At 43.4% G+C, this 272,911-nt stretch overlaps 4 protein-coding genes across 26 annotated transcripts; 1 reads left to right on the plus strand and 3 right to left on the minus strand.

The window, feature by feature from the left end:
• Positions 1-254: 254 nt before the first annotated feature.
• On the minus strand, positions 255-65,435 carry MGA (MAX dimerization protein MGA). 10 transcript variants are annotated; one of them, XM_026095825.2, is made up of 26 exons: positions 65,089-65,435; positions 54,086-54,210; positions 52,646-53,790; positions 46,114-47,044; positions 45,677-45,764; positions 45,445-45,540; positions 41,241-41,369; positions 39,188-39,286; positions 37,601-38,247; positions 36,398-36,755; positions 35,235-35,458; positions 34,238-34,378; positions 33,760-33,832; positions 31,870-32,390; positions 29,958-30,255; positions 27,572-28,207; positions 26,659-26,958; positions 23,408-25,122; positions 13,775-13,899; positions 12,314-12,365; positions 10,348-10,533; positions 9,522-9,633; positions 7,723-7,956; positions 6,464-6,640; positions 5,854-6,006; positions 255-4,800 (listed from the first exon to the last, which is right to left on the minus strand). In XM_026095825.2, the coding sequence occupies exons 3-26, from the start codon at positions 53,707-53,709 to the stop codon at positions 3,500-3,502; spliced, it is 9,660 nt and encodes a 3,219-aa protein (XP_025951610.1). In that variant the 5' UTR covers positions 53,710-53,790; positions 54,086-54,210; positions 65,089-65,435; the 3' UTR covers positions 255-3,499. The 10 variants fall into 10 exon arrangements, with proteins under 10 accessions (XP_025951610.1, XP_064368677.1, XP_064368676.1 ...); XM_064512607.1 differs by lacking the exon at positions 65,089-65,435 and adding an exon at positions 57,137-57,242 and having other exon boundaries at positions 31,870-32,318; XM_064512606.1 differs by lacking the exon at positions 65,089-65,435 and adding an exon at positions 57,137-57,242 and having other exon boundaries at positions 10,348-10,530.
• Positions 65,436-77,298: 11,863 nt separating this feature from the next.
• TYRO3 (TYRO3 protein tyrosine kinase) lies at positions 77,299-121,149 on the minus strand. 8 transcript variants are annotated; one of them, XM_064512613.1, is made up of 20 exons: positions 120,545-120,682; positions 116,876-117,059; positions 115,650-115,691; positions 114,450-114,550; positions 110,207-110,377; positions 106,939-107,025; positions 103,095-103,210; positions 99,986-100,163; positions 99,056-99,198; positions 97,642-97,786; positions 93,358-93,487; positions 92,427-92,527; positions 91,088-91,183; positions 88,722-88,802; positions 86,914-87,006; positions 86,035-86,156; positions 85,621-85,730; positions 84,443-84,602; positions 82,878-83,014; positions 77,299-79,758 (listed from the first exon to the last, which is right to left on the minus strand). In XM_064512613.1, the coding sequence occupies exons 5-20, from the start codon at positions 110,313-110,315 to the stop codon at positions 79,383-79,385; spliced, it is 2,184 nt and encodes a 727-aa protein (XP_064368683.1). In that variant the 5' UTR covers positions 110,316-110,377; positions 114,450-114,550; positions 115,650-115,691; positions 116,876-117,059; positions 120,545-120,682; the 3' UTR covers positions 77,299-79,382. The 8 variants fall into 8 exon arrangements, with proteins under 8 accessions (XP_064368683.1, XP_025951485.1, XP_025951488.1 ...); XM_026095700.2 differs by lacking the exon at positions 115,650-115,691 and having other exon boundaries at positions 116,876-117,073; positions 120,545-121,148; XM_026095703.2 differs by lacking the exon at positions 115,650-115,691 and having other exon boundaries at positions 120,545-120,676.
• A 4,167-nt stretch (positions 121,150-125,316) lies between these two features.
• Positions 125,317-149,287, minus strand: LOC112980729 (transmembrane protein 151B-like). 2 transcript variants are annotated; one of them, XM_064512615.1, is made up of 2 exons: positions 149,097-149,287; positions 125,317-128,720 (listed from the first exon to the last, which is right to left on the minus strand). In XM_064512615.1, exons 1-2 carry the CDS (start codon positions 149,211-149,213, stop codon positions 127,290-127,292), a joined length of 1,548 nt encoding a protein of 515 aa, XP_064368685.1. In that variant the 5' UTR covers positions 149,214-149,287; the 3' UTR covers positions 125,317-127,289. The 2 variants fall into 2 exon arrangements, with proteins under 2 accessions (XP_064368685.1, XP_025951632.1); XM_026095847.2 differs by lacking the exon at positions 149,097-149,287 and adding an exon at positions 148,394-148,692.
• Positions 149,288-160,900: 11,613 nt separating this feature from the next.
• RPAP1 (RNA polymerase II associated protein 1) lies at positions 160,901-207,522 on the plus strand. 6 transcript variants are annotated; one of them, XR_010389412.1, is made up of 27 exons: positions 160,901-160,972; positions 164,851-165,129; positions 166,147-166,295; positions 166,837-166,929; positions 168,265-168,445; positions 170,581-170,757; positions 172,832-173,038; positions 177,569-177,681; positions 178,104-178,202; positions 178,683-178,784; positions 180,390-180,557; positions 182,856-183,038; positions 184,863-184,997; positions 185,168-185,347; positions 187,978-188,135; positions 189,174-189,353; positions 191,586-191,787; positions 193,716-193,825; positions 195,533-195,728; positions 196,759-196,908; positions 197,383-197,525; positions 198,791-199,595; positions 201,727-201,903; positions 202,665-202,721; positions 203,507-203,929; positions 206,896-207,119; positions 207,223-207,522. XR_010389412.1 is itself a non-coding variant. In XM_026095763.2 (25 exons), exons 2-25 carry the CDS (start codon positions 164,940-164,942, stop codon positions 203,660-203,662), a joined length of 4,311 nt encoding a protein of 1,436 aa, XP_025951548.2. In that variant the 5' UTR covers positions 160,901-160,972; positions 164,851-164,939; the 3' UTR covers positions 203,663-204,024. The 6 variants fall into 6 exon arrangements, 3 of the variants coding, with proteins under 3 accessions (XP_025951548.2, XP_025951549.2, XP_025951550.2); XR_010389411.1 differs by having other exon boundaries at positions 206,896-207,522; XR_003258475.2 differs by having other exon boundaries at positions 203,507-203,749; positions 206,896-207,522.
• The last annotated feature ends 65,389 nt before the right edge of the window (positions 207,523-272,911 follow it).

The following is a 272,911-nucleotide window of genomic DNA, read 5'->3' on the forward strand; positions in this document are numbered from 1 at the left end:
TTTTTTTACAGCCACTGTTACAGGCACTAACAGGTCCTGCATACTGCTCAAGACCAAATCAAGAGATTAATCACCTCCTCTGGGTTGTCCAATTACTTGAAGCAAGAAACGGACATTTATGTTGCCAAAAATTCTGCCCCAGCAAGCATGTTTGTCGTTTGCTGAGGTACAGTGCTGCGTGTCGCGAACAGCACAACTCCTCTTCCTCCCTCCCTCTCTCCTTCTCCCACCCTGCAATAAACTTCCAAAGCCAGTTTCTAGTTGACCTTGATTGGTTTATTTTAGTTTTACACTTTGTCCCTCACATACAGTTATTTGAGAGTCCTGTACTGTTAGATTTCTACAAAAATATCAATTTTTCAAAAGCAGAAAAGAGGGAAAGATATATTTTAATATATAAAAGGAAAAAAGCTAAATCTGACATTTCATTATATTCTTAAAAACATTCCAGTCTATTTACAGATGTGTAAAAAACAAAGAAAATCTCCACGTCTCTTGGTCTAGTGAGAATGTGCTCCTTGCAGGGGTTTCCTTTGTTCTCCTGATTCTAAAATCTTTTCACTACTCATCACATACTCTTGCATTATTGCCTCAAAGTCAGCATACGTCATTTTTAAAAGGTTTGTTCCAAACCAATGGGAGTACGAGGGAAGTGGAGAAAGGGGAAGTCAGCATTTAAATTCATAGCAAAATATTAGGCTGCAGACATGAGATGGTGGAACAAGGAGAAGCAAAAACTAATGAGCATTTCAAACATGCTTTGCTGCCAGGCAGAACTCATCATACATCCTTCTTGGAACAGCACCAACCAGTACTTTTTGCAGCTGAATTTGTGGTCTGCTCTTAGTTAATTTAGTGATCATGATCAGGAACCAAAAATTTCTGCTGTCACCTTTACAGTATTTTTACTGCAGCAAAAAGTCCTTATTGCCCAGTGCCATACAGTAAATACATCCAGGCATTCTCCATCACCGTAACGGACAAAACATCCTCCAGACCACAGGGTGTATTTTAAATAATGTTTGAATGGTTCTCATGTTACAGCTTTCTCCGTTCTCAGAAGTGACAAAGTAGTATTCAGAAACTTATTAGCACACATTTCTGTAATTAAAATGAGCCATTCAGGACCATGAAGGATGGGGTGCAGAAAGAAAATTCAGGGATTAGGAATATGAAAGGAGTGACAGCACAGTCCTGGTGGCCCTTTCATACATAGCAGGAATGAAATCTATTGACAAAACAAACTGCCTTTACAAAAAGAAAAAAGCAAAGCAACTTCAGCCTATTAGAAATACTCAGCAACATTACTGAATTCATTTAGTTACTCCAGACTTCCAATGATTTAAAATGAGGTTAAAATCCTTTAATATTAAAAAAAAAAAAAAAAAAGTGTCAACATATATTTACATGCTAGTTCCCTTTTCTAAGGCATTCAACAACAGCTGTAAGACCCTGCATGGCTCTTATGCTGACCCATATTCTCTTTTCCAACTCATTAATACAGGACTTGTATCAAACATTAAAAGAGTAAATATGCAAAAGGCAATAAAAGGTATATGCAACTGCTTTAAAACACACCATTTAAAATGGCCAGGTGAAGACACCTTTTTTTATGGAGATTCTGGAGTAACTTTATGCATACGTAGTTTGAAGAGATTCTCTCTGCTCTGCAGCATAATATAAAATCATAAAAAAGGCAAGGAAACACCCAAAGTATGCATATCCCCTGGCAAACCTATCCTAGACACAGATCCCGAAGATGCAGCTTACTGAATAGGGCATACGGTTGCACTACGTGTACAGCCAACGCTGCTCCCTAATTGTGGGAAAGCATCTCTCATGGCACCTGCACAGCCTCAGTGCTGGAAAGATGGAATTCCCACATTAGGGCATCACCAAAGAAGGGGAAGTTGGGGGGAAAACCCAGCTGCTGTTGCTGGAACAGTAAGATTGAGGATTACATTCCTAAACAAAGCAAAATGCACCATCTATTTCCCAAATCTTGTATCATTTTCACAGCAATGTTTTTACCTTTTAGGAGCACTTAAGAAGCCCCTCAAGCACACCATAACTTCTATTATTTACAAGCTTGATAGGAAAAGATTGTGTATACACTCATTAACAAATCATCTCTCGTAGGCTGAAAATTTCATTTGTCAAGGAAACTATGAAAACAAAAATTGTGTACAAAAATATAAATATCTTTACAGTCTGTAGGCCCTTCACATCCAATAGCTGAACAGTGAAGAGTACCTACAAGTTATTGAGTAAGCAGTGGCAGAGAAGAATAAAAAATACATCTCGTGATTCAATACTGCCCTATTTCCCTGGTAATGAGCATTTTTGTTGACTTTTTTGCTATACACATCTTGTGCAAATGCAGTGAGAAACCTCTGAGTACCTCTCCTGAATTTGTAAAGAAATGGAAGGTTTGGAAAGATATACACATGTATTTTCATATATACATTCACATATACACCTCACTCATTAATAATGTTACAACAGTCCTGAAAGGATTCTGTATTTTTAAGAAGCAACACTTCCTATTAGCATATCCTAACCACCAAATATATCTTCAAGAATAAGGGGAGGAAAGAAAAAAGAGAACTGTGAATACACTCAAGCTACTTCAGCACTGTATCTGAAGACTTAGCAATGGGGTGCTCAAATTTACTTCTGCTCTGAATTTTTCCCTTCTAGATGCCCCAAGCATCACCAAGGGAAGAGCTGTTTGTATAAAGGGGTGAGGGGAAAGCGGAGTTGTATTATTATTTTTCTTTTAAACTTAACATACTGTCCTAGCTCTAATTACACTGGAAAAGATCAGCATCTTCCCCATTTGGTGGGAGTTCTAGATATATACGAAAATCTTCTATGCATAAGCTCCTAAAAAGAGCCTATACTAGCGAACTATCTAGCACCAAAGAACAGAAACTTTTCACTTAAGCACTCTGCAAAAAAGCTGATTTCCCTTCCTCCACTCTTGGTAACAAGTGTGAGAGCAACTCCAATCTCATTTCTGCACATTCATCATATTCTGCAAATAGAAGAAATAACAAATGTGAACAATCTCATTTCTGCATAGATAATTTGCCTAGTACAAAAACAAGTAATCCAGATTCTTCCTCAACCACAGACAACTGCCTCTCCGCTGGGAAAAATCTTTCTCTATAGCCTGGGTTTCTCAGTCCTTTTACAAACTGTTTCTGTGAAGGACCCAATTTTGGAAGGATACCATGTGCCCAGCAATGGTTATATATCATCTTCCTTGTTTTGTGAAGGGGAAGGAAAGTACCCAGAATGCAACAGTGAGGTAAAAATATATAAATGTGATTAAAGTTTCAAAGCACTTATTTCTCAATTTGGGGCCTGCCCTCAGGAACAGAGTGCTGATGCCATATACAAAACAAGTGTTGCAGACAGGGGAGGCTGCAAAACTCAGACACTGGTTCACACTGCTCCAGATTTTCTTTCCAGTCTTTGAAAAAAATATACGCATTTATTTGCCTGCTGAATTTGAAGGCAAGGTCCCAGTATTATTCAATTTTGTAACCACAGGTGCTAAAGTGGGCATTACTTTGTTATCCTGTCCTTCTTGAGCAGTTGCAGATAATGAAGTTTTTACCCCAGTGGGTGCCAATTTTGCAACTACAGGTGCCAGTAAGGGCATCACTTTAGTACTCTGCCCTTCTGAGTCCACTGGCAGACTTGCCACTTTTAAGCCAAGTGGTGCCAGTTTGGGCATGGGCCTCCACAAAGTGTCAGCATTACTAGCTTCTGGGTTAGTCTTCATCTGCAAAACTGGTGGAGTCACACTAGTGGTCTCCACCAAGGATGTTACAGTTTTGCCACTTCCACCACTAGTTACGGACAGATTGGGAAGTGGGTCCTTCATTTCAGCACCTATTACGATCTTTAGAACATCTGCTTCAGATGAAGGTTCCCCAGAGTTCTTCTCTCCATCAGTAAGGTCATCATCTTCCAGGTGCAGCAGGAGAGGACTTATAGAGCCACCACCCTCTGGAACTTCAGAAAGGTCCTTAAAACTGCCTCCCAAATGGCCAAACTGGAAGGAAGAACCATCTGCAGCAGTGAGATCACTGGCTGTTCCCCGGCGAGCTTCTGAATCTCCATGAGAGAAGTCCGAGTTTAGAGTACTGGGTAGTTCTGACATGCCTGAAGCATCATCGTTCAACTGCTGATTGAGGAAGGCAATCTCATTGAGCAGTGAAGTGAGGGTTTCATCAGTGTCATCGCTCTCCTCAATGCTGCTCAGTAACTCACCCGCATCCAGTTCTGCTTCCTCCATTGCAGAAGCTACTTTTCTCAATTCCATTTCTATTCTGGAATCTTTAATCTGCAGCTTGCGGAATGGCAATTCCTTCGTTTTTAATCTTTCCCCTCCAGGATCACTGTCTTTCCTCCTGGCTTGGCTTCCTACAAACTCACCAATGCAGAGCTTCTTACTAAAGGAGTCTGGAGGTTCCTTTGTACACGACACATTCCGGAGCTGTGGAAAGCCATCTTTATTTTCAAAGAAAACTTTTGTGGGACCTGTGGTACTTCTGCCATCTCCGCCACTGTTTGCAGGACATGGCTTAGCTTTTTCCTCAGAAAGGATGCTATCACTTTTCCTACTCTCAGGAGGTGCGACTGCCAGGGATTTCTCAGAAACCTGAGTACCTGCAGTTGCCATTACATTAGAACCTCTGTTTCTGTTCAGGTTTAGACTCATACTTCCTTCAGCAGCCAGTGACGTTACATTAACAATCTTCGGCATCATGAATGAATCTTCGATTTCTGCAAAACCAAACACAGCAAAATTCATCAGAAGCCATAACAACTGCAAGATAATTCCTAGTTGAAGATAATTTGATCACTTTTGGATCTTCCCCAAGTAAGCTGCTAATAACAATTTAAACTACTTTACAATTTTGGCCAAGTGAAGCCTTGAAATATTAACAGCTTAACTTTCAACTTGTAGAAAAAAAAGAGTAAGTTCTACATCTATTATCACAGAACCACTTGCCCAGTCTCTTCTCTCTCAGCATGCTGGCAAAAATGCAAATAACTGTAATGCTTAATTCTTATGGTGATGCACAAGGAAAACAGAATGGGAATTTCCTCCCTCACTGTTTTTTCACACCTTACTTATACACTTCTATTTTGAAATACTGTTTCTGTGCATAATACTACAGAGGCATTTCAGGGTCTAAGTGACTACTCGCTTTTCGCCTCCAAGCAGTTTCCTAAATACAACACTCAAATTTTTTCCCAGCCTGGTATCTGAGGCAAACTTCTTCTTCTTGAGGATTTATTATGCCCAAATGATTACACTGAACCACAAAATTAATGGCTTCCTTTTAACACAGAAGATTGCGAGAAGCACACTATTGTCAGGAACCACCCTACCTACACCCAGCATAGAGTTCTCAGTCCTGAAAAACATTTCTGCTCTCACAGGCAGCCTCCAACGGGCAACAGAGAGAGGGTACGGGAAGGGGTTGTGCTGGAGTGAGATGCTGGGGGAAACAGGCAAGGATCTTCAACACTCCCACTGCCAGCTGGTACTGTAGCCTCCCCAGTGAGATGCATTACACCAGGGACACATTTCAGTCCCTGCTTGTTTTTATTTTGCTGAGGGCAAGGAGAATCAGTTAGGCGAAGGAAAGTTCTTATCTATAGCCCCCTAAAGCCCCCTCTAATTGGTTCAAAACATTTAGTGATTTTCTTTGAATACCCAGACAGTAACACCTATCATTACTTCCTGGTGAGAAAAACAATTAAGCTTCGTCTTTGCAGGGATAATGTTCCCTGCATACAAGCAAAATGATGCACAAAAAAGGAGCCTACCTGAATTGGGCTCTGCAGCTGTTACTACTGTTGAGGGCACTGGGTTTCCAGCAACAGTTGACAGTGTAATGGGAATGGTGGAGTTAGTAAGGATTCCTTTTACTTGGACAGGAACTGTTGATCCTGGCAGCTGAATCATCACAGAAGCAATACCTTATCCAAGAAAAGGGGAGGGGGGCAGGGGGGAAACAAGACCCTTTCAAATACTCAGTCAAGCCTGAAAAATAAAAGCCCTGCACTTCTATGTAGGACTTCACACTGTGATATCACCTGAAAGTGGTATAAAATAGCGATATAGATTGATTAGGTGACTAAAATGACTTCCCTACATTCTTCCTTTTGCATTAACTTTCCTGAGAGTTCCTGCCTCCCTAGTTCGGGTAAAATGAAAATTTAACAAATTTTACTTACCTGTTGACAAACTGACAGTTTGAGTTAATTATACCAAATACATCAGCATCAGATTCTATCTCATTCAGGTAAGTTGTAAAGAATGAAAATTCAGAAGAAATATGGAGTAAAATGCTACTTCGTAAACAGATATGCACATCAATGAACACCACCATATTGATTCTCATCTTTCAATTAGTATGTTATCACATGATCATACCTGGCTGTGTTGTCATGGTAGTGGTGGCAGCTCGAGGCTTTAATTCAGCTTGCAAGAGTGTGGAAGGAACAGCCGCTACCTGCCCTGGTACCAACGGACTCTTCAGTGTAAGCACCTGCCCCTGTGGAGTCATCACTAGGCTTGCAGCAGTTAGCGTAAGAGAAGATGAGGTGTCCTCTGCAAAAAAACCAAAAAAAACCAAAAAAACCAAATCAGAATAATTTATTCTGACATAGCATCTGTGACAGCAATATCCCACAGTCCAAAGAACAGTGTTAAGCACAGGTGCGGAAGTAACTCCAGCTAAAAGGTCTACAAGCCCTAGATTAGAAAGTTGCTGCAGAAGCTAGACAGGCTCCAGGAGTCTTAAGCAGGTGGCTAGCACGAGTCTGCATGATCTCCTTGTCCAGTCTAACACAATCCTAACCCTCCACAGTGGCACTCCATCAAAGATAACAGCAGTCTTGGTGAATTCCAAAGTGACTTTGTTCAGTCCAAAGACTGGAAGTGTTCTCACTACATCTAAATTCCAATGTCTAACTTCCCCTGGACTGGACAAAAATGAGGCCTGGGAAACAGAAACAACAGGTTGCTTTACAAAAGCCTGAGTCCACTTCAAGTAAGCTCTGTGACCAAAGCAAGAAACATCACCAGATCCTTATGGAGTATTATAGTGGTCCTACTACCATGAAAGTTTGGACTTCTTCCATTCTTTTGCTCCCTCTCTTTACATTTCTGGTGGGAAAGTCTCCATAAATAATGAGTATTTCCCACAAATTCTCTGCAGCTCCAAAAATGATCAGATGTCTAATAATTCTGTAGTTTAATCTATGAACAAGTCTGCTCCTACCTCAAGAGCTAGCTTACTTAGGGAGAGGTCTTTCAAAAACTTAATCTAGTCTACCAACTTCATAATTTTGGGGGTGGAGCGTCTACCTGTAAGTCAGCAGAAAAAAACTGCCTTTGATTCACAGAAATTACTGCAAGATTGCAGTGAAACTCCACAGGACTGCAGGACAACTTCATAAGGAACTTATTTCCCATCATTCTGAAACACAAAGTCATTTTTCATCTGAACATCTCCAACATGCTATTCTCATTCATTGAAAACAAATGTTTTCCACACCTACTGGATGGACACTTCCTGCTCCTGTTCTGAATTTTGCTTCAAGAAAGATGGACTCCACAAGCAGGCCCCTCCCATGCAGTCCTGAAATGTCTGTTTCCCCTTTCCGAAATGTGCATCTTTTTTGGCCCACCTGTAGCATGGCCTCCTTTTCTGGCAAGTATCAATGGCTTGCCTCTTCTGTTCATAACAGCCATTTGGCCCAGCTCTCTGCATGGAGCAGAAGATCCTTCTTGCTGCATGCTAGCAGTTGAGGTTACAACAGATTCCTCTGGCTCAGCTTGTTTCTTCTTTTTTTGAGCTTCTACTGCTTTTTGTTTGGCATAAATGTATTCTAGTTTCTTCAGGACAACCTCTTCTGTTTTCCCTACAGAAAAATCAACACAGAGTCAATCAGTTTTGAAACTCACTTTCCAAAACTAGAGAGTTGAAGACTGAACTAAAAATCTATCCAGTTGACCCCATCCAACTACTCTACAATCAATAAAACCCCTCAAAGTAAACAGCATATCTAAGAACAGAGGAAAACGTTATGTATTTATTCTAAGATTTATTTTTCTTCAGAAATGTCCATACACTTTAGAACCTACCTGCAACTTTGATGAACAGAACTCAGCTTGGACAAAAATTAGCTGTTGCTGAGCAGGTACCTTTCGAAAATTTCTACGACTGTGAAAAAAAAACTCATGTCTTTTCTAATAGTAGATATATGACTACATGGCAAGATGTTATTTCTACCTTATATTAAATTACTTAGGCTGATGGACCTTATTACTTAAGGACATTTAGAGGTAAGTTCACATACAGTTTATGATTATTCAGTATGCTACAATTTTCAAATCAAACAACAGAATTTTATACATCATTTTCTGTAGATGCACACAATTTAATATGACCAAAATCCAACCATCCTGATTTGTTTCCTACTTAGCATTTATGCTATAACATCAAAGTCTATCTTTAACTAATTCTCTTGAGAGGGTTCCCTTTGGCCCCAACAGTTTTGAGGTATTTCACAGAGAAATGCAGAAGATCAGAAAAACTACTTAGCAAAGCTGTTCTTTGCTTTCATTCCCTGCCCAAACACCTAACACACATTTCTGAAGTAAGACGAGGATCCACTAAAACAAAGTGTTTACCAAGTACCTCAAATACACATCAACCGATTCATCTAAATACAGAAGTTTTAAATATCTTTCATTTCTATTTTACAGTTGGATCCCCTGTTTCTACTCCCAGACAATAAAGAGATCACAGAAAAAATAATTTAATGCTTTATGCTTCTTCACACACATTTTTGGCACTGGCTGAACATGTGCCGCAGCCTTCCCACACATCCAAATGAGACAGAAAGACCCAATAACTGGGTCATGGATTTGATCTGAAATGCCCCAATGAATAACAGCTCAGAATACACTGCAATTCTGTTCTATGGCTAGAGCTGCATTCTCCATCTAGCAGACATTACTATCATCACTTTTCAGAAAAGTAGTACAGGGGTAGTAGTCATTTGCAAAGTTGACAAAAAGAGTCAGGAATCTGGTACTAATCAAAGACAGTTGTAGTTGTGCATATATGTGAAGCATGCAGCAGAAAAGCTATTTCCAGAAGTCACGAGTGACACAATGAAGTGACTTATTCTTCCCACTAAAACATTCCCAATACAGAGGAACCCAAACCTACGCTTGCAGCACCGATCTTTCTACCTTTCCTTTAGGTATAAAAAGAAAATAAAAGCAGCAGTTCTATCAGCATGATGAGCATACCACTGAGTCAGAGCTTGGCATGTCTTTGCTTGGCATCAAGAGTCTAAATCTTATGTGAACACTAATAACTCACCCAGAACCACAGACGGCTACTCTAACTCCCTCCCACCCTTGCAAGCCTTTTCTTTCATTATTCCAGTTAGCCTCTCTCAAAAGACAGTCTCACCTGAAAGTGTGGATACTTTACGAATCAGAACATCCTGTTTGCGAGTCAGTAAGTTCTTCTGTCCAATAAGTTTATCTGCCTGATCAGTCAATCCTTGGATTTCTTCATAAGCCTACAAAAGCATCAGGGGACTGGTTTATGGACCAAAAATACACAAAGTAACAGCAAAATAGCTTTCCTTCCTCCCAGAAGACTTTACAGAATTTTTTCACGGACACTTTCATCACCTTGAGAAACTAGGAGCCATAGAAAGGATGTGAAGTACTGTGTACTGCCAGCTTTCCCTAAATACAAACTGAAAAGGGATAAACAATTTTTTCTGCCGTCCTCCAAAGTTCAGCCATTTTTAAGAGAATAACATTTATCCCACAATTTCAGGGTATAGTTGATGAGTGTTATTATTTATCTATAACTTATGTTTTGTTTTCTGTCATTTACATCTTTACAATTAAATATTTCCTGTCACTATAACACTTAATAAAATGCTATCTTCTCCTGCATTAAAGAAGTAAGATATGTATTCAACGTATTTCAAAACTGCCTGGATGTACAAACCAAAATACCTAGGGAACTAAGACATAACTTTCCATGGTTAAATTCACAAAGGAAACAAGGAGAAGGCTAATCTGAACTGTGTCATTAAGCTGTATCATTAAGATTAAGCTACTGAGAATACAGATTCTTTCACATACTGCTTTGTTCTACAGAGTCCTGCAAAAGTGTCAGAAGTTCTCTTTCTGTATCACTCAGCACTCAAAGACTACTTGACTTCTCTGTCCAAATTAAAGGATCCTGCTCCACAGAGCTGAGGCTTCAAAATACTTACCTGTTTGAGAATATAGCATTTGGAGACTTTGGGAAGATTGTGCAACCCCAGAGCTCTCTTTAACTTTTCAAAGAGATCTCTCATTTCATTACGCCGCCGGCGTTCATTTGCTGTGTGAGTCTGGCGGTAATGAGCAAAGGCTTCTGCCTCAGTCTTCTGCTTTCTGTTCCAGAATTGAGGTTTCTGCTGGAGAAGAAACCATATTGCACAGTTTAAATAAAAATGCAACTCAACAGCAAACATTATTCAGAGGCATGCCTGATTTACAACGTTTCTACAGACATCTTCTTAGATGCTCCAGGACACAGAGAACATCAGTATTTCATATCATGCTATTCAACTATTGTATTTTCATGAATGCTCAATCTCAGAAGCACAAGCAAGAAGCATGAAATATGATGAAAGTGACCAACATAGTCGCATCCTCCCTGAAGGAAAAGACCACGAGCAGCCCTTTCTGTTCATAAGCATTCCATTTTTCCACATACGGAAACATGTTATATAGACACTCTGCAATACAAGGCTACTTAGGTAAGCCACAGTATTACAGCAAAATCGCATGTGTTTGAGCCCAAAGATTTTAATTGTCAAACAAGTCTAGCAACAAATGAAACAACTGCATCATATATAGGTCACTTGAATCTTTCCCTGAAGTTAAACCAATTTCATTTGTTTTGTTTCACAGACACATATGGATAAGGGACAACAGACATTGTAGATAAGAATATGAAAGAAGCCATTAATACTGATCACCCCAGACATTTACCAAAAAAAGGAAGTGTCAAAGATGGGCTTTGTTATTTTTGTGTTTTTATTTAAACTTCCATGAAGATCGATAGGTAATACACGTAATTGTCAATGTCTACACATTAGAAAGTTTGTTATTTCATCATTATTCTTACAGGTTTTGTATTGTTATGCTATTTACTTTATGCCAAAGTAATACTTAAGAAATTTTAATGTATTTAGACCATTTTTGGTCTGCTCCAAGCCCCAATGAGATCAGTGGAAAGACTTCTCAGCTCCAGTGATACTGTTTCTGTGCCTGCTGGCCTTAGGAGGAATCTGAAGGCTGACACGCTCCTGAAACCTGGCTCTCAACATCCATTTTGCCTTTGTAGGCAGCCTGAGTTCAGGATGACTACAACGGCACCTGCTCTTGTGTTGGGCAATGTTTGGTCCTTTTACGAAGGGCCCCATGCCATCTTCTCTGCCTGACATCAGTCATATGGCATAACTTCAAGGGCAGACAGAAGAATACATGGAGAAGGCAAGGACAGGCAGAGCATTCTGGAACTCATCTTCACTCAGGCAAAAGCATATGTACCAGTTTGTTTAGTATGCAAGGCATACACCATGTTCACATCCCACCTCAAAGCCCCACTGCCCCAGCAGGTAGCTCTGAACATGATACTGAGTATGTGACTGATGGTTAGTATTATGGATAGCTAGTGAAACTGGCCGCAAAGTCACCCTAAAATACAGCATCAACTTCAGAAAGATTGCAATGAGTTTTGGTTTGAAAGGTTTCTCAGTTGTCTTTAACTTGCCTAAGTACGTATTATTTAAACTATTGTTTTCAGAAATCCTTTGCCCAGTGCTGCAGTCTGCATAATCCTACATACTTAAGACATACAAAAACAATTCTCAGTCATTCATTATTTTACTTGTGCTGCCACAATTATATACACCAAGAACAGAAAACCTAAGAAAATTTAGTAGTAAAAAAAAGGCAGATATTCTTCCTATTCATAAAGTTGAATCAAACCCACTGATGCCAGTGGCAGTCCTTTCTTTAATGAGATGCGGACTCAGCCCGTTCCCCCAATAGGCATATTTGGTCTCTTGCATTTATTCATAAATACATGAAAGGTATATAAATTGCATTAGAGTCTCGCCTGAGATGAAAGTTTATCTTTAAAATGGAGGTGCGATACCAAAAGGAAAGAGGAGAGCAAACATATACCTTCGTAGGTTTTTCTGATAATTTTTCATCCGAAGAATTACGAGCATGGTATCTGGAAGAAAGGCAAAAAGTTTTTCCCAACACTACTCATCTCATGCACACTGTTCTCATTAACTATATTCCAACAGCCTAGAATTACTCATTATGTCCCTTGAAATTAACTTTTCCTTCCTAATGAAAGCAGAGAACTGTTGAGCTTTCTCAAGAAAGCCAACTCTACCTTCAATGCCATCATCCTAGAAAAAAATTCAGCTGTTCTAAAAACTGTAAAATTATCCCACAGTGAAGAAAACAAGCTATTGCTCTACATGCCAAAGAGAGTAAATTCAGTCAGTGACTATGAGCTGCAGAGAGTATTTCTTTCTGATTTTGGTTAAGGTTTTTGGTTGTTTCTCTAAAAATAAAGATTAAATACGGATGGTAGAGCACTCCCTCCCCCACCAAGAACAACCAACCAAGCCCCCTCACATTTATTACTACCCTAATAGAGAAAAACAACTTCCTCATATTATTTCTCATGAGCTTCAAGAAAACAAAAAGAAGGAACAACACACACATTAGAAAGAATTATTTTACAAAACACGACACCTATTTTCCTCCTCTCGTTGAAAGATTTTGGCAATTTATAGAGAACAGCAAAGTCACTGTCTAAGGTTAAAAGTCGAGCTGTATCTTTGAAGGAAAAAAAATGGAACTGAGAGATATATAATACCAACAAATAGATTCTTCAAAGTTTCTACAAAAAAATTCTTCAAAGAGGAAGAACTAAGGACTCAACTTTCCCATTCTTTTGCTTGGTACAAACAACAGAGAAACACCCATGACCATCTTTACATACCTTAAACAAACAATGTTTTTACTTTGCATTCTGCCATTATAAATGCAAAGGCAGCAGCAACGACAACAAAAAAAAAACATCCCGGGGGTGGGGGGCGATGGGTAGGGGTGGAAGCCAAGCTATCCAACCATGGCAGACTATAATGCAAATAAAAAAGACTTTCTTCACTGGGTCAATGGTCCCAAAGTTAAAGCTTTCATTTACAGAATCAGGCATTAAGCCATTGACTGCTCCTGCCTAAAAATAATAAATCTACCAGCAAGAATAAACAAAACAGAAGCTTGCAAAATCATGTTTAAAACCAAGGTGACCCCACTCATTTTCAGGATGCAGGAAGGGAGGTGATTCACTTGGAAGTGTTTTACATTACAAGACACACATCCTAGTGGACAAGTTAATTAAATGGAGGGAAAAAATTTAAATAAAAAACAAAAAGGCTAAGACACCTTTAATCTATTATTATTCTGACAACTGAGAGACACTGGGATGCCCCAGTGCTCAGGAAGACCTGACAAAAGCCTTGCTTTATCTTACCATTACATTAAACCTGTTGTTTAATGGGTTCATTCAATGTCAGCTCATCATTAAAATACAAAACTGTAGCACTCTCCAAGGATGCTTACTTCTGTTTGGAAGGTCGGATATTAGCAGCTGTGGCCTTCAGACGGGCAATGTTAATCTTCTCTGAAAGCTCCTCCACGGTCTCAATGTCCACCTGCTCGTCATCCTCACTGTATTCACACGCATCCTGGAACAGTTTTTGTTTCGTTTTTTAAAATAAGTATCTACTTAGCAATAGCGCTCAGGCCAAAACATTTTGTTTCACTTCAGACTCAAAGAGGTTACATCATAACATTAAGAACCAACATCTCCAGCTACACTGGCCAGTAAGCAATCCTAAGCAGGTGGTTATCCTCTAGGAATTCCTCCCACCAGCAACTTCTACAAAATGGATTTTGGTAAGGGCAAAACCTATCTCTGCCATTTAAGCTTTTACTATGGATCAAATAAAACCTTCACAGGGCAGAGCTTTCCTGCCTACATTTTCCGATAAGATACAACTAAACTGCCCTTACACCCTACTATTTTCGACTCTTGCTAACTAACATTTGGACATGAGTTGAAATAGCAGCAACTTGGTAACAGTCTCTTATACCAAAGAAAGCAAGAGTCACAGCATCACACAACCGGGCTTCTTCAGGCCATGCAGAAGACTGCTTACATGATAAAGAGCATAATTTTGGCTCTTCCAAAAAAATCTGTGCTAAAATTATTTTAAATATTTAAGATATTCTGAAAAGCACTTGTTTTTTCTATGCCCTCCGACCAAGAAAACTTGCTAATCACCTGTGAAGACAGAGATGAAGAACCACTGCAGTGCTGTGGCAACTGCAGCAGTTAATTACCAACCTTGCATCCATTTACAGTACCATATTCTGCTCTCCTCTTCCCAACCCTGAACAAGCCTTATTCAAGCAATTTTTAGAAGGTTTTAATCTTATAATCACTGGTCTACTTACAGAATGCCAAACTCTTTCCCCTCCTGAAGTAAGAAAAAGCAATTATACCTTCATTCTGTACTCCATTTCACCCAGTTCCCTGAACTACCCAATCTCGCCCTCCTCCTATTCTTCTCTTCTGTCTTTCCTTCCTTCTCCTTGTCTTTTCCTTTCTTTTCGGTGAGCTGCAACCTCCTTCTTCTCTGAACTGAATACTTACCTGAAATTGATGCAAACAGTTAATCACAAAAACCACTAAGTTCAGAACAGGAAGAAAAAGGCAATATGCAATTCTGTGTCAGTGGAAGGCTTTTCACACTGCTCATTATTTTACATTAACTGCAACTCACTGAAGATATCGCACAGTAGTGTTGCTGTTTTAAGAAACTCTTATTAAAAAGGTGAAACTGTTGCACTGACTCCGCTGGCCACAGATCAGGCTAGATACAGCACTGATTAACAAAAACAATATGCAACAAGAGTAGTCTAAATCATCATACAAGCATTAGTAACAAGTAGTTAATGATGCACATTTCCAATTAGCAATCACTAAATTTGCACCTGTGAAATTTGCAGCTATGATAATTTAAAAGGGGCTCAATTTATAAAAGGCATGTAAATCTTAGTTAATAATTTCCTTTTTCACAGAGCAGTAAGATGTCTCATAATCTAGTGTATGCTGTAATATTTGGCTTTTTCACCCAACCTCTTCTTAGGCCGAGCCTTCCTCCACCTACCCCTCAACCCATAACTCACAGCGGGGGTAGCTATAATTCAAGCAACAACATAAAAACTCACTACCTTAGTTACTGATGCCATATTAGAGCAATTACAATTGTGAATAATTCTGCCAGAGAAAAGAAAATTATCAGTATTTTTTAAACTGTGTATAAAACTATCTCCCATGGCTGTGTGATTGAGGCTATAGAAAAGACAGAAGCTAGAAACAGTTTGAAAAAGTAATAAAGTTTGCTCTCCTTTACTACAGGTGGCACTGGGAGGGGGGAAATATACACAAAATATATATATACACACATTTTGTGTCTGTGTGGGTGCATTACAGCCTGTAGAATCTTCCAATCTTTGAAGAGGAATGAAACTATATAACATCCACTGTTATATATATATGTCGCCACTCTAATGTTCCCAAGTCATCTTCACCTTCCACTAACAATGTCATGAGGGGCCCTGCAAAGTGTTGGTAATACAGACTCTGTATAGAAAGAGGTATAAAATTTTAAACCACTCACTTTTGGGAGAAGCTGACAACTTTACCTGTACGACAAAGTATCACAAATTACTGCTCAAATAAAAAGGTGATACTCAGATTATCAGCTATAGCTCTTTTAGACTTCAATGGAAAAGCATCCTTGCTTCTACAAGTTGCTATGCACACTCCCTAGTTATCTCTAGGCTGGCAAAAGGTCGTGTCTTTCCAAACAGAAATAGAGAGAAGCAAGGAAGGTGACCTTAGGTGGGAGCTTACTAGCCTTAGAGAACAATCTCACCCTTTCTTTCAAAGATATTTTTGCATGTGCTGACTTTAAAGACACCATTCTTCTCTGCCCAGGAAAGCAGCTTTGATCTCTGGTAGCTTCTGTATTTGGAAAGGAGATAAATAAGTTATTCTATTACTACTCACTACTGGGGTTTCTTACATCTTTCTTCAGAGCAGCTATAAGTCTGCGTAACGCCTTGACAGCTTCTGTTATGAGTCTACCACAAGCAGTATGTAGGTAAACCAAATTGTCTTCTCACTTTGGAAATAATGTACTGGCACTGGCAGAGGCCTGAGGAGGTAGACTGTTTCTTTGTGGCTGAAAGCCCATAAAATTTGTTCCATCTTGTAAATATCCTCCTACAAATTAGTACTGGAACCAGGTAAAGCACAGAGAAAAAGAACAGGAGAATGAAAGTCAGAAGACACCACATGCCTGGGATGTTGGTGAGGTCCAACTGAACATCACTTGCAGTCCAGATCCAGAACAAATATACCATGGCTACTGAACTGCGGACTGAATTAAGACTTCATTGCATTTCAGCTAAGTATTTCAACAACTTTCAAACACTGCCTACGAAGAGTACGCAGCTTTGTTCCATGTCTGGCAAGTGGTTCTATACGCTTACAGAAACTTTTATTATTTGCTATATAAAAATCACACTTGAAGAACAGCACTTATCCACAGTCAGCAATTTTTCCCAGTAACTCCCCCTTCATACTTGCTTTACTTGTTAGTCCTTGTCAGTATCTAGTTTTAATGAACAAAAGCAGCTTTTTGGATGCTTTTTTTAATCGAGTCATTTCATTCTTAGGAAGACAGATGCATCCAAATTGCTTTTAAGTCATTCTGTAGTAAGCCAGAGCTACATGTTCAGCTTCTGCAGTGAAAAATAGAGACTGACCCATTTGCACAAAGTCACAAAGGCAGAGAAAGAGAAAATGCAACAGAGATTGTCCAGATTCTCTGGAGCTTAACTGCTAATGCTAGGGCTCACACATTCCTTAAAAAAGGATGTACGGTAGGACCCAGAGTACTGAAATTCCAAAAATTCCTCAGATGAGCAGAGGGACAGAAGCTTGAATTTGAAATTAAGTTCTACTAAAAGGGAGGAAGCGAGGGAAAGCAAAGCAAAAGGAGTTGGGAGATACTGAACTGTACCACCTCCACAGAAGCAGACTTTCTCCTGAGCTTCACCAGGAGATGTGAACAGGTAGCATAGCTGCTCTGCAGTGCCTTCTTAATACTCCCCGTGGTCTGATGAGAGAAGGCAGAGCTCACCATCACAAAACCAGGCGAAACAACTGGTTGAATAAAAATTATTCAAACAAAAATCCTATTCAAATTACAGAACTACTAAATAGATACATATCATTATGCTGAAAACATAGCGAGTGTGCCAGAGGTGCAAAGTTACATAATTTAACAGATAGTTACTGTATTTCATGATACACAGAGCACTTCTCATTTCTTCTAGCTCTCCTGGGTCACCCATAAGCTCTCCTGGTTGCCAGAAACCTTCCGATATTTCCTTTGGCTTTTCCATTTCATACAGTATCATCACTGTGATTCTACATGCAAGAGATGACTATAGTTCCTCTTGAGTGGGCTGAACTGCACTGTCTAAACTACCTTTAGACTTCGTTATGCTGCAGGGAAGGGGGAGTACCAAAGGGTTTAAAAGATGCTAAGATCCAGAGAGTGAGAAAAACAGAAAGTAACTTCTACTAGAAATACTATCATGGTAAAGCTTTTGAGCCCCTGACAATTTATACAAGGCTAACCCAAGGTTTTATAGTTATCCAGGTAGATCTGTTCTCACAGCAAAACTTTTAAAGTGATATCAAACTAAAAATATAGATCCCAAAAATCAGTGAGACATGGTACCTTTTCCATTAAAGACAGGGGTTCGGGGGGGGGGGTGTCGAAGTAAAAAAACCTCCACTGTCCACCAAGAAATTCTTATCTTTAAGTCTGCAAGCTCTGCATATGGATGAGTGTAAAGCAAAGACACTGCTTTTCTCCTTCTTGCCTTGAACAACAAAGGGAAAAATGCTTCGGGACAGGAGATCTTTCCTTTGTTTGTCTTTTCCTGACTTTCTGGTAAAAGGAAAAATATCACAATAATGAAGACCCTCAAAAGTCTGCTTCTTATTAAGTTCTGACATAAGAATAGCTCCATCTACGTAAATACTATCAACCCTTTCTAAGCCGAACCCTACTGATAGCCTAGCATAACTTCAGGGGGTCCTATAGCTTTAAAAAGCTTGTTGAAACCCTACCTTTCTAACATCAGTCCTGTAGTTATAAAACTTCTAAAAGACTTTGAGTTTGTAGGAATAAAATACCTTAAGAAATGAGGAATGCAGACACAAAAAGGAACAATCCCATGCCAGAAGGGAAGTTCTACTGTTGCTACAGAAACGTTAGCACTTTTCCCTCGCTGCACTTCATGTCTGTTTCTAAGCACTCTCTTCTCACCTTTACCTGTCTGTTTTTGGCAGCCCACACCCCTACCACTGGTCCCTGAAGAACTGGGTCCTCGGTGACAGTGATCAAAAAGAAAAGGGGAGATGACAATGGATGACTTCAGAGATTACCAAACAAATGCCTCATTTCTGCATCTTGCTACTCTGTCTGGAAATCTCTCACATGCTCTGTTACAAAAGCTCAGAACATGCTAGAGATTAAGTTTCATGAAAAGTGCAAAACATATGTTTTGTGGACTATTTAACAGTTTTAACAATGTTATAATTCATAATAGTTCCGCAGTATTTTAATGTTTAGCTCAGAAAAAGAAGGGCTGAAAAACACAAAGTTTTAACAGCATTTAAAGTAAAGTATCTTACCAGACAGAGAAGCTATACTTGGAGTAGTAAATTAAACAGGGCCAGGGGACTGAAACTCTATCTATAGCATTAAATACTAAAACAATCTGCGGCATGGTTTTGGCTTAAGCCAGCAAGCTCTCACGTGAAAGATTCACAGGCATGGTTTGTGACTTACCCCAGGCCAAACAGCCATTCCCAACAGGCATTTTGTATGCAATCATTCTGCCTTGGAGAACAAGTTTAACATCATGGGCCAGGCCACAGCAGTTCAATTTGTTCAGATAGGCAAATGTGAGCAAATACAGCCAGAGAGGTTTGTTCTCATCACCCAACCCAAGGATACTCAACATTCCTAGGCTTCTGTTATTGATGTAATTCAGGGAAGAAAACGTGAAAGGGCAAAGATAGCATTTGAAGGAGTTTCTCCTCTTCTCGAGCAGAGAAGGAGCTTACAGACTTTCATAAGTCAAGTACATAAAGTTAGTACAAGGCAAAAAGTTCAGATGAAGAGCACCATGATGCAAAATTAAGAACAGGAAAGTCATCACTGCAATGAGAACTACATGGAAATATACTAAAAAAGAAGCAATAATAGCTACTATACAGGTAAGTAGCAATCATCTTCTCTCTCACTGGAGTTGTTTGTTTGTTTGTTTGTTTGTTTTAATGGCTATTTCCTGAGTAAGAAGTCCAGATTCCAAACCAGTAGTGAAAGAGCTGTTGTTAGTATTTTCACTTAAATGAAAGTATTAGTGGACCTGCAAACATACTTTGCTTCCATATTCCACTAGCTGAATGAAACAGATAAACCTCCTGTACCAGTCTACTCAGTATGGACTGACTTCATCCAGTCTGACAAACAACGCTGGTATAGCCTGGCAGGCAAACATCATGCTGACACAAGAGAGCAAATGGTTTAATAAAAGCATATTCTTGCTGTCACTTAAGGCAGTCAGTATCTCAAGTTCTGTGATGAACTTGCATGATTCTGACTCGACCAAAGGCCTGGTAAACAATATACTTTTTAAGAGTTTTCTGCAAACTTCCAGAAGCATATTCACAGAATCACAGAACAGTTACAGTTGGACAGGACCTCTGCAGATCATGTGGTCCAAACCTGTTCCCCCCTAGTAGGGCATTCTCCCTTTCCATCACTGCCTTCCCAATGACTTGACTATGCAAAAAAATCTGACATTTAATACAACTTGGCGGGGGGACGGGACAGGTCAAGAAGCTTGGGGGGGGGGAACCCCCACACCTACAACAGAGCTGTCCAGAGTATCCTGAAAAGCATGGACAAACTTTAAGAGATTCCCTACAATGAGGAAAAAGGTCAATTCCTGATAGGTAATCTCTTGTCAGAGGAGTACTTCAACAGTGTTATTTTTTTTCTGGATGGCCTGAGGGTCTCCAGTAAGATCCTGAAGTTGACCTCTACTTTGTGTAAGAATGTTTTGGTTTACTTCTCCCTTGAAATAGGAATATCCTGCACCTTTCTCCCCAAAGGAGCATAAAAGTAGCTTGAAAATCTTCTCTCCTCTCACTGACCAGGACTGAACTCAAAAGGATCTCTAGTCCTCTGTGGTGGACTTCTACATCTAATAGCTGGATCTTCCCAACCACTAGAACTATGGTAAACACTGCCTAACAATTCACTGTTAGGGAAAGCAAGAATTTCAGTAAGGGACTGACCTTCTTCAATAAGCATCATTTTCTTCTTGAGGGAGATGTTTGTCCAATTCTGTAAACTGCCCCTTGGAAATCTTACCTAAGTTACCGATACGTAGATCGCATTAGCCACCAAGCTTGAGAATAACTCTTAGAGCTCAACAGCTCCCCTCTTTTGAGGCCTTTCAGCCAGGGTCATCTTAAAAGCAACGCCACACTCACAGATCAAAAAGATGCAAAGATAATGCTGCCTCACATTGCATTCCTACTGCAGTACATATTTTCAAGGCCGCTAACAGCATCTTTTCAGCCCATACTTGCTAACAGTCTCTAAACCTCAGACACAAGAGATGTATGCATGCTGATCCTATTCATACTCTGCACAGACTTCTACTACCCCGTGACCACACCCATTTCCCCCATGAATTCTGATCAGAGAGCTGATTACTCTTTGGTGCCACCCAGAATTCCTTAACTGTAAGGGTTACCATTATCGAAGCAAGAGGAAACCCTAAGGAACCTCACAAGGTTCCAAAGGAAGGAAAAAAGAAAAGGAAAGGAAAAAAAGAAAAAAAAAAACCCAAAACAGGAAAGAACCTGCTTCTCCCCAACTTACTCATCAGACAAACCTCTCACCTACAGAATAAAGAAGTCCCCTCACTAGCAATCCCCCTGCATCCCAAGCTATTCCAAACATGCAAATCATTGGGTGCTTCATATTAAGATCACAGGGAAAAGCGCAGAAAGTATATGCGATACAGAGGGGACTTGCCAGAGTCATAGCGAGATGTCATTTCAGGCAGTTGGTCTCTCAAGGATACAACATGAAGACAGCAAAGAGAGACACCAACACTGCTCTGTTTCTTTTTTTCTATGCAATGGATTCTAACAGCAATGGGTCTCTCTCCTTATGAACTAAGGAACCATCATAACCAATAGACCTGTGGAGTACAGGAGAAACAGACAATCAGGAAGTGCCTTCCTCTTTCTGTGGACCTTCCGAGATCTTCAGTAGGGAAGAATCCCTCTACCTACAATCCTGCCAAACTTTAGGGCTCTCTGGCCCCTTCTATTCTTTGTGATAGAATTATGTTCCACTCACTGACAAGCTCCTTACTTTGAAGTAATCTCTCAAGGAAAAGGACTAGAGATTTACATATTCAGACGAGCTCGACCATCCACTATGAGATCTGTTGTTCCTCACCTTTACTGCTCTAGAAATCAAAGCTAGCTTAGTCAAGCCTGTGTGAGCTACAGTGAAGACACACCCTTACATACTTTACCACCTCATTCTAAAAGCAGAAAAAGAAAAAAAATACATTTAAAGATACATTTTATGAAGTAGTTTCTAACACCTGTACAGTAAGTTTCTTCCAAAACAAACATTTCCTGTAATCTCTGGTGATTATTATTTTTTAGTTTCCTCATACTTGTGTAGGACAACAAAAACAATCTTTAACATCTACCCTGATAACCAACGACCTGTGACCCAAATATTACGATTTCAATGGCTTACCAAAAAATCCCTAAGACTTCCTTGTCTGAAAAGCTTAGCAGGTGTCTGGTACATATTAAACACGGTTGTCATACTGGATGATAACCCTGCTGAAAGTTATGGAAGCATACAGAATTGTTACGAAGTGAGCACCATCCTACTCAAACAAGACAACAAAAAATTATAGCTGCTTTCAATACCCTCACCCTCATGCAGCCAGGTTGTGAGATGGAGTATTAAATGATTAGTTAACTTTTCTGGAAGTTTAATACAATACATTCTCTAAAAGCATTGGTTGCTGGCTTTTAATTTAATAACTCTGCATATAGTTTAGAAGAGAAAGAAGTCTAATTTGGCTTTCAACTAGGAAAGGACTACATTAATACAAAAGTGCTAAAAGAATTATTTGCTTTCAAAATCCTGAACACACTAACACAATTACTTCAAATTTTAATTAATCTGCTCTTAAATTCTTCTCCAGTCTAGTTTTTCTCTTTCCACGTTTATCTCATCCCAAGAAAAGGCTATCTTACTTTGGCATTCATTTGGATCATTTCCAAAACTGAACATCCATGTATTTTTGATAACAATATATTGTTTCTTAGTCACATACTGACATTATCAAATATATCAAGTAGATATATATGGGATTGTTTTGTTTTAGGTCTGGGATGGAATTTGATGGGAATTCTACAAGCATTAAAATCTGAAGATACCTTTTCTATGTTAACTACATTGTTATGTTTATTCTGCAACTTAAGCATCAATTTTGTTTTCTGTTGAATACAGAATGACAGCTTTGACATTCAAATTTGTAGCTAAATTACAAGAGAATTTAAGGACAAATCCAAAGATATTTTCCAGAAAAAAATGCTAACTCCTCAGGGCTACAAATCTAGGTAGAAGGAAACAGCTTAGAACAGCAGAAATACTGGACTGACTATGTTTTAGAATCCTAAGTCATATTATGAGGAACCAAGCTGCTTGAGTCAATACAGGAGGAAGACAACATGCAACAGTTCCATTACAGCTTTCTCAATGTCACTCAGTTCTTACCTGAGAAACAGACAACATCTGGAAGCCCACATAATGCTAACTATAAAAAGCTATTTAACTAACAAATGAAAAATATTTTCACTTGGACCCGTATCTAGATTTTCTAAAGAAACTAAATTCTAGGACACAGTCTTTCAAATCCATGGTTCTGATGTGTTTGTTGCTCAACTAAAAAAAGGAATCCCTTCATAAATAGTTAAACGCTTACCACTTTTTCAACATCTACTTCCTCTTCACTTGGGAAGTCAGAAGCACCATCCAGCATCTCATCGGCAGAATCATCCGTTTTTTCATCCTCCTCATCGTCGTCGTCATCTTCCTCCTCCTCCTCTTCCATATCATCAACAGTAATATCAATAGTGGGCATATAACCCTTTTTGTGATGCTTGGGTTCTTGTGCCCTCTGTTCCGGCATCAGGAAGTCACCTTTATCAGATGCATCAGCTTTGTTACCTGTATCGCTTTTATTTTCTAGGGCAGGTGCAATGCTAGATATTTTGCTCCAAGAACTGTTGGCATGTATTACAACATCTTTAACTGCTTTCATCTCTTCCTGACAATCAACAGCACCTTGTTCTTGGGAAGAGGCATTACTGGTTTCCTGTGTGGCGACATTTGTTTTGCCTTCCTCAGTATGTTCTGTCTGCTTTTCTCCTAAAGCATTATCCTGCTCTTTCGCAGAACTGATGTCAGACTTCCTTCCTTTTTTCTCTCCTATGCTTTCTGCTTCTGTAGAGTCTTTGTACTCCTTCCTTTCCAATTCCAGATGCATGGAAACACCATCCTGATGTTCTCTTTTGTTCTGAGGCAGTCCAGTCCCTCTCTGGTCCTTCTCCTTGTTCTCTAGATGTGCGTCTTGCTCTCTTTGACCCTGTGTCTGCACAGAGTTTGCCTTGTGACCCTCTTTGATCGGTGCCTGCACATTTCTCTCTCTTTCCTTTCCTCGTTTCTCTGTGTGTTCAGCACGTATTTGTTCCTTTCCACGGGTCTTCAGCTGTGCAGTTTCCTGATTCTCGAGACTCTGTGGATGTTCACTATCTACAGGAGCAGCTAAAGGCTGATCTGATGATCCACAAATGGTTTCAGAGCTAGCTGAAAGAGCCTCTACCACAGCTTCAGAATGGACAGAATCCTCTTTCTCCTCAGTGACCACACTGTTTTGCTCATCGTTTGGCTTCTCACTGATGTACGAATGATCTGATGACACAACATCTGCAGAAACATCATGTTGAAGAGAGGAAACGTCATCTGAGTAACCCTCTAGCACCCTTGAATCCTTCTCCGCCGTCTCCAATGAAGTGGAATTTCTGTCAGGTGTGATTGTGCCAGATGCTGACTCTTCAACATTATGTGACTGATTAGCTGACTCCTCATTTTCTTCTGGTTTGCTATCTGACACCGTGACCTCTGACTCCACAACTTCAACCTCCTCTGAGCGTGAAGCCTTCCCATTCTCTTTCTGCTGAGTAGCACCTGAGTCATCTTTCTGGAATACATTCTTGGAATCTTTTTTCATCTGGAGAGATGCAAAATGGTGAAGAATGGAGTTTGGCACTGTCTTCTGTCCTGGGAGCTGAAGTAAAGCAAAACTGCCAGACTGTAAAGGTATGAGACTAGCAGTAGTAGTTGGCTGACCACCTGAGCTGCAGGTTATTTTCGACTCAGAGCCTGTTTGATTTGCCATGCTGCTAGCAGCAGGAGGAGAGATCCTCAGAGTCAGAGTGCCTGCCTGTGAAACAAAACTTGGTACCGAAGGAAGAACAGAAGATGCTTGAGTGGCCAGATTAGCTGCAGAGGATAACTTTGGTCCCGCAGTTTGTGTGGCTGAATTTGTGGCAGAAGTGGAAGACACAGAGGAAGTGGGAGATAGAGGTGACTCAGGAGGCTTGGAAGGGGCAGGCAACCGAATTCCTACAACAGATCCTGTGAGGAAAATAAAATGCCAATTAATACTTCCTTCAATCAATCTTTCCTTTTAGTTTTAGTATTTGATGCTGTACTAGAAGCAGCCAGAGTTCAAGGATCACAATAAAACCAGGTATTTGATCACAAGTTCTCAGTGAAAGATCTTGTACTGCATAAAGAGAGCTTTACCATTGATTTTTTACATGAAACATCCCTATAAAACACATAGGATGGCTACTAGAACTGAGAGAGATTTAATGGCAAGTTTCACTAATAAGAATTTTAATCAAAAAGGCACTGCATTTAGTTGAGGTTCCCCTCATTTTACTTTTCACTTTTTCCCATTTATTGGAAAAATGGAAAACTAGATTTTCTCAAGCAAAGCAAAATAAAAATGTTTAATTAAAAAACCTGTTTTTCAGAAAAAGTTCCACAGAGAAGAACTACCACAAGATCATGTGATTATATCATGATCTTTTTCGCCTTAGTGAGCTCTTCCACACATTCATTAGATCCCTGCTAGGATCTCCGTTGAAACAAAGAGGAAAAAAATACAGCCACTGGCAGCTAGTTTCTCCTGGAACAGCAAAAACCTAAAACTAGAAAGGAACTTTAATGCACTTTTTGACTGATTTACTACATCTCATGCTCAGACTTCAGCTAAGGCACAGGAGTATTTTTCTGCAAGTGACCTGACCCATTACTCTTCTCCCCATGCAGCTCTGTCAGCTACTGTTCTTGCTCCCACACCTCAATTTTCAATCCCATTCTGCCTCCATCTTTTCAAGTTGCCTCTTTATAAGGAGGGGAACAGAAGAAAAATTCTGATGGGAAATAAAAATGTATTTAAAGTATGTTTTATTTATAAACATGTTTTATTTATAAATATGTACAACAGTACTCTCAACAAGCATCCTACCTATATTCAGTCAGATGCCTACAAATTCTATCTCTTCCCCCATTTAACAGCAAAGGAACTTTTCCAATCCTGCCTTCACTATGAAAAAGAGAAACATCTGAGAAATCAAGTACATTTTTCTCACACTGCAAGGAGGAAAAAAGCCCAGCAATTTTATACCGTAGTGTAACATTTAATCCGAATATCTAGCGTAAGAGCACTAACAAATCTGTGAAATGTAACAAGAATAAGCCAATACATCCAGCAAGGCACAGGTAACAGCTCTTTCTTTTTAGAAGAATATCCAACAAGAATTATATTTAAATCCTCAGATCTACATAATTTCATTTAAGTAATGCAAGACGGGGCATGTAGCTCCTTTGTCACACACAGAGGCCTTTTAACTTGCAGCACAAAACACCCAAATTTTGACAATTTGGCAATTAACTGTACTTTCTGCATTTTAGATGCACAGTGTGTAAGTTGCATTACATCTGAACAATTACACTTCATGTTCTCTAACTACTCATACAGAACCAAATTACACTCTGTTCAATTACTTTCAGGAGAGAAAACGAGCATCACAGAGACATCTATTGCATGGTCTGTTTCCAAGTAATACGCTACACAGTCAAGACAAACTCTGAACTTTGTACCTGGATTGCGGAACATTACTGGCTGCACATTGGGCTGGGCACCAGTAGCTCGAAACTGATGCAGTGGGACAAGCTGAATGATCTGTCCGTTAGGATGTCTAAACAGGTTGACACCACCAGGGCTCCTGAGAGGCTGAAGGACCATCCTCTGTCTCTGAGGAAGTTGCATGTTGTTTAATGGTCGCAAAGCAGGAGATGTCTGATGCACTGGAATCAACAACAATCGAGGTCCTATGCGTTTTTCTGCTCCAGGAGACATCTTCTGGGGAGTCTTACTTGTAGCTTGCGGAACAGCATCCTCTGAAAAATTTTAAAAGTTTTATAAAAATAGTTCAAGAAACATCCTACCAATCAGACATTATCTGTAGTAATAACAAGTGCAAGCATTTTGGAAACATCTCCATCTCTTTAAACTTACTCAAAAGCTGTTACATCAGTATCTTTTTATTCACAGAACATACACAGGATGAAACAGGCCAGTTAGTTTTCCTCTCACTGTCTGTCAACATTTCTCAATCATGACCCAGAAGACTCGCATGTAAAAATGAGAGGGTAACTCCATGCCTATTTCTTGTACTCTGTGCCAACACTGCAATTCTAGCAATTGCAGTGATAATTATGTTATACTTTTCTATGGGCCAAGAAATGATTTGAGACTTCCAACTCATTTCATAGCAGTCATGGAACAGATGGCTACGTTTTTTTCTTCTCTACTAGCTTAGGCTGGACTCAAACAAGCAACTTGGAGACTACATTTCTTATCCTATTTTGGAAAGAAGGATGAGGGGAGCAAATCTGTATTTAAATTGGGTTCTACAGTTGCAGACTTTATTCCAGCTATGAAGGAGACGAGAGAGAAAAAAAAAGAAAAAAAAAGTGTTTGCAGTAACAATCCGAAGCACCCAAGCCTTACCTGGTTTTGGATTCAGTGTAGGACTTGAATTAACTCCTGAGAGTATAATTGGAACAGAGCCAACAGAGGACGTTGGTGTGGTCACCACAGATGTAGCTGTTGCAGTTGTTGTCAGTACAACTGTGGAAGTGGACGTTGTGGGAACAGGACGAGTAACTGTTGATGTTGTTACTACAGTTTTAGGGAATGATATGGTTGCTACTGGTGTAGCTATCCCAGTTGCTTTTGTTATGTTCACAGTGGCAGTAGGTGTGGTGGGTGAGGGAGCAGTACAGGTGTTAATTCCAGGTGTCGCAGGAGCACCTGTGACTGTAATTCCAGGAGGTGAGCAGGCAGGTTCACTAGCTTTTGTTTGGCTAGCAGTGGTGACAGTAGATACTGCCACACCGGTACTTTCTACAGTGACTGGAGAAGTGGTGGTGGCTGTAGTGACCCCAGGAGAGACAGTGCAGTGAACTGAAGATGGCCTTGAGGGAACCACAGGAGTAACAACCATTATTGGTGTAGGCCTGATACTGAACTTCTGCGGCCCTGACAGAGGTTGGGGTGTGCTCACTCCAGGAATCTTCTGCTGTAGGGCTCCAGCTTTATTCATCACAAATTGTGTGAACACACCACCAGGTGAGGGTCGTGCAGCTGCAAATAAAAACTTGCAGGTCAAAATTTTAATAGATTTCCTCTTTGCCTTTCATGAGGTGCTACAATACTCATTTCAGCAAGAATTTAGGCCCCCATTTTCTTAAAGAGCACACTACAACTAAATTGAAACCTTCAGGGCAGTCCTGAACATGCCTTAAGTTATTATATTATTAGAAATACAGCTGTTATATCCCACTTCTATAGCTTTCTGTTGCACTTCTTCCTGGCCATACAAAAGAATCAGGTCTTGAGGGGTTATGTTCTTTATTGTGGAACTACCAACAGCGAATTATAATTTCAGTACATGAAAACAAACAGCTAAGTGAGATACTGGGCTGATAAGATATTTTCTAAATCTCAAATTCTTCCTGTAACAGCTTCTTTGTGCAGTCTTCCTCTTTCACTGCTTCTTGGTTTTCATGCCCCTGCTATTGTATCCTCGTTACACAGTCACTTCTGGGAGGGGGGAGGGAATAGGGTTTGCCAAGTCCCCTTCTCATTGCAATGACTTCGTGAAGCTGAGGACTGGATGGGACAAATTTAATGAACTGGAAGTAATCACTGTTAGGAAGCTCCTTCCCCTCATCCCTTGCTCATCAGGGATCAGAATACTGAATCTGCATCACTCCAGACTCCTACAGTTGAGGGGTAGAAACTGGGTATACAGCACGACAGCGCAGAGCATCACTACTGGGCAAGCCCCACTTAAATATTTGAGTTATTCGTATACATAGCATCTTTAACCCAGAAGGTGCCAAAACACTTAGCAAATCCTGTATGCAACAATCACTTCACCCATCAATGAAATGCAGCCACCTCTTTAATATTGTGTAAATATGTATTACAAGAAGTTTTATTACAGGAAGAGAAAGCAACACATTCCGTTTACACTGCAAGGAAAATTTAGGCCGAAAAACAACACAATTAACCAAAAGTTAGAGTTTTGCCAGGACACAGGTAACATCCTTTTCTCTTGCAAAGCTTCTTCAGATCTTAAATGATCATGTGGATGGGTGCTAGATTTTATAACTCATGCAAAATGCAACATTCAAGAGCAATTCCTCCTCTTGCCATGCTGGGGTAACCATTTCAGTACCAACTCAGATATGAGTACCACATGCGTCTTCTGATACTTTGTATTTATTTATTGCTCTGGAGGGTTTCCTATTCAAGTGCTGACTAAGTCCAACCCTGTTTAGCTTGTGAAATCCAATGAGATTACAGGCTGGTGTGGTATTGGCTGCCCACCTGTTGTTTCCCTAATCCAGATTTGGATCATCTTGTCTTTCACTGTGTTGCTTCATGCATCTTTGCTGTTCTCATGAATTCCAATTACAAGTGCAATATCATCAGAAAAACAAACAGTGAAGAACCACAGATTAGAGTCATCCTGTTACTTTTAACCCTCACCTTAACAACTTCTCAAAGTATGATGAAAATCAATTAAAAACCATAGAAAATTCTCAAAACAAAAATCCAAGCTTAACATTCAGTGTCTCCATCCACTCTTGTCTCTTGAAAATATGCTCTAGTAGTATTAATAAAATAACTAACAGTCAACACCTTTGAAGTCAAAATAAAACTTTCTGTTTTAGATAAAGAGGTTATTTATTGCAGAGGCAGTTTAGGTAGGCAACTCAGCCAAAGGCAACATGCACTGTTGCACTGAAATCAACAGCAACGCTGTACGCTCACTTTTTATTTCAGCTTCACGCAATTTAAAATACAGTAATAAGTTCCAACCTACCTATCTGTCTCTGTGCTGGGACATGAGCTTTCAGAGTCGTCACAGTGGGGGTTGAAGTAGTGCTGGTGGAAGATGTAGTTTTGGGAGTTGATGTTGTGGGCACCTGGACTGATGGTGTCCCGGAAGCAGCTGCTTTAGCATTGGATGCTACCTTGGAGATCACAGTACTGAGAGTTGAGATATCAAGTACTGTGGGTCGCAGCCTGCCTGTGATATAAGCAGCTAGCCGATTGGCGGGATGTAATGCCCCCATCTGTCCCAAAAGCAGTTTGGCCTGAGGATAACTTTTACCATTAACCTGAAAAAAGTGGAAAAGGGAAATTTTGTGAAGAAAAAAGAAAAAAAAATGCTAATTCACCACCTCTGGAGAGGCGTTTCATTCCATGGGACTTCCAAGTCTTCTTTTCAGAATAACATTGCAATTAAGAATGGGAACTCCTAATTTCCTTTCTGCCCAGGGTAACTCAAAGCAACTGGATTATATCTTTATAACACTGAGATTTTAGATGCTACTCAGACCCTCGTACAGAACCAAAGACTCCAAAGGAACACCAGCAGTCACTGAACTTAAGTAGAGTGAAGCTAGCACATATTTTTCCTGCCCTTCTACTTATGCTACATTCCTGACTAAAAATAATTTTTCAAATTTAAGGACAATTTTAGATAAAATTCTCAAACCTAATGAACTCTTGTATCACAAAAGAAAGAATACTTAAAGCCATACACACTGGGACAAAACTCTAAAAAGCCTGTAAAAGTGTTGACAATTTTTTTTTATCTGTACTGTCATTTGATACGGTAATTCAGGTACTACGGGTTGACCGACTTCAAATTCAGAGTTGTGGTTGTAACCAGCTGCCTGTGAGAGAGAAAAAACAGCATCTTTCTACATGTCAGGCTTTAAACCTAGTGGTCAAGAGACAATGGGAAGTTTTACACTAATTTTTTGGTAATGTTACATTTTACTTTCAAGTTTTTTGATATTACCCTCTAAAAGTCAAATAAATATTTAACATGTTTTATTGATAAAGTCAGTTTCCTATTTATTTATTTATTAATACTCAGGGTCAGAAGTCACTCCTGAAAGTCTGTCTTGGACTCTTTATTTATCAACTATTAAAAACAGGAAATCTCTCCCCCTGTATTTTCCCCTCCATTAGATTCTCTTTATGAGGGCACCATACCTGCAAAATGTCATGAAAAGAAATTTTACTCTCACTTTCCAAATCTAATGCCTTCTCTGCAAGTGATGTTACTATAACTACAAATATCTTTGATTGAAAAAGCATACATCTTCATCTTAACCCTACAGTTCCTACCATTAATTGATAATACCAAGTTGGCAGCATGATAATGCAGTGAAATGACTCATTTTAAACTTAGGATTATGAAGTCTCTTGATGACCAACATACATTCTGCAAAGACGAGGCAGTAAGGCTATTAGTGAAGATTAACAATAAGCTATAACAAAAGGCAACTTAATGTCTACAATTTCCTTTTAAAAGTTTTGTCCCAGTGTACACATTCTTAGGGAGAGGGAAAAAAATAGAAGACTCTGGCCTCCAACAGCCATTCATTTAAAAGTATTATCTGTCAACTGCATTTGCAGTAAGTTTTCCAAAGCACCAGAAAGAACTTGAGAAAAATTCTGCACTTGGACCACCAAGACCCAAATGACCAAAAAGAATCTAAACTACCAGGCTTCAGATTTCCAAACAGATCTCCTGAGTGAATCTTAAAAAGGACAAGCTTATAGAAGAGGCAGGAATGTCTCCCACATACAGAGAATCGTTGTTCAAACAGACAAAAGACTAGGTAAAAAAAAGTCTGTTTATCTTCCCTTTTTTAAGGGCTTCTGGGATACCAGAAGAAACTGAATCTAATCTCCACAGTAAAGGCAGAGGGACCCACCTGGATCAAGCCTGAGGGACTCATATTAGCTTTGCGTTTGTAGGCGACCAGCTTTCCTGCAGGACAAAGCCCTGTATAAAAAGGCAAGCCTTTACCCCCATGCAACTTCTCCCGTAGTTTGTCCAGCGTGTCTGCCCGCAAGAACTTTAAATTTTCTGGGGTTTTGCGTGATGGCACTCCACTATCGGGAGTCTCCAAGACAGGTATCTCAGGCTTCTCATCCTTGTCCTGGCAGGATGGCACTGAAATTTTCACTCTGGAGGAGTAGACAGGAGGGTTCTTCTCATCCCAGGCCTTGTGTTCTGAAGCCAATTCAATAATGAAGCTACCCACTTTGAGGGACTGTGGCATGTTACTGTTGATATGCTGTGATAAGATGGTCAAGATCTTATTGCGATCTTCCTCCCAGTTGCAGTCAGAGATAATCTCGATAAGTTTGGTTGGTCCACCTGGAGTGGTGTGATGAACATAGGAGGTGGAGGAAGAATCCCCCTCACTACGGGAAGACCACCAGCTTTTCTCTGAGAAAGAATTGAAATAGGTTTCTGCAATACTATGGCATTTTAATCACCTGGATATTTAAAACAGTTTTATTCTGCCCACCTCCACCCTTGTCTCAGCCACACAGGACAAAAAGTAATGAAATCTGTTCAAAGCATCACTTCCCTTTGCAGAGCTTTATAAGCAAGCAGAAATTCACTGCAAAACTAAAGTAACTATTTCTCATGGTTCATTCCCTGCAGCCATAGCATCTCAGGTTGTATCCCATTGCATCTCACAAGCTAAACAAAGTTGGGTTGGTTCAGTACATGGATGAAAGACCTCCAAGCAAGACCAACATGCAGTAGAAAGCATCGCTGGTTATTCAACAGATGGCGCTTTTCCCTTCGAGTCAGAAAAGGACCAGTGTCCTATAATGACATTAGGGGCAAACGTGCTGCTAGCAGAACTGTCTTTTGCAGAAGACGTAAAATAGAAGCATGACCTTTTGTTGTCATTACAGATCCAATGGCACTTTTTGCAAAACTGTAAGGATGTTGAGCCCTGTGTCCTGGTCAAGTTTTAATTTTGACCTACCAATTCATCAGCATTTTCAGCTAGTGGTATTATTTTTCCATTCCCATCCTTAAATGTAGAGTGCTGTTGTACACATCAAACAGTAAAAGATTTCAGCTTAAAAAGGCAGCTATATTTCATTAGTGGATGACACAATGCCTCTAGTTAATGTCTCGTGTTAAAGTTCAGAACATGATTTGGGGCACTTCAGACTGAAAGAGAACACAGATGTCTAGCCTACTTCTTCATGACCTAGAAACCCACATCCAGTTTAATATACGTGCAGCAAAAATTCAATTCAACCTTTCAGCTTGACTAAAGAATTCAACATCACGCAGTTCCAAACAAAGTATAGGCACTTCTTTGTCCCATACAATTCTAAGCAGAGAACACAAGGACTCAGCCTCACAGCATCATTTGGATATTTATTATTTCTTCAGTAACTAGAGAGTAACGGTAAGAAAACAAAACCAAACAAAAACACACATACACAAAATCAGCGACCTCCATTCCTTCCCAAGTATCTTATTATCACTCTTGAACACAAGTCTGCTGTGTGATAACATCTTTTATTGCTAACCAAGTTACTGTAATTATGGTCATTTTAACCTTAGAGCAACAGTAGGTACCAGATATTTAGCCTGTTGTACCTCCCACATTACACATATAGAACTGCTTAAGAAATCAGGCAACTGCAAGCACATCATAAAGTTTTTATTGGCAACTGCAATAACTCCCCCAGCAAATGGGCTTTTTTTTTTTTTTTTTTTTTTAATAAAGCCAAACACATGATACTATCAAGTGGTTGAAGTATACTGAAGACTCAGCTCTTACCTCCAGATTTATCTGTGTCTTTGTCCATCTCGCAGGTTGCTTTCTCAGGAGGCTGAAGGTCTGATTCCTGCTCCTAGAGGAGGAAAGAATCATAAGAAAAAACATCCATCCTGTGTATCCTCTTCCATACTAAATCACATCACAAAATAAACTAGTATCATTCACAACTATGCAGCATATCTTAACTTTGCTAATAATACAATTTTCATCTTAGAAAAAGTCTCCAAACAATAAACATTCCAGCCTTATACGATGAAGCACTTGGGAGCCAGGAATTTCCAAGACACGACAGTTTCAATCACGGTAACAAGAAAAGTTTACCAGCACTGTGAGGTGATTTAGGATCCACAGTTCTATCACAATCAAATGCAAGTCAGATCCTAATGTCAGGTATGAGTTTCTGGAAAAAAAATTACTTCACGTTTTCAATATTTCTACCTATTATTTGATATAGGCTGGATGCTGTGTGATTTCTTACCTTTATACTACAGCTCTTTAAATTGCACTGGTCTTTCTGTTGCTTTTTCTCCTCTCTCCTGTGTTCATATGCTCGGACCCTAGCACAGGTCATCATACTTTCAAAGTACAAATAGACGGGATCTTTGTCCTCCTCTCGAATCTAACCAAAAAAAAAAAAAAAAGAGAGAGAGGGGGAGAGAGGGGGGGAGAGAGAGAGAGAGAGAGAGAAGTAAACCACTCCAATTCACATGCACATTAAGAGTTATAAATCAGTTTTGCATTCTAACAGCACTTCAACAGAAAATATCAAAAAAGAAAGCTCCAGCATTTCAGCCTCAATCTTCTTCCTCAATATCATAGCTCAGTCCACATCTGGGGGTGGGGAGGGCACCCAAACACTGTTTAGGTACTCTTCTAAACAAGAGAAAATCCCAAGTGTCAGGCATTATCTAACTTTATCTGGTATGTGTTAAATGGCAACTCTGTTGAGCCTAATTATGTCTGAAAAAGTTTCTCTACTGCTGTTGTCACTTTTTTTAGATAAAGGTGAGGGTAAAGGCAAAGGCAGACTTTTTCAGTATTGGCAGCAAAACCTCAAACAAGAACAGAAAAAGCCTCCAGAACCACCATACATCTTGTGTATCCGAATTTGTTTGGCAAGTCATTCATTAATCAGGCTACTTTATGCAGTTAATAACTTAATTATATGGGACCAGCAATCATTTTCAAAAATAACATATATTATTGCATTTTTTTTAATTAAAAGCTCTTAGTGAATCACAATCACCTTTCATCATCTGTGTGTTGCTAAGATAAATCCTCAACACAAGACTGACAGTTAAAGATTTATACACAGTCAATCCATCCTAACTTATCAACATACCCATCTGCAGTAAATCTTGGGCTTTTGTCTCAAATTTTTATCTAAAATGGGCTAGTACAGAAGGTTTCAGCAGTGCTTTTTTAAATTTTCAATACAAAGGAAAAAAAACAACATATCTCTTTTCCTTTCTTACCACTGGATTGGGTTTAGGAGTATACACTCTGCCTGGTTTCATTCCGCTGGAAGATCTATGCTTACTAGAAAGTGAGACTTCTGGGCTAGGCAATACCACAGGTTTAACCGGTTCAATAACAGATGGTGTTGGGATGTAAATTGGCTCTGGATCTATTTCACCTTCTACTTTCACCCACAGTGGACAATTCCTAATAGGTTGTTCTGGCTCCGAGTCACAGATAGCTGAAAAAAAAAGGAAAAATAAAAACAGTTAACTTGTAAGTGGAAAAATAATCTAATACAGCAGTAACAGAAATCTTATTTTGGGCCTAAGATCTAGCCATGTAGCAATCACTAGTTCACACTGCCAGAAAATACTACCGTTTATTTTACTTGGATCAAATTCTAGCCAAAAGTGACTGCGATTTCTTCCACAAACAACAGGAAATGAAAATAAAAATGATACTACGCTAATCTTTGTTTCTCGCTTGTACAGTGACAGCAAATAAGGAAAAATGCTACAGACTGTGTGATCTTCACTGATGCTGTATACTTTAAAATGCCAAAAAAAAATCAGACTTTATATCACAGCTCTGTGGAAGAATTAAGTTATTGTACAAGCTGCCTTTAGTTTAACACTAGGCAACACCATTTCTGTTTTTAGATATTGCTAAAAACACTACTAGCAAGAAGCTGAAAATTTAAATTCATGGTCAATTTTTGCCAATTTATTTTTCTGAGCATACCTTAAGCCAGACCTGAAACTACTATAAGTTACCGCATTTCCACTGAAGTCAAACTTATGCAGCTATATACTGCAATTCAAAATACAGTTTTAAAGAAAAAGAGAGAACACTGTGAACACGGCAATGAAGAATACCAACAGTGATAGCAGAGGTTTGGAAAGCTGAGTATGAGTTTAAATTATCCAAAATAAACTCTAGGTATTTGATCAAGATAAACAATTGAGTAGCACCAAAAATGCTGACCAGATAGGTAAAAGTGTGATTTGCCGCTAGTCAGTTACATACACCACAGCAGATGCTGCAGAGATCTCTTGGAACTCACTCCCGTTTCTGGATTTAGTAATGTGATTGCTGTTATGTCCTAACAAAAATCCCTTGCAAAGACAGGTAATTTCTGCAAAGCTGTAAGAAATTACTGTTGCCCAGCAATACTCACTGTATTCCACCCTTTTTCTCTTCCTCTTATCTTTCTGCTTCTGTTCATCTTCTTCCCCATTACCCTCTTCTTCCACATCTTCATCCTCTTGCTGCTCCTCTTGCGTTCCATAGAACACAAGATTTCCACGCACAGCCTTTTTCAGTATTTTCTTATGTTTTGATCCTCCCTTTACCAGTAACACTTTTCTCTTCAAGCAAGTACAACCAAACATACAGTCTGGCCTGCGGCAGTGGGTAGGCTGACGTTTCTCCAATGCTAGACTGGCACAGATACATCCCAGTCGACAGAAATCATTATTGCAAGGAGGTGCTCGCCGTCTTATTATTTTATGGATAGGTTTGTTTTTGAGTGAAGCCTAAAAAGGTTTAAAAAAAATAAGTACACATTTGAAATTTTAATGAGATGAAATTAATCATATACAAAATCTAATTATTTGGAGTTCATTCAGAACAATCCCTGCAACTATATAGTTTTAATGTGACAATTTGTCACTTATACTGAAAAACAGAACAGAGGAGAGTCTGCATTTGAAGTCTTCTGAGAGGCAGTTTGAGACATCTAAACAATCTGGATAATAAGCTGGTTGTAAAAACAGCAAAAAAGATTATCATATGACAATCAAGTTACATGACCAGGATTTCTTTGCAGTTGGTGCTATTGGAAAAAAGCGACGAACTGTCAAGAAATGCAGTTAGTGAAAAGAAACTGTATTAACCAAAATTTTTTTTGTGGTGCAAATTTGAGATAACTAACAATTAATGACTCTCATCAACTTTCAACACTGTATTTACAAAGTTCTCATAGGAGTTATAAACCCCTTCCTACTGGACAATACAAATGAAGGAACATAATCAAAAGCTCAACTGCACTGCCTCCAAGGCATCTAAGATGCTGGATAGATAAGGACAAACTGAAGCAAAATTGTATTAGTCTTCTTTTTTCCACCCTCTAAAGAGGGCAAAAAGAGTAAAGAGCATTGCAAGGACATATGCTGTTAACAGAGTTTTTTTTTTCCACATACTACACTAAGTCAGCCATTCCCAACTTTCACTGGCCAAAAGACCACAACACAAAGAAACATGATTTGGTTTCTCCTTAACAGCTTCAGTCTTGTTTTGTGCATCTGTAAGCAGTATTATAAAAGTGCACAGATGTGGAAAAGTAACAGTACAAGAAGGAAACAAACTATTGCGGATTTACCTGAGCTGTGAGCAGAGTTGCCAGAGAGATGTCTGCTCTTTCTTCTGTAATATAGGTCCGTGGTTTCCCATCCCAGAGAGCACAGTCTTCCAAGTCCATTAACTTCACTTGAGATTTAGACAAACCTGGTGGACGAGCTGCTTGTTGCTGTTGCGGTGCATGGCGCAAACTAATCTGTTTCGGTAGTATGTTTTCATCTAGAGCTGGGACCATGAAATTATCCCCTTGGTTAGTCAAACTGCTACTTGAGAGGGACTTAGCAGCCTTTTCCCCTGATGCTGAAAAGCTGTGTTTCTGCTTTACAGAAAAAGGTGAAGGCAGTATAGGTTTGTAGGATGATTTTACTCTGTTTGAAGATGTCTGTCTGTTCTGAGTCTTTGTCTTTCTAGAGGTAGATGACACAGAAACAGGCTTGAATGTGTAAGATGTTGATGGAATTATGGTGGATTGTTTCTTTAAAACACTGTCTAGTGTTCGCACATAGCTGGTGCTCTTGGTGGGAAGCTGATACACCACAGGAGAAGTGGGAGTGCTAGGAGAGAATCCCATACTGGTTTCCATCAACTTCCCTTCATTTTCCAGGTATTCATCCAGCTTGTCACTACAGAACGCTGAGCGATTCTTCAAGGAACCTTCTGAACTACCACCTAAAAAAAAATATGTAATTCAAGAGCACTTTAACTCCTGGGAAAGCACACTGACAAGTAATAATTAAAAAACAGAGGTAAATACATTTCTAGAAAAAGTATACTTTTTTTTTTTTTTAATATATAAACAATGCTATCATGACCCACTCTGAAACACAGCTAGCTCTCTGAACAACTGCTTTTGTGGAAATTTTACATATATATCATGTTCACAAAAACTGTAGGTCTTCAACAGGCAGTGCTTCAATGCAAATGGCTTTGATGGTCTACATCTAACACACCTACACCTAACACACCACATCTATCACACCTGGTATACCACAATACACCTAGAATACTCCAACATCCTATTGTATTGAAGTGTGGAGGCTACAATATAAATATTATCTCAAATTCAAAATAAGAATAATATATTGATATATAAATATCTATTGCCAAATATCTTATTTCCTCTGAGTCAGGACGAACTAATTTAGTATGCAAGGAATATCCTTTCTAGTATGAGTTAAAAACACACTGATAAAAAATAAGATTACTGTAGTTCATTATGTTCTTTGGGGCACCAGAATTCTGGAATTATCATACTTTCTCAAGTAAGCACAGCACTGAAGAGAAAAACAAACAAACAAACAACCCCCCAAAAGCTATTTCGGTGCTGTCTTTGACCTGCACTCAATCCTTCTGCGTAAAACAGAGTATCTGTATTTTTATCTTACTCAGAATAAGTAACTCCAAGTTTCTCCCTTCTGCCCATAAGCCCTCTTTCTGGTCATGGAAGCAGTACCAATAAATTCTTTATTCATTACAGTTTTAATATTAAAAAAAATCTCTTATTAAGACACACACAACAAGCAAACTGCGAGATCTATTGATAGGTCAAGAAAAGTGTATTAGAAATATGTACACTGATCACACACACTTTTTTTTTTTTTTTTTTTACCTTCATTTCTAGAAGCACCATGAAGTTTTCCTCGCCAGCCTTTAATCTTGGTGAAATCATTTGTTTTTCCTGTCCTGGAAACAAAAGGAAATCCAGTATCTGGAAAAGAAGAAAGCTAGCCTCAGTTTATAAGTCAAGCTTGATTGTAATCAATGTCTTGGCAAACTCTGCTTATTCCTGTCCGGACAGATGAACAGTACTAAATCAAAAGCCAGAATAAGAAGACTTAAAACTTTTTTTTTTTTAATAACAGAATAACTAACAAAGCCTGGTTTCCTGTGCAGAATTCTCATGTGTACCCACATTTTCCATGCTCTACAAAAGCTGTTTTCTCCTGTATTTTCAGTTCTATCCTTCTTCCTTTATCAATGGTGCAAGCACGTGGTTCCAAAACACTAATGGGAGGCTCAGCTATTTAGCAGGCCAAAAGGAAACATAAAAAAATACTGACCTCATACTACTGCCTCCCTCAATAAAGAAAATAATTTGAATTTGTCCCCCTAATTCAGCCAATGACTTTTACAAGACCTGCAGAAACTTCACTGAACACTCACTGTTCTGTCAAATTTGGCTGACTATGAATTAGGGATAGTGACAGGGAATAATCACAAAATGCAAACAAAGACAGCTCTGTCAAATTATCCACCAGCTCTGGATGCTAAGTCATATTCTAGGAATATAAATAGGGCTCTGTGTGGCTGTTTTACATATTGCTAGGCTAGAAAAATTGAAATTTGACACTGAACTGACTGAGGTCTCCCAAACTGAATCTGCCTCTTCTGCAGTGAAAACAAGAGCTGCGATACAAGCTCTGCCTCTTTACCAGCTCCCAAAAACAGCAGAGGGAGAAAGACAGTGTGCTAGAAATATTACAATAGGAGAAAGAGACTGAAGATAAGTACTCCCATACTTTGGGCAAGAAATGGGTTTCTTATGAAAAATAGTACCTACCAACAGTATTAGAACTAAGGTCACATTAAAATGGGAAATGCATTTGTTTGGATACTTAATGGGAAACAAAAACAAAAAAAAAAGCACAGCTGGTCAAAAGCCTCTTCCAGGATTTTTGACGATTGTTTTTAATTTTCTTAGCTTTTTGCTTTCAAGTTCACTATCCCTGCCCACTGAAAATGAACACTACCCATTAGAACAGAGGGAAGATGTTTGCATATATGACAATCCAGCTAAAACATTTTTTCACTTTTGCACAACAAACCAAAAGGTTTCATTTATTTATTTCTCTATGCATACTAAGCTAAAGCTCTTAACATGCAGAAGTATGTAACCGTCAAAGAACCAGACATAACTCCTTGCTGAAGGACAGAATGGGTACAAAACCCTGTTGCAAAGGTTAAACGCATGCTATGCTATTTGGCTATGTTTTATTATAGATGTTTTTTAAAGATCTTTTTAACCAGAAAAATAGGATTATCACAGATCTGGAGTCAGTGCTCCTAGCACACTGCTTCCAGTGGGACAAACAAGAAGCGGTAAAGCAGAGGGCAGGAGGGGATAAAAGAGGACTCCTGTGAAAGAGCAAGAGGCACTTTCAAAACGTGAACAGAGAGATAAACAGCAGCATGCAAGTGAATTATGATCCCCTTGTAGGCATACCACTACGTTGCTAGTTTAGCCCCCAAGTCGGGCTTCAGACTCTTCTATGCCTCAAGAAAAGCTCTGACAATTGGAACTGTAAGAGACAACTGTTTTGGTTTTGATGTAGACAACATTAGAGACGGGCAGACTGCCTGGGTTTTTTCTGAACACATCAAGAGTGGTAAGGTGTATGTTTATATTTAGAAAATTCAAGTCCAACAGATAAAACATGAATGCATAAAGTAAGCCAGACAGATTCTTTTAATGGACCACAGGCTGAAGACCACACGGTCAAAATTACTCAGAACTACTTGGCCAGAAACTGCATTTTGTTACTGTAATAGTGCTTTAATCTCTTTTGAGATACCAAGTTTAACTAAGTGGCCATTCCTGTCCTCCAACCATCAATAATAAAAAGATAATACTTGGGATTTCAGCAAATGCATATTCTACTCACCTGGAGAATTGGGATTGGTTCCCAGATAGTTCCACAAAGAATAATTTGAGTAGGAAAGAGGTAGCTGCACACCCAAGTATTTCAAATCAATGCTCATTGTTGGGTCCACAGAATTCAACTTCAGTCCCACTAAAAGAGGCAAATATCAAGTAAATGTCTCAAGGCAAAAAGAGATTAGGAAAAAAAAGTCAAGATATTTATTAAAAAATAAACGACTAAGTCATATACAAGCTTTTCTAGCATTCACCACGCATTTTAAGAGAACTGAAAAGAGCATCAGTGTCCACAAATGCTACCTACACTGGATTCGCAGCAGTTACGAATTTAAGGGTAATTTGGGAAGGGGGAGTCAATGAAAAATGGAATGACTTGATAGTTTTCCTGATTACTACTTAAGTTTTCATAGAAATTTAGAAAGCAAAATACCTGAGTTCTACCCACTTTAGCAGTAAAGTACTTTTTCAAGTTAGTACCACTTACAGCCCTGAAAGCCAGATTTACTGCCTGAAGCACCTCAGTTGACTATTTAATGTTTCATCGCAGTATACGAGTTACCAATCCTGCAAGTGGTACCACTCACTCCCTTTTCTACTGAAAGCTATTCTTATGCAAAAACATATACCACATGCCATCCATACTTCAGTTTCAATCAGCAATAAGAGATAAGAGAAACTACATTACAGTTCTGAAGAACTGCAGAAGAAAACAAGATAATACTAAGTTATAATCAGATGGCTCTCTCAGGACTAGTTCACCAAATGATCCCGATTTCAGTAGGTTGGGGTTTTTTGGGGGGTGTGGGGGTGTGTCTTTTGTTTTGTTTTCTCTCCAGGCCATCCTTGCTGATATGTTCAAAACTAGCCTGCCTTCTTGCCTGTCTTCTGTTTTAGGAAGGGGGGGGAACACGGGACCGCAGCCTATTAGAAAATTAAACAATCCGTTTTGTTGGCTGCCACCACAGTTAACTGCCTTTAACATCTTCCTTCATTAACTCCCCCAAAATGCTAAATTTAAAGACTTTACATGGCCACAAAAGATATATTACCTATAGCAAAACAGATAAAGATGTAGAAATACTAAGAAAAAAAACAGGCTAGTAAATTTGACCAGTACATCTTTCAGAAAGTACTGTTACACAATGAATTCAAGAAATGACTGTTGCCAGTCAGTCATCTTACAGTCTGAAGTCAAGAATATCTATTTTGGATTTTAACTAGAGAAATCTAAAAGTCTTGCTCCTGTTGCCAACAAGTCTGGAAATCTGCATTTTAAATATTTGAGTTTGGAAAGTGAAAATGTTGTATGACTTCACAAGGCCTAGGACACAAAGTGAGATCTGCACATATAGCACAAACCTTGTGTTGGTGGTACACATTTATGCTTGCAACTGGCAACACAGTCACCTGATTACTGGCAGTCTAAAAACAATTGACAGGGAACAGATCTCAGACATGGCCATGAAAATGGATACCTTTATCAAACACAGTCTAGTGAGAGGTAACTTTCAAATCTGCATAAGGAAATGGGCAGCAAACACATGAATCTACCATTTTGTACAGAAACATGTCAAATGTCAACATGCCATCCATCTCTTTTCAAACTACATTAAAAAAAAGAGAGCAGAGATTATTTTTCTTGACACTCCACTTGAATCATTCTGCCACCTTCAAAAAGAAGTCTAGCTTTGTTTAACACTCAAAAGTAAGAACTTCACCCACATGCAAAATTGGTTATTCAAATTTAGGATTGTAAAGTGAAAAACATCCTCATAAAGAGCAGAGGATGACTCCAACAAACAGGTGCATCATGGAGTAAACACAAACAATCTAAAGAGAACAAACAGCAGCATCAAGTACATGTCAGCACAGACCTCACCATACATGACAGGTAAGCTTCACTTTTACTGTCCCAGAAGTATTGCTAGGTTTCAGTTGCTGTACTCAAGTAGTAGCAAATTAAGAACCTTCTCCCTTTTCCAGCAGACCCAGCTGCTAAATCTGAAGCATGATGTCTGATAACAGGTCAGCAAGCTACTTCACACTGCTGCTTTAAACCTTTCAGATATTGGCGTGTTTCTGAATGGTCATTAAAAATTGCCTTATCTTCAACAAGTACACACTACCCAGCTGAAAACATGTAGTGTTTTTAACTTGAGGGGGAAGGAGGGGTGCTGTTTGTTTCTTTGTAAAGACAGCATGATTTTTTACAACATCTCTTTATAGAGAGTGAGTGATAGAGATTGAACTGTTTGATCCTCTCCAGATAAGACAGACATGGACTCATCAAGTCTGTATGAATCTTTTTTCCTGAAACTGCACCAAGTATCAGAGCAAAAAAAAATTCAGATTGTTTCAGATTCCCAAAGGAGATGAGTTCCAAAACAAAGTTTTTACTGTTTTATTCTTATGCCATTAATGTTATACAAGGAAGTACTAACCAAGTATCTGGAATTCATTAGGTTTTCTAACAAAAATAACGGCCACTAGGAAGACAGTCACCTTCTTCCCAAAGAAGGGCAAAATGAGCATTCCTCAAAAGATACTGCTTAGAGTTAGAAAGACTATACTCAGATCTGAGCAAAAACAAAACCCACAGATTTCCTGACAAGCACACAAGTTTATTTCATTTACTATCATGTAAGTAAGTTTACAGAACAACTTCACTATCACATGAAAAGTGACTGAGCACTACTGTACAGGCAAATGCCAAGTAGAAGCCACCATAAATCAAAAGGGGTGTTTCTGGATCCATTTTGCTACTCTGCACAATGTAACGTCCCTTTATAATGTGGTACCAGACATACTCAAATGAAAATGACTGCACTAGCGATAGAGAGCAACAGCCCTGCAGCTTTCGATCCCAAATTTAGTACTGGTATCAGCAACATATATCCCTGGCCTTGCCTGTTTTAAGTACAATTAAAATCAAGAATCTTTAGCAGAAAATTTTGGATGGGTCTAGAAACTAGCATGGCATTGGATTATTTCTCCATTTAGACCTGCTTCTCCTGACTTGTGCCATTCTTGGCTTGTAGGCATGGCTACAATCAGAAGTTCTCAGGCTGCTGGGTATCTCAACTTCAGGTTTATATGCCATATAAAACAGTGGCTCTATGAAGTTCAACACTGGCAGTCCAACACTACCAAGAAGCAAAACATTGTCCCTTTAAAATGGGGGGCAAAGATTCAGTCTAGCTCTCTTCTTAGGCAATGCATAAATCATTTGAGATAATCCAGGATTCTTCACAGTAGAAGCTCCATCAGGACCCACGAGAACCACTTGTACCTGAGCCAAAAATCAGTATCTGGCACCTCAATCCCTACACACTACAATTAACACATTTGAAAAATTCAGTACCAGAACCTCAAACATACAGGGTACCACACTCCCACTTGGATCAATTTCTTTATCAGCTTCTCTGATGCCTATAACAAAGCCATTGGCCTCAAGATTGCCATCGCTGAAGACTTTTTACATCATCGGTAGAGAGAATGTAAGTTCTGCTGTGTATGTCAATGAGAATCACAAGCTGCAAGTTAGGTTGTTCAGCTAGTGAACCTGGATCTGAAGTGACTCAGAAAAAACAATGCAAATATAGCAAACGCAGTCTGAGTTACATGTGTCTGGGTTTCTAGATCCTGGACAAACAACATGTACCAGCATCTGGCTACTTTCTACACAGATGTTAAAACAGCTCCATCTGTTCTCTACAAAGATTAGCTCATTACAAAACAGGCAAGGCCTAAAATCTGAAGGCTCAGCATCTTCCACAAAAGGAATATATTAACATGAAGCCTCTTGCTCTTCTGTGCGAGATTCAGGAGTGATCTTTTGCCTCCTCCACCTCTTCCAGTTTGCAACATGATGATAAATAAATGTGTGAAAAATTACCATCTTTATAGATATTATTTACTTTTAAAGCCTCTAAGAAAAAAAATGAGCCAGAAGTGCTAGATTTGCTCTCACTGTTACAAGTGGCAAGAGGGAAACTGGACAGAGTTTCAGACTCAATTCCTTTAATATTCTCATACTGGCACATACACACATGTAGGTTTTTCAATAACTTTTGTTTGCAAAAATAACCAAAATCAGGTCCCAGCTGTATTAAGCATACGCAATATTACACCCAGTAGGAAACTATGCACTCAGTATAATCAAGTCTATTATACAATCAGGCACAACAATATGTACACCGCATGCTCACCTTCCTGAAGACTAGGATGTATTACTTGCTTATGCCTCAAGGTCTTCAGCTCTTCCATCAACTCCTTTTCCAGTACTTGTATCCTTGCTTGACAGTCTGCTCAAAAAATTGAGAGAATATACATTTATCATTTACTATGCAAAAAGACTGACCTAAATGATTATCTTCCAGTGCATCTTTATACACTCCCTGTTGCAGGGAAAATCCACTTGCAGAAAACACAAAAAGGTACCTGGATCATTTGTAGCTAACAAAGGAGCCTGAAGATTCTGTGATTCTTCTCCTCCAACTCTGTCAACAGTGTGTATGTCAAGAGCTTCCTACATACATAAAGAGCCTTAAGTATAAAATGCCTTAAAACACTGACCCAGATGCAAACTAGGCCACAAATATCATTAAACATGAGACTGTTTAATAAAGAAGTATACCATCTTTTACACATAGAATTCCAGCTCCCAACATGTCTCCCTAAGTCACTAAAACATATAAAAACATTATGAAGAATATAGAGACAAGATAAGAACAGATTTGTAAAGAACAGAGGTCATAAATCTTAAAACTCAGTTTAAAATTCAAAACTCAGTTTACTTTCAGCTTGTAACTACAAAGTGGTTAAATATGAGACATCATACAGGGCGCTGAATTTTATTCGAAACAGTTCAGATTTACCTTTGATGCAAAGGACACAAAAAGGACTCCATCCACATCTTCAAGATCTGGCTTCACATCTGGAAGGATACTCCCAGGGCCCAGAGAGGTGTTCTTGCTTGTTATTACAGCTTTTCCTATACTTTTCGGTGGTCGACCAGCCTTGGAGATTTTCAGTTTCCGTGGTCTTCCTCTTTTATTTGGACCTGATGATATGGCATTTTGACTGGTACCAGGGCCTTTCTGGGACAGAGGATTCTTCAGTAATCCAGACTTTCTTCTTCCACAGACCTCTTTAGCTGAAAAGTGACAACTGACTGAGCCCCTGAGACTAAAGTTAGGTGATTCTGATAGAGCCCACTGGGCTTCTCTGATTGAACAGTACTTCTGTGACACTTTACTCCCAGGAGATTGTTTTCTCATAGCTAATTCCTCAGTTACAATGGCTGTGCTTAAGCAAGAACCTTTGTGATTTTCAAAACAGACAGGCAAGGAATCCAGTATTGCACTCAAAGGGGATTTCTCTTTCTTGCAAGCAGTCAGCATGGTCTGAGGCAGCTCAGATATCTTCACTGTGCTCTTTGTGACTGCACATGGTTCTAAATAGACTACAGGCATCTTCCCACTATCCAGTTTTAACATTTTTGCTCTGGCAACACCTGAAGGACTGGTGAGTACCCGCTTCCGAGGCCTGAACTCTCCGTCTTTTCTGTCCATATCACCGTGTTTCCTCAGGTGTTTTTCTACAATGGGATCATCCTCATCTGTGTTGGAATATTCATCCGTTTCTTCATCTGTATCTTCTTGCTTTACACTTATTCCTTGGGTGCAAATACTTGACTCATAGTCATAGTCATCTACTGGTTCCTCTTTAATGACTACATTGAAGTGTCCACTTGGATCCAATGGGGATGCCACACGGGAACTGCTTTCATAACTGCTAGCAATGGGACTAAAGGAAAAAAAATACAAGATGTTTATCAAATCTCTTCTTTTACCAGAGTTTCATGATCTCCCATAATCCTTGGTACATACAGTAAACAACTTCCAAAGTGCTTCAAGATACAAGTCTGTCAAAGACCTCAAAGCTGAAAGCTTGTAAATTATTTAGAAGCTTTCATTTTCAGAAGTAAGCCTTCAAAAACTACATTTGTCATCAGTGAAAACAATGCAATTTCTTATCTGAAGGCAGTAGCACTATTTCCTTTCCTAGTAGTATCAGAATGACATTTGCAGTTGCTCTATGTGAGGCTTAGCATGAACTCATGCTAAGTTATGACATATTAAATGCCCACAAGTGGCCTCAGTTTGCTCTGTCTCTTTAAGTCATCTTTGTAAAGCCACTGTACTGGCCAAGAGGAGGCCGAATGAGTGCTTAAAGCACTTCAATTTACATGATTTAACTAAAATTTTAATTAATTCATCCTGAAGCCTCACAAAGACAATTCTTAAACATAACTGCTGTTCTAACACTTACAGTATGTTAGTATCCTATTGAATTATGCTCCATTTTCCACTTAGTCTGAAGACTAACATAACCAGAATTTAACATACTATCCATTATACACTACAGACTAACTGTGCAACCAGTTACACTCCCAGATAATAGGCTGCTTCAAGTAGCAGAGAAATCAGTCAAAAAACTGCAGTCATCAGTTGTGAAGAACATCAGAAGCTGGCACCTAGTCATTAGAGGAAACACAGCTGAGATACGAAAACACAAACTCTTATCCACAATGAACCTCAGAAAACAATAGTTAGAGCTTCTTTACTAAAGACAGTATTCCGATATTCTCTTTGCATGGGGAGGAGGGGCAGGAAGAGAAGGAGGACGAGGTTATTTCTGCCTCACATACACTGAGGGCATGCTTAAGGGAGAAATGCCTGGAGATGCCACAGAATATGGGGCACAAAAAGGTTACAAAACGGAGCTGGGAGACCGCAGCTCATGAACGAAGAGCAAAATGTAAAACAGAGAGCAGACAGTCAAGACACAGATTTACACACTTACATAAAAAAATTCCTAGGAACAGGACAGGACCAATGCAGAAAATCTGCTGCAATTCAAAAGAACAGTGAGTAACTAGAATTAAGCTTGGAGCAAAAACCTGCCTTGCAAGGAAAACAGCTGGCAGCAGGAGAGTTGTGTACAGGTCCTGTTTTTTAAACGCCTGTTGTCTTCTCTGATCACTGAGTTTTCTATTAAAAAAATTCTAGCCTTCATTTAATTAAAAAAGTCAAATGCAAGATTAAAAAAACCCACAAATCTATCTTGCTTCTTCAGTGAGCTTATTGTAAGAGAAGGTCTAAGCTGATCCATTTAGAGGTTCTGGGCAAAAGTCAAAATCCTGTTACGTTACACCTAGAGGTTCATTTAGTATATCAGATCTAGAATTAAAGAGAATGCTTTTAAGAAGGTATGATTCACCTGCTCCTCTACCTTAAAATTCTTTAAAATAAAGAGAAAAAAAATCTTAATGAGCTTGCTGGCTTGGAATATGTTTCTCATCCGAGTTCTGTTGTTTCCAACTGGATGAGTCTAGAACCCTGGATTTCTCTAGCCATTTTGCTTTATTGGTTGCAAGATTTACTACTCAAGCTAAGCAATACCTTTCTATCAGGGATCTGTACAGTACTCAAAACAAAGGAGTTCTACTGTACAAATGAAATTCCTAGACGCTGATGTTATTTTACTCTGCATATTGTAACCATTGGTGAGAGGGTGACAAGAGTGAGGTATCATGCATGTATGTGTATGCATGAGAAGATCGTATTTGCACAAAATGCTGAGTGGCATTTTTGTAGATTTTAAATTCACACTGGATAATCAACTTTTCATAAAAAATAAATTTTCTTTTTAACATATAAGTAATTTCATTTGGCCTAATTTTGTGAAGCGCACTAATTATTTGCAACATAAGCAGTCACAGAAACACATCTTCCTGTACACCACAGGATGAATGCTCTCAAAATCCTCTGCTTAATTTGAGCTCACCTAAAAATGGTGAGAGAATGTCTTGTTAAATAGTTCTTTCTTTACCTGATGGGACAATGTTCATATTTACACAAATCTCCTTACAACTCAAGTAATGTATTATCTGGTTTCTCACAATAGTATAATAAAAGCGTAGAAATAGTTTTCTTGCATTTTATCAAATTAAAAACTGGTCAGCTGCCTCTTAAGACTACAAATAATTATCACATATCAAAAGCACTGAGATACACCTTTTTTTCTAGGTAGATCACTTTAAAATACACTACCTATTGAACACACATCTGGTTTCCTTAAGAAATAACCTATCAGTCTCTGTGGTTGAAGATTCAAGGATGGTAAGTATAGAGCTCTTCCAAAACGAAGGCAAAGAGAGAAGAAAAGTAAACTGTTAGACTGAACACAAAACAACTAAGTTAGAAAAATAACACAAGGGAAGGAAGCATTAAAAAAAATGCATATGTATTTTTGAATTAAGAAATTCAAAAAATTCTAGAAAGGGAAGATGGTACAGTAGCCTGTAGGCTTAAGAGTCAGTAAATTTTGTTTGGGGTTCCCTCCGTGCCCCCAACAACTGAATGGCTCTATGCAAATATATTCACTTATAAGTGTCCACAATTCAAAACAAAAATGCATTTTTCTTAGAAAACACTTGATTCAGTTGAATATACAACCAGTCACCAAAAACACGAATCCGCACAACCTTGTATGAAGTAATATTTTGTTTCCAAAGTGCACTAATAACTCAAAGTAAGAGTAAAATTATTCACTGGTATATGCAATCTCTTACATTGTCCCAGTCTCAGAAAGGCAACTGTCTACATCACAGATCTGCAAAATGCAGCATCAGTGGGAAATACCACACATTGCAGCACTAGGAGCTCCAGAGCCAAAACCTTCCGAGAGCATTATCCAAGAGCCAGCATCTCCCAACTTCTGACTCTTGCCAAAATCTACACTCAGCAGAAATCACTACCCTGCATAAAAGCAAGATAGTGCCTTCAACTATTGGTGAGATCTTGCCTGTGACAAAGAATTGCTTCATTTTCATTAATATGCTTAATCTCTATTTTGATAAATGCAGCTTGCCCAACATTGTCCTTCAAAGGTTGACATATGTATGAATGGATCTCAATTGTATGGTGTGAAAACATAGTGAAGAGATCTGTAGGGAAATGGAGAACTAACGTCCTGAAGAACTCCAGCACATAAAAAGAGAGAAAAGAAAGTTCTGCCATTTCTTGGATGAAATCAATTCTTCTGCTTCCAAGTACGAAATCTGACTTTTACACATAGATTACAGTAACATAAAACAAGAAGCTAGACAAGGCTGGAGGTAATTCTAGGACTGGGGTAACATGTAGTTCATCAGAAGACAGGCAGCTGTTATGCTGTGGACAAGAAGAAATGAAGTCTGCCAATTTATATAATCTGTTCTTAAAAAAGGCCCTTGAGTCCTTAAAAAGACTTTTTTAAAAGTGAGTAATTCATTCCAAAGCAGCTGAAAATATCTGCACTTTCAGCACCATGCTTTTTGTCCTTCGGGAAAGAAGGGAACTGAAAAAAAAAAACCCCAAAAGAACAACAAAAAAAACCCCCAGCTGTTCAGTTTGAAAAGCTCTTCAAATAATTTGTCTCAATGGTTCTCTTTTGGGGAACAAAATGGATGACAACACCCGTATCAAAACTTTACAAGGGTTAGGGACTTAAGATTACCTAAAGATTTGTTGTATTCTTGGGCAGTTCAGATCAAAATAGACTAATGCTGCCTAAGATTACATAGGGCATTATTACAGCCAAGAAAAATATGCATTCAAAACCTCGGCAAAACATAGCCAGCTAAAGACTGAAAGCCAATTAACTTTCTATTTTTAATATCCACTCTATTGCAGAATTAAAACTGTTTCAACTGTAGCTGACTCCAAGGAAGGGTGGAAAAAAAGAAAAAAAAAACACTTTTAAGAAAAAATTTTCAGTAAAATCTTTCAATGGTTATTATTTTCAGAGTTTTACTGGCAATATTCAGAGTTAATTAAACTCTTCTCCATGTTGTAGTCTTTAGAACTAAAAAAAAAAACTCTTCCTCTCTGAGTTTATTTTTAGTCTTAAAGAGCCTTACAAAATTTTTTTGGAGAATATCATAAGTTTAGAAGACATTCTTCTTTCTAACATGTTAACACTGGGAAATACTGCAAAGGAAAGTTGAGGACACATCCCAAAGCAATTCTAGTATTCTTGAGAATTACTATAACTAAACTCAAAGAAGTCTTACAGAATAGGGAAAATAATAGGCCAGATGTTTTCTGCAAGGAGAAAAAACAAGCAACCTATCCTCTCTAAAATGCAGTGAATGAAGTACCGTCTTTGAAATAGACTATACAATTATGTCATAAGTGCAACATTTTTTAAGAACTGACCTCTAATTACACCACTGGCATTATTCCGTGTGATCCTAGTCACACTGGTGAATGGGTTACCAGCAGTTAAATCACCTCTTGCTGCACTGATCTACATAAGGCTGCTTTTTTTTACTGAATCTTTTTCAGATTACATCTTAGTATTCCTAGACATGAAAAAACATAGGAGAGAAACCTTATTTTTTCAAACCACTTCAAAATATTTCTAACATCTCTTGATACAGATTAACTATGCAATAAATCTGCTCTGTTCTGTTGCTTAGATTTCAGAAACTATATGAAAGTGCAGTAAAATAACAGGTCTGGACAGACTTGACCAACAAAAACATTCACTGACATTAGCAAAAAAACAAGAGGTTCAATGTTCTCAATATACACCAGGCTGCTTTACTACTACTTGTGTGAAATGAATAGGATGTTCAGGACTGGATAAGTATGTGGGCATAAGATTGCCGCAGAGCAAAGTAGGGTCCAAAAGTAACAGCGCAGCAACTATTCTGCAGTACTTTCCTGGGTGCACATTCTCTTACCTCACAGCAAACATGAGGCAACCGATTACAGACAGACAGGCTACCTCATACTCACCTATGGAATAAAAGAATTCACACAACCCATTATTGACAAAACAGCGACATGCTGCCAGTTACAATTGCCTTGTAGTACTCTATGCATACCCAACCCAATGCATACCCAACCCAGTACTCATACATGCCACACATCTTTACCCACTCACTACAGAAAATGAAAGAAATAGAAACAGCATACTGCAGTGGTAAGGAACCCTAAAAAGAAAAGCAATGTTCTGATAACTAAAACACGTTCTATTTAAAACTACTAATAATTACATGTAGTCTTCTAAAACACTATTAGGGTTAACAGCAGTCTCTCAATACTTCTTTACAAATGCAGTCAAAGCAACACAGGAAAAATTACAGTATCTACCACTTACACTCCTTGGAAGCATTAAAAAAGTCCAGATTGACAGATAACTGTTTAAGCAAAGAGAAGCTTTTAATAATATTCTGTGTTCTGTCATTTCAGGTCAAGCAAACTTGAGCTATAAAACTGCCTACTGAGCACCCCATTATTTGATGTTTTACCAAATACCCACTCAATCAATCTTTGTGCCAAAAGATTATCTCACCTTTCAGAAACTTCTTGTTTTAGCTTTGGCAGATCACCCGAAGACAGGTCAGTGTCCAGGAAACCCAGGAAGTCCCTTTCTGCATTAAAGGATTCTTTCTCCAAATCAATATCTGATGGATTCTGAACAATGAATGAAGAATCTAAACTTCTCGGATGCAAATTCAATGCATCAACTTCAGCTGGGCGACCACGATGGCTGGGAGAGCTGGAAACGCTACCCCCTTCCAATTCCAAGTTACTCTTTTGTTTCACATCACGCTGAGGTCGACTGTTCAACCCATCATCTCTGAATCCTTTAGCAAAAGGGTTGTAATCTATTTTCAGCTGGGTAATCTGGATGTTCTGGTAGGCTGTAACTGCAAAGAACTCTGTCTGTGGAAAGGTGAAAGTATGCACATCGGGGCCATTGAGCTGAATGACTTCTGTGGCTTTGTCTGCAGGCACCAAGTGAAGTCGGGGCAGATAGCGGTGCATAGAATGCAAGATTATATGACCCTCCTGGTCCAGTGTATTGTTGGTAAGTTTGAGTTTGTAGAAGGATACTGGCTGGTGCATCCAGTACTGGCCAGTGGAAGGTGATTCTGGATGAATAAACACTCGCCCTAGAACATGCGGTTCTGCCTTCCCGCTGGGCTCCCACCAGCGGCCGTTCCACTTGTATCGGTGATTGTCCACGGGGGATATGTCCATGACTAGGATGTACTTCTGACTGGCATCCAGACCTGTAATCCAGTATCGGCAGTATGGGAACATGCGCCTCCCCTGCTTCGTCAGAACCATCTCTGTGTTGCGGTGGTAGAATTCGTTCCACATACTGTTGTTATCTAGGGTAACAGTGATGCCCCCTGAGATGCAGTCAGCAGGGAGGCAGGTCTTGACTTTGGATTTTACTGGAGTTGATACGCTACTGGCAAGAGCACAAGCATCACGGTTTGCTACTAGGATTCCTTGGTCAGCTTTACCATTTCCCTGCTGTTGTTTCAAGATGACAAAAAATGCAGGTGCTGCACCTGAAACAGTCCCACCATCCCGGTTACCCAAGACAATCTGCTGTTTCTCCATGATGACCACTCTTACAAGCTCTTAAATCAAAGGAAAATTTTATACAGTTCTTCCGATAATCTCCTACTTGTGTTCACCATTCTGAAAAAAAGAAAAACCAAGTTAAAATTATTCAAATACAGGCTCTCTAGAAAAATAATTAGGTCTCAAGAAAAAACCTTTTAATATTTTTCCACATTAAAAATATTTAAAAGACAATCAGTACTATAAAATGAAGCACAATTAGGAGATACCAAATCAAGGTTGCCTATGTGTATATAACTCAGGCCTTACAGACGCATGGGCTATGACACCTTTAAACCCTGTATTCCTGCTTTACTTGATACATCATAGTGCTCCTTGTTCTGATACTGTCTCAACTTTTCAGGTCACTTACTTAGGAAACATCAGCATTTGGCAAAACGTGCAAGTTTTCGGAAGAGCAAATGGCACGCCTCTAACACAAAAACAGAAGTCATCTGCTCCTGCCAAAAAGAAATAGGTCCCAGAGAGCCAGAATTTCTGAAAATGAAAAGGGAGAAGAAAAGATAATTAAAACCTTTTCCTCTCAGTTTCTTTGCTGAGAATGACTAAGTTTTTGTGGTTGGGATTTCTCTGGGATTCCCCCACATAACTTAAAGATCTTCTACAAACTCAGCCCAAGGCAGAGACAAAGAACAGAAGAGAAAAAAAATCATTCAAATGGGTAAGCCTTGGGAAAAAACAAACCAATCGCCCAAAAACCCAAGCAGCTAAGATTAAATGCTTGAACGGAAAGCAGCAGGCAACCTTAACTACCTCTATCTTCTGAATTATGGAAATAATGTATGTGAAATCAGAAAACATTTGTACTGTCATCATTAGCCTTATCACTATTTAGGGAACTGGAAAAAAAAAAGTTACCTTTGTCTGCATATACACAATTCCAATATTGTGCATCTACCCCACAGGTAACTATTATGTCAACATCCTTACAGGAGATCATAAACAACTTCATTCTTAAACAGTCTGTACATTTCTCAATGTAAAATTTGAAAGTGCGTGCTTGCATGCTTTTAAGTAGCTGACAAGAATGCCAATCCCACATTCACATGTTTTTAATTTAACCTTACCACATGTGAAATGCAGCACTGACAAAAAAAATTATTCCGTAAACACTATGTAAGTGTGTAGTTGGAAGGCAGCAGGAACCTGGGACAACAGTTAAAAGAATCACCAGCAGTCTGTTGCTTAAAAGCGACCATATTCTAATTAACTCATATGCCCAAGCTTTAAGTGAATTAGGTATTCAATTAGTGGTATTTATTTTGTTAGAACTGAATTACTGTAGGAGGAAGCTCTTCTCTATGTAAACTAGCTCCCATATGTATATGGGAAATGACCTCAAAAACTCAGGAGGTGAAGAATTTACATTCCATGGTAAATGTTCTTGACAACTAGTAAATATGAAAGACGTAGTTCTACACTTTAAACCTTGCATTTTAGAACTTTGTGTAAAAATTAAATCGAGAAGAAAAGGCTATCTACAGGTTTTGAGACCTGCAAAGTCAGAAGATACAGTTTTCAGTTTTATTCTAATGAGAAAAAAATATTTTTTCCACATATTCAAATTTCAAGGAGTATGGAATACAAATTGAATTAGCTGTTCCAAACTAGCTTTGTATTTTCTATTTTAAGAATGTTGCCCTGCTTTTTCAAAAGAGCTATATGAACTCCTGTACAAAGCACTGCAAAACAGAAAGGTATCCCAAAAAAGCTTTTTAATGTTTATCTATAAAAACGCAATAGAAATGCAAAGCTTTATTAAAATCACAGAACTGTGAAATGGAGAGAAGGAAAATACATTCCAAATAAGTCGTATGTGATTTTCCACCAACTTACCATCCCTATATACACACATATAGCATGTCTATACAAAAAACATACTGTTCACATTAATTCTGTACAATATACAACAAAATTCTACGTGCTCATTAAGGAAAAACACTATCAAGATGATTTCAAATCAACAGTTTAAGATATGCAGAAAGCCTGTAACTTTAAACTATTTCAGGCAGAATTTACAAACTCCAGAAATAAATTCAGGGTGGGAAAAAAAAATCCTGCATTCAGCAAAAATTACATGTGCATGAAGAGCTGCCGAGTCTGTTTGTTTTCCAACGCTGAAAGTTCTTACATTGAACTATTTTAGCTACTTGTACCATAAGCAATGCTCATAGTACCAAGCAAGTCTAAGGTGACTGTCATTACAATGTGATTACGTGCAACTATGGCACAAAAAACCAAAAGCTACACTATCTTGGCACTAATATAGCCTATTACAAGAAAAATCTCACTCATTTTATTACGCTTGGTCACATATGATAACCTATTTTATTATGGCATAGAGTCTCTGCTCCACTATTTCAAGGCAAGTGCGTGTATTTGAAGACATTCTAGTCAACTTCAAAAAATATTTCACCTATCTATCCATATACAGGCTATGGCACTAAATTTTAAAACTGACATTTAACAACAAACCGGGCAAAAGTGTTTGAAGTCGCACTGGGAGATGCAAAAAAGCCAGGAAAATGACCAGATGCGGAAGACTCGCTTGCAAGAGAATCTCCTGCGGACAAGACCGTGATTTCGGCGCCCACTGCGCGCCGGCGCGGCCGCACGCGCAGGTTGCTGCGGCAGCGGGGCGGCCGCCACCGGGCACCGCCGGCGGCGGAACAGTCTCGGCGCCCGTGCGAGAAGACCCAGGACGCGCCCAAGCGCGGCCGCAGCCCGCCAAGAGCCGCAGCTGCCGCCGCCGCGTTGCCGACGGGAGCGCGGCGCCCAATGGCAGCGAGCGCCGCGCGCGGCGCTGCCGTTCAAGCCCGCGGCGCCGCCGCCACCGCCCGCCCCGGCGGGGCCACCCGGGCGCGCCGCCCCCGCGGCGCCGGCAGCCCGCGGGCGGTGGCGCCTCCCCGCGCGGGGCGGGCGGCTCCAGGGCCGCGAGCCGAGCCCGGCGCTGGCCGTTCTCACCGCCCCCCCGCCCGCCTCGGGACGGCCCCGGCCGGAAGCCCCGGGGTCGGGCAGGCAGCCGCCACCGGGAGCTGCCCGCGCCTTTCCGGGAGCGGCGGCGCCCGCCCGGGGCGGAGGGAAGCGGCCGGGACACATGGGATCCCGCCGGGCGGAGGCGGCCCCGCGCGGGGCAGGGGCAGGGGCAGGGGCAAGGGCCGGGGCCGGGGCCAGGCGCGGCGGGGCGGCCCCGAAGCGGCGCGTCGCGCCGCCACCGGGCAGTGGCCCGCGCGCCGGCGCCGCCGGTGGCGGGGCCCTTCGCCTCGTGGCTGCACCTGGTGTTAATTTTCGCAGCTGGGGCGGCGGCAGGAGCGCGGGAGAGGCGCGCGGAGGTCGCGCGCACCGCGGCCGAGACGGGGAGGCGGCGGCGGCGGCCCCGGCCGCCCCCGCTCCCGGGAGTTACCGTGCGGCGCGGCGAGGCGCGGGCCTCCCACTTCCTTTCTCTTCACACGGACCGTGTGTCCGCCAGCTGGGGACAACGTGCGTGCGCACCCGCGCTGACGTCACCGCGCCGCAGCGCGCGCAAGCGCGCCGTGACCTGGCGCCCCCCTCCCTCCCTCCCTCCCGCCTGCCCGTCACGTGCCCGCGCCGAGCGCCCGGCCCGGCCGCCCGACCCCGCGCCGCGCCGCGCCGCGCGGGCCGCGCGCGCAGAAGCTTCTCGAACGCGCGCGGGCGCGTTGCTGCGCGGCGCCGCGCGCACCACGGCGGCGCAAACGGCCCGCGGCTGCCGCCGCCGCCGCCTTCGAAGCCCCGCGGGGCTCCGAGCAGCGGCGCCGCGGCCCCGCCCCCTGCCGCGGCCGCCCGGCGCGACCGGGCGAGGCGCCCGCTCGCATTGCTCCCCCCGGCGGGGGGAGGCTCGGCCGCGCCGCCCCTCACGGCTGTGGCCCGGGCCGCGCCGGCCGCGGGGACGCCGCCCGCGCTGGCACACGACGGCCGTGCAGCGGCGCCGGCAGGATGCGCACGGAGCCCCCGCCCCGGCTGGGCAGCCCCGGCGCGCGCGGGCCCCCCTCCTACAGCCCCAGGACGCCCCCGGCTCCCCCGCAGCCTGCGCGCAACGGCCCTCGGGAGGCGTTAACGGACCCCCCCGCCGCGGGCGGGCCCAGGACCTAGGAGGAGCATTTGCGCAGCCCTCTCCGCGGCAGAAGCTGCATCTGTATTTGCTTGTTTTTTCAGAAAACACGATTTTTCTTTTCTGCAACGGCGACACACTCGCAAGTGCAAGTGACTTAGACGAGACAAAAGCCCAAGAGTTGCACCCGGAACACGGCTGCACCGCATCCGTCTCCATTCCTCTGCACAGGTTTCCAAGGAGCAGTCAAATGCACAAGTCAGAATTTGACCCTACAACACCACAGTTTAACAGGAGCCACGTGACCTTCACACAGCTGATACAAACTTGTCAATCCATGCCCTAAGTTACCCGAGGGCTGAAGAAAGATCATCATGCCATGCCATGTTAACAAAACTTGGCTTATCTAGTTTGCCTCTTTAACATAGTCTAAGACTTAAAGTTTCCCTGTATTCAGCATCTAACCAAATATTGTTCCAAGCCATCCCTACACTGGCAGTCCTTTACACATGTTAAGGGAATTACTATTACATTTTGTAAACCAGGTACTTCTGAGAATAGGCCCAGTAAAACCGAATTGTGAATATTAATGAAAATCAAAATGCAGTATGGTCGCAGATAAACACCAGTTTGATTACCCCCTTTTACTGTGAGGCTTATTTATTTTACAATACTACATCCTCTTTCAAAGGACAGACATTCACAGAGTGGTGCCAAAAGCCAAGGCACCAAACTCAACACCAAGCTCCAGAGTCACCAGCAGTCTAGAATTTTGTACCAGCTGCACTCTGCTATAAACCGTAACTTCACCAAGGCTGCTCCCCTGCTTAACTAACACAGCGGTGTCTTTGGTGTTACAAAGCAGAAAATTGGCAAAACCAGCAGTTTTACAAAGGCCTGCACTCCTTTGAAGGTTTGTTGGCAACAGAAACTTACACTATGGGAGATCATCCCAAAATCACCTAATTAAAGAAAAAGCACTTTTCACACTTGTGAAAAACATGCATCAAAACAGTAACATAGGCATGTCTGTGGCAGAAAATCATGGAATATTTTCCCCTTTAACTAGAAAAATGGAATCGGGCTGGCAAAACCGAAGATTAAACCCTTTCACTGAACAGAGAAGCTGCTTAAATATAAAATCCTCCAAGTATGAAAGACATGTAAGACTGATTTTGGCACTTTTAGCAGTTTATAGACATGATAGGGAGGCTTTAGCGTCGTATACTTGATATTGTTTGGTGGGGGCGGAGGCAGAGGCATAGCAAATGTGTAACATCATATCTGGGAGTGGGGACAGAAGTTAGGAGGAGTTAGAGGGAAGGAAACGAATATCAAAGAGATGTTATTCTTTTGGTTACGGGTCATGTTCAGATATTCTTTGAAACAGCTTCCTATGACCATTCTCCCTCAAGTTTCTAAAATACCTTAGCACAAGAAAAAGCTCTTATCTAGTAAGCAGTGGATAACAGCCAAGTGCTTTTATAGAGCAAATGGGAAGTAAGGGAAAGAAAGGAACCAAGAAAGCATTCCAATTTAGTTATAAATTAAAAGACTTTATTATAATTCAACTCAAAAACATTTTAGTTTACTTTAACTAGATTAGGAATCCTGTAAGTATATCTGAAACCCATTTTTCATCTGCAGTCCTCTCTAAATTTTGCTCCTTCCTTGTATATTCTGAGTGTTGTCTCATTTTCTCCAAAAAGATACAGTTTTTCTAGTTTTCAGCTTTCTTACTTCTGGATGCCAAATTTTTTTGTTGAAAAAATTTTTTGTTTTCCAGAAGGGGACTACTAGTACCACCAAGGGCAGCTGAGTAAAACCGAATGGCAGAAAGTGCCATGGTTGCAGCCCATGAGCCACATGTTCCAATGATGATGGAGAAGCAACACCAGAGAGTAGACACTGCCGGGGATTGTGCCTCCATTTCGTCTAAGTCAGGTAGAAAATTTTGCCTGCGCAGAAGTGGAACCTCTGGTTTATCAACAGAGCAGCTTCACCAGTAGACGGCAGAGCAGTCTCATCTAACTTTGAAGTCAGTCCTGCTTTGAGGAAGAAGTCTGATGATTACTTGCAGAGATTCTTCCCAACCAACATTTTTCTATAGTTCCATGAATCACCACCAGTTTAAATAACCCAGTTCTGAGCAGTTCATAGCCAATTAAAAAGAAAACCTACATAAAGAGCTACATTCCATTTTAATCTGTACAGATATCAGTTTAATGCCCTTGTTTGCACTAGACGCCAGTTGGCAGCATAGAAATGAACTCTTTCACACTGAGTATCCCCCTTCACGATCAGTGGAGCTACCTTACAGTAACTAATGAAGTTCACTACCTAGAAGTACTTCCTCTTTCCCCTAAATGCTTCTTTCAGACATATTCCCTGCATATTCCCTGAAAATGTGACCTGCAGTCTTTACAAATTTTATTTCCCAATGGCATCCAGTAAATTATAATTTCTTCCTTCAGTAATGCCTGCAAGCAAAAAGTGCAAATTCTAAGTCTAAGCAATACAAGTAACTTACAGCCTGCAATTTAAGAGTCAACCAGTAGTCCACAAAGTTGCTAGGCAGAGTTGTAGCAAAAGGCTGTATCCTTCAAAAATGAGTATTTGTAACCTATCTCAAAGAAAGAGTCATTAACAGATCATCAGCTGGAGGGTCATACAGCCCAGGCTTTGCTGAAAACCTATATGTGGGAGAGCAACATAAGTTGCAGACATAGTTGAAAACCTGTGGAGAACACAAAAAAGGTGAGGATTGTATTTTTAGTTAGCAATCCCCTTTTCAGTTTGAATAAAGATCTCTCCTACAAAATAGAGCTACAACAGGACATTTTGATCAGATGATATACTTTGAGAGGCATTACTACTGGAGCATTACTGGAGTAAAAAGGAGACTTTCAGTTCACAAACCACTAGCTAAAAATAACAAATACAGTCAAAAATGTTGTGTAGTGTGAAAACTAGAAAAAGTTAACATAAAAAACCTACTTTCTTTAGCTACTTTGGAGAATCATTAATACAGCAGCATACCACAAGAAAGTCTGCTAATTCTGAAACTGGGCTGGATGAAGCTGTCTGAACAAAAGCTTATCGTTCCATTTTCTACAGCACTAGTTGTCCAACCGGTGTCTAACTCTTACTTCAGGAGAGCACTGATCTCCTAGAGCTGAATGTCTGCTGTTCACAGATATCTCAAATACCTACAACATCTAAAATGCCACTGGACCCCTATGTTTAGGCAACAGAATCCAAGTCTAAATCTACTAAAAAAAAGGTTTACAACATTTACAGTATAAAATTAGTGCAAGTTCTTCCTTTGGTTATACTGATTAAGTATAGTCTGATGTCAAGATTAAGGTGTAAGTGATGGTAGAATCTAGTCAAAAAGTTTGACATAAAGAACCATTTTTTTTTGTAAGAAACTAACTGCTGCAGAAAAATTTGAGTAAGGAATCTGTTTTTCCAGGACCAGCTTTTCTTGCTGAGGCAGACATGCCAAAATATATAACTTGTAGGTCATTCAGAATGCCAGCTGACTCAGTTCAGCTGTCCACTCCAGCCCCACACAGAACTTACTATCCCCACAGCAAGTATGACAGTTTCTAAGCCATCAGTTTTCAGTCCTGAGCACTAATTTATACTAAACACAAATTCAGGTCTTAACGCTCAAAGCTCTGAATATTCTAGGATGAAAAGGTGGCATTTCAGGAACTGCTTCATAAACTGTCAGCCACACCCCTCCAAGAACAGTTGTTTCTATTGAGGGAACAGGACAAACACCGGGGCGGGGGGGGGGGGGAAGCAGGTGGAGAGAGGAATACCTGCTTCAGCTCTCCGGTGCTAATACTTTCCTACACGAGCCAGAACTTTCAGTACCCCAATAAAGTCATTTTATTTAACTGATTGATTTGAGCATTGATCCTGCAATGCACACTGTACAATATGCAGTCATTCTCCATCCCCCGGGTGTTAGCTAAACTTTGGGGGAATACAGAGATCTTTCCAAACACTGAAGATTGCAGAATGGAAATACACAATCCATTTACATAAAGTACAAATCATTTGGGGAGAGGGGTGTTCAGTTTTCATTCCAAATAATCGCTGTTGTTTAACTATATAGGTAACCATGATACGTTACTGTTTTGGCATTTTAAATACATTATTGTATATTACTTCCCATATTCCATCAGCAAGTCATTGATATGCCCACTACTCCAGCATTCAATGCAAGATTCCTACATTTTTTCAATATAACATTACTTCAACAACTGAAAGTTATGAAATAAAAGCAATCTTTTTGTGCTTTTTGCCATGAAAGACTGGCAGAAGCAAGTCACAGTCAACAAGAATAACACAATTTTTCTGAGCTTCAGTCCCTTTACAGCCACCATGAAGAACACATACAATGTACATGAATCTTTGGATGAAAATCTTACCCACAGTATAAACAAAACTGAGGGTACAAACAAGAAAAAAATTGGGCAAAACAAGCCAGGAAGGTAAAAGAGAGCTCATCTGACCTTAGAGCACAAAGTGATTGTTTTATAGCAATAATCATTGCTACATAGTCACCAGTGGCTCTAGTCCATCAAGTTAGAGCTGCCAGGAAAATCCCTGTGCCCCTTTTAGACTGCGGTACAAAGGACAGTAACATCAATTAAAGCACTAGACCAATGGTGATGGGTTCCAGATTTTATATCCATCTTCATTACTGACTTACCCTGTGCTCAGGCAGACCACACCATATTAGCAAAACGCATTGTACTGCGAGAGTTAGCAAAACAGCACATCACTCCATCATCACAAGTATTTGCTTAACTGTAATTAGGTGACAGTCTTGCCATTTCCCAAATTGGCTTTTCCTGGAGACATTGACTGTAGCAGTGAACACAAACACTTTTACAGTAGATATATTTTATCTAGCTCCCACATTCATTTTCTGTATTGTTCAGGTCCCTTACTGCCTTTCTGTTTTGGGCTTCATGTTTTTAAGGCTTTCTTCTAGCTACCTTCCTCTCATGACAGACCTCCTCACCCATATCATTTTTATGCTATTCTTCCTTATCCAGTTCAGAAAGACATGTATCAACACTTTACCATAAGTACTAAAACCAGCCAAAATCCCACAATGAAAGGAGTACTTGATCTTACTGTGGAAAGAGAAGAGCAACTCCATCGTCATTAGATTCTTGTTTTTTCAGTCACCCAGTAAAAAAAGAATAAATAATATCATCCCTAATTATGGAAGAACAAGACATCAAGTAAGCTTTACTGTTATCACAGCTAAGTTTTCTATTTGCACATAATGGCTGAACTTTTGAGTAGATCCTCTGCTGTCTATGAAGCAGCAAACTGACAACAGTTTTCTGGTAGGTGATCAAATAAGTTTATTCATAAGTGGACTAACACTAGTTTTCCTTCAGTATATGTTTGCCTCCCGTGACTGGCACTATAGCATGTGCACCAACACTGAGCAGACAAGCAGTACAGCTGACTAATGGCCAGCTGCTGCCACATGGAATACATCGTGAATGAATTCTGCCCATCTCAGCTGGAACTGAAAACTATGTTATTTTCCCCACACATAGGTACAAAAAAAAAAGACCTGTCACCTATATCAACATTTTCTAGCAGAATCAATCCCTCATTCTGGATTCCCACTACAGACGCACACGCAACTGCGCTTCCAGGCACTGGAAGGATGCTGCAGCATTGGAATTAGTGGCTGTGCAGGGCAGATCACCTTGACCTGGTATTGCCATTTTGTATAATTAATTCATGGCCTGCCTCTTCTTTATGCAATCTTCAGTTTTCAAAGCTTGTAGCAACTTCAGAGCTTCGGCCCATTCTGTCCAGTGTGGTTGAAGATAAACTACGAGTTCAGAAGTTCTGCATGGGCAGCAAGATAGCATGACTGCATAAGCTTTGATGTCTTAAGAAACTAGGCAAAAACCTCAAGCCACATTGCTGGAAACCACTCTTCTTATCAGGCAGAAGAAATACCTGCCAATCCTCATCCCTCCACTTATCTGATCTTACTTTGCCATTTTTCAGTTCGCTGTCAAACTCCCCATCCACTACCTCGGCACCTGAACCCAGCAAGAACTAGAGACTCGAGTACAGGCACCGCACCGTCCCCCAAAGGAAGCACCGCTATTCACGTACGAGGCAGCCCTCCGCGGCAACGCCGCGCGGCGACCGGCCCCGACCGCCCCGGCGGGCTCCGCGCCCCTGAACGCGCACACCCGCCGCACGAAGGCGGCTCCCGAGCCACGCTAGCGCGGCCTCGGCTCCGCGGCGTTCAATCCCAACCAGCGGAAGACAGGAAAATGCCAGAATAGCGGGCGGCGTGCCGAGCCACGGCATAGACACGGGCTGCCGGGAGAGCGGCGCCGGGGCGGCGCTGCCGCAACCGCCGCCGCGCGGCACCAACGGCCGCCGGCGGCCTCACGCGACGTGCCGAGGCGCACGCGCGCCGCCGCGGGCGGGCGGCCTCGCTAGAGCCGTTACGCGCCGCCTCAGGGGGCTCCGCCCCCGGCGCGCGCGGCTGAGGGACGGCGAGGGAGGGCGCGGGGCCCTATGGCCCCCGCTCCCTGCCCCCTTCCCCCCCCGGCTCCAGCGGCGCCGAGCCGTCAGGGGGGAGGGCACGTCCCGGGGCAGCGGGGCAGGCCCCGGCGCTGCCCCTCCTCCCCCGCGCGGCCCCTGGGGAAGGGTTCTCCCGCCGCGGCGGCGCAGAGCCGCCTGCAGGGCGAGGCGCGGGGAACCCAGCCCCGTCTCACGGCTCGCGCCGGCCACGCCTCCGCGGGGGACGGTCCCCGAGAGCGCGATGGCTCCGCGGCGCGGGAGCCGCTGGCGGCCGGGCCGCACCCGACCCCTCCGCGCCGCAGAGCCCGGATGCAGAGCCGCGAGGCTGCTCGGCCCCTTTAACCCCCTCCCCCCCGCCGCGTCACGTGACCGCCAGCACTTGCCCCCTCCGCCCCCCAGCCGCCCGCCCGCCCGCGCGCGCGCTCCCGCTGCCGCGGAGGAAGCGCGGGGGGGGGGCCAGGAGGGGAGCGAGGGGCGCCCGCGCCCCGGCCGCCCGGGGAACCCGCGGCCCCCTCGCCTCAAACGCGGCCCTCTCGGCCGCAGGGGAGGGAGCGCGCACGTGTGATTGGGCCGCCGCGCTCACGTGACGCGCACACCTCACGCCACCTCCTCGAATAAAACTTCAAAATTGGGGGGGGGGGGGGGGAGCGGGGGAGCGCCGGCGGGGCCTCCCGGCAGCGGCCTGCTCCTACCTGCCTCCCGCCGCCAGCTCCACGCGGCGCGGGGCGCCGAGCAACACCCCAGCCCACGCGCCCCGCTCGCAGCTCCTGAGGCCTTCGCCTGCCACGCGCAACCTCCTGCCGTCTTCATTGGCTGCAGCAGCCCATCACGTGGGCCGCGCCCGGGTTTTTTCCCCCCGTCCTCTCGCTCGCGCCGCGGCGGTGCCGGCCCCGCGCGGCGGGGGCGGGCGGCGTTCGGCGCGCGGCGCTCGCGGGGGCGCAGGCGGCGGCGGCCGGGGCAAAGCTGCCTCGCGACGCCCGCCAGCGGCGCCCTCCCGATTGGCTGGGGCCGCCCGCAGACGTACTTCCGCTCCCGCCGCCTGGCCACGCCCTTCCTGCCCCTCCCCCGCCCTTGCGCGAGGGAAACACGCCGCTCGCGCGTGGGCCGCACGGGCGCGCGATCGCCGTTGGCTGCCGGGCGCCGGTCCAGCGGGGCGCGGCGGCGCGGCGGCGGCCCCCGCCCCCGGGCCGCACCCGCCCCGCTCCGCCTCGCCGGCCCGGCCCCGCTGCCGCCGGGGCCCGGCCGCGCGCGGGGGCTGCGGCCCGCGCGGCCTCTGCGGGGCGGCGGTGGCGGTCCCGGGGCGCCCCTTCCTCCCCCGACCCCCGGCGCCGCCGAGGGGCCGCCGGCCCCGGCCCGCCCGAGGCCCGGCGCCGGGCGCCGCCGCTCGGCGGAGGGACGGCGGGACCTGCCGCCCGGCGCCGCGGCCGCGCGCGGGGCTGCCCGGGGGGCGGGGCGGGGGCAGCGCCGAGCACCGTGCCGGGGGGGCGGCGGAGAGCAGCCCCGGGGTTGCGGCTAGCGGCGCCCCAAAGCGTCCCAATAACTTGCGCATCCCCCGGGGCGCGCAGCGGTTGGCCGCGCTGCTCGTGCGCTTACTGCGCCGTTGTCATCTGCGGGGCGGCGTACGCGGGTCCTCGTGGCCCTCTGGCGCTGCCCCGCGGGACGGTTATTTTAAAGATTATTTTAAGGGGCTAAACGGAGGGAGGCGCGTTTTTCAAAAGATTCCTCTAGGGATGGTTCAGCACCTTCGCCGAAGTCACCCATCCGTCCTGCCCCAATTTTGTTGTGATAAATCACTTCCAAATACATAAAATGTGTGCGTGCAACACTTCCACACCTAAATGAACGTCCAGGTATAACAGATTTTACATATGGAGCCGTGTGGTTTTGCTTGCTTTCTGTGGTATTTGCAAAGAACAGACAAACGGGTTCATTTGCACCAAGGTATAATGTTTGGATGATGATTTAAGCTGGTTTCGCAGAGATGGATTAACAGCCGTACATCAAGCTAACTTAAAAGCCAATGCCCAAAGTGAAATGCAATTGCACATAATTAAGCACTTACGTACCTTTTCAACGTTACACAAAACCTCATTAGTTCAACGCGACTACTGCAGTTAAGCTTGTTTGTTGAGTAACTGCAGAACTGTACTTGTATTTCTTAATGAGTTAACACAGAAGCTACCTGTACTTATTCATAAACTGAAAGAGTTAAAACAAGTAAAGGCTGTACTACCTTCAATGTGGGATGTATTCAATAATACCTCTAAATATAACACCTGTATATTTTGTAGGTTAAAAAATAGTGATTCTGGAAGTTACCATCTAGGAAATCTCTATTCAGTCCACAGTAAAACAGTGGAACAAATGTTAAAGAAAAAATATTGTAAACAGCAGATAAAAAGCCATGAGCTATAAGCAGGATAGATACTTAAAAATATATAATACTGGATGAACTTGATGACAATTGTAAACAAAACTGAAATGAAAGAAGAAAAAGTATGGTAACTATACGCTAATGAAAAAAATTAAACATCTTGCAAAATCATTTCAGATTGACTTGCTTGTAAGCAGGTCACATGCAACAAAAACTAATTAAAACTGTAAACCAAAGGTGATGATGAACAGCACTGTAATGTGTTCTGCAGGAGCATCTGCAGCCCCAAACTAAAATTTCTGTGATGAAGGCCAAGACTTTGAAGCTGCCTTGTCACCATAGAAATCACCATTCCTTGAGTATCATAACATTGCTAATAATTTGTGCCAATGTGACTTAAGAGACCAAACAGAAATGTAAAAAGGCAAGTATCTGATTAGGCATACATTCATACTTTTACAAAATCTGGCCTTTCAATTTCCTTTTTAGTTATATTAGTTTATATTTGAATTTCAGTGGAGGGGTTGATTCCTAGATCACTGAGATGCTTGAAAGTATCTTCTCTGTCCTATTATATAAATACTTCTTGAGGAATCCTTTTAAACAGTTTACAAATGTATTAAAGTATAAGCTAAACCTTTGTTGAGTCTTTGCAATTTTGTAATCAAAGTTTGGAGTCATTTGGGTTAGATTAGGCATTTGGGACTAGATTAGAAAATGCTAGTGGTTTTAGGTCTTGTATTTTTGGAGTTCATGAGCAGGTCAAGGAACTACCAAGTTTCAACTGTTTCTTTGAAATTATTGCTACTATAATGCATGTGATGCTCAATTCCCAGACGTAAGATGCGTTTTAGTTAACAGGAAAAACAGAGGAAACAGCAAGCAAATGAAATTTGTAATTTGACGTTAAATTTAATGATGTTGCAAATCTGAAAAAGACCAAAGAAGAAAAACAAAGGCAACCAAAAATGCTAGGATTACAAACAAGCAAAAGACAATACATGCAGGGGAAGGAGATCATCGATATTTAATTCTCAGAGAAAAAATATGTTTTGAATATAGCAGTTTTGAAGGAAATCTCATGGTGTTTGTGAATATCATAGAAATGAGCCAAGAATGCAGTATGGCTGAAATAAAAGCGAGTGTTGTTTTGGTCTCCAAGCACAGAAAGCATCCTTCATCAGAGCAAGCCAGATCTTAGGACTGCTCTGCTGAAAAATTTCCTATGCAATTCAGATTTGAAAGTCTTCATTTTGAGAATGTGCATGCAGTTCAAAGATGACCAAATTAGGTGGTGAGGTTTTGCAGACAAATTGCTGCTCGTTCCCCCACTTTTTATCGCCTACAAACTGTATTCTGTTTGTTGGCTATCAGACTTTTTTGAAAGCTAAGCACTGGGACAGTTGACTTAGCTAGAGAATCAGGGAGCTGAATAAGTGAGGTTAAGAGTGTTCCTCCTCTCCCACTCCTTTCTGTCCCGAATAAAAACTGTAAAAGGGGAAACCGGGGAAAGAACAGCACCTCTTCTTTTCTGGACCTCTTTGCCCCGGGGAACACACTGCTTTTTCCCACCACTAATTCATCCAGAGGCCCCCACTCATTATCCCACTTCTCTCCACTGGCTTTCCCCCAGGTCGCAGCTCCGTGTCTTCATTCACCACGTGCCTTCCCCTCGCTCTAAATCAACCCGAAACTTCTTCAGCTCTCCCATTCTGACCCCTCCCAGCAAGTGCAATAAAATGGGCCTATAATCCCATTATGAGAGCTCCCATGGAGAAACATATTTAGGAAATAAAGGCATATGCTTCAGAAAATTGAGCAGAAACAGGCACATCCTTTTGTAGGAAGAAATTATACAGGTTTTGAGTGGGCTGAAGTAGTGGGAGGAAGGAAGTGTGATACAATGAGAAAGGGCGGTGCTAAATCTGGTCTGTGCCTAAGGCTGGCCTTCTATTGCCAAACTCACTACCTGGTGCGCTCATTCCCAGCAACTGCAGAATTCAAACCCCGATAAACAAATCTTGTTCTTCCATTAATAACATCCATTTATAATTAGTCAGAAGGTAAAAATAATTACATTTAAACAACAATAATTGCTTTTAACAACAACCACTACCCCTACACTTGAAGTATGTTATTTAAATTCTTAAGTCAATCATTCAAATGCTACAAAATGTCAGAATTAAGGATGCAACTTCCTGGGCACCGCACGAGTCAGGCTTATACGAAGAAAACAATGTGTGAATATTTAATGAAATCAGCATTACGCACAATGGAGACAATTGTACAGCTGGCATTTACTTGCTTTCGGGTGTTGATTTTGCAGCCCCAGTAGGGGCTTCTTCATCTGCAGGTACAGATGGGCAGGGAAGGGATCACGGAGGGAGGCCCTTTCTAAGAGGTCTCTAATGTTATTTTTATTGGGCAAAGTTTTTAAAAAGATCAGTTGTCTTGGTTATGCGTGGAGCTACGGCTGCCGTGCATCATCATCATGTCTGAAGCCTGAGCATTTCCCTCATGCTGCTGTCGCTGGAGCTGCAAGGATAGCTCAGGCACTGCGCGGCAAGGAAAGGCGATTACATCCCAAGCCTGAGACCTGGGCCCAGTGCTGAGCCTGGAAAGGCAACATTAGGAAGAAGTCCCATCCGGATTTTCTTAAATAGCTCTGCAACGAAAAGTGGCAGGCGCCCCGAAAGGCCCGTCGCTAGCTTCGGTGTTGTTTCCCTTTCCTCGACTTAACGCGGCCCGCTGACGGCGCGCTTGTCTCCAGCCTGCTCTCCTCTCCTCGCCGTCGTCCTGCCTGGCCAGGGCGCAGGGAAACGCGGCCTCGCGCTGCTGCTGCGTTAATGCGGCGGGTGACCCTGCGAGCGAGGGGTTAAACCTTCCTGCAGCAGTGCAGCACTGCAAAGAAAAGGGATTATGTTGGCTTGCAGACACAATTCCCTGAGGGCAGAGCCTTATCACAGCAGAATAAATCTGAGCCCTTTTAATAAATCGGAGTGGCAGCAGCGGTGGCGGGGAGGGGGGGAAATAAACCTTTCCTAAAATACACTGCTAAGGAAATGTGGCTGTCGGGGAGGAGCTGCCGGCTGGCTTGGCAGTGCTGGTTTCGGGAGGATCCCTGCCGCGGGGGCAAGCCGGACGGCTGGCGGCCCCCCCCTTGCGTGGCGCTTGCCTCCCTCCTCCTTGCCGGCTGTGGGGTGGGGGGCCTTGGACGCTGGCGGCGACGTGGGTCCCGTCCTCGGCAGCCGGCGCGGGGAGCAACGGGTTTTGCCTGCCACCGGGCACCAGCAGCCGCTGGCGGTCTCCAGCACGGCCCAGGGCCGGTCCCCCTGCCCGTGCCACGGCCTCGCTCCTCCGTGCTCAGAGCTGCCCCGCAACGGGGGCACCGCCGGGGACGCCACCGCCGGCCGGTTTGCTTTCCACCCAAACGAGCAAGGCGCTGCCCTGGAGATCCCGCAGACAGCACTGGCTGCGAAACGCCTTGCAAGCGCCTGCAAGCATCCGCGCAGAGGAAGCTGCCTATGCCGAGGCGCCTTGTTTGAGTGCCCGGGCTGCCCTTTCTGCAAGCGCCAAAGCTGCTATCCATTTCCTAGAATTATTTCCTTTTAAATAGGAATTATTGATGATTTCTCAGAGGGAAGCCAGTAGTTTTATGCTGCAATATCCTCATGTAAAACAGCTTTTGGAGCCCTAAACCATGTGGGGCTTTAGGCAGCAGCAGCAGCCACCTGCTCTCACCTTCTTCGCCTTTCTCCACAGCAGCATCAGGCATGGCTTCAAGAGCCTGGCACTGGCAAAATGAAGCAGCAGGATGGGCAATTTTATTACCTGAAGCAACCTGCTGCCCTAGGAAACTAATGCAGATGTTCTCTAGGGTGTCCACTTAAAGCTAGCGTTATTCGGCATGTTCTGTATTTCATTTGGCATGTTATATATTTCATTGAAATGCATCCAGAGAAATTATGATATGGCATAGACAACACAACCATCAAAAAAACAAAGTAATACATGAAACAACCTCTCCAGAGATGCTACTGATAAACAACATAACCACATCACAAAACTGCTTAAACAACCGAGGAAGCAAATAACCAACAAACACTGCACAGCCTGGAAGCTGGCGCTTGCAGAAGGCATTTCTGTTTCCCTTCCAAGCCTATTTCACTGTTGGCCTCACAGAAGAACCCACCAACTGCACATGTAGAAACCTCTTCGGTTTTTACACACCAAATCTGAACGCAAAGCAAAATGACTAGTTTGGGGCCAAATCCTTATTTGAGCTACTTCCCATAGTTTTGCAGAAGTCGATAGGTATAACTAAGCAGAAGCAAAAGCGTGGCCAAGAACATCTCCCTGCTCTCAAACCCTGCAGAGTCAGAGACTAGAATTTTCCCTCTCTGCAATCTATTATTCCTTACTGACAACTGAGTTGTGCTAAAAAATATATTTAGAAACGTAAGCAGGATTACTATTGACTGTTCTCAAGCGAGCGTGTTAAGCAGAGCGGTGAGGCCGGCGGGACAGCAAGGCTGCTGCATTGGGCCAGCCCGCGGGAAACCGCCCCGGACCCACCGGGGCATCGCGGGAAAGGCCTGTAACTGGTCCCGGAGCTTCCTGCTGGATGGAAATGCTCACAGGGCCAAGCGAAAGCCCACCGAAGCCCCCAGGATCCGCAGCTCTCCGCACGTCACCGCCAAAGCGGCAGAGCTGTGGCAGCGAAATAAGGGAAAGCGCGTCCGAGGGGAGGCATTTCACTTATACGCAGAACGCAGAATAGGCTTTCATGGACAAACAGCCAGGAAGGGGAAACCCGCAGGGGAAAAATAACCCGCTGGCAAACCGTGAAGGATTTCATCTATAGATCTGCGGATCATTAAATGAATGTCTTCAGATTTCTGAGAGGCCTGTGTTCAACTGCATTTATAGGCGCGTTTCTGAGGGATGTAAATAATGAAATGCGAAGGATTTTGAAAACCAGGGCAAAGTCTGCTTTCAGCCTCGTCTCTAGAGCTTCTCCAATTTCTGCTATATGAGAGGACACAGCCATTTATAAGAGGCAGAAGTGTTATGCTGCAGAGGAGAAGGTTGGGCCGGATGGGCCCGTCACCCCTCGCTGTCCCCTCTGAGCTTTCCCAGCTCTTGCTCTGCACCCTCGGACCCTGCTCCGCAGCCTGGCCCTCCACGGCCAGCCCTGGCTTACAAAACCAGAATTTGATCCCCAATGTCCTCAGAGTGAAACTCTGGCAACCTCACACTGGCCTAGGGCTTTTTTGTGTGCTCACAGAGGGGACACGGCACAAAAGTTTGCACCGCAAGTTTGGCTGCTGTTTCTGGCATCCTCTCTGTAACCAGGAGCTCAAGCAGGAGGAAAGCTGACGGCAAACCTTGTCTGCGGGTGCACCCGCGCCGAGGACAAGGTAGGTCCTGCCCTTCCACAACATTTGCTGAAGGCAGGGCAGCGTGTTGCTTCCAGCTGCATTAGCAGGTCCAAGAAAAGACAGGTACGGGGGAAACAAGATTACACCTTGCCCTGCTAATGCATGGGAAGACCACAGAAAGTCTTGTCTTCTTTAGGACTTTACCCACATTCTCCCTAACGTCGAGCTATGAACATCTTTTTCTGTATTTGCAAAGTTTACTGTCCGTGACACTCTATTGCCCAGACCATTTGTAGGCTGTTTACTGAGAAAAAAAATCCATTACTTTTTCTAATGAAAGTTTAGAGCCTTCTTGGAACAGAGACAAGTGCAGATTTTCTACAGTCGCAGATTTCTGATGCCAATAAAAATTGGTCTAGAAACAGGCAAGCTGTAAAGCACGATTTTGAACTCCTGCCAGTCTTGCAATGGCATCATCCCATTGACTTCTGCAGAGCTGCTACGCATTGACCCTGCTGCGCTACCAGCATCAGGGCTCGCTGGTGCTAAACAACGCTTCAGCAGATGAGCAAGCGTGAGGAGGAAAAACTGACTCTGTCCCAGCAAATCATCTTCACACAGGAGAGGTCCAAACGTGGTATGAAGGCAGACGGTGAATTTCCAGATTGCAGGCTGAATTCTTCTCTCAGTAGTGTTTTATTTCATGCCAGGGAACCAATCTCGGATGATCTCCATGGCGCGCTCACTGATTTACACCAGTGAGCGCAACAGGAAGATCAGGTATTTTGTGCAGCTGACCTCTAGTGTAAGTTCTGTTCCAGTGATACAACAATTTTCAAGAGCATAAATCCTGAATAAAGTCCCTGTGGGCCAGCTGTTGTCTTCAATTACAGTATTGCAGCCCCCTAACTGCAGCTTTGTAAAACTGCTTTACAAAGCAGCCAGGGGATATTTCCCTGAGTGTATTATGAGAGAAAAAGAAGAAATATCAAGCCATGTAATTCTCTGATATAAACAGGTTCATGTCTGCTAATTTGGGATTTTGCGTGACCATGCCTGCAGAAAAAGTTGGCCCACAGGCAGGGCAACAGCCCTGGGATTTTAAGTGATGACCCAGAGGGATTTCATCAATAGCTGGAAAATATGGAAAATATTTGAAGTAACGAGCCAAATCTTTGCCTCAGGTGTAACCCGGTGTATCAGCTTCAATGGGATTGCGTTGGTGTAATTGCGAGTGCTGGCAGATGAGCTCGAGTGAATCAGACTGGGGGGAGGGAGTGTGAGAAGTTACCGGCTGCTTGCTCCGCCGGAGATTTCCACCCCCACAGCAGTGCTGGTAGAAACACATGCCCATGCCTCAGCCGCTTCCGTGCAGTGTCTGCTGCCTTCGCTTAAGCCTACCTTGATCAGCCCGGGCATCGCCAGTCCTGGCTGCCAGGAACCCAAATGCCAATGGCGGGGGGTGAAGAAATGGTCGGGAGATGGTTACGTCTTAAACTGCCTCTGCTGTTTGCTAAGTAAATGCAGGTCAAAGCCCTGGATATGACACGGCTTGTTTAGTACCGGGGTTTTGTCCATGGCTTAGGACCCATGTCCGAGCCCCGCTGTGTGATGGTGTGCAATGGGGAGGCGGGGAGGTGCTCCGTCCCAGAGCTCAGTCCGGGTCCCTGCATGACCTCCAGGCCTGCATCCTGCTTTGTCTCAGAGAGTGATACAGGTACAAGGTTTGTGGGCACTGAAAAGCTGTTAAAGCTCAGTCTCTTCTCCTAGGCCCAGCCACACATCTGCAAAATATCTCTGCTCCTGCTTCTGTTTATAAATCTTTGTGCAAGAGGAGGAATAATGTAGACAAATAATACTGGAAAATGTATTTATTAGGCCTGAACCTCACGATGTTAGTGGAGCCATGCTGATTTACATCATCTAGCAATTTGGCCCTTGTTATTTTTAGCTTCTTTTAATGTAAATGCACAAGTAGAAACAATGAGAGCCAGCAGTGAGTGACCAAAGTGCTCTCAGCTCTAGGTAATACCTGCATCCCACAAGCAAGAGCGGCTGTTGCAAAGGCATTCATTGGCTGAGCAGAAGGAAAAAGCCAGCAGCAGTCTCCCATGCAGTTTGGTTAATGACAGGGTAGCAATCAGGATCAGTGTCTTATATATTAACTAAGAAAGCAGCGACCTTCTGAATTTGTTGCACTAATTGTCATGTTGCAGCATACAGAACGCTGTTTCCTCAGATGTCCCACAGTTTCTCTCAACTTCCAGTTTTTGCCAGCTTTGTGTGTTCATCAGCATGTAGTGCAATATATTATATTTCCAATTGGATTTTTTTACGCATGCAAACCCTCTTTCCTTGTCACAAATTCCTGTTCTCTCACACAGCAGGCTGGCAAGATTCAGTTCCTATAAAGGCTTTTCTGGAAACTATTCCAGTCTCATTAAATCCCTACTGAACTCATCAAAGCTTAAATTAAGAAGTGCAATCCATTTCCTGAGGTCAAGCATTTCTTTTAGCTCTGTTTTAAGCTAGTGAACAGAAGCTGGAGGAAACAAAAGCTGGTGAGCTACTTTCCAGGCCATGGCTGGAGCCTGCCTGCTAGCAGCTATGGCTGGAAGCTCATCAGAGCGTGTCCGCCCGCCTGAAAAGCCGGGCGCAGTGGGAACTGCGACAGTGCTGCTGAAATGCCCAGCTCCCAAATTCAGTGTCATTGTGAACATGACCCCAAGATTTTACTTTTCTCCAGCCTACTTAGACTTAGAAGTGAACTGGCTTGGCATGCCTCAAGCTTGAGGATCCATGGAGGAATGAGTAAGCCAGGGCTGTATCATCTTTGTTTTGTCACTAGACCTTAGCGCAGTTGCTGAGATCTGATTCATACTGACGCCAAGTTCCCTTTGTATGAAAGAGCAAATGCAATCAAAAATCATGTCCATCAGTCTTTTCTGTTCTTGGACTAAGTAATTGATTTTTAGTCCCGTTTCCTATGGTAACGAGGCTTCCTGATCTCAGTCTGCATGTGTTGTCCCTAATAACTTTTGAATCCATTGGCTAATTTCAGTCAAATTTGATAGAGGCCTGAAGGATAATTAAGTTCCTACAAGTTTTCTAAAAATAGGCTCTGTGTGAAAGACTCTATTAATACCACATAACTGCCTTCACCACAGATAGAACTGCGGCGTTTGCTCACTTCTTACTGGACACCAGGGAAGCCACAGAAGGAAAAGCTCTTAAGAGTGACTCAACTAGAGAAAAGCTTCATCTGGGACTTGCAATCAACAGCAGGATGCAAATCCACAAAAGACCAGGCTTCCTTCGGTCCAAGGGTTCAAAGAACAACTTTCTATTTTAGCTGCAACATAATGGATATTAAATAACAAATCAGTATTAAATTAGGCCTTTATAAATGGGTCCCCGGTAAGTATCACAGAATAGCCTCAAGAGAAACTCCTGGTAAAAAATATGTGAATTTGCAAAAGCTGGCAGCTGTCTGAGCAGCAGAGAAAAATGAATAGTGCCAGAATAAATGGAATGTAAATCAGTAAAACATGTATGTGCAAATATTGTTCCTTTCTCTGCTCAACTGAACTCAAACTTTCACTCCAAATTAATTGCATTTGACTTAAGGGGGTCTTTTTACTGAGTAAAGCCTGCCAGATTTCCATCCAAACACAGGAAAAGGAGGATGGTGATAGGTACGGGAGTAGTTGTGCATTAGCTTTGGGGAATGTCCGTGCACTGCAGGCAACTCCTGAACAATCAGTGCGGAGCACTCTGCTCCCCACACTGCACGGGTCTAAAACACTGGGCTGGACCATCCCCGTATCTCCAGCCTGAGGAGCTGGTGCTGCTCCCAGCCGGGGGCTGAGCAGTCTGCTCTGGAGCTGGAGCCGGCTCGAGCCCTTCTCCTTATGCATTGACCACCTGTACGTGACGCGGGCCACGCTGCAAGAATGTGGCATGCCCTCGCTAGGCACCATGGGGTCACGCTGCCTTGCAGGTGGGCTAGCAGCTGTCCTGAGGGCCTTGGGCCTGAGGACATGGTGTCCCGCATTAGGGAGGTGTGGGTGGAGGAGGCGTGTGGTCAGGCTTACCGGTGTGCATGGGACAGAGGCTGGCTCAGCGGAAACGGGCAGTGTGCGCCTGGGCTGCCACAGAACCCTACCTAGTCCAGGCTAGGGCAATGTTTTTTCTGTTTTGATACTCCATATATAAAATACCGTTTCTGCTTTATGAATCCCTCATTTGCTGTCTTTGCAGCTCATCCATCTGTGTCCATTTTAATATTTCTTTCCATCCTCCCTCTTTTCTCACTAGCTCTTCTTTTGGTGTTGCTTCTCCCACCCACAGCCCAGCCTCATTTGTACCTGGTCTGACCAGGCTGGCATGCAAAAGGATTAAATCATCATTTGAACCAGATCCAAGGGACATCACTGGGCAATGGAACCTTAAAATAATAACAACACCAGCCACTTGGTGCTTAGGAAGTCATTTTTCCTGCATTGCAGATGGGGGGTGAGTGCTCATACCATTTACCATCACTCTTCCTCTCTGTGTGAGCTGGCAGGCAGAGGGTGTGCAATTTGCTGTTTGCTGATGAAGAATAAAAGTGAGAGGTACACCTTTTCTTCTCAGTGAGCTGGAAATCCAGGGGCTCTTTTATGTTACATTTGGAACATTTGACTCAGCAGCTGAATATAACCCACCGCCTCCAAACTGCTCTTCCACAGAGAGCATTGCTGGTAATTGGATGGGTGTAGACAGGTTTGAGGAGGAAGGAACCAACAAAGAAGTTTTCCATTCCCGTGCAGGATGAAGTGTTTTCCAGTAAAGGCTTCTCCCCATGCTTCTGCACAGCTGGGGCTGGAGAAGCCAGTGCTTTGAGGAGCACCAGCCAGTGCCCACTAGAGCGAGGGCTTCACAGTCTCAAGGTGAAAGCCATACAGCATGACCCTGCCGCCTGGGAAGGCCGGAAATGTTATCTGCCTCCAAGTAGCTTAATCACGCGTGATAAAGGGAGAAAGACTGCTTTTAGTTGGGGCAGAAAGATTCACTATGAGACCAACCAATTTTACTAATGATCCCAGGAAATGAGAAAATCCTTCCAGAGCATCACCACAACCCCATCACAGATAAAAAGCTGGGACTCAGACACAGTACATGTTTTATTATTAAAAAAATGCATAAAAACTAATGACATGCTTCCCAAAGTTAGAGTCTGTATGTACATCTGCACTTCCCAGGCAGCTGCAGGGAGCATAGCCTTCCACCTTCCCTGCAAACATGTGCACTGGCACAGGTTTTTGTTATACTTTGTTAGGTGTTATCTTCTCACCTGCATTTGCAGCACCCCAGCTAAATGAAGAGAAAACCCTGTATTGCCTGGGGTTTAAGATGGTGCAGTTTGTATGTGACTGAAAAACTGTACTGAACTTCTGCAGATGTCTGTAGGACATCATTTTTCAGTAGGAGACTTTACAGAAAGGACCTGTGCCCAAACCCCAGGCTGAAATTTCCCTTCCCTAGGAAGTGTTCACAGTAGGGGCTGAAAATGGACCTGAATTTTGTAGTTAGCCCCCGAGCCGACAACAACCAAATATTGGGCATTGAAGCATGGAGTGTTCTGATACCAAGTCTGCAATCTAATTTGACATATTGGTCCCACCTTTGACAACTCAGCAAATTATGACATTTATGGTATTTACTTCTAAGGAAGAGCAATGTGGAATTTTAAGTCATGTGATACTGCTGAGTTTTCAGGGCACTGGAAATAAAACAAATTAAGACCAAGCAAATATTTAGGATAAATAGAGTAAGATGTAACTGCACTTCCTTGCAAGTGCTGAGAACCACTGCACAAAACAAATGCTGATTTACATTAAAATATTAAATTATTGAAAAGCACACAAGCGCTTGCACTTATAGTGAGTCAGACATGCTGATTGGAAAACAAAACAAAACCCGAAGAGCAAAAACACTAATTTTGCCCTGTATGGAAGGCTGCAGTGATACTAGCCTATGATCTGATGTGGCTTTTATAGCATGCCTGAAGACCTCCTTAATAGGATGGCCAGTGTTTCTCAAGCTTTTTCATAATGATCTCTCTCAAAAGAGATCTACTAGCAGATCCCTTTGCCCGCAGCACACACACCTTCCCAAAACTGATTTCACACCTTCACTACAGCAGCTACAGCACTTGGTTATTTGAAAAAGTAATAGGACAACTAAAGAGAAAGATTAAAGTAATCCTATTTTAAAGCAAATGCTGAATCCTGCTCTCACTAAATCTGACGCAGGTCTACAGGCCGCCATTCTGTGTCTAGGCTCTCTCCCTCCTCTCCTGGAGGGCAGCACTTTGCATTAAGCAGCACTGCTTCCCCGTTCAGCTTTTAAGTCCCCTCTGCACTGCTTCCTTTCGATCCCTTTGAAGTTGGATCTTGTCCTCACACATGCCAGCTGCTCCCCCTCCCTTCACTTTTTAATGCCAGCTGCAAGTCTGGTCAGGCCTGAATTGGCATCAAACAGAAGACAAAGAAATACACAAGGGTTGAAGAGGGATGCTGGATTTTCCTTGTTTCTAATTTCATCGCTCAACCAAAGCATCTGAAGTTCTTAAAAGAGCCCTGGCCTGAGGAAGTAGCAAGTGTCACTGCATGAAAAATGCCAGATGTTCAAACTCACTGCTGGGCAGAAACAGATCCGCGGATTGCAGTTTGAGAACCACTGAGGTAGGCAGCAAGTCTAGGCAGTACTGCTGAGCAAACACAAGGGGGATTTTGCCCTGTTGTCCTGAATGACACTGTAAATACCCACTAGTGTTTTCAGAGGTACCAGGTCCAAAGTTATGCAGCCAGGGTCGAAGACAACATCTACACAAGAGCAAGCACTGACAGAACAGCAGGCGCATTTGGCTCTGCTCCAGCAATCAGTGAGAAGGAGCAGAGCACAGACTCTGACCGCCCACCTTAGTGTCAAACTCCTTTCAGTGGGATGTGACCAACCTGTAATCCTACTCTCCTCATTCCCCACATCTGAGGGGTTGTGAGGGCCAAGGTCTTTCCAAGCTGTCCACCTCTGCAGCCCACAGGCACAGTGAAAGCTGCAGTGGCCGCCTGGGGACTCTGTGCTGCTCAAAGCCATCCCAGACACAGCGCCAGAGACTCTGGTGCTGTGGCACCGCAGCTGCACACATCCCGTCCCAGGGAAGCAGAGTGTCACTGTTATGTACAGACTAGCAACTTTTCTCTCCTTCTGTCTCCAGCTCATACAGAAGGCTTTTGTCCTCCCCATCCGCCACATCTGGATGCCTTTCACCCTCAGCATCGTCTCCAAGGCACAGGGGGCTCATGATGTAGCGATAGTCACTAGAGACAGTGGCTGCTGCCCCAGCCACGCTCTCCTCACTGTCCACATCCCCAAAGGAGGCGTGCAGCGCTGGGTCACTTGCAGGGGCCTCTTTCTCCTTCCCGATGTTGACATAGAGAGGATCTTGACTGGAAGAGAGCACGGACATCCTCCCCCGAATCATTTCCAGCTGGGACCGGAGGACCCCAAAGCTTGGGCGTAGCTTGGGCTCAGGATGCCAACATCTGCACATGAGATCGTAGCTGCAACAGAGAGACAAGAGCACTGAGAAAGGCCTCCATCCCGCCACTACGACGCCATGCTAGTGCAGTTCTGTAATTCTTCAGCGGCGTCAGGGAGGAGCAGTGCTACCTGCAGACCACCAAAATCCCTAACTGCAGGGAGACTCTCTTACAACTTGGGTAAACAGGCTCTAACCTTTTCTTTCTTCAGGGCAGAGGGTGGGCTGAGCACAGAAAATGGAGGTTGGTAAAAATTCTAGTTTTAGCAAGTATATATTTGCTTGGAATTTGCAGTGCTTGTTTTTTAAAATCAGATTGCATATGTCATTGAGGTATTACAGACATTTAGAGATGTGCAATATTTTTGCAGTGACAATTGAAAAGCACAGTCACTTTCCCCAAAACTTAATGGCTTTGGGCTTGCACAGGAGACAGCACATAGGCTGTTACTATGGATCTCATTCCTTGTTCTTTCCCATTTTCAGAAGCATTGTCATTTTGTTCAAAATAATAATTTAGAAGGTATCAAAAAAATCAAAAAACCCTGTCAAAGGATGCTGAACTTTTTGGAAAATCTTATTCCACTGTCTGTGGAGAGCTTGAATAGGACTGTGAGTATAGCACCAGCTACTAATAGTTTTTGAATTTATTCATGAGAAAAGTCCCAGTTTATAACCTCTGCTACGGTTGAAGCTGTCATTGCAAACGCTGTAGAGACCCAGTTGTAGGAGGTGCAAGTTACTTCTAGAACCTTCTTTCTCAAAATATGTTAACTCAGGGCCCCAGGCACAATGCCACTATTGCCGGATGACAAAGCGCCAGCGCGACTGGGAAACGGTACAACAAATATGTGTAAAGGGCTGCAATGGGGCTGACAGCGACTTCATTGCTGGCTGAGATATGCTAAAACAGCCCTTCTACTACAGATGCACCACCTCGATGCAGAAAACTTGCTCAGTGCTGTTATGGGCCGTAGTCACAGCTGTGTTACACGGGCAACGTTTCTCCTGAGGGCAAATGCCAGCTGGAAGCTGCAGTCACTGCAGCTCTCACTGACCAAATGCCAGCATGAGAAGTCACTGGCTCAGACGGCATGTGCTGGGGAAGGGGGATACGAGCTCGGCTCCTCTGATCGCCACCCTCATGGGCGACGACGTATCAGCGCTCAGAGGAGCGCCTGCGCTCTGCCGGCCTCCAGCCAGCCCGGCCTCCCTCCAGGGCTCGTTTTGCTGGAGCCCCGCCAGGCCTATTGTCCTCCTCTCTGTGCATCATCCTCAAAATTGGCAGCTGCTTTCCTATTTCTTTATTGTTGCCAGTTCTGCAGGGAACAGGAACAAAGCACGATCTCACAGTGCTGGCACTGAAAAGCTCTACAGACAAACAAACCTCAGTTAGACTTCTAAACGGAAAAAAATCTGATATGGCCTTTGCTAGGAAATAAAGCATTTCACGATGGCTTTTATTTTACTTTTATGTCCCTTGCCTGATATCAGTTTTATGAGCCTGTTTTCAATCTCACATTAGTTTTACAGAAAGCTTCAATGCTTCACTTGTCTTAATCCTGATCTACAACCCTCAAAAGTGGTAGAAATAACTCAAAACACTCCACATAAAATATAAACTTTCTACTCTGCAGGACCAAAGTAAATAAGCTCTTTAACCCTCACCGCCAACAACAGAAATTTAGTTGAGGGAAAAGGTAGAGAGCTGGGAGTGGCTGTACTGAATCAGCCCAAAAGCCCATCTGCCCCAATATCCCACCTTTGATAGTGGCCAGTAGCAGAAGCTTGGGGAAAGCATATAGGGTGAAGGTGAGCATACACAGTGAGATCTTCCTGGCACACCCTCTCAGACCTCAACGATTTGTAGTTTAGGAGCCTCTTGAAATGGAGACTGTGTTTTTTCAGTAGTTTTTGATGTATTTTTCTTCAACGCCTAGTAGCTTTTTGAATCTTGTCTATACTTTTGTCATCTATAACATCCTGGGGCCATAAACTCCACAACTTGGAGCCGAAGCTACTCACAGTAGTTGAGATACAGACTTACAGAATTTAAGCAGTGGTATATTGATATTTTCATTTAAGTTTAGGAATAGTTAAAATGAACTGCTGAGAAGACAAAAGTGTACAGCTTTAATAAAAGGAGTACAGATTATTCCCTCATGTAGAAAACAAGGCTGGAGAAAGGAAACCACATAAAATATTCCACCATCATAGCAGAAGGAAGGGGGGAAAAGCAGGCTTCCATGTGTCGCTTTTACAAACAAGGAATAGCTTGAAAAGGCCTCTAAAGCCAGTGTAAAGGCAGTCAATACAGTTTGGGCATCTATTTCAACCCTAAGGGCGTACTCTAGGAATCTTATTCCAGCCACAACCCTCGCAGCAATGGTTCCTGAGCACACATTTCGCATATTCTGTTGGCAAAGAGCGTGCCCTCAGCTGCAGGAAGGCAGGAGTGTGGGCCTGGCTATTCAGAGGCCATAGAGGTGGCAACATGTGGCTGCCTGCTCCCCAGGTGGCTGTCCGAAACCTTCCTGCAAGTCTGAAAATGTCTGAAACCAATATCCAAAGATTGCCATGGTTTTGTTTCCACCTGTAGTTTAAGGTGGGACACTGATCCACAGAGCTTTAGATCCTCATGTGTCCCCTCCTTCTTTTATCCTGCTATTTTTGGTGAGATTAGCAGATGCGATTTTGAAAAACAAACCTAGCACTGAAAGACACATGCCAGCCACTGGCTCTGCAATTTACTTTCCTCATTGTCTCGCTAGATTGTTTGTCCATTCAGCCTTTGGGATGTGCCATGAAACTCATCTCTTTTCTTAGATGCTGGCCTGAGAGAGGTAGGGACAGCGAGTTTCTGCAAACGCAGTTATAGTTTCCACAAAGCCAAGAGCCTCTAATGTTGATACTGTTCATGCTCTTGAGCCAAGTTAGCTGCTCGTGTAGCTACCACAGGTTCCAGGGAGCCCTGCCAGCAGAGAATATTTGGTAGCTAACCCAGTGACTTTCTAGTGAACGCCTGTGTGTACTGGAAAGTGAACAGATTCAGATCAGAGCCCCAGCCAGCTGCTCCTGTTTCCTTCCAGTAAGCCAGACTTCTCAGGGAATCAAATGTCATCAAAGAGAAGAAGTACTCACACATCCTCCAGGCACTCCGGTGGCTGCTTCAGCCTGTTCCCACTGATGAGGTAGTTGTAGATTTCTGCATTCTCAATGCCAGCATAAGGGGTTTGCCCTCGGGTCACAATCTCCCACATGGTCACCCCGAACGCCCACTGAAAGGGAACAGCAAACAGAGCTAGTGAACAGACAGTTCCCTGCTTGCTGGGGTAGGGTTTCGGTATGCTCAGTGCGGGCCAGACTGTGGCTTGAACTCTGTGAGGCCTCTCAGCCTGGGGCAAGGTCACATGAGCAACAATGGGGCCCTGCTAGTGCAAGGGCTATCCAAACTCTAGCTAGAAAACAAAAAGAAAAGACCCAGCAGATGTAGCTGATGCTCACACATTATCTCAGGAGGCAGCTGAAGGCCCTGCCCAGACCAATGCTGCAGTGGAGCAGGAGGGCCTCTCAGAGTTCCTGTTGTCTCCCATCTGCAAACCTCTCCCAAGGATCTCCCACTTAGGGTTTTTGAAGGTATGTGGTATCAGTTTTGTGATTTTCAGCTATATGAAGTTTTGCTTTGGGGCTCATAGATCAGATGCTTAATCCACTGAGCCAGATTCTGGGTTACTGGGAATGTACAGGCACAAATGAAAGCCAAGTTCAGCCAATGAGCAGGGGAAGTAACCACTTTTGGCTCATGTTGATTTTTGCTCTGTGCTGCAACAGTCATACCTGTACATTTAAATCTAAACTGCAGAGTTTGTTAGGTGCAAAATATATGGTTCTCTTAAGCACAACCCTGTTCAGTGTCTGAGATCACCAATCACTAAACACTGTCTACAGTGGTTACGCCAATCACTGGGTGACACTGCAGCTGAGTTACAAGGCCCTCCTGGCTATCTCTTCAGAGATGCTGACATGGATGACTGGGAAGACAAGTGCAAAGCCATGAAGGACAAAACTAATAGGAAACCAGATAAGAAGACAGCAGTGAAGAGGGAAGAAGGTATCAGAAGCAGAGAAAAAAAAAATGGAAATTTCAGGTGATGGGTTTAGTCTCACTCCCTAAGGGAAATATTAAGGGGAAGAGTATCTAAGCACTGATATACTCGGAGTCTGAGAAGGTCCATCAGTGCTTTCTGTAGGATGGAGTACTCTTGCTACACTTGTATGTGAGTGTATAGGTTATGTGCATGTGAGATCATGTCATCTTTAAATTGTAATGCAGAAGAGAAAGGAAAAAGAATAGAGTAAGAGTAAGAAGAGATTGCACAAAGAGAGAGGAAAAGGAGGAGGAAAAAGGAAAAGGCAGAAGAAGGGGATGGGGGTAAGAACCAAGAAATGAAGAAAGACTGAAGGACAAGAGGAGCAGGAGAAAGGGGTTCATCTCTTCTGCTATACATAAACCATGCACAGATATATTTGGTCCTGAGTTCTGAGAGCAGCCATGGCAGAGGTGGCACTGTGCTTCAAACACAAGGTACCAAGCAAACTCTCTTTCCCATCACCAGGGCCTTTTCCTATTCACAGTGAATATAGAAGGATTCCTTCACTTCTGCAGGAATACAAGCAGACCCCAAATGCACTAGAGCAAAACTTACCACATCACTATGTGTCGTATACAGATTATCAGCCAGACTTTCCAGGGCAAGCCACTTCACCGGCAGCTTGGAAGCACAGCCCTGACGGTAGTAATCTCCACTGTAGATTTTCTTAGAAAGGCCAAAGTCTGCAACACTCACATTCATGTTCTCATCCAACCTAAGGGAAAGTTTTAATTACTAAGAAAGGCATTTATTGGCCACCTCAGGGAATAGACTTCATACTCCTAGGTCTCATAAAAGACCTCCTGCTTTCCCCAAAAGGAGATGTGGTGAAAGAGGCACTCAGCTTCCTCTGAAGGAAGTCTACATATTTTTAAAATATTTAAAAACAGGAAATCAGTAGGGGTTTCTCTGAAGCGCCAAAGCAGGCTAACTGATCCTTTTCCATTATGACTATCAGGTTCCTGTCTGTACATCTGGATATTTAAATGCCATTGGAAATACGTGTCTCATTTCACATTTTACTGGTTGTCGTGGTTTTCTTCAGAGGCAGAGTTCTATCTGCTATAATGGGTTGTTCCTTACTCTGCCCTCAGGTAAGAAGCAGAGAAAAAAAGGCCAAAAAAAAAGATCTTTCTTCTCTTCAAAGCAGGCGAGGCAATTTGAGGACAAGAGCAGCAGTGTGGGATCATACAATGTACTAACTATGTAATTATTTGAGAAGACATTCTTCACATAAGCCACCCTTTACCTACTTTCTGGGAAACTCTACATGAAACTCTACATTTCTTACACTGTGACAATCAAGTCCTCAAAATACGTACTAGATACGAATACAAATTCCAGGCTATACTGAAAGTTCCTTACTCCTATCACAGCCAAAACCCATTCTTTCCTGTTGGCTACCTATGATATGCAGCAAATAGCCCCTGCTGACACGCAACCAGCAGAGTGACTAATTACAAAATATATTGCAATGGACCCTACAGACACATGTGAAACCAGTGCTGGAATAGTCCCCTATAAATAGAGGTGATTTGGAAGCTCTTTTGGGGCTTAGGAGTTTCCACCCCCACCATGCCTGGCCATAGCTCCCCTCTGCCTACTGTCACTTAGATGCAAGGACTGGCATCCTGGGACAGGATCCCTCCCCACTTCTGTCCTGCAAAAGGCTGCTCGTGCCTCTCTCAGTCACTCCAGTCTTTCTTTTCTCTAAAAGCTCACAGTTCACTTACATGCAGTTCCGAGCTGCAAGGTCCCTGTGTATGAAGTTTTTTGAGCTCAGATACTCCATCCCACTGGCAATGTCAATCATGAACTTGAGGAGTGTCTGAACAGGCAAGTTCTGAAAGAAATAACAGTTTAAATTCTGTTCCTGGAAACTCATGGCAAAACTGCAACATTTACCACTAGCCCTACTGAGCAGGGATTGGGTGATACAGAGAGGGGATGGAAAGGAGGAGTTGGTCCTCAAAGTGGGTGGGATTAAATGCAGTCACTTCAACATTATATCCCAACCCCAACTTCCACTGGTGTCAGAGTCTGGTCATCTGCCAATGGCTTTGGGACACCAACCCTGAACTGATCTGAGTATGATCTCTGAAAATCTGCAACCTTCCAGAAGGAATTCTACAATAAGGAAGACTTACAAAAGGGTTTTCCCCAATTCGTGACATCAGCAGAAAAGCATGAAGATCTCCATGCTTCATAAAAGGCAGGATCACCATGGGAATTGGGAGCCGACCCTTGGGGCGACTTCGTAGACTGACTCCTAATGAGGATACACAGAACAAAAGGTTTTTAGCAAACAGATCAGTCCCAAGGGGAATCTTACAGACTGCTATGCCTTCTTCTTGAGAATTTGGAGGAAAACATGCCTTTTTGAAGGGTAGATTCCATGCTCCAAGCTCCTTTGCATGGCTTCATTCCAGGAGGTATTGAGATATCTCTAATCCACTTCACCTCAGGGGGAACACTAAGTGCTCAGTGCCTTTCAGTTTCTTGTAGGACTGGCTGTAAGTGCTTCCAGGATCACTGTAGACCAGACTGCCCCCAACCCCAGGGTCAGCAGAGCAATCTCCACATTTTGGAGATCGTCCAGGTTCCACAGTGCCCCCATGGATGTCTTGCTTCTTACCCAGTATTTCAGAATGGGCAAACCTCCTGTCTCCCTACTTTTTACTAGCTCTCCACATTTCACAGTAGTTCAGACATCTCTCAGATAGTCAAACATAGTATTTGCAAGAACCCCCAAAATGGCTTAAACAAGAGAGGTTGATTACAGGTGTGTGAGGAGTGCATGTGCATTTTGTGAGTACTTACGCACCTCCAACTTTCTCCAAGCATGGGAGGAGCAACACTGATACACACAGGACTCCAGCCTGCTAAGTGGTTGCTCCCTACAGCACCAGAGGTGACTGCATTAACACTGCTGTTGGCCAGCAATGCCTGTGAGCATGTGAGGCTGTGTGGGATCCTGCAGGATGCGAGGTGCTTTTTGGCTTCACAGAGCAGCACTGCTCACTCACCGATCAGTTTAGTAACATGTGGGTGGTCAAACTCCTTCATGCATGCAGCTTCTCGCAGGAACTCCTCAATGTCTGTTGAGGTGAAGATATCCGCTGGAAAGAAGTGACAGTAACCTCTGTCAGTGGCTCCAAGGGGCATTACAGATAATCATTATCGGAAGTTTGTTCTTTGAGGCATAGCACATCCTTTCAGACCTACAGCTAGACCAGCCAGTTTACAACAAAGCAGAGCCTGACACTTGCTCCTGGGATGGGCAGCAGTAAACATGCATCAGGGACATCTGGTGAACTGATTCTTGGCAGAAAAAAGACTTGCCGATTGGCAGCTCTTTTCTCAGCAACGACTTGCCTTGGAAGCCATGGAAATCATGTGGGTTAAAGATGTAAGAATTAATTAGCTAAAAGAAGCTAAATGATAATGGTGGGAGAGAGGAGACAGCATATAAAATTAAAGAAAATGTTGAAACTGACTGGATGGCCTGGAATCCCAGGCTAACGTGGTAGAGCCCAATCTGTGATGAGGATGGCATGAAAGATCAAAGCTTTTACATCTCTAAGCATGACTGATTCTTCTAATGTGCAAGAGCTAAGATTTTTTAAGTACCCGCAGTTCTGGAGAGCTTGGACAAAATTCAGCAGTGACATAAACCAGCATAAATCTGGAGTGAATTATTTCTTATTGCTATTACTCCAGATTTGGAAGTATATCAATATAATCAGGAATTACCCCACCGGGCTACTTCCCCTGCTGTTGCTGCTGAATTCAGTGGGAGTCCTCCAGTCCTGCTGCAAGATCAGACTCAGACTTACAGGTGAATATTCACTTCATGTGCTTTAGGCAAGTAATTTAAGTATGATTCAGAAGACGAAAGTAAATTCCCTTTTTACAGTCAACGGAGGAAGGAAGATACCTCTGGAGGGCGATACAGAGTTCCCAAGTTAGATGCCTCAAGGTAGACAGTTTGTCTACCCACAAAGGGGCTTGCAAACTGATCAGAATTATTGCGGAAACTGGAGAAAATGATGCAACTTACAGTAATGTGGTATTAGTGTATTTGGAACAAACTTGTGTTCTGTGGGGACCAGAGTCAGCTCTAGAGATAAGCAAGTGTGACTCTGCTTTATGTCAGCCACAGTTTATGTTGGTTCTGTGGGCAACAGAGAAGTAACATGGGTTAACATATATATATATGCACATATTTGCTTTGACTTACGCCTGTCTATTAATTATTCTTGCTGTTACAGACCTCTGCCTAATGAACGTTAGTTGCCTTTGTTATGTACACTCACCAAATGACAAATCAGATGGGAGTTAGACTGCTTTGTCACCTACACCTAATTGATATAAGTTTGTTTGGCAACGCATTCGGCCCAAACACTCTTCTGTTTATTCTAGGATATATGCTTGAAAGAATACAGTGTTCATTGCTGAATTATTAGGGCTAAACAGATCTGGCTGAGCTGCCTACAGCATAGGAATGTAGTGTTAAGTTGAATCAAGTAACTGAATAAGGTCCTCTGTGCACAAAAGAAGCTGTGGCTATAACTTGCTTTTGGTTACATTCCCCATGTGGTAGGCGCTGTACAACCAAATAAGGTGGTATGGACTCTCCCCTGAAAAGCTTTTATGATTAAAAGACTGATGTGAAAGGGATGGAACAGAGAACATAGGTGAAGTGGCTGGGTGGGAAGCACAGAGAAGAGTCAGGAAGAACATCGGGGGATGTGTGCTGGAGAACTGGACAGATAGTGTTTAATCCTTCCAAGCTTTCCTTTTACGTACTTCAGGTAGCCCTGCTCCCACTTACCTTTCAGCATCTTCACTGCCACTTTCTGGAAAGAGCCATCATCTAGCTTCAGTAATGCCTCTCGAACCGACCCAAATTCCCCTGTGAAATGATCAGAGCAAGCAGTGAGGGAAGAGTTTCTAGTGAAGAAAGTATGATTCACAGAAGGTTCACTACAGGGGTCACTGAGAAAGAAGCTAAACAACGATGAGAAATGCAGCTTCCAGCTCCATTTTTCATTCTGCAGTTCCAGCCAGCAACTATCAGCATGTGTGTGCCTAGAAGAGGTAGCACAACCAGCAGACAGAGGCCACTGTGCTGGCAGTCCAGAAGGCAAAGGAGAACAAGAGAGAGAGAGAAAGCAATCCTCTGCCAGCTGGAGATGCGGAGTCAGCACATGAGCTGGGATCCCAGGCAGACATTCCTGGGGAAGCTATATTGTGAGAGATGCAGCTGAGTGAGGCCCTGGTCAGAAAGGGGGCTTTTGATGGAACAGTGAGTGGGTGTGTTGGCTGAGGAAGTTCTCAGCACTTGTAGCTCTTGGAGATGGCAGCTGTCGGAGCTGACAGTTCAGTAATGGTGCCAGGATTCAATCAACTAAGACACAATCAGGCCTTACCTCTCTAAGTTCAAGGAAAGACTTCCGTGACTCACTGCTGACCAGACAATAGACAAAACGCTTACTGGCGTGAGTGGTATGTTAATTCACTGGAGCCAGTGTTTACCCCGTATGTTCTCTAAGGGAGACAAGATGAAGTGCAACTAGCCAAACCCTCTTCAAATTATTTTAGCCTGATGTGGCTTTATACCACAGCATAACAGCCGCTTTGCATCAGTTTTGACTCTAAATTTTCTCCCTCTAGTTTTGTAGCTGCTTACTCCATTCAAAATGCATTAGTATGAAGGACTATGGTACTGAAGAGAAAGAAGCAAAACATGGCACTCATGACACCTATCTCAAAAGCATTATCTTTCCACTAGCTTTTCACCAGTGTCCTTCGCTGCAGCATGGCATGTGCTTATTCCACAGTAACCATAAGCAGTGGATCAGACCGTAGAAGAGGAGAAAGAGAAGGAGCAAAGCCATTTTGTACTGCTTCCATATTGTTGCTCAGTTGCATCTGAGCCCGAGATAATATAGCCATGCCCTCTTCTAACCCGAGTCCTGACCACAGAGTTGAGGGCATGAAGCTGACAGCACAAAGCAGACCCCGCCAGCCAACATCCTCCCACCACAGCTATCCCCCAAGGTGCCACTGCAGCCTATTTCCATGCATTACCTGCCACGGGGCTAGCCCAGAATGACTGGAGCAGGATCCCAGAAACTGGCCAAGAGCTGACACCCTTTAATTACTTAGCATTGTTAAGTGCTCTGAAACCTCTTCTGCAGGAAGGCCACCTTCCTGCTGTGAAAGAGACTTTCAGGAACATGTTTGTTCTCGGAGGGCTGGAGCGGAAGAATGCTCCTGGGGGAGCAGGGTCAGAGAACTGCACTAAAACAAATATTACAAAGAGAAAGGAAGCCAAGCACTTCAGCTCCCTTTTGCTTAGGAGCCCTGACTTATGCTCCTCTCTTAGTTATTGGTTTTATCATTAAATGCTTTCACTTCTTCCTAGAGATTGCCTGTAGCTTGAGAAATAGGGAAAGATGATTTAACAATTAGTACATTAGTCTGCAGTTCGGGGAAATCTAAATTCAAATCCCTGTTTTCATAGAGAGTATGTGGGCCAACCTTTTAGATAAAGTTTAGCTAAAGCTGACCTAACTTTACTCTGCCCATCCTCCTGATCTAAAAAAGTCAGAGAAATGTTAGAAGCACCTGTGCAGGAAATCCAGCTACCCCAGTAAGAAGAACATCTAAGGGCCTGAACTAATGAGCACAAATGCCAGAAACATTCTCCACCTGTTCTAAATGTGCCATTTTAACAGCCTAAAATAAAATCTGGAGCCATACCATCTCAGATGTTGAGAATATCTGAAACTGATCAACACATTTTCAGGGCCTGGAGTATTTGTGGTAGATCATCTCTGTCTCTGTATTGTCTCAGGCCATTTGAATGCCTGCTTGTGTAAATGGAAAGAATTCCTTTCTTTAAACCTCTGAAAGAAATTCACATACCAGTGAACCAACAGCACTTTGGAAAGCTGAGCATACACTAAAGCTTATGACTCTGTAGACCCACATGATAGGTACGGCTTAGCCAATATCCTCTTAGTTATGTTAAACCTTTGAATTGTTTTATCCCAGCAGAAGGGAAAGTACCATTTCAATTGCCATCTACAAGCAGGAGAGAAAAACTGCTTATAATGCTTTGCCCTACTCAGCAGTACTGGTAACACAAGGGGGACTTTTAATGCAAAGTCTTGTTCAGGTTTTGGTTCTTACCCTTGCCCAACATCCTTCCCAAGGTAAACTGCTGTTCCTGGATTAGGACATCTTTGAGTTTTGTCTTCAGCTCATCACTGATCCCCACACTCTCCACTGGAAAAAAGGAAAGGAAGGGTCAAATAAGGGATAATTAAATGTTCTATTACAACATCAAGAGCTCCCTGTTTGTCCTTCCTCCTAACCTCCACCTCCAATCCCATTCCCCTAATGCACACAGGAAAACACTAAAGAGGCAGAGCTCCCCTCCACGTCCTCTAGCCTCACCACAGATAAGAGGCCAATTTCAACCACAAGAAAATGTCTCTTTCAGTACCAACAGTATTGAAAGGCAGATGCTGCCATAACACCAGCTTTAACCACACCATGAGCAACTAGAATACAGAACTGCTGTAAATAACTGAGGAGACAGAATCGAGCCAGAAGGGATTGGAGAGACACAGGCTCAACAGTTTCATGTAAGTTGACAGAGCTGCACGAGTTTTCAGTGACTGGCCCTCAGATTATTTTAAATACAGTACAAGTCTCACAGTACCTGACTGAATGGGTAACATACTATCCAACAGCTCATGGTCACTAGATCAATGGAGAGATCTCTAAACATAGGAGAACAAAGTCAAAGACAGCAGGAGTATCACCCTAACCCACCATGCAGCACTGCTATGAAGAGTCATGCCCTCACTGAACCAGGAGACAGAAGTGGATCATTGTAACTCTGAACACTCCTGGGACTCAATCTCCTATTTGAGAACTTACCAATTCTTGGCCTCCCAGGACTGATCAGTTGGTTCATGCTTGCAGTACTGTTCAGCAGACTGAGTTTAAATTGTACTGCTAATATTATTAAGTCATGTCCATCTCACTATTACATTGCATTAGAGTCAAAAGAGTCCCTGTAGTGTGACATTGGGGCAAGGGAGTGCTGAATTTATGCCTTGCACTAAAATATACTATGATAGCAGCTGTAAATGGCAATCAAATGGCGCTATGTATCTGGTAGGGCAATGGCAATTCTGGCCATTCACCTCTGTCAACCACAGTTCAAATGCAACATGATGGCTTCAGTCTAAGCTGTAATGGATATCCATCCACGCGGCAGTTCAGCCTTATGAGAGGTCACTTCCCAGGGCTAGATAACAGAAGGATTTAGCACACACTAGCTATGAGAACTTTTAGAAGAATCACACCTACCATCCACCCACAGAGTGCCTGAGCCTCACTGTGAATTAATCTCATGTTGTTTGTTTAAAAATATCAGTTCTAGGCAAAACAGAGACACAACACAGTACATGCATGAACATGGCTTCTCAGGCAGAGTAACTCAGGCCATTTTACTCACATGTTGCTTCAATGAGCTCTGGGCCCTCCCTGTTGAAAGACCTGGCAGCTCTGAAATGGACTGCTGGATCCCCTCTGCCAACTACGCTGCCGAAGGCATGGCTAGAAGGCAAAAAAGACACACAGGCCCATGATGACATGGGCCATTCACTGCTAAAAGGGTGTGATGTACTATGGATGATTGTTCTCCACTTGCTGAATAAATAATACACACTATGTTTTGTTTAAAAGGGTGTAGCTTGTCAGTGGAAAGTGGGAACTGTCTTGCTGGTGCACTCTGTAGAGGGTGGGATCCTTCAGAAGCAGGGCAATGATTAAAAGACTCCTCTGGGAGTACCTGGGAGAAGCTGCAGGCTGGGGCAGGTTGCAAGAGCTGCGTAAGCAGGGAAGCAGCTGCAAGAGGAGGTCAAGGAGACTCTGGAAAGAAGGGGAGCCTTGCTTGCAGCAGAGAAACCCACAGCTACGCTTCAAAGGGGATGGAAGGAGATCGTCCTGGGGTCTGAAGGATTCTGGGCAGTCAGGGAAATTACAAACATTGCTAGATTGAAAAGCAGCAAGGGATAAAGGACCCAACCCATGAGAAAATAAGGCAAGATTCATTTGCAGGTCTTTCTTCATTGAATTGCTTATGCAGCAGTGCTAAGTACTTAAAGAGTTACACTGATCTAATTTATATTTCTGTGTTCTAATAAAGCCCAGTCATTAAGGCATCAATTCTACTGCTTTTCGGTCTTCTCAATTTGAAGAAAAGGTAGGGCACTTTCCTGCCAGACTCTAACACAGGGTCACCCCCCTTATTTGTGAAGAGCTATCCAAAGAAGGGACAAGAAACACTTAATCCACAACATTTCTTGAAAAAATAGTGAATCAGAACCCATATTGGAGGAGAAAGTGATGACCTCTCTAACTGCTCCATAGAGAATCTCTCTTACCCAAACCGAGTTTCCTTTCTTCTCTTTCGAAGGAGAATAAGAGCCAGGGCAACAGCTGTGACCAGAGCTGTGAGAATGCCTAACGCCACAGGAACCCAGGATGTCCCGTAAGGAGGTTGTCTCTGGCCACCTAGATGGAGGAGAAAACACCAGTCAGGAAGTAGAAGACTGTCAATGGTAAATAAACTGTACTGGGATATTTCTTCTTTTTGCTGTTCAACAGAAAAGCCATCCTGCTGGATTTGGCCTGCACAGTGGATCATTGTGCACTAGAACTTGGCATAAACAGCTACTCAGCCAACCATCAGAAAACTACCTGTTTAACAGAGCAAAGGCAGAGCAGATGCATCCAGCCATCAGACACTATTCTCAGTTTCGAGCACCAAAGTAAAAGATGCTGCTCCAGATTATACTACTTTACATGAGATCATAATCTGGGGCACTTTCAGGTAGAGTCTCAAGACAAAAACATTGCATTTTTCATGCAGGTTTCATTCTGCCCTATTCGAGGCAGTCAGGGGAGTCTTGACAGGTGAAACAGCTACACAGTGCTGCCCGACTCCCACCCAGATAACGTTTTGAAAGACAATAGCTCCTGATGGCAATTTGTTGAAAATATTTACATTTCCCCTCTCACCTCTCTCACAAAGAGAAGCACCCTGTGGCACGTGGCTGTAGATTCTCAACGTTGTAGGACCTACCAGAGAGGGGCTGATATTTTAAAAGTCCCCAAAGAGTCAAGAAGGAAATTACCCAACATTCAGGTTCCAATTCCAGTCTAATATCTGCTTCCAAAACATATATATTTTTGACTGCAAACTCTTATCTGCAGAAGAAATCAAGATGTTGCCAATCTGAGTAAGCTACCAGGGAAGGAAAATACTACAGCAATATAGTTTTGAAGAAATAAATGTTATCTATGCTTGGCAAACAACAGAAAAATTAATCCGATTCCCTGAGAGATGACTTCTCCTCCAAATAAAATTGCTAAAGATTAAATGTCAATTTGAATGGATTTATTAAAATTTAGGATAGCCCTCATACCTCCAAATTGTTTAAGAACAAAGAATAGGTAACAGGTCCCAAAGTATTTCCTTCATCATGGCACTTGCTTGGTCACCTTCAACAGTTGACTATGCTTCACCAGAAACTAAGGAAGACTCATCTTTGAGGGTGCAAGTAATCCATGTGATCATTGAAACAGGTATCAGGTTAATGGGCTGAGTTTTGGAGGAGCTTCCGCTTAGACGTATGCTGGGTGACAAGGGGTCAGATATTCTTGCTGGAAAAGCTCTGGCTGGCAAAGGGCTTCTAAGGCTTGACTACTAGTTGCATTTTCAAGTCGTATCATCCAAGTTTTTAAGGAAGCATTATTAGTCTAGACAGGTAAAACTTAAGGTAATAAATACATACGTACTGGAGTCCACTAAGGAAGCAAACAGTACTTCTCCTCTTGCAAAAAATTATCAGAGTAGTAGCGCCCATTCATCAGCATTCTTATCTCTTCCCACCCAGGTTTTACAGGCCCTGCATACTTTTTGCTGTGCCTTTTGACCTGGCCTTTGAGGCTGCCAGTGAGGACAGAGAGGGATCAGAAACAGCAGTGCAACCAAAATACAATGAAAGGTAACTCCAACCCTCTCCACAATTCCCCAGCCAACTTGGGCTGTTCCTGCCAAACAATTAGGAGAGAAATAGTTAACAGCACTGATGTAAAACGTCCTCTCTGATAGTTAATGATAAGCTTCCCTTCCCCCTACAGTGAGACAAACCTCTTTCAGACTGTTTTTCCAGTCTCTGCTAGCTGGCCTGGTGAGATAGCAGGGATTTAGGTCACTTTTGGGGGTGGGGAGGCGGGGTTCGCCCTCCAAAAGGAGGATGGATGAAAAACAAAACAAAACAATTCTCCCTCTCTCTAAACCGCTGGGAATCAGGAGCCCAACTAATGCCACCCACAATTTCTAACAGGCACGTCAGAAGTGGAGCTGAATGCTGAAATCTACTGCTCCTCTTCCTCTGCCCGACAGTTCACTGCTTCCCACTCTTTCCCCAAACTAGAGAGGATGGCTTGCAGCCCAAGTAAGGACCGAGTTTCCTCTCCTCCCCCAGCTCTGTTTTTCTCTCATCTTTTGTGCTCCTCCCTTCCAACAACATATGCCTTAAGACTGCACAAAGCAGACAGAAGACAGTATTATTAGATGAGCTTAAATGAGTATTTAGGAGCACTTTTGATGATGAGAGAACCTTTTTTATTTCTGCAGTGGTTCTTTTATCTCAAGGTGTACAAAAAACATAATTCGAGAGTCCTCTCCTGCATATGATCACAAAAATTACAGATAGAAAAAAATTCATTAGACCATTCAGTTCTCCCAGAAATTTGCTTCTGTAAATGTTAAAATAATCTTTTTAATAGTGCACAAGATCTCTGCATATGCAGGGTGGAGCTCCTACTAGCTTGCTGTGATGACAAATAAGACTTAAAGTTTATATAGGCTTAGTCATCCTTACTGCTGCACTGGGAGCTGATCAGAAACCACCCCTGGCTTTTCTCACATAAAGCAACCAGTGCCAGCCTGCTATTTTAGGAAAGGAAGCAACTTATATTTTATACTAGGCCTGAAACAAAGCCACAGTCTTTCTGCAGCTCTGCTGTTTAAGGCCTGTCAGCTTTTCCACAGTGAACCTTTATTTCCAGGCTGTTATGCCTGCGAACAAGCGTATGTGTTTTCAGTCAGTGTTTGGCTAAAACAACCATCATTCCTGACACTACTTTTCTGAAGTGGTTTGTAAATAAAAGCAAGCATTTTGTGCTGTCAGGATTGCCCTATTCCAGCTCCCTATAAAATGTAAGCCCTATACATTCCCTGGAGCTTCTTGCCAGTGTTGGCCATTTTCCAGAGAGATTTTCTAGTCCTTTCAGGTACTTTTCTTCTGACTTTGGGTGTCACAGATAATACCTATGCAAAAAGCAGGAGAAACACATTGATTGGGGGGATGCCCATCCTCAAGCAGAGCCAACTCTGGACCTCTGCACCACTTTATTCTGCTTTAAACAAGTTGGGGACTTTGATCCTACAATGACTGTGAGCTCACACATAACTATCACTAGTGACTTCATCACAAGAAGCGGGTGGCCAAAGGGCCTTTCTGAGTAACTCACTCATCAAAACCAGCATTAGACACACTACTGCAGTTTGGGCTGCATTCTCTCCCAGCTACTCTGCCGTTCTCCCCCACCTCCTGCTGTCCCGGGAACCCAGCTGAGGTTCCCCTTGCCACCCCCAAGCATGGAGGGATCAGTAGGAATCAATGTCCACACGATTCTCCAAAAGACATGCAGGGTAGCAGGAAAGCAGCAGTAGATGCATCAGCACTGGAGGGCAGCGATTGCTTCCTACCCGCAACAGTGGCTGGGGGCAGAACCCCAGGAGATCTGGGATTTTTGCAGACTTGCATCTCACTGCCTTCTCATCTCTAGTCTATATTTTGCTTCTGAACTTCTTTCTCTCAGTTGTTTTTCAGTTTTCTTCACAATCAGTATTCTTCTCTCCCTTCCAGTCATCTCCCTATATGCTGTCCTGCACTTCTCTTTAGCCAGACTCCTATTTCCCATTCACTGTGAAGTTCCAGGGGCAAGTAAATTAACATAGATGGACCTAACTGCCCTATTAACCAGGACTGCTCTCCACACCTGCATGTTCTTCCTTCCCAACATACCCTTCTGTGTGGTCCAAATTGTACAGTATGGCTTCTGTACCATCATTTCACACTTACACTAGCAGTTTGGCTTTTCCATTGAGAACGCTACACTGGTTTAACATAAACACTTTAGTAAAACCATTGCAAAAAGATGTATGGCGATGGTTTAAATAAGGCTCAGCTTAAACTAGTCAGGAATGACTTCAAATTAAGCCAAAGAAGAAAATGTACATTAGAAGACTTTTCTGTCACATCTACTCTTGTAAATGTGTGTAGCTTAAGCCCAAATGATGGATATCAAGCCTTCATTTGCATCTTTTATATTGCATACTCCTTATCCTGTTCTGCACTAAATACAGCAAAAGTCTGTTAAAGAAGACACAGCAGTGGCTAGAAGCTGTTTTGTTTATACTAGCTCTTCAAATACTATTTAATTTTCATCCTACTTGATGAAATGTATTGTTGTATAAAGCCGCACGGCTCAGTCAGATGTAAGTGCTGAAAGGAGCAGACTTGGAGGAATACAGCAGTCCCACCACTTCTGACTTTTTTTCCCAAGGTGATGGGCAGGCAGTGGAAACTCACCCATGACCTCCTGGGCTTCAAGCAGGAAGAGTTCACTCCAGGGCCCACAGCCTGCAGAGTTCAGCACGCACACCCTGATGATCAGGTCTTTGAGAGGATTCCACATTGTAAGATTAGCTTTTGTCTCCTGTACGATCATCTCCCCCTGAAAGCGAATAGCAACACATGATAAATTGTCTTAAAAGGCATCTAGTATAGAACATCACTTTAAAACTAAAACAAATCAGTACTGTGCATTTCATTGGTGCTGAAGAACGGGTTGGGAGTTTTGACTCCTGGGTTCTAGTCTCAGCTTTGCCACTAACTTGGGGTGTCGTCTTGGGTTTGTCTTCTCAAACATTGCTAATAGCTTCCCAGGGCATAGGGAAGATATAAGGTTTAATTTCCTGTTTTGAGATCCTTCCATGAAAGTTGCTATAGAAGGGGGTTTTTTGTGTGTTAAAATACACAATTCCTTCTTCTGTTTTAAACTCAAAGATACTCTAACATACTGCAAAGCATCTAGCAGTTTTAATCCAAAGGAAGAGCCTGCCTGTTTTAACTTGTCAGCCAAATCTCAAACTGCTGCTGAAATGTATGGCCAACTTTTACTTAGGAGAACGAAGCCAACATTTTCAGTAATTTGGGGGATCTTCTTGATACACGTCATTTGCAATAAACTCATGAAGATTTGGTTGCCGCTGCTGACAATGTAAATTCAATGGGAATTTACAATGGGAGTCAACGAGGCTGACCTAGTATGAAATGGGTCATGCATGAAAGGAAGTCCCTTTTCCCTCTGGCTATCTGTTATTACAGGCTTGTTCATCATTAATAATCACCAGTGAAATTTAAGAAGTGAGAAACCATAAGAAATAATGCTGTGAACTTCAAAGGCAGATACTTGTGAAAGGTCAATACTGAAGATCAAACGAAAGGCCTTCTCCCCTGACAGAGTCCCTTTAAGCTCCTTCCATACTGTAAATGAAATAAATGAATCCACAACATTTTATTGTGGTTTATAGTATAACTCATGCACTCATTAAATACACCTGTGCTGCTAGGATTTGAAAACACAAGTCTAAGTCACAGCAGAAAGAAGGCGCAGATCTTGCCACGCTGTCTGAGCAGCTGTTGAGACAGAACTTGAAAGAGGGAGGAATGAACTGAATTCTCCCTCCGTTGTCCTTGTTCTACAAGGAGCAGCTGGGAACTGATCTGTCTGCAGATGAACATTGAAGTAAAGGATTTTAGATGTGCAAAGAATGCGGAACTGGGCCCAAACATCTGAAGCCAGAACATTTACACAAAAGCAATGCCAGGAACCTAGCCCCCTGGTCTCGGTAGGGGATGAAGGACCCAGCACCTATTAGATTTAATCTGTACATTCTCCACTTCTGTGTCCAGTCGCTCAGCTCCCCTCGGGATCTGTTACCTGAGTTACATTATCCTGACTCCACTCCAGCCTGTATCCCAGGACATTTTCTTTCAGCATGTCTGGAGCCACACCTTCCCACTCCAAAATCAGACCAGGCTCCTTTTGGATAATATGGATATTTTGTGGGGTGCTGCTTGGAGCTGAAGGCAGAGGACAGAACACAATCACTCAGTGCAGCAAAGTAAGGTACTATCCACACTTAAAATCACTGAAAAGACAACTTCACTCTCTTTCCTGAGATCAACCAGAGAGAGTGCAAGAGGAGAAAACAACTTCTGCAAGCCATCGATCACCATGCTTCCTTCAAGTGGAGAAGATAAGGTTAAGCCAGTATCTCTTGTTTCACTGTTATCCCTTATTCCCAAGACTCCAAGAATCTCAGAGACCCAATGGGATATATGCACAGCACACACAAGCCCCGTGGCTGGATCAACTTCTGTCTTACACATCATGCTGTTAACCACATTTGACTACAGATTACTATTTTATTTTACCGAAGGTAAAACAGAAAACAGAACAAAACACGTCCAATTCATTCATGGGACAACTCCACAGGTATCTCTGTTGAGATACCCCAGGAATGAAATATCAAGATGCTTTTGATCCAACTGATTGGTTTTAGGTCCTAAGTAGAGTTGATAACTTCAATGTCTTTACTTACAAAATTCTAAAATTTGTTCTGGAAGCCACTGGGGAAGAATAAATGTGAAAGGACAACGCCCCATTCCCAGCTTCGTCCACAGTAAGAGAAATAAGAATGGCAGGGTGTTAGGAGAATCTTATAGTGGACAAGCAATCCGACAGCGCCATGTCTGACCATGCAAGTGCAACAGAACTTACATTTGTGAATTCGCAAATTTATGAAGTTTATCATCAGCTGTTTGTCAGCTTTAGAACTGCTTTCCTGCTCGTCTGCTATGTGCTTACCAAGCTCCAGGGTCTGGAAGTACACGCGGTCTGTGAAAGGGGAGCTGCCCATCTCATTGCTGCAGCGCACGCGGACACTGTAGTTAGTGGAATGCTTCAGGCCTTGCACGCCATAGGCAAAGGGGGGCACCGGGGCAACCTCTGTGGAGACTTCCCAGCCTTCTGGTGACTCTGCCACCTGGGCCAAGAGCGAAAGGGAGCAGGCTGTTACCATTAGCCATATGAATAACAAGTCCACAATTGTTTCACAGTTAGCTCAGGAACATGCAGAAACAGATATGGCACTGGTGGTGTTTAAAATGCTGGAAAGGGAGTTGTCAAAATAAGAATCACAAGCTATGCCTTTATTTCGTTTAAGTGACATCTCTCTTCTAGCTTTGGCAGTACAGTGATTTTCTATCAGCTGAAAGGTTAGTTCCATATTTTAAAACATTTCCTTACCTATGTTGCAAATTCTACACTATTATTCCCTTAGGGAAAAAAAAAAAGTACTTGTTGCTCTGAGTGTTGGCTGTTTGCTTCTGAGGCTTGTCTGAGCTTGGGCAATGAAAATTGTTAGATCAGCTTCCCTGTTGCCTATTGTCATCTTTTTCTGAACTCCTTTTTCAGAAGTTTGTATATTTGTACAGTCTTGCAGTGGATTACAGACACAGCAGATACAGGCAGTTTGGTTCACCCAAACGGTTTCAAATTAAACTGAAAAGAAACTTGCTATCACTCCCGCAACTCTTCTTTTTTAAACCTGAACTTTTAAGTGACATGAACGTTAAGTTAAATCTGATCTCACTATGTGCTTTTAATGCACAGACAGGTTCAGTGTTCCACCTCCTTTTGTACTGACAATAGCAATAGTCTCCTGCATAGCTGCCAGGCTCAGCCCTTCTCTCTTCTCAAGTGCATATGAAAGAGCAGAGCTGGGAGTGAAGGCAAGGTGTACTGACAAAGTGAAACAATCTCATGGACTTTCTATTCTCTAAGACTATAGCAGTCTTTCTATCCTCCTTCTGCTCATTCTCACACAAACTTTGGCACGCTGATTAATTTGACTAATAAAAAGGAAGATCTCAAGTTTCCTAATGGAAGGACATATTGTTCTCATTGTCAATCAGTGTCATCCAAAGCAGGCAAAAAGCAATCAGACCTTAGCGTACAACTCTGTCACTTTGATAATGCATTTCTGTCAAGAATCTTGTATCTTCCCCCCTTATTCCCTGGAATACAGCTTGCGTGAAAGGTGAGTAAACACGGTGACTTTCTACCCTGTCCCTCTCAGAGGTAATCTGCCTATCTAAACCTGTGCTGCCCTGGGGCACCACTGCAATTGCTGAGTGCCAAGGAACCAGAGCCAAGCCTCACCCCCATCCCCTTGGCTTTCTGCGGGCTCCTAGAAGTACAATCACTCTCTCACTGGGCGCTAGGAGTGTGTGCATTTTCACATGGAAATGTGGGTCAATGGCTCTCACAGAATCAGAGCCATGGGAGAAACAGTGAAGATGAACCGTGGCATTTAAGCTGCCAAAGACCACTACAGGAAACACAGCTTTCTGTCAGTGGAGGATCAGCGCCAAGTTAACCTGCTCCCAGATCCAAACACAGGCACTTCGTCCTCTCCAAATGGAACAAAAAAGTCTGTGAAGCTTAGAAAGCGGGGAGAGACTGCTGAGTGGGCAGAATCTGAGCTGCTCTGATTCAGCCTCTTTTGCATCTGTCCCTTCCCCCCTCCTCCCCCCCCCCCAAAAAAAGTATGAGGAGGAGCTCAAAACACAAGGGATTAGCGTTGCTGAAGCTGAAGAGCATGACAACCAGAGAGAATAGGCTGTTCCAACTGGAGCTAACTCGGCATTGTGAAACAGAGGAAGAAAACCATTTTGAACAGCAAATGAACAGAAGCAGCAACAAAAAACAGAGACATGGCCAGCTATATTCAGGCATTCTTTCTGCCAGAGAGTTAAATCAGGAAGATAGTTTCCTTTACTTATGAAAGGGAATAAACATCAGAGCATGAAATCTCTGGTTTCCTCCTCACTTCTCAAAATAAAAGAGGAGAGCAAGTAAATTAGCTTGTCTGCTTCCAGTATATTTTCTGCTCCTTCCTCGTCTACACAGTTGGCAATACCCCATAGAAATTCCACTCCTGCTCACATTAGTGCTGTAATCAGGTAGGGAAAGCAAAGGGGCCCACTATTTGCACCTGACAGATAAACCCATGGGGAATGTGCCTGGCTTTCCTTGCTCCACTTGCTTCAGAAATCACCATTTCTTTTTGTCACTCAGGTTCAAGCTGTTGGTCCGATTTTAGTTAAGTGCGTAATGCGAGAAACAAACTTTGCCTGAAGTTGGACCCGTATCATTGTTTCTAGGAACCTAAATAAGTGTTGCATTTTTTCAGAGATGCTGAGCACTCAGCACCAGTTGGAGCTAAAGGACACCCTTGAATTTTTTGGGCAGAGTTGGTCTTGCGTAATGTAAAACCCAATCAAGATTTAGAGGCAGGGCTCTAAAACATGCAAATATGCCTGACTTTGTCTCCAAAGAGCTCAACTTATCTTCTGCTCCATCACCCCCACCTTTCCTGTATCATGCCCTCTAGTCTCAAGGTCCTCATCCCCCATGCTCATTAGTATAGTCGGATCTCAGCATTTCCTCTGGCATTGCAAAGCACAGGGCTGAGATGGCACAAGAGTCGCAGGTGACTGCACTGCCCTGGAACAAGTTACCTTGGGCAGTTGCTCCAAGTCAACAGAACGTGTGATCGCACTGCAGCCACGCAAAGTCACTTCCCATAGAGTGACGTGCTTCATATGTGCTGCCACATGAGACTCTGTGTGGGAGCAGCTGCCATGGAGCAAGTGATGTGATATCTTGCTGGGAGGGAGAATCAGGCCAGTCTCAAATGCTTAGCTGGGCAGCTCATGCTCTAAGCTGGCTCTGCTGTTTGGCACCTGCACATGCCCTATGCTGCATCTTGTTAAGTTTCCATGTTTTAAAACTGTGGAATGAGAATTTGAATGCTGCTACAAAGTGGTTAAGAGAGTGACAGACAGCTCAAGCAGTGCAGTGGTCAGGGTCACTCTCCCTGCAGGGCAAGGGCAGTGTAGAGGGCCTGTACCTGAAGAGTGCAGGAGTGGAGGGGAGAGCGGCCATCGAATCCCGGCACCCACACTACACTGGCGTTGCTGCTGGTGACTTGGCTTACAGTTAGGTTGAGAGGCGAGAGAGGCATGGCTATAAAAGAAACAAAGAAGCTTTTCAGCATACACAGAAGGCAGCAGGTATTCATGTGGAAATGGACAGAGGCTTGAGGCTAGAAATTGTGACAGAACTGGTGCAATATAACACCTTTAGAGAGCGTCCCTGAGTGTTGCGAAGGAAACTATTATCATAACATTGAACAAGCTGTTTGCATCCATTCTTCAGTTCAGCATACTTGCTTGTTACATACAGACAGCAGTTGATCTCTTTGATAGCAGTGCTGGTGTGTGATGTTTGCACCTTCACCATTCAACCGTCTTCCCTACCTCCTCCATTGCGATGCATAACTCAGCCTTGCTGACATGACTGTCCATGGACCTAATTGTGAACTAAACTAGGGTTTCAAAATCCCTCCCCTGGCTCTCCATCCAGCCCCCAAAACAGCTCTGCCAGCACAAATCGAAGGGTAGTTTACTGTAGCAACCAGAATACCTTCCAATTGGATTTGCAGCTAACCACTTCGGACTGTGAAACTGCTGCCTCCAGGTGTCCATAACAAACATTTTGGGACAGAGCCTGGATTAAAAACTCTGCTTTCTCCAGGCTGAAGATTAATTCAGAAAGCATTTTTGATTTTCTAGAGGGGGAATTTGATGCAAAGGGAGTGTAAATTACATAACTGGTATCACACTACAAATTAATGGCAGTCAGGAACAAAACCAAGATGCCCAGACTGGCCATTTAATCAGATGTTCGCGCTTCCTACTGCCACAGAGCAGCACCAAGCGCTGCTCCTCTGCTCTCACTCTGATCAGGTACCTCCATCTCTTCAGGGGTCATTAGGATTTTGTCGTATTAATCCAATCTCCTTGACTCACTGTTCGAATCCCACAACGCAGCCCTTTGCTCTATTTCCTCCCACTGTAACTCTGCACAGTTACTCTGTATTTTCCTGACACACTCCTCTTCTCACCACCCCTTTTTCACTCCTGAATCTCTATTTGCATTTAGTCCACCTCACTCTTGAAAAAATTACCAGCTTCATGAATACCACCACCCTCTCCCCTGATCTCTGGTTCTTTTTTAGTGTGCGTACGTAGGTAGGTAGCTAGGGGTAGGCGTAGGGGTGTGTGTGTGGGGGGGGGTGTGGGGGTGTGTGTGTAGGGGGCGGACCACTGGTCCAGGATAGGAGAGGTGCAACGAGTTCCCTGCCTTTCAGTGAAAGGTCTCTGTGAATTAACATAGACCTTTCTTTTTTTTCTTTTTCTTTTCTATTTCTTTCCATTTTGATTTTGGGTACTTAGGTTGGTAAGCTCTTTGGAGAAACCCCCCTGTTTTTAAGTTTACTTTCACAGCTACACTAACTTGAATATCATGGAAACATTGCCCCTAATGTAAGTCTTGTGCAAACATACCCACAGCTTCTGAGTTTAGTGACAGGTTCTCTTCAACACTGGATGGCAAGCCCAAATGAGGTATAGGCTATAATGCCCATGAGAACAAATAATCAACTGCTAACACATCCACTCTGTAATGCACACAGCCCCTAAAGAGGGCTAGTCTGCTAGCACCTTCCCACAATTTTGCTGTATGTAGAAGGAACAGACACTTTCCAGCACCCAATGGGGAAATAAGTTCTCAGTGTCTGTGTTTTCTGCTGTGCTGTGAAACATGGGATATGACCGTAGAAGTCTTAGGCACACGCACAAAGCAGAGCAAAGCCAGTCTGAAAACAGCAGCTGGAGTGTTAAGATAATCTGAGTTAACTTCCTGCATGTTTGTGGAGTGCCTGGAACAACGGGGCTTTGTACACAACTGGGGACTGTGGACTACAATAACAGTAATTTTCTGCTTGGAGTACACCCAGCACATTGTGGACACTACAGAGAATAGATAATGAACAACAACAGCAGCAAATCTGAAGAAATGTTAATAGTTTAAAAGTGTCCTAGCAAAAATATTTGCCTCTGAAAACACAGAAGAAACAAATTGTTTAATAAATTGTAGAAAGACTTCAGAGTCCTCATTAGCACATGAATCTGTGTAAGAGAAGAAGGCCCTGATCATGCATGTACAGACAGCTACTCCCAAGAATAATTCCACTGAAGTCCCCATATGTTTACAGGATCAAGGACTAAATGACCATTATCTGGGCCAGCTCCTGTTTCCAGTGATGTCCTCACTGGCAGCTTTGCTTTAATTTTAACAGGCGTTATACTGGATCTCCAAGCTTCTGTTCTTTAAAAGAGCATCCTCACTTCCCTAAGTTTATAACTACTGTTTTAAACATATCTTTGAGGTATTACAGTTAGAACCTATATAACTACAGCACAGGACTTGCTATTTAAAAGCCTGGTTTTTTAATCTCTAGGAGATGTCAGATACTGATGTGACATTTGGCAAATCATTTAACCTCACTCTCTTCAGCTTTAAAACGGGAACGATGTGTCTCTCTCAAGTGGGTTGTGTGGATTCATTAGCTATGATTGACCTGGAAGCATTTGGAGCATTTTTGGCTAAAAGTAATTTCTAGGAAATACAAGAGAATTCTGAGGCCTTTGTCCCATTATCTTATTAATGGTTAAAAATCTGTGTTAACATTAAAGAAAAAAACTTGTTTATGCTAAATGTTATTTCTGATTATGGATTGGTGAGAATTTAAAGCATAACAGCTTTGTGAACTAAACTCTATCCCAGAATAAAAATATCCATAGAAGATATATTCCACAGTAACTAATTCCCCTGCGTAGACCAGCCTTTAAGGCAGCAACTTGAAGTGTTTTTAAATTAAGTTATAAATGATATACTAATCCAGTGTATTACATTCTTGGCATGGCAGTAACCACAATGTTTGTCCTGAAGAAAAATACACCCTAGAAATGGTAGATCTACACCTGGATTTTAAACAATATTTTAATGCATAATTAGCTAATACGACTGTAAGTTCTGGTACAGACATAAATGCTGGTTCTTTTTCAGGCTGAGCAATAAGCTACCACTTGGAACAAATGATTTTTGTGACATGTCTCTCCTAGAACTGATAATCATGTCATGTAATGCACATTAAAGCACGACTAAGAATTCAAATGCAGAAGCATCCCAACATGAAGAGGAAGGGAAGCACTGACTGTTCTGATTATCCCACTGTTTAGTCACCTCACCGAGCAGAGGAAACGCGACATTGGCTCAGCGGCTCAGAGTGGCAGCTGCTCATACAAGGGCTAGGAATTATTTGTTTTCAATGAGTTTCTAAAGGGCAAAGAACAACAAAAAAATCCATAAAAACAGCATGGATGGGTGGATTTTACTGGCCACTGCTGATCAACTTTCCTGTCTGTTTTCAGCATCTCATGTGATGCCAGTAGAATCAAGTAGATATAATGGCCTCTTTAGCTCTAACAAGACTCATCTATCTCCAAGAAGGAAAGATTTCCCCAGCTACTGTATAGATCATATCCAGCGACATCTCTCATGAACAATTTTACTGCTCTGACTCTCTTCTTTTCGAGGAAAATTTGTTATTTGACATCATGTTTCCATTCCTGAATCAGATGTGTTTTATTTTCAACAACCAATTTCACCGCAGGGATACGGCCCTGCATAGCAAGCAGGGAGCAGCCATTAGAGCACGATGCATTGTTTTGGCTGAACCAGTGCTATTCACAGGCAGCTCTGAGACAGCCCCTGCATTAAGGAGCCTTCCTTTCCCTCCCCATAAGGCAAATCCCTCCTCCCTTGCCCATGCTCTTGCACTCTCTCACCTTTAATCTGAACAGTGGCTGTCCGAGATGAAGATAATCCCTTTACGTTGTGAGCTTCGCAGGAGAAAACTGTGCTTTGATTAATACCTGGAGATTAGCCAAGAAAAGGAAAAGAAACACAAACAGCTATGTAATCCAGCTTCAAACCTTCAGCAGAATTTCAATTATGTATGACACCCAGCTCATGCCATACAGGCAATTGGAGGGCTGAGCAGAGTGCCAATCAAAGGCACATGGATTTGAATGTAATTAATGTGCCAACTACATTTTTAATGGAGAGAATGTGCTGGTGTAGGAGAGCTTCCATCAGAGCTTCAGAAAGCACTGAAAAAGAAAGATGAATCTGGCAGAAGAGTAGATCAGAGTGCTTGGTTAGTGGATGTCCATTTCTCATTACTGCACAACTCAGCCTCCACCTTGTTTTTTGGTGGTCATTGCACCCCATTTTGGTGAGCTCCCTCAGAGCAAGTATTATGCTGCACCACGTATTTATACAGTGCCTGTATAAATAAATGGGGTTTATATATCCCAGACACCAGCCTGCCACCTGAGCACCACCACAACCTGAGCAACAACCATCCTCTAACTGGGCTATGAACCCAGGTGAGGTTCCAAGTAGAGGCTGCACATTTCAAGGTAATGCCCACACATCCTTTGCCTTGCATTTGATTTTTGCAAACACACAATGGAAGTAAAAGTAAAATGCTACTGTATCAGCATGGAGGAACCTTCTAGGGATTAACACCACAAGGGAGGGTTATACTTCCTGTCTCCAGTGAGCATCTGCCATCTCACAGAGCCTGACCATGGCATCATACTGATGTCTGGCTGCTCCAAGATGCAAATTGGTATTGGTAATTAATCAGAATAGAGGCACATTTGCAAAGCTGCCTGGAGAAGCGTGTCCAGCATCTGTCTTCACTCTACTTGGCCCTCAGTTGCTTTATGAAGCTCTATCTGAGAAAAAGCGACAGGAAACACTAGCTGGGCATGCAGTTTAGGAGGGAAAACCTTTCTCAAAACTGCATGAAGGAGACTGCACAGTGTCTGTCTTTGCCACTTGATTCATCTTCCAAGGGCCTTAGACTGATAGCATTGCAAAAAAGGTGTAGTGAAGAGAGGAGGGTCTGCTACAAAGCGAGAGCAAAACATTTTAGCTTCTTCCGCTTGCCCCAGTAAACCAGAGGAAGAAGCAGGCCAGCTGGCTGAAGGCGAGGCAGCAGAGCGGAGGAGCACCTGACATGCTAGGCACACTTCCCAAAGACTGAACCAAACACAATCCTGTCCCGAAGAAGATGCAAAATACACTATACACCAAGATCCCCTTGCACCCCCGGCACCATTTGTCAGCACTACTTTCCAAATGCAACAATCCTTTTACCAAACCAACTGCTTGCTGAACCTTTCAAACATTTTCTTACTAGCCAGTGCTTTGTCATTATTTTCTTCAGAATTTGATAGTTTCTTTTGCCAGCAATGACTGTTTTCTTACCAACAGGCTTTTTTGACATGCTTTGGCAATCTGACCACAGTTTGTGCCCCACTATATGTTCTGTGTTGCAAAGACAAGATCCACCCAAAGGAAATCCCAAAGAACACTACAGAGATAATTTTCTAAGCATTTCAGAATGGAGTTTCAAGTCAAGAAGATTATTAACTTTGTAATCTTCCTCCTGGTTAAAAAAAAGACACAAAATGTGAGCACCTCAGTGCATTACAGCTGTGCACTCTTCTGCATAATGGAGGTTAGGTAGCTTAGATCTGTCAGCACCTAACTTCCTATCCGCTGAGGCTGTGTGCAAAAAGAAGAGGCATGAATTCCCTTGCAGCCAAGAAATAGCTAGACACATTCCAGTTTAACTCTCAGAACAATGTTAAACTTAATGAGCAAGGTCTCCTGTGGGTTCGGAGTGACAGAGAAAAGGGCAAAGAAAGGTGCTGGTGAAAAATATATATAATAGCAATTCACTTTAAGAGTCTTTGTCAGGTCCCCATATCACTGCCCCACAATAACAAAAGTTCTACGAGGCACCATGGGATGAGCTCAGTGGAGGAAGAGAGACCTTTCCTTATTGTCTTTCCCTTCTTGATTATCAATGTGTTCTGCTTCCGTTTCAGCTGGCAGATTATATCATAAGCGAGCAATTTTCATTTCCAACTTGGAACAGCATAGCGTGGCAACACAAGAGAGGGAGCAGATGATAAAACCAGTGCAAATCATAAACCAAGTTTTGTTTTACATATAAATTAGGTTCTAAGGGAAGGCTTAATGGAATTGGATGGCTCAAGGGATGGCCGAAGATGTACAGAAACAAACTCCCCCTGGGTCTAAGTGCATTAACACTGATGAAGAGGCCCCGGAGATGAATCTGAGTCATAAAACCTTTTCTTTCTAAACTGCTAGTTCAACTTCGGCTTGAGGCTGCTGAGAATAATAAAACAGCAGCAGAGAGAAGCATCATCATGTAGCTGTTGGACAATAAACTAGAATTAAGTTACCTTTAGGAGGTAACTACAAGAATAGGGGCAATCAGGTCCTGGTAGGTATGCATCTCCCTTCTCCAAGAACAGCCTTGAAGAGAGGCACAATGATGTACTGGCTCCTGAGTTCTTCAGCAGACGCTGCCACAGAAAGCGGTCTTACCACTATGCATCTAATGCCCACTCTGGAGCAAACTCAGGTCTCTGAGGCTATCAACTAGCACACTTCAGCATCAATACAACCACACTAGAAGTGTCAAACAATTACATGAGGCAATCAGGTTTAATAAGAGCATCCAGCAAGCCTGCAAGAACAGAGGAGAGGGAAGAGAGAGGAAAGAGGGGAAAGCAGCATGTGTCATGGCTGTGCACGGAAGGAAGAAGTGGCATCTGTTACAAGTGCAGACTTTGAGATTCCTAAGCCAAATGTCACCAGCAGAATCATTCAAGAAAACAAAAACACCTTCCATGAGGCAGAGCAACACAAGACAAAGCAACCATGCATCTCTCCAGCAGCAGCTTTACCACAGTGCCAGCCCCACCCAGGCTCTGAAGAGCTTGTGCTCCGCAGGACAGCATGCAACAAACCAGTAAATGGTCACTCCTCGAGGTGACCTGATTTTGTATGTGATTGTAATCTCGCAGCCTTCAGTGTAAAGCTAAAGACCATCTCACACTACGTGGCCACCCAGTGTCCCTGGGCAGGTACTGAACTGAGACTGTCTCTCCTCCTCTCCTTCGCAGTCCTGATACTCCAAGCGATCTTCTGCATTGGCAGCAGCCTTACCTGACACATTTAGGATGGAGGGGGAGATGTCTGGAAGCCCCACTCTAGAGTCTCCCATCCACCAGACAATTGTCACTGGCTCAGGGGGACCAACAGCAGCACAGGCCATATGAAATGGGGCATTAGGGGACACGGACACATCCTCAGGCTCCACAGTAAAGTAGGGCACACCTAGAAAAGCAACAGACAAATGATAATAACTGGAAAGGTTCCTTCTGTCTCTTGCTTATTTCTGCTAATACCAGTGCCCAACACTGGACACCCATCTGCTCCTATGCCTAATCTCACCCTCTCCAAGCCCTTCACCAAAATATAGGGCCAGATATGCTACATCACCTTAGGGCATGAACTACCACTACCACTGGAAGTCAGCAAGAGAAAAGCTCCCCTTTCCCGAAATGCCTGTGAAAAACCTCACTTTGAATGAGTCTCCTTCAAAACTCCCCTATAAAGTAGCTTTTAATGGCAGTATCGGCTCAGTTTTCAGTTGGAGAAACTGGGGTTGAAAGGTGCAACAGCCAGGAATCCTAGCAGTATCTGTCACCATTTTTAAAATACACCTAAATCTAGCTTTAGATATTTCTTGCCATGCATTAAAAATTGTATCTTGTAAACATGTTGAACTAGCAGCTGTAACAAACCCACGAAGGAGGAAAGAATTCCCCTGGTGAGAGACAGGCATCATTTACAGTAGTCTCTCCACAGCTTAATTGAACAGAGTGGCCTTCCAGCATGCTCCAAACACCAAGAGAGGCAGGCTGCCTTGGAATTAAGGATAATTTGTTACAGAGTTGAAGGCTACTCACGGACACCGCTCTGTTGACAAGTATCTGTTCACCGCAGTGGAAAGATTCCCGTTTGGTACAACAGGCCTTAGATCAGAGCCATCCAGAGCAAAATGCAGCTTCAGCAGTACTGCCTCAGGTCATTTCTAGACTGGTAATAGCTGAGTATAACTCAACACAGCAAATGATGTGGTTCCTCTCACAGGCGATGCCAAAACCATTGTGGTTTTACTGCTCCAAAGCAGCAACATAAAATTCACCAGGCACCAGAGTGGGTGCTGACCCTGCAAAGTGGCTGACACGCATTTTGGTGACCCGTGGTAGAGCTGAAGGCCTAGAGCAACGCTGAGTCCCCTTCATACTCAAAACTTTCAGTTTCAAGCTACTGACTATGTCTACACCAAAAGGAAACGTAAAGTATTCTCAGCTGGGGAAAGAGTGTTTTGAAGATGCTGATATAGTACCTCAGAGAAAAAGAGGAACCAATGATACTGTGCATTTCAACACTTAATTGACACTATCTGTCCTTGGCCACAAAGATGACAGGCTTGATTAGCTCCTGTCGGTACGGCAGATCCTGAGCACCTCTGAAAGCAGGCGATTAATGTGTCTAAATACAGAGCTAGAAGGCTAATGCTTGACACTTCCTCTACGCTCCAAATGAAAATGATGTCTTCAGTCTTCTGCTGACCATTCAGTCACTGATGTACCATTCAGGTGACAGTTTCTTTGGATTTTCCTCTCCATCTTTACACATGCCTCTTTAGAGCGGCAGATAAAGGAACAAACGGAAGTAGGCCTAAAAATAGGTCACTTAATATTTTTGCTTAGAAAAGGAATGATGATATCTGTTTGTGCAAAGGTTCATGCTCAGGACAGGTACACCCATCATCATGATTTACTGCTCTTTTTTGCTTACATTTTTTTTTTATTGCTGTCATATATAAACAATAAAAGAGAATAAACTTTCCAGATACCAGTTGTGACACTTCTACCCACTTTGCCCTCCTTCTCTGAGGAGAAAATGCCACCATCTCTTCTACCCATGGGCAAAATCCCTGCCTGCTGTCCCTTTGAGCAACCCTTCAGGAGAATGCTGCCCTGTTCAGCAGGTTTTCCCACTTCCGGAGCAACTGTGCAGATCAGACAAGGCCACAGGACACTAACTCTCACAGTGCAGCCAATCCATGCAGCTCAGGCATGTGCATCGCCCCAAGGCAATGCCATCTGGGTGCTGTGCAGTCAGTGGCCCACTTAGCCACCCAGTCCCTGGTACAAGAGGGAATAGTGGGCACCCCCATTTCACAGCTGCACAGTAGAGGCACAGAGCAGTCAACTGCCAGAAATAAACTTGTGTAGTCCCTCTTCCAGGTTAGTATCTGCCCTACTGGGCCAATTTTCTTCTACATCTGAGTGTTCAGACAGCATTAATTCAAGGGGACATGTCCGTGCAGGACTGGTTGGGGCGATGGCTCTGTAATCACAACAGGGGCTAGCAGCCACGGGGAACAGCCACATAGTGAGAGGTGTAATTTCAAAGGGACAGTTCTGGAAGAAACATTATCTTAGTTTTTAAGATGGTCACACTCAGCAGTATACCTCTTAGATTACTTCTCCAGGTATCAAATGCTATCATGTTTTCCATAAGGCCAGAATCTAGCTTCTAAACTGGAACTGGTTTCAAAGTCACTGTGTCTTTGTAAGTTCTGAGGAGAGTTTCAACAGTTCAAACACTTTAGCTGTATTACACAGTCAAACTCCATCAATACGAATTCTGCCTGATAAAGACTACCTAACTCAAGCAACAGATATTGGATAGCATAGAAATCCATTCTAGCTTGCTTTTAATTAGATCACTAATAGTCTACATTTGTACTGTATTTCACACTGAAAGGCATCAAAACCTACTGAAGACTGCATATGTGACCGGAATAAAGATCCTCTCTCAGCCAAAGACAGAGTATGTAACAATTGTTATTAATCAGGTAAACTGCTTCTAGACAAAGCTGGTAGGCCCAAGCAAGAAACAAGTGTGGATATAACAGCAACTGTGGGACTGATATGCTTTTGCATTCCTTAGCATTTTTTTATGCTAAAAACAGATGTATTTTTTAAAATCCACCCCCTTATCACTACTTGTTAATTGTTAATTTTTTCCATTAACTCCCATTTCACATGATTACATGCTCAGTTCAAGTTTAACTAGCTTCTATCATACTTGTTTTTCTTACAAAAATGACTAGTTGCATTTTGCAGCTGATGCTTCTTCTGTCAGCTTTGGCCTTCGTTCTCAACACTCCCCCTTATCTAGCTGCAGCTGTTTCTTGTGACTTTGATATTTTTTGCCTGTAATATCCAGAAGGGCTCCTTTGTTTTTCAGATTGCTTAGCACACTGAGCTAACCAATTACTCTTCCAGCACCCACCATGCAAATGCAGCCACCTCTGGAGTGGACCACAGTAATTGGAATAGAAATAGCAACTCTGCACAACAGAGAACATTTTAAACTGTAAACAACATTATTCTCCAGTTGAAACTGCACCTGAAATCTTAGATGGACAAAACCCTGGAATTTGGGAAAACAGCAGGTAAGCATTGCTCTTCCCATAAGAACTGCTATGGATGTTTTCATGGCTCTAAGCAGCTGAGACTTGCTGTAAAACTCCACCCATCCCACCCCATCTTTCGCCACACAATCCCACTCTCCCCTTTAGGGGCACTGATTCAGCTCCAGCCCAAAGAGACAAATGTTACCAATTATATCCAAAACGCCAGTTCTTGTTCCAAATATGCTGTTCCTATCAAATTCCTCACCAAATATTAAGCCATCCTTCTCCTACTAGCTTCTCAGAGCCTAATAGGCTCACAACTCAAGGGAAATGAAATAAGGCAATAAGCAGCCACCAATCTACCCTGCCTTGGGCAACTTTTGGGCAACTTCATCCGACAAGGCTGTTTGGGTAAAATGGTGCCACATGGCATATTCCTGACTATGAAGTGCTTCCCCTGAAACTCCGAGAATAGGGATAAAACTGGACCTTGTCCTCAAAGACCTGTTTGGCTGATGCACAGAACCAGCCTGTGACCCTGCTTTGAAAAGGGTGTTGAACCAGATGATCCCCATAGGTCCTTTCAAACCTAAATTAGTCTATGAATTATTTGGAGACCAAAGCAACAATGGATTGAAGGGCTGGGAGAAAATGTCAGTGTGTGAAAGGATCGTCCACTTACCACCTAATATGCCAAAATAAAACCAGAGAGCTAATAAACTGACAGCTGTTCTCCTTGAAGCTACTCTCCCTTCATTTCTTACCCCTGCTCTGTAGCTATCTCCCTGCGGTACCAGCAATGGTTCATAGCTACGAAGCCTGTCGCCAGAGTAATCTGCTCTCACCGCTTCCATCTAGAGCATATTGGTGGGTCAGCCCTGAAAGGAAACCAGCACTACTCCTCCTTACCTTCCACTATGAGCCACACTTGCTGTGATTCTTCCTTCTTCCCCCCGTTCTCAACCTGGCACCAGTACTTCCCAGAATCTGTCCGCTCGACGGATTTCAAGCTGAAAAAAGTCAAAAGCCATATCGATATTTTACGTGGATTAAGCACGGTTTTGCCCCAAAGGACCCTCCAAGTGTTTGGCAAACCAGATGCACAGACAACACCCACTGAAATGCAGCCAGCTCTGGGGAGGAGGGCAACAGCCAACCAGCACAAAGCATGCGGCAAAACAGTGGAAAAAGGAGGCTCCTCTCTGGAGTGAATGGAGGGAATCCTCAGTAGAGCAGACAGACCTTCCTCGGAAATATCCACGCAGACAACCCGTAATTTGTGTCCTCTGAAAACAGGAAGGGATTGCTCACCTCCTGGATTTGGAACAGTGATTCTAGCTAGTCTTCAAGAATAACAGCTTGGCCTACAATGTCTAAGCTAGTAGGAAACTCCAAATCACAAACCTCTTAACAAGTTTTGCTTCAGTTAGGGACTAGGACGGCTAACAGCCTCACACTGGAATAAATGGGTCAGAAGGGAGTCCCCTCACTCCAACTGCACTCAGTGTTACCCTCCTAAGAGCACTTCATATGGCAAAATTCGTTGGGTCTGACTCTCAGTTCATGATTTCACAGGAGCTATGCGGGCCTATTCCAGCACAGGACCACATTCCACGAACCCTTCTGTGTCCTCCCTTGCTCAGCAACAACTCCTCTTCCAAGAAGATGAGGCCAAGCAAGTAAAGGCAGTCACGGGGACTGACTAGTATTCAAGTTGTAGACTTCCCATTCAGGGGAGAAATTCTGCTTTGTTCCACCACTGTAAATCTGCAGTAGTTCCACTGCCTTTAACAACAGTAGGCTAGCCTTATGTGCAGGTAAATAAGGGCAGAATTCAGTCCCAAAGCTGCAAGGTCTCAGCTACCAAAGGCACCAGTGGGACTCCGAGCGTCTGTTGATGTACATATGCTGATTGCCCCCCCTTGGGATGTGCAGCCATGCGTCTGCTGCCATGCAGGGATCCTGAGCAGATCTGATGCCCACTTTTCTAATGCTAGCAGTGTGTCTTGAGGAAGGAGGAGAATGTCTCAGGATGGAAGACAGAAAAGGGAGAGTGCTTGCTGAAATGCACAAAACGATCCCACTACAGCCTGATTTTCAGAGCTGTACCTTCAGATGGCATCAGCTGTCCTGCCCATCCAGCCGCACGTTCTGAAACACAGTGATCGTAGGAGAAAGTCACACAGCAGGTGATAGAAATGATCGCTTTACGAGGAGAAAGGAAAAAGGAGAAAAATATGGACACATCTAGACTGAGCAACCCAACTCAGCCCTGGTGCTGCAGAAAATTCTCGATGCAGGAAAATGAGATGCAAGAAAGGAGATCAGACTGGGAGACTCCAAGGGGCAATGAGATTTAACTAGTAGAACAGAGGGGAGGTAAATGGTACAGTTTCAAGATGAACTATTTCCACAACAATGTTACAAGATAGGAAAAATCTGTGCCTAGTAAAATTATCAGTGTTTATTAGAGACCAGCTTTATCACAGAGACTTTTGGTTCCCAGAATCAGGGACTCCAAGCTATGCTAATCCAAGAGGCCTAAGAGGGGAGGAAGCCTGAGCTCACAAATGACTGATTCTCAATCAGTCAGCAGTTCTGAGTCCTCACACTGATGGCATACTTGCTTGTACAAGCTTCCTCTATGTGTACAGGGGGCCAGAGCAGAACCTGGGGTCTTCTTTAACCCAGTACCTTCAGAACCAACTGACATCCACTTCTGCTGAAATAAAGGCATAGAGAGAGGCTTTGCAGAAGTGAGTTTTTGAGCCTCTGAGTAGGGCAGGCCTGATACTTTGTGCAGTATACATACAGGAAAAGTTTCTCACAAAAACAACTCAGGATTGGTTCAGGTGACAAACACTCCTCCTCAAGAAAGAAAGAGGATGCAGTCTTGGGAGTCTCATTTCAATTAACAAGTCTCACTCTTTAGTCAGACTGAGAGCGCAAGAGAGGGAAAGTAAGAGAACTGAATGAGTATGAGAGAGAGAACCTACTTATATAAGTCAGACTTTAGTCTTCCTGCTGCACAGCAGAAGACGACGAACAAACAAGGCAAGAACATTCTTTCACCTTGAAGTCACGTCTCAAGCATCAGGAGCATTAGCAAAGCACCTGTCACCGCAGTAGTCAGGAAATCAATAAGGTTCTAGTGCATAAAGTCTTAGCCCACAGTGGCTTCAGTTCTGCTCTCAGTTATGTCCTTGCAGCACTCTGAACTGCAGATCCTAAAGACCCTGCCCCACTGAGGTCACTGCAGTTGCACAGATACAGCTGACAGCAGAACACTGTGCAATAGTTTCTGTGATATTCCTCCTTCTCTGCATCTGTTGTACCTGAGGAAGCCGATCCAGTGCTCTTCATCTACTGGAATGTACACCTGGTCTACGCCTTGCACCACTGCTCCGTCCTTGATCCACAACATCTCAGGATCTTCCATTCCCTCGAGGCTGCAATTTAGTTTCACGGGTTGACCCTGGGACACCTTTAATTTGATTGGAGATCCTGTAAATTTCATACCTAAAAAAAAAATACTACTCCGCCCCACCCCCAGAAGAAGGGGGGTTGGAGTAGAGCAAATTACTCTAGGTTGGTGGTCTGGAATTACATACCCTACCAGCACACACTGCACAGGGGTCTGCTAGTCTCATCACTGCTCTACTGTGTTTGCTACATGATAATCAAAGCACTGACACTGCAATTGTCAGAGAAAGGTGAAGGCTCAGCCCGTACCTGGGTCTTTTTTCAATTCAGCGCTCACTCATGTAGCAGCAGGGTAAGCTTCCACAGAGCAGTGCCCAGGCAGAGCCAGACAGAAATGCTGGGAGCTTCACTGTGCCAGCGATGCAGCAGCCCTAACTAGGTCCTCTCAACACAGTACCACACCTCCCTCTCCTCCTCCAGCTTGAACTTCATCTAGGGTGTTCCCACACTGCTAAGAAATCATTGTACTTGCTCTGTTGTGCGCATCTGTAAAGAGCTGGGATCCGAGAAAGAATCAATTACACCATGTTATTCGGTGTACCCTGTTCCTCTGCATTACAGAAAGCTTCTCTGCAATTTACAAAACCCACGAAAGCAAAGCCTATTTTACAGCACACCTTGCAGAGGAGCCAAACTGTTTACAGAACACGTATTTCTGTCGTGTGATGTGGGTGTAGGCTTGAACGAGCCTCCCTGACCCTTCAGTCCAGTCAGAGGGCTCAGAGCTCAGTAGTTGTGACTCAAGCAGCAGGGTGGGAGTCAGTGGAGCTGCTCAGAATTACATCGACATAGAAGTGATCAGAATTTGGCCCAGAGCACTGTAGCATGTGTGGGTGGTTGGGGAGTGTTTCCCTCAAGCAGAAGTGAATATACGGAATGCATTACCATGAGAAACCACAGAAGCCAACTGTGTAAGTACATTTAAGAAAGATGGGCATATAAAGGAAGAACCAGAGGATCAAAGGAGACTGTGGGAAAGCAGGAAGGGGGAAAATAAATGTAAAGCTAGTTTTCTTAGAGAGAGTGGCCATTTCCCATGCAGTGGCACAGGACTGACAGACCAGAACAGGTCTAGTCTGGTTCAGTAATATGCCCTGGCAGCGGTCTCCACATCCTTTATGGAAAAAAAAAGAAAAAAAGAAAAAGAAAAGGAAAAAGGATTCCATCATTCCACTGCTTTCGTGCAACCATATATCACAGTACATTACAACTTAAAGCAGTTCACCGGCTGGTCAGCTCTCCCACAGGATGCCTTCCTAGCCTACAAAACCAGATGGAAAAATGCCACTTGTGAAATGCAGAGCCCTGTGAAGTAAGCAGCCCTGTCCCTCTCAAACTCTGTTACAGCCTGAACCGTGACTGAATATAGAGATGTTCTGCTGTGCCACTTCCCTTTTGCCAACACATGCCCTCCCGCAGCTGCTGGGGCCATGCTTCACAGGGTACGGCAGCAGCTGGGCACATTTGCAGCTTTGCTGTAACAACGGGAGAAGAGAGAGCCCGCGCTTTGTGACCAGCTAGCGCTCTGCCTCCAGCAGCAAGCGCTCAGCGGCACACCAGGGGCCTGAGAGTGACGGCAGCACACCGGCAGAAAGACCTTATTCCTTCTTTTAATGAGTTTCCCCAGCCTGTTAACAGCTGGTTTCCAACACTCAGTCTTTTGCCCTTCTATCTGTTGTTATCAACTTAGCAAACTCACTAAAAGCATGGAAAAACTGGTAAGATGATCGGTCTAGTTTAGCTGCTGCAGCTCTTTTGCAGGGCTAAGGATTTAATCACCTTGGGTGAGGATGATCTAACCTTGCATTACTTAACTGCTCTGTAACACAAATTACATGTCCCAGTGCGTGCCAGAAAGCATCCTCCCTTTCCCCACTCACAGTATTGGAAGAAAACATGAAAGCTTCATGCAGTTCTCTCTGTATTACAGAAAACTAACGTAGCCAGGTTGCTAAGTGCACACAAAAATTATCAGACACTTTAATTACAGGTGCCTTAATGGAGCAGCAAACTACTCTGCTTTCCTTAGACAGCTCTGCTGAAAGAGTTAACCACAAACTAAACAATGAAGTGTCTTTAGAGACTCTTTATGGTTTCAGTTCCCATACAAATTAATGATGGAGGAAATTAAAATAGAGTACAAATGTACAGCCTACGTTGTAATTCTCTACGTCACCTAAGTATTAATCCCTCCATCATGATTAACTGAGAGGAAGAAATACTAATCAGGAATCTTTAATAGATTTCACAGGTTTTTTTAAAAAAATCAACCTGAGCTGAAGCATCTTTTCCTGCAGGTATTAGGCAGGAACACATAGGACGTCAATATGGATTTTAATTTCCACTTTTTCCCTCCTTTGACTCTCCCACTCCTGATTTCTCATCTGATGACATTTTCGTCAGCACAAGAAATAACCTCATCCAGATAGATTCCCCCAAGCCTACCTGTAACAACTGCAGAAGTTGAAATGTATAGTTGACTACCAGGAAATAAAATTGTATTAAATTGTATTCAATTTCTTATCAACCAGTTGTCGGACAGAATTGACAGCATTCGAACACACTGGTTGTCAAAATATGCAACACGTCTTCTTTTTTCCTAGTTTGCCATCTCTGATTATTTGGATTACAAGAACAGAAATAGGGGGTTTTTTAAGTTATTTTTAGAGTGGTGAGAGGAAGATGTCTACCAATGCACACTAAGGGAAAGGTCTTGCTCCTTAGGACCCAGGTCTACCATCAAGCTCGTAAGGCAGCCTCCAAACACAACGTGCCTTCACAATTCTGCTCCACATGCAACGCTGAGCCTGAACTCCCAGGGAGGTCAGCGGGAGGCTCGCTCAGGCACGGAAGGGCTCTCACACCGCCTCTGTCCGCGTCTACTCAGAGGTGAAACTTCAGAGAATTAGTTCAGCAGGAAAACCACGGAAAGCCACTCCGGAATGCATTAGCACCCGGCTTTCCTCCGTGGCGATCTGAGCTAAGCAAATACCAGAGCAACGCCTCTGCAAGCAATGAGAAAAGAGTATTTGGACTGCTACTCGCTGCTCCCGCTGCGCGGCCACGCAGGCGAGTGCCGCTGCCGCCGCCGGCGGGCCCCTCTCCCCGGCGGGCACCGAGCCGGGCGGTCCCGAGGGGCAGGGCAGAGCCCCGGCGCGGCGGCCCCGCGGCGGAGGGAGGTCGCCGCGCCCCGGGAGGCCCCCGGGGACCCCCCGCTCTCCGCCGGGGCTCGGCGCCGCCGAGCGCCAGGCCGCGCCGCCCGTCCGGGCCACCTGTAGCCGCGGCGGCGGCGAGCGGGCCGGGCCGCCCCCCTCGCGGCGCCGGCAGCCCCGCAGCCCCGCGGGGCGGGCGGCCGCCGGCGCCGGGCGCAGCAGCTCCCTCCCCGCCGAGCCGAGCCGAGGCACGGCCGGGCGCCCCCTCCCCCCCACCGCCCCTCAGCGGGGAGCCTCCGCCAACGGCCGCCCCCCGCCAACGGCCGCCGGCGCCAACGGCCGCCCCCCGCCGGGCTGTCAGCGCCTCACCTGCCGCGGCGGCGACGTCCCGGAGCACCGCAGCCCACAGTCCCAGCCACAGGAGCCGCGGGATCGCCATGCTCCGCTTCAGCTCCATCTCTCCTGCTCCACCATCCTCCCCCCAGCTCCCGCCGGCTCGGGGGGCGGCCGCAGCCCCGCGGCGTCTCCCGGCGCCCGCGTCCTCCAGGAGGCGGCGGCGGCGACGCGACAACTTCGGCCGCGGCCCCGGGGGCGGACGGCAGGAGGGCGCGCTCGGCGGGGCGGCCCCGGTCCCGCTCGCTGTCCTGGTCCTGGTCCTGGTCCTGGTCCCGATCCCGGTCCCGGTCCCGGTCCCGGTCCCGGTCCCGGTCCCGGTCCCGGTCCCGCTGGCTGCGCGGCGCCGCCGCAGGACGCTCTGCCCCTGCCGGCGCGCGGCGGCGGCTGCTCCGCTCCGTCTTATCTTCTCGGCCGGGAAATGGCGCTGTGGGGCGGCCGCGCCGCGGCGGGGCCCCGCTGACATCACGGCTCATGAATATGCAGCCGCGGGCGCCGCCCGCCGCCGGGACGTGGCGGAGACTGGGAAATACCGGAGCGGGTGCCCCGCCGCGCCACGGGGTCCACGGGGTCCCCGGCCCGCGGCGCCAGCCCCGCCGCGGAGGGGGAGGGTGCGAGGCCCCGGGGGCGACCGGGGCAGGAGGCGGGGCGGGGCGAGGGGAGGGGAGGCAGGTGTGGGGCCCGTGTCCTCCAGGCAGGAGCCGCTTGGCCTGGCCTTCTTCTCTGCTCGTGGAGAAGTAGGGAGAGGTCTGGGCAAGGAGGTCTTTGCTTCCAGCAGCTATTGCAAAGGTCCTAGTACGGCGTGGAAAAGTCGCTGACAGATAATTCCAAAAAAACCCTCCTGGCACTGTCTTTTCACAGGAATTATGGTGAGAATCTCAGTTGAAAGACACCGTAAGGAGCAAAATCGTTATAACACAATGCAGTTTTCAGGCCTGCAATAGCAGTCAGGGTATGGCTCTTACCTAGTGGCTCTTGCAGTAATCTGGACACCTGGGCAAGCTGGGGAGCATGGCAAAATAGTGTCATGCCATTAGATGAATGGAGAAACTGAGGCCCAACGAGTTTACATAATTCCACCTCAAGTCCTGGGCTGTGCGCACCTTTTTTTTCCCGCACAGCCGTTTGCATTTCTGCTAGGAATTCCTAGGATTTTGGAGCCATGCCAAGGAAATTTCCTGACTGGAATGAAAATGTCACTCCACTCCGTCCCCGATTCTACAAGCTAAAATGAAGAGGCCAGGAGGAGACACTGACAAATCACCCTCCCCTGAGAGCTCGCGGGAAGCCTCGGTACCCTGGGGGACAGGGAATCGTGACACACCTCTCACTGCGATCATGATGGTGCTTGGGCTGCCAGGCTCTGCGCATGTTTGCTGAGAGCTTAAAGCACATTCACTGTCATTGCTCTCTCTCTCCCCCGTGTATCCATATATACCCATCTATGTATGTATGCTGCGTATTTCTGCGCTTACTCATGTGGATAGTGGCTTCTAGAAAGAAGCTACATTTTTCAATTTTAGTTGCCTCATGAGAAAAGTAGTGACCATTATAATAACACTGTGTTTCTATGGCATTTTTCATCTGAGGATTTCAAGCAGCTTTACAGTAACAGAGGCTTACTACACTATATTGGCCCCGTGGGCTCAGGAAAAGCTCCAGTTTACAAACAGGGAAGAGGAGGCACAGACAAGTGGTGTGACTTGACCAAGCCCATCCCGGGAGCCAGTGGCAGAGAGAGGCTCGATTCCAGGGCTTGCCTGTGCTTCAAGGAACATACTACATTTAATTCAAATGTCATACATGACCGTCCCAAAGGTAGGAAGGGAAGGGAAGGGCAGGGCTTTGCAATATTAGGGAATTAATCTGCATATAAACCTGTTTGACTTTTCCATGGATACAGAGACTAGAGCACAGCCCAGAGGTGCTGCCTATCCTGTCTCTGAGTATCAGCTGTGAATTTAATTAGTGATAAGCAAACCTCACAGAACATATGCAAGGCTCATGCTGAGAATGCCATCCCTTTTTATGGCTATTTGAATAAGGAGAAGCTTTCTTTTCATTCTGTGATTTATTCTCTTTCCTTCACTCCACTTTCTAGAAAGGAAATTTTCAGTCCAAATGTCGACAAATTTCTTAAGGCAGAGAATGTCCGTCAGAGTCATTCCTCTCCTTTTGGCTGGCTTTAATTACTTCAGTGCCCCCACCCAAACCCCAACCCAAACCAAAAAATCCTAGACCAACAAGAGCTTGTTTGTGTGCAAAGAGAAGTATGTAATAGGAAGTTTTTGTAGCATGACACAGGCCAGGCTCTGGACTGGTGTAAGTCAGGACAGCTTTCCTGGAAGCAGTAAAATAATGTGAATTTTCACTAGTAGGGAATCTGGCTTCAGGTCTTCTGAGAAGGGCTTTATGTCAACAGTGATAGGCAGGAAGAACCGCATGAAAATTGGACTGAAATCCTGTATGCACTGCCAGTTGGAGTGTAAACTGCTGTGGGAAAACTTACGGAGGAGTGCGATATTACCATGCAGAAATCAAGGAACTGGTAATTCTGAAATGCTTTTAGGAACGGAAGACAAATAAATTCTTCTGGCCTTTAGTGTCACTGAATGAAGTAACTTGGCTTTGTTCTCCCGGCCGGGCTACCAGTGACAGTGCTCCCTGCATGCAGACGAAGGGCATGTTACAGTGGCTCATAAATAAGCTAGTGCCTTCCTCCTCTCCATACCTCTTCTGTTGCAACAGCATGCTGTCATGTCTCACTGGGCTTGTTGGGTGGTGTAGGCACGTCCTAGAAAATGCCTAAAGGGCTGCACAATAATCAACAGTGAATTCCCAGTGATTTCTGAAGATGGGGAGAATGAAAAAGGAAGAAAGGAAAGGAAGAAGGAGGAATGGCAAGAGGAAGGACGGGAGGGAAGGAGAAAGGTGCTTGCTGGACTTCCTCACCTTCCTCTGATTTTCAGACTTTTTTAGTTATTGAGACCCTACAGGACAAGAGTGGGTCATCCACAGAAAGTACCCCCAAATGCCTATATTGTATGTCAGAAGCCATAACCCTAGCAGTTCAGCAAAAGCTGCTGGCTCGCACACACAGCTCCATTGCTGAAATAGTTTGTCTGCAATGGGATCAAAATCCCCTTGTTTTTTACGGGGTGTTTTCCATAGAGCTGCCTCATTTGCACTCTGATTTGAGAACCATGTCCTCTCCATTCTCTGACGCTGGATTTGAAGAGCAGTGCTATTCCCTCCATTGTAAGAGGACAGATCTGTCATCCTGCATTAATAGGCTGAAGTAATGGCAGGAGGGACAATAAAGCGACATTCAAGAGTCACAGGAGTAGCTCTGCTCTGCCATTTAGGAGGCCCAGATGACTGCTCAGATGCCTCCTGAACTGGTAATCTGTTGAAATCAGAATATTCAGCCCCAGGCCAGGATGGGAGCTGCTCCCAGCTTTCCAGTTACTACCGCAGATGCTCCAAGGGACAGCAGGGAATTCGGAGGCTATCCTGTGTGTGTGTGGGACGGGCTTTTACAGCTTGGGAATGGGTTCTCAAATATATGTTTCAAAGCAGGTGAAAACAGAAGGAAGGAGGAAGCAGAAATCCTCTGGCTCTTCAAACGCTGCCAAGGACCCTTTGAGAGCTGCTAGATACTACAGTGGCCCTTGAGGACAATGAAAAGGTTAAACTCATTGACTTGCATAAATTGTCTCCCATACTCTGCCCAGCCCATCATAATAATGGGATTGCTAGAGCTTGTTCACATCACATAATAACATTGCTTTAGTGCAGCTGCTTCTATGGACTCACATATAACACAGTTTTGAAATACATGTGGCCAACCTGACCATGCCAAACTTTGGACATGGTATTTCAAGTCACAGGTGGCTGCAGCAGCTACACAAGAAGAATTGAAACTCATCTTGCCTCTGTTTGGGGTAAGCTTGCCATAACTGAGGTGTACTGCTCATCTGAGAATTATCTTAGCTGCATCTGAACTCTGCTCTTTTTTTATTTACATTTTTCTACCATGTTGTCTGTTCTCCTTTCTTGTTTGTCTTCTTCCCTACCAACTCCTTCCATAAGAAATCATGTTGAAATATTCCAGCCTCTCTGTAACTTGAAGTTGCAGCCTCCTCCAGCTCTGAAACCTTCCATATGCGCTGGTTTTAACTTTCTGTGTGAGTGAGTGTAAAGATAGGGAACCATATTAAAGACTTGCACTTATTCCATTTTAAGAACAGAAGTAAATTAGAGATGAGTCTGCACTTTGAGCTCAGATCGGATTATTTCCTCATTCCCAGATTCCCAGCTCTTCCTGGGGGTGGTAGGAGGCACGGTTTGGATGAGGGACGGGGACTTGGTCATTGTAGGGTGAATCTAAATTTGGATTTTTTCTAAGTTTGAGCTTTATCCAGTTTAGGATTTTGGCCCCAGTCTAGCTATAAATGTTACCCCAAGCCCAAACATGGCTCCTCCGCATGTCTGTGAAGGTTATTCTTTTTAGAGGTGATAAACTAGCACATCATATGTGTTATCTATCTTTTGCAGTAAATGCCAAGCTGTCAGAATGAAAATGTCACATAAATCCTACATAAAGTATTTACATTTAAAAGGTTCCACTCAGAAAAATTTAAACAACCTTTCTGACGATGCAGTCATTTGCAGCAGGTCAGCCAGCTACTGCCAATGCTAAGGAGTGTTTCTGTTTCTGGAGTTGGAATAAATACAGTACATCAAAACAGAGTCATCAAACCAAAACAAAATATATTTCACATGGTGCAACAGTCAATGCCATAAGAAATCACCATATAAGTATGCACAGTTATATATATAATCTACATATACTAATATGACTTTACAAATCTCATATTACATGTAGATACACACAAAACTGACTTGGGAGGAAGCATTTTTTGCCAGCCCCTCTAGGGACACGATTTCTTACTTACTTGCTGTAGGGAGTTATAACACTTTGTTTTGAAAGTTACTGTATTGCAATTGTATTGCATTCTCCTGCGAGTCATGGTTGATAATAATCTCTGCCATCCACACAATGAAACCGCACAGAGCTTGCTCAGTGTATGACTACCCCTTGCTGGATGCAGGTCTGGCAGGCTGCAAGGTCCCTAGCAGGTCCCCAGCATGGCCGTAAGCTCCTGGGTCGATCCTTGGTGCCCAGTATAAGGAATATTGCTGCTACGCCACATTGCAGAGGTGGGGGGCAGGAGGGCCCAGAGAGAGCCCAGAGTGCTTGCCCTGCCAGCTAACACCAGGTCTGCTTTGCCAGCACCCGACTTATTCTGGATTTGACATTGCTGGGACTACTCTAATAGTTTATTGGAGGCCCTGTACTTCCTTCAAGGGAAGCCCTGCAGGAGCAGTGTTTGGACTGGCTCCTGCATGTACTCTCTGCCCTGGGGCACCCACGGCCCAAGTGGGATGGCAGCAGAGGGCTCCATGCCAAAACTCCTCCCCAGGGCACAACGAAGAGGAAGGGAAAGTAGAGCAGTCCTGAGATTGCTCTCATATACGCTCTGGGTGGAAGAGCTTCCTGACAACTCCAGACTGTCAGTGGGTACATTATGGTGGGTTAATACCATATTTACCTTTTCTTCCCCTGTCTTCTCCTCTCTACCAGCCCCTACAGCTCTGAGCAAGTGGTAGCAATGAAATAGCCACAAACCAGGCCTACAGTCCTAAAAATAATGGTGCTAACAGGCTGCTGATCTAAATTGTGGCTCCCAACGATTGCTGACATTGGTGGAGCAGAATGAGGTTAACTACAGCTGGAAATGTTGCAGACAGTCTCCACTGTAGGCCAGGCAGGGCAGGATCAGAAAAGGGCATGCTTTTTGCTTTATCAGTGCATTTCGTTACTCTGCAATGGAAGTCCTCAGAACTTCCCAGGGACATTTCCTGTGCTTGTGCCAGTGGTCAGTGAAATTTGTGCTGCAAATACCTTTTTTTTTGGCCAATGGAAGCCAATTATGCCCTGAAAAACACCCTGACTGGCAAAAACCCAGAAAGGTATTACGAAAAATTGGAAAGCAGAAATGAGAAAAACAAAAAAGGAAGATGAAGGTAAGGAGAGAAAAGGAGAAAATGAAAAAAGGAAAGAATAAATGAGAAGAAGATGAAAAAAGATTTGTGAAGAGGAAAAAAAAAGGCCTAGTTTGGGGTCTACAGCAGGTGACTCAGATCCTGCAGATATGAATTCTCCTTCTGACTCAGCAGTAACCGTCCATGGGTCTTTCAGTGTTTCACTTGCCCTTGTTATATCTAAGTTTCTTACCTTGCAGAGCATCTAAGAGAGCAAATACACTGCAAAGCAAAGGCTTTACAAATTCTCCAGTGGAAACAGCTGTCAAATACTGTGACTAAACTATAAGAAAAAGGTTGAGAGCAGGATCAGAGGAGAGGCAGAGAGCCAAGGAACAGAGAAAGAATGAGGAGTAAAAGAATGAAAGGAAGAGGGAAGAGAATGAATAGGGAGATCATCTGAAGGAGGCAGAGAAGCTTTTGGAAATGATGTTTGCTATTTGTCACCGTGGATATATCTTCTTGCAATGGCAGGGAGAAGAACTGAGATCAGAAACTTGTCCTGGAGACCCACTGTGGGGTCTGAAGCTTATGGGCTCCTTGCCAGCAGCATCTCTGCAAACTGTGGTGGAGCTGTCCCAGGACAGAGGAGCCAAGAAACCACGGAGACCCATCACAGCGATGTTTCTAGACAGGAAGAGCGTCTGATGTAGAAATGCCTTCTGTCATGCCCCTCAGGCCTGTGCACAATTAACACAGGGAAGAAGCGGGCATCGTGGTAGGTTGGGGGGTTTTCGTTGACAGCCAACTGGCTGGAGTAGGAGCAACACTGTTCGTCATGGCAGCCCCGGTCAGCAATGCTGCTGCTGCGGCTTCTCCAGAGGCCTGTCCTGTGGGAGCCATGGATGCGGCAGAGGGAGAAGCGGCTGGTGTTGAGGGAGAGGCGGGAGTTGCCGCTGCAGCTGTGGAAAGCGTGGCGTGAGAAGATGGATGAGGTGCTGGAGGCGCGGTTGCAGCGTTCGCAGCCGTGGGCTGCTTCACTGTACTGACACACCGTGTAGCTGTTGTACGCTGGGGAGTCCGTCAGATCCATGAGCATGGCCTCCGAGTAGCTGGGGATCAGCTGCCGATTGGTGCAGATGTGCCACTCCAGCTCAGTGCTGTCCTGAGTGGTGTCCCTGGGCATGCGGTACCTGTACAAGGGCTCCTCCGCTGCGGTGGGTGCCGTGTACTCCAGGCCCAGCAGTTTCTCCACGTGATAATGAACGTAAGCAGTCCGATACTCTATGAGTACCCTAAGTGGCCATGAGATCATCAAGATAGCTGCCACCCAGAAAGCATAGTGGGACACATACCATGGGAGGTGATCTGGGTCCCCATAGGCCATCATAAGTTCCTTAAAGTCCACATTTTTGAGCTGCATGCCTTCCCTCACTTCCATGTAGTCATCTAGCCCCTCAATCTCTGTGAAAAAGTGAGCCCTCTGGGTCAAGTAAGAGTTCTCAGACTCAATGTTGGCAAAGCTGAAACATTTTGTGAACCTCAGCTTGGTGGCTGTGTAGCTCTCCAGGCCCAGGAGCTCCTTGGAGATGTCCTTGTATCCACAGTGAGAGTAATCAAATTCAGCTTCTGCCACATGGGTGTTGACCCTCTCATGGTAGACTTGCGTGGTGGTGTAGGCGTCACCGTTGCGGTACCGGGTCACCTGCCGGGTACGCCGCACAAAATGGTAGCTGATGGCCTTCCACCAGATGCACGGGGTGGCTTGCTGCATGCGGTTGATGCATTCGTAGACACTGTCCACGTCAGCCTTGTACTGCAGCTCCCTCTTGACATGGCAGTGCCAGCACTCCACCAGGTATACCACGTACAGCATGGAGAGGAAGGCCAATGGGATGTAGACGTAGCCATCTGAGCATGGGCTGTCATGGTAGATCATGGACTTGCCCTTGAAGGAGCTATCAAAGCTGAGCTTGGTGACCCGAGCCAGCTGACACCAGGCCACCGCACCCAGACAGCCGTACATGAGGATGGAGAGCAGAAGGCATTTCCAGTGGGACTCTCTGCACATGCAAGCGCTCAGGGACTGCTTCACAGGGCGTTGCTTTGAATCACACCACCAGGGAAGGGGGAGAGAGAGAAAGAGAAACGGAGAGAGAAGAACCTGTCAGTCCACACTGTTTTATGTAACACACATAACGACTTTTGCTTTTGAGACTCTGGTTTTGCTCCTGACTGCCTGAGGACTAGGACACCACCCTATTTAATATAAATATGAATATATACAGCCTTCCTAGAAACACCGTGCCCTGGACAGAGATCTCTGGACTAAACTCCTTCCCTGTTCCTCCTGTTTCAGGGAGAGAAGTCATTCAAGTGGGAGTGAGCTGTTGCGGCTTATCACTCCGCGTGTGCCTGCTCCCTTTCTGCTGGCGCTGTGGCACTGAGGTCCCCGGCCTAGGGGAGAAAGTGGCCGAGTCACGCTCTGCCCGCTACCGCCTTCCTCTTGCTTCAGCTGTGCGGGTGCTGGCAGGGCACAGCACCAGCTCCATTGCCCGTGCCGGGGCTGAGTGTCCTCCCCAGGGCAGTGCAGGGGACCTGTGCCATGTGGAGCCGGAGCTGCCACCTGATTCAGAGCTGACTCAGACCCAACCCTCAAACCTACCAAGTGATTGACAGGAGGCCAGCCATCGGGTCAATTACTAGATTCAAGCACATTTATTTAAAAGCGTGACAAGATTACAGTACGGTGCAGCATAGCTTCAGGCTAGCAAGAAGACTAGCTCCTACCTAAAAAACCTAAAAAGTTTAACTGTTGAAGCTAAGGTTTTTATGTGAATATTTAAAATGTAGCGCACCCCCTTCTTTCAAGTCCCAAAAGTCAGGCTGAGCGGTAGAGAGGGATTTTGCACTCCTGCCCTCCCCATGCCTTCCCTGAGACAATGTGATCGCAGTCCTTACCCCCGTAATGTTGCAGTGAATCAGCTGCGTTGTCACGCTATGCTGGGCTATAATAATAAAGGCCAAATCAAGCCAAGCAGCTAGCAGAAACAGAGTTGTCCCTCTGCAGAGAGCAGCAGCAGCATGACTTACATTACTGGCTGGCAGCCGTCTATTTGTAGAAAGTACGTGAAGAAAGACCCCCTGCCCACCTGGCAGGTATTGCTGAAGGATTGTCACTGCCAGCCTTTGCCTCCTCCTTACAGTGAGAAAATGACAGCAAGGGAGCAGACGCACCGATATTCATGCATTATCCCTCTGCCTAGCCCTATTCTGTGCAAAAATAGAAGCACACTGTTACTCCTTCTCCCAAGGGGCCACCTCTAATGCACCAAACTACTCATTAGATGCCAACAGATGCTAGGTTTGGGAAATGTTTTCTCTTTCTTTCTGCGAAGGATAAAAATCTCCCCCAGTATAGCTTATCTCAGACCCACAACACATAAGATGCAGTAAGTAAACTTAAGCCAGCCAGGAATATAAGGACTGTCATCTTATGACCAAAAAATAATAGCCCAGTGCCACTAGGAAGAAGAGTTTACTATTTTCTCAATAAGGTGGAAGCATTGGCTTCTATCTTTGCAGGGCTATAAGATCAGAATTTAATATTGCTTTTTTTCTGGGACAGAGAGCCACTTTTAAGTAACTGCAGAGGTTTTTATGGTTCTCTGTGAGCACTGCCAAACTGGGGTTAGGTTTTGATTTCATAGCTTCAAATCCGCTATTGCAAATGCAGTAATTTCACTGATTTTAGGGAGCTACACCAGTATTTATCTACAGTAACTAAGGGCAGGATCTGGCTCTTGATGCTCCCAGAGGGAATTGCTAAAGAATTTACATTCTTATCCCAAACATTTTGTATATAGCTATGTGTTAGAATAAAGAATAATTATACTGGGCCGAGTTCTGTTTACTAAGGCTATTTACACTAACAGTGGCCAAAATGGGTATAGACAAGCTAAACAGGTTTTAAGGGGCATGTTAAATACTTTTTCTGCAGGCAAGGTAGTGAAGAGATCTGAGTTTGGGTAAGAATAAGGCTGTTTTCCATAGCCTTTTCCAGAAAACCTTGAGGAAAGCAATAACACTGGCTGCCATCAGCTCCCAAATTAGCTGAATAACTGCAGGACTTCTGTGGGTGTATGCCTAAATCCACCCGCAGCCATGAAGAGTTTCATCTCGGGAAACTCTGTCAATACCTGTCGCTCTGTCCATGTGCTGTTACTGTCCTGGTGCAAGCTTCTGCCCCGGCCGCATGCTGCCCCCAACTCACAGCCCCAGGCTCTCCTGACACGTGGGAACTGCGCTAGGAATATCTATCTACCTTTTGTTTTTTGTCTGGTCTTAGTGTGGAGCTAGAGTTTTTCTGTGCTGTAGTGATGCCAAAATACACACTAGAGTGAAGAATTGCAAACATCCACCTTTTTTTTCCCCTGAAGGTTGTTTTTCTCATGTGAAGAAAACTCTAAAACTGAAAATACCTTTACACCAATCATGAGGACTGTGCAGAAAAAACAACTGGACAATATTCTACTGAGCGAATTTAAGTCCAGAGTCAGCAGGTTTGCATAGGTACTTCTCACGTAAAATTGCCCGTGGTTAATACTCTAAAGAATGGCAGTGGCCCCAGCTAAAGGGGTCTGACCTGAAGGGGTTTTCATGTAAGGTGTGTTCTCAAATACTCTGTGCAGCTCTGAGAACCTCAACCTTTTTCTTGAGGTACTCAAGGCATTCTCAGCCCGGCACACAGCGGTGCGCAAGGGCTGCCCCGTGTTTGTTAAGGCAATATTTGCCAAAGGCACTGCAGCCCCCACCTGTCCTTTATCTCCCCAGCCTTTGATGAACAACTTCTCCACTCTCTGCAGCTGTATCCTGCCCAAGGGCTGATTCAACCCACCCAGGGTTATCAGGAGCTGTACTGGAGCCTGAAAGCTGGCAAATGCCTCTGGACGGGCTTCCTGCTGTGAAATGCCACCTCCCCTCTGCGGGAAGAGGTGGCTCCCATCTCACCACGCTGAGACCAACGCTGGGCTGGGCTGGCAGCAGCCCCGAGCCTCGCGGGTCTGGCGTGACATTCCTGTGTGTGTCCTCTGGAGACACCTCAAAAATGGCATGCAGCCCACAGCGCAGGAAAGGCTCCATCTTCCCGAGCCAGATTACCTCCACTACTTTCACTGCAGCATATAGAAAAATGCAGCTCTTGCCTTGCGTTAATGCAGACATGCAGCTGTAGTGTCCACTGTCAGACCGCTCCAGGGAGGCCCCCCATTCGCACTGAAATCCACCTCAGCAGGGTCTTCATGTTCATAAACCCTTTGGGAAAAACATGATTCTTTCCTTCCAGCCCTTCTGACCCACTATCTTACAGCTTCCTTTTGTTCCTATCAGATCTCACTCTCTGCAGGTCCTCAGTTATAAAATGGTCCCTCTTCTAGTTGCCTATCGCCATAGCTGTCCGTCTTACCTCAAATTCTGAATATATTCATCCAGCCTATACCCCCTTATTGCTCCCTCTTTCTGCCAGAATACTTATCTAAAACAGTTACGCTGTTAGAAACACAGTAAAGCATTTTGACAGTGTTTGTAAGAAAGACACGAAATGTAACAAATAATTACAATAAAAGCATCACACACTCATAAAATCTAATAAGGAAATGCATCTTTCCATCTTTCTCTGCATAACAAATTCATTGATATGTTAAACCAGTGGCTCTCAGACTTTATTAATTAACATACCACCTTCCTGAAAGCATGATGTTTGTGGTGCTATGTGGAATTGTCTCCTTTCCATTCATAACATTTCAGATCAAAACAGGGTCAGCTTGTATTTCTGGATGAATACAATAAATACTTAAGGAAACTAATAATTTCCATGATAACTTGTGCTAGTCAGAGAACAAGAGTTGCGTTCAGTGAGGAATGTTGTGGGTTCTGTGTTGTTTTGATGTGGAACAAAACCATAACCCCTGGAAAATTTTAAGAGACAAACATAATTGAAGAAAGCCAAGACAGAGAGCCAGACAGAAAGTCAGTGCCAAACAGAAACTGTCCCAGAATAGACAAAAGCACAGTCATCAGGCATTTTGCCCAAGAGTTAGGACTTGCAGATTTGGGTCTCTAACCCAAAGCAAGTGAGGTGTCCTTCTGCTCCTGCTCTTTGGGAGCTTGGCTTTGAGCAGAGTCCAGCGCTGACCTAAGAAATCTCCTGACAAAAGTTTAAATGAGACTACATCATTTCTGTGATGGTTTTGGCAAATCAAATGTGTCATCCAAAAGCTCCCACCCAGCTCTGCTGACAGTATCAATTGTAGAAGTCTTTAGTTTTTTGACAGCATGCTATGAAGAAACACAATCAAGCTGTCATTATTGTTTATGAATTTCAAGGCAAGTTGAAAATATGTGTTGCAAATAACATCTCGCCACGCCTCTGGCATGCTGCCGAACGGCATTCAGAGGCTTGACTTCTTACCTGTTCTAATTGGAGTTGAACTTCCTGCTAATTCTTACCCAAATTATCAGTAGACAAACCTTCATTCTACTTTTCACAGCCAAAGATCAAGGAAAATTTCCAAATCTTTAGCACTTCTCAGAGAAGATGAGGAGAACACCGCTGCAGATGAGAGGGGCAGGTGAGCGCATGCCAGGGAGGGCTGCGGGTGTGCGGTCAGGGACCGGGGGATGCGTGGGCGGCAAGGCGGCGAGAGGGAGACACAGCTGCAGGGCTCACAGAGCATGCGACAACTGAAGGACTCAGTGCATTTGCGATGGGGTTTTCTGGATTGTCATTTCCCAAAAGCACAGAGCTCAGGATCTGTCAGCCAGCCTCAAACCCTCTCCTAGTCTGCTTGTTGTCTGGTGGCATGGAGTTTTCCAAGACATGAAATGACAGATGCTATTTAATTTGTTGCCACAGTTGCTGGGAAATAGTCTGGAAAGCCCTAACTGCAGACGGAGAACTGGAATTTCAGCTAACACCTGTAGCAGACTGGAGTTTCCAGGCTGGCAACATTTAGATTTTTATTCTTTCAAGAAAGCTCTGTGCAAAAACGTCATTTGCAAATGACAAAGCACCCAAGCTGAAACAGAAAGGGCAATTGCCTTCAAAGTCGCTCTAGGATGGCAGATGCCCAAGGTGAAAAACAGGTATGCAGCACACAGCTGAAGAGCTCCTTCCCACAGGCACACCCACCTCTGGCCTGGTTTTGGGTGCTGGCTGCAGCAACAGTGATTAAAGCAATTAGAAAGAACTTTGTGTTGCAACAGCATGGAGTAAGATTTGGGCTGTTACTCTTGCATAGTGTAAAGAGGTGGAAAGCAAGCAGAGGGGCAGAGCATGGCCTGGCCCCCACTCTCTCTCTCCTGGAAGGAGGGCGCTCCTGCGCGCAAGGCAAGGCACTGGTGGCTGGGGATTCGGCACGCTCACTCATCCCTGAGACTGACCAGTATTCAAATGCAGGCAGATTAACTTGTAACTTGTCATAACCATCCTAAGTGAGCTGACAAGCAACTGCATTGAGGGCAGCCAAAAATCTAAAATCCTAACCCCCTCTCCCAAACCTCGATTTCTCTTTAAAAGGCACATTTGAAATGTAAGATTGAAGCTAGAGAAGCAGAACAAATCAGGACTTCTGTCTCTAGGTCCCTTCCTCCTGATGGGTATGTAAGAGCTAACAAATTTCGTCAGTGCTCAGACCTGGGCTGGCCGGACGCCCTCATTCCCTGCAGCAAACCGTGCGGTTGGCAGAAGGCAAGAGCCACCCTCTCAGAAACCCTGACCCATTTTACAAGCCCAAGTTTTTGGGTGCCTAACCTGAAACTCTAGCTCTTCAATTTTACGTGGCTCAGTGCTTTTGCTGACTTCTGGATATGAATATATCTGATAGCAGGACTCGCCCACTAATCACCTGGCTGTTCCTAGATGATTAGCTGGGATCTTTATGATATAATAACCAGCTAAATGGTTCCTAAGTACTTACGCACAGTCATAGGAATCTCTCCTATTGACTTTGCAAGGCTATTCTGGGTCAGGAAAGTTGATCTTCTGTTACAAAACAAACTACTTGTAGATCTTAAGAGCAGGAGAGACTCTAGGCTCTCTCCCCTTACATCCTATACCTCACAGGCAAAGCATTTTCACTATACTGTCCTAGGTACAGCCTGGTAACCAGTGCTTGGTAAAAGCTCATCTTCCAGAAAGACATGCTGCCTTCTCAGTAGACAAAAGGAAATGAAGAACCTGCCCTTCCCCTTGAAATTTGTTCTGATGATGAAATTTTATTGGCATTGTAATTTTGTCTCACTTCATTCCCACTCATAGGAATGTGGATGTCCTTTCTCTATCTGAAGAAATACTGTGTTCATACTACTGCTTCCTCTCTCTGAAGGTACTTCTCCATTCTAATGAGGACACTTCTCAGTTTTCTTTTTGACAAATTAAATGAGTCAAGGTCTGGAAATTGTTCATTGCAGAACTCTTCTCCAGCTCTCAGATGGTTGCTTTGTGCTCTGTACTCTCTCCAGCACCTCGAGATCCTCTTTCAATGTGTACTTTGGAAATGGATACAGGACTCAGCACTTAGTTCCCTGGCATCAAACCAAAAAGTTAGAATCACCTCCCCATTCTCTCCCATTCCCTCTTTTTGGTATTTCCAAGCGTTAGGTTAGCTCAGCACCTACCCAGGAGTGCATGTTACACTATTCATCCTCTTTGCTCCTAGGTATTTTTTGAGTCACTGCTCCTGAAGACAGCTACAGGGTTGGCTGCACTCTCCACCCTGACACGTGTAACCTCAGATTTGGGTTTGGGTTGAGTAATGGAATCACCAAACGAAGCAGATCCCTCTATATGACCGTGGTCTTGTCTCATCATTACATACCAGCCTGATAGTGTTTGTGCCAACTGTAAATGTTACCAGCAGTGATTTTATACTTAATTCCAGTGGATAGTGTCAAGTCTAGTAATAATTCCTGCAGAACCCTGCCAATGTAATGGCTAAGTAGCCCATTAACTTACACAATACAAATGTCTTCATAAAGCTAAGTGTCAGTCATAAAAGCAAGGCTGTGAGTCTTGCGTGGACACTGAAGTGCTCCTCACACTTTCACTGCTCACCGCCAAGTGTAAGCACCTTATACAGTTCCAGATACAACACTATGCCACAAACCCTCCCATAGCTTCACTGGAATACATTACTATCTAGTTTTCTGTTGCTGTATGCTATTAATCAGTAGTTGTATCCTACTCCAAAAGTAGCTGTATGGCAGTGTGGGCTAAAAGCATTTCTTCTTTTTCTACCTGCCTAAGTATTGCTTACGGCATGAAAATGATTAAGGTGACGATTATAAACCTCATATTTTATCCACTTTTAATTTTGACTGGCAAAAGAAATTCAAACTGAAAGCTGCCAAACTTACCCTGAGAGAGGGGAAAGAATATTCAGAAAAGTTCAAAGGAAACTGACTCAAGGATTTTTGAGTTAGTCTCCCAAAATTTGATATGTAATTTTGCCTTATGTTTACAATTTTTTGCAGCTCTCTGTTGACAAAATGGCTTATTCCTCTTCTGCCAGACTTCATGCTTCAGTCTCCTTGAGAACTCCAGCATGAGCTGTATAAGCAGAAAAGATGCTGCAATAGCATAAATTTATTCTAATGTTTGTTTTGTGGACAGTTTGGGGCCCAAGTTTGACTGCCTGTGTCTGGTTCCCAGCCAGATATCTGGGTTCCCCAAAAGCATCAAAAGCATTAAAATTCTCCTTCAGGAATATCATGCCAGAAGCACTTCCTGTCCTTTTAAACCCCACGTGTAAATGTGTTCGCCCTTGCTGGCTGACCTCAAGAACTGCAATTCTGCTGAAGCAAAATGCTATCGTGTCTAAAATGAAAGAATGAGAGAAAACAGAGGGTAACGAAGACGTGGCCCGAATGGAAATAGAAAAATGACAGGGAAACACAGGAGAAAGGAGGGGGAGGAAAGTGTCAGGGAGAAAAGGATAGCCCAGACATGCTCCGAATGCAAATGCCATCAAGGCAGGGAACGGCACAGGCAGGCGAGCAAGGACAGCAGCTAGCCTGTGCAAGAGCAGAGGGGAACTAAGCCCAAAAATAGGACCTGCACAAGAATTAATGGGGAGAGCACTGAGTTTGACAGCACCAAAGTGTCATATGAGCCAGCAATCCCTTCAGCCCGTCTATTATCTGGAAGGCAGCTCCTCCTGAACGGCTGTCTTTCTCACTGGTGGGAACTTCTCTAAAGAGAGAGGAAGAAAAAAGATCTGTCTCTGGGAACTCCTCCCCACAGCCTGGAGTGGCGGGATAAGGTCGTGCTAAATGGGGGCAGCGACTCTCGCAGTGGCGACACTGCACTGCTGACACTGCAGTTGTGCCTCAGCAAGAATAGATGTGCGCAACGGCCTGGCATCACAGCCTGTTCCTGCTCTCCTGAGACCGACTTCAGGGTGACTTCATGGCCGTTTTCAACAACAAAATGACCCCACAGCTCAGGATTAATCATGTGAGCAATGAGTCTATCTTATCAGATTTTTTTTTTTTTTAACAAGAATATCCTGTTGGTGGGGGAAAAAAAGTGGGTCAGAGACAGACAGGACTGGAAGAAAAGAAATGAAAATAGGGCAGCAAGAAGAAAAAATGGTACATAAATTAATGCCAATCATTTGCCTGTGTGGATTTATGCTTGTGATAATGTGTCTCAATGTGATAGATAAAAGGGAAAGAATAATCAATAGCTACAAGCCATACATTTTGGCAGGTGGTGACCTGCCTCGATGAAAGTAGATCTTTGGCTCCGAAATCTCTTCCATTGTGATCAAGAGAGGAGAGTGGAAAATGTTCCACCTCCCGATAGGCATAGCAGGACATAACACACAGACGACCTGCAAGCCCTTGACAGGCAAGCCCAAGGCTGTGCTAGTAACCATAGCTGAGGTGAGCTCGGACCTCAGGGGCACCAGGAGCAACTTCTGCTGTGCTGAGAAAGGCTTCGTTGTTTGTGCCGTTAAGATGGGGACTATGCAACAAGAGCTCAGCAAGGAGATTTCAACCCCTTTTCCCCAAGCAGCCACAACAGGCGAGGGTGCAGACATCATTTTCCATGTCCTGGGGTGATCCTGGTGAAGAGTGGCCCAAGGAGGCTGGCATGACCGGGGAGAAGAGAATTGATTACCGAGCATTTGAAGACAGAGTACAAGCTCCTGCTGCCTTCCAGTGCCACGTGAACTCCTACACCAGATAGTCATTAGTATAGCAAGGAAAGAGCCTGCCGGGCTGTGCTTAAACATAATGTTGGTGTGTGAGGGGTAGAAGTGCTCCTGCACTGTGTGACCCCATCTGGGCACTGCAAGAGATGTTGATAAAAAGGCCTGGTGAGGGAAAAAAGAGATATTACAATAGTCACCTCATAAATCCCCTCCTGGAGAGCCTGAAACAAAATCTCTCCTTCCATCCATCTTGAACCGCAAGAAGCCTCATGCTGAGCCAACAGAAAGTGCTCTCAGCATGGCTGCCTGCACCGATGGAAAGAGAAATATAAGGGACAGAACGTAATGGAAAGAGCCATTTAGCATCAAGGAGAATTTCCCTCCAGCCCCTGAACATAGAGTGTATTTGTTTCTGCATATATGTTTTGAATGCACCATTTGCTCTTCTGCTATGAAACTCCTGCCAGAACGAAAACTCCATGCTGGCAGGGGCTCTAATGTCAATACCGAGCAGAAATGTTCTTTTATTTGGTTTAAAAAAGAGTGACCTGCATGCACTCCACCCCTGTGTAGTGTCACCAACATGGAGGCATTTGCTTCTGCGGTAGCCCTCCTGTGGTGGACAGAGATTGCTTGGTTTCTGATCGTTTAAATCTCTGCAGAGCTTTCTGTCTTCCTTCTGTCAAACAGAGCTGTCAGAGGCAACATCTCAGGGTGGAAAGGTGCACAAAATAGAATTGAATGGCATTACATTCTCTCCTCAGCAGAGCCTATCACAGGACAAGACAGACTGCAAAAAAGGTACCTGATTGGCCTGAATTTCAGATGATAGGACCCTCCTGCAGTACCATACAAACTTGGCGTCACTTTACACCATTCACCCTAATGAATTCAAGCATTCAAGCCTGCATCTGATGAAAAGGAAAGCAGAGACTGGGACAGAGGGAGCCTCCAATCCTCTAACTGTTAGATTCAGCAGTAGCTCTTGCAGGGTACTTTTGAGTTCTTCAAGCAGAAATAAAGGAAATCCCAGAAAAGAAAGGCATTTGGATCCCAGCCATTATATATGCAGCACATTGTCAGCAGGGTGGGAAAACTGCTCCCTAAAATACAAGGTTATGGATGCAAGTGACAGGAGATTTGGCCCTTGCCCCATCCACCGGTGAGGCACCCAAACACTGTTGCAAGGAAAGCCATGCAGTTATATAGCTTCAGAGCAGATGAATCCTAGCAACAAAGTGGCCACCATTTGCAAGGCAGAAAACGGGGCTATTTTAGTGGCAGCTTTTTACAAGCTCACAAAACACTACACTAACAAAATTACCCCTTTTCACAAAATATGCTGATGTTGCTGCTACTGGCTTCTTACCCAGCAGCAACACAAAGTGCATATTCTGGGCAAAGAGGATTTTTCCCAGTAATCTCAATGCTAGGAATGAGTTCATGAAGAAATAAAAAGTGTGTGTGATTCAAGCTGACTGAGAGCAAGAGAGTAGCTCCAGGAGTGGTTCTTTTTTCTACACTTAAACCACTCATCAGACTTAATTCACATTCTCCACTCCTCATCCTTGAACATTGGTGGTTCCTAGTAGACACAGGGTAAGTTTTACTAGTATAACAATATGGTTTACACCAATAGTTATCATCAGTCAACTGCTAAAAGCATCACATATCCTCAGGAAAGCCCCTGAGGTGAAATTCCTGATCACTGCCAGAGGAGCAAGGCCAAGAGATTTTGTGCTGGCAGGAGCCTTGGCTGTGCCTCCCAGTATTTTGCAGCTTGCCCTATGCCTGCTGCTTGCCTCCCACAGGTGCTGCTGGAGGCTGGCCCTGCTGCACGGGGAGTTTCGGGGTGGGCATCTGGGGTCCTTCCCCACTGGCAGGCTCAGCTGCAGCTGCAGGGAGCGCCTGAGGGGTGGGCAGCAGCGCTAAGCCCCCGTCCCGAGGCTGCAGAGCAGCACAGATCCTCGCAGACTCTTGAACCACACTACCTGGGCAACAGACACAGAGAAGATAGCATGGGCTTCGCAGCTATAGGCTTCCTTGCGCGCACTTTTGCTGTGGCCAGAATGCATATCACCATGTGCTACCTGCACATCACACAGGAGAAAGCGTGCTCCAGCCCGAGGCAGATCCCCACAGACACACTACTGCTGCCCATGCCAGCCCACCTGGGAAGGTGCTCAGGGCCTGAACGCCGAGTGGCTCCAGCCTGGCAAAGGCCAAGCAATCTGGCCTGCTTGTTTCTGGTGTGAGACCTACAAGTGGGGCTGCTGGGCCACCACTTCTGCTGGCGACCCTGCTGCCTCCTGCTTGACTTGGAGAAGCCATAAACAGCTTGAGCCATCACCCAGGTGACCCTGCAGTTACTGTCTTGGCAGCTGAAGTGTGAGAGAAAATGAAGGGGAGATGGTGAGTCATAAGAGTCAGACCTGAGGCTACACTAAGAGGCACCTACAGGATCCCATTTGCCTGCTCTATCATGCCCAGTGTCCACAAGAGCAAGGGCAGCAGATGGTGGCAGGCTGAGGCCTACCAGTCAAGGGAAAACAGGACTGGTGGGAGCAGCTCCATTGCCTGTGACCACTGGGAGGGACAGGGATGGTGGGAAAGAGAGAAGGGGAGACTAGCTAGCTGCGGACTCTGTGTGGTAGACAAAGTCCTAGCTGGTCTCAACAGCAATCTTATAATATCTATTTTGCACCCACCTTTGCTCACAAGATGAGGCTCTCTAAGGGGAGAGAAGTCAGTAGCCCGATGGCCCTAACTATGGCCCTAGCGTCCTCTCCTGTAGGCTAGCTGTTTGCACAGCACTGAAGAAAATAAATCTGCAAGGCTGTGTGTATGATCTTGTTAGCTCCTCACTAGCTATTTGTAGCCTAGTCATTTAATGCCTCCATTTAGACAGACTTTGCAAATGAGAAAAACAGTTCATTATTATTAGTATGATTTAATCTTTAGTTACTTTAAAGGAACACCTTGAGATTTAAATGGGAAATAGAAAACATCTTTGAAATTCTTGGAAGAAATATCATACAGAACTGATCCAAGTTCCAGTGATGTCAGTAGAAACCTTTCAAAGTGAGCTGTGAATCAAGCTTTGTCCAGAACCATGCATATTTATTTTTATTCCCACTTTTTTGCAACACCATCCTTTTACCTAAGCAGACATCAGTAAAACTAGAACAATATGGCTCTCTGACTTGCCTTCCCGACATCCTGCCTTCCCACCCCCTATATACACCTGCCAAGTGAATGTCCTCCCAGGAAGACCTTGCCAGCCAGACTGCGGCAAAGGACCTTTTTGCAGCGGGGTGTTCGGTTGCTGTGGCTCAGACTGTGGCCATGCCAGGTCCCTCGTCCTGCGAAGCAGAGCATCCCTCACAGTAACATCCAGCTACTACTCAGGCTGCAGCTGCTCTGGCAGGGGCAGCTCAGCTCCAGGGAGTGTATCTCCCTGCTGCACCTTTTCCAACACAGCTGGGACCTCAGCACTTTGAGATTTTTTTTTATGATAGTGCTCCTGTTAAGATGAGGTAGTATCCCAGCAGCTAATGCTTCCCTGTGAGAAAAGAGAATTCATTATAAATATCACTTCTCTCTCACTTCTGCAGTAATCTGTGACAACGCAGCATGTGAAAACTTCACTGGAAATTCATTTAAACACATACTGGTTAAAAGGGAGCCTGGGACCCAGGACACCTGGATTTTATTTCCTGATCTGACTTTGACCCATGGCATGACTTCAACAAACCTTTCTATACCCCTGAAGACATTGAAAAAATAGTATTTGTAAAATGGTTTCAAATGAGCATTGCAGCAGCACCCTTGGGGAAGACGGCTGATCTGCCTGGGAGCTGTCACAGCCGGCCACTCCACGTGCAAGCCGATGGGAGTCACAGGATGTAACTCATGCCCTGGCCTGCTGAAAGGCAGTCCCCCTCCTGAAGAGCCTGGCTGAGCCAGCAATGCAGCATGCTTCAGGCCTGGAGACAGACTGTCACTCTCATCTTCTCAGGACGTGCCCTCATTGCTCCCCCCTTCCTCCACCAGGTACTTGCACTTCTAGCCAGCCACACCATCGCTGGGCAGTCACGGGGGATGTTTGCTTTCTTTTGGGTTCTCAGAGGGAGCTTCACGCCGGCTGGACCCTACTGGTAGATGCTACCGCCCCAGTTTCTGCAGTGCTCTGTGCTCTCGCTGTCCATTGCAGAGTTGGGGATACGGCACCGCCGGTGGCAGCGGCCACTCATGCTCTTGTAGCTCTTGGCCTCTAGGACAGGCTGTGCTGCTTTGCAAGGGGTACTAAAAGGTGTCGATGCCTCATGCTGAATCACTTTGTTACCACACTAATCAAATGTTGTACTCTGCAATTCCCAGTCCAGTTCCTAAGGGCTATCAACTGCATGGGTGTGAAGAAAGTGTCCTACAAGCCTCTGGCCATAAATGCATGGACGCAAATCACTGCTTTCCCGCAGCCAAACATGCTGTGATCTGTAGGAGTCTCTGACAGAGTCCATCCCTCTTCCTGGTAAGGTCAGGCTATGCAGGCTCCAGAATTGCAAGTTACCCTGACTACCTACCATCTTCCCAGGCAGAGGTGGGGCCCTTCAGGTCCCACCCTGCCGGTCCCCTCTCTCACTGGCAAGCTGTTTCCAACCTCTGTTTTCCCTGAGGCTGATATATTACTAGCTTTTCCTTAATAAGGCCTCTGCTGGCTGGATGCTGAATGAGGATGTGTAATACTGCCTGTAAAAAAACGGCGTATGTGAGAGGATGCACCTCCTGCAAAGCCACAGAAACAAAAATGCTGGGCATTTCATGGGACATAACCACCTCCAACTGCCCCTGGAGACAGGTACAGCATCATGAGAACAATGTACACCAGACCCCTCTTCACAGCCTTAACTCTGCTCTGGGAAGGCTGCCAGCCTTGTGGGGCTGCCGAGCTCCCGGCATGGCACGCAGCCAGGCTCCTCCAGCCTTCCCACTCACCATCTGCTCCTGCCCATCCCTGGAACAGCTCGCTTGCTTGTGTTTGCAGCGAGGAGGGCTTGAAGCTGATCTCCCTGCTGGGGCAGAGTTAAGGTTGCGATAGCTGTTGTCTGCGGCATATGGTAGTTGTTCCATGGCTGGTATTTGTGGGGGAAGAACAGACAGTAGAAACTGTTACACAGTTAGGTTCAGGCACCTTCATTCCCTGCTTTTGTGGCTTGGGATGAGATGTGCTGTGGGGCAGAGCGGTCGCAGCACCTGTGCGACGCAGCATGCATGCCCGCCGGGGCGGCTCTCGGAGGGAGCCTCTGCCCCTGCACTGCACCATGGAGCTCCTCTTTCACCAGGAGCCTGCAGCCTCTGCTGCCGGCAATATCCTAGATAGAGGAGCCGATCGGCTGTTCTCTGCAGTGCTGCATAAATAAAGTCACCCCATCTGACTTCTGGCTACTTAACAACATCACTGTAAAAACTGTGGTCTCAACAAAGTTTTACTATGAGCTATTTTTAACTTTATAGTTCTTAAGCTCTGAGGAGCCTGATGAATGATTATACTCTGAAAGTCAGCTCTTCAGTGAACTACATTTTCCTTGATCAGAAGTTAAAAAGCTAATTAACTACTTAACCATGCTTTTCCAAAAACTAGAACTCCTGCTTTAAGTGAAAGATCAAACACAGCCTTATCTGTAGTGTCACAACAGTGTCACTCTAACAATCGAAAGGACCTTACAGTGCTGATAGCTTGGCATCTAATATTTTCAGTCTTAACTCACTAATATGTGCTAGAATACACCCAGAAACCAGCCTGACTCCTTATGGCCTACTTGGGACATTTCATTCTTTTTAATCTCCATTTCTGCAATGTCCCCAGCCCGCTGATGAAGACTTGAACTATTTTCTTTCAAGGTGTAGAGAAAGGCGAAAAGGAGACTCATGCTCTGTTCCCAGGGAGAAGACGCCTCCTACCTCAGTCTTGCAATGGCTTTTGCTGAGGTGAAAAGCCGCCTTGATGTCCACTCTTCCCTTCTGGGGGGAGATTCTCACCTGGGGTCTCTGATACGAGAAAGGCAGAGCAAGGAAAATGTTTGGGACTTCAGAGCAGTGTGCAGACCCGTTGCTTTTCTCCTGGCATCAGCTGAGAATCTGTCCGCCTGCCGGCAACATGTTAGAAACCAGGTCTGGATGGGACCTATCATCTGATCACCTTGTCTCTCCTACTCCCATGAAGCAACATCTAGGTACTTAACAGCTCATTGCCCAAATAATCCTTAAAATCCACAGAAAAATCCTCCAATGATGGAGATCCACAAGCTCCCCAGCTGTTCTCTGCTGAAAAAATTCCCTTGCTGGAGAGAATTGGGAAAGTCAGTCAGAAGGAACAGTTAACTTTAGTCCAGAATAATACAAATCGAAGCAACAAGGAGTACTGCTTATTGTGGTGAGCACAATTTTGATTGCATGGTTCTGCCTGCTTGTTTCCCAGGTCCATTCCCTAGTGGTACTTTCAGCAAAGCCCCACCGCAGAGATCCAGGCTGCCAGCACGCCGAGGCCACTGCTGTGAGGGAGCACAGCGCGTCAGGGAGGAGGGGGAACCTTACCCTTAGAAGCCCATACAGCTGAAGTCCAGGCTGCCATTCAAAGCTCAGACACATCCATTTGATGTTTTCTATCTATTTTTTTTAAAATCTCAGCAGCTTTTGGTGCAAAGTGTAGAGAAGAGAGCCAACCTCAGGGCACTGAGAACAGACATGTGATCAGAAGATGAAGCAAGGCAAAGGAAAGAACAAAAGCGTAAAAAGATGTGATGTTCCAGCATGGATTTTCTTGAGAGAGGATCCACAATGCAAATATTCCCTGGAACTATGGGATCATGAAACAAAGCTTTCCACTTCCCGTGATGCCACTATTGTTGATTTTTTTCCCTCTATCTTTATCAGGGAGACCATTTGTGTGAAGAAATGAGGTGCACTCCTTGGTTTATGTTTGCTGAATGAACAGACAGGAAAGGGAGAAAGGGGCTTTTCCTCTTTGACCCTCACTCAAGAGGCTGGCTATTGTACTGTGTAAAAAAAAATAACTGTATGGCCAGTCTGGCTCACTTGGGACTGTGACAGTCTTCCGCCACAATCACTTAGTAAAGCAACATGAGAGGAGCCCATTTTGGAAATACCCTAATAGAGAGCATCCAGGCTAAAAACCCATGCCCAAAGCAAACCACGCAGCACACTGCATTAGAAGAGGGCTGTAATATAAAATAAAAGATGGCAGTAATGCTGTAAAAGCACAGGTTAAGTTACAACTATTATTCAGGGTGTAACGGGAGCAGGTCTTTCACAAGAGCTGAGGGAAGGAAAACCTAGGACCTGTATCTCCTGCCCTCCCTGGGGCAGGAGCCATTGGGTCAGGGCTCTGCACAGTTCTGCAGGGGAGAGGTTAACCAGGGAAACAGCCGCGCTCTGGAGACTGGCACCCAGTGGTCCCTCCTGAGCTCCTGCTTAGAAGGTGGCTGGGACCAACATTCATCCTCACCAGCCCCTGGGCCCTCTCTCCTTTCCATCCCCTGCTCCTGGCTCTGTGGCTGAAGAGCACAGAAATCTTTGTCGTGATGATAAGCCACTACAGGAAAAGGAGGCAGCCAAGAGGTGGCAGGGAGGAAACGTCTCCAGCGGACCTGCGAGGGGAGGCTTCCACCGGACGGGTGGATCTGCTGGCTGAGGAAGCTGTGGGTCCCTGCGAGGGTCACCTGCTTTCTCCTCCGCCTCCTTTCAGAGTCACCTACTAGCCCCCTCGACCTCCCTTCAGCCATCCACAACTACCATGCAGCCAACACAGGGAGACCATTTAAAGGTACGGGGGCCAAGCTATGAAGGACTTTATGCATGATATTTCCAATGCCATAAAATAAGCCTTGACAAATAAAATGAGCTTGAAATTTATATTAGGAGAAAGGGATAAAAAGCTGGAGAACTAAGCACAGTCAGTCCTCCAAGTGGTGGGTGTCTATCCAGTGGCATGCTTACGATGAAAGGACCCAGCTGTCTTTTGACTCTGAGAGTCTGCAAACCTGTAGCCTACAAACAAGCAATATTTATCTTTTCTTAACTTGCACCACCCCTTGGTGCTGTTGTGACCACAAATAGTACTTTTGAAATCACCTCCTGTCCCATTTTGCATTGGCAGCAAGCAGCAGCTTTAATACGTCTTTTCCGTAACATCTCCAGCGTATCACCGAGCCTGCCGACAGTGGATTTTAGGAACATCTACCCATGGCTTCTTGTGGTTTTCTCTCTTTTATTTGGACAGCTTAACTGATTACACCATGTCATGCCCAATTAAAGTTCTCAAATATGGAAGACAAGTTAAAAGCAGTCACAGACAACTGCTGTTTAGATATATCAATACAGACTAGACAAATAAATATTTCAAAATGCCATGCAGCTGCTGCTTTCAGCTGTCTTTGGTGATGACTTAGTTTTGGTAGCAAATAAATAATGTTTGTACTCACCAACTTTAATTTCTTGGGAAAAAAAATTTTCAGCTAAGTTTTAAAAACTGAAATATTTAAGACCATTTCCTGACTGAGATGTAAAATGGCAGAAAAGCAGAAAAGTCACCGGCAACTCTTCGGTGTAGGTGTAGGCTGTCACTGACAATTAAGACAAGAAAAATAGCCAGCCCATAACTTAACCAGGACAGTGCAGAGCAGCAGGTTCTGCTAACTCAGGGAGGAAAGTCAAGGAAAACATGTCCTGAGAATCAGTCTACAGCAATTACTTCTGAAATGTTTGGAAAAACATGTCTCTTCCATTCCCTCCCCTCGAAGATCGTCATTCTCTTGTAACAGCTGATGAAACAGTAAAATCCTAAAACACCACCAAAATCATGACTGTTCCAGGTCATCCAGCTCTAGCAGTTGAAATCTCAACAGAAAAATACAGAATACCGGCAGGTGATGCAAGGGCTTGCTCTGACACTCAGCAAAGTCAGCAGCAAACCTAAGCAGCCTTTTGCAGAACAGGACGAGGGCCACGACGGGGAACTGAGCAGCCTCCTCCTCCCCGCTCCACAGCTGCATCTTCACTCGAGCTGTTTTTGAGGTGAATGACTTACACTTCAAACACCTCCTCTGTTACTTACTCAGGATTTTATCTCATATTGATTTATTATCCAATAAAGGCAATTTTCAGTCATTGTTAAGATTTAATTCTATGCATTTGATCTAAGTGAAATCCATAAATGACAAAAATAATGCGCACTTCATACTGGACATTTAAGTGCAATTGCAGGCCCAGCACAGAAAGACTATTTAGATGGAGATGGAGAAAGCAAGAAGAAAAGACCAGTGATGTAGGACTGCAGTATTAAGACATCATTGTTATAGGCATTTGAGATATAGACTCATATGTGGAAATGTTTGTATTGGAACATAACAAAAACTGAGAACAGAATGAGTGAAGCAAGATAAAATGCGCTTAGCAGAGAGATCAAGTGCTCCCATGTCTCGAAATGGCTTAGACATTTTTATGGTAAGCTTAATATATTAGAAAGCCTTCTGTAGCTCCTGGTCATAGACCAAATAAATCAAAAAATCCCTTCCAGCATTAACCATCTATTGATCTTCTGCAGGGCGGTAATTACACTGGGGAGTTCTACTGCTATTGGCAGCTGCATCCTGAATCTAGCCACAGCTCTTAATGGTGAATGGTGTTGCAGGTGTTTAAAAAGCAATTGGACAGAAGACAACCTTAATTTTCACCCATCGAGGATAGTTTTTTCCACCCAAGCTGAAAAGTCAATTTTCTATTATAGGTATTTTAAAAAGTGTTGCTTGGTTTTAACCTAGCTATACTGCGGCTTCATGTGGGCTTTATTGAGGCTTTCATATTTCGGCTACAGGACCTTGAGACTGTTGATGAGCCATGGGGCCCATTAACAAAAGAATTGAGCAGACTAACTGCAAGCAGAAACGTTCCGGGGTTGCTTTCATTTCTGTTTTCAGTTCTCTCTGGTTACTTTAAGGCTGCTCTGCGTCCCTGGGAGCATTGTATATTTGTTTTGCGATTCCATATCATGAAGAAAGTTCTGTCACTTCCATGATTTACACGCGGATTATACAACATAAATGGCAGACCTGTCAAAACAGTTGGGAGCGAAGGCTACGTTAGGTGTGCAAGAGGATCTCAGGCACTCCTAATGCAGGAGAGCTTGCTGTCCTGCGTACATAGGAATGTGAATGTGTTGTCATTCACTACCGCAGAGCCCTGTAGTTCTGTCTAGCCAATGCCTCGTGGCTCAATATTTTTTGTGTCAACACTGAGACGCATCAGTCGTTTCCTGTCTGTGATCCACGAGGCTGCCGGTAAGCGTCCACAGATGATCTGCAGAACCATATTAAGCCATGTTTTCAGAAGGGTTTTCTACTGCAGATTAGGCACAGGAGTGCCTGGATCCCAAGGGAAAATGGGACAGATGACCTTGGTCCATTGGCCCCAAACATCTGGAAGTCACCGAGCCCCTGGACCCAAACCCATTCCCACGCTCACCGTGCCTCTCCGCACAACTTACACCAATGGCTCAGACAGCGGCAACTGTCTCCACCGTTTCAAAAATCCCCGCGCAGCGGTAGGCTTTCCCGGGCCAAATCCCGAGGTGTTGATCCAGACAGACTCCCTGGGCAGGCCCCGTCTCCCCTGCTGCACCACTTCCGCGCAGAGCCGCCCGCCGAGGCTGCAGGCTGCGCCCGGCGCAGCACACCGCCTGCCCGCACGGGTGACGAGGGCGCCGGCCGAGGACGGGCGAGGGCGAGGGCGGCCGGCCGGGGGTCTCCCCGGGGCTCCGCAGGGCCGAGCCTGCCCGGGGGCGCCTGTCACCGGCGGAGCGGAGCGGAGCGGGACCCCGGCAGCGACACAAGCCGGGGCCGCCCCGCCTGCGCGGAGCCGCCGCCTCTCCTTGCGCAGCGCCCGCGCAGGGCGGGCAGCAGAGCCCCGTCGGGGAGCCCGGCCGCGGCAGAGCGCCCCGCCCCGCCCCGCGCCCCGCACCGCGGCGGCAGCGCGGCTCCGCGGCGGCGGCCGCCCCCGCGGCGGGGCTGCAGGTAGCCCGGTGGGGCCGCGGCGCTGCCGCTTGCCGGCCGCTTTCTTCCCTCCGCGGGGGAAACCGCCGGGTCTCCGCGCCGCGGCTGCCGGGCACCTTCCGCGGCCGCGGCCGCGGCGCCCAGCCGCCCCCGCCCCGGCGCCCCCTCCTCCCGCCGGCGCGCCCCGCCGCGGCTCACCTCCTCCCGCCCGGCGGCGGCGGCGGCGGCGGCGGCGGCGGCGGCCCCGGCCCCCGGCGCGGCGGTGCTGCCCGGCTCGCCCTCAGCCGCCGCCTCGGCGCGCACCTCCGAGGACATCCTTGGCCATCACCGCCGGCGGCGGCGGGCGGCGGGGGCTGCGGGCGCGGCGAGCCCCTGAGGCGGCGCGGCCCCCGCGGGCCGCCCCCCGCGCCGCGGCCGGGGCCGGGGCCGGGGCCGGGGCCGGGGCGAGCCGCCCCCCGCGCCCAGGGCCGCCCCGCCGGGTCCGCCCGGCTGCCTCCACCATCCCAGGCGGGCGGGCGGGCGCGGAGCGCGGGAGGCGGGCGGCGGGGAGGCGGCGGAGGGAGGAGAGAAGGGCGAGGCGGAGGGGGCGCCCCCGCCTCTCGCGGCCCCCCCAGGTGGGCAGGCGGCCGCCGGCTCCCCGCGGGGCGGGCGAGCCGCGGCGGGGGCCGGGCCTGCGGGGTGCGCCCTCCCCCCCGCTCCCCTGCCCTGCCGGGGCGCACCCCGGCCCCTGCCCCCGGGCGCCCCCTCCCCGGGAGCACCTCCGGACCCCTGCTGCGCCCCGGGGGCGGCCCCCGCCCGCGGTGCCCCGCGCCGCCGCCCAGCCCCGGCCGCCTCCCCCTCCGCCTGCCAAGCCCGCGCCGCGCCCGGGCTGGCGGGGCACCCTCGGCGGGACCCGGCCCGGCAGCAAGAGGAGGAGGACGGGGAGGAAGGCTGCCCCGGGAAAGCGCTGCTGGGCTCCCGGCCCGCGGCCGCCGCCCCGGCCCGGCGCCGTCGGGGCCGCCCCGCAGCGGCCTCGCGCTGCTGCCCGGGCGGCGGGGGCGCTCGCCTGGAGCTGCCGCGGCCCCCGGCCCTGCGCCCGCCCTCGCCCCCGTCCTCCCGCAGGACGAGGTGGCAGAGGAAATGGAGGCGCCTGCTCCTGTCCGTCCCTTCCTCCCCTCCCTGCTGCCTTAGCCTCCCCGCCGGCTTCGTCGTCTCCAGCCCGCGTCCCCCCTCCCCCGCCGCACCACTGCAGCCGCCCGCGAACTCCCTGCACTGTCAATATTCCCTCCTCCCGGCTGCATCCTGCGCGCGGCGCATCCAGGCGTTATCTGCTCCCCCGCTGACCGGGGCTGGTGTGCTGCACCATCTTATCTCTGCATGTTTGCTTCATGTTTCATTACACTCTCTGCTTTGTGAGGCTCATCTCATTTGATCTGTTTCTCTCTCTCTGTGCCCCGGAGGAAGATATATTTTAAATGCTTTGTAAAATCTTGCAAACAGGCAAGTGAGCACACTTGAAGTATCAACCTTAGCTTTAATATTCGCACTCAACTCCTGCCACATGTGTGCTGCTTTTCAGGCACACTGCTGTGTAAAGCTCCACTCCAGCTTAAAGGCACTCAGGCTGCGTAAGGGTTTGGTCAAGAGGACTGTAGAGCAGGGAACGGTGATCGGTATGGATGCTTGTATACAACAAAAGTCCCAGAGCCAGGATTTTCCAGAAGTGCTGGGGTCTGCTGAAGTGACATTCGTTACATTGGACAAGTCTTAGCTCATCCAAGATGGGAAAACCCAGCTATTTTGGAGCTCAAGGAAGTCCGTGAGAGACAATGGACAAACTCCCTTTGGCTTCCATGGCTTTGGATCACATTGCAGTGCACACACTGTAACTATAAGCACTGTACTACACTAACTATAACCACTAACTACACTATAACCACGATAACTACAGTCTCATGTGCCTTTTCCTCTCCTGGTTACATCTAGTCCTGGCAGGAATGGCTTTTTTGGCTGCATCCAATAGATATGTGCAAAGTGGTCTGGCTTTTGCTCCCGTCAGCCCTGGAGAAGAGCTGCAGGCAGCACATAGTGGAAGACTGTACAATGCAGGCTCAGAAAACACATGAAAATGCACATTCAAAATACCCCATTTCCTTTCTGTACATGGCACAATGGGAAATGATCTCTTGGGGGCAGGTTAGCAGCAAGATGTGCAGGGACCGGGTCACAGCTGGGACACAGGAAGGAGCAGTGAAGAGGGCACAAGGAGTGCCTGTGACTTCCCCACAAAGTTCTACAGGAGAAGGGAGAAATGAAAAACCTGTTCGGCTTGGTTAGCCTCTGTGTGCTTGTCTAGATGGTTTCGGTGAGTTTGTACACACGCTGTGGTAGTGCCAGGACATGACAGAGCGCTGTGGTCAGATAAACGTGCCGAGCCAGGGAACTGCGCACTGAGAAATCTGGAACGAATCCTGTATTAGTGCCAAATTTTATTTGTAGGGACTGTTAAAAAAATAACACTTAAAGGCACCAGTGGCAATGAAGGGAGGCAGAAGAAAGGGGTTTCAATGTGCCAAGAAGCAGCTGTGAAGAAGCCCCCCAATTTGGCAAGGCAGAAAGGGGTCACAGCTTTCTCGGGTAGGGGAGCCCATTTCTAGAGACAGCAGGGAGAGGCCGTGCAGCTAGGAAGGTGTCAAGCAGGCAAGCCAAGCAGCCCAGGAGAAAGGGCATCAAATTTAAAAGCTGAGTCAGAGAAGGCTGAAAAACAAAGACCTGGCTGAGCTCAGCCTGTCAGATTTGTCTATCATCCCATACTGAATAGGCATCTCTATTTAATAAATATGTCTAATACCCTCTGGGCTTTGGGGCAGCCTGAACAGGTTCATGAAGGTTGCTTTAATTTCCATAGACACTCCACTTCTGATGTTGAATAACCTGTGATTTATTTAATCTAAGACAATCCTGACTGATGCGTGGATTATGGCTGCAAGCAGTCTCAAGGTCTGGTTAATTGGCCCTTCCATCTTTAAGGGATGATGTCTCTTGGGGGATGTAGTCCCCAGTTGTGCTTGGGCTTTTGATCAGAAAGGCATAGGCTTGCACATCTTCCTACCTGGTATTCTGGTGATACCTAAAACCAAAACACGGAAAAAAGCGTAGAGAGGAAGGAGACCTGGAGGAGAGAAAATGAAGGTTGCTGTCCCTTAGATTTAAGCTTTGGAAATGTCATATCTCACTTGGTAGCTTTATTTCCACCTCTCTAGCTCCAGATTCAATGCATCAATCTCTGTTATCAAGGTTGCCTACACAAACTGAAGGAGCAGGGAAAAAAAAAAGGAAGCTGGAATTCTAGAAAGTACTGCAAAATCTGGGCAAAGAAGCTCATTTTTTAATTTTGGAAAAGCAGAGGATCAGTGTCACTGGTGTAAGCTGCCTGAAGGGGCTATTTTTGTTCTTTAGAAGCTTTTCCCTCTATTCTAACACACATTAATTATGAATATTTATGTATATAGCACCAAAAATGTGATAAGCAGTTTGCAGGCTGGCTTGCAGAACATGTATACCAGATTGTAAAAATTAGCTCTCTCTTCTGGGCTTTGTGCCTGGTCACTCACTCTTTCTAAATGGCTAGCAAAGAACAGAGACAATATGCATTTGTAGTACTGCCTCCTCTATTCAGAGCAACAAGAAACTGGTGCAGTCAGGAACTGCAGTTTGTGTTAGCTTAAAAGCAGCCCTCTGCCACTCAGAGCATGCCTCAGTTAAAATGTTGATAATCCTTTCTCTAAGCTTGGCTGGGCCATTTCACCAATTTATCAGGCAGAATTTTGTTCTATTCTTTAGTAAGAGCATTTGGGCTAAATTTGCAAAGATGTGAGACTGTTTCCAGTATGCAGTTTGTTGTCTGTCTTTCAGCTGAGACAGCTATCTAGATCCTGATTGTTTATGGCCATCGAAACTTGCAGAGCACCTTACCGAAAGAGAAACATTAAGCCCTCTGTCCAGGGGAGACTCCTACTAGCAAAAATGCAGTATTACAACTGCAAATTACTTCTCTGCTGCTCCAAAAAATAGTGTGAATTGATATATGTTGTCAAAGAACTGCCACAGGCTGCCCCAAAGCCAACAGTAATGGACAGAGTATTTCCGATGCAGATGGTTTGTAAGCTTACTTCTGCAAATAGACATATTGGAAGAGAGAAGCTATTGCTCAGTACAAAATAAGTCATACTGTCCTGTGACTTGTGTTAGCTGCCAAAGGACTATACAGTCTATCTGTCAAGAATATGTCCAGTGATTTTAACAGGCTTTTGATCAGGTCCTTTATTTATATTTAAAAAATGTATTTCTAGTTAATAACAAGCTCTTTCTTCTTTTAGTTACATATTCGAACATCTATTTGGGTCACAACTGGCATTTCCTTCACTGTATTTGTTTATGAGTATAATCCAAAAAATGTCTATTATCTTTTGCAAAGCTTGTAAAAGGAGAATGCCGCATTGCTTCAATATTAGCGCCTGGTGCAATATTTGTGAATTAAATTGTGGATATAGCAAAAAAGAATCTGCCTGGACCATTCACAAAATGAGCTTTGATATCCTTTTAGTAAATAAAAAGCTGAACGGAGACATCAATAATTTATTAGCACTTGGATTACATCCTCTGATGCTTGTAGTGTGCTGCCTCTTGGAGCAAAAGAGGACAAAGGCAGTATTCTCTTGCTCTGTAAAGTCTTTGCATATTCTAACATGTTGCTGCTGACAAAGGATGCCTCATTTTGGAGGTGTGCTGACTCAAATAATGTAAATGAGTCTCAGAGTCATGGTCACAGTTGCAGAGACCACAGTGGGGTAATGTTCTCACTTCTTCTCTATCCCCCTGGTGCATTCCTTTCAAAATTTGGCCCCAGTCTCCTATGTCTACCTTTCCCTTATCTTGCTCCTTCTGACATGCTACTTCCAATACCCAAACGTTCACCATCACCACAACTTCCTTCCCTGGTTTTTCAGTCTTTAAGTCCTGAGAAACCTTTCCCAGCTGTGTCCCAATCACTGTAACTGAGAGCTGCATCATTGAGTCACTCCCAAGAAGCATTTAGGAATAAACAGAGGCTGTTCCTCTGGTAGTTGTACAGCAGCAGCCTCCAATCTCTCTCCTTCCTGCTCCTTCAAACTGTTGCTCTTCTTCTTTGGGACCGCTGGGGAGGGAGGACATCTCCAGTTTCCAAAGACAGAGACAGAGCAGAGACTGTCCTCTCAGCCCTAGGTGGGTGGAAGAAGCCATGGGGGCCAGCATGAGAGACCCTTCCTTGTGCGCGGGGCTTTTGTTTTCTGCAGGTGTTGACATTTCCTATTCCAGGAATGCTGCATCTACCTGCATAAAACCAGACAGATGCTGAGGGTCAAGCAGGGGCAAAAGGGCATGCCCACAGCAGTCTTTTGAGGCCAGTGACCATCTTGGTGTCGTGTCAAGCCTGAGCTGACATACTCTAATTTTCAGTGGGGCTTGGTAGCTCAGCTTAGTGCTACCCAGATCTTGTTTGCATAATGTTTTGAAGCAAATGAGGACAAAAGCTTTTTTACAAATATTGAAAGGACAACCAAGTTTCAATGGGCTGCTGCAGATAATTAAGGGGAATCTTAGCCCCAGGATTATCTCTGCTCAGCACCGAGGGGCTTTGTAGATCAAAGGGTAGCAGTGGAAGAAAAGAGAGGAAACAGAGTTTGCTCATGTGTTCACAACATTTTGTTACCTTAGGTAGGAAAGAAAGCTCTTTAGACACAGTGACTGACCGGAGAAGCAACCCTTGGCCAGCAATTCACCGGTGGCTCCAGGCACCAAATAAGGTACGTCACACTGGAAGTAGAGCAAACACGTATCTCTGATCCTTAGCAGGAAATGTCTATTGTGGTTTGACCAACTTCTTTCCAAAGTTAAAACCGACAGCCCACATCCATCCATTGACCTTCGTGGCTCAAGGTTTCTGACGCAGAAACAGCCATCTGGGCACTGCCATTCTGGAGCCAAGTTGATCATTTGGAGAGTTCCCAGCATTGTCCTATGGGAAGAAAGCTGGGCAGTTGCTGCTGCTGCTGGACATCTCTAGAAGGCAGCCTGCCAGCACTCAAGGCTGTTGTCCAGTGCCAAACAGACTTTTTAAATAGCGTGGCCCTCAGTAACAAACCAAAATTAAAAGGTGCATGCATGCATCTGAGCAATCAATGCTCCTACATGGTGACATCGAGCAGTTGTTGGTGTGATCTCTGCTGTTTTACTTGTAACTGTGCTACTGAAGAGAGAGCTTGTAAATGTTGGTGTAGTTGATGTATTTGGTTACTTCTGCCGAGATTATGTACCAGCACCATGTCTAGATACCCTACGTACTGAGGAGAAATGCACCCCACCAGCACAATCCTCTTGGAACCCACAGCATTTCACACCATCCCCAAGGAGAAAGGAAACCGGCTCTGGCCTAATAAAGCTCCATGGACAAATACTCATGAAGATGAGACACAGCTGCCCACTGCAGCCCTGTAAGTTTTCAAAGTTGAAAGTGAAAACTCAATTCTGTGTGATTGCACCTAGTCCTACCAGATCACTTAAATTACCAGGACATCACAGTCATCACTGTTAAAAACTCGTGGCAGATCTAGCAGCATTAGCATAGCCATTTAGAGTTAAGTACTAAGTACTTAACGCTCAGGTCTGTTGACAACATGAGCTAGCTGCTATGCAGGGATTTACACTGAATCCTGAGCTCCTGAGCCTGAGTGCATGGCAAAGGCCATGCTTTCTGCTCCCAGTGTGCAAGAGCTGCAGCCTAGGAGAAGGCTCTAGGCACTCCTTCTGGTATATATTCTGGCTAGTACAGATGGGATTTGGATAAAGCCTGTATGCATCACTCTCATCCTGCTCATATGTAAATGGATATGGTTTTCCTACATGATACAACAGGAAATAATCTGAAGAGAAGAAAGGAACACATTCTGACATGCCAGCAAAACAACCAGTTCTTCAGGAGATTTTCTACACAGGATAATCATCTGAGCACATCCAGTGCTTTAAACTGTCTTAAATTGTGTGAAATATCAGGCTTAGGCTCTTTGACAGGCTTCCTTTAAAATCATTCAGTAGACTTGAATGCATCCACTGCATTGCTTAGATTCTGGCAGACAGGTCCAGCAGCAGCAGCCATGAGGGACACTTTCCTCAGTCCAAAGAAGCTGAATTTCAGAAATGTTGCTTTTCTCTAGAGTATTTTGGGCAGGGGGCATTGCCAGGCAGAGTCAGCTCAGAGACTATTTTCATTTAAGCTTCCTGTGAACCAGCAAATGTCAATGACACCATCTGTGCAAAAAGTGATTTTCACCTGCAGCACTCTTCAGATGTAGTGTCTGAATGACCTGACTTGAGAAAAACATTTGCTTGACTGCCTTGTCTAATTTCCAAAGAAGTTTGTCCTCTGGAGTCTTAGCTGTATGCCAGCTCATTTTTAGCTGGATTTTATTTTGAGGTTTTAATGAGGTGGGGAAAACCCAGTGTGATAGGGATACATTACATAGGCTGAGTGAGAAATTTCTTTATCTGCTGAAGATGTGTATTACTTCAGGATATTTTCATTTAGTCTGATAAAAATGGCATTTCTATAGAAACAACTGATAAAACAAACAACAAAGAGGAAATCCCATGCTAACTCTCTAGAGCCAACATAATGTTAGGCAGATGCATTGCTAGAGATGAGTAAATATTCTGCTGTTGTTGGGTTTTTAAAATCCACAACCCTTTCCCCTCACTTATGTGGTTAAATCGATTCACATTGAGCATGGATGCATGCTTTTTATTAGTGAGCAAGTAAAGCTTTGATTTATTTAAAATATCCCTAGTTCACATGGGCCCAGGAATTCACGGCAGCCTTTGTTCAGTGCGGTGTTGCAACTGCTGTTGCTGCAGGATTGCAGGGTTTCACCCCAAAAGTAGGCCAGAGAGCTGCAAAAAAGCCATCCAAAGCTCTGTGGGTTGATTGCTGAGGATATATGGATATACACACCATCTCTGCTAGTCTATCATGTTCTCCCGCCAGCTAGAAAGCTGCCATTGATTACTCACAATCCAGTTACGCTCTCATGCACGCACATTTCTTTAAGAACACATGTAACTCCTTTGATAGCAGAAAAACTGCTCCCATGCTTTGCATTACACTACTGTGTGTATTTCCCTGCTTTGTTGGCTCAGAGCTCTCACTCTTCCAGTTGGATTCACGTAGAGATTGGTGTTGACATTCGGTGCGACCACTCCTTTGAGGCACAATATATTACTGTTCCTTCTAAGTTTCAGGCTCAGTTCCTTGCAGAGTTGTCCTACAACACAGGTGACAACTTAATACTGAACATGTTGTCATACCTTTTTTACGAGAGAACATATGTAAGGACTTCTGTCTTGGACCACTCCAATGTTGACATCTGTTCTCCACTCCCAACCAAACCTGTGTGTTGCCCACAACACCGCTCTCTAGCTACTCTGTTCTTGACTTCAGTTTCTGTCTTCCAGCAACAAATCACTAAGATTATCTGCCTCCTTGGCCATCTGTTTCTTAGATAACTCATCCTACTATCTATCATCTCTGTAACACAGATAATATTGGTGCCTTTACAGATTTACCCTTTCTAATCCCATTAAGGCCATGGCCATGATGTCTCTGTTGTTCTTATCTCTTCCATTTTACAATGGAAAGCATTTGGTCTTAGGTTGTCATGCTCAACTCTGCTTTGGAAGACCAACAACTACCAGAAAGGTATGTGAAACTGGGGGCTGGAGACAAGCTGGAATAAGGGGGCAGGGGAGACTGTCAGGGCTTGTGACAAGACGGAAGAGCTCTTAGACTCTTGTAAGATGGCTCTCCTTAAGCGAGGAATGTTTGAGTTCACCTCCAATGACTCTTATAGACGCCCTAGTGGGAATTCCTTTGCTAGTTTAGCTTAGCAGATCCACGCAAGTGTGTTGGTACTTACAATTTATAGGATAAATATGAAGATGCACAAGCATGATTTATTGATAGGGCATAAGCTATATATAGTGCATTTGACTGTATTATTAAAACTGAAGGTAAATAATTAATGGAGTGAAAGAAAAGGATGCATACAACTGGCGGTTTTGATAGGAAGTATTCTTGTCTGAGAGTAATTAATATTGAATATATTTTGAGTATATTTTATATCTTTCTGATAAAAAAGATTACTTGTCCACCTCAAATGCATACTAACAGTCACTCTGTATGGCTATAGAACTTGTACAGTCAGTGTAAGAGAAATTAGAGAAGAAAAATGCTTATGGCTGTTATGTTTGAACACCACCCTGCTCTTAGGATAAAATTACAGATATTGACCAGTTATGCTTTGTTGAATCACAGACTAGTTTCAGATTAGATACAACTCAAATAACACTTGTTACTTTTGCAAGGTTCAATTCTGGCCATTCACATGAGAAATATTACAGAAAGGAACAGGCTTACCTCAGCAGAAAGCAAGACACAATGTTAACATTTTTTATGATTAGAATCAGAGAAATGTTTGGCAAAACAAAACTTTGCTAGCAATTGGTTATGTATCTCATACACACATCTCCTGGCTCCAAGAGGAAAAGATGAATAGCGGACCACTCCAAAGAATCGTAACTCAGACACGCCCTTTTATGACCCATACTATTTTATTTACATATTCAATTAAAGATACATAGGGTCAGATATCCTATAACAGCTTTAGAGTATTTTTTTTCCACCAGCTGAGTAGTAATTCATTTACATCATTTCCATACTAACAACATTAGTAAGGTCAAACTGATGTTACAAATAATTATTAAATTCCCTAGGGTCCAGCTCAGCCTCATAAACACTTGTAAACAGTCTCATAATTTAATCCAAACATATTCTAGTACAACCAGTTAATATATGCCAAAGCTTTCCTGCCTTATTATCCAGATAACCCAACCCAAATGTCTTTATCAGAGTCAAAGGCAAATTGCTCTGAAGTTCCCCACTAGCAAAGCCTCAGAGGGCCAAAGATCTTATACCCACACCACTGTGTAACTGCCAATTTTGTAAAATCAAGGGCGCTGTCTTGTCCAGTCTAAAGATAAACTGCAGTAAACTAAAATCCAAGTTCTACTTCTTGCCTGAAGCAGAGGCATAATCCACTTATTCCAACAGATTTTAGAGCCATTTTACACAACTTTCGCTGACCCACAAGCACCAATACACTGAAGCCAGCAAGCACCAAAGGGACTGTTAAACTTCTCACTTCTGGTCAGCCAGGCCTGTGGGAGCAACAGAGTCCTCAGCCACCAGTAATGTTAGATGGTCTCATGGACAAAGGACTAGAAACTACTGCTCTTGAGGTTTAACTACAAGCAACTTGAGCGATTATTTCAAATGGTCTCTTCCATCCTAAAATAGCATATCCCAGTAGAAACGAGGAATGATGAAACTAAGTGGCAGATGGTGGTGGAAGGGTAACAGTTGATTTCAGTGAAATGGAAATTTGGGCATTATACTTATCAGCAGTCACCATTATCCCTGAACTAGGTTCGACTTTAATTTGATTCCATTTCCTTTAAGGAATGCAAAGCAGAGCTATGTCAGTAGATGAACTGCAGTCTGGCAGGGCAGCCTCAGAGAGGCACTCCAAAGACTCCTGAGTGTCTTTCCTCTTCTGGGAATCTACAGATATAATTAAGAGCAGCTCCATTTATCCCTCCTGCTAGGGCCACCTACAGCTATCAGACATAATGGTAGTGACTACTCAAATTGCCCAGGCCGAGCAGCCACAACGTTCTTGTATTACACAAGAGAAAGACCTGGGCCAGAATCAGGTGGTAGAAAAATATCCGATCATGAGATGAGAATCAGGGTCACTTTTGGCTACTTAGTCAGTAGGTCTAACTGAGTATCTTCACGTTGTTTTGGCGGTTCCTACTTTCTAATAAACGCTTAAAGATGTAAAATAGGGCAGTCTTCGACTTCACCATCTTAGGAACAGTATTGCTCATTGCGGGACTTACAGCCAAGGGAGATGTTTTTAGGCCAGCGTTTTCAATGTGAAGGAGAATTTCCATTTTGTACAAGTTCATTGTGACCCAGGTTCACTAACACTGTTTTTAAGACTGTCTGTTGACAGCCTGAAGGCTGATCTTCATTTCTATATAGATGTAAGTGCTTTGAATAATCATAATAAATAAAACCTGTATCTGGCTGTAGTTTTGCTGTAATATCATACCTTTCCGAAGGGATTAAAAGAGTAATAAAACCCAGTAGACAAGAATGTGCTATATTCCTTACAGTATTAAGGCACCTGTGATTGGTCCTTCCCAGTCAGTGGGCTGATCTCATCAAAACCTTTTGATCTGTATCTATAATCACACCCACAGAAGCCATCTCCCAGGTAAAAAAGATGACTGAAAAGTCAGTGAAAAGTGACTAAGCACTGGAACGAATAACAACTATCACTCCTTTTGCAAGCTATGGCAGCATTCCTACCAGTTTTATTACTTGACATATACCAATAATCCATGAATAATCAAATCTGAATAATAAATTACAGCTATGTTTATGTAGTTTTAAGTATCTGTTCTCCTGAAATACGTCTCAGGCACATCAGCATCCTCTAATAATAAAACACAACAGATTGTACACTCGATGTATTTCTATACAGGCAGGCACACGCAATTTGAGGCAGGTACCCTATATTTATGTCGAAGGAAAATGCCTGGGAAAATCTAAATTTAGGTAGTCTAAATCAAGAGCGGATTCGGGGAAACACTTCAGTGACAGGACTGCTCTTTAACAAGCACCAAGCCAGGCGCACCAGGCAGCCCCACACGCCTTCCCGCGGCAGCAGGGGTGCCGCGCAGGCTGGCGGCCCTGTCGCAGGGAGGCGACATGGCAGCCTCCAGACAGCAGCCCTGAGGGGAGGGAAAATGGCGCCGCCCCGCCGGTGAAGAGCTGCCGGCCAACGGAGGGCGGAAGTGACGCTATAGCTGGGCGGAAGTAGCTACTGCGGAGCAGAACGGAAGTGCTGGCGGCGGGAGCCGGGAACCGCGTGCAGGTGAGTGGCGGCGCGGGCCGTTCCCGCGTCGCCTGGCAACGGGGGCCTCCCCGGCGGGCGGGGCGCTGGGGCGGCAGCGGCCGTGACCCCCGGGGCCCCGGGCGCCCCTTCCCGGGGGCGGTTCCGTAACGGCAGGTTAACCGGCGGCAGGTGTCGGCGGGCCCGGCGAGTCTCTCCATTCCCCCCCCCGCCCCAACGCCGGAGCGGTGCCTGTAGCCGCTGACCGGCGGCGGGGCCGCCTGCCGCCGGGCCCTGTGCTGCCGGGGTCCCCCTCGGCGGGCGCGGGCCGTTGTAATGGCGTGTCGGCACTTCGGGCCGGCCTACGCGTGTGTTTCAAGCTCATCTAGTGAAGGCCTGTGAGCACTGCGGCTGCTTCAGGGCAATTCGGCTCTTTAATTTGTTAATAGCCGCTTGTTGCTTTTAACTTTATTTCTGCGCTGTGCGGGGGCTCCTTTTCTGCAGAGATTGACCAGGCAAGTTGGGGACACTAGTGTTTCTTAAGGCAACGTGTTATATGCATGCAGGTGTTATGTGCCTGACAAGTCAAAGAAACAGCTACTGAGTATTACACGACCAAAGAAAGCTGTAGAGCCTCTCTGAGGAGATGCTCTTGCAGCATTTGACCTGGGTTTTCCTTCTGTGAGGAGCATCTCTGCAGATACCTGCCCTTTCTATACCAGATTAAAGTTGCTGCACTTTTTTGTCAAGTCTAGATATTTTAGACTGCTAGTCATTACACTGTCAAGTGCAGAAAACATTTTTGTGAAAGAGCATAATGCAAATATTAGACCTACCATTTTGCAAAGTAGCTAAGAATGCTGAATGACACTTTTCTGCACTTCTGATCCTGTATATGCATTTCTAGGCCAACATCCTCAGCAGGTTAGGTGTGTTAGCTAGGTGGTGATCCCTCTGTACATACAGCGAAGGTGTGCAGTTGAGCTTTTAAGTAACCAGTTGCAAGACTGGAGATAAAAAGACCATAGGATGCTGGAGTCAGTGCTGATGATCAGTAGTGTGTTAAGTTTCTTGAATGTTTTCTCTGAGCACTGGTGGATAAGAATTATGCTTAATGATGGCCAGGTAAGTGTTGCTATGTGCTTAGATAGTTTACTTCCTAAATGTGCCTTTCTCCACATTCACTGGAGGCTATTTTCACTATGTTCTCTCTGTCTGCAAGTGACCGTACATATTTAATCAATCTGTACCTCATTGGGGTGCAGAAGGACTAAGTCAAAGGCCTTGGTTGAGTGCAGCCAAGTGGTAGACACAGTTAGAACATGGTAGGAGCACATTTAAGACTTTTATGTCTGTGCACCAAAATAATGGCCATCTCTGTATTACCATTTTAAAACTCTTTGCATTTGCGTGGCCTTTATATCCACATGGAGGGAGAGGTGATCTTGAGAACATGGTTCCTAGAGCAACATCTGAGTTCTTTAGACAGTGACTGTGTGGCTGGCTTGTGCCTGACAATTCTCTAGACAAATGAAGGCCGTTTCAAGGCTCTATATATTTTTGGAGTGACGTAAGTAATACACGGAGAGTCAGACAAGTGTGTGGGCTTTCATGTGTTGAAGAGTTTTATTACAGAAAGGTTAGTGACATGCTTTGCTTATAACCCAGTGGTTTACCTCTGGTAGCTTCAGTTCCATCCTCATCTGGGCTTTGAAGCCATGATGATAGGGCATGACACATGTGGCTTCTGCATATCGAAGGGGGACTCACCAACTGAAATGTGATTATTGGAGCCCCTGTTTTGGCAGAAAGCTCCATAAATAAAGAGCATGTAGGTGTGCTTAAGATGGGAGTGCACAAACAAGGAGCTGTCTGCAAAAGTTGCATTTTTTTGCTGTGCAGTTGGAAGGGAGGTGGGCTGCAGGGGTGTATTTCTGCCTTCTCTTCAACATCTGTCAGAACTGCAGTGACAACCCAGGTGTTTCTGTGTTGTTTTAAGCCTCTCTCTGACACTAGCAAGATTAATGTAGTGGGGTGCGTACCTCCCTTCCTGCTGTGAAGTATCCCTTCACTACTGGCCGTGTTCCACAGAAGTCCTTGACAGTCTCAGCTGAGAAGGCAGGCAGCTTCCCCTGTGTGCTGAGAGAGGGATTTATTGTTAGGAGAGTACCGGGAAGTTCCCCTTGCTGCTGGCTGTGCCATGCTTAGACTTAGTATAAATGGAAGTTGTTATGCGGGGACTCTAGAGCTGATGACTTTCATTAAGCCCAGTGTTTTGAGATGTCTGAAACTGGACAACTAATTTGTGATGCTGGCATCAGAGGAAGAGGTCTGTTTTGGCAGTCTTAAGGTGCTGAAGTGAATAGAGTCCCTGGAAACCTCAAACTCTCTGAAAATCCACTTTGCTTTGGTACACAAAACACTTAAATCTGAACATTTTTGTCTACTTTTTTGCACAAAATTAGGGGCAGGAAATAGTATTTCAGCAGCTTTCATGTGACAAGTGGTTTTACACTAAGCCCTTGATTTTTAAAAAAGCAGCTTGACACTGCCTGGATTTCTTTTTAATTTAGTGCCCTTGGAATGATTGGCAAAATAAGATCCCTAAAGACAGTATAAATATTCCAAGAGTGGGTCATAAATACTGCATGAGGTAATTCATGTGTGTATTAGCATCCTTCCCACAAGGAAGATTGCTAATAGACTCATGAATTACCTCATATTCCCCAAATATTTTACACAAAGGATAAGAATAGCATGAGAAAGAAACAAAGCATTGGTTTCAGGGCAGTGGCTGTGCCTACACAGTGACTGAACGCTGTTTCGGTCTGAGATCAAGCCACATTCACTTCCAAGCTTTGTATTTTATCTTGTGTACAGCCTACCCATATGGAGGGTAATCTTAGTTTTAAAAATCTGTATCTGCTTCCCTTTCCAACTTCACAGTAAATAGTTTTTGAGTCCTCTTGGTGGTCTTTCAAAAGTAGAAGAGATCAAATATGTACAAAACATTTCAAAATACCAAGTGTGGGAGGGTGTCAAGTCTGCAGCACTAATACTGATCAGTCATTCAATCAGTGTGAAATGTATTTGCAAACACTTTACTCGCTGCCTGTAAGAAATGGATTGATGATCCCAGGCTCACAGAATGATGGGTGGGCAGCAGTATTCACAAGTATTTTCATGTCCAGATGATGGGAGGTGGAATAGTTGCCTCCCCAGTAGGTTCTCATATGCAGTGAGGTAAAAGCATTTACAAATATCACCCTTAACTTTCAACCTAGAACTGGCCTGAGCATTCAGTGAAAATGATTCGAAATAACATAACCTTTGCCAGTAAGAGGTTAGTGAGAGAGAACCAGAGTAGGAGGACTAGATAAGGAAGAGAACTTTTTTTCACTTTGGAGATTTGAGTGCAAAGGAAATTAAAAACAGTGATCGAGTGAGCACGTTGCCCATGTCTGTGTGACAGGCTCTTGCATTGTGATAGAGATGCTAATGCTAAGATCTTGAGAAGACAGTGCAATGGAGGGAGGAGGTTTGCATGAGACTGTGCCTCTTACTTTCTCCTTGTTGGTGCCGATATTGGAGTAAGTCAAGCTTGTTGTCCTGGACCAGATGCTTCTGTGGCTTTGCAAATCCAAGGCTGTGTTGTTGGATTTCTGGCAGTGATATGTGTGTTGGCTGGCTTTTTGCTGGATGAATGCCATTCTGCTCCCAACTGGCTAGTAGACCAGCTGCTGGCTTGTCTGGTGGCATGCTATTTGGCAATGAGGAACAAGGTAAACAGTTTGTCTGGGGCTCTGGTATGAGTTGTGTCCTGGGGTGACCCTGAAGTTGGGCTGCTGCAGCATGTACAGGAACAGTAGAGTGGGACAAAAATGAATGGCTTTTCCCTTCTGACCCCATCATCTCCCCAGGAAATCCAGTTCTGTACCCAGGTTTCCATGTGTTGAGTAGGTTCCATGTGAAAGCACGCTGGGCCAGGCTGCAAGAACAAGAAGGCAGGATGTTGTCAAGACCGAAGCCTGGGGAGTCCGAGGCAGACCTGCTGCACTTCCAAAACCAGTTCCTGGCAGCCAGAGCATCACCTGCAGTGAAGATCGTGAATAAAGCAGACAAGAGGAAGGGGGAGGAAGGAAGCAGAGATGCTGAGAGGCCTTCGCTGCAGGACAGCAAGGATGTGGTCATGCTGGATGGTAATTTCCTTTGGGTGGGGTTCTTTGAATTACTAGGCTTCTCTGCCCCCTCACTGCTTTCACCATTCCTCATTCCTCAGTACTTCTCCCCTTCTCCTCATTCTGTCTCAACTCACTGTTGCTTTTGCCCTGCATTTGTGTCCTCTTTGCAGTATTCTTTGTTCTTAGCCCTGTTGGAAAATGCTCTTGTCCAATTTTACCAGCATGGGACAGGGGTTGCCCTTACAACACATATAGCCTTTCTCTACGTTTATCCCCTGCCTGTGGTACTTTGCCAACCTCCATGCAAGAGATGTTTGTTGTGACTTTCACCCATTGGATTATGCTGTCCCTGTCTCAGTGCTTGTTTTGCCCTCTATCCAGATCCTGTTCTCAATGTCTCTGAGCTGTAGCTCTGCTAACAGTCCCAGCTTTCAGTCAGCAGATCAGGATTCCTTCCTGCAGTTTTATTTTCTTCCTCCAGCAATAACTGTAATGCTTCTTTCATGTATTTAATAGTCTCAAAAGCTTAAGGTGCTTTCTTAAAAGCAACATTTAAACCCCACAATGCTTGGTTATGGGTAAGGAAATATGACCCCAGTTTATAGATGGTGAAAAGGAGGCCTTAACTTGCTTACAGTCATACAAGTCACTAACTGTTCAGAGCCAGCAGTAGAAATGTGCTTTTCTGTGCCTGAGCATGATCTGCAAGGACACTATCTAGTTTCTGTACAGCCTTGCTTCTTCCCTTCATGCTTGCAGTTAGGCCTCAGTACCCTTCTCTGCTTATGCAGCTCTTTGAAAATACCTTGATGCCAATGCATAAGTAATAAAAATCTTGAGCATGCTGCTCTCCATTATCCAGTACAAGTCAGATACAGAGGACTCTAATTGTCTTATTGCTTCCTCATCTTGTTTGTTTCTCATCAAAGCAATAAAGGAGGTGCCATGAGGGAGCCCTTGGTCTGGTACCTATTGCACAATAGTTACACGTGAACAACTTGGCTGCTTCTTTTTCTTTTTATTTCCCCTTCCCAGATTTTCCTGATGTTCCCCCAGCTCTAACTCCAGCTCCTCCAAAAAAGTCCAAGAACAAAAGTGCCCGCATCTGCTTCGAGGATGAAGATCCAGAGGGAAGACTGGAGAGTCATGATCAGCACATCACAGCAGTCTTCAGCAAAATTATTGTATGTCTGTCTTTTATGTGATGCTCTGGTGTTTCTGAATGCTGTGAACTGAGCAGGGGACAAGGATGAAGGGTTTTGTTGCTGCTTTTTCTTTCTACAATGTGTTGAAGCAGTTGTAGCACTGTAGGCCAGTGTCTTGGAGCACCTTGAAAGAAAGAGCTTTCAGGGAATATTTTTGTGTCAGTTAAACATGGGCCTGAATCTGTTTCCCAGACCAGTCTGCCTACTCGTCACACTGTTTGCATGCAAGCATGTGCTCTAGTGTGGATTTGGGTGAAATTCTGGACTCTCTGAAGGGAATGCTCTACATTGGCCCAGGTTTTCCTTTATTTGATATCTGGAGCTTGACAGCTGAGCCTTTTAGAAGATAACATTACTTTCGCTGTAAATAAGCACAAGGTGTTCTAAGCCTGACAGCCATGTAGACAGAAAGCTTGTGGCTTGCAGAGCTGAGAGTCTTTCAGTCCCCTCTTAGGTAGATTGTATTAAACTTTTCTGGCTATAGTGGTGCTTTCTATAGGGTTTGAGTTTTCATCTGCAGGAACGAGACACGAGTGCAGTAATAGTGACCATTCCAGTGCCAAGTGGAGATCCATTTCCTAGGACATTTCACCGCTCTGAGATAAAAAGTGAGGTAAGAGTGTGAGTGGCTGTTTTACACTACCTTCATTAACTATTAAAACTTCCCCACAACAAAGTCTAATGTGTGATGAGTGGTAGGGCTCTAAATAAGTGACTTGTCATGCTGGAAATTAGGAGCTGGCTCAACGTATCTCTGGCATTGCCTTCTCATTGTAGGAGAAAGTTTTCCTACCAAACTGCCATCAAGTAGGCAGTCCCTACCCTGCAGTTAAATCATGTTGGAATCCTGTCAGCCTAGGAAGAAAAGCAATGCCTTCAGCTGACTTTGGTGAGGAAGATCAAATCTGCCCTCTTGTAGTAGAACTGGTCCTGTTCTATCTTGTTTTCCACTGAGGAACAATCTGTACTAATTAGCCCATGAGGTTTGAGTAAGTCTAGCTTACTCAAGTTGTACCTGATTCCTACTGGAAGGACATTTGAGTGCAGTTGCACCAATATCTCTTGCTTTCTGGGTTTTGACACAAAATTTCTTCTGAAGCTGCTAATCTGGAAGTCATGGCTGCTCTCATCAGTCTAGTTACTGTAGCAGCATGGGCTACTAGCTGAATGGGAGTCAGGTGCTGGGAAATAGTATGTGATTGATAGCTGTGGTTGCTTTGAAGTGATAGTTTATTTTGCAGGACAGCTTTTTTTGAAAGAAGGAGTAATAATTTTTAAAACCACTAGTCCTATTTACCTGATGTAGGGTGCACAAAGAAGCTATTAAATGTTCAGGCTGCCTTTCAGGCTTCTTCTCTGGACTGGGGACATGCAGGAGTCTTTTTTGCTTAGTCTGCTTTGGATTTCCTGTCCATCAAGAGCTGTTCAGAGCCTTGCCTAGGCAAGCAGCACAGGAATTTAGTCTGGATTATTTTAGCATCACTTGCTCGTTTCTTACTGTATAAATCTCTTCACCCTGCTGTGGTCTAATCACCTTATAAGAAGGCAGTTCCAAGCAGGTGGTGAGTACAGTACAGCCCCATTTATCCTCAGAAATGCAAAATATTCAGCCGTGCAGGGTTCCCAACCAGCAGGAAAGCTGGAACTGTTGTATTTGGTGATATTTTAGGTGTATTTGCCTAGCCTGAATTCGCTTGTAATCAACCATCTTTCTTTTGGCAGCAAAAACATTTGCTTTTTGTCTTGCTATCCTGGCGTTAAACCATATGCTAAAAAGGAATAGCACATGCACAGAAAAGGGCAGGTGGCTGCCAGCAATTTCTCTGTTGTCATGTCTGAAAGTCCAACTTGAGGATGTCTTTTGGATCAGTTCTATACATTTGTTAGTGACATGTTTGCGAGGGAGTCTGGAGAGGAGAGTGGTGACATGCGATTTCCCTGTTTGCAGGTGAAGGTGGGATCTGGAAGAAAAAGCATCTTTGCCCAAAAGATTGCAGCAAGAAGAGCTGCTGAAAAGGCAGCAACAGCTCCCTCTGCTGCTGAGCATGTGCAAATAGGATCAGCTACTGTGGGTGCCCTGGGTCCTGAGGGAGCAATAGGAGAGGTACCTCTCCCCAGCCTCGGGGATGGTAAGTGAAGGAGCTTCTGCTTATCCAGCCTACCATATCTGCATGGCCTTAATCGCCACAAGTTCTGCGTGTCTTTTCTTTAAGTTAGGGAAGCGCTATTGTCCTCAGTTTACAGATTGCAAGATCATTTGGAATGTCCATGGTGTGACAGAGATTTGAAACTGAGACCCAGATCAGCATTCTGAAAACTGGGTCAGCTTTCTCACTAGTTTCCTTTCGTTTCACACAGGACCAAATGGATTTTTCTTTTAGGTTCTTGTCCTCCTTGTCCCTTCTGGTTGCCACATGCAAAGCTTTTCTTGTTTCCTCAATGATTTCCCCAGTTTTAGGAGAGGGATTCTTTTCCTTGTGCCTGATGACGATAGTTGAGATCTCTAGGATATGGGTTCTTATTCCTACCCAGAAGCTGAAAGCTGAGTCTTCCATCACTGCATCCTCTGCAATGAGCCTGTGGCTTTGCTCTGTAAGGAATGCTGCGAGGCAGTGCTGATGAGTCAGTGCCGCCTCCAGCAGTTATTTGTCTGACAGCGACGTGACAAGGAAAAATTAAAGTAATTCAACTGGTACCACCATCTCCACGCTTTTTTGTCTTGGGTAGTCTTATTTGCTTAGGACTACCATGTGTCCGGGCTTTTCCCTGACATCCTCTTTTCCGCATTGAAATGGAGGCCAGGTGGCATTTGAGGATTTTTCCCATTTATCTAAGGTTTCTGTCAGCCCTGATCCCTGTCAGAGCATCAGCAACAAAACTCCCAGCAGGCCATGCTGTGCATACACAAATTCACTGTCCAGATCAACTATTGCCTGTCTGACATTGCTTACTATGTACCCTGGTGCAATAGTGCATGTATACCTCTGTCTGAGATATCCCAAAGGGAAACACAACAGCTCTGCAGCTGTGGTCCTCTTGAAGGAAGAGAAGAACACTTCTAAAACCCAGAGGGATCAGAAAATGGCTTGGCCTTCTCCGCCAAATTTCTGGGGCAGAGGATTTGCAGGAGGATTGCTAGAAGTAGCTCCATTTCTTGTAGTAACAAAGCATTTGTCTGGTAACTCCCAACTCAGTTGTTGGTAGCGGGAAGCTTGGCGAATTCAAGCCGCTACGTCCCCTTACCTCTTCCTGCTCAATACACAAGAGTTGTCTGATGTTGTTTCCACAGCAGTTATTACTGATCTTGTGATGAATGTGGTCACTCCTGTTTGAACAGAGGTTTGGTATTTTCAGGATTGACTGGTCTAGGTTCCTTGGGATGCTCCATGTCACTGTATGGAGCTGATGTGGGGGGTGGAAACAATAATAAAGATGTGAAGTCAGGTCCTTTTACAGTGCGCTACAGGCCAGCTGGAGCTCACTCTCAGCTTGATAAAAGCAGTGTGTTGTCCTGCTGCTAGAGTTAAATGGAATGAGCCCTTAAAAAAGGATTTAGATCAGGTGATGAAGAAGACTTGGTTTTGCTCAGGGTAGTAAAAATGCCCCCTGCTGGAACCTGAACCTGTAATATGTTCAGCTCTTAAAGGTGAATGCATAACAGTTAGAGGCAAACATGCCTGTGTAGCAGAATTTATCTGTTAGCTCCTGATGCTTTCTGTTCATTGGTGTGCACCTTAAGCTGTGGCTTCTGAAGTAGCTGAATATTTTATAGAGTAGAGAATGGGTCTTGTATCACGACAGAAATGGGATTACAGAATAATTTTCATTCTCTGGCTCAGCAAATATTTACTAGGTCATGGTTCAGCTGACGTAAAAGATGTGAGTTCAGGTCTCCATGGCAGAGAAAGAATCTAGCGTTCACTAACCAGAAGAATGCCCTGACCCATCTGTTGTTAATTATGCTTAAGCTTACCCTTTCTTTCTATTGCTTTGCTTTAAAGAAACAAAATACCTTTCCCCCCACCCTGCATACACCTACAGAAACAATGTTGTTTTGGAAATGGTCTTTTATTGTGGCATGGGATGAAAGCCCAAATATTTTAATTTTAGTTCAAGCTAAACTGAGCTTCTTTACGCTTATTTTAACTCAGCTAATAAGGTGAAAAAATGAAGTTGCGCAGTCCTGACGATGACAAAATCCAGAAGAGTTGGTAAGGCTGTAGACACTTAAATCACTAACCACTTTCATTGCTGGATCTTCTAGATAAAACAGTTGACTTCTTGACCTCTCAGCGGCCTTGTGTTATAATGGGAGAGGGTCTTGGAAGCGAAAAGAGCGAGCAGGAAGTTCAGGCTATTCACAAGGAGAACTTGGAGAAGCTGCGATCCATGTCCCAGGAAGAGATCCTGCAGGAGCAAGAGAGGCTTCTGGCTCAGTTGGGTATGTTTCCTGGGGCAAATCCTCCTAGAGGCATGGAAGTTTTAAAGCTGAACATGTAGGTGCTCTGAAGTCTCACCAAATTCATAGGTCAAAGATGAGAGCTTGGGATCCCCATACATTGCATATCGAGATCTTCTAGTTTCTTTATCATGTCAGTAGCTTGAGACTGTGAATGAAGTGTGAAGAAATTTAATATAGCTTAAGCCTCAGTGAGAGAGGGCTTAGTCTAAGACCAAGTCTTGTCTCCCCTTTGTTGTGGGATGAGATTGTCCATGCAGTCCCTTACTTTGCACACCTCATACCTGGTTACATGTGCACATATTGTCATCCTAAGATGTAATTCATTGGATCAGATAAAAAAACAAAGCTATCCTTAAGATGGCCACAGCAATGCTGAAGTGTGAGAGAGTCCTCATGTCTTTCCTTACGAAGTACCTAAAACTTCAGCCAGAACTGTCAGTACTGCCAGTACTTGGTCCAGACTGCTAGAAAACTGTCAGTTTTCAGAGGAAGCATGGCTTGTGGGAGATTTCAGTTCAAATCTATATTGGACAGAATGAAAATCTTAAAACTAGTCTTACACTGCTTCAGTAAGTGTCCTCATCCTCTGCCTGTTGGGTGCAGGCATTCTAGCTGGGGTCTGGTCTCTAGTTTGGAGTCTCGTCTACATAGTGCTTTGGGAACACCTGTCAGTGAGGGTTGAAGACAGGATGGAGGAGAACATTGGGTGTAATATGTTTGATAGGACCTGTAAAGCTTCCTGGCATTGGTTTCGGTGATTTTGCATACTCAGGAAAAGCAGGCACTTACAGATTTAGGTGGCAGACAAGTGATTTTGAAATTCTCATCGTTTGAGGTACTCTAGCATCAAATTCAGGCATGAATGGCATTTCAGATGCATAAGTCCCTTGTGGATTTAGCTTACAGATGATATTAATTATCTTGACCTCATTGCTGGTTCTTCTGTTTGCCTGTAAGGAGAATGTGCAGCAATTACTAGTGTGGGATAGATCCATGCATCCTCTTTAAACTGTTTCAGAGACATGGATGTCAGTTCCTCTTGGAGTGGCTTCTCTCAGGTACAGAGAATAACTTGTGTCCTTTGTCCTCTAAAGAATAAATAATCAATGTAGTTGTTATATTCTAATTGTTATTTTTCACGTCTCTGACATGGTTTATCAGGGGATCTCTGTACACTTTAGACAAAACGCACAGGCTCTTCCTGTTCATCTCTGGCATAAACATCCCAACACTGGCTTCTAGATGGAGAATGCAAAGAGAAAATGTGCTTTGCCATAAAAAATGTGGAATATCTGTGGTAGATCTGAAAGTAAGATTATAATATTCTGACACTGTCCTATTTTAGAGTCACAGGAATATTATCTGTCCTTCAAATACCACCACCTTCCAAATATTCTCCTTCGCCTCCAAAATGAATGGTCACTTACGTTTTCTAGATATTGTCAGACCATAATTAATTGTCGGGATAGGAAGTCAGTTCAGAAGGGACAAGAAATCTCCCCCTCCTAAGCTAGTATCTAGACCACAGACTGCAGCTCTGGTGCAATTCACCAGAGCAGGTAATTCTTTTTGTGATGCCTTTCTATGTATTCTTGCAGCCTTCGGATTGATGCCACTGAGCAATCTGTAGGCAGGGTAGGCAGACTGTCAGACCTGGGTTCAGCCTATAAATCACGGACCAGAATTCTCGCCATGATGAATAGTCTGCTATAGATGTACCTTTCCAATAGCAGTGGGGGGAAAGAAACAATTCTGTTTCCATTTGTAAGTCAAGAGAATAAATAGAACTTTTGTCATTGCTTTACCTTGAAAGCCTTTTATAAGCTCTTTCTGTGGTGTCATTTCACCAGTCAATTGTCCCCAGCTTATGTGATCCAAGAGGTCAGAAAGTAGTTAAGTGCCTCAGTTTGAAAAGAAGTGACAGCTGGCACAGAAGAGAGGGTATGTGGAATGGAAGTGAAAAGGCTAAAACATAAATAGCAGGAGCTGGGCGTATGAAGTATTTTGAGATTTCCTGTCACTTCTCTGTCTGTCTCTTTGTCAATACTTGCAGATTCCAGTTTAGTTGCTTTCTTAAAGTCACGACGTGATGGTAACGAAGGCCAGAAAAAGGAATTTAAAAAGGAGCAGGACAGACCGGAGGAGTCTTTGGAAACTGTACCTGTGCCTCAATGCGGTGTAGGAGCGTCTCCTTCCATAGAGGGATCAGACATGGAAGAATCTGTAATGAAGGAAGAAAATACAAAAGTAGAGATCACAGGTAAAAAACAAAGTGCATGTTGTTAATGGTCTAAACATGAAAGTATGGTTTGTGTGGTGCTTGAATCATTCCAGAATGGAGTTCTGTGGCCCTTTGTTAATTAACCAAATCAGTTTTGTCACAATATTTTTAAAAAAAAATCATATTTTGGGTCCAAGTGAGAACATCCATGTTACTTTCAGTTGAGCTCTGTGGATTAGAAGGGTGATACTCTATGTAACAGAGATGTGATCCATGCAGTGGGAGATCTCACATTGTTTTTGAGATGCATTCTGAGATCCCTGGAGGGAAAATGTTTTACATAATAAGCACCATTGCTTTTCCATTTTGTCATGTAAGCAGAGAAGCAGAAGAGTGGTGGTGGTGAGATGGAGCTGCTGCTTGAATAGTTCCTTTTAACTGGGGACTTCCTGGACACAAGAAGGTGTTGGGTAGCTCCCCATATAAAAGTTGCTGGCTTGTTCACGGGATAGCACGGAGATGCCAGTCAGTCTTGTTTCAGTGAATTTGCTCATGTAATGCACATATGTCCTATTGTGAGCTTGTTCGTGATGGCCCCACTGTGTGGCTTGTATCTCAGCCCATGCAGTGATTTCCAAAAGATACAGTTCTTGCCCTTGTGTGCTATGGGAGGAAGGAAGTACTAGGGACAGAGTGTTTTTCTGCTCCTTTGAAAGAGTTGTGCAGAGTGGTTGCCTTTTACAACGGAACACTGTATTACTTAGTTTTACTGTTGATTCTTACCTCTTGCATCTTTTGATGCTGCAAGGGTGTGGCTGAGCATATAAAAGAATGGAGATATGGAAGCTTGCTGGTAGAAATCTTTATCTTAGCCTTCCAGCTGGCATGAGCCCTGTGGCTACCGTGTGCCCATTCGCTCTGGACATTGTCTGCCTTTTCATCTGAAAACTATGTTCAGGCTGACTCTGGTGATTTCATATATTTGCCTGCAGCCTCCAGACATAGATCCTAAGCCTGTCCACTTTGTGAGCAAAGTTGCATTCTGTAGTACATTTGCAGTGAATTGGCTGCCCCTGTAGCGAGTACCTGCTTAGGAAACCTAGCCTAGCCTGAAACTGCTATCCTTACCGTGTGTGCTGGGCAGCTTCCTGGAAGTTCTGGACTCAACACCTTTGAGCTACAAAGCATGTGAAAGGTCAACGAACACTCCACACCTTCCTTTCTTCTGCCTTCTGCTTCTCGAAAGCCTTTAACTTGCAGCTTATGAGCTCCCTCAGTCAAAACTTGTTTTCCTTTGTCTTTCTTAAGGCAGGGCAAAAAGTATCCTTTTGCTGCCTTTTCCCTGGGGAATTGAAATAGGAAAGCCAAGAGCAGGAGTAATTCTCCACTGCTTTAGGAGGAGCTGGGAAGAATTGGTCTTCACAGCTCCTAAAATTTGGTTTGGTCTCTTTCTGGGTAGAAGGCAAGGTTATCGGTATCACCAGTACAAAAGAGGGATCTTGGTGGTCTCCTAAAAAAAAAAAAAAAAAGTAAAGGGCAGAACAGTCATAGGGTTACTGGATCCACTGAGATTGCCTGCCTGGATAGCTCTGCATATTATTTGCATATTCCCCCTTTTTAAGTGATTTGAGGGGTGTTTTCTTGGTTATTTTGGGAAAGGTTTCCCTCTCGCTTAATTACCTACATGTAAGTGCCAGCTGTCCCCTTGTTCCGGTCATGCTAAGGAAGTCTCTGCTGAAGCTGCCTGTTCTGGTTCTGTTGTTTTTGTACTCATCGGAGAAGGCTGCTTTATCCCTGGCAGTTAGAGCAGCTCTTACCTCCTCATGGCGGTTTCTTAGAGAACAGAATTGTATTCCCGTAAGCTTCTGCTCTCATCGTTGCTTTCCTCCCTGCAGTTTTCTTTTAAGCTATTTCTTTTTCTCTGTCATGATGGTAGGCTCCCATTCTCATCTTCCCCCACACTTTCTTCTTTTTCTGGAGTGAGTCTGTCTGTCTGTCTGTCAATAGCATGCTTCTCCTGCATTTTCATGTTGATCTCTGGCTGTCTTCATCTCTTGATCCTCATTTCCGATGCAGTTTTTGTGTCCCAATGCACCATGCAGGCTGACTAAAGAGGCCTCTGAATCGCTCCTGAATTTCAGCTTGGTATTTGGAGAGATAACAACCGTTTACCACTTCTTTGATGAGAAGGATAAGTGTGCGTGTGTGTATACATACACATATGTATGTATGTGTGTGCGTACACACAGGCAGGGGAAGGAAAGCTGATTAGCCTCTTATGGAAGAAAACACCTCACTCAACAGTTCTTTTACTGTTTCCCCTTAAGTTTTACTTTTCCCTGAATCCATCTTAATCAAAAGGACTATTTTTAGTTCTTTAGTTTCAGAACAATCAAGTGCACAAGTAACACCAGATTAAGTGACGTTCTTTTACTCGCCTGGGAGCAGTAGAAGGGGGTTGTTCAGCCTGTAAAGACTGAACAAGATTGTAGTGGTGCTCTTGGGAATAGCTCAGTGTTCAGAGTGCTATGTGCTGACAACATCTTTTGCTTCCCGTGCAAGACTGCACAGGAAAGGAAAAGGGGAATTTTCCCAGGAGATTTCAAATAGCAAAGAAAGGATGAGGTGAAACATGGTTACAAAACCAAGGGAAGCCTTCCCAGCACCTGAATTTATGCCTGCAGCCCATCTTGGGCATCAGGAGATGTAAAATATTAATTTTACATTAGCACTTAGTGTTGGGATTTTGTATCTGTTAGTGCTCAGGAGTAAACTCATCATAAATAACCCAGCAGAAATGGTCGTTCTGAATTTCCCCAGGGAGAGGATGATGACATGAAGGAACAGGACTGCTCAGGAGTCAAACCTGCTTCTCTAATGAGATAAAAGACTGCTGTTTCTAATAAACAAGATCCTGAAGCCTTTGTCCAGGAACTGTAATCTTATCAAATGAAAAACTAAATCTTGGCACTGGGACAAAAAGGAAAGCAGAACAGAGAAGGGAAGAGGTTAGCTGGTAGCCTTTAATATAATGCAAGTCTGGAAAAGTTCCGTACAAATGTTGCTGACTGCCAGCTTCTGTTTCTGTAGAGGGATTTTTCAGTAACCGAACAATCTGCTGCTGCCTTGGAACATGTATCCGTCTTTTCTTGTTGACAAGATCATAATTCTAGGGGCTGGTGGTAATATGTGTAATCATATTCATAGAATGATTAACTCAACCCTATCAATTTAATGATTAATGGAGAAGGAGCAAACAATTTGTTGAAATCTATTGACATTTGTAATTCATTTTTCTGCTGATTTTATTTCCTGTGGTTTTGCACCTTCTGCCCACAAACATTCCACTTTCTTACATTTCAGATGCTTTTTGTCTGCTCTTCAATTAAAATGTGTGCTGAGCCTTTGGCTGAAATTCTCTGGAACAGCTTTCTGGCTGGGGAAGATAACTCTGTGCTTGGTTCCTTGCCTGACTCAATGCCACATTGATCATAAGGGTGAAGTAGGCCTTCCTGAAAATTTGTCTGTTAATTGAAGGAAAGTAAAAGGTTGGGTTACAGGCCAGTTATCCACAGGAAAAGATCCGATGAACGAAGAGCATCTCTGGGACTCATTGTTTCTTGCAAGAGAAGACTAGAGCATTAGGATTAAGAGCTGCAACGCAAATGAATTCTGAGCTTGTTTTGCCCCAGTAGGAGCCTTTGCTACTGCTTAGGTAGTTTCCAGTTAAATCTCAACTTGCCCTTCTCTTGTGAGATTCTTCCACAAGCTGCTCTGTCTCTTCCGTAGGGCATTTCTCACGATGTCAGTCATAAATGTCTCGCTTCTCAAATTCTTCCAGTCGGAGCTCTTTCTATTATGCTCAGTGAGTAATCTCATCCCTTAGTGCTTGCACCTTTCAAATTCTTGTTCAATTGTCAAGCTTCCCCACTGAGCTTTTTCTCAGGCAAGCCGCATGTATTTTCAGCTGTTTTGATCTTTCCCTCGTAAGCTGATCTCTTCAAGCCTTTAGAGGGACCCACAATAAAGAGCAATATTGCAAGTGGCATGGAAGTCTGAGCAGTAGTATTGCCACTCTCTCCAATGTATCTAGGTTGAAATTGTACTGGCTCCTTTAAAACCATACTCCATGCCAGGCCAATAATCTGCTCTGATCTCTCTGCACTGCTACTTCTTTTGAATTGTTTGTCACTCCCTCTTGTTTAGATGTTATTAGTTTGCCTTTCCCCAAAATAGGGCTCATATTATTTTCTGCCCAGGTTCTGATCTCTTTGCTTTATTTGTCTCCTGGCTTCTGTTCAACTTCTCCCAAATTAGACCTGTCTGTGAATTTCATTACAGTGCTGTTTACTTCCTCTTCTAGTTCTCGTGAAAGATTAAAACAGCTTTAAATCTTTGATGTTTATGCATCAGCCAACAGTCCATTTGAAAGTTGTTTTCTTCTTACTTTACATGAATTCTATATTTGATGCAGTCTTGAAGCCAAGTATGTTGGCAAAGGGGGAACAGTATTTTCCTAATTTCTGCCTTGGAAGGTAAGGCCACATTTTTTTTTCTTCCCCAAATAAGACAGTCTGCCTGTGAAGCCCAAGAAGGAATGGATCCACATGGACAATGTGGAGTTTGAAAAGTTGGAATGGATGAAAGATTTGCCTCCACCCCAGCAGAAGAAAACCAGAAAGGTTTGAAAGCAGAAATTGATTTTTTCAGGTTGTTTGTGGGATGTGTGGTTCATGTTTCTCAGCAGTAACAGTTTTGAAGGCTTCATAAACAAGTCCTCTGATTCCTCAGCCTGTTAGATTTCATCAGGCTGAGAGATTCCATAGTCTTTTCCACAGGGTCGGACATGGTCAGTCTTGTCTCTAGTGCTCAAGAGCACTAAGAAGTGAGAGTCTGGCAAGCGTAATGTATGAGGAACAGGTCTGAAAGCTGGGGAAAGGGGGAAGAAAATTGAAAGCATATTTCAAAGATTTTGAGGCCTGATCTGGCGAGTTTTTGAGCTGCTGGCTTCCAGCAATTGATTTAGGAAGTGTTATTTTAAGTGCTGGATGGAGCAGAAGGCAAAAGAAGTAATCTTTCGCTCCTTCCACCTCTTTTATTGTAGGGAATGCAAGCTCGATTCAATTTGAAAGGAGAACTGATTCCTGCAGATGCTGATTTACCTACTCATCTAGGCCTGCATCACCATGGAGAGGAGGCAGAGGTAGGTGTAATAAAGTAAAAAGGAAAGAGTACACCCCTTTCTGTTTTCTGTGTTCAATTTATCCGGTCCCTTTTGTGTCAAGGCTTTTTAGTGACAGAAGCCTTAGGACTAAATGTGGACAGATGATTTCCTTTTGAAGCATGCTCCTGAAGAGAAGTGGGTCTGCATGCATTAACTGCTTTGTCTGCTTTCAGAAAACTCCATTAATGCTTTTTCTCTTTAATGCCATTTAGGATCTGTGGTGTTGGAAGAAGATGCATGTGCATCCTTTTCTTAGGAAGTTCAGTTTTCTCCTGTTAAATTGCTAACTAGACTCTCTTTGGCATTTGACACAAAGCAGCAAACAGCATTGCATTGCAATTTATCTCCTGTTATGCAGTGTTTTACAGCTGGTCTTACTTTAAGGGGTCTGTTTTTATCTATAGCTCTTTTTTTTGTTGGTCTTCTGGTCTTTATTTTTTTTTTTCCCTCTCCATTTAGAGGGCTGGTTATTCTCTCCAAGAGCTCTTTCATTTGTCTCGCAGCCAAGTTATTCAACAGAGGACCCTGGCTCTACAGGTCTTGGGTCGTATTGTTCAAAAGGTAAGTGACTTTCCATGGAATTTCTCCCCATAATTCAAGCTCCTGGTGGATCAGGGCCCATATTCTCTGGTACTAGTTGTTTGCTTTTGACTATTCAATCAACATGAGCAGAATCACCAACAGGGTATTCTTTCTACTGTCTCCTCACTGTTAGAGACAGTGTTGGGACATTAAAAGAAAAAAAAGAGTCTCAGCTTTCTTTGGAGGGAGATGCTTCCAAATGTTGTTCTGCTGCAGTACTGCAGCTTTCATTCCATTATTTCTCTGGACACAAGTTATTACTTTTTTTTTGGGGGGGGGGGGTAATTTTGTGGCAAATGTGTCCTTGCCAATGACCCTTCCACTCCTGTTGCCTGAGCCAGCTTCATGACATGCTTATTCTGTAGGAGGGTGAGAATGAACCAGCCTACTCTTAGAGCAAAGTGCCAACACCATAAGGCAAAATAAGTATTTACGTCTATGCACCTTTACACTTAGCTATCGGGCAAAGTGCTAACCTTCCCTCCAACAGCAAGGGAAGCAGAGAAGGAGAAACAGAGTGATCCTGAGAAGAAAGATGGGGCAGAATGGGGTAAAGTCAGAAGGTGGGCCCCAACTTTAGAAAGAAAAGTATCTTGCAGTATGAACTGGAGTTGTGCCTCTCTCTAGAATGATGAGAAGAGGAAATTAATAATTTTCTTATTCCCTTTGTATGGGAAATAGCTAATATCCCCGTATTCCCTCTCCAAATTAGTGCAAAAGTGGTTATGATGATAGTGGAATGGTTGTGGATTAGTCAGAGCCTGACTGATCTAAGCAGAAAGGAGGTTCTTGTCCCTTAAACCAGGTGTGAAGTATAGCACCAAGTTGCTGAAATGTCATCGGAACATGAAGTTATTTCTAGAACTTTCTTTTTTCCTGGATTGCCCTTGAGTCACAGAATTTTAAGTGGAGAGAGATGTTTTTAGCATGCGAAGCAGGGTGGATGTTCTGGTGGCTTCCAGACTGTGTGCATTGTAACTGCTCTTGAGGCATGTGCATGACCCTCCCTCTCCCTATGCAGAGCGGAAGAGTAAGCACATAACACAGCAACAAGGGCCATGCATTAGTAGATAATGTTCCTTAGAAACATCCTGTCTCTTCTGGCATACAGATTTACGAGTGCTCAGCAATTTGTGATGCCTGCTACGTGGGGCAGCACTGGAATGTGGATAGTCTGAATCAGTCAGTGATCAGAGATCTAGCACGGAAGACTCCTAACTGCAATGAAAACAGCAGCTGTTCAGAACGTGGCTCGGGTGCTCATTTTTATGGTATCTAAGTGGATTTTACTGCATTGCTTTGACACTGTAGGTCTTCCAGGGCCTCTGAGATCACAGGCATTTCTTTTGCCCTCTCATATCACTGCTTTTGACTGAATGATATAAAAATGTCCTGCCCCTGTAGGGAATGTTGCAGTCTCCTTGAGGAACAGCTTTTACATGGCAGAGCAACCTGTTATGCTGACAGTACACAGTTTAGCTGCATTACAATGAAAATGGGAAGTGGACAATACACAGAATGTTGATACATACCTGGTTGAGATGAGACAGCTTTAACACTGGCTCTGTATGGCATACATTTCAGTCCAGGGCTGGGGAGTTCGCTTCCTCCTTGAAGGGCAGTGTTCTGCGTCTGCTCCTTGATGCTGGGTTTCTCTTCTTGCTGCGCTTCTCATTGGACGATGCAGTGGATAATGTCATGGCAGCAGCTGCGGCTGCGCTCCGGGCTCTGCTGGTGTCACTCGATGACGAGGTGAGAGAATCAATAAGTGCCCAGGTTTGATTTCATACTGAGCTGGTTACAAGAATCAGAAGGAAAAGATGAGGTAAGTAGATCAAACGAAGGCCGGTTGGACAGGTTAGCTTAGTGGTCAATAGAGCACTATTGCTGCGCTTTGGGACAGACAGAGGAGAATGTGTTATCCAAGGCGGAGAGATTCAGAATTCTGTTCTCCTATTTGAATTAACTCTGTCCAAGGTTAAATTCAGTGCAGGCTGCTGAGGTTCTCTTCCATCAGGGTTCTTTATGATCAGTATCATGTCACCACTAATGTAAGTGTAGTATTTAATTCTTTTAATATAGTTTCTTACATTGTTGGCTTCTTGCTTTGCAATTTTCTTGCTTCTGAACAGATCAGTGACTAAATAATCTCCCTGTTTTTCCTCATGCCTGATACCGGTACTGTTCTCTTTTCCTCTCATTGTCCATTTCCTATTGTTCTTGCACTTTTTCTTACATTAATAAATACCTGCTTTCCCTTCTCACATGTCTGTTTTCTCCTTGATGTTTTTTCTCCTGTCAAAAGGCTGAAGCTCTTTTGGGTGTTCAACAATACTGAATAACCTTGAGCAGCAAGATTTGGGTGTCTCCCTGGTTGGGCAGAAGCAGACCACTATGGGCAAAGCAAGCTGTCGGCTGTGTTTCACATTCCTTCCATGAGAGCTCCGCCTGTATCAGGCTGCAAAGGGGCTGCTAGTGGGGGAGACTGTGGGTAGATTTCAGGAAGTTTCCTGCAACTTCTCCCAGGCCACCAGTACTATCCCTAATGGGAAGGCAAGGGGAATGAAGGATTGGGAAACTTCCCTCACATCTTACTTCTTTTCTAAGCAACATGCCTAATAGTATTCTCCCAGAAGAGTCCTGCCCTTAATGTGCCTTTTTTCCCTTCTGGTATTACTTTAATTTGCATCTGTCTGCAGTGCTCTGTGTATTCTCAGCTCAAGACTTGTAGCACGGTGTCTTATATAAGAAGGGATTGTTGACTCTCTGTATGCCAAAAGCAGCACTGAGTGCTGTGTCAGTGTATTTTATCATTTGGACAGTCCTTCCTATAGTCTCATGCTGTTGAGTTTCAGAAGGTATCATCTGTGAGGAGGGGGCAGGGCTGGAAGTTTGGCATTATTACTCTGGGTTTTGTAAGACAAACAGGGTTTATCCCTCCTATATAAACAGAAGATCAACACACATGAAAAATGCTGCCTAATTTTTTCCTTCAGTTGTCAATGGCTATGAGAAGTACCTTTCTCTTTTTCTTTCCTTTGAAAACCTGGATACTCTCTTGAGCTTTTCCTCCCTTAGTGGAATGAAGACTATAGTCCCAAACTCTGTATTTTAGATGGACTCCTAGCCTCATCCCCTAATGTCCAGACTATGCTGGTCACTTGCTCTTCAACTTTAATTTTTTTTTATGTTGAATAACTTGTAACTACCTGGCATCTTTCATTTTTTTCAAGAACATCTCAAACTTTAGCTGAAGTCTGCCACTTTTTTTCTGAATAATGTCGTGCTTGTTTCTGATTACCAGATCAGGAAATTTAAAGCAGCTGTTAAGTAGCAAAAGCACTGGATTAAAATTTGTAAACAATTATCTTTCACATTCAAAAACATTTTGGGGAAAGTAGGTCTGGTTTGGGCACAATCCCTTCTCTGAAGAGTTGAAAGCTCATTTATTGCAGTGCTGCCCTAGAACTTGAGGATATTTGAAAATATCACGGACTGTGAACAAAAAAGTTTTGGGGTTTTTTTTTGCTTTTGAGGGAAGTTGGAAAAAAAAACTGAAGACACATGAACAAATACACTGGATAGTGTTTATTCTAATGTGAGAAATTTAACATGACCATTCTGCATTATTTGTGATCCCCGCAAGTTCTGCACAGGGTCAGATGCAGGAACAGGTCCAATGAATGCTGAGTTTAACCTCTAGAGCCCTTGAGTTCTTTTTATTTTTTTATTTTTATCTTAAACATTTTCCAGATAAGGTGCATGTCTGTTCCCTGTCTAGTGAATTTAATTCACCTCACAATACAACTGCTTTTCTTAATTACTTTTCATGGGTTCCCAAGTGTCTGTGGGTCATAGGTTAAAATGACTTCCCTGAAAAAACATTGCATCCTGCTTGTACACATTTAGAATACCCTTTATTGCGTTCTCTTTTCCTGGGTGTATGCGGGAATCAGTAAAGCATTCTGTAATCAACAGCGTTTGTGAAAAATTGTTCTCTTCCAGAATTTCTTTGTGAAAACTTTATTTTACATGCACTTCTCCTTACAGAAATATCTTGATTGGACTTTCTCGTGGTATCAAGGAATGGCTGCATTCCCCTTTGTCCCCAACAGTGAGGAGGAAGAAGAGGATGAAGAGGATGAATTAACTGGAACTGAGAAGTCTCAAGACAAAAAACTGAAAGATGAAAATAAGCCAGATCCAGATGTGGCCCGATATGATGTTGTAAAAGTAAGCACAGAGCAAGGCCTGAAATCTTGTTAAGAAAATACGCTCTGCACAATGGCTTCGTGTGTTGTTGAAATGAGTACCTTCCTATGGACATTATTAGAGCATTCTGAACAAGCATTAGAACTCTTCCCTCACTGTTGGATATTATGTTGCTGTCATATATTACCAGAAGGGTAATTTTATTGACTTCTGAAATTGTTGAGATTTGGCCTCTGACTTTGGTATCACTAAGTGTCTCTAAGTTCCTTTGGGGAAATCAGCAGCAAGCATGCTGATGACCTTGAAATTGATAGGTACACATCTATATACATATATATACTTTTTTTGTTCCAGATTTGCTGAAACATTGCATGTAGACATGGTTTTCAAGCTCACTTTCTTTGAATTCAAAATGAAAATATTTCAGTCACTATTAAAGTGTCTGTATGCACTATTGCAAAGTTTAGATTGAGCGTGAAACCTGGATAGCTCTGAACTAGCTAGACTTGCACACTGATGTTCCCTTTTTTGTTTGGCATAAGGCAGCGACTTTCCTCCTTTATATCTTCATCCTTCTTCATATTTGCATCATTCAGATAAAAATTATAACCTTTAGTAGGAATTCCTCATATATTTAAGCCTAATTCCACGTTCTTGATATGAGAACTGAAAATAGTCATCCTTATCCTCTCAAACCCAACCTTGTGGGTGGTGCTGAGGCAAGTGCTTTTGTCTGCTGCAGTCACAAAAGTCTGTGATCACATCACTTGCCCTCAAGTGCTTGAGCCTGTATTCGAATGGCACTTGGTTATAAGCTTCGCTGGGCAGATGCAGTAATTTACCTGGGCATTTGGTCTCATTTAGTGGCTTCATGATTTCAGATCTGTTCTACTCAGTGACACTTGGCAGTGTTTTAAAAGACATGACAGCAGAGATATAGATAAAGCGATGAAATCAATCTGTGGTTCCGGAAATGGTTGTGTGATTCAGCATAATGGATTTTAACTTGTTCCAAGTGGCGTGAGCTCAGAAGAGATTTGGGATAAAATTCTCCGCTCTTCCAGTTTTTGTAAACTTCCATTTTGCACCTTATTGGCTGGTACAACCCAATTACTCCAGGTGATTGGAAGAGGAATATTTAAACCAGTAGCTGAACTCAGACCTAGAACTACAACCTTACCCGACTGCAACTTTTAAAAAGTATCCACCCTATGAACCCTGGTGTTGTGGAATTGCCTTTTCCCAGAACTAGGAATGCATAACGCTATCACTTAAATTGGAGATTTATTTTGTAGTACTGCCACTGATCATGGTTTTCTGCTCTCTGAGCCAGGAAAAATCACATCATCTTCCTGCATCTCTCTTTTTCTACTGCAAAATAGGAATAAGTGTCTGTTCTTTGCTTCTGTCAGCTTTCTCTGAGCTAACAGGTACTGTCAGCATTAGAGACAGAGGGCTGAATTAGGTGGATATGCTAGGCAGGCCAGAAAAGAGCATCAGTACCTTTTCCAGTAGCATTAGGTTTTAGTAGTCCTTTATAAGGAAGGTTATCTTCCTGTTCCCGATCACTTACTCATGGTTTCATCCTCTGAAAAAACAGAAGTATCCAAACCCTATCAGTGGTCTGATTTGGAACAAAAGTTCAGGTGTTCCCGCTCTCTTGAGGTAACTTCTGCTCATTTGCTTGCATACTGGTAAATCTGCAGAAACTTCTCTCTTTGTTTCCCCAGTGGCGATTTAAAAACCTTCTATCGGCAGGAGAATTGAATCTGCTTTTCCCTTCCAGCAGCTGCAGTGCAGAGAGCAAGCATTAGGAGCATAGTGGAATTATTTTTTTCCTCCCAGGGACTTTTGAAGACACGGATCCAGCACCGGCTGAGGTACATCCTTGAGGTGGTACGACCTGTTCCAACAGTAGTCGTGGATATCCTGCACATCCTCACCCACATAGCAAGGCACTCCTCTGAGTCGTGCAGCCAGGTAAATCTCTCATTGTACAAGAGCTCAGGAATGGTGGAAAAAGGTTTGAGAAAGGGGGGAGAGAAACAGATGAAGGTACGGTAAAGGAATTAGACAGACTGGTGTTTTGTTGTGTTGCTGCCAGTATTGCCCCCCTGTAGTTATTTGTGCTGCCTGCTGTTCCTCTGCAGCTGCTTGACTGTCCTCGGTTGATTGAGACCATTGTCAGGGAATTTCTCCCTACGCAATGGGATCCCCGAGTGGCTGAACCAGGGTGTTTACTCACCAGTGTCCATGGAGTTCCTTGTGCCAGTGCTATGAAGTTCGTCAGGGTGTTGGCATCTGGAGGCAGAAATGCAACAGCCCGGATGGTGAGTGATTTTTGGAAGAGCTTTTCTGATGGCAAAGGCCTTTGTTCTCTGTGTCTTGCTTTCTACATAAACAATTAACTGGAGGTGACTCTGAGCTGAAGGGCTTGATTCAGACATGACCAGTGCACATAGAACTGCGAGCGATTGGGTCAGGATTCTGACTGTAATTCCACTGTAAAGTGATGCAATAGGGCCAATAAAATGATTAAGGGACTGGAGCATCTGACATATGAGGAAAAGCTGGGAGAGGTGGGATTGTTTAGCTCTGAGAAGAAAAAGCTCAGGGAGGAGAATCTTATCAGTGTATTTAAATACCTGAGGGGAGGGAGTAAAGAAGGCAGAGGCAAACTCTTAGTGGTGTCCAGTGAAAGGACAAGAAGCAATGAGCACAAATTGAAATACAAGAAATTCCACTTGAGCATAAGAAAAAACTTTTACTGTCAAACTGTCACAGGTTGCACAGGGAGATTTTGGGCTTCCCACCCTTGAAGATATTCACAACCCAACTGGATATGGCCCTGAGCAACCTGCTCAAGTTGGCCCTGCTTTAAGCAGGGGAGTTGGACTAGATGATCTCCAGAGATCTCTTCCAGCCTCATCTGTTCTGTGACCCTATATCAATAGGCTTGCAAATGGTTCAAGCATAGTGTAGCTCCGAACCCCACAGTCTCTGCATTCCATAGCTGTCTTCTGCTAGTTGCAGGCAAACTTTAAAAATCACTTGGAAGACAGAATGGGAAGTAGAGTATAGAAGCTAAAATAACTTTTGTGAGGAAGGTGCATATGTGTGTTTTGAAGGAATTGCGGACAGTATCACAGTAATGTTGCCTTCTGCCACTGTACCAGTAGAGGAGCTGGCTCAAGCTTTTCAGTGTTTTTTGTTCTCCATAATGCAGCTACACAACACCGTGTAGCACAGCTCAGTGATACTGGCAAATAGTAGATGCTTAGAGAATATTTTCAGGTGTATTGCTCTGTGCTCTTCCATGTTCCACTGATCTGCAGCTTAGGACATTTTAAACCAGGGGTTATATGGCTTTATCCTTGTATTTTACGGCCCTAGTTGAACTTTCCTGGCATGAATTTGTCTTAATAACTTTGAGGTCGTTTATCAGTATTTCCAACCCCGCTTATCCACTTCTGGACAGGTTTTCCACTTCAGAGATAATTGTGTTCACTCATACAGGTCATCACATTGGTGCTATAAATGTATAACATCTACCAATAGCAGCACCCATTACAGTGCAGTGGGTATCTCTTAGGGTTTTCAGTTCAGTATTATTAACATCATCTAATAAATTGCCATCCAGGAAATTGCTAACATCAGCAGGAGAACACCCATCTGTGCTGTAAAATGCATAGAATAATGTGCTGATAATGGATAGCAGGATATTTAAAGGCTGTAAGTGGCTCTAGGGACATAATAAAAAAATCTTTGAATTTTACTCTCTGTCTCAGGCTTTGTGTACTCCAGGTTTTTCTAGGTGTGCAAAAATTGCATACAAGGTTGCTGCCACACAGGCTTTCATTCTGTTGTGCTCTGCCATAGCTCATGGCAGGCACTTAAACATGGGATTGGAAGATAATCAAAAACTAAACTAAAATCATCAGTGTGGGAATGTTCTAAGATTTATTATACTTAACAAAATTTCTCTATCTTCCTCCCCTGGAGTTAAATTTGACTTTGCCCTCTGTTCTGTAGGAGGAGTGTCAGAATTCATAGCTTGATTCATCAGTTCCTTTGCTTTCTTGCTGCTGTGCATTGATTTCCCTGCAAAATGATTCTGAAGAGTTTGGATTTTTAATTATTTATAATACATCCATGTGTTGTGAAAAAGAATTTGTCAACTCGTTTGCTTAGACAGAGCACACATAAGCTTTTGTATGTGTGGGAGAGGGAAAGAGAAGCTCTCTTATGGTTAAGCAAAAATATCCTGTTGTTGGGGAGGATAAAAATTATTTCTAGAGAACTGTAAATGAGTCACGTCATGGTTAATTCAAAACTAAAATAACCTCAGAACATTTCCAATGCATCCTATAATCATACAAAATTAATAGTCAGGAGGTACCCTTTTTGTAAAATAAACACAGAATTATGGAAGGATTTAGGTTGGAGGATCTCTGAGAGCCATCTAGTGTGGCCTCCTAAAAAGCAGATCAATATCCATTCGGTATTTTTGTATACAGTGTTTTCCATAAGATATATCTTTACATGTAAACTAGAATGATAAAGTTTTGTTTGTGACTAGTTAAAGAAGGATAAATGTATATTTAAAATATCAGTTAAATGCTGTAGAGAGCGTTCAAAACAAGAGTGTGTGTGGGCTAGACAAACAGCTGTCAGGAATGATTTAGATGTAGTTGATGTGTGTTAGGAAAAGATTAGGTAACACCAGGCATCCCTTCCAGGGAAGCTTGTTTTGTAATAGCAGCTGACCATTTGTTGACTCTTCGTAGCAGACACCTTAAGATTACACAAGCTGAAGATGTATTTGAGCAGTGCCAGGAGAGTTTAGAATAAGCCAAATTGAAATCTGCAGCTTTTTTGGTGTGTGAGACTAATATCTGAGGCATGGAGTGATGCTTCATTTCTCTTTGTCTCTTTTTGTTTTGTTGCTTTTGTTTTACAGCTCAACAAATTTGAAATGAAGAGTCGGTTAAGTCGATTTATAGCTGAAGACCCGCTGGATCTGCTCCTGCCAAAGGAAGAAGCCATCAGGCTAAGCACTGAAGCCTTCCGGCTGTGGGCTGTGGCTGCTGGCTATGGTCAGGCCTGTGATCTTTACAGGTACAGTGCAAAACTGGAGAAATGGGGATGGTGGATGTTGGGAGTGCAATAGAGAAAATGGGCATCCTATTCTAGAGGGGCAAATATAGAGATCTCTAGGATCAGTGTCCACTCCCTTCAGGGAGTCTTATCTCCCTTTCCTCGACTTCCTGCAGTAAAACTCCCAGTTCCTAAAAGTTCAGGCTGGGTTCTTGTTTTTTTCTGCTTTTCTTTTCTCTCCTGTGCTTAAATGCTGGTATTTCTGTTGTTTCATCTCTGTACTAAGGGAGATCACGCTAGCTTTTTAGGGCTGTGTCTTTTTCCCCTACAAGCACAAATAACCTGTGCTTGTGTGACCTCAAGACACTTTGATTACAACACACGTAGGGTTGAATCTCACCCAAAGGCAGTCTGGAGAGCAGTCACCAGCATGCATGCTAAGTAAGACAGGTTGAAGCAGACAGGCTCTGCTTTTCGCATCTATTCTCAGTTCAGCACAAAATCAAAGTTCTTGTTCTTGACCTTCAAGGTCAGCACAGGGATAAGTCTGACCTACCTCAGACACTGAATCTTCTTCCTGTGTCTGCACTGACTTGGAACCATTAAGGTGGCTATGGAGTTGCCTGAAGAGAAGTAAAAGGAGGCCAGTACTAAATTTCAGAAGGGAGGTTCTGTCTTCACAACAGTATTTTCAGTTTTTCAGCCCAGTCAGGGAGTATTAGTTAATAAAGAGTAAAAATTATATATAATATTTTAAAATCCTAAATAATGCTAAGGAGGGGGAGAAAAGGGCAAAAAATTGTTAAATTTGCATGGTTATAACTTGTGGTTACTTTGGGCAAGAATTTGAGAACTAGGGAAACAGGAATAAAATAAAAGTAGTTCTTCCAAAGGATTATCCATCTCAGAATGCTTGGAGGCAGAGTATTAGGTAGGTCCCATTCAGCTGTTATTTGGAATGATGGTATTTTTTCTTTGCCATCTTTTTTTCCATGTCTGTCTATTTTTGTTTTTTTGAGGGTGGGGGTGTTATGTCTCACTCTGTCATCCATACTGCAGGGATCTCTACCCCGTGCTGGTGAGGATTCTGCAGTCCCTGCCTGAGTTGCTTGGCATTTGCCATGAGAAGAGCCCTGTGCTTGAGCTGTCTGTCCAGCGAGCTGCAGCGGTCGTTACTCTGCTGACACATGTGACACAAACAGCAGGCTGCACAGCAGAGCTGCAGGCCCAGCAGAGCAGGTAGGTCTCCTTTCTGTCACCTGCGCTGTCTTTATCTGAGAGGCTGGAGTCCTGTCTTCCTTCCCTTCCGTTTGGAGGCCTGCCTATGGCTTCTCTTTACCTTCATTTTGGATGGTTTACCATCCCACATATGAATCCCCGCATGATGGGGTGTCTTCCTGAGATGTGTGTGTATGTGTGTATGTGCACACGTGCACACACACACAAATATATATATATAGCTACTACAAGGTCAGAAGGGGTATCTAGGCTGATGGAAAGCTGTATGCCTGATAGTCTGGTAGCAGGAGTAAAGCATTCAGCTATGGGGTAGAAGGACGGTGTTAGCCAAATGCTCTGCTGAAAGGAGCTAGGAAGCTCCTTTCACCTTCCTTTTCAGAGAAAAGAAAATAACCTCCCTGAGGCTTAGAGGAAAGAACCTTTTAGCAGGGACCAAGATGGGCCAGTATTAAGAGAAGTGGTCTGCAGATTTGCTGTTTTTTTAAGGGTCTGAGAATTATCTGTGGGCTGACAGACTTTAGGTCAGAAGAGATTATCTGTTTCCTAAAAGACTCTGATAGTCCCTTTGGTGATTGCCCTTGCAGGGGTACCCTTGTGTATTGCGTGTACCAGACAGAATCCCTGTCCCAGGGCTGTGTGATTGAGAGCGTGCTAAAGGCAGAGTGAGGAATTTCTATCCATCCCTGCAAAGAGACTAGCCTGAAAACATATGGTGTGTGAGAGAGGGAAGGCGGCAGGGAGAGATGATTGACAAGGGATGTGTTAAGAGGCTGAGAACAGAGTTAATATCTCTACTCCCTTCACTTTTTAAACAGTAAGTATTTAAAGCTGTTGAACATAAATGGTGCATGAGAAAAGCAGTTTCTCAGCAGTGATAGTGTTCTCCAGGGAGGGCCAGTTTTACTGTCCTTTGCTATTAATTGATGAGGATATTGCTAAGGCAGCTTGAAATTTACCTCTGCCACAGTGTTTCTGCTACAGGAAATTTAGAAGTTAAAAAGGTGATGCCGTTGTCCAGTGGGAAATAGACTGTGGCCATTGATAATAGAGCAGTCCTTACCCTTCATAAAACCTTAGACAACTGAGCCTACTTCTGTAGAGCTAGATTAAGTACAGTTTGGTTGTTTGTCTTTTTTTAAGGCCTTTCTGGCTTTATTTGGTGTTACCTTAAAGACAAAGCCCCTCTATATTTGTGAAAGAGCTCCTTTGCTGTTGTTCCTGGAACAGTAGAGAACTGGCTAAGGTCCCATTCAATCCTGTGTTCCTTGATGTGAAAGCCATTCGTATGAAGATTAAAAAGAGAAAAGTGAAGCTCTCCCGCTTTGTTTCCTTATTTATCCTGGATTTGGTATTGCAGGGTCTAGGGGCAAGAAGCAAAGTGGCTTGCAAAAGATCCTTACTTATCAGGATCTTCTAGGTTTGAAAGGGGATGGATCGTATAACTGAGCTCCCAAGGGGAACCAATTCTTAACTGGGGATCTTCACTTTAAAATAATAGGTAATCCTGTTTTGCTGGCTAAAAGACATTTGGCAGTAAGGTCAACTGTGCATGGATGAGCTATATCTGTCATTACCTTCCCCTCTGCTGTGCTTCACCTCTCCTACCTAGTATTTCTCAATAATTATTATTTCGTGAATTAGTGCTACTCCTCTCTCCAGTGCAGCTTTTGCTGATCATGCTGGTTTTAGTGAGTACCAGGTTCTTACTGCTCTCCTCCTCTACTCTTCTATAAGGCAGTGTCAGCCTCAATGCTCCATGGTCACAATGGACCCCAGCTAGTAGTGGGTTCCCCCAGGGATCAGTATTGAGTCCAGTGTCTTAGTATTTACTACTTCGTAGAAGATGCAGTTCAAAGCATTAAGATTTGCTGAAGACAGATACTTTTTCTGGTGGAAAGCAGGAAACTCTTGACTAATCTAATCAAAGCTGGGCGCTAGAGTAGCATGACAGGTAAAACTAGAAAATAGCTTAAAGACAGAGTAATGCAGGTGAAGAAATTTTAGCTTGCATGAGTAGCTTCTGCATTGGACTTTTTACCTGAAGTGATTGGGCTGGTCTGTAAGAATGTGCAAAGATGGTTCTGGGCTTTTTTTTTCCTCTTGGGGCTGTCATTAGTCATCTGTCTTCCAGACTACCTGTAATTGGAGAAGTTGCTATTAAAAATGATGATTTAGAGAGATTACTCCTGAGACATCCTCATTATCCTGTGTTATTCTCCCATTGTGCTTCAGTAATGGCTCGGAAGATAATGAACAGATTCCTCCTCCACCAGTAACATGGAATCAAGTGTCAAACTTACAGCCCTTCCTTGAAACCAGTCTGAAAAGAATCCTCCAGGAAATATCCCAGACAGAAACTTGGCAAGCTCTCCAGCCTCTCACTACAACTTACATGATCTACTTGGGAGTTTATTACAGTGCTTGCAGCCAACAGGTACAGCCTGAAAATATGGGGTTTCTTTTCATCTCACCAGCATCAGCTTGTGTATTGTCTCTGAAACACCTGAACTTAAAAGCAACGCTGAAAACAAAAGACAGGAGTTGAGAAATCTAGCTGAAGACTAGTTCCACACTTCATATCTAGGCTAGGTGGCAATTAGGGTCAGATAAGTTTGCTGACATTAGCAGTGCTAAAAATTACTGTCTTCCTTTCTTCCTTGGGGCTTAGAGTCTCAATCAAGTTATATGGTAGTACTGTGAATGCTCTGATTTACTACAGAGGCCCATAGCATGCAGCAAATATTACCTAATTTAGTTTTGCAATCCTTTCTCTTTGTGGGCTGAATAAAGTTGCACCTTTTTTGCATTTGTTGTGGGCTGAGAGCTTACATGTGGACAGCTAGGCTGCAGTAGTCTGGTTGTAAGATTGAGCTTTGAGGGTCAAGCCATATGAACTTGGAGCAGGAAGCAATAAATACAGATTTACTTGCTGCCCCACTGGTGTTCAAGGTCAAGTTTTGTAACCTAGTTACTGTTGTGGTATATGGTCATCTTTTAAAGTGAATTTTCTGAGGGTAACACACATCAATAGGATTCTGTTGAAGAGTGATATCTTATACTTTAGCTACCATAGGGATTCATGTTTGAAGATTAAATGTAAGTTTTCCCTTTACTGCCCAACTAACATGTCTGAGTCCTGACATGGAAGAGCTGTCTTCAAGGTGTGTGGATAATTTAATGCCTGTAATTATTCAGACCTCTGCACCTCCTCTGAAACTTCCCCAAAACAAAAGGGTTTATTAGGAATGGTTGTGGTGAAAACCACCAACATCTTTCAAAAATATCTTTAGTACCTGAAAAGTTGGTAGTAGCTTTCACCTGCTTGTCATTAGCTGCTGAGCTTTAGAGAACTAAGGTCACCATTTAAACAATTTAGTACTCTTCATTAACCTTTTACAGACGTTCCAGAAGAGTGGCTAGCAAACATAATTTCTTAGGTCCTCATGACTCAAGAATTTTTATTTCCACTTTAAAAAAAAAATCAATAATTAACTGTGATTAGGTGATCTGATTAAAAAAAAATTGTACATAGCACATTTAAAGGGACTAGTACAAAAAAATCAACTGGTACAGTAACTAGAGAATAGTGGTTACTTGGGCCTTCTTGGGAAACTTTTGTTAGACTATTCAGAACTAAAGTTAACATCTCCTTGTAGATTTTGCTGACTGCTTTTTGCAGAGGGATTTCACCTGGGGGGCCACACTGGATTTTATTCTTTACAGTTATGGCAATGAGTATTTCTGTATCCTAACACAGCATTCTAATGAAGGGAAAAAGAAGTAAAAAAAATTGCCAGCATGTTCCTTCAACATGGAATATTGCTTACTAGGGGCGGAAGAATTGGGATGGTTCTCTAAAAGCTACAGATCCTCTCTGTGCAGTGTTCATCCACAGTCATACCTTGGTGGGTAGGTCAGACTCATTTTATACTGCTGATATTTTTTGGAGACCCTCATGGTCCTGCTCTGCTTTCCTAAGGTAGTTCTGATCACTTTTTTGTTGTCTTCAAGTTAAATGGGAAGATCAGCACATAGATGGGGAAGGGAAGGGGTTTCAGCCAGTTAGGGAAAGTTTTCATTTAGGGAATTTTGCCCATGCCTTACTTGCAGCCAATTAAGAATTCTCTGTGATGCACTTCAATACTTGAGTGGGTGCACACCTTGGGGCACCAACTCTCAGCTTCCAGGCTGTTGTCAGCAGTGAGACTGGCTCTAACCTATAGCAATATCACTATATAGAAGGCGTGGGTTGGCAAAGAGCTGTTAAACAAAAGAGAAAATCATTAAATCAACCTGCTTTTCTCCCTCTTTGAAATGCCTTCATTCACCATCTTTCCCTCTCCTTTCCCATGTTTTCTGCAGCCATCAGTCAATCTAATTGACTGCTTAGAGGAACTGGAACGCTTGACATTTGAGGTGCTGCTGCCCCTTCTCAGCCAGCCAGCCATGCACAGCATGTGGGATTTGCTCAGGTAAAATCATTTCGTTAATAAGATGCTGTTGCCAGAAGCGAAGGAAGGAAGCCTCTCTTCTCTGCTATACTGTGTGGTCAGGAATGTAGAAAGTGGAGTGGTTCAGGGATTGGGGACCCACTCACAGAAAATAAATTGTCTGGTATTAGTCTAGAATATATCAAAGAAGAACAGTTCTGCTTCAGGCAGTTTCCCCCCCCCTCCCATTTGCTCCCGTGTGTATATATGCCCCATTATGTGTGATACTGAAAGTGGGGTGAATTAGTGTGTTATGGCTTTGTCTATACCTTGCCTTGTCTTCTGTCCCCTCACAGCAAAAAGCAGGGTGACTACAGAGGTTCTCCAGTTCTTCCTTCGCTCCTGATGCTGCTGAGGCATCTGCATCTCTGCAGACACTGACCTCCCATGCAGTTGTGTTTCATGTCAATTCCAAATTCATTGTTAGTCACTCTTGGCTTTGATTCATTTTCAGTCTCAGTAGCAAAAATCAACAACAACAACAAAAAAGACTACTTTGGATGCTTCTCACGTCAGGGGGGTGCATGTACCATTCACGTGGTCTGTATGATTCTGCTTTTGTAAAAAGATTTAAACTACACTCTGTCTTTTTTTAAGCTCCTGTAGAGTTCCACAAAGGCCCCAAAAGCCCCTGCAGGAAAGAGAAAGGCCATGTACCAGACTGTCTTTTCAGACTTTTTGGATAACATGAGCTTTATCTCAGGCTCTGATAAAATGAAGGGTCAGCTAATCTCCACCTTAAGGTTTTGACAATTTTATCTGAATAATCTGGGCAGATTATGGCCAGTTTCCTCTAAGTGCAGGCAGCTTTTGTGTGTTCCAGCCATACAGAGTGGCTGCTTGGAGTTCAGGCTACTCCTTGGGTCCCAGATCAGAAACTGCCTTCAAAGAGCAGAGTCCTTTCAGTAATGGCAGTGGAAGAGCAATGCATTTAAGGAATAAATAGTTACCTGTCATAGAAAAACTATGTGAATCTTTGACAGGATTTGCCCTATTGCCCCATTACTGTTCAGCAACGTGCTACAGGCTGTAGTGGTCTTGCCTATGCAGACATGATATGCCAGGTGTGGACCCTGTAAGTAGTGGTGGTATGAAAGGTTTTAGTTTCACTTGCAGAGAGTGAGCACACACCAAGAGTGGTATGCATAGACAGTCATCTCCATGTACATTAAAGCCAAGTTCTCCTGAACAAACTTCCTAAATGTGCATTTCATGGGCTCATGAGAGGCAGCATGTATCAGTTCTAGGTAAAAGCTGGCTTTTTGGCTTTGCCTGCCAGTTTATTTTTGAAATGTCCTGAGTAGGTGAGCAGCCTTACTAGTCTGGATTACATGTGCATATGGGAAAATGTGGGGGGTTTTGTTTGTGTTTTTTTTGTTTTTTTTAAATCAAGGGCCCAGTGCTTTCAGATGTTTGACATCAGAGATGCATCACTGCATCAATATTTTTGCATACCATGAAGAGTTTAGCTGAAGATTAATGTTCATCACAGCTCACTGGCATAAGCTTGTGTGGCAATAGTGCTTATTTGACCAACTATCATACTAGGTTTTTTCATGCACAGTTGTCAGGGCTTCCATTTGAGTGCAGTGTGTGGCAAGGTACAGATAGTAACATTCTTACAAGAGAAACCTTTGGAGGGATGAGTGCTCTTTGACCTGATCTCTCTCTCTTTCTCTGTTCACACAGGCCATGTTCTGCTTTGTGCAATCCTCTGTCCTGTGCCCCGGCACCAGAGTCTGTCTTCAGTATCATGTCTTTGAGTTGTACTGGAGGCAAACCTCCCCTGAGCCTAGTTGGCTCCAAGTCACCTTTCCCCTTTCTCACTGCCCTCCTATTTCTCATCAGTAGCATCACACACATTCACAAAGGGCTGATCAGCAAGGTGAGAGCTGACTTTTTTACTAGAAGTTTGGTGTGAATGATAATACACTTGAGAGGGAGGTTAGCATTCATATCTTGGCAGGCTTAAGAGTGTTTTTAGTAGGACTAAGGCAGAATTGTTGTGTTGTGTGGTGTGGAGTTTTTTTGGGTTTTTTTTTTGTGGTTTTGGTTTTTTGTGTTTTTGTGGTTTTTGGTTTTTGTTTTCTTTGTTTTTTTGTTTTTTAATTTAGAATGATCAAAGTGCAAGAGAGAGAAATACTTTCCATTTTCACAACAGGTGGGACTAGGACCCATAAAGTTTCTTTTGTCTTTGTATTACAATATCCAGTTGACAGTGGGAAGCTGCAATTATTTCAGAGCGGGATGGCAAAGAACAGTGGTGTACAAAGGATGGATTTATAAAGAATGTTGAGAAATCTTAAATAACTTTTTTTGGCCTTAGGAAAAAAAATAAAAATAAATAATTAAATGTCGGGGTGGAGGGGAGGGCATTGAAGGAGGTATGACAAAGAAGAATAGAATAAAATTAAACCAGAGAATGAGTACTATAGTGGCTGAAGAGGTTTCTTCCAACTTCTGATTGCCCTGAATTTTCAGAATAGTGTCACAGAAGAGTACAAGCTCTGAAGAAGAAATGACAGAACACCCTAGAGAGACAGGGTCCCTGCATAAGCTTTCTTAAAGCCTTCCTCTGTGATCTTATCTTGAATTAGCTGATCAGTCACTAATAAAGTCACCTTACCAGATAAGAGAAAAAACTCTTAAGCCACTGCCCTGACTTCTGCCTTACAAAGCACTGTGGAAAATGTAGGCAGTGACTATTGGTTACTTGAGGAAGGGATGGTCATGATGGATATGGGCAAGCCCTGAGGCAGAAAAGGGGATATTTATCAGGCTACTCCCTTTTGGAGTAGCTGGCAGGTATTCCTATGGGAGAGGGTAGGGGGCAGACCTTGGGGAGGACTAAGGTTTATTTTCTTCCAAGCAGGGACTGTTAATATTATTTGTCTCCACTTTTGATTCCTCTATAGTACAGCTCTGTGATGGGCTTCAAAGGCTTGAAGGATTATCTACATGTGAGCTGGCAGACTAGACCTCCCTCTGTAACACCCTCATCTGCATGGATACTGCGCCATGAATATCATCTGCAGTACTTTGTGTTAACGTTGGCTCGGAGAATGGTATCCTTGTTAGTCCTTTCATTTCTTTCATCCAGTAATTCACATCGCCCTAGCCTCTCCAACGGGTTAATGTGTCAAACTGGCGACTGGTCCTTGCCTCCATGTTCTTTGTCATATCTGACTTAGGTCTGGTGACTCTCCAGCTGTCTGACTATTCTGACCCCATCAGCAAATAATATCTTCACTTTATGGTTACTGATGTGGTGACTTAGATCCAAAATACTTTAGGTGGCTTTGGGCTACAGTGAGAATAACTTTTTTAGCAGTACGCTCAAGAACTATGCCTGACTGTTTAGGACATTCAGGGGAAGGAGAAAGATCTCCATATGCATGCTTGACAGCTTTTGCAGTCTGCCTCAGTCTCTCACTTTCCACTGAGATCTATGTCTCAACTGACTCTCCTCTCCTTGTGATTGCCTTGTTGACAAATAGTGTATTGCTTTTATCTGTTATTTGGTTTTGTTTCCTGTACAGGCAGGCACTTGTCCGGATTATGCCCAGCATGCCTCACTCCATCACTGCGTTGCCATGGCATTGCTAAGCCGTCTGTTGCCAGGGAGCGAGCATCTGGCTCATGAAGTCCTATTGGATCTTGCCTTTAATCCAGAGTTTTTTCCGTAAGCTATGCGTTTTTTCCTTTTGTGGTTTTGGATATGGGAAGACTTGGGAAAGATTAAAAAAAAAAAAAAAAGCAGATGTTGGCATTATAATTTTGTAACAATTTTTGGCCTTTCACAGGGCCCGTATTGAAATCTGAGCTACTCCACAACATATTCTCCAGTCACAGAGGCTTCTAGGTGGACCAGCATTGTGGTTGCAACTTTCTCTCCAACATAGCAATATTGAGAAATGTAACCAGTTTCTTTTGATCTCTGTGGCAAGAGTCCTATGACCCCTGATAGAACTGATGCTTACCAAGGCCCAGCATCCACTGTCCTGAGAGTAGTGAATACCACACTGAGTTGAGGAAGTAGATGGAAACTTGACCTACTCTGAAGTTTACTAAATCTTCCTCTCATCCTTAATCTACAAGTACATGTGCAATTTGTTTTGCTGTTTGTTTTGACAACAACTTTTTTCCACCTTGAGCTGAAGGAAATCACAGGCATCTCAAATGTGAAACCTCCCATGTCTGGCTGAGAAGATGATAGTGGTTTATTTTGCTTGTCACAATTTTCTTGAAACTTGCCATGGTACACCCTCTAGGAGGTTGGACAAAGGCGCAGCAGGGAGATATCAGACTTCTTCAGAAAATTCTCCTTTCAAAAGGAAAGTGTTTTTGCAAAACAAACAAACAAGCAAAAAAACCCTCCACCACTGTAGACTTACCATTTTGTGAGAATTTGGCAAGTAATCGGAGACCATGGTCAGTCTGTAATCTGAGACTGTGGCACATGGGTTTGACCCGCCTGCCTCCATCCTAGATTCTAATTACCAGTCTGCATTGTTTCCCTGACCTTCCTGGTGACAGCTGCAAAGTTACTGTTGTGAGAATTGTCTTACTGATGCATACAGGCCTTTTATGATATGCAGTATTTCACCTCAGTACCCTGACAGCTGTGCTGGTAAGTAGGCTGTCACCCTGGACAGGGGATTGCAGCCCCCAGACCAGGCTGCCGGCATTGCGTGGAGGTTTTTCATGGCAAGGCCTCAGTATTGCTAACTCCAAATGTAGTTCTGTGAATTTCCTGTGGAACAGAGCTGATGCTTTACAGCGACTCAGTATTATCCCAGCTGAATGCTGCAGAGACTGTTGGGAGTTCTGTGCGTACCACTGTTCCTGATCCAGGGAGATGATAACGATTAATTTCTGTTGGTGGTGATGTTTTTTGGTTTGTTTGGTTTTGTTTTTAAAGGACTGATGTTTATCTTTATCTTGCAGTGAAGGGAAAGCTGGAGGGCCAGAAGCAGCTGACTTCTCTGATATCCTGCACCTGGGTACCAGTGCCAAACTGGCACAGCCTGGCTCTGCGGCAGCAATTTTTTCCAAGCCTACCCGTGGTGTCTTGCTGAGAGAATCATACCAGAATCTGCGTTTCATCCGCTCCTGCTACCTCTCTCATTTTGTTCACTTGCAGCCTACGCTTGTGCGTTCTCGGGCATCCTACCAAGGACAGAATTACCTCATCCAGTCAATGCTGCTTCCTGAGGTCAAAGGCCCTATCCTGCCTTCAGACTGGCCATTCTTCCCTCTTATCAGCCTCTACAATAAAATGACTAATGCAGAAACGTGGGGGGCTGTGCTGAACTCTCTCCCACTTGATCTAGTCAACACTGTGACCTGGAACCTGCAATGGGTCTTGTTACTGGAAACCTGGCGTGCTAAAACCCTTCAGAGCATCCCCACTGCTGCCAAACTTGCACGGCTTATGTGTGTCTTCCTCACAGGTGGTGACCTCTTTCTAGAAGCACCAGTCCATTGCTACACAGCCGCCCTTCTCTCTCTCTATTGCCAGCCCAAAGCACTGGACTCCCTGAACTTGGATGCTCCTCTCCCTGGTTTGGCTTCATTCCATGATCTCTACACAAGTCTCCTGGAGCAGTTTGAAGGTGTCTCCTTTGGAGATCCACTCTTTGGAGCCTTCGTTCTTCTACCTCTGCAGAAGCGTTTCAGCGTTCATCTGCGGCTCTCTGTCTTTGGGGAGCACACAAGCATCCTGAGGGCACTGGGGGTGCCACTTCAGCAGGTAACCCTGGCTTAGAACAGTTAGCTGGCACTTATCCCTGGGATACTGTGCTCTTGGCTGTGTTTCTCCAACCTTGATTTGGGCATCCTCCTAGCACTTCCTCTGCTTCCTCATCCCTCATTATCCAGTAGAATAATCATGATTTGTTTGCTTACAAGGACTTTATTGTTCCTGAAGAAGGTAAACGGAACAGGGATGGAAAGTAATGTTCTTTTGGTTTAGGGTTATGACAGCAGTTGCTGGTACTTCTACGTAATTTTTGTTGTTCTTTTTATTTTAAAGTAGCATGATTGATTGTAAGCCTGGAAAACAAAAGTCCAGTCCATGACAGTGCAGGCCCCCTATCACATAATCCTTTTCAGAAGCCTTTTGAACTTTGTTTTGAGAGCAGATAGTGTCTATATGTGGACGGATGTGCAAAATTGTTCGCAGCTTCCAGTGGAAACTCCCACACCTTGCTTGATCTAATGGCTGACAGTCGTCTTCTAATTTATGGCCCATGTGTATGAAGGGCCATTTTGTACCTGTTCTCCCAGCAATGACCTTTCACTTAAATACGTCTTCTCTCTCCTTGGTATTAACCTTTCTTTTGCCTCATGCATGGACAGTCATTTTCCCTCTCTGACCATTTGCACAGTTGGTTATACTGGAGTTCTGCTTTACTGGGTCACTCAACAAGAAAATTTGATCTGACAAGGGCAGGACTACATTTCTTTTGAATGAGCAGAGCACAAGAGACTGAATTTAGCTGGCTTTAAGCTCTATATCAGTTGCAAAATGACAGAATAGCTGATCTAGCCTGAAGCTTGCTAATGGAAAGTTAACCTTTCAGAAAATTTTTTCTAACAACTGTGAAACAGCAGGATGAGTTTACATGAGATCAGTGCTGTGCCTCATGTGATTGCAGTGTTCTTGTTCTGGTTGTAGTTCTGGTTCCAGTTTCACCCTATGGCCAGATGAGCCTTTGTTTCTTAAGCTATCTAAGCCAAGATCTTCTGGCTGCCTTCTTATGATAAGCAGTCTGTTCTCTTGATGATCCCCATAGACCTTCCCTGTTTGACTTCTTGTTCAGCAGCCCTGTTCTTCTTCCACCAGTATAGAGTGAATGCCGTGTTCCAGATGAACACTTTGATTTTTAGGTCAGGTACTTCATCCTTCAACTCCAGAATTGTGATATATGTAACAGTGGAGAAAGTTTCACAACATGTTTTCATGCCTTGTTTTACACATGCCTTTTTTTCTTCTTCTTTTTTTCTTTCTTTTTTTTAAGTGCCGAATACTTTGGACAGTGTTTTCATCACTTTGTTGCTTGAAAACAAATTCTATTTTGGAAAATTTGAGCAAGATCACTTTTCTGCTTGTATTTTTTATTCCTTTGTTTTGTTTTAAGTCAAGTTAAAGATACCTTATCAGGCAGGAAATATTTCAATAATATTCTTTGGTAGCCAAAGACTGAATTTTGGTGTAGACGCCATTTTGTCATTGAAGACTACTTTTGAATTGAATAAAATCAATAATTGTTTTTGATCTCATAAAGAAGATGCTCCAAAGAGAAATACATAATTTTAGCTCTAGAGAACTTGTCTGAAAACTGAGAATAAAAAATGTACTTCTGGAGAGGGGAGAAGCAAATAAAAACAAGTTGATGCTAAAAGCTTTTCTAATCTATTTTTTTAAAGCTAGACAGTGAAGTCAGAAAATGTTGGAAGCTTCACTTAACAGCAGCATTAACTCTGGCACATTGAACATATATCTGCTCTCCCTTTCTGGCTAAATGCATAGGTCAGCGTAAGCCTTTCTGACACCTTATCAGGATGCAGTGCTGTTGAAGTTGCTGTCTCTTAACTTTGAAAGCACTCTTACCTGTGCCAAAAGCAACTGCAGTCATTTATCCAGTAGAGCATCTCTCCGTAAAGCTGAAGAGGTCTTGAGGATGTTTTGTCAAGAGCATGTCTCATCAGTCAGCAGGGACAGTAACAGCCCTACTCCTAATATGGGTTGTGCCACCAAGTGCATCATGTTATATGGCAGCACACACTTAAACAGTTGGGGAGGGGGATGCTAAAGGCATGAACTTTCCTTTACACAAACTAGTGTTGTCATTGGGTGGGTTTTTTTTTTTTTTTTGTAGTTCCCCGTGCCTCTTGAGCGATATACTTCACCTCCTGAGGATAATCTGAACCTCCTGCGACTCTACTTTCGAACACTGGTCACTGGAGCACTGCGCCACACCTGCTGCCCTGTTCTTTATGTGGTGGCTGTGGCTCACGTGAACAGCTTTATTTTCTCCCAAGACAGCACAGCACAGGTAGGTAACGGATAGCAGAGCCTCTGGGCTAGACGCTTTGAGTTTTGCACTTGTTCTTCACAAGTGTCCTGTGTGGCTTGTGGTCAGTCACTGACCCCTGGGCATGTTTTGCTTGAAAACAAAGATTGTGTTTTGAGGACTCTGAAGCTGTTTGAGACCTGCAGGTGGAATTCACCTATGAGATGGACAGCATCTCTTGTTCAGCACACCCTAAAAAAACATGCATTAATGATAGCCAATCCTGCATAACCCTTCAAAGTCAGCAACCACTTGAGCTATTGTACAGAAAGGAAGAATGAAACACAAAGGATGAGGGAGCTCATGATAGACTTGAGTGCCCCAGGCAGAGGCTAAAGTGTGGGGTGCTCTCTCCTATCACCTTCTTCCTCGAATGACTTATTCCCTGCATGAGTTAACCAAGAAGGAGCTCTCCCATGGCCTTGGGCCCCAGCACTGGTTCCTTGTGCTAGCACTTCACCTTTGTTTGATGTACAGTTCTACGCGATAGTTGAGATGTCAGCTGAGTTTCAGGGATGGCAATGTAAGAACAAATCCACTGACTTCAGTGCCTCATACGGCTACTAGTCTGGGGAGGGAGGTGGGGGATCCAAGTGATAGCCATCTCAAAGCCCTTTCTGGTGGAACAAGCTGTTACTTGGAGCATCACCATAATGAGCAGAGCATCATCCTGGCGTGCTGCGCGGCCCACGGGCAAAGCTAGCATTGTGCTACATTAAGCAACTTGTGTGTTTTGCTCCTAGGAGAGTGATGCTGCTCGGAAAAGCATGCTGCGGAAGACATGGCTCTTGGTGGATGAGGTAGGCTCTGCGAAGACCAGTTTGTGCCACTGAGACTTTAGTTTTACAGGCATGGTACTGTTAGAGATTTAGCTTTGGCTTTTGAGATTTGCTTCCTATCTACATTGCTAACTTGAGAGTGAGAGGAGACTAGCAGCAGGATTTTGACCTGTAATGGCTAAAACTACCATTATCTAGTTCTTGTTGTAATTTAACTCAGTGTTCAGAGCTCAATGACACTGAGATGAATTTCTTGTTCTCTATATCTGTGCCTCTTGCCTGAGCACTATTGTATGTGAATAGTGAGAGGTCCTAGAGGCGATTCCATCGCAACTATGAGCAAGAGGCCAGCAAGGATCTCCCTTCTCTCATGGTTGGATGCTCCCCCGCAAAAGAACAAAACAGATTTTAAGTTTCTCCTGTTTTCTATCCTGCTTTATCATAGGGGAGATTATCAAAGCTTTTTTTTTGTGTAAAAGTGCTGTGTCATTTGGCCCTTGATGTCTAGTGTCTGCGGTACATTCCTAGATCCCGGTCAGAATCCAGTTTGGACCTCTCACAAGTCAGTGTGAGGGGCTGTTGAGACAGTGGAGTTGCATTCAAAAGGGAAAATCTCATGCAAACCAAAAGTGACTTTTTCTTGAAAGAAACTAACCTTTTACAGTTCTACTGGAGATGATATAATTAAACACGCTGGGCATGATGGAGTTGTAATATTTGGTGTTTTGTGATGTTGTGTGGGAGATGGAGAGAAAACATTAGATTCCCACCTCTCAGACATGCTTAATGGCTGTTTCTTTCTTCAGACCTTGAAGAAGCACCTTCTCTACTACAAAATGCTGAATGCAGAGAGCCCTTTGGGATTTGATCTTTATGAACAACTCCCTCCTATGCGACTGAAGTACCTGCAGATGGTGACACAGAAAGAAAATAAGGAGAATGCATCAGTGCTAGTCTCATAGCAAAGCATTGTGTAAGAGGAGGGCCAAGGGGAAGAATGGAAAAGCTCAGTTCATGCTTTGGTGATGAAAAACATCCACTTCAGACAGGTAACAGTGTCTTGCCTGAACACTCTTGGCATCTCTGCAAAGTAGATGAGAATGCTGTCAGCCTTGCAGAACAATACAAGTCTCAAGATATGACATGATATGTGTGTGGCCTCTCCATGCTGAAAGCTGGGACACGTTCTTCCATTCTCCTTCAGGTTCTTCTGCTTCTTCCTGGAGGAGGTGAGAAAAATGTGCCTGGAAGGCTTTGGACTGAATAAAATGAAAGAAGTGAAAAATTGTTTGGTTCATTAAAGCTGGATATTGTGGGTTCTCAAGATGATGTCAGTCTTCATTTTCTGAATGCAGATCTTTCCCTGGCTTTTTTGTGTCCCGAGCTCTGTTTGAATGGCCCCTCCGCAAACAGAATGGCAACACAAGAGAGAAGCTGATCCTGTGAGCTGTGTGGGGGTTTTGTTTTGTTTTGTTTTCTTAAACAGGTAGTTTCTCTAGGACAGTGTTATGTGTATGCCATCAGTCACACAAATGTATTACGTCAGATCTCTAAGGATGCAATAGAAACAATAGTTTGTAACGCAGTGGTAGGTACAGTGGTGCATTCTCCCTTGGCTGTCTTTTGGACAGTCTCAAACCTGCTTGCTTTTCTCTTGTAATTTAGTTATGTCTGTAACAAGATTAAAAAATAATTTCTTTGCAGGATGCTTGGCAGTAACCACTCCCCATTAGAGGGGGAAAAAAACAAGTATCTGCTTGTTTAACTAGAGTGTGCATTGATTGTCTTTTCAGAAAGGGGGAATATAATTTAAATTTTAAAGTGGAAGTTCCTAAGTTTAAACTTACTTTTAAAAATAACTAATTTGACCCTTCTTCTGCATCCTGATTCTGTATTGCAGCCTCAACCACAAGGGCTCTGAGTGTATTGCCCTGAAAGGCTCATCATGAGTGCCAGCTGAAGCTCAGAGTATACTGCTAAGTGCAGTCCCACTGAGGCCAATGTTTCACTGATATCCAATAGTTTTTGAAAAATTAAGGGGAGTGTCTGGCAGGCTTTTGTGGGGAGAGGAGGGTTACTTTTTTGAACAGAACTTGCTAAAATTGATTTGTTTTGTTCTTGTGAATAAACTCTTCTGGAAGGTGCAGGGTTATGCTTAGCTTGAAGACTTAAGCTCCTCTCTTTAGCTACTGCACAGACCAAGCTAGCTTCCCTCTGAAGAGTCCATTCCTGTCTCAGCCTTGTTCCAGTGAATGTGCTAGTAAGAGTGAGGAACTTTGTTAATAGGAATATGCATCTCAAGTTGCTCCTTGACACTGTAGCCAACCCATTTGTGTAGGCCACTGAACAGCTTGTTCTGATTGAAGTTGTTCCAGACTGGAAACAAATTCAAGCTAGCAACTCCCGTGGCTGTGCTTGCTGTCTTTGCATAGGCAGTTCTCTAAGTGTTCCAGTCCTCTCTGGGTCCCTAGAAGACAGTGTTTCTGGTTTATCATCAGCCTGTTCCACTTCTTTTCCACCTCCTTTCCTCTTTGTTTCAAACAGGACATGGGCAGAACTCATGTTTCATTCTAATCTCTTTTTTCCTATTGCAGCTTTTGATCTGTGATTTCTCTCAGTTGCAGATCAATATCACAGAGTAACAAAAGCAGAGTGGTCAACGTTGATTTTCTTAATTATTTTAGAAGTACTTGATGTGATTAAAAGTTTTATTGAAGGCACTCAAGTTTTTGCTCTGTCTGGATGATAACCCCGGCAGTAGTCTTTCAAGACCAGTGAGTGGAGAGATTTAATGACTCCTGGCTGCCCATTTAAGAACAGCCTTCATTAAGGATTTTGCCATATGCTTTTTTGACCTCCAGTTATTAAAAAAAAAAAAAACAAAAAACAAAAAAAAACAAAAAAAAACACCAACCCCTCTTCCAGTCCATTGTGCAATGCAAAGTTGAGTTTTGGAATGTGTACAAGGTGTAAATAAACATTTTGGTAATTCTGTAATTTTTGGAACAAAGAATACTCGCTGTCCTTTTATTTAAATCTTCTTAGAGTTTGAATAGCTCTATTTGCAATCTGTCAATACCTTGGGAATTCTACATGCTGTAAGGAAACCCATTCATCTTTGGAGCATTGCTTTGTGAGGGAGCTCTTCAAATCAAAGACATCCTGCTGGTGTGGTGGTCAGTAACACAGGATGCTGAATGCTGTGTGTACTTGGGAAAGGTGCAGAGCGGAAGTTTATGTGAATGCTGTGTGTACTTGGGGAAGGTGCAGAGTGGAAGTTTATGTGACTTCTCACATGCCACAATTGGGCCAGCAGTAAAATCTTATCCACAGATGGTATTTGTGTGTGATGAGAGAAGAGGTTAATTTCATTTATTTTGTGAACTCTGGGGAGGGAAATGGCTTTTGCCTGTTTCTGAAAGGCCCCTCTTGTTCCCAGCTGCCTCAGGCCATCAGTGTATGCCCAGAAAATATTTATATCTTTTGACGTGGAATTCAGCTGCAAGCACCAGCAATGGGAGAAAGAAAAGGATGCCAAATAGTTCTGGAGGCCACACCTGTGTGCAGAACAGATTGAGTGGGCTGCATGTCAGCCATGAGTTTTCAAAAGTTTGGCTCTGACATTTCTGGCTGATGCTGCAGCAGTTCTAAGCTTTGGTTTTACAAGGCTTTGGGCAGCTTTGTTTCAGATTTCTCTGCAAGAACACTAGAGGGCATTGCTTTATCTATTTTCAGCACAAACTTTTTAGGCTGCAGTGCAATCAAGACTCAAAGAACCTTAAACCTAGTTTAAATTTTATGCATTTTCGATTCTTGTAAATACTTTTGGAGAAAATGCAGAGAATTCAACAATTTTTGGTTGCTAAGGATCATTCAGTGCTTTGCCATCAGGAGCATTTTGGAAAGATACTGGTAGAGTGAATGGAAGCTTAAAACTTAAGCTGAATGTAGTCTGAAGCAGGAACAAAGTGTGGTACTTTTGTTAATCCAATTCAATCCTAATCAGAACAACAGAGGAAACAAAGAAAATGAAGAGCTGCCCAAAGGTTGATGTGACTTCTTAACTTCTTAGCAAAGGCTTAAGACCTGGAATAGGTTTCTGGGGTTGAGGTCGTTCTAACTCAGAACAGCTTATATTGCCTGATAACTCTGATCAGAGGACAAAGGAAAATTGATGCTGTCTTTTACTTTGCAGAATGAAAAAACATCTGGTCAATAGCAGCTAGAAGATGCTTGGTTCCATCCAAGTTACAGGTGTTACGGCATATAGGAACAGTGGGAATCTGTCTTGGGACAAATTCAGCAAGAGCTATGCTGGAAGACAGCAACAATGTGGTTTTTGAGACAAAGAAGTGGTTCTGTGGACTGGAGATGAGTTGAAGATAATACTTCCTTCTAGTATTGATGATGAGTTGACAGGTAATATCATGGGGCTCTCACAATTATGCATCCTGTAACTTTAATGGCAGTGGTAGAGAAAATTTTTCTCCATTATATTGAATCTTTATTTCCATTTTAAAAGGGTAGAGAGAGCCTTTCTGTCAACATGCTTTGTTTGGATTCCCTGGGTTAAAATCCCTACTTGGAGACTTGGCCTACTTCTGCTGAGTGGTTGCAGTTCCTAAAGAAGATGCAGGCACCTCAGTAGCTGGCTGTACTATGCACTGGGGTAGGACAAAGCCTAACAGAAAGTAAAGAGTGGGGAAAGGAAGAAATCAAAATAGTACTGAAATCCCAGTGTAAGAAGCCCACACTTGCATGTATTACTGTTACGAAATTCTCATGAAGCATTATATGATTAAAGCACTTGCATTCCCTTGTATTTATTGACTGCTTAAGTTTGACAATGGAATTTAATAACCCATCTCTAGACTAATGCATTCTGTCTGGCTGCTTAATATCAGGCAAACCCTAAACACCTTTTACTGGTGAAGTCATGGACAGATAGAACAAGCCACAAGATTTGGGTATATAAATATACTACAGGTCAGACAAATGCATTTCTTTTGGTGTCAGACAGAAAGTGGAGTAGAGAGGAATGTTAATTCTAGCTTTTTGCTTTTTTCTAGATCTACAGCATTCTTTCAACAAATATCAAGGAATTGATGCCCCCAGCACCAAATGGGGGGGGGGGGGGCACCTGTTTTCCTTCAGCTTACAGAAGCTCATATAAGCTCTCCTTTTGCAAAGCTGGTCCTTTGATACCCCTGTGCAAATAACTTTATGGCAATTTATTGGCTTTTGCCCTAGTTTTTTAAAAACTGGCATTTTGTTTCTGTTAAGGGAGAGCCTACTGCGAAGAGGCATTTTCAGAGCTTTTGTTGCAGTGAGCAATCTTTGTAAGCATGAGCAAAATGGCCACCGTGTGCTCCCCCTCTTCCCTTTTCTGTGGTAAACTTGAGTCTGTCACAGAAATGCTGTGTACAGATTTTTTTGCCAGCCCCAGTCTAAAGAGAAAAAGAACAGTATAAGGAGTTCAAATCTAAACTGGCTTGAAGATCCCTTGTGGGAAAGGACCAGACGCTTAAAGCAGTGCAGCGGCACAGAGGTACTCCGAAGAGCCCTGGCACTGAGCAATTCTTGTGTGCAGGTGACTAAAGAACAAAAGAGATTTCAGATTGAGCTATACCAGCATCAGCTTTGGATCCAGGTCTTTATTTTCTGCCAGGGCAGAGCTAGCAGATGTTGGTAGACATCTGGTTCCAGAGGCCAGGGCAATATCCCTGACCATGTCTGTGAGACCTAATGGCATACGTACCAATTTGTAACTTTTTTTGTAGTGCTCTGCTGAGCCTGAGTTGTCTGTTGAATAACTAACAAAGTCCATTCAGGGGAATGGATGTTTGCGGGAAGTACTGTATTTGCATATCATAATATAAGGTCAAAGGTACATGAGAAAGGTCAGGAGCATTTGCATGTTAGGTGCCCTCACCAATCTAATGTGAATGAGAAATTGAACCTTTGAAGTGATACTTGGTAAAGTAGCAGCTTGTCCCAGCCACAACAAAAGGGAGGTTATGTGACCTAGAAATGCTAGCGGCATCAGAACGCGGTCACACCTCATCCGTGTCACAACCCAGCAGAAGCTGAGGTTGAGGTAGTAGTTGCTCATTATTCAACACATCCTGATGCAAGCCCTCGCTGTGGGCAGAACTCTCCTGAAAAACCATACAGACGGGAATGAAGTTTTCCAGAAAAAAACCTGAACAATGGAAGTCTGCCCTGAGCGTGTAGGTATTAATTTCCCCAGATGATGCCTTTCCCTTCTGGGGAGGAAAAGACGAGCAGCGAGCCATGCTTTCCCAGAAGCGGGGCCGGGGTCACAGGCGAGGCCTGAGGACGCAGCAGGGAAGCGCAGCTGGAGCCCCTTTGCCCAGCCTTGGGCCCATGCAGAGCTTCGAGGCCACCGTGCTGGAGCAAGGCTAAGGCGGCTGGCTGCCAGCGGTAGCAGAGAGACACAGGCCAGGACTGCGCCTGCTACTACAGCATAGGCACGCTGGGAGGCCTTGGAGGCCCCGGGGGCCCTTGAAGAGCTCAGGGACAACAGAGCCCTCTGGGTCTGCACATGGGACTGGCGCTGGCCCTCAAAGCACTGCCGTGGCTTGGGTGGTGGCTGCAGGGTGCCTCGCTCCCCTGAGGGGAGACCACCTGCAGCTGATGACCACCTGTGGCTGATGTGCCTGGGGCAGATGCTGATGGGGGGCAGCTGTGCAGGGCTGGGCTGCGCGTGGCTAACTAGGGACACCTGGGCCTGGCCCCTGGCAAAGGGGGCTGGCAGCAGCCTTGGGGGAGCTTGGCCTGGGCAGTAGTGATGTGAGGGAAAGGTTGGATTTATCCTGTTGTATTGGCTTTCTGGAGTGCTGGCAGGACTACTAAAGCTACTAAACAGGTTAGTTGCATTAAACTATACATTTCATGTGTTGGGACTTGGGCTTTTGTGCTTGTGCAGTTTGGAGAAGTATGTCTGTAGCTTCCCACAGGAGCCCTTTTTGGCTATTTTCTGGTATTGATCAGGCTTCTGCCTTAGTGAGGCAACTGCTGTGTTTCTGGGGCTATGCTGAAGGTTACTTCGTGCTTCCCCCCAAGGGAAGGAGGAGGGCAGCAGCCTAAGGCCGGAGGGGTCTTCGCGGTGCAGGGCTGAGCCGCCGGCTCTGGCCCCTGCCGGGGGTGCTCGCCCCTCTCCGCAGCCGGGCCCCTTCGCCATCTGCGGTTCCCTCTCTCTCTAGCCTCCGCCTTGCTCCAGTGTTGCCCTCCCCTGCGTTCTCTTCTGTCCTTTACTGGAATTTCTTTCTAGTTTGATTTTTTCCTGTGGCTTCTGTTTGCAGAAGCAATCAGTAATTAAATAGTTAAACTAGGGAATTCAGATGCTATCAATAGGCTTCAGATGGAAGCTCACATCTCTCAGGGTATTCATCTGCAGGTCTGTGTAGATAGTAATAAATAACGTGCATGACATCCCCCTTTGGAAGCCTTACAGCAAAGAGGGCTGTGACTTTTTTTTTTTTTTTTAATTTAGGTTGACTGCTGTGTAGGTAGTGTAAGCAGCCTGTGCAGTTTGGTTCTGATCTGTCAGATATTTGATAGTCTAATGATTAATCTATTGGGTCTGTCTGCTGAAAGGAAACCTAAAACTGGTGTATCAAGTGACTTTACTTCCCTGTTATCACTTCCACCATAGAAGTGACTTCAGCATTATTGCTTCTACTTTGCCTTGCAAAATCAGTGAGCGTTTCTCCCAAAAGGTGTTGTGGACTTTCTCAGTGCACGTAGGCTTTTGTTAGGAACTACCTTCATCGCATAAATTCAGGATGGTTCTTGGATTCCTCAGAATACAGGGAAATTCAAAGAGCTCTGAATTAATTTCAGGTATCATGTTGCTGGCAGTGAATTGTAGCTTGTGGGGGGATCATTCGTGTCATGCCATGAAGATGCAGCAACAGCCACACAAGTGTGTTGTGCAGCAACTGCCAGGAAGTGTTACTAATGTTTCTTCACAAAAAAGCAGCTTGCTGCTTCAGACATCAATGTTTGTTTTATATAGATTATCAAAAATAAACGTAGAATGATACAAAAACTTCTCTGCGAAAGTATCATGCATATCTTCTCTCTGACACGCATGTTAGCTCACTCGCAGCGCAGTAGTTGTACTGCCACCAAGAAGACGCCACAGATGGTGGCTCATTTTTGTTCTTCTTTGTACTGCCTTCTGTAAGATTGATCAGGTTTGGCTTGGTGATATCATTTGGGCAGGGGCTGCCAGTGCCCTCCCCCTTTCTGTCTGCTGATAAAAGCAGTGGGAGGAAAGGGGATGAGGTGTGAAGTGTGCTGGGTTTTTGTGCTGCTTTTTCTTTTTCCTTTTTTACTGTTTCATGAATGGTTGAAATATTTATGGAGGAAAGTGTGGGCATGCTGACCATGCTCATTATTTGCAATGAGCTCTTATCAGCAAATAGTACATTTTAAAGCTATCTCTGAAGCTCAGGTGTCCCTGGTGAGGGGATGTTATTTTTTTCTAGTAGTACAATCTGCAAGTTAAAAGTAGGACGGCAGAACTTGGGTGTTTGCATTCACCAGTGATTGTGGATCAAGTCCTGCTTAGCATGAATCAAACTCTTTCCTTCTCAGTGTGCACTGGTACCACCAAGGCCCAGCGTTGCACTGCTGGCAGGTGTGCCCATGTGCAGTCTGCAGAGCTCTGCTATAATTAGCACGTCATTGCTAACATTGTCTTGGGCATAATAAACTGATTGTCTCCTTGTATGAGTCTCTTTCACTACCAAGCTACTCTTGAGAGTAAGAAACTATTCTCAATATGCTCTAATTTTTCCTTTGAGCTAGCATTCTTTGCTTATTGCTTTCTGTAGCTATTTATTTTGGTCGTTTCTACAGCTTGCTGCAGATAGAAGAAAGAAGCAATGGGCCTGCAGCTAGCAGGGAATTCTTGGCCTTTATTTAAACAGAAAATGCAATTTTATAGTCATATTAAACCCTTGCCAGGAACACTTTCTAAAATGCAGTTTTCTGGTCCAAACTAAAGAGAGATATATGATCCACCTGAGAAAGACCTGAGGTTAGGGTACTCTCCTGTGAAGTAGGAGACCCCTGACAAAGCACCCCAGTTACTGGGCTAAGAGCTGTTCTGATATGAAAGGTTTTCCCGATTTTCTTAATGTTTTCACTTTTTCTTTTTTTTTTTAATCCTACTACAATGAACTTAAATGTGAGGGTTTCAAGACTGTACCTGAAATAGAATTCATATTTTCTGGCTTGTCTTTTGTAGAACTTTTATGGAGAATTATTTGTTATAAGAACAAGATTCTTAAAGTGTGATAAATGTAGTTAGTGGTTTAGTTCAGGCTTCACTTTTGGTAACCACATATTGTTCCAGCAAATTGCGCTAAATCAGTAACTGGAAAATTTTCACATGTTCTCCTTGCTATATACGGAAAACTAAACTTCACTGATGCCTTTTTAGCTTGCCAGCTTTGCTCCCAGCATGAAAGCAACAAGAAAGAGTGAGCATGAGACAGTCCTGCTGAGGTTGTGCTCTCTTGGCTTCAGTGGACCAAGTTTTACCTTTCCACAGAAAAAAATGTCATGTGCTCTTGTTCTGTATACTTATTAAAGAAGAAAGCTTTAGAATGAAACTACTCTTTTTTTTTTTTTTTTTTCTTCTTCTTCTTCTTTCTGTGAGTTACATCTGGTTTGTGGTTAGATAGCGAGACTATTGAGGTAAATCTGTAGTGAAGACCAGGAAAATCAAAATCTAGTAGGCTTTTTTGGTTAAGTAAACTTGAATGCTCTGCTTTGGAAGTACGCAGGCGAGAATATCTCTGAAATCATCTGCAGACTGGCCTTGATCTTTTCCCCAGGGAATCTATTCTTAACTCTTCATGGGAGTAGAATCATGGTCTCTGTTTAGTAATGTCAAATGATCATGAGAGATAAGTGCTGTGAGTAACCATAATTGAGTGCTTCTTTTGATAACAAACTCTCCTTTTCATCTAACTGCAAAATAATAACATAGTTGCCTTGGCAGATAGTTGTGGTTGGAGAGTTCAATTCAAACTACCAGCCTTTGCTGTTGGTTAGAGATGCACCCTGACCCAAGCATTCTCTTATGTGTATGCAGGTATGCTCCAGTTAAGATACTGCGTCTCTCAAAGCTTAATCCTTCTGGTGATGGATGTGTCTGTTCTTTTGCATTTTTACTGTAGTAAAAATCCTGTGCTATTTTACTACTGCATTTGCCTTCATGATTTTATTGCTGCTTTATTCTCCAACAAATAAGTGTAGACCATGTTGGGAGACTAACTCCTTACTAAATAGTACAGTTTATACTTCTATTATGTGGTTCTGTTTGCTCTCTCATCCATGAGCCACACCTGTAGATTTCAATATTAAATGTTTTCTCCCCAGGGAGTTTTGGGCCCCCAGTGATGCCAGTTGCAAAGAAGCTTTGCAAAGAGACATGTTTATGAGCCATCCTGGGTGCAAGCCAGGAATTATGCTTAGGATGAACCTGTGTGTTTCCTTTAATGCCTATCAGTGAGCCTATCCTTATGTTTTGGAAATTGATAGTTCTGGATGCCTATGGTTTCACTTGCTAACCATCTGTGTGTTCAGTGGCCATTATTCAGGTAATACTGAGCTATCTTAGTCTTGTCCCTGTCTCTCTTTGAATGTTTTTGGGCAGGCTTATTCAGTGGCAAAGGCATAAGCATTCCACCCTCTGTGTTTGTAGTAAATCTGTTAGCACTCTAGATTTGGGAAGCTCTAATTTCTGACTCTAATGTAGCAAGAATTTCATGAAAACTGAACCATGCTGAAGTCCCAAATAAATTTCTCATCCACTAGACTATGCATCTCCAAGTCCTTTAGCAATCGTTAAGGTTCATAACCCCCTTGCAGGAATGGCAGTGCATACGCACACGGAGATTGCTTCACCTAATGCTGAAATAAGGAGGACTCAGTTAGTCATGTATTACAGCACACAGAAATGCCATGCAGTATTTTAGCCTGAGGAACAGAGGGGAGTAGTGTATTTAGATGAATCTGTAAAATTGATTTAGGTAGTTATCTAAATTGGATTGTTTCCAGACCAGTGGGATTAACAACCTTCTTTTTGCAAAAAGTGTTATGAGATCTTTAATGATCACACAAGGTCAGGACCCCAGTTTTATGTCTCATCTGAAAGATCATGAACTTATAACTACTGATCTGTCACTGTCTGATCTATCTATTCTAGAGACTGCTTTATTTTAGAAGAGATTTGTGTTGCCAGGAGTCTAAATGCCATCAAAGCTTTTAGTCTGTGCCGTATTCCTTGCCTGAAGATGTTTCTAACAGGTTTTATTCTGATGTGTCTCTTTGATTTGTTTTTCCCTTTTCACAGAAGGCCAAAGTGAGACTACAAAGAATATTTTGTTTGTATGTCTGTCACTTGCTGTTATGCCCCAAACTGCTCACTGATCTATACTTGAAAATCAGTCAGTTCCTGGGTTGTTCAAGAGAGTATCCAGGTCCCAGTGGTTTTTCTTCTGGGTTTATCTCTCTGTATATGGCCTCCCCTCTGAAAGGCCCCTCAGTGCCACTTACTGTGACACTGGTCATAGCAAAGCATGTAAATGAGAGCAGATGTATATGCCACAACAGGCCTGCTTTCAGCATTTCCCAAGTAGCTGTTTTGTGTGTGTGTGTGTGCGTGCGTGCGCACACATTAAAAAGCCTCTAGGCATCTTGCAAGCTAGACCTCTTCAGAGCTCCCTCTGAAGATGCATGCGCTAGGAGGTTAGAGGACTTCCCCCTCCCAAATATTCTTAGCATGTATAATATAACTTTGCAAGTGTTTTCATTTGTAGTAGGGGTATGGAGTATGGATCCAGCTCACAACTTCATTGTCCGTAGGCTGTGGCCATCTGATATCCACCCCCTCATGCACACATCCATAGGTGGCTATATGTTTTCTGCAAACTCACTGTAGTGTTGTTTGATAACATGAAAGCGTATATTCATATGGTGCCTGTCAAAGGCCTGTTTGGCCTGCAGCAAGGAAATGTGTCTCTGTAGTAAGATCCCTCTGACCAGTCCAAATGTTATCTGAGATGGGAGAAAATAGACCAAGAACAACGCTCTCCTATTTCAGGCTTCACGAGGAATGAGTGGCGCCAAGTCCTTCCATCTGTTTACTATGAAATTTTGCTCAAGCGCAAAGAGGACGTTGCTGCGCGTCATCTGCGCTTTTAGCAGCTTCATTTCAGCAGCAGTAGAGGAGGTGAAATCAAAATCAGAAGGTCTTAATTTCAGAGAGACAAAATGTTTTTCTCTTCCGAGTCACCAAAATATTATTACCCTTGATTTGATTTGGAAGCTATTTAGGATGCTGTAGTCATATGGTCAGCTGGCAGTCTGGGTAACCTCATCACTGATGTCCTCATGAACGGTGGATTGTAAGTTGGTCGCACCTTACTGTTTGACTCATGGACTGTAAAGGTCAAATGCAATAGCCTTGTTTGAGGGACTTGGTTGCCAGAGGGCAGCAAAATGTGACACATGAGCTTGTAATGAGATGTAAAGCAAATCTCTTCTTTACAAAGAGGAAGGAGGGACATGAACAAGAAAGATGATTGTAAAAAACAAAAATATCACTGGTGGGGCTCGTATGTTAGCCAGAATATCTGAATCATCTGGGAAGGTAAGTTAGCAAGGCCTATTTGTCTGGAGGCAACACCTTGTCCCAGAGCTCTGAGCTGACACAACAAACTCAAAAGACTTGCTTCATGCTTCTGCCAGGTACTGTGCTGTTTAAAGCTGGTGCCTCAAAAAGATTTGATCTCCCCCAAAAAAGGGGGGGGAGGCTTTTTCCATCGGTATATCTCAAAGCAATCTTCCAACACTAATGCACTAAGCAGCATGATGCTTATTTGAAATGGGCTGTTTCTCTTGCCCAGGGTCTCACTGGAAGTATGTGACAGAAGAGCCTTCACTGTGTAAGTCTTTTCTTCTTTTCTTCTCCATGGCCTCTCCATTGCCAAGTCTCCCTCGCTGCTTTTGATGGACGTTCAACTATGGCTTTGGGAGTTGCCAGTGAATACTAAGCTGGAAAGAGTGCCTTGGCCATAAAAGATAGTGAGGTCCTTTAGTATCACCCCACCCAGGCAGTAGTCAAATATGTATTGCCAAACACCTTAATACGCATTAACCTTTTAAAAGACATTCTTCATCCAATGAAATACAGTGGAATCCTTGCAGCCTACTTTAAAACTTTAGTCCCTGACCCCAGACAGAGCCTAACCATACGGACACTTCTTGCTGAGGCTTTACGATTCTGACAAGGTGCATCTGCCGTTGTGACTGAGACCAAAATGGTTGGTATTTACCAGTGTGAGTGTGTGTACATGCAGACAAACTCAAATATGTTTTTAGTCTAGTTCCTTCAGGAATGAGATTCTGAGAATCCCGCTTCCCTTCAGTCCTTCTCTAATAACGTTTGAACCCACAAGTCAATTGAAGAAAAAGAAACCGGTGTAACAGAATAGAAGAGGCTGCAAAAATACTAAGTCCCTGCAAGTTCCATGGGAGTTGGTGGCTGAGCAGAAGAGAGAGAGGTGTCCCTTAGTGCCTCTGCTGAATGGAGAGCTCAGCTGTTTGTGTCATCTGCTCTGGCTGGTAGCAGCCAGCTGGCCAGCTCACACGTGCCTACTAGCAGGCCATTGAGTAAGTGCGGCTTCAGACTGGCTGCTGTGCATCCTGCCCCTCTGACCAGCCACTGTGTAAAACAGGCAGAGACGCAGGGGGAACCTGAGGATACCAAGGCATGTTTAGGAGATGGGGATGAGGCTGTAGCAGGATGTAACCTGTAAGAAACTGAGCTGCCTTCATTCCACTGATTATGGGATAACTTTTTAAAATATATAATTTGTTTTATTTATAACTGCCTGATCTGTGGCATACATATCAAAACACAGTGATAATTTACTGGCTGAAAGAAATGCAGGAAATGCCACATGCTCAGGGTCCTATGAAAGCTTTCTATGCACAGGGAAGGCCAAACTGAAAAATGTGTTTGCACTGGTCTGCGAGAAGGTGCTATCACATGGTCTGTGAGCGAGCAGGAGGGTTGCATATGTAAGAAAATGGTAAACGGTCATGATAAAGCCGAGGGGCAGTGTCCTGGTCAGAGATGGGTATTGCTAGAGGACTTGTTCTGCTCAAGACCTTGACCAGTGATCTGGGAAGTAATAAAGCACCCATCAGTTCACTGATGCTGCCGATGTGAAAAGTGCTGTCTGAGATAAATACAAAGGCAACTAAAAGAGTCTTGAAATCTGGACAGAAGTTGATAGAGCAGAATTCAGACAGAGGTAATCATATGAAGCATAGGTTAACTGGGCAAACAAACCTGTATGACAGAAACCATGCAAAAGAGGTGGGGAGTGGCCAGCTCAGGCTCATTAGGAGCAAAGGGGCAGTCAGAGCCTTCAGGTTTGGGTCTGCACAGATAGCTGCCCCTTCTCAGGGAGTGAGGTGGCAATAAGCTGTGTCCCTTTACGTAATTTGGAGCCAATATCCAAATGATGTACAATGGAAACCTCCCCAGAACAAGAGTACCCTCTGAATGAATAAAGTGCCATTTTCAAATGTAGAGCGCAGTTTAATCCTTGAAATGTGGTGATGTGATCTTTTGGCGAGAGCTCAGAAAAAAGTCAGTGACTGAAGAACTGGCAGGACCTGTTTAGGAGAGATGAGCAGAACTGAGTAGGTATTGCTAGATTCTGAAAAAGAACAGCTTTATGCTAGTTTGTAAGCAAAGGAAGGAGGGAAATGGTAAAGAGCAATGCTGCTTAGGAAGAGGGTTCCCAGAAGCATAATTGGGAGTAGTGGGATGAAAATGTGCACAAAAATTCTTACTATATTTTTGTTTTGTTTTAATAATGGACTTGTACAGAGAAGGCCCAGGGCAGCTGAACTACAGTGGTCAAAATCTCTGTTCAGCCTGAGACTTCAGAGCTAACTAAAAGACCCAATTTCTTTGTGTACTAGGAGGCATTTTCCTCTTCCACTTTAGAAAAAAAAAGCGATGACTTCGCTCTGATCATTTGCACCTCTACTGTGTTTGTTTTCAGTGTTTTTAATAGGAGCAATTCCTCACCTTCAGTTTATATTCTGATGGGGCATTCAGGTAGACAGGTGGTTTCCCAGATACCTTGGGCATGTCAAGTTGCAACAGAGGGACATGCTGTGGTACCAGATGGTGTGGCCCTGTGAATCTTTTCTGCACTAAAGTGCACAATGAATGCTAATTTGCCTGAAGGGGTCCTCGAGGCATCCCAAAGACTTCAGAAGTTGAGCTGGTGAGAGAAACCATTTCATCTCTCCAAAGAATCATATGAATATTTGTTTCAAATTATTTTCTCTCCCTAGGGAGGGCAATATTTTTTCTTTCTGTGAAATGTTTCTGCGCTGATACTTGATTTTTTTGACGATCTGATTTTTCTGAGGTGGCTCTATAGCACTCAACCTTTCTCAGGTTTCTCTGTAGCCCACTCGTAGAGTGCCCTGATAGAGGATAGTATCTGTGTCCCCCCAACACCTTTATTTCTGTAAGCCTGTTCCCCCTAATTGTTGCAGCTGCTTTTGCTTGATGCAGTCATTGAGAATGCATTTTCTATGCTTGGGGGGGGGGGGGACAGGAAGAAATCAATCCTCTGTGTCATTAAAAGTACAGACGACAAACCAAATTCCCTTGCGGGTATCTGTGGTTTTAATGTCCCTTTTATGTAGCTTTATTTTTGCTAATGAACAAGCAGTTTGTTTAAGTCTCTTAAATGAAGCTTTAGTTTCAGGGGTGGCCACTGAGAGAAGGGATGCAATAAAGGGAAGTGGTGGAAGAAGAATGTGCAATGCAATGCCATGAGGACATTCATGTGAATTGTCTTTTTTTAAATTTGGGGGACCTGCTCTACTTTGCTATCCTTAAGCAGTGCCTCTGTCATTTGCAAGGTCAGGATTTTCTGGCTCACTTGGAGAGGATGCTCTCTGACCAATGAGGCATGAAATAGCAGTTGGAGAAGGGCTTGATAAATATTGATTCAGAAATTGCTATGGCTGCTGACTCTGCGATTGGCCTGTTTACCCAGCAAATGGAAGAGGAATGGAAAGAAGTCGTCCATTTCTCAGCGATGGTGGCACATGCATTTTTCAACACTGTCCTAGATATTTAAGAGGAAAGGGGCTGAAAGCTCAGCCCAGCATGTTTTTCAGGACAGCATTAATCCATTATAGCAGATTAGATTTTGCAATCCTTTCTTCCATCAGGAGCCTTCCCTTCTTAGTTTCATTAAACTCCATATGATAGTTACACTGTCCTGCCAGGAGAAGGAAAGTCTTCCAATGCAAGCAGAATTGGCGTTTTGCTGCTTTGGGGAATGTCTGTACAGCATTCAGAAAGCTAAAATGAGTACACACTGTCCATACCCTAAGCCAAATGAATTGTGTAGCTGTTGGTAGCCAGCTCTGAGCCTGCATCTGTGGTTCGCTGCTCAGTAGTCTATGCTTTCTACCCTGCTAGGTCTCTTCGCAGTATAAACATGAACTGGCAGAGTGAGCTTGCATCACATTAGTATTTTGCATCATGCAGTCGTGCCACTATTGACCTGCTGCTAGGAATCCAAAATTCAGGTTTCCTGTATTGCCAACCAGAGCTTGAATTAAAAGTCAAAAGTGGGATAATTAACTCAGTGCTGTGCTAATGCAGTTGCCAGGTTTCAGGTTGTCTCAGACCACAAGTAAAGTGAGCTCAATATCTGCCAGTAGCACTTGCTATCCCCAAGGTGAGGGGATCCCAAATTGCCCCCTCAGCTTAGGGGAGCTTTGGCCAGGGTAGCAGGGTTGTCCCTTTCCTGCACACTTGAAAGGAACCCTACACTTGTGCAGTGCTTATCTGTATTTTTCCTGTTTAAGCATGAAACAGATGATCACTGAGTTAGCTCTGCCACTGGAGTTGTAATTTTGACACCTGATTTCTTTCTTTCTTTTTCCCTGATTTATCTGTTTAGTGTGTTCAGCCCTCTGCAACATAGATGGGAGGTTTTTGTTTCCTTTTAATTTCTGTGGCTTAACAAAGTTGCTTCAATTGCGAAGGTGCCTGGGGGGCTCTTGTCAGACTCAGGAGCCCTCGGGGTTTCGTGTGGTGAATTCATAGAGAGAAGGCTGATAAGAGACGGCTTCTGTCCTGAAGAGCCTGTGGTCTGGGAAAACAAAACAGAAAAGGAATGGGAGACAGGAGGTATTATCTCCATTTCATAAACCAGGAGCTGAGTTGAATTGTGTGGAATCTTTCTGTGAATAATGAACTTATTGGGAAAAAAAAATGCAGTTTGCATCATCTCAAAATTATTAGTCAGCTTGTCTGAATTTGCCAGTGTATTTTGACTAGATCTGTTATTTGAAGGCCCTCATTTCACAAAAGTACTGACAGTGGTGAGGCCGAGATCTCGTTCCTCAGCACTCCCCCATCTGATTGCCCGGTTGTCCTGTGCGAGCGGTGAGTGCCGTTCCCTGGGCGCTTCTCTGTGTGCCCTCACCATCACAGTGTGGGGCACTGGGTTGCCACCATCTGTGTGTAACCTGCCCTGCAATGACCCTGCAGGCCCAAATAACTACGCGCTCTTCCCTAGCCTTCAGCAGTACCAACTCACGTGGGCCTTCTCCTCGGTTAGGGTTGCCTAATTTGCAACCTGGCCCTTCTGCGATATGGACTGCAGCCATCCGGGGGCAGAACCGAGTTTACCACCTTCCTCTGCAAAATGTCAGGACCGTTCAGTGATCCCGCTGCAGAGCTGGCTCTGCTTAACCTATCTGACCTGAAACATAGGTGTTTTCTACTACTCCTATAAACTGGATGTTATCACTAAGGACCTGCCAGTCTCTGTGCCCACACACCTAACCTGCCCGTGGGGAATTAGCCCTTCCTCACCCTGCTGCTATTTGCTGTGAGGTACCGCTTACGTACTGGGAAGCAGTTTCATCCTGATTCTTTGGGGAAGAAGTGAAATGGAGGAACAAACCTGTTCAAAAGCAGATATTAATGGCAAAGCGACAGAGCTCTGTGCTCTGCCATGGACACCTCTTCATGTACCCTCCTTGTGATCTCCTCTCTTGGAGTAATGACCTTCACAGGTCACTGTGCAGTAATACGCCTTCCTGATAACCTCCTTCAACTTGCTTGGGTAATGAGTTACTTCTAGAGAGGGAAACCATTTTATTACATCTGGCTATAAAGAAATATAGCTGTGGGTAGGGACAAGGCTGAGTGAGGGGGCAGGGGGAATGATCTGTAGTGAAAACCGACTAGGGAGGCTTATGGCTTTTCTTTCCAAAAAGCTCAAGGCATACAAAATTACCAGTGGAATAAAAGGCACTGAGGGGAGTTGATACATTTCAGAAATCCAGGCTGTTAAAACATGATGCTGTGACACTGCCCTGCTCCTGCCTTCTAAAATTTTTTTTCTTTTAATATGTATTTCACATTGCCTAGAGGTCAGCACATGAAGATTGTCAGACTAATGTATCAGTTTTATTTGTACTTTCTAATGCATTTCATATTTAAGCAGGCATGATTCTAGCTGATATATGTTGTACTCAACTGTGTGAAGAATTCACACTACAATATCGTCCTGTAGCACCACTAGTCTGTGCATGCTGACTTCTCGCATGGTTTGTGCTCTGAATGATACGTGTCCCTTGTCCTGGATGCTGCTAGTTCTGCTGCGCTTTTTGTAAAACACTTTACTGTTAAAAACCCTTTTCTTTAAACCAGAAAGCATGTAGTTGTGCATTGCTTTTGAAATTTCTTAGATGCTTTTTTATATAGCTGCAGTAATGCATGTGTACCACAATTTGGGGGGCCTGGCTGGTATGACTTTATGATTTAGGAAGAGTAGTCTGATTCTCAATGACTTTCCATGTGGAGATCGTGAGACTACAGACTAAGGAGCAAAAGCTGAAGAAATGGCCTTCACCAGAGAAAGATGGCTCAGGTGAGATGATAATCCCCTAGGTATTATGACAAATGGTAATACAACAAGCGGAGGACCTTTCTCGTCTTTCAAAATGGGCCTAGATGGTCCCAGTCTTCATAACTGGCAAATCATCAAATTTGTTCCCAAAATCTTTATTCTTCCCAGAAGTCCCTATCCTTATGCTAAAGATTCACTGGGGTTAAAAAGCCCTGGCCGCTGGTTTCCATTCCTCTCTTTAGAGCCATTAGTTCATTATGAATAGGGTGGCAATGCACCATCCCCCTCTGGACAAACTGAGACAGGTGAGGGTAAGGAAGTGGCCAGAAGGTTTTTAGTCTTCCATCCTCATAAGGTATGGGATCTTGCTCAAACTTTTGGCATTAATAAAGGGTTAGTGTGGGTAATCTGAAATCATCATCTCTGAGGAAGGCATACTGTAGGAAAGTGAATGGGTCTCTCTCCCTTCAGTTCTTACTCAAAGCCTTACCAAGGCATTTAGTTTTCCATATTTTGAATGAGTTTTACAAACTAATATTGATTGCCTGGATATTTCAAATGGCCTTTTGAGCTAGCCCAGCTTGAAATACGCAGTTTCCTACCAGTTGCATAAAAGCACTGCTCTAGCATTTTCTCTCTGCCAGTTCTGCATCCATAGTAACTGTTGTCTGAAAGGTCTCAGCAACATGCACTGACTCCGAATACATAATGCACCGAGTGGATGGTTATGTAGCAACTGATGTATTCTTCATTCTCTTAATGAACATTCATGTAAGTCTGGTAGGAGAGTGGGCTTGGACGTACTGCCCAGGAGTTTTATTATCTGGCTCTTATTACAGAAGACTGTTCTTGGGCAGAAGAGCAAAGCATCTCTCAAAGCATGAGAGATCAGTTTCATTATCTCTCTTTCATAGGTTTTTATTCCCAAAGGTAGAGAGATGAGACCTGCCTATGGTTATTAGGGACACTGAAATCAGAGACAGGTCTAGAATTCCAGTTTCCTGCATGCAGGTCTACCACTTGATCCAGCAGGCCCTGTTGCTATGTGTGGATTGGTTTTCTTTAGGGTCTTGACCGTCTGATCAGTGTGATCTTGCTGCTATAGTAAAAGGAAACTTGTATTAATGCAACTCCGAGGTCTACGAAGATCTCCTAGCGCTAACCTTTCTGAAGAAGTTTTCAGAGATGTCTGTGCAGGAGAACTGTCTTTGCTTCTAGAGACTGGGAAACCAAGACAAAGAATAACAGTGTGACTTACAGGAGTCAGACAGAGGAAACAGCAGTCAGTGCTGTTTACTGGGAATAGTTTCCAGGTTTAATACTATGCTATGCATACACATTCAAGCCCTGCAAACACATTCACTTCTACCCATAAGCAAATTAAAAATGGCAGATAGTGATAGAGTACACATGCTCACAGAACGCAGTGGTGTTTCCGAATCATTGTTAAAACATAACGAAGATGGAATGGTGGAAGAACAATGGAAACAAAGACAAAAAATAGTGACCCACATATGTATCAGAAGCAACTGCTCCACGTGTCCAACTGGACACTGACTGTTCTCCTGTGCTTTGAGTGCAGTAGGGGTGGGGGTTAGTGTTCATCAATACCATGCAGCAGCTGGTTCAATCTGGACCTTTGATTGCTTGTAGCTCTGGAGCTGTTGAAGCATGTGTATGTTTGCACGCAGCCTAATTAGTGCCATTATCATTGTCATTAATGGCTTTTAATGAAGAACAGATGGTTCTGTCAAGGTTTCAAGCTGTGAAGCTCACTGACCTATTTGTGCTAAAAGGAGAGAAAAGAAAAACCAAAAAAACCCCAAAGCCCTCTTTCCAAATTGGGGTGATAGAGAAGAATGAAAATGAAGGTTGCCTAAACACAAACTTTGTTTTCCATGCAGCCTGCTCTGAAGGCATCTGCAGATGCTTATGAGACTCTTGTTCTCCCTAGTGAAGGCAGGGATTTCTGGTACTTAACTGATGCATCAAAGACTCCTGAGGATATCTTGGTCATGCTTGAGCCAAGACTTCCCTGAAGAAGAATGGAGAAAGGGAAGGGATTAATATGATATAGCCATGTCTTGAAAAGGGGGGCCATCACTTGGGATGGGCCATCACTGGGAAATGAAGAAAGTGGAGAAAGGTAATGCCTAAGTAACCCAAGTCAGGAATCTTACTGAGTTTTAACTTTACCCTCTCCTTTTTTTTCTTTTCTGCCCCAAATTTGGCTGTCATTTGGACTGTGGCTCTGGCATACATGTCTCTTCAGGGCCATAGCTCCAACTTCTTAGTCCAGAAGATGGAAGGCTGCTGTTTCTCATTAGGAATTCCAGTAGTCAGAAGTAAATGTGGGATCATGATTGAGGGACCAACTGAAAAAGGCTAATCCCAAGCACAGGTCATTTGAGAGGACATTACTGTCTGTCCTATGAACAACTTTTCTTCTCTCTCAATTAATGAGCAAAAAGGGGATGTGTAAACTGTAAGCTCATATTGATCAGTGCAAAATTTGGCTTAAAGAAAATGCTTTTCTGATTTAATTGTGAAGGAAACTTTTAGTCTGGCTGTGATTCAAGATTAGCTGTCTGGTTTTGGCATGGTACTGTCCATTGGGGTGAACAGTGTGAGGTATACATACAATGTGGGGACTGTTGTTAGTATTTGCCTCTGACCTGTTATAGAATATAACTATACAGATCCTTCAGGAGTATCTGCACAGTACCTGAGTAGTCTGATTAGAAACCTTATCAGCCTCCTGGTAATGTTCAATAGGTTTCTTAGCACAGTTACGTATGGCAACGTGGCAGAAAACTAGAATTGTCCATGTAATGAGCTCCAGTCATAACAGTACCTTTGTAGATGCATTTTTATATAGGACCATGTGCCTGTCATCTCAAACACAGGGAGGTCCTATGCTTCTGTGTGGATGGATCAGGCCAGATCTTTGGCTTGGAATATCTATTGACCCAATTACAATATCCTCAAGTTGAAGCTGCAACCTCTCCCTTTTCTTAAGAATTCAGAAGAGTTTAAAGAGACTGCTGAAAAGCAATATAAGTGAGAACGATAACATTATCCTGCTGTTAGAGGGAAAACACCATAGGAATGAACAGTAGCTGGAACTATATCTCCTTTTTTTTTTTTTTTTTTTTTTTTTTTTTAATCTTTAGGAGGAAGGCAGAAATTAAATTCATTAGCACTGATCCAGTGCCATATCTAATTAGTTGCGGTATGGGGTGCTTCTGTAATCTTGTGCCATGAGTACAGTGATTTAAGAGGTTAGTATTTTTTCTTCTTCTTCTTTCCTCTGCAGTAGCATCTGTTAAGTCCCAAGCAGTGATATGCCTGATTAATTTACATTGCTTTTATCAGGCTGCAGAACCAATTATCTCTCACTGGGAGAGTTTTCAAACAAACACAGTCACATCCATGAAGTAATCTCCCAAGGAGTCTCTCTGGAGCTGAAAAAGGAGATTTAGAGCAATAATAAGCAAAAATTCTACTGCCCTTCTCTGGCTCCTTCACAGAAGTTTCACAAAGCTTTAACCATCTGCCTCCCAGGTCTGTGTCTACCAGAAATGGGAAGAGACGAGGCTTGTAGAAATGAAGATCCCTTATTTCACCCAATGTGTGGGTGGCTTGCCAAAAGCCTCTAAGCATGCTGTGGTTTGGACCAGTGCTTGGGAGAATTCTAGCAGGAAAATGTCCTTTATTATATTCTGTCCTGTGGTAGTTTGGAGGGGAGGTTTTTGGAAGGCAAATGGAAGCAACAAAACAAAGCGAAGGCAATGCATAGTACTCCTCCACATATATTCCAGTACAAATTAATATTTGGGTCCCTCATGAACATAGATGCACAATTCCAGTTTATATAAACACACTCATCTCAGGTGCCTCTGACCCATTCAAAGATATCCTGCTCTGGCGGAGTGTCTGTATGTGATTGCCTTAGTTGCTCAGGCTTTCCTGCGCAAACCTCCACCTGTGGCCAGTTATCTCATTAGTTCCCAAACAAAGCAGCAGCTGAGGACAGAGAGGGGAAGAGGAAGGGGAAGTGTGACACACTCCATTAGTCTGAGTGGAAACATTTTTGTAGGAGTTTATGGAGAGCAGAAATGTCACACTGGCTCTGCAGTCAGCAGAAGATTTAAAAGCTGCAATTGTCTGCCTAGGGGGAAAAGATTCCCCCATTGCATTTCAGGCCAAGCTTGAGGAGTCTTTTATTCTCATAATTTTAACCTTATTTAATAGAAGCTTTGTTATTTATATTCACAACAAAGCTTTTTAAAGCTTGTTCTTAGCATTTTTCGTATGTCTGTCCATTTGTTTGGGTCTTTCTGCCTTTTGAGGCAGTGAGGTGCATGGGTTTTCAGGGAGTGCAACCTATGTGAGAGTGTGAAATCTTTGCAAGGCAGGAACCTCTGGGAAAGGTGGGGATGAGGCAGAGCTTGACGGGCTGCTGCAGCCAAAGAAGGGCAGCAGCAATTGCCAGTGGCTGGTAGGAGCTTGCCAGGAGGAAAAGGTTATTAGGTCTGAGGTGCTGGCAGCAGTCCTGTCCAGGCAGATTGAAGAGGACAAGGTGGGGAGGAGTAGAGGTGGAGAAGTACCAAGGGACGAGACAGTTTTGAGAAGCAGATGCTTGGATGGGTTGGAAATTTCACATGAGCGGAAGGGAAGGAAGGATCTCTGGCTGGAACAGCCAAGGAGGTGGGGGCTTTGTGGGAGGGTTTGAGAAGGAGACAGAAGTGGTGGGGAAAGAAATTTGGGAAGAGTCAGGATGTGAGAAGCTCTGGCATGTGGCATTGTGATGGTTGCAGACCAAAGGTGGCTCCAGAGAAGGTTTCAATGGATCGGGGCAGGAGCATGACCATGTTCACTGTGAGAAATATGGTAGCTCTATTCACTGATATCTCTTTGCTACTTTTTTGAGTTTTTATCTTTGGATGCTCTTTCTAGGTGTTTTAATGTCTAAACGTTTCTCTTTTGAGAATTTTTATTTTTTTCCTGACTAAAGTCTGTATTTAAAAAGCATGTTTTTAGTACAATGTACTACTGTTTTTGGATTAGTGTTTGTTCCTGTTCCTAATGTGAGTGTTAGGTATATTATTTAAAGCTTAACAATAATTAGCGAATCAACAACAGTTATGGTCTTAATTGGTTCCTGTCTATTTTTTAGTACTTAAGCACTTAGACAAGAGTATGAATGCATGATCTCCACAACTGGCCCTTCCAAGGAATAATCACTTTACAGTGTCAGCAAATCACTTTTCTAAAGTATGTCCTGGGGCAGTGGTTGTCAATTAAGATCTAGTAAGCTTTGGTCATTTATTATTTTAGATCTGTGGCTCTGATTTCTTTCAAAACTATGCTATCGCTATTGTTTACCAGATTGGAAGCTGACAGAGGTATGAAACATTTAGGCTTCAAAATATGTGAGGTCTTTCTCTCTGAAAAAGATATTCAAATACATAATGGCCTGAATGTAAACCTGTCCTCTCGTATTTGTTTTCAGTATTTTCTGCCCTGCTTTGAAATGCACTGGGCTATTAGTTTCAGAGAAAACAACTAAGTTTTGATTTAGAATTTACGACTTTATAGCTGTTCCCATAGGAACCAAGTAATGAAATAAAAAGGACTTGGGCATGTAGCTTACCCATCAGCTCCCCCAAGGAGCTCATGCTCTGGGGCAGGCAAGGATGAAGACGTGATGCCAGGCAACTGCCTTTGCATCCCGATTTAAGCTATAACCAGACACATGCAATATTTACAATGAAATCTGAACCACAAGCCACTTCAGCTGGCTTTGTATTTTGTTACAAATCAAATTACCTACCAGTCTAAACTTAACAGTTTCACGTACAAAAATGTCAGGTTACATCAGTGTTTGCAGAATTCCAATAGGAAATAGCATGAATACAGCAAATACTGTGTGTATAACTGCAAATATTATTTGATATGTTTAAGACAATTGGCATTTTTTCAGGCCATCTGTAAAGTGCATCTGAACGTTCGCTTAAATTAATCCATCTCCAGAGAGTCCTGGACCCAGTTTTCAATGCAGTCTGGGCTGTTTTAGGATGTTGTGCCATAATTTACATGCAAATACTATCTGCACACAATTTTGAAGCAAAACCCAGGCAGAATCTGGCAGAGGTCAGAAAGGTTGAGCATATGGCTCGTATTTAGAAAGCACTGATGTTTCATTTGGCTGTACTTGGTGCTTCATATGACTGTGAAGTGGGTGAATAGAAATGTATATGTAAAATGGAGTTTTAAGATTACGCTTTTAAGGTTATTCTGTGCTAAAGTGTGGGGTCTGCAATGCATGGAGTTCTCCCTTTTTAAGTGGGAGCATGTGTTTGCTGAAACTCTTGTTTGTTAGCCTCCTAAATATCTCTTGGTTTCTTCAAAGGAGCTGCTCCTCTTTGTGGAGTGCCATGAGTCTTGCTGGTGAAATTACAGCTGCGTGGTGGATGCTCACTGACGCTAGGGCAGCATTACCCGCTTGCACCACCTAAGGAATCTACATATATCTGTTTACTTCTACTTGGTGATGGGTTTTTTTATTGCATGCGTATTGACTAGCTGATTGTGTTTCAAATACTGGGTTTTTTTGCCTTCTCTTTTGTTCCTTTTTCCTTCTATGTGGACTGTAAGTCCAAGGCAGTAGCGGCACTGTTCAACAGTGCGAATTTAGGCACGTTCCCATTGAAAATGAGCCATCCTAGATAATGGGCTGGTTCCAACTATGGCAAATTGGTTTATCAGGGGAAGGGCTACAAGGTCAGCTGGTAGGGTCTGTAGTAACAGAGCTGTTTCCCTCCACTTTTGCTGTGAAAGTAGCTGAGGAGCTACTTGGCAGGAGCTTGCTAAGTAAAGGCTCTTCTGCCTACCAAAGCACAGAGGGACTCTCAAGGAAGGTGAACTGATGTGAAATCACTCATTAATTTCTTAACCCTGTATTATCTTTCCTTTTTTCTTCAGCAAATGGCAACTGAATTAGAAAACTTTCTTTTTAACTCTGTATCTGTTTGCTTTTGCTGCTCTACATTCCTGAAGAATTAAAGTTTACACTTGCAGCAAACATGTAGGAGTCACTGTGGCAACTGTAAGGGGAGATGGCACACATTTAAGACTTGTGAATTTGAATCCCAGCTTCTTTCAGTCCCTACCTCAGGATGCAACAGGTATTCTGCCCTGTAGCTTCTATTTGAAGTCCCAAAGCTATAGACAGTGCCTGATGTTGTAAGGTCTCATGAGCTCCTGATGGTCACTGAGGGAAGGACTGGATGGGAAGGTAGAGGGAGCAGAACTGACATGCTGGGAGGGGAGTTTTGGTGGGGTTTGGAGTAGGAAGGTGCAGAACAGAGTAAGTTATGGAGCCAGCACAGGCAGGAGAGGTTTGATTAAGAGGCTGAGGGATAAATGTATTGCTAGGAGGGCAACAGGGCGATGGAAGTGGGGGAGGAAGAAAGAGCAGTCATAGCAATTAAGGACCCAAATCATTTTTTTGTGGGTGTGGGAATAGTAATATACTTGCACAACAGGTTGGGAGAGGGGAAGTTCAAAAGTCAGAAGGTACTAGAAATAAAGCAGAATTCCTTTTAAAAAAAAAAAACCAAAAAACAAAAAAACACCCACCCAAATAACAAAATCCCTTCATAATCTGGCCAGCTAGGCAAGCTTTTTTCACAGCTGGCTCTCAGTTTCTAACTCTTTGAAGTGGGAAGCGAGCGGACTTTAGATTCTGCCTGCTGCCAGCAAATCGGAGCACGTGGCATGTGGCACACAGGTTCCCTGACAGACAACTTGTAAGTGTCCAGAGGGGAGGCAAGTGAGTCAGATGCAGGGCTCTTCCCTGTTAGGCACAGGATGAAATTCTGGCACAGTTCCTGCAGTACATCACTCAAAGAGGCTGAATCCATGTGTATCTGTGTGAATAATCATTTCTGATCAACTTCTAATCCTAAACGTGATATTCAAATTGATACCTGTTTTCTCTTGACTAGTATCAAAGCTTGAACCAGCCATGTTCATGCTGCTGGCCTAATAGACAAGTAGATATGGCAGCTGTGATGTGTCTTGATTTTTAGTAAGGCTTGGCACAGTGCAGCATGGCACTCTTGTGAGCAAACTCGGGAAACAAAATTCACATAAGATTGGCACAACTAGCAGAAAAACTACACTGAGTAATCTATCAATAGTTCTTTGTCAAGCTGAGAGAACATCCAAGTGTGGTCATCAGAAATCTGTCCTAGGTCCAGTGCTATGCAATAATTTCATTTGTTATTTTGACAATGGGAGAACAAGTATGCTTATAGGATTTGCAGATGATACCAAGCCAGAAGGGACTGTCAGCCTTTTGGAGGACAAAATTAGAATGCATAATGATCTCGGTAAGTTGAAGAAATAATGTGAAATCTAATAAGATGGAATTCAATAAAGACGAGTGGCTAGAAAAGAGAGAAATCAAATACACAAATACGCAAGTATCCAGTTTTGGCACCATGTTTTGAGAATGATAGAACTCTGTGCTCTCTCCCATTTGTCTAGAAAATATAACCTATGTAGAAAGATGGAAAGGATGGGGTAATTTTGCCTACAGAAGGGAAGAATATAAATTATAATAATATATTGACAGTTGATTACAGTGAAGATACTGATCAGATATTCCCCTTATATAACAAGGTAAGAAATAATGTAATGTGTTGCATTTGCAGGGAGAGATTTGGATTCAATTTCAAGGAAAAGCTGTTTGTATAGTTAGAAAGATAGCACTAGAAGAGGAGCTACCTTGGAAGGTTATGAAATCTGAGGTTTTTAAGTTTCAACTAGATAAAGGGAAAACAATTTCACCATGAGAGCGGTTAAACACTGGAACACGTGCCCAGAGAGGTTACAGAATCTCCACTACCAAAGATTTTCAAAAAGCATCTGGACAAGGCTCTGAGCAACCTTATTTAACTTCAAAGTTGGCTCTGCTTTGAGCAGGAGACTGGACCGGGTGACGGTGTGAGATTTCCTGCTCCAGTGCCCCACGTAAGCTTTCTTTAAGCTGTAGCAAGCAGAGCAGTGCATAGTTACTTTATCTTCTTATACTCATGGCTGGCATGTAAAACGATCTTCAACCTTCAGTTGCATTGCTCTAAACATCTGATAAATGTGGGACCGTGGAGCAGGTATGTGCAATGTCTACTGAAGAAGTGAAACATTTATAAAAATGGTGAGAGGAGTGTGTGTTTACTTAGTATGCTGATCCACTTTCAAAAAAACTCGTAGAGCTTCTTTCATCCTGACGTGCTGATGCATCTCATGTCAGCATTAACACTGTTAATCAGTCCAGACTCTGACTTCTCAAAATCACAGACAGCCTTTTTCTATTGCTTTTTCAGTCAGCTAAAAGCATTTCTTCATTGATTTCACAAATATTATGCATAATAGCCAGCATAAAGACAATAATAAACCACTAGGACTGAAAAACAGGGGTTTGTACCAGTTTAAGGTCTCAAGGTTATGAAGAGGCCATTGCCTTCAGTCTGCCCTGTCCCTGCTGGAGTTTACCACCCAATAGTAAGTTTGCAGAGTGCATGTCTCCCAGTTCTCACTGCTAATGTTCCTGTGTGGTGAGATGGTGGGAATGTTCACGTGCTAGCCTGGAAACTGCAATGATTAGGAGAAGGATGCACTAAACATTTTGTGAGGTCTGATAAGGGGAAGGTAACTACTGGCAGGGAGGTCATGGTAGAAAACTGGGGACCATCCTCCTCATTGCCATGGTTAAATCAATCTGGGTTAGCGAGTCAGAGCCCCTTTATGCTAATTTTGTTGGTGCAATTTCCTCGTATAGGGGAGCCCTTAGGACTGCTAGCCTAAAGGCATGTTCATGATGGCTTTACGTCTGTGAAGATGTTCAGGCACAAAACTGCTTTGCTTAAACTGCTAATTCAGTGCATTCCATGTGCATAAGCAAGGCCTAAGTCCGTGTTCTTGCTAGTCAGCCTCAAGGATGTGGGATACTTTAGTTCATGAACTGTCTGTCCACCCTATGAGGAACATGCTGTGCTGCAGCCTCCAATAGCTGTAACACATATTGCAGTCACATGCTTACATTGCTGGCTTGCAGTAATAAACAAAATATGACTTGTCTTTCAAAGACAAAGTCAAGCCATGCACTCTAAAAGGCTCTGACCAGAGCTCAGCTGAACTAGTATTTTTCCCTGTGTTCTCCTTTCAGTGCCTACTGCGAGTAAAACGCTGTTGTGGCACTGCCCTGGTATAGCAGGATAAACCTGAGAGCACTGATCCCCGTAGGGCTTCTCTTGCATTTGCCCTTTTAGGTTTGGAATCTTTTTTTTTTTTTTTCTTTTTTTTTCTTGGGGGGGGTGGGGCAGGGAGTGCTAAATGGGAAGGTGATATTGTATAAAAATGCTGTGACTGAGCTGCAGAGACCTGGGTTCTCAGCCTTGTCACTGGCGGTGCAGCCTGGCACGTCGTGGACACTGTGCCTGTTTTGTAAAGCTATGCAACGAAGCTACTGTTTCCTTACCCTCTGCTTTCTGTCTTTCCTGTTTGTTTAGCTATTATGTTTTAAGTTGTTTCTTTCTAATATGATACCACTTCTGTTCTCCCTGGCTTTGTGTCCCACTGCTGTTGACTATTCATCTGCTTTCCAGCTCTACATGTTCATATGTTATCCCAGTCTGATGGCTGCTTATACTAACAGCAAACACATTTCAAAAGATCCAGCTAGATAAATATTAAACATTTTTGTAGTTTCCTGTTTCTACTTCACTCCCCAGACACCATGGAAACTTTTTCAGAGCTAAATTTGTCAGTCTCTTGCTGCCGTAGCTTCCAGTCAGTGCTATGAAGTAGAAAAGCTTGGAAAAAAGGAAGAAGTCAAAGCAAATAGGAAACCAGCAGGACCCAAACAAGCCCCCAAATGCTTGGGCTGAGCAGTATCTTCATTCTGCTTCTGGCCCGAGGTTCTCACCTCTACTGTGTAGAGCCAACCTCTGCCAAAGCTTTCCGGAGCCTTGGCTTGAATTTCATGAGTTTGAGTCTGGTTTTGCCTCAAGTCAGTGTGTCTCTTTTTAAAGAACAGTTACAAATCAGTTTGATCTGGTTTTATAGTTGTCTTCTAGCTCAGACCATGTGCAGGCATTTTGGTGTCTTGGTTTGATGTTTTGTGGTGTGGAAGAGAGGTACTGTGGGACAGGTGACATAGAGGTGACTGCATGGTTTTGCATGGTAAACTCTTCACTGTCACCCTAATCATGGCTCCACCTAGGCCTTCCAAAAAATGCCCGGCTTTTTGGCTGTCTTACTTCCTCTTTGCTGCCTCTCTCACTGCTGCGACTGCAGTTAGGAGAAATCCAGTTTGAAAACTGCCCTATCGCCTGCCAGAGTAAACTTTGTGTCTCTGCTTTGGCTGGGTGCCGTCGGGACGAGGGGCTGTCGGCACCGGGACAGCTTCTCCGAGCCTCGCGCTGGCCGCCTCACTCGCTCCAAGCGCAATAGCAGTTGTTCTGCCAAGCTCGTTCTGCAGCTAGCATCTGTTTGCTTAACCAGCTGGCACAGCTTGGCATTAGCATACACATATCTGAGGGCCGGTTGTCTAATTTTCTTGCTGGCCCAGTCTTAATCTCCTGTGCTTAATTTCAGTGGTGGTGGAGGGGAAAGGACGGAGAATTAATTGAAATAAATGAAGCTGGATGATACCTCATTTTGGTCACTGGCAGTGTCCTGTTCACAGGGGTAAAGCTCTTCATAGGCTGTGAAGGTCTCCACTTGCAGGAAAGAGGCCAATGAGGTGGCAGAGAGTATGAATAGGGGGGAAATATCTTCTTTTTTTTCTTGCTTGCTAGACCTGTGCTGCTGTATACTTGACTGGTGTTTAACCTGGTAATGTACTTAGCTGATTCTGCAGTTGTTGAGTATTATGTGGAAAAAACTGACTGAGAGAAGCTGTCAGACTGACTGTACTGAATTTCAAAATGTACACAGTTACTCTGATACTCTCTCCTGATGGTGGAAATGAGTTTTTCCCTGCTGTCAGTGAGTAGATATCCTTCAACTTGTCAACTTCTTTATCACAGACAGACAGGTTGGGTGCTCAGCTTCCCCAAGGAAGCCAATAGTTTAGAAGACGCTGATGTTTGCATTTGTTGCCATAGGCATCTTTCTCAAGGGCCCCATTTGAGTAACGATGCTGTTCTTTCATAATGGTCTTTTGAGGCACAGGGGAGATGCTATAATGCACATTTTATAGGTGAGAAAATGAAGGGACAGAGAAAGAGTTGTCTTCCAAAAATCATATAACAACCATGATCTGAAATTAAATCAAAATCCTGGAAGCAAGTAAAACTCTCAAATCTTTCAGTTGTGTCATGAATTTTAAACTAATTGCTTGATTTTTGCAGCCCTGAAGGAAGTTCAGGGCTTAAAAAATAAGACTTAGACTCAGGAGACCAGAGTTTCTTCTGCTTTAACCATTGATTAAAACATGAGGTACGTACAACTCTGCATGTAACTTGTATTGGAAATACTATAGCTGTCAAATGGTTTTTTTTTATCCTTTGATTTAACATTTAACTGGCTGCACATATGTGTGCCAGTACACACGTGCCTTAAACTCTTATCATGTTTTTGGATGTGTTTTTTGCTTTCTTCATGTAGAGAAAAGAGCTCTCACTCATTCCACGCTTTGTTTCCATGTAGCAAATTGGCATATTGCTGCTCCTTTCTATGATATTTCAGAGTTGCTTTGAGATTAATTTGTGAATTACTTTGAGATCATTGAAGGAAAGGAGACGCAAGTCATGTATTTTAACTTTTACAAAGGCTAGTTTTCATTTTATCACTGTCTCAGGATGACTGGTCAGAATTTCCTGTGGAACTTAGTTAATGACAATCCAGCTGGAGCAGCAGTGTGAAATTCAAGCATCTCTTTTCTCTCTCCAGGCATTGGATATACTACTTCATATAGTAGACCTATCTTTTTTACAGATGGGGGAGTGGGACAGACAACCCAGGAGCAAAACACAGTAGAACAATAGATTGCAGAGGCTATTTTCAACCACTCTCAATGATGCATCTTATTTGTAGGAAGAATACCACATTTAGCATCACCATTCCATTGCTACTAAAGACAGCAAAAAAAGTAACGGGAAGTTGGCATTTCTTACCTATGTTAGTCTGATATGCAACTTTGAGTAGGGTTTCTCTTTAAAAAGTGAATGACTTAGTAAGGAAATTCTGCAAATCAGCAAGAGGGAAAGACTGCAGGAGCTGAAGGCCAAGGACAGCTAGCCAAGACAGCTAGGGAGCAAGGGAACTTAAGTGCTGGGAAGTGGAAGTCTGTCAGCACGCTGGTGCCTGGCTTAGTTAGTAACTTGCTTAGCAGTGTTTTCTGGCAGGCTGCCATAGGTTTTGTAATTGTCTAGTCACCCCACTCGGTTCCAGTGGCAATGAGAATCAAGCTGATGATTCATAGCCAGTCCCTTTAAAGGAGCCCAGTTGCCTTCAACCAGAGCGTAGTGAGAGTTGTGGTCCCTCTGCGTGTCTGTGCCTTGCCTGAAGGCAGGTGCCCTCTGGCTGCTGGCCCCTGGCTGCCAGCACGGTACCTTCAGTCCTGGCTCTTTATGGCACTTGCTGCCCCCCTCCTCTTCTGTCACCTCCCTGGCCAGGCCCCAAACTGTGGGGACTGCTCCCCATAAAGGTCTTGCTCTTTGCAGGCCTGTGGCATCTTCAAGGTTCAGGTGGTGGCTGTTTTCTCCTGTGTCATGGGAGGGAGTCTGCCACCAGGCAACACAGGCTAGAGCCTTTCCTTTCTGCTCAGTTGGGGTGGAGAGGTGGTGTCCGGTAATGAACCAGCAGATCTCTTAGAGATGTTATCCATCACACGGACAGAGAGAAAACCTGCAGATTTTCTTACAGGGCTAGAGATTTCAAAGGATGCTGAATGCGTCAATGCTAATTCTGCATTGGGCAAAATGCCAGAGTCTGCCTAATGCCATTGCTGGTCTGACATTTGAGCCTCCATCCTAATGGATGCCAAAGCGGATCCCTCCAACTCAAAGAGCCATTAATTAGAGCTTAATGACTTTCTGCAAGAAAGGCCTCGGAAATGAGATTCAGAGAATTTCCTACTGATAATGTGTGGCGTGTGTACCAGGTTGGTCTGCTTTGGTCAGACTTTGAGGTCTCTTAAGCCAAGCGGTCTCTGTGTCTATTTACAGTATCTACCTCCCCTGCTCCCTCCTATGACCTAAAACACAAATATCTGTCCTTTGCAGAAAAGCAGCTTCATATACATCTGGAGACATTTTGTGTCTTTCTGGGCAGGAAATGAGTTTTAAACTCCACTAATGCTAGTATGGGTCTTGGGATGGCAATTTTGTTTATACCTGTTTAGGTATACCCTGAAACTCTTTCCCGTCCCAGGTCCCTGCAATAGTGGTCTCTGAGTTTTTGCTTTCTGAAGTTTGCTCTGCTTGAACAAAGAACTGAATTTTGGTGATGTTTCTCTTTTTGAGAAAGCATCATTTCCCCTCCGCCTCTTTGTTTGTTTGTTTGTTTGTTTTTTAAACCAGACATTTAATTTGGTATTTACTTTTGACGTGTTTAACTTCGAACCTCCCCTTCTCTTAACAGACCTAGACTGGGAGCTTGCCAGAAGGCATTGAGAGCAGTTTTTCTTTCCTAAGTTTGCATGTATCAGTTTTCTTTCATGTTTCATGAAGTGCCTTCCAAAGAAGTATATTCATTAAGATTCCTAGGATGTGACCTCTGGCTGTGAACTGTATTTGAGTGTTGATGGTGGAGTATATGAATATATAGTCTGTCTTGTGAGGAGTCTGACCATGATTAGATGAGTTGGACACTTACATATTTTCTTTAATCTCTTTTCAAGGTGATTCAAAATTTGGAGTAGTTTAGGCAGTACCAGTAGCAATTAAATATATTTTTCTGATGATTTGCTTGAAGCTAACTGTGCACTCATCTACGTAATGCTTTTGCCAAATTTCTTTTGGTGTTGCTACTGTGCAGTTAGCATTAGTTTGCAGAAGAGCTAGAGGAAAAAACTCTGAACTTCAATTTGTTGGCACAATAATGTGCTTCTGCCAGTGTCACCCACAATAATACTAACTTTCAAGGGGGTTTTCCAAGCATTTGGGTTCAGCTAATGCAACTAAGAAGGGAGACTTGGTTCCTGAAGCAAACCTGCCATTTCTTTTTTCCTCTAGGTGGGTGTTCACATTTAAGGGTTGGCTACACTTGTCTCCCTCAGTGGTAGACAGCTATTTAGGACCCATTATATGTGAGCTGCTGTAGCTCTTATGCCATCATCTGTTGAGAGCCCATAAGAATTTTGAATATGTAAACTTTCTTAGTTTCTATGATTTAGTGCTACTACCTGTGTTATTTTAGCAGAGTCAGACTCTTCAGTTTCATCACAAGGTGAACCAGAGTGGGAAAAAAAATTGAGTGATTATAGCTATGTGGTTTTTCATCATAGGTTTTTTTTTTTTTTTTTCTTTTGGTCTGAAAATTAAAACAAAGATTTTTTTTCAGAGGACACTAAGGGTAAAATTACTTTTTAAGCTACTTTGGAAACCCAGCATAATCTTGCAGTGGGAAAGGCAGGCAGGGAGAGAGGGAAAAACAATGTTTTTTTCTCTTTCACAATGCATGTTATGTCGTAGGTTGGAGCAAAACTTAATAATAAAAAAAACTCATAAAAGAGAACAAAGCTGTGTAGGAGCCATGATGTACAGGTGTGTATATGTTTAGCTTGAAGCAGAATGAGAGCTTTTAACTGTGGATGGGAGGAGAGGGAGTTCTGTGGTGTGTCCGAGCAGGTCTGCCACCTCCAAAATCCTCGAAGACGGACACCGAGGGCCAGGGAGTCCTGACTTCTGTAGCCGAATGGCTCCCTGCCCATAATGCTAGGAGTTTTGCTTGCATCCTGGCACTGGTCCATGATTGCAAGGCTGAGTATTACTGTCATCTTTGTTTCACTCACCCATTTGTTTCTTCTTTTTGTATTAATTAACCTCTCATTTTCAAGCTTCAGATGCCATAAATTTCCAACTGTGACTCACAGACTTAACGTCCCTCACAGCGCTCTAAGAAAAAGCGACTGGCGCCCCACAGCTCCCAGGCAGAAAGCTAATGGGACATGACTTCACGGCGTGTTTGAGAGGCCATTTGGAGCAGCCTGCACCAGTGATGCCCTGTCACACGGCTGACCAGGAAGGAGGCTGTGTGAGCAGCACTGATTTGATGGGGCCTTTGGGCTCAGGCTGAGGGAATATAGCACATAGCGGGAGGATGGGATATCCAGGCTGCTGTTTGCTCACGTGAGCATTCATTAGCTACATGAACCAATTTGCTGGCAGCAGCTTTTGGTAGTGGGCAGGCCTAACTGTTTCTATGGGTTAGGAGAAGTTGGTTATGGAAGCAAATCATGGAGGTTGAACTGGTTGTAGCCCTGGCGAAGTGTGAATTCTGATTTGGTGTGCACATTTAATAAGGATGGCGGATTGCTGCTTACTGAAGTCCAAATAAGCCTTTCGTATATCTAAGGTATGAGGCATGCCATACACACTGAGCCATTCTCATTAATAATCCAAGAAATTACTGGGGCTCACTTCTACCAGACTAATACTGGGTCTATCCAAAATGAAGTGGCAAGCTGTGTCTGACCTGTGGACTCTGAATTTCTCACCCTTACGATGCGAAAACAGGGGAAAAGCTCGAGTTTGAATTTTATGTCCCAAATCTATTTTGATGTAGGGATAGAAGTAGAGACTGTTGCTGTGCAACATTTTGTTTGGACAGCTAGGAGCCAAAATTTTTAAATTATATCTTGTGGAGGAGGGGAGGGAAGGGAGGAGAACAGATTGTTTAAATGTATGATTTTAATCATGTAGGAAAGTGGCAGGAGAGAAGGTGTTGTGAAACCCAAAACTTTCATATGTTTTCATTTGAAGATTTATAGATTAACCAAATCTCTGTTTTTCACCCTTCTCTTAGTCTCCGAAAGTTGCATTTATTATTTCTGACCTCCTTTTTATAGCTCATCTGATTTTTCAGAAATGCTTGAAAAATGTTCAGGTTATGTTTAAAAATAAGTGCTTAGTATTATCCCTTTGCTGCATGATTATAAAACTAGAAAATAAAGGTTTAGCTCAGATCACTTGGAAGCACTGATGTCACAGTGAAAATCTCTGATATTTTAGCAATTAATTGGGAGCCCAATATGATAATACGTAGACTCTGGTCTCACGGCTGATGCCTTGAAGGACTGTAGCTGTGGAGGGATTTAAAAATATCTACCTGCAGCAGTAACACAGAATGGAATTAGAAGCTTTTAGGCATTGAAGGTCTGAATCTGGGTTTGTTTGGGTTTGTTTGTTTGTTTTACTTTTGCTTTCCTTCCTGTCGTATGAATTACTGAGATTACAGGGAATGCACAAATGAACAGGGAACCTGGAAGACTTCTCAAGGTTCAAGGTTTTTCATTCATGATTGCTTCCTATCTGGATTGATAGGTTTTTGGCTGGCAGATTTTCAAACTGATTCAAACTCTAGTTTTATTTATTTGAAAACCAAGATATCAGTATTTAATATTTCTACAGCACAAGAACAAATAATTCTGTGTTAAGCATGCAAGATGTTTGTAGAAGTGCAGTTCATTGGCTGCTTCCTTCAGGTTAAATCTCATGGTTTCTGCTCAGTTTTTATTCCCACAACACATTTCTGTCTTATTCTGACAAACTCTTTCCTGCTGCTAATGGGTTTAATCCTGAGTAGGGACTTCAGGATATGACCATTACCTAGAGGAATTTTGATATTGACTTGTCAAGATTCCTGTCCTATACTGTATCGTACCCAAAAGTGGTGGTGAGAGAAGGTTGTCATTTTTGTGAATCCCATTATTTCATTCTAATGGAAATAAATCTCTATTGTCAGCCAAGTGTTTCGTCATTAGTCACTTTGAGCTCAGTGTGAAGCTGGCATCTCTCTGTGAAAGCAAAATGTAGATTTTCTGATGGACAGCCTAAAAGGTAAATGTGGTCCTGCTTTGTAGCAAGGGTATTAAGTGCCATCTTTAGAGAACATGAAATAATTAGGCTGTGGGTTTTTTTGGTATGGGGTGCGAATGGTGGAAACAATTAACTGCATAGGTACAAGGCCCTAATTCTTGGACTTTGAAATCTTTTAAGTGCAAGGAACCTGGAGCAGATGTCAGTTTAGAGAAGCATATTGGGAGTGTTCAACAGAGACAATTTGTACAAAAAAATTAAACTAAACAGGTTGGTTTTGGAAAGTAGGAGGGAAAGAAAAGTTGCCAGAGTAGAGGATGGCATCAGAACAAGATGAAAGAAGGCAATTCACCAGTCAGCACTTCCCCATCTCCGGAGGCTTGCACTTAAGCACACCCATCCAGCACAGCTGCAGCTTCATTTTAGGAATCAGGAAATAAGCTAAGTGGTAAAGAAAGATAGGAACTGACAGCTCTCACTGTTCAGGCTCTCCTCTTTGCACTGGGAGAGCAAGTAGAGAAGAGCTTTTCTCCTGCGGAAGCGCACAGCAATCGCTAGCGGACACTGTGGCTTAGCACAGGAAATGGTAGAGTAGGAGAAGGACTGGTGGAAGCACGTGTCCCTGCCACCGAGTGACTGAGCCCTCCTGCGCCAGCTCTGCTGACTCTGCGCCTCCTCCAGAACCGGCCCGGAGAGGCGCTGGCGGGGAGAGCAAATGGCAGGCGGGAATCTGCTGACGTTTGGTTTCCAGTGGCTTTGCCATTAGCAGCTAAGCTCAAGCTCTCCACTTTAACAAAGCCCTTGTAGAGCCCCATTAGTGCTGCCTTTGTTTTCTCAAGCCTGTTTTGTATATAATTGTGTCATCTGTGGAAAATCCTGAGGTGAAGTGGAAGCAATTTCTCCTCGTTCCAGGTGGCAGTAGATTGAAAGCCAAATCCTGCTTTATGCCAAAGACTAGCACATTCCCGAGCCCTCCTGCTTCTTCCTCTCTACCCTCCCATTGCATTTCTGCCAGTACTGAAAACAACACCGACTTGATGGGTGGTACATCTTGAAATGGCGAAGGGGACTGTGGGCTCTTTCACACTGGTTTGAATTGTGCTGCCTTTCACGGAGTCTGGGACGAGAGGAGGCATCCAGCTGCATGCAGGCAGGTAATGTCCCTGCTTGCGCCATGGCCGCGTGCTGCCATTGCACCTCTGCTCTTGCAGCAGACCTCTTGGTCACTCTACGTGCCTGTGCCCTGAGTGTCTCTCCCAGCAATTTCTGGGCAGAATCACAGCAATCCTCTGTGATTATCTGTCCGAGGTTTTTAAAAGTAACAGTGATGCCACAAGGACCAGCCAAGTGTTTATAAACCATGTTCCCACTGGGTAACATTAGGTGGTGGCACTCAGTGATATCTGCTCCTTGGCTTCTCACAGTGAGTAAGTGGGCGGCACTGGCTATTTCCCTATCTGCTGTGCTGTCAGTTGGTCCATAAATAATAAACACACATGAGGCATTGAATGAAGCATTGAATATTCACGCTGACTGAAGAGTAAGCCCTGCCCTGATAATGCTGAGTTATAGCCGTGAGAGAAGAAGTACCAGGCTTTACATTCTTTTTCTTCCTCTGTTACTTCTGGTCACTTGGTCACCTTCTGTTAGGTAGGGCCTATGTAACTTAAGAGTTACAAGGCTTGCAAGTGGCCAAAACAGTGTAATGTGCTCATCATCTGTACAGAGGCAGCAGGGTGGCTGTGGTGCTCCATCATTAACCCTGTACGATGCTGCCATTTCTAAGAGGTGTGCAGAAACTGGTGCATTACACAACCATGCTGTTTTCAGTTCCTGAGTGTCTCAAAAACAAACACTGACCCTGAAGAAATTTTTAACTTTTTTCCCCAGGCAAAATTAAAAGCAAGTTTAAAAGAAAAATGTTCATTTGGCTTCGGTGGAATGTTTCATTTGCAACAAAATATTTTTATTTTCAAATAGTTATGATTAAATCCAGAGAAGTGTAAACTTGATGTGCCATGGAATTGCCTGATATCAGATTATTTCCTAACATATGTATCTGAATTGTCCAAGTATTTGCTCAGAATGTGAGAGAGAGTTTCAACTTCTCTAGCTGAATGAGATTTGGACCCAAATTACATACTTAGTTTAGTTAGGGCCCAGGTTACACTGCAGGATAATATTCTGCTGGAAACAGTAACAGTGGATGTCAGTCTTCTATATATGTTTTCCTGCTTTGTATAGCTTTCTTAAAACCTCATTAAATCAGAAGGACTATGCAAAGATGACTCTGACATAGATACTCCACATAATCTCCTGGAGGACAAGAGATTCCAGTTAAAAATCTGTGCCCTCTGCAGGGAGGGAGTGGATCTGAAGCAAAGTTTCTCATCTATGAGCATCAAGGGTTGGCAGTCTTGTGAGTCATTCTCTCTCTCTTTGCCAATCACAGGTTTTGTGTTTCTTCATTTTAAGAGTCTCTAAAATACTATTGCTGTACTTCAAAACTTTGTTTTGAGTCTCATCTTCATTCAAATACAGTCCGAGCTATGAAAAGGTTTGTTGGCCTAATGGGTGTGTTTCAAACCAAGGTACTCTGCCTTGCTCTTGTGCTGAATTTCTTCTTCCTTATGCAGTAGTAAATCAGGAGCAGTTTCTCTAGTGACTTCAGTGAAGCTAAAATCAGAGGAATGTTAATATAAAGTGACTGAAGAAGAAGGAGGGAGATGGAATATGAGGAGGTTGTTAATCTATTTTTAAAAAAACAAATACTGCTCTTAAACAGCCTGATCGTAGCATTCCAACAGCTACTCATCACCTGCCATCACCCCCCTTTCTCTGCTGTGTTTCTTGTACAGATGGCCCATGATTTTAGTGTAGTTTGCTTCAAATTTTTTTGGATTTTAGGAGCAACTAAAACAAGGAGAAATTCTAGAAGAGGTTGTGCCTTCTATTACATCTTTTTGTCCATACCTTACTACCTCTTGTTGCTGCCTGACTTAACACATTCCCAATAGATTTACCTGGGCCAGCTTACCATATTAGGTACCATAGTACCTCAATATCAAGTGCTTAAAACTGATTGAAGGAGAAATAAGGAAGCTCTCCCCTCTCTGCAACTGTTTTGGCCTATGTGCATCACTGGAATAATTAACAGGAGGGGCGATTTCCAGTGAGAAACAAAGCACAGAGGATTAATGTTTGGAAACATTATGGAAACTCCTATGCACAAAAATTGCATTAATTACTGTGCCATGCTTGCTTATGTCTGGGGAGAGGTTACTATATATATATTCGCATACTGTGTTCGAATGGCAAAAGAGCTTACTTCCTTAGGCCAGTTGTAGTGCTGTGGTGTATGGGCAAGCATGTGTTACCAAGAACCTAACGAGAGACATCAGCAGAAGAACACTACCCTGTAATGACTTTCATTTCCTTCTTGTGGGTAAACTGGCTGAATTATTGATGGTTGACCTGGCCACCAGCAGCTCACAATGTGACGAGGTAACAGCAGCTTCTTCTGCAGGTCACAGAGGTGTTCTTTCTCTTAAAGGGATCAAGCAGCTTCATCCCCAAGAAATGATTTTACTGTTCATTCCTTTGTGGGCTATGTTTAGATTGCTTGATTCGTGTGAATGTCTGGTATATGCTTTTTTGTCCTATTCCTGTTGTTCTGTGTATAACTTTCAGGGTTATCTTTACATTCAAAAGACTGGGTTCTCTCTCTCTCTCTCTCTCTCTCTCTCTCTCTCTCTCTCTCTCTCTCTCTCTTTTATTTTATTTTTTTTGTGCATGTACACTTTGGCTGTGCAAGAATGGATTTCCCTGTATTTATGTTTTGCTGTGTGTATGTACTGTGCTGTATTGTTTGCAAGTACACTGGCATTTGGACAGAGAGGGCTGTGCTTGCATGTTTCTTAAACCAGGCTTTGCTTAAGTTTTCCCTTCTTCATTTAATCTGCAGTGTTGTTCCCCCTGCCTTCTCACCCCATCTTGTATTCTTCTGTACCTGCTTGCACAGTCTCCCATCAGTTTCATTCCCCACTACAGTTTCCCCTACTTTTGAAAGACTCTTCCTCTTACTGCTCACTTGCCTGCTCTTCTCCACTGATTCTAACTTTAAAACTAACCTCTCCCAGAAATAATTTTTGCCTTAATCTCTTTATCAGCAATCTCTCATGGTTTTACCTTGGGTTTGTCTTGTGTTTGCTTCAAACATTTATTTTTAGTCTATACTTTTATTCAGTGTGGGAAACATGTCTGTCTTTATAATCCACTGTGTACATTCATGGTACTATGTGTACCTGATTTTAAGAATTACTCCAAATATTCCACAGATTCAATAAGGAAGGCAAAATCACTGAGACAAAGGTAGCAAAAGAAGAGTGTTCCCTTTCCAAGGCATATGTGCATATAGAAAGGGAAAATAATCAGTACCTCTGTGCTTCTTTCTCTTGCTTTCAATTACCTTTCTTTAAAGGTATTTAGATTCATGCCACAGTTTTGCATGGGAGGGATTCAAACGATGATACTAACATGCTGGTGGAAAAGAAAAAGGTGTGTCTGAAGTGCCTTTTTTTGTGTTGCGGCTTCTTTTACATTGGGTAACCAGTGTAGTGAGAACTACCAGCCTATTCCCCAGAGGCCAGATGGAAACAGCTTGTGATTGTCACTGACCCATCCTGGATGTCAACTCAAAATGGAGAAGTGAAATCCTGATAGCCCCTTAGTGATCCCTTGGTATGTCCATTTACCTGCTGTGTCATTTGCTTGTCCTTCAACACTTGGACTATCAGAAAACATGAAGTACTGAATGTATTATTGGCACCACTTGGAGATGGTGCAGCAAGAGATGGTTCTGACGAGTACTGGGGAATTTGCAGCCTTCTTGTCAACTAATCCCATGCTAATAGGAATCATTTTAATGGAGACTCATTCAAGGTTTAAGCCCCCACCATCTGGTTTGCCCCGTCATTACACCTGCTAAGTGGAGCAACATAACTCAATGATAGCATTCGAATTACACCTGCAACAAATGATGGAAATGTCACTGTTGGTTTCTCATTCCACATATGGCGTATTCACCTCCTGTGGCACAGACATCAAGCAGAAGAGGATATTGAAGGTAGAGGTGCTGCTGTTAGTGTCCTGATCAAGAGGGATTTGCTCTTTCTTGCCAATCAGTAATGATTTCCCTTTCTTAGGGTGTCTCAGTGCAACTGAAAGATAGAATTTGAGCTGCAGGGGTCTCAAAATGTTAAAATTATATTGAATGGCAAGATGCTGAAAGCCACATCTTTTCTTCAATGAATAATTGTGTCTTTTCTGCTTTGTTAAATCTCCCACCACAGTGGGAACTTCAGCAAATATGAAGAGCTGATTAATTATGAATCAGTGTTGTATTTAAGGTCTGGGGAAAAAAAAAAGATAAGTAAAACCAAGGTGTGCAATCAGATGGGCATAATTAATGTTTGCTTTACTGGACACGTGGCTAGGAGCTGAGAAGAGGACAAAGGCAGATTGGAGGATTTCTGCAGACAGACAAAAAGAAGCTAGCTTAAAAAAAGAAAAGCAGAATTCCCACAGATCTCTTGCAGAAAGAGATTCTCTCTTTTTTCCATGTATATTTATGAAGTTCATTTTTAAGAAGTTGTTCCTTTTATGGCAAGAGGGGAGCTATGCTTTGATCAGGGAGGCGGGCAGAAGGGAATTGTTCAGCTACAGAGGAAGCTGAGATGTGTTATCTCTTGTATAATAATTCCTCTGTGAAAATGAATTGGAGGTTCAGTTTAATTTTGAGTTGGCCATGTGTCCAGGGAGCTCTTATCCTACTAACTGCCATTCTGATAGTTATGCTTAGCGCTGATGCTGGGGACTGAATGAGCCTTGGAAACCAAGTCCCTCATCCTCAGTTTCTGCAGTTCCTTCCCCAGGGGAGAACTGACGTGTTTTAGAATGAAGCAAAGAAACTTCCACTGATGCTGCCTACTTCTAAGTGCATGTAGTGACCTGTATTCTCTAGGACCATCAAACAGACTAGTGACTTGCTGGATACATATAAGGTGGGCCAAGGAGGAGGCAGCTATGAGGATTTCAGAGACTTGAGCTCGCTCCGCTACAAGTGTTCTTCTGGCTACCTTCTAGTAATGTTTTGAAGATGACCACAATAGACACTGCAAGGCATTCATGCTGCAGAATAAACAGTTACTGGCAAAAGTCTTTAATTAAAGAATTGATATTAAAATAAAGAATTGAAAACTATTTAAAACACCTTGTTATGATTGGTCTGGAACTAACTAAAACTCCTGTCCTAGCATGTGCTATTTTTAATCTAGTTTATATTCCTTGTGACAATCCGTTTCTCTTAATTGGGTGATCAAGAACATTGGAAGAATATTTCAAGGCATTAGAGCTTGGAAACGAAAGAATTTTTCTGAAGGGTGTCATCTTGCAGGGCAGGCACATTTCTATATCATTCTGTTTTTTTCCACCTGTTCCATTTGTCCTGTTCCACAGGACCACCTAAAAATTGTCAATCCAAAGACAATGCATGCTGCATTTTTTTTGGATTCCTTTGGCTGTGTTAATTTTCATAACTAAGAAATTTCATGCGTCTTCCCCCTTAGCATGCAAATCGCTGTCCGGAGAGAGTACAGATCTTGGAATAAAATTCTCTCATTAATTTCAAGAACCTAATGGAGCACACTAGGACTGCTCTTGAGCTGAAGGTGGTGTTAGGCTGAGCTGAAGCCTGTGTGGGTCCCTCAGACATCATTTTGGCCATTCTAACTTAATATAACCTTGTGTCTGAATTGCGGGGGAGACTTGTTTTGTATCCTAGAGCAGAATCCTCTTTGGGATTCTGACAGTGGCCTGAAACTAGGTGAAACTGTTTTATTTAAATCAGGTTTTTCTTATTTACTGTCCTCAAATGCTGGTCAGCTATGCTGTGGAAAATCTGGCAAAAATGCTAGAGGTAGTTATGAAATGGGGTACCTTAGAGCTCCTTCTCCAACAGCCTAGAGATACAAATTTGAAAGAATGTTCCAGGTTGTTCAGCTGCCTTTGTATTTTCCTTTACTGGAGTATACCTCTGCATTTGATGTATTGTCAAAAGAGAGGAAAATTATAGAATTTTTGAGAATATTAACATGTGCTAAATAAGTAGGACATGTCCTTAAATTTTCATGAGTTATCTATACCCAGGTAATTTCATTTGCATCAATGGGATTATTTACATCAGTAATAGTTTTTATTATTTGAAACCTTTGTCTAAATCTAAAAGAGGAGGCCAGGAAAAGCAGGGAGTGATATCCCACTATGATTGGAAGTGAGTGGGACAATCTTCATGAAGCATGGATGTATAACAACAGAGCTGTTTTCTCTAGCTGGAAATGCAGAAGAGAAGGCTCTTTAAAAAAAAAAAAAAAAAAAAAGACAGGAATGAAAGATAGATATACTGGAAGCTGCAGGAATGAGAGAGAGGGAAAGTCAATCTGGCTGTCGTGTACTCCCTATTGCCCCACTTCTTTCCTCCTCTCTTGGTGCTCCAAGGATAGGCAAGAAAGAATGGAGTAAGCAGTGTAGCTGAAGGTGTGGGGGAAGTAGCCTGAATGTTGCAATGTGCAGTGCTTTGTGGGTTTTATTTCTTGTCACTTTGGTATGCTTATCTGCTCATGCAGGACTGATTATCTTGAACTGTGGTGTCCTCTGGAGCACTAGTGTGTGAAATATGTTCCAATTGCTAGGAGTTATCTTTAAATTCTAACGCAGTAGAGAATTGATGTAACCTAATGCTATTTCCCTGTGCTTTATTTGTTAGTGGTCTATTTAATGGAGATATTTAAATAAGAATCTTGAAATATGCTACTGAATTTTGAGATTACCTTTATGTTCATTGCTCCCAGCTCAGTTTAGTATCTCTCCCCCCCCCCCCCAAAAAAAAAAGGAAAAAAGATGGCAACTCCTTTTCAACTGTACCACTTTTATCAACTGGGAGGTGGCAAAAGGTGCTCTCTCCTGATTCAGCCACCTGTCCAGCCACTGCAGAGAGCTAGAATCTGTATTTATCATTTTTCTCTTCTGCCTCTTGGCACACCAGGAAATGCAGCTAGGCTTTAACCTCTTTGCAGAACATCAGCATATTAAATTCTGCTTGGTATTGCTTGTGCAAACTAATCAAGATCACCAAAATGCACATCTGAGCTTCTCTGTACTTCCTGGGGACAAGAGGGACCTTGCAGATTATTGGGGTACACTGGATCATGACTCATTGGCTATGAGTAGGTTATGTTGCTGTGAAAATGAATTCAAGGCGTACATCTTTTCTTTGCCCATAGGTTGCCATGTGGATAGTTCTGCCCACAAAATCCAGCACCAAGCCTGGCCTAGCTCCCATTTACATTATTAGCTAAAGTCAATCAGGCAAGAGCCATTATGCACATATAAGAGGCAGTGTATGACTGTTCATCTCAATTTACACTGAAAAGTTCTATCTTATTAAATCTGAAGATTGAAGCCATTGATCCTGTTTTCAAAATTTTATTATTAGCAAGATTTATAACACTGATGTGTTTGCTTGCAAGGCAAGGAAAGCAAGACGAAACAGGACAGTATTTTGCAAGTGAGAAAACATCAGAAAGAGCAACTTTCTATTAGCATTGCTAATTAACATCCCCATTAACATCCAGTCTGGGTTCACTGTTCAAGTGAAGGGAATCTGAAAAATGGCATAGCATGTGTAAGGTACAGCTCTACACATCAGCTGCTGCCTCCAGCTTCTCTGGGAGTTGTCGTTACAGCTTAGATTAGGTGCTAAATGTCTACTTTGACAACCTGTCTGCTTCCCTGCCATCCGCTGAGTTTCTTGCTCTAGAAAATAGCAGGAAGAGATGCTTGTGATACAGACTCAAGGCCAGTTTTCTTTACAGGAAATAATTTACCCTAACAACCCTGCAAACAGAAATAGTAGAGGGGGGAGAGGAAATTATTCTTTCTTATGTTTGCTGGATTCTGTAATCTCAGCCTGTCCAAGGGAAAGGACTGGTGAGAATGGTTGCATCCATAGTTCTTTAGAAAATAGTCCACAGAAGTTCCCGTCAAGTTCAGCCTCGTGCAGGAGAGGAAAGAGTGGTTTACGTACATTGCTGACCGCAGCACGTGCTTTCAGCTGGGTGCTTTCTGCCTCTGGCCTGCTGTGTCCGTGGAGTGGTTGTGTACCATATATGGGAGAAGAAGCTTGCTCTCTGCTGGTGCTGAGGCCAAGTTTGGCAGTTTGTGCCTCCCATCCAAAAAAGTGACTGGGCTGTGCTGATCTGTTGCTGCTTAGAGTAGTGCACGTCCTTGGTGCACACAGGAAGCAATGAGGAGGTACCCATCCGGGCAATGCACACGTGCCCCTCCTGCTTCGAATGCTGCCTGAGACAGGAAAGGAGCAGAGGCATGATGCTACCAGCCCTCCAGCGCTTCTGCAGGTCCCTGGCACTGAAGTTGCTCTGAGGGGAGGGAGGATGCCTGGAGGCATGTTGATGTTCTCTGTTTCCTACCAACCAGTGCCACTAGAGAAAGGGAAAACCTCGTTCAGGAGAAATAGGACAAACTTTCTGCTTTTGGTTGTTCACACATCAGATCCAATACTACTTCCCTTCATTAGGGCTAACAACAACAGCATAAAGTACTAGCAGTATTTGCACATATGTATAAACTCCCTATTGTGGTTTAAAAAAAAATTACAAAGTTTTACATAAGTTACATCAATTTTAATTTTTGTTTCATTTGATTTTCAGAAGGTCATCAGATTCTGTGCTTTTGTTCTAACTCACTGAACTCTGCTATGATTCTTTGTGTGCTCTCAAATACAATTTTAGCTTAATTATTTTTTGCAGGGGAGCTAGATGAACAAAAAAAAAGACTTACTAGGTAGGCTGAGCAGGGTTGCTTAAGCTTCTCAGATTTCCTCGTTAGTTTCCTAAAATTGTTCAGTTGTCCAAAAAAAAAAAAAAAAAAGGAACTTGTGTTGTATCTGTATGGATAAAACTGTTTAGTAAATCATGTGCAGTTTGGACTCTTAGTTAATGGGTTAAAGATCTCCATGAAGAGTTTAAAAATTTATAGATCCAGTATTAAATAAAACCCATGTTTTAGGAAAATTCCATTTCGTATAATTGAATAAAACCTCTGAGAAATGTCACTACACATCCCTGTTTGTCACGAAGATGCCTTTAGGGGTTTGGAGAAATAGCAAAGACCTGAAGGATGAAGTCATGCATGTGCCTATGCAAATGTACGTCCCTGAAGCAGTTTTAGTAAAGTGTATAGTAACTGGTTAATTTTGAATCTTGCTAAAGAATAAGCCTTAAATGAGCATATGACAGATATAATATTTTGATATTTGCTATGAAGAGTTGACATTTCAAGTCCAAAGGAGACACTTTTATTATTAAGAGCTGAAATAACAGCATGCATAACCTTTAAAGTAAAAGCTAATTGAGCACATCATCATCTTGGAAACACCATTTTGGGGAGAACCAGTCTCTTATAATAGCTTTTGTCTGTTTTATATATGCATCTCTACTGTCAAACCAGCTCAGTGTAGAAGATGTGTATATCAGTTTTAGCCAGAGCTGCAGCAGGAGCATATAGAGCTAATTGATTCAGTCTCAAAATGATAAACAGGTCTAATGCTGAAAATTTCTTCTTTATTTGAAATAGGGGCAGAAGAATTTTCCTACCTAGAAGTGCATTTGGGATATGAACCTTACATGGCAAATCTCTGCTGTGCACAATATGTACTTTTTAGCAATTCTTTTCAAAGGTTCACAGTGCTGACACGTATCTAAAATGTGCAAAAGATGCACTAGTCGGCATGAAAGGAGTGCTCAGAAAGTAGTTGTCCAGAAAATACATGCTGTAGATGAGCAGATTAGAGTACTATTATTGATTGTTTCTAATAAGCAGTTTGATTATAGGCAATTAGGAGTAAGTACCAGCATGGTAGACCATGTATCAACTTGGAAGATGGCAGACCTAATTTTTTTTTGTCCTGGACACCAATTTACTGTGTGCTATTGGGACAAATGCCAGACTGTGGTGCTTGAAGGTGCCCATTGCACTGAGTTGAACTTCACCTTGTACCAGATTAAGCACTCCAGGTCCAATGCAAAGTTGAAATCACTGGGCATCAGGCAAATAGCTGAGGTTCAAGGCAACTTTTTGCAAGCAGCCCTCCACTGCTGAAATGATTTTTAGCTTTTACTTGAGAGATGGGTTATTGTATTTGTTCAGTTTGCGCACTGTGCTTTACTGGATATCTCTAAGCTATCAAACTATCTGATAAATGTTCTTAGAAAAGTTCTTAGTAAAACTTCCTGCCCTACCTGTGTGTATTCTGAATCATGACTGAGTTCTGGGCTTGGGAGAGCAGCCAGTCTTGTCACCACTACGTAGCACAGGAAAGCAGCATAACAGGTTTTCGTAATGGCTTTAGCTGCAGTTTAAAACGAAAGCTAGTGGTCTGTGGCAAAGCTTAGATTTTGTACATTACATGTAACATCTTTTTTTACTACTTTGGTATGAGGAACCCTTTTTTAATGCATCTTTTGTAAGATGTTGGTATGAACAGAATGTTAGAAAAAAAAAAAAAACAACTAGCTTTGGCAGTACCTTTGTGCTTTCCCTTTGACTTTGTTGCTTTGATTCTTTTTCCCTTGAGGCCAGTGGACAAAAGCTCCCTCATTTTCTCCCTTTACCAATCGTGGCTCTGTACTTGTGACCTCACAGCTGGCAACAGCAGCAATGGCACAATTTCAAAACCTGTTGGCCACAATGTGGTAAAAAGAGTGATTGTGTGTGTCTGGCTTTATAAAATGTGGTTGACCAGGTTTTTAAATGCTAGCGATACAAATAGGTCCACTAGCTTTGCCAGGGGAGCATGCTGTCCAATATTAACAATTGTCCTCCAGAAAAGGCTAGATTTCAAATGAAAGAGGTCTTAAGTCCTAATTTCCCACAGTTGTTTCAATGAAAGGATTTGATTTCCTGAGGACTGCTTTTGTCAGTAATGATTTGCAATCAGGTCTGGGATATCTGTGGCTTAAAGAGTGTCCTCAAGTAGAAACATTGTTTTTCATCTTGCAAACCTAGTTTATGATTTAGTTTGATGGCAAATACTCACAAGTTCTGTTGGAGTCGCGCGCTAACCGGCGGGAAAGCACCTGTCCTGCTGTCTGTGGGGTGCTGGCGCTCCCCACGGTGTTTCTGTGAGAGATTGGTCGTGCAAAGCTGTCAATAACCTAGATGACTCGTGGATGAAGTTTTAGTAACTATTGTGTAATGCAAATTGATACTACGGTAAAAGAGGAGAGGTTTGGCATGAAAACAGTATCTGTATGTTTTTAAAGATGAGCCTGCCTCATTTGTGGTGTAGAGACCAATTCCCGCTAAAACGAGGACCAGCGGGATAGCAACGATACCAATTGCACGCGTTCCTTGCGACCTAAGCGTGCTTTGAAGGAAGGATAGTGTTCAATGAAGGGCATCGCTCTGTACTGATGCGGGAAGACCTGGACTGCAGTCAGGTCCAGGGCGCTGTGCAGCTGGGCCACCCGACAGGTGGGGGGCTGGCGGCGTTTTGCGCTTCAGTCTGGGAGGACCTAGGCTCTGCATTTGACTTGACCCTAAAAAAGGAGGCAGGCAACCAGCTGTAGGGTTGTGGAGATCTGTGGGGATATGTTTTAAACCACACGGATGAAGACCCGTTCCCGGTGCCGCGGGGGCTGGCAGCCCCCAGGCGCCACCGTTCTCCCTTCCGGAACCTTCTCTGAGCGCGCTGCCAAGACCCGCCGCGCTGCCAGGCGCTCGGGCTTGCTCGCCTTGTGTTCCCCCGCGGCAATTCACTAAGAGAAACGGTCCCAGACGAGACGGTGAGGTCCGGCCGTTACCCGGGCCGTTGCGGGGAGGCTGCAGGCTCCAGAGCCGCGTGGCGTTGGCCAGGGCAGCGCGCGCAGCGCTGTTTGGAGGCGGGTATGTTCTCAAATCTGAGGCTTGAAAAAACGAGCGAGCCTTTGTTTGGTTACTGAACTCTCTAAACAGACTTGCTCTGCATGCTGCCATGTTCTTTTATGCCTATTCTAAGCATGATTAAAAGTGATAAGTGGCTTTTGTGGGACTCGTGCACTAGCATGCTTAATTCTCAGTGCGGTGAACTTTCCGGAAGGGGGACCTGGAGGGGCAATGTTGTTAAGGGAGCGTTGATCTGCTTTAACACCAACCCTTTTAGAGAGTCTTTGCCCTTTTCAAGAAGAAACACTGCCTGGCTTTTTGTATGTTTGGTGTGAAGAATTTAAGAGCTGCTTTTCTTTTTTTCCTCCCCCCCCCCCCCCCTTAAATAAACTCCCTTGCTGATTCCCTAGTGAAATTTCTCACCAGAAAACAGGATTTATGCCTATTTATTAGCGTGATAAGAGACAGTATCTTCGCTATCACACATTTCACTTTGCCTATGGACTAACAAAGAATGTACAAGACTATTTTTATATCTATGCACTTGAATATTAACTACTTTTGAATTATGCTGATTAGTAACTTATTCAATAAGAATAAAAGTTTTCCACATCCTTTTTCAGGCCTGTCTTCCCTTCCCCATTCATACATATATATATATATATTTTTTTTATTGCCTCTGGCTCATTCACTATTATATTAGTTGGAGTGACTTTTTTTCAGCAATTATTTTATTCACTAGGAGATTTTGGTTTAGGTTTCCATAAATTTTGACTCAACTCATTAATTATCTTTGATCTAAAAAACGAAGGTTGGGCCAGATGTAAAAAATAAAATAATGAATGTAAAAATAAAAAATTAAGCTGAATAGGATGGGAGGCTAAAGAGAGATGCTGGAGGTAGTGTTCTTGTCTCCCCCAGCTTCAAATATTGGAGACCTGAGGTCAAATCCTGTATTTGCTTTTGAAAATGTGACTCCATGTCTCCCACAAGAGTGTTGCAACAACCACACTGCAAAACATTTGATTTTGTTTCTCTTGCTGTATCTCTGATAATGTTATTGGGAGAAAATAGGTCGTTGCCTCCTTCCCCACGTGTTCTGTAGCTGTTGCTGAGGGTAATGCAAAGTAAGTGAAGAGTTAAAAGATGCCCAAAATCAAAGCCAAACATTTCTGGTTCTAGTTACACGAATGTTTTATTTTTCATAAAACAAAAATGTTTAGTTTCAGTTCTATCCAGAACCTTTTTTTATTTTGTTTTGTGTTGAAGGGAAGAGAGAAGGGATCTTGTGACCAGCGTCAGTTGACTATGGTCCATCCTTACAATCGTCTTCCCATACATTTCTGTATTACTGTTCTCTATTAATTTTTGGGGACTACACCGCTCTGGTTTTGACACCCCCCCCCCCCCCCCAGTAATGTCTGGGAAAGCTTGGCATTAGACTGGAGCCTCGAAGCTCCTGTCTTTCCTTCAAGATGGCTAGCTGTAGGCACCAAACAGAAATATTTCTGTAGCCTGGGAAAATACAGATAGCTGCATCTGAATGCTGTAGCAGTGAAAAGCCCTGCATTACCAAAAGAATGCATCTGTGGACTTGTTATACCTGAGAATCTAGCTGCAAAAGAGATATTCTTTGCCAAGATGGTTCTTTCACATGCTGCTGGCTAGTTAGTCTCCAGTTGTACTGGAAGCATATCTGTCAGCATATCTCTTAGGTCTGTAAAGTCACCTGGGCTGATCACAAAAACAGGTTTTCTATGGAGATATCTAGCACTTTCTGATATAGGTAAAATATAAAATATCATAAGTAGAGCATTTCTCACAGTATTTTGGTATTTTTGCTTCTAAGTGCAAGAGCACATAAAAATAAAATTAGCTTATTCACAAAGATTAATTGAACTCTTCAGAACCTCGAAAAATGCTTTATTTAGGATTTGGATGAATAAACACTCTAGGCTCCTACTACAGCCAAGCCTTTCTTAAACACTGAGCCTAATGATTTGGGGAAGTTATTGTGATGTTCAACAATGAGAAATTAAGAAAAAGCTGGAGACAGTGCAATGGAAAAGAATAAAAAACAGTATTTTTTTTCTTTCATGCTGGACAAGGGTTAGTCAGATTCAGATAAAGTAGAACCATCTGTTATATCCTAAACATTTAGTACATATGGTTATAATTTTCCTGAGTATTAAGTGGAAAATGACCAAGAAATAAATGACCACCTTTCTCCACTAAAAACAATGTTTATAAATTTAACACTCCTTTTTGCCTAATATAAAAAAAAAAAATCCTTGATCAGAATTTTTACCTAGAAAATTATAGAAGACAAAATCTGACAGGAGCTTTCCTGTCTTTCCTGTTATTGCTGCTTTTGCATGAGACCACTGGCAATAATGGTAGGCTGAAGCCTTATGCCCGAACCAAATCAGAGATAGATTCTGAAATTTGGATTTCCCCATTCTCTTCCCTGTCCTTTCGTTAAGCATCACTTGAGCTGGGAAAAGTTGCTTAGTACTGCTGTGTGGTTTTGTGCCTGTCTATATAAAAGCATTAAAATTATGTACCCACCTTGAATTTTCTAATAGCACAAAGCTTCTTTGAAGTGCAAGGTTTAATAACTTGCAAAGAATTTAGTCTTATTCTGCACCATAGTTACATGGGTTATTTGGTATACTCCTGCAAGAGGAATTCTTCCCTACTGCCTCTGTTGATGTGAAACTACTGACAGTCTAAGTGCTTCCCTTTATTTCCAACATAGCCCAATCCCGAGAGAAAAAAGAAGGCAGATCTTGTGTATCTCTTGTGTAATTTTTTCAGCTGTAGAAAAACTGCATCAGAAAGAAACTTGGTCTTGAGGAACCCAGAAACTCGAGCAATAAGAGTTGCGATGGCAATTTGTACAAACTTGTATGGCCCCAATTCACCGCCTCTGATTTATTTACTTAGAAACACACACATACCATCACCACCCTGAGATGAAAGTTGTTATCAGGAGTCCAAAATTCTGAAGTTTGATTCCAAGTGGCAAATGAGATTTGGATGTGTTATTGTAAGAGCTTTTGCAAAAGACTGGTAACGATAATGTAAGAAAGGAAAATCTTGCAGATGTAGAAGTCTTAGAAAGAGTTGGTGTTAAAACATGGCCACTGTTGAATCCAGTTTGTTGGGACTGTGCAATAACTAGGTTTCTGTGCCCATAAACCTTATACCAAATTCAGTTTCAGAGTAGAGGCTGTTGGTATTAATAAAAATGTACAATAAGCGTTGTCCATACAAAATGAGAAGCAATCTGTCTTTAATATGCATTCAAACACCTTACTAAAGGGAAGAGTTCATCTCCAGCTGCAGGGAACCTGTTTTCTGGCATGCTGAATCAGATAATTAACTTTTATAGTGCTGTAAATATTATGCATGCTGGTATCCTTCCATAGTAAATTTTAAGTGATTGCAGGAGTTCCCATAGTCTTATGCCATGATGCATAAGGGATCTTCAGTGCATGACGAGAAGTTTCGCTCTTGTTTCACTGAGTCCTGGGCTGTACAAGATCAGGGAAGTTCAGCAAAGCCATCTCATTTAAGCTTGCTGATGTTTATAAAAGCTTTGTTGAACCGACTCTTCAGGAGATTCCATATTGTTTTCTGCAGAGTCTATCTCCCCTCCCTTGTCCTTGTTACTTGGCCAAGTTGATATCACTTTAGTATGTTCTTATAGCTTTGTTCCTCAGTGTTGCCTTGCGAGATAGTCTTCAGGGACTTACCTCCACAGGCAGCAGCTGATGTCACCCCAAGAGCCTGTGGAAGTTTGAGATGCTTTAACTTGCTCATGGATGTACAGGAGGCCAGCTGCTGTTGCCTGAAAGAGATGTGGCTTTGCTACGCTTTCAGGTGTTGTGGCTGCAGATGTCTTTTCTGTAGACAAGACTTTCCATTTTTTGACTATACTCCTTGGCTGCAGCCTTTCACTGTCAAGCAGCAGTGTCTTACAGACCAAACAAAGTCTCAGGAAAGCTGGGTCTTGTCTTTGTCATTTTGATAAGAACATTGCTTAAGCTTGTTATGCCGAGTAATATTTTTCTTAATTGGTCTCCAATATGATGTACTTAAGTAGCTTCTCACTTTAGTAACTAGCCTCAGATGGCCTATACTGCATCCAAAACATCACCCTCTGCACATGATAAGGTCACCAAGAAGTTTTAGGTAAAGGATACGTTGCTCTTGCAATTGGAGTGCAGAAGAAGCTTGTAATCCCAAGCATTTAAGGAATCACTTAAACCAGGGTATTATACCACTGAGAGGAAATGTCAGTTAGACAGGCGGACAGAATTTCTGAAGTCATTTCCCAACTGTTAGCGGTTTTCCTAAAAATTGAAGACTTAGAGGACAACACTGTGTTTGCTTAATAATGGCCATGCTTCCCCACCTCTCTTACCTCCTCCAGATAATTTTCTGAAGTAAAGCTGTTACTCTGGTGCATTAATGTCAGTCTGTTGCTTCCCACTAATTGGATGATTGCCTTTAGCAAATGTTATGCATGTGTCTGTAAATCAAGGGAAAACAATGCTTGCAATACAGACCCTTGTGATGCCTGTCAGTAGGCTGAAAGTTGCTCTTTGTAAAGGTGGAGTAGGAGCAGGCTTGTCTTCATGAGAGAGTTCAGAGCAGGAGAGGGAGTGTTGGGAGGCAGTTTCTATATGGCCCTGCATTCTTCCTGGTCTCTGAAGAGAGTACAAGAACTCTATTATTAACTCTCTCGATTATTAAGTCAGGATTGCACAAATTTAAGAAATAATTGTTTGTGGAATCTATGCCAAAGCATGTTGTGTACTAGGCATCTTGCTCTGTGAGGAGATAGACCTGTTGAGTATCTGACTCTTGGCCAAATGATTTCTTGCTTTATTTTCACAGCTTTTGAGTAACGCTGACTGATTATTCTGTGCAAAGCACAATCTAGCCCTAACACATATTTTCTACAATATATCTGAAAATAAAATTGCCTAGAAAATCATGAAAAAACAGAAGTTACAACAGAAGTTGGCCTTATGGCCAACTATGTTATCTTTTCGACACTTAAGTCTTTTCCTGGCAGGATAGAAAATTCTGGAATTTATTTAATGAGCTTGAGCATCTCGTTTTAGTAAAATAAGCATGTAAAAATATAAACATGTTATGCTCACCAGGCACTTGTAATATAAAAGTAATTATAGGTGTCTCATAACTCAGCAGAGATGCAGGGTTGTTTGTAATGTCTTACCATAAGAATACATTAAAATAATCTGTATTAATAGTCAATTTTCCACATATTCTCAGGTTTCTCTTCTGGTTGAGCAGAGATGTTCAGGCAGTGCTGTTGTCTTTGAAAACTGGAGATCTGCAGCAGGGAGAGACAACAGTAAGTGATTACGGCTCACAGGAAGAAAGCTGGCGATTAGCCTTTAACAAAATGGAAAGTTGCTGCAGTACAGAATCATCACAGAAAGAAGGTGGGTCCATGACAGTTTCCACTGAATAAAGTGTGTGTGTAAACAAAGATAGATGCATCAACTGTCAGCCATCTTTATTCCATTCCAACCTTAACTTTTATATTTATTTTCAAGTAAGCTTATCCTATGTTATGCATACCTAAACTCAAGAATTGGGATTCGCAGGGAATATATGCTAAAATACGTAAGTTTTTCCCATGGCCAGAAACGGGGTCTTGGTCAGGGCTGTAATTTTAGAATATAAGGCTTTGAGAGAGCTTAGACAACACCAAAGTATCAGCTGAGAAAGAGACTTCAGGATTTTCATTTTGAAACTGGGTACCTTGTTCTTCCTTGACGTTGTATTTGGCCTACAATCATGGGATACAGCCTCTAGTTTACTATCTACATGTATAAAGATTGCCTTTTCCTTTAATGTTGTTGTTCCTCATCAAAAGGAAAATGAGTGTCCTTAGCAGCTGTGAAAACAGCTATTTTACATCAGACTGAAGTTCTGTGTCATTCAGTGTAATGTCGGTGAAACACTAAGGGCTCCATAACAACTAACCACCAGAAATCTGGTGCACCTCATTGAGGTAGAGGCGTATATGATAAGCTGCACGAGATCTGTGAGGGATTTTTCTGGCCTTCATTTATGCTGCCTGGATTTTTTGTTTGTTTGTTTTCTTGATTTAGAACATCATTGCTTGGTGGCTGCCTTGCCACTTAACTTTTGACATCCCTCTTTAAACCAAGTTATTTCAGCCTACCTGTGTACTATACAGAACGTGGACAGATGGAATGGCAGCAGCTGTTACTACTTTTGGCTGCCTTTCTTTTTATCACGCAGCCCTGCATCATTTATTTCTATACAACGTTTCTTCAATCTGTTTCTCTATATGAATTTTTATGCTGATGTAGTGTATTGCTCAAAACAGGGATTTCTCTCTGACACTGACTGCAAACTTAGTTTCATCTCATCTGTCTCATGGATTATGTCCTGCAGTTCTTATCATTCTATAGACTTTTAACCTAAAATATCTTGTCTAGTTTGTTCAAAAGCCTAGTCAGAGTTGCAGGTGCCATTGTATTTCGTTTGCATCATCGAATGCTTGGTGTAAATCATCACAATGCCTGTTGGTATCAGCTGAGGACTTTAGACCATGTTCTGTAAAGTGTTTATTCCAGAGTGGGCTTTTCTTTGTGAAAAGTAATGATCTGTGAAGAAGAAATTATATCATGATGGAAGTGCTGAACTGGCTCCCAAGCTGCCTCTAGCTAGAAATTAGGTGCCCAACTCCAAATAAAGGCCACCTGGAATCTTTTGAGGGCCTAAATCCTTTTAGGCCACTGTGAAAATAGCAGTTTCTTTGCCCAAATTTCCTTCTGTGGCAAATGGCGGAGACTTGAAGATAAATGAACTCCTGCATGCCAGGCGTTTTGTCATGAGTGGAAAGTGGCAAAAATGGGATGGATAATAGAATGTTACTTAGTTTGTAACTAATAATATAAGAATTTGGTTAAAATATTTCGAAAGAAAAAGGAATGAGGAAGAGGTTAGGAAATGGATATCAGAGAGAACCAATGATAAAAGCTTAAGAAGAACAAGGAGTTGGAAGAAAAATATAACCATACAAAAAAAGCCAAAAGAAAAGAAGTAGGAAAAAGCTTGCTGTACAGCAGGTAACACAGCAGAAGTTCAGAGCTCCTCAACATTGTGGTGACAACCAGCAAGAGGACAAATAAATGGGAGAGTCACTGCAGGTTAGAAAAGAGGGGGAAAAAAAAACAGGAGACAAAAAATTAGGAGGGAGCTAAACTAAGCGACTTTCCTATTATTTGCTGTGAAAGCCAGCTTAGCATCATTTTGGGGGCAGCTGATTAAGAAGAATTACAAGTACAGTAAAAGAACTGGAGGATTGTGCAGGTAGACTGCAAGAAGGCCTTTGATTCAATCCCAAACTCACAGAGATGGAAAGTACTTATCATTGCATTCTAGTTTACACGTAGATAGACTTCTGAAGTGCATTTTCTTGTCTCAGCTTTTCTTTTGTTGTGTCATTCTATTATGCATGCCATTGAAAAGAAGTCAGTCTGTGAAAGACACTACTAGCAACCTTCTCTGTATTTATATGGCTCTTTGGGCTTTTTTTTTTTTTTTAATCTGTCCAGTCCCACAGTGAAGCTAAGCAGGCATGCCTTTAATTTGTAAAGCCCCAAGATCACACCCACAAAAAAATCACAAGACATTGCTCTAACTGGGCTATGAACTTCCACCTGAAAAGGAAGAAGAAAGCAGCAAGCACTGCAAGCAGCAGTGTTTCAAATTAAAAGGAACATGGAAAGCAGTTTTGATTATCCAAACGTCTTGGAGCTTGACAAGCTGAACTAGTTCTACCATGATCAAGCCTCTTGTTATTTTGAAGACATTTAATGTCATGGCAGCGTTTTGAAAGCTAAGGATTGGGACAATCCGAATTCAAGGCAAAGACTGCCAACTTGTAATCAATGACACCAATGCATAAGATTTTGATAAAATAGAGGAAGGAGAAGTGAAAAATAAATAAGAGGGATGCTGTGAATAAAAGAACAAGACACAGAAGAAGTGGCAGCAGTTATGTTCTGTGAGATTCACTTTATCATGGTGTAGGCCATTTACAACTCATTTCATGCTGACCAGTTCAATAGTTTCCATTAGGTTACTAGACTTTCTGAACTAATTAACTAAAAGCATGTTAAATGAAATGGGAAAGACTGGAGCAGATAAATCCTTAGCAAATGCCTCCCTCTTGGGATTGCATCCCCTCCCCCCAACAAATAGTATCAGGATTGCGTCTTTCCTCTGTCTTCTATAAAATAAGGTACTTTACGTGTCAGTGGGATAGGATCAGGTTTGCTTGTATTAATGGTGTTTGGATTAATCTTGCCAAGTAATGTTTTGGGGATTTGATGTTGCAATAAGTTAGAAATGGAAAACAATCTTCTAATAGGGCGAGTGCATTTTATTCATTTTTTCATACCTGCTCACATAGCCTTGATATTTACCTGAGCCCAAAAATGTCTGGCACAACCAAGACATTTTACTCACAGCAAGACCCAAGACCATCTCTGAAACAGATTAATTCTCAGTGCAGATCAGAGCATTTTCATGACTATATTAATCTCTGAAGGCCACCAGAAGCCCCTACAGCCCTTTCTAACTCCGCTTGTGATTATTATAGGGAAAGAGGACATTTTAAGAGCCAAAAGGCAACTTGGTGCTACCAGTGAGGAGAGAGAGAGAGTATACACAGGGTGGGGGGGCAGGAAACAGTTGGTTTGAAAGTGACAGTGCCAGGAATCAAGCATAAAGCTGCATTAATAGACTGCAGAAATGGTCCTGTGTGCACCGTACTTTATGGGAGTTATATAACATAAATTACATGCATTCTCTGAACTTGTGTGTGTATGTATATGTATGTACATATACATACGTGCACACACGATTTTTTCTCTCTGAGGGAATGCCATGGCATCTCCTATACTAGTCCTTTGAGCTGTTTGAACTTACTCCAAGAGGGACTGAGAGCTGCTGACATCTGATGTCTGCTCAGTGCATTATGCGTTTTGGAGGTCTCAGTTGAGCTCCCATTATTCCCATCTTTATATCCAGCATGTTCTGTCAGTGCATCTGATCAGTGTGATTAGTCCTGAGTGGGTTTATGTTTTGGAGCTCAAAAAACTTTATCAAATAAAAAAACAATTCTTGGGGGTGGGGCAGTGGGGGGGGGGGGGGCTAGGCGAGAGGGAGTAGGGGAGTGTAGTCATTACAACATCTCCAGAATTGCATATTTTGATTTTTGAAGCCAGACTTGAAGGAAGGGGGTTTAGAAGCCCTGACAAAAGGGGGAGGACAGTATCTTTTTTTATACTGCCCCTCCACTCTCAGGCAGAGGTGGTTTCATATCTCAGGCAGATGATTTAATTGCTCAGGAATCCTACAGTCTTCCTACTCCTATTCCAGCAGGAAAAGAGGATAAATATCCATGAATGCAAATGTCCATGAGGTGCAAGCTGAAGAGTCAGGTAATCTGTGCACCCAGGTGCTAATGTAACAGGACAGTGCAGGTACAGATGTAGTCAAAATATCACTAAAATCCAGCAGATGCACATTGTTCCATCTTTTATCCTGTCCCAGGAGATGAACTTGACATGTCAGACAATGGTATGGCTCCATAGGGTCTTTTAATTTGTTTCCCCCAGTGTGAATATTTTCCTGTGTTAATTTCAGGTTGCAGACCTGTGCCTTGGATTTAGAATAGAAAGAATAGGACATATGTATGACTGATTTAAAAAATGCAGTAATGACTCATTCCATTACAAAAGACTGCAGATTTACAGAGTAGGCGGAGAGGCCCCATGTTGAATGGATCTGGAGACTGACCTTACCAGTTACCCTAACGGTGTGTCTTATTGTCTTGAGAGTCCACAAATTGGTAAGATGTTTGTGTTTGTCAAGCCAATTCTCTTCCACTTGAGCAATCTGCAGAGAACCACATTCTCTCAGGCTGCTAATCTAGCACCCTTCAGTAGCACAAGACTAATTCAGTATTTCCACGTACCTACCAGGTTCAACATCCGGCAGAACCTGGAAGAAATCTAAGGATTTCTTCCATCAAGGGCAGGTGGCAACATCTGAAGGGTCCCTTTCTATCATTGGCCTTTTCAAAGGAAGCTATTACACTGCAATATTTTGAGCTTGACAAACCTCTGGTCGGAATAGAATGACTCTTTCAGGATTTTCTGTGGTGTGCAGATGGAGCATATCAGGGAAGAGAAAGGAGGGCCAAATCAATTACAACTTTTTTTTTCTTTTTTTTTTAAAAGTAATTGGGTGCCTTCTGGAATTTTCTGAAGCCTAACTCCTGTTGAAATTAATGGGATTGCTTCTGTAAACAGCCATCTGCTTGTCTAGGTGCCTAAATGTCTTTAAAACTTGGCCATTCATCTCTCCGGGTTTCAGTTTCTTCTTCTTTTTTTTCTTCTTTTTTTTAAAAGAGGAAAGAAAGAATAATAGCACTTTTGTATCTTACATTTAAACCCTAAGGTTCTTGAGACTATAGGAATATCTGTTAATATTGGCAGAATGAAGAACTGGAAAAGAAACAAAGGGGGAAATAAAAGCTTTTTGAAGGACTCCAGTCCAGAAATGAAACCTTTAAATATGCATGTCTTAATGTTTATGCAGAGCGTGTGCTCTATATTGTCATTATGAGGTGACTAATGAGCAATCTGAGTAGAGCTTGTTGTTATGATGGGTCTTTGATATAACAACAGATGCATTAACAAACTCTATAGGAAAGAGCTTGTTTGGGTGAAAGAAGGATATGCGTGTGTATCACCAAAGCGGCTAACAACTCAGAGGCAACAGCTTGTTTCAGGTAGGATGTTCTAATTGCTCCAGAAGTCATCTCAAAGGAGCCCTCGAAAGTCCTGATAGTAGTACGCGGGCACCACTGATAGGCATTTTGCTCTAGCACAAGAGGTAGGAGTGACAAGGAGCTGGCAAAGGCATAACCCTTACCTTTATCCTTTTCTGCTGGTCTGTATGCTGGTCTTCAGCAAAGCAAGCTGTGAATGCCAAAGATCTTCCACATCTGCCTGGTGGTAAAACAGTGTGCATAATGCCACTCTGAAGCAGATTGAGGGCTAATGACTCAATTACAAATATTAAGCCACACACCTAAGAATAAAGTGGCCAGTTTCCTCCTCGTAGCCCAGAAATGAAGTGTCAAGAGAAGAATTTCTGCAGGAATTCAGACATGATAGTCAGCAGTTAATAGCTATTCGTCAAGAAATGTTCAGTATCGTCCATGATTTCTTAGAAAAAGAGCACACAATTACAAACCACTTAGCCTCATGACCAGTTCAAAACAGAAAATTTATGAAAATCTTTCTCTCTCCTCCCCCCCCCCCTTTTTTTTTTTTTTTACTACCATCACTGGAAAATCGTTTTCAGTCTTTTGGACCCAGATTACCAGATGCAAAAGAGAACAGCTGTTCCTCGAACCCTAATGCATGAGGGTCAGTCATGATCATAGGGGGTTTTCTGGTTATTTGGTTGGCTGTGTTTTGGCTTATGAAAGTTGGGCAAGCAGGTGGACTGATACCAGAAAGGGAGAGGGAGCAGACGTGTTAAACTAATATTAAACTATTTTTAAAAATAAAGCCAATTTGCCCTTACTCTGTGCTTTAACTTTGTCATAAACTTCAGTGCCTACAAGATCATTTTTTCTAATTCTTAAGATTGTCTCAAAGCATTTTAGCACATTGTGAAACATCAGTTTATGTTTCTTTAAGTCAACAAAGTGTTAACATTTAGAGACCTGGAATTTAGTGGAAAGTAATGACACTTACCTGCTTAAGTAATAACATATGGAATCAATTCAAAAATATCCAAAGCTGAAACAGTAGATAAGATAAGCATGCTGGAATGTTGGAAATAAGCAAGAAAACAATAAATTATTAGCATAGGAGCATGATACCACCACATCATCTGTAACTGCCAAAGATGTATGCGAAATACTTACTGAAGAGTAATATGATTGGTTATAGAAATGGCTGCCTCTGAATATTAGTGTAAACTTGCATGAAATTTTTGACTGTATCATAGAGAGAAAGGATGCAATAAGAATTCTATTTGAACTCATTTAACCTGCGTGATCCACACCGTCAGTCAACAAGATCACTTAGCCAAGGTTGTTAATGAAATGCCAGTTTTGTTTATAGTTGCTGTCTGTATGCATGCTTATTTAAATAGTTTTCCAGCAGATCTTGACAGTCTTTTTTTTAAAGCTGTAAGCACTAGCAGTTAGCATTCACCACTGGAAAAGTGTCTCCATTGTTGCTCATCATCTTTGCCCTTAAACAACTTAAGGGTTGCAGCTAAGCTATATTCACCCAATATGAAGAAAATGTCTTAATCACTAAGAAATATTTCAGCATCTTTTAAACTGCAGGGCCAAAGTATAACCACCTTTAGGGATATGCCTCAATATCTTCATGTATCTAAGGCCAATGAATTGAAATCTCCTCTAATTCTGATGCTCTTTTGGCAAATGAGGTCATCTGATGTAAATATTTTGCTACACAACCTTCAAGATCAAATGATGACTTACCTATTACTTGCTTTGCTTGTATGTCCTAAGAACTAAGCTGAGAGTAATTATTCATTTTCATTTTCCATTAATTTGTAGATAGTGTTTGATCTTCACAGATAGAATTAACATTTATCAACGCAGAGAACAGTTGATTGAAAACATTAAGACCATATGATTGTAGCATGTTCCTTACATTTTCATATATTCCTAATGCATTTCATTGCTGTCTTCAGAACACTCAGAGAGAGTGGATTATTCTGTTTCAGCTGTGTGCTGATAAAACTAGCACAAATATTTTGATATCTCTCTCCCTTGATGTATCAGAGGCTAAAGACAAAAATACTGTTTTCCACAAACTCTTTAATTCTCAACAGAAAGAGGAGATCTACTGTCCCTGATATACAAAGGCTTTGATCTATCAGTTGTATCATTTTTGTTATTGATGAATCTCAGGAAAAAAACATTTAATTTCCTGTCACAACAGAGTATGAATGATTATAGATGATTTTATGGTAAACTTCCTTTACTTTGAAGTGGCCAACAACAAAAAACTTCAATAAATCTTTGCTTTGCAGCAGTATGGGGATTATTGTCATGATCTACTTTGTATCCTTTCTTTCATCCAGCAGTCCACTAGGAGCAACAGAGAAGTTTTTATTTGGACTAGCTAAGGTAAAGCTTATGACACTTTTTGCTATCTTAACCACTCCACAAAAAATCATTTCATCATTCCTGCCAGAAAATGTCAAACTTCATCATATTTTTAAGGAAGCATAACTGAATGGTGTGCTGAGACACTGTCATAGTAAATGTAGAGATGTACCTCAACCAACTAAAATTGCAGATATAAAACTCAGACTCAACCTTGAATCACAATTACTCTGTTTTTTCCATATTCCATATGCTTTGGGCCAACAGATCCCCAAAACTGTGCTGTTCACAGCCTGTGTTCACTTCTTAGTAAATACATACACAAATGGCAGGGTGTATAGGGTTTGTTTGGTAGTCAGTAGGCATTCTAGAATTTCTACTGTTACACTCTACTGGCTGACATCATCTATATCCAAGCTCTGTGAAGAAACTTAGGATCCTTTTGGTTTTAAAGACATGGCTTTCAATATATACTATTGTTGTTTGGGAGGCATCTCATGAGGTGGTTTAAGGAAATGAAATAACAAAGATACCTGAAATGCAGTTACTTGGAAATTCTTCTGGGGAAGTCCATACTCACAGCATATGTCAAAAATATGTTTCAACAGGCAAAGTCTCAAACATGAAGATTACAATCATGCCTTCTGCTTGGGTTTGCAATTAAGCTGAAGAGCGTCAGAAGGGAAACAAAGACGAACTTTTTTTGAGCTTTATGCTAAATCTTTAAGTGGCTAGGTTTCATCAGGCTGAGTCCTATTGTAAAAGCACTGAATCAACACTTTACATTGCCTAGTGTTGTTCTACAAAGGTCTGTTTACTCGATTTAATCTTTCCCTTATTTTTGTGGAAAATTAGTAAATGATACAATCCTTAAAATAAGGGATGAGTGAAGTATAGAATTCTGTTTCCTCTTTCAAGTGCTTGTAAAACAGTGATGGAGGTATTTGCAATCAAATTCCAGACTTGGTTATTTTAAATACATAATAAAAACATTCTTCTGAGAGCAGGACTTCGAGATGGATCCTTCTGTCCCTTTCACTGCATCAGACGCATGGAAAACATGAGAAGGTCTTTCATACTCTAAAGCAAGGTTATATCAGAATATGAACTAAAACAAGATGTTTTTGAGACAGAGAAATCTTGGATATACTGGATCAGATAGACCAAAATTAAAGGATTCCTAAAGAAATCTGTCTCCATCCCTACACACCCTTGCAGAGCCTTTCTCTTAGTGTGGTCATTTTTACTGAACTATAACAAAGTCCATGGACTTCCCCTGGGTTCTTAGGAAATGCTGTTTTGTAGCTGTCACTTCTGAGGCTTGATTGCATAGTTTTTTCAACCTGAATTTCTCAGGGGTCATATGGTCTCTCCTGTATTGTAGGCTTCCTGCTTGGTGGTGTCTCTCTGCCTGGCCTGGACTCTAGAAGTTGCCTAGCTGAGCATGGTCATTGCGAATTTATTTCTCCTTTAACATAGAGGAATAGCAGACTGGTTTTGATCCTACAGGCTTGTCTAGGTGGCATGACTAGCAATCAAGGACTGTTAATTTACAAACAGTTACCTCATAGACTGGATGCCAACATATGCTGGCTAGTAGCTATGGGAGATGGAACATCCTGTGGAAAACAATGCAAATTTGAAACTAAGAGTTGAGATTTCAGAACACTGGATGAGAACTCTGCTTCCCTGTGCAGGGAAGGAGGACGTTTGGGTTCCAGAGGGCAGTTTATGTTGCCTTGTGGAAACAGATTAAGCTCGTATGGGTATGAGGACCTTAAACTATTTTGTTTAACTCTATTTTGTTTGCAAGAGACTGTCTGATAAACATCAGATGGTCATAACAGGCTGAAACCTTTAAAAGAAGCTCAAGTTTTATGGACTTTTTGAAAAGTCACACTGAGAAATGAAGCTATTTAAAGCGCCTGTCTCAGAGCAGTAGAATTACAGTTTCGTGTTCTAGAGGAGAGCTGATGTCTAGCACTAAAAGGTAGAAAGCTCTGTGCACATGGCAGGAGAGTTTTCCATCTTCAAAAGCAATACTTCTAAAAGGTGCAGTAAAAACAAGCAAAGTGTAGAAATAGTTTCTTACATGATATTACTGAAAGGATGGGTAAGGAACAGGGCATCAGCTCTGTTTGTGGCTGTTGTTTCTGAGCAGAAGCAATCATCAATAGGAGTCAGTTCCTCAGCCCTAACTTGGAGTGTCAGAAACTGCACCTGGAAAGAAAGACTTAGTAGAACGCAAGCAGAAACAGAGCACCAGAAATGGATCACAGAGGAGGTGAAAAAAGAAGGATGGCTGAGGCAAGTAGTAAAACACCAGAAGTGGTGTCTTGGTTTAAGAGAAGGATAAATACTGATTCCCATTTCACTCTTTCATACCTGCTAGAGTGAAAAGTCCCTCTGTGGCCAGGCTTTGGTACCTCGCTGGACTTGGGCTGTCCCTCCCACACAGTTCTTGTGATAGGTGACATCAGGGCCTTGATAGGAAACACCAACTGCCTTTTTTCTTCCCCTATCAGTCTCATGATGTTGCTGCAAGAGCACATGGTCCAGCCTCTGCCATGGGAGATTATCTGTGATTTAAATCCTGGATCTCAAAGAGAAATTGCATGTCATTTAGCCAGTGTGTGAGCCTCAGGTGCTGTTGAAAAAATGCTTCTGCATCCACAGGCTCTTAGTAAGTTGTGGTCGTATATGTTGTCAGGTGCTGATGGGCTCATTAATTCTAGTTGTATATATGAGGCACAATCTCCTCAGCTTGTTATTTCGCTAAGCTACTGACTTGGTGCCTTTTCTGAGGCTTGGAGGTAAGGTGGCCTTTTTGTTCATCACCTGCCGCGTGTGGCAGACTCCCGTGGCTGCGGAATGGTCTCTGTTACCTTCGTGCTGTTTGCAGCCATTGTTTTGCCTCCACAGTTAGGAGCTTTCTGTTTTGAGCAAGTAGCAGGCGCTCCAGGTGCTCCAAATCATTTTGAGGTCACTGTTTTTCCTCACTCCTCTCCTTAGACATCTAAAAGTCCCCAAGGACTCTTGACAGCCTGTTTCTAGCAGCACAGGCACTCTCGTTTTCAATTTTCTGGTGAATGAAATGTCAGCATGTGACAAATCATGCTTTGCTGGTGCCATACTCTAATTTAACAATGCTAAATATGGACTCTAGTTTTTCATTAGTAGCTGCTTTATTATTTTGACTGCTTTCTACCAACCTGTTGTGCTGGAAATAATGGGGACTTGTAGTGACAAGCCTCACGTGTACTTCACTGCAGACTGCCAAAACTCATGTTCATTAACAGTGTCCCATTGTCGGACATTATTAAAGCAGGTATTCTAAAATACAGAAAGGATAGTATTGGCATGCATGAATGACTTTTTGGATATGTATCTTCTATCAGGAACGAAGTTAATAAGCTAGGACACAAATACATTGGGTTTTCCCCAGCCAGTAATGACTTATCTATGCCTGCTTTCCTCCAGGGGATCACTTTCTTCTTCTTCTTCTTCTTCTCCCCCCCCCCCCCCCCCCCGCCTTCCCTTTACACCACCCACATCTTTGCCTCTATTTCTGGCCTATGCAACAAGCTCTAACAATTTCCTCAGGCTCACTGCTCATTTGAGGCCAGTGTAAAACATCTTTGGCCCTGCTTTTAGATTCTTAATCCCTAAATAATTCTGTGCATGTCCTTTTTAATATTCTTCTTTAACATTTGAGGATTTCCGATGCATTGAAACAAAATCCCATTTAACATTAAGATTTAACCCTTTATTACCTATCATAAATTTAAGGAATAAAGTCGCGTCATTAGCTATTGCCGTTTTGAGTGACTAGTATTTTCTGTGACAATGACCACAGTTACTTTCTGCAGAGTTTGCCCTCAGCAATCAAAGTTCACATTTTGTCTGAGACCAGACTTTTTTTTTTTTTAATGTGCATGTGTGTATGAGCAGGTGTAAAAGATATAAAATCTAGTTCTGGAGATTTCTCCTTCACTGTTCTTTTATCAGTTATGCCAGAGAGCATGTCTCTAACCATCCTCATATCTTGCTCAGTGTTTATGCAATGCTGCAATCGTATATTTGAAACCAAGATATCTCTGTAGCCTTTTTGTTTGTGGGAAAGGTTAGGGAGAGAATTGCCAGGTCCCTTAGGCTGTAAAGAGTTTTATGATCGGTTTCAGCTCACGCAGTCTTTCCATGCATGAAGACCTGAAGCTTTAATGGTTATGGAGTATAGCCAAAACTCTTTTATTTATGTGCACTAACACCTAGTTTCTTTTACGCATAAATGACTGCTCTCCAGTTCTAACTGTACAATTTTGAAAAAATTAACAGTATTCTTTTTAGAAGACTCTGAGGACAACTTAACTTTTCACTTATTTACACTACCTCTAGATCTTTAGTTAAGTCATCTTCAGTTAATGCCTTCAGTTTTCCAGATTTTTTTTTTTTTTAAGAGTTAAATCCTATGTCTGTTAGACAGTTTTGTAGAGTAGTGCTCAGGATGCTCAGGCAGGTTGATTGAGCACACATTTCTTTACCTACTTCATGTTTCAACTAAATCTGTGTGCTCCATGATAGTGTGGCCAGTCTATATCATCTTGCTACATCTCTGCTGGATATTATTTCCATCATATAGAATTTACACGGTGTTTGTTTAGCTTTTGCCCAACAGCTTGTTTTCCATCCAGTGGTTTATGAAGTCTCTGACCATGCTCTTCTCATATTTTTCCTAGATCAGGATGATATGATTTAGACTTTTCTACCTTATATGACATCAGAAGCGTGTGGTATCTTTCTATGAAGTGCCTTCGGTATCAAATATAGCCCAAATGGGAACTGTACCTCCCAGAGAAGGTGCTGAAGCTATGTACAGTTGCTTTGCTCATCCCATGTAGAAATGTATTCGGTATCAGTCATCTCTCCAATGCTTTCTTCTTGTATATAGGGAATATTTTCCACTGTTCAAAATTAATATCTCCTGAGTGCATCCGTAAGTGAAAACTCTGTCTTTTTTTTGGCAGTGGCTTGATCCTATTGCTGGGGCTCTGCTTGCTCAGCGATTCCTGGATCAGAGTTTCTGCCTCATCTCCCATAGGTTCTGAGGAATTATCTTTGTAGTAAGAACAGTGGGAAGTTGTCTTGCTGCCCTGTTCTGTAAGTTTTTGAGAGATTTTCAGTATCTTCAATTGTTGTGGACCCTTGACTGTCAAAGGGTGCCTATTTTTGAAGACTCCAAAGGCCTGACATGCTTTTATCTAGACAGTGGTATTGCTTTACTTGATGTTCGTGCAAAGGGTATCTTTTTCGGTATCAGTGAATTTAGTTTACGTGTTTCACTAGTGGAGACAAATCCATCACTGTAAACCATAAAAATGTAATAATGTCCTTACAGGATTAGATCAAAGTTCTGTGTAGCTGTCAGTATTGTGTTTACAACAGGGGACAGTAATGGATGCCTATAGAAGAGTTTAAGAACAGGTTAAGCATGTCTGTTTCCCCCAAATACTCTCCTTGTCTCCGACAGATTGTTCCTGAGGCAAAGGCGGTATCGTTATATTTAAGACCAGTAGGGTTTTTTTTCAATTGCTGGTATCACAGATTCTGCCACTGCTCTAGCTTGTGCATCAGCATTCAATTTAAAAAGCATGTAATTGTCACATTTGCTTTGAGACTGGCAGTCCAGTTTTCTGCTGATGCAGCATTGTCCATTGCTCCTAGTTACTTCTACAGAGATTTTCTCTGAATTAGTGGTGCTGCTGTCATTCTCTTGGTGTGGTGCTGGTGGCTGTGGGTTTTGTTTCCTGCTATGCATACTTTTCTGTCATTGCAAGCTGTTGGTAAGTGGCATTTGTTTGTAGTTCATGCATCTGTTTACTGACTTCCATTGTTTTCATGCTCTGCCTATCTTCTTGTGTTTTTCAGTGTAAAGAATTCGAGTTTCCTGATCTTTATCTTTGACATCTTTGATTCCCTAAAACATCAGCTTCTGTCTGGATTGGTTGACTTCCTTTGCTTGACAGATGTGAATTACCTTGCCAAGGATTAACTGTAGACCTTCCAATACCTTCTGATAGACCAAAGCTTTATTTTCTGATCCAGAACTTAAACCCTTCCAAGGACCTTCCAAGACCTTCCAATAGACCAAGACCTTCCAATAGACCAAGGCTTTATTTTCTGATCCAGAACTTAAACCGTCAAAACTGGCCGATGAGTCAGGCAGTCTTGGATTAGTCACATTCTCCTCTGGTTTTACTCTCTGCTTACAAGCATTTCTTTCATCTATTCCATTTTAACTGAATGTCTCGTATGTCTGTCATGGGCCCCAGAATTAATCTGTCTTGGCTAAACTAACTGAAAACCACGAAAAATAGGAACTGCTTTAAAACAGAGTATTGTCAGAAATAATGCTATTTTGTCTGTCACTGCTGCTGCTATCAGTTCCTTGCAGATAGAGATTTTTTACATTTCTGTTCACAGGAGAATTTAGGCAACTATAGAAACTTCTGAAGTGCCTCTACCTTTGTACTGGTTAGAGTAAAAAATACCTGTTCTGCAGTCGTAGAGCCTCAGCCAAGAAAGTTATTTATGAAGAGATGGAAAGCCTGCTTTGTGTGTGTGTGTGTCTGTCTGTCATAGGTAGGAATGTACACTGTTCTTGGTCTATTATTTGCTTAGGGGCCAATTCATATAAACTTAGTTAATAAGCAACCAACAATGTCTGTCTTGTTACTATACTTTTGTAACTGATGTGCCAGGAGCGGAAAGCCTCAGAATGATGTTTTCTCCCAAACCATGCAGGTCGTCTTCAGAAATGTGCCTCTGTAAATCTGTTGAAAATGACAGTATGTTGCTAAACAAATATGAAATTTAGGCATTTGAATATAT

The sequence above is a fragment of the Dromaius novaehollandiae genome, chromosome 5, assembly GCF_036370855.1.
Source record: "Dromaius novaehollandiae isolate bDroNov1 chromosome 5, bDroNov1.hap1, whole genome shotgun sequence".
Classification (NCBI taxonomy): domain Eukaryota; kingdom Metazoa; phylum Chordata; class Aves; order Casuariiformes; family Dromaiidae; genus Dromaius; species Dromaius novaehollandiae.

What these genes read in the sequence shown, in the direction of transcription:
- MGA (XM_064512605.1), bottom strand. Translation starts at nt 53,709, where the DNA reads ATGGAGAAACAGCAGATTGTCTTGGGTAACCGGGATGGTGGGACTGTT. An exon ending in ACATCCTAGTCTTCAGGAAG is followed by an intron (nt 41,370 to 45,444) that starts GTGAGCATGCGG and finishes TGCCTCTTTTAG; the next exon opens with TGGGACTGAAGTTGAATTCT. An exon ending in CCCAGCACAGAGACAGATAG is followed by an intron (nt 28,208 to 29,957) that starts GTAGGTTGGAAC and finishes TTTTATTTGCAG; the next exon opens with CTGCACGACCCTCACCTGGT.
- TYRO3 (XM_026095700.2), bottom strand. Translation starts at nt 121,044, where the DNA reads ATGAGCCGTGATGTCAGCGGGGCCCCGCCGCGGCGCGGCCGCCCCACA. An exon ending in CTCCATCCTAAATGTGTCAG is followed by an intron (nt 107,026 to 110,206) that starts GTAAGGCTGCTG and finishes GCTAATCTCCAG; the next exon opens with GTATTAATCAAAGCACAGTT. An exon ending in CTTGCAGCTCGGAACTGCAT is followed by an intron (nt 84,603 to 85,620) that starts GTAAGTGAACTG and finishes ACTTTCCCTTAG; the next exon opens with GTTGGATGAGAACATGAATG.
- LOC112980729 (XM_064512615.1), bottom strand. Translation starts at nt 149,213, where the DNA reads ATGTCCTCGGAGGTGCGCGCCGAGGCGGCGGCTGAGGGCGAGCCGGGC. An exon ending in CCGCCGCCGGGCGGGAGGAG is followed by an intron (nt 128,721 to 149,096) that starts GTGAGCCGCGGC and finishes TGTGATTCAAAG; the next exon opens with CAACGCCCTGTGAAGCAGTC.
- RPAP1 (XM_026095763.2), top strand. Translation starts at nt 164,940, where the DNA reads ATGTTGTCAAGACCGAAGCCTGGGGAGTCCGAGGCAGACCTGCTGCAC. An exon ending in TGGGTCGTATTGTTCAAAAG is followed by an intron (nt 178,785 to 180,389) that starts GTAAGTGACTTT and finishes CATACATTTCAG; the next exon opens with TCCAGGGCTGGGGAGTTCGC. An exon ending in CCTCTGAGTCGTGCAGCCAG is followed by an intron (nt 184,998 to 185,167) that starts GTAAATCTCTCA and finishes GTTCCTCTGCAG; the next exon opens with CTGCTTGACTGTCCTCGGTT.